Here is a 286,506-nt window from a genome sequence, read left to right on the forward strand (position 1 = left end):
TCACATTTAACCATATCAGATAAAAACAAAACCGTAGGTCAATTTAGTATTTAAGGTTTCAAAATCATTAAACTGTTTATCAAACCATTTAGCCTAATGAGACGAAAGTTAAACTTTCTGGAGATTTTTACTGTGCTATGCAAAAAACAATCACACAGCATTTCATAAAAAGAATATCACATCAAAAAAAGCAGTTGTGGTAGTCTAATGCTTTGGGGCTGCTTTTATGCTTTGGTAACTGGGTGACTTGTCATAGTTTAACATAAAAAAATATATATATTTTTTTCTAAAACATTAGAAAATCCTTCAGGAGAATGTCTGGTCATCAATTTCTGCCCTGAATCTTTAGCACACTTGAGTTATAAGGCTGAGCAATGATCCAAAGCACCCCAAATCTCTCTAAGTTTCACTATTCTCCTCGTTCTCTTGTTTCTTGGGTTGAATGTTCCATTGCAGTTTGAAATCAGTCAATCCTTGACTTGTTAGCTTGGCTCTTAGCTGTGATAGAATGGAAAGATAAGTAGGTTGCTCTTTCAGTTTTTGTTTGTTTGTTTGCTTTTTTTTTTTCCAGAAGCAAAAACAAGGATTTTACCTGCTGGAGGATCTGGGCATTAGTTGCAGAGTCACTTAAGTCAACATCAGTCACAAACTTCAGCTTCACTGTCGTCCTCAACTTTGCAACTTAGAAGGAGACATGTTGTTATAAAATAACAGTAAGTTTTGACAAATTGAGAAACAGGAGTTAGGGTTAGTCAGGACAAGTTTTCTTTATGTGTGTGTGTGTTATTGAACATTTACCTTGATGGCAAATGAAAACATATTTTGTTGTACACATTTCGTCATCCCACACGTGGAGGTTATTCTCCACCACACAATGCTGGTTACCCGGAGGGTTATTTGGGCTGGAACTTCGCCAGTTTTTAAAGGAGCTCTGACTCTTGTCAGACCAGGTCCATGGCACTCGGTACAGACCGATCCAAATGTCATCACTGTTTGGTTTTAATGAACTGACCTCAGCGTTCTCCTCACTGTTTTCGATCACTGCCAAGTTCATGCTTAGTTTTATGCAGTGTTCTCGAGCAGAGGTCCAAGTTTTTGTAGTAGAGATGTACATGTAGTTTTTCTTGTTTTGCTCTGTAACTGCAGCAGATAGAAAATGAACCAGTGAGGGGGAAACACATGAAGCAAGTGTTTAAGCATCCATGGCAGATGATAGATGTTCAATTTATTAGGGATATTAATCAGTTAGCATTGCAGTGAATGATTACAAGTTTTGGATAATCAATTTAATGTTTTCAAATAAGTTCAAACTTTTTGAGCTAAGGTTTTTCTTATATTTTATACAGCAAATCTTCAGTGATGCTTTCTGTCAAATCTGCCAGTGAAAAATGCAGGTGAAGTCAGTAGTCAGGTCAGTAGGTGAAATCCATGAATGAAAATATTTTCTTACCATTGTAGCAAGCAAAAGTTTTGTTTTCACCACAGTTTTTATCGTTCCACTTTCCTCCAAGACCCATTATCACACAGGTTTCTTTTGCAAGATAATAATTTGGCTGAGTAGAGTCCCAGTTGTGGTAATCAATTTTGCTCGTTTCACCAGTTATTGCCCATCTCCAGGAGTTGGTGTCATTGCCTAACGTATTCTTCCAGGATTCAGGGTCATCCTGCAGTCCAATCCATGCCCAGTCGTAGGAAAAAGATGAATTTAGCCTGCTTATATCATCCATGCTTTCAATGGTGGCCAGGTCTGTGTACTTCTCTCTGCAGTATTGTTGAGCATCGTTCCAGCTAATTTTTTTGTCAACGTAGTAGTACTTACGAGGAGGGAACTTTGAGCAGGAGCAGAGACTAAATCCTTAACAATGATAATAGATAGTATAAGTAGTATTAGATTCCTCACAGTACACACAAGAAAAGGGTAAAACAAACATTAAAGATTCTTTTTGCCCTTATAATTTTTTAATTTTTTTTTTGACAGGCTACACAGGGTACCAGTCTACTACTATAAAAACTGCTAAAGGAGGGCAGTAACGTTGCAGTAATGACCAAATGTTATATGATCAATATTGAATTCAGTGTTTGCCATTATATTTGGGATTTAAGTATCTGCATACAGTTTTTGTAATAGAAAACATTTTTATTTTTAAACATATCCCAACAGCATATTTTACTTCGTTGCTGGGGTCATGAATGGGTCATAACTACTCGATTATCTCAACCTTGTTTTAAGGTTGAGATCTGAATGCTCCACATATGAATGCAGACGATGAATTGGCCACCCTTCAGTCAGTCAGTCAGTCTTCGACTTTATTTTCATATGAAAATCATAAGACAAATTAGCTGGTAACACGCATCCAATAAGTCACTGTGACATACTTGACTAGAAGACCAACAGTGATGTTGTGTAAAAGAAGGAGATGAGATGAAGCTCAGATCACTTTCTACATGCAGCAAGATGTTAGAAAGCTTCAATCACTTCGCCGGTAGTTGGATGGGGCCGGTCCCTTCTGGGGGTCCTTAAGGATCAGGACTGTCCGGCCTTCTGTTAGCCAGAAGGTTCCACAGAGGCAAGCTCTGAGCACAAGATCTATAAAGGCTGGAGTTCATCACACCAGGCAAGATCCCATGTGCTGTGTAAAGATGCCCCTGAAACAATCCAGCACATAACAGCAGTGTGCAAGATGCTAGCAGGCAGGGCATACATGAAACGCCATAACTAAGCAACATATGTTGTATGTACTTGTGCAAGTAGTTGGACCAGTACATACACTGTAGGCAAATATGTGTTTATGTGCGCTTAACGTATAATGCAAACTTATAGATTACGATCCAGACACAAAAAACTTTGTGTAGTTCATTTTGATGGGGTTGTAATTCACATTACTGCCCCATGAAATCACCAGATTAATTACAGTTTTTGAAAAAAGATCAAAATGAGCAAACTCCCACAGAGCTGGAAACATCTGTTTCTTCTGTTGCAGATAGTGCTGATTTCTGTGGCTTCAAACATTTTAACTGATCTCACTTTAACCTCCAGCAGCTGTTAAAATCAAAACACTTACTGTGACATGACTGCTGAAAGGGATGTGGCCAAGCATTCAACTTGCTGCAAGGGTTGAAACCAAGGTAGGGACCACATAGGACACATTTCACACATTCTTGTCCCTTTTACATTATGGTGGTACCTACAGAACTGTCATGCCTTGTGGTGTTTTCATCTCGCCAGCCTGCTTCACCTACTGAAAACATCATTTAACAACATTTCAGGCAGTCGTAACTAAAATGAACTTTTGTTTTTTCCTCCTCCCCCACATACTTACAAACATCCAAGTAATATTTCTTTGTAGTTGCCTGGTGTTAAAACCTGCAATGCAGAGGCAGTGTTCTGCTCAATGTAATTTAAGGTTGTTTAACATTCCTTTTTTCTAACTTTAAACCTTAGTAAACAAAAATTATTAGATAAACAGCTAATTGCCTCCAACTCTCACACAATGATAAAAGGTTTTTGCAGACTACCCAAACACAAAATGCAGCAATTCTACTTCAACAATTCAACTTTTTTTCAAGATCTATTGAGTCCAGAGTCCAACCTAATATTTCTGGCTCACAGTATTTCTGGTGCATTAACTTAAACATACAGCAAATGTAAATGAAAAAGACAGAAAACCAAAGATGCCAGTCTCAGTTTCCTGAATGAATGTTGTGCATATTCGTGCCTCTCAGTTGAGTCCTGGCAAAGTCTTCATAGCCTGTGTCCTGTTGTTGGGAAGGTTTACAGTAGTGGTGTTGACTTTAATAAATTACAAAATAACACAAGCAAAATAATATAGAGTATTGAAATTACATATTGAAGTATTTGCATTATTTTTTGCAAGGGTTATAACATGAATGTCAGCTGATAATGCCTTCAAATTATGAAGAAGTGCAAACAAGCTAAGTACAGCTCCATAACACTGGTGGTGAGGCCTGTGGAGGAGAATGATGCCTTTAGCTAAAGCTGTCACTCTGAGTGAAATTAAGGAACCTGATTATGTGATGGAGGGGATGCTGCCAATATCAAATATGTAATGACATAAAGTCAATACACTGAGAGGTCGATTTAATGAGCTACCAACTCTCTGAACAATATCACAAACAAATGGAATGGAATAATTATTTGTACAAATTTTGTTTCTGAAAGTAGGGCTATAATGTAATGGATTACTTTTTTGATAGTAGTAATCTTGATGTGGAGTAAAAGAAATTGTCTTTAAAAGTGATATTGCACAATGCTGCATGTGAATTTCTTTCTATGGTTGGAACAATCAATTTCTGACTAAGTCTGAGGACGTTTTTTTGCTATTCTTGATATTATATCTAAGGTTTTGTTACTATTACAGTTATTTTTCAGTTATTTATTTATAGAGCTAGAGTTTTAAAAGTTATATTTAACTTTTAGTTTTTACCTTTTGTTGGAATTCCAATAGAAACTAATTAACATTAAACATGATAAAATTTGTACCTGCTGATGTAATGAACAGTAATAAAAACTATTATGGAAAACAAATGTGTTGCTGACACCTTCAAACTGTTTTTCAAAATCCCGACTCCTCCATGCTACAGAATGGATCAGTCATTAGGCAGTTAGTTTGCTTCAGGCTCGTGTTATGTTCAGTCTATTTTTACAAATCATTTCTGAGGAGGAAAAAAAACTAAACAGAAATGCTATGAAAAGAGTTTGTTTACAATTCTCTTTTCTACAACAATAAATATGGAACAATGGAAACATTTTAGGTATAGGTGTAAAATGTGTCATTTTACTAAAAATATAACAATTAATCTGTCAACAGTCCTCCTCCTTTCAGCGGTGTTCGAATTCTCTTCAAAGGATGTATTGCTTTTAAATTTATCCACTGACAGAATGAGATGCTGGCATATTGAGCCCAGCGTGAATTAGCTTTCACCTTACTAAAGAGGTGTAAAGGGGATTCTGCCTAAAGCTTCAGTGAACAGATAGAGGAGGTGCTGCTCTAAATACTTGATCAATAAGACATCAATGAGAATTAGGTCTCTCTGGGCTTGTTGCAATGTAAAAGAGAACAAAAATAAACCAGGAATCATTTTGTCCTCCACAATATAATTGCTGTTATTTACAATGATAACCTCTGAATTACTTCATTTGGTTAAGTTAAAAATGTTTTGACCTAAAATTTGTTAGTAATGATACAGGTACGAGTGATGGCTGTAAACTTGTAAAAAGATGGAATATACAAAGGTCTTTCAGTGAAGTCATGGCTATTAATATCTGTGAGTCATACAACAGAGTTTTAACTCAAAGTTCAAAATCGATCATTCAACAGTTTTCATCTTTCCCCACCAGATTGTAGCTCTAAGTCTCGCCTACTGAAGAGATGCAGTAAATCATTAAACAGATCCAATGATTAGGTGCATGTAACAAGCTAAAACTTCAGTATAATTGTGTGTATGTGTGTGTTTTATGTTTTAATTGCTATTTGTTAGAATCTTTACATTATTTTAACAAGTGTTAAATTTTCTATAACAGATGCAATGTAGACATCTTTTTTAGAAAATATTAGCAAATGTTATTTAAACAAGAGCAAATGGTATTTGAAGAGGCTATTTTCAGCCGTGGATTATTACACATTTGTTGCCCCAGGGAAGTATTTACTGCAGCAAATATGGAACCTAAGTGCGAACATCCATCACAATAAAGGGGAATCCATTGCTGTGATCTGCGACACAAAGGCTGTGTAACAGTTTAGATACAGGCAATATTAAATGAGTAAATTATGCATTTTGATCTTTTTATTGAAGAGATTTAAAAAAGAAATCACATGGTTTATTGAAATATAACACAAAAATATGTAATCCCTGAATGTACAAAACTGCCCAATAGGCAAACTATAAGATACTTTGGACCTGAAACTATCTGCCGGTGAGAGGAAGATGAATGATTGATGATTTTCCACAATCTGCAATGCTGCTTAATAAAATGTGTCATTCATTTGGTTCATCTTAGCAGCCATAAAATGTAGGGGAGACCGGGGATAGTTGTAACATTTTTGACATTTCTGTCTGTAAATTGGAGCTCGTTTAAGGTAGTGGATTCAAAATGTAATGCAAAGTATTTACATGTCTCTGCTATTAAATAGTGCAGCTATTTTCTCTATTGTTGACATATTTCTCTAATTGATCCAAATTCTCCATTCTGGGTGAAATTGCAATGCTCGCCATTACATTTTTATTTAAATTCTCTTTTTATTGTTTTTGTTCAAGTTCCTCCCTTTTTCTTTTTTTCTATCTGGTTTTTGTTTTCTTCTAGGAACAAGGGCTCCCTTACTCCCAGGTCTAATTATTATTACGTCTTTCTTTTATTCTTTGAAACCGAAACCGAAATTCAACTTCACCAATGACTAAGAATTAGACACTCAATGTCTATTTTGAAACGATGACAAAGCAATGGTTTTCTCTTTTCCCAAAACTGCAAATATCAATTTTAACAATAAAATAATACTGAAAATAAAAACTGCAAACTTAATGATTTTAATTCAAAGCAAGCAAAATCACAGCTATTCAACCCAGCTGGTAATTAATTCAAAAAAGAAAAACACTGTATTAAACTAATAAAAGATGAGATCAACCATGCCAAAATTCAGCTTAGGAATTAACTCAAAAAGAATCTCTAACAAGACTTGATAAGAAATTAATCAAACATAATAAGATTTGATTTATCAATAAACGTAACAGTAATTATTTCAGAATCGAACAAAACAAATATGAGAATGAATTGAGGAATTGATTCACTCAGTTAACTATACATTAAACAGATAAGAGTCAATCAAAGAAAATTATACAGCATAAACAGAATAGCAGTTAATTTAGAACTGTTAACATTTATCAGTCCGACAAAAATCAAATATAAGATCAAATGTAAAAGCAAAAACTAACCCCAAGACTATTAACTTGTCACCAACTGATAATGAAAAATTAATCTCAAGATTAACTGCAAGGATCAGAAACATATATCGGAAATTCTATAGCTTTCAGCTGATTACAGACAGATAACAATATCAAATTAAACTGATCAATATTCAAAAACAGACACGAAAACAAATGCCAAACTTTATAGCTGTTTCCTGATGTCAGAAATCAATTTAAGGGAGAATCAGAATAGAAACCCAATTAGCGGTTAACTCTATAGCTGTTAACTGATAACAACAAATTGCAAATCAGTAGAAGGATCAAAAATTCAAAAAATAAACATAAAACAAATACCAGTTAATTCTTTTAGCTACTGACTGACGATAACAAACAAAAAATAAGAGTCAATTTAATATTTATCTTCAGAAACACCAAATTGTTTATCAAACAAAACCAAGTCAGACATTTCACATTTAACCATATCAGATAAAAACAAAACCGTAGGTCAATTTAGTATTTAAGGTTTCAAAATCATTAAACTGTTTATCAAACCATTTAGCCTAATGAGACGAAAGTTAAACTTTCTGGAGATTTTTACTGTGCTATGCAAAAAACAATCACACAGCATTTCATAAAAAGAATATCACATCAAAAAAAGCAGTTGTGGTAGTCTAATGCTTTGGGGCTGCTTTTATGCTTTGGTAACTGGGTGACTTGTCATAGTTTAACATAAAAAAATATATATATTTTTTTCTAAAACATTAGAAAATCCTTCAGGAGAATGTCTGGTCATCAATTTCTGCCCTGAATCTTTAGCACACTTGAGTTATAAGGCTGAGCAATGATCCAAAGCACCCCAAATCTCTCTAAGTTTCACTATTCTCCTCGTTCTCTTGTTTCTTGGGTTGAATGTTCCATTGCAGTTTGAAATCAGTCAATCCTTGACTTGTTAGCTTGGCTCTTAGCTGTGATAGAATGGAAAGATAAGTAGGTTGCTCTTTCAGTTTTTGTTTGTTTGCTTTTTTTTTTTCCAGAAGCAAAAACAAGGATTTTACCTGCTGGAGGATCTGGGCATTAGTTGCAGAGTCACTTAAGTCAACATCAGTCACAAACTTCAGCTTCACTGTCGTCCTCAACTTTGCAACTTAGAAGGAGACATGTTGTTATAAAATAACAGTAAGTTTTGACAAATTGAGAAACAGGAGTTAGGGTTAGTCAGGACAAGTTTTCTTTATGTGTGTGTGTGTTATTGAACATTTACCTTGATGGCAAATGAAAACATATTTTGTTGTACACATTTCGTCATCCCACACTTGGAGGTTATTCTCCACCACACAATGCTGGTTACCCGGAGGGTTATTTGGGCTGGAACTTCGCCAGTTTTTAAAGGAGCTCTGACTCTTGTCAGACCAGGTCCATGGCACTCGGTACAGACCGATCCAAATGTCATCACTGTTTGGTTTTAATGAACTGACCTCAGCGTTCTCCTCACTGTTTTCGATCACTGCCAAGTTCATGCTTAGTTTTATGCAGTGTTCTCGAGCAGAGGTCCAATTTTTTGTAGTAGAGATGTACATGTAGTTTTTCTTGTTTTGCTCTGTAACTGCAGCAGATAGAAAATGAACCAGTGAGGGGGAAACACATGAAGCAAGTGTTTAAGCATCCATGGCAGATGATAGATGTTCAATTTATTAGGGATATTAATCAGTTAGCATTGCAGTGAATGATTACAAGTTTTGGATAATCAATTTAATGTTTTCAAATAAGTTCAAACTTTTTGAGCTAAGGTTTTTCTTATATTTTATACAGCAAATCTTCAGTGATGCTTTCTGTCAAATCTGCCAGTGAAAAATGCAGGTGAAGTCAGTAGTCAGGTCAGTAGGTGAAATCCATGAATGAAAATATTTTCTTACCATTGTAGCAAGCAAAAGTTTTGTTTTCACCACAGTTTTTATCGTTCCACTTTCCTCCAAGACCCATTATCACACAGGTTTCTTTTGCAAGATAATAATTTGGCTGAGTAGAGTCCCAGTTGTGGTAATCAATTTTGCTCGTTTCACCAGTTATTGCCCATCTCCAGGAGTTGGTGTCATTGCCTAACGTATTCTTCCAGGATTCAGGGTCATCCTGCAGTCCAATCCATGCCCAGTCGTAGGAAAAAGATGAATTTAGCCTGCTTATATCATCCATGCTTTCAATGGTGGCCAGGTCTGTGTACTTCTCTCTGCAGTATTGTTGAGCATCGTTCCAGCTAATTTTTTTGTCAACGTAGTAGTACTTACGAGGAGGGAACTTTGAGCAGGAGCAGAGACTAAATCCTTAACAATGATAATAGATAGTATAAGTAGTATTAGATTCCTCACAGTACACACAAGAAAAGGGTAAAACAAACATTAAAGATTCTTTTTGCCCTTATAATTTTTTAATTTTTTTTTTGACAGGCTACACAGGGTACCAGTCTACTACTATAAAAACTGCTAAAGGAGGGCAGTAACGTTGCAGTAATGACCAAATGTTATATGATCAATATTGAATTCAGTGTTTGCCATTATATTTGGGATTTAAGTATCTGCATACAGTTTTTGTAATAGAAAACATTTTTATTTTTAAACATATCCCAACAGCATATTTTACTTCGTTGCTGGGGTCATGAATGGGTCATAACTACTCGATTATCTCAACCTTGTTTTAAGGTTGAGATCTGAATGCTCCACATATGAATGCAGACGATGAATTGGCCACCCTTCAGTCAGTCAGTCAGTCTTCGACTTTATTTTCATATGAAAATCATAAGACAAATTAGCTGGTAACACGCATCCAATAAGTCACTGTGACATACTTGACTAGAAGACCAACAGTGATGTTGTGTAAAAGAAGGAGATGAGATGAAGCTCAGATCACTTTCTACATGCAGCAAGATGTTAGAAAGCTTCAATCACTTCGCCGGTAGTTGGATGGGGCCGGTCCCTTCTGGGGGTCCTTAAGGATCAGGACTGTCCGGCCTTCTGTTAGCCAGAAGGTTCCACAGAGGCAAGCTCTGAGCACAAGATCTATAAAGGCTGGAGTTCATCACACCAGGCAAGATCCCATGTGCTGTGTAAAGATGCCCCTGAAACAATCCAGCACATAACAGCAGTGTGCAAGATGCTAGCAGGCAGGGCATACATGAAACGCCATAACTAAGCAACATATGTTGTATGTACTTGTGCAAGTAGTTGGACCAGTACATACACTGTAGGCAAATATGTGTTTATGTGCGCTTAACGTATAATGCAAACTTATAGATTACGATCCAGACACAAAAAACTTTGTGTAGTTCATTTTGATGGGGTTGTAATTCACATTACTGCCCCATGAAATCACCAGATTAATTACAGTTTTTGAAAAAAGATCAAAATGAGCAAACTCCCACAGAGCTGGAAACATCTGTTTCTTCTGTTGCAGATAGTGCTGATTTCTGTGGCTTCAAACATTTTAACTGATCTCACTTTAACCTCCAGCAGCTGTTAAAATCAAAACACTTACTGTGACATGACTGCTGAAAGGGATGTGGCCAAGCATTCAACTTGCTGCAAGGGTTGAAACCAAGGTAGGGACCACATAGGACACATTTCACACATTCTTGTCCCTTTTACATTATGGTGGTACCTACAGAACTGTCATGCCTTGTGGTGTTTTCATCTCGCCAGCCTGCTTCACCTACTGAAAACATCATTTAACAACATTTCAGGCAGTCGTAACTAAAATGAACTTTTGTTTTTTCCTCCTCCCCCACATACTTACAAACATCCAAGTAATATTTCTTTGTAGTTGCCTGGTGTTAAAACCTGCAATGCAGAGGCAGTGTTCTGCTCAATGTAATTTAAGGTTGTTTAACATTCCTTTTTTCTAACTTTAAACCTTAGTAAACAAAAATTATTAGATAAACAGCTAATTGCCTCCAACTCTCACACAATGATAAAAGGTTTTTGCAGACTACCCAAACACAAAATGCAGCAATTCTACTTCAACAATTCAACTTTTTTTCAAGATCTATTGAGTCCAGAGTCCAACCTAATATTTCTGGCTCACAGTATTTCTGGTGCATTAACTTAAACATACAGCAAATGTAAATGAAAAAGACAGAAAACCAAAGATGCCAGTCTCAGTTTCCTGAATGAATGTTGTGCATATTCGTGCCTCTCAGTTGAGTCCTGGCAAAGTCTTCATAGCCTGTGTCCTGTTGTTGGGAAGGTTTACAGTAGTGGTGTTGACTTTAATAAATTACAAAATAACACAAGCAAAATAATATAGAGTATTGAAATTACATATTGAAGTATTTGCATTATTTTTTGCAAGGGTTATAACATGAATGTCAGCTGATAATGCCTTCAAATTATGAAGAAGTGCAAACAAGCTAAGTACAGCTCCATAACACTGGTGGTGAGGCCTGTGGAGGAGAATGATGCCTTTAGCTAAAGCTGTCACTCTGAGTGAAATTAAGGAACCTGATTATGTGATGGAGGGGATGCTGCCAATATCAAATATGTAATGACATAAAGTCAATACACTGAGAGGTCGATTTAATGAGCTACCAACTCTCTGAACAATATCACAAACAAATGGAATGGAATAATTATTTGTACAAATTTTGTTTCTGAAAGTAGGGCTATAATGTAATGGATTACTTTTTTGATAGTAGTAATCTTGATGTGGAGTAAAAGAAATTGTCTTTAAAAGTGATATTGCACAATGCTGCATGTGAATTTCTTTCTATGGTTGGAACAATCAATTTCTGACTAAGTCTGAGGACGTTTTTTTGCTATTCTTGATATTATATCTAAGGTTTTGTTACTATTACAGTTATTTTTCAGTTATTTATTTATAGAGCTAGAGTTTTAAAAGTTATATTTAACTTTTAGTTTTTACCTTTTGTTGGAATTCCAATAGAAACTAATTAACATTAAACATGATAAAATTTGTACCTGCTGATGTAATGAACAGTAATAAAAACTATTATGGAAAACAAATGTGTTGCTGATACCTTCAAACTGTTTTTCAAAATCCCGACTCCTCCATGCTACAGAATGGATCAGTCATTAGGCAGTTAGTTTGCTTCAGGCTCGTGTTATGTTCAGTCTATTTTTACAAATCATTTCTGAGGAGGAAAAAAAACTAAACAGAAATGCTATGAAAAGAGTTTGTTTACAATTCTCTTTTCTACAACAATAAATATGGAACAATGGAAACATTTTAGGTATAGGTGTAAAATGTGTCATTTTACTAAAAATATAACAATTAATCTGTCAACAGTCCTCCTCCTTTCAGCGGTGTTCGAATTCTCTTCAAAGGATGTATTGCTTTTAAATTTATCCACTGACAGAATGAGATGCTGGCATATTGAGCCCAGCGTGAATTAGCTTTCACCTTACTAAAGAGGTGTAAAGGGGATTCTGCCTAAAGCTTCAGTGAACAGATAGAGGAGGTGCTGCTCTAAATACTTGATCAATAAGACATCAATGAGAATTAGGTCTCTCTGGGCTTGTTGCAATGTAAAAGAGAACAAAAATAAACCAGGAATCATTTTGTCCTCCACAATATAATTGCTGTTATTTACAATGATAACCTCTGAATTACTTCATTTGGTTAAGTTAAAAATGTTTTGACCTAAAATTTGTTAGTAATGATACAGGTACGAGTGATGGCTGTAAACTTGTAAAAAGATGGAATATACAAAGGTCTTTCAGTGAAGTCATGGCTATTAATATCTGTGAGTCATACAACAGAGTTTTAACTCAAAGTTCAAAATCGATCATTCAACAGTTTTCATCTTTCCCCACCAGATTGTAGCTCTAAGTCTCGCCTACTGAAGAGATGCAGTAAATCATTAAACAGATCCAATGATTAGGTGCATGTAACAAGCTAAAACTTCAGTATAATTGTGTGTATGTGTGTGTTTTATGTTTTAATTGCTATTTGTTAGAATCTTTACATTATTTTAACAAGTGTTAAATTTTCTATAACAGATGCAATGTAGACATCTTTTTTAGAAAATATTAGCAAATGTTATTTAAACAAGAGCAAATGGTATTTGAAGAGGCTATTTTCAGCCGTGGATTATTACACATTTGTTGCCCCAGGGAAGTATTTACTGCAGCAAATATGGAACCTAAGTGCGAACATCCATCACAATAAAGGGGAATCCATTGCTGTGATCTGCGACACAAAGGCTGTGTAACAGTTTAGATACAGGCAATATTAAATGAGTAAATTATGCATTTTGATCTTTTTATTGAAGAGATTTAAAAAAGAAATCACATGGTTTATTGAAATATAACACAAAAATATGTAATCCCTGAATGTACAAAACTGCCCAATAGGCAAACTATAAGATACTTTGGACCTGAAACTATCTGCCGGTGAGAGGAAGATGAATGATTGATGATTTTCCACAATCTGCAATGCTGCTTAATAAAATGTGTCATTCATTTGGTTCATCTTAGCAGCCATAAAATGTAGGGGAGACCGGGGATAGTTGTAACATTTTTGACATTTCTGTCTGTAAATTGGAGCTCTTTTAAGGTAGTGGATTCAAAATGTAATGCAAAGTATTTACATGTCTCTGCTATTAAATAGTGCAGCTATTTTCTCTGCAGCACAATTACCCATTGCATGGTATGGCCTCAAACACAAAGAGTGAAATGTTACAATTAACCCCATAGTCTGGGTTAGTTGTAACATATCCTGGGGTGAAATGTAACACAATGAAATAAGGGTACTAACGAAACATTAACATGTAATCTTTGTTTATTCAACACATGAATGCACTTAGAGCCATTTATGTAGCTGTGTGTGTGTGTGACAGAATGCAGAAATCTAGCTTTTGAACATATTCCAACCCCCCAAAAAAGACAAATTATGGAATTTTCTGCAACTGAATATTTCATTAATTTTGGTTGGTCTTCCTTGAGTTTGGCCTCATTGGCTCAGTGGGCATTATAACCTACAACTCTTGCACCAATTTTGAACATAACAATGAAGCTGAAAAAATGTAGTTGTTCACCAGCATCGCAATTCCATTACTTTTTATCATGGCTTACCTTGGTGTGGTTTGCAAAGTGCTTCAGAAAGATGAGGAAATCTGTTTCTTGCACCCATCCTGACTTATTTCCACTACCAGTACTTCCTACTGGTCCATCTCTGACACAGAGGTCTGCATAATGTATGTGTTGGAACACAAACAGTGGAGGAATTGTGTTGCCAATGGCATTAACCGCATATACAAAAGTGACCAGTGAACCTCTCTCTGCTGATGTCGTTGCCCCAACTTGTTTAATATAAGTTAAAGTAATAGTGTGGTAAGTTGTAACATCTGCATTATTGTTACAACTAACCCAGACTGTTGCTGTTACAACTGACCCAGACTCCTATAGCCATGAACTAGCTAACATTACAGCCAACGGCTAAAACATTAGCACTAAAGACCTACACAGAATATATCCCCATAGACATACAAATAACATAATTTAAATTTGATGAGTTTAACTGCAAAGCAGATAATGCTATTAAACATTGAAATAAAGTAGAAAAACTTACTTTTTGGCATACAAATTACTTTTTTTCATGTTAAATTGTCTGTGTTTGACAAAATGTGCTGATTTTTCACATGTGATAGCAGAACTGAATTGGGCATGCACAGGATGAGTCACATCATTTGAAACGTAGCCCTGATTGGAGAAATTGGAAGTGTTACAACTAACCCACGTTACAACTATCCCCGGTCTCCCCTACTGCAGCAGATGTCCACACTGTTGACATTTAAGATGATGACTTCTTTCACGCCTTCTGGCTATGTAGACCATTTCAGGGTTTTTATTCAGAGGTCATGGACACTTGGCTCCATCCAGAACTCCTCTCTGCTCATAAATTTCTGCTCTGAGCGAGCTCTCCACACTTCAAGTCAGACACTAGGCCTAGTTTGCAGTATTTGTTTTTAAAGCTTGAAAATTAGCCAAGACCTTATCTGATTGAAGAGACAGAAACCATCTATCACCCTATAGATGAATTTGCTGACTAAACATCAGTTTCGAGAATCTCCAACAACACGTGCTCTTGCTTCTTACAGTTTTTTGCAGAGTTGATTCCTCCTGCTTTGCACTCAGACAGTTTAATTAAATCAAGCACGTAAATTGATGGATCCTAAATGTATTACTGATCTTGTCATTTGAACTGCAAAAAAATAGAAAATGGTAAATGGAATGAAAATATGAGGTTGGAGAGACGGCGAAGAATGCAGCTCTTATTCTGCTCTGAATGAAGGTAGTGTCATGCCAGTTTGATAACATCGCAGCACTTGTTAGTGTAAGGATGTGTTCTGCTCACTGGGTCGAGGCCGATCACAGCTACAGTACCTGGAACAAACACACACCTGATCATTGTTAATATCGGTGCACAGTGCTGTATCTAAAACCTTTTGTTGCTTTTTGTTTTTGTTTTTTAAATCCACTTTTATTCAAATGAAGCATAAGATTTAGGAGCGCACTTCTGAATCGTTGCCTTGCATTGTTTTTATTTACTACTCAGAAAGTCAGCAGCCATTAAATATTTTGATCCTGGTAAAACAAACATTTGGAAGCAATCCATCATGACTGCTATGGTACTGATTAATAGTATTCAGTCAACCTTTATTATAACCATTATAAATTAATTAATAATCTTAAATTAAACTAATGGAACTTTTAGTTAACTGATTACGTTAATAACTGATACATAAAATAATTTATTACTTCTGTACCTTGTTTAACAAATAATAATTTTATGAATGTTAATATATTTAAAATGGACTCCATAGCTGATAAAAATGACATAATTACAGTGGCTTGCAAAAGTATTCAGCCCCCTTGAACTTTTCTACATTTTGTCACATTACAGCCACAAACATGAATCAATTTTATTGGAATTCCACATGAAAGACCAAAACAAAGTGGTGTACACGTGAGAAGTGGAACGAAAATCATACATGATTCCAAACATTTTTTACAAATAAATAACTGAAAAGTGGGGTGTGCGTAATTATTCAGCCCCCTGAGTCAATACTTTGTAGAACCACCTTTTGCTGCAATTCCAGCTGCCAGTCTTTTAGGGTCTGTCTCTACCAGCTTTGCACATCTAGAGACTGAAATTTTTGCCCATTCTTCTTTGCAAAACAGCTCCAGCCCAGTCAGATTAGATGGACAGCGTTTGTGAACAGCAGTTTTCAGATCTTGCCACAGATTCTATAGTAACCTCATTAGGTATATGTACAGGCAACAGAAAACTGAATATAGGTTATTTAGAAAGCTTAAGTTTGCAGTGGAAATGATTATATCTACAAATAAAGTCAAGAATTGATTTTTGCTGGTTAAGTATTGGAATTTTGTATTCAAGGATGTGATGAACTTTACATGATTTTTTATGAATAATATCACAAATGATCAGCTGACGGTGAGAGGAATTTATTCCCACATGTGAGGTGTTTTGAACTAAAGTGTGTCGAGTTAGCAAGAAGTAACCATGGCTGTTCTTACAGTACACTAAAAGCAGGGATCACTGTTGTTATGAATTCACACTATTTAAAAACGATAAAATAAAATAGAAATGATACCCAGTAACTTAAACCCTCATTTTTGCTGCCATTATATGAAGAGACACCATAAAACAAAGGCAAAGTTCCATACACACAGAACAGTTGAACTGTATGAATTAAGATCAAGATATTTGATACAGGACTGAGTATAGGGCGACCGTGGCTCAGGGGTTTGGGAAGCGCATCTGACACTTTACCCTACCGCCTACTGGTGTTGGCCAGAGGGGCTGTTCTGATATCAAAAGTTTTTAAGGTAGACTGTTTTCTTGGATTTGGTAAATGTTTAAATATGCAATTGTAACTCTCTGGTGCCACCTTAAAACCTGTAGTCTGTAATAGGACATGATGTCATTGGTAAACAGGAAGTAAGTCTGTGAATTAAGGAGAAGGCATGTGCAGCATGGTGGCCTTAGCCAGATAAATCCAGTGGCATCCACATACATCCTATGCCTTTGGTAGCATTGTGGGTATGTATAGACTTGTTTTATATTTTATGTGCATGTATAGACCACTTTCTTTCAAGTAAGTTCATTTTTCTGTAAGTTTAATGATAAAACCAATCTTATGCAGTTTAAGCTAGCAATCGCTTATGGAGCTAGTTAACCCTTTAAGACCTACCATAGAACCAAGTCCGCCAGAGCTTATATTATATTTTTACATGCTGTGGAGCCATTTTTGGGAGCATTTCAAGTTGCTATACATCAATACAACCATTATAGCCCAGATTTTAATAATATGTATTCATTAAGTGCATAGTAATTACATAAATTGCAAAAAAGTGCAATAAACTACAAAAAAATTGAAAATCGTTTTTGATTTTTTAACATATATTTGTAGTTAGAGAAATTTAAGAGTCTTATCCCTCAAAACTGTAAATACAAAAAAGTTGCACAAAATAGTTTCCCACCACAGGAAATTTATTTTGAGTGTCTTCATAGTTTTATTTTTGAATTTTTATACACCCGCAGGAAAAACGAAAATAAATATTATACTGCAAATTTGCAAAAAAGCAGCATATGCATCAAAATAAACTATTTCCAGCAGTGCAATATGAGTCCTAAGCATCCCAGAAACGACACAGAAAGTCATACAGTCAAAGATAACTTTTAAAAAGAACAGTATAGGCCCTGAGGCCCTGATCGCAAAAAAGACTACATTTCCGCGAAAATGACGTCACTTCCGGTTTCGGGCAGGTAATGGCGGAAATGCAAAAGTTCGCGCTGACGTCTATTCCAACGTAGGAAGTGTTTTGAACAGCTGATCAGATCGGTAAAGCGTGTTTCTGGAATATTATGTTTTTGTTCCTGCAAGCGCTTTTTATGCAGTTTTTGCAAAGCTTTATGTGGAAGGAAACCGTGACCTAGGACAAGCTGATGGCATCAGATGTAAGTACAACTCCTCCGGTTTCATATGCAAAAAAAAATTTTTGCGCTAGCTTACGTGGTTGCAGTGCTACTGGGATTTAAAAATAGTTACGCATAACAGAGCGTTCCCGCTCCGATCGGCTCTAAAGGGTTAAAGGGGAATGACAAACGTATTGGATGCATTCATTATAGCAAGACTTGTTAAAATCATAATTTGATGTTTGTATTTGACTTAAAAAGGGAAGTAATTCATATGAACATTGCATGTTGACATATTAAAAAACTGGGTTAATATATTTTCATCGTTATATATGTACATGGTGAATAAGTACAGTGATTATGCCTTGTACTGTTTGTTACAGTTTCACCTTTCCCTGTGTCAATAAACCTGTGAACCGGGAATCGTGTCGTCAGAGTCTTGATGTGGGGAAGGAGTTTAGCTGATTGCCCAACCATAGCAGAGGCAGTACAGTGAAACCACACTTCCTAGCGGGCAAGATAACGTGGAAACGCCGACAGATGGTAGGGAGACCATCATCACAATCAACTAATGGACAATTAGCACATCTAAGCAGAGATTCGCTGAGAAATTGTTCAGTCCAAGTCAGAAGAAACAACCATGTCAAAAACGCATTCGCACGCTCCTTCTGTGCACTCCTATGCATCATCAACTGGGTCTGCTGCAGCCAAGGCACGAGCACGTGCAGAAGCAGCAAAGGCTCGTCTTTCTTATGCTGAGGAGGAAATAAACCTAAAACTAGAAAAGGCTAAATTGGAAGCCTCAATGCAAATGCTAGAATATAAGAAAGAAACTGCTGCAGCCATTGCGGAGGCAGAAGTGCTAGAAGCTGCAGCTGATATCAATAGTGAAAGACGTAGTTGTGACCTTGTACTAGATTCTGACCCTCTAGAAACTATTCAACGAACACAACAGTATGTTGCGGACCAAGGCAAAGTATCAGAGACAGAGCATCAGCGGCATGAAAGTGTTACGCCAACAAAATCACAGCCGTTCCCCAGCTCACATGGAGTTCAGATCTGTAAGGAAGAAGATGTTCACGAGCCACGACAAGTAAGATTTGAACACAGTTCTGCTACTCCAACCCAGAATCTCAGATCTCAAAATGACTACAGTGGTGCATTTCCCTCAGCCTATCCCATATCTCCTAACGCCAACTATGGCAGCCCCAACCCAAATGATTTTGTGAGATATCTTGCACGCCGTGAACTTGTGTCTACATGCTTACTTCAATTTAATAACAAGCCACAGAACTACAGAGCCTGGAAACGCTCATTTCTATCTGCAACCAGTGGCTTAGATTTGACTGCGAGTGAAGAGATGGATCTTCTTTTAAAGTGGCTTGGCAAGGAGTCAAAAGAACACGCAGAGCAGATCAGAGCAATTCATGTTAATCATCCAGGAGCTGGGCTGGATATGATATGGGAAAGACTTGATAGAACCTACGGCTCAACAGAGGCAATAGAGGATTCTCTCTTCAAGCGCATTAACACATTTCCAAAGGTAGGAAATCGAGACTATACTAAGTTAACAAAGTTGAGTGATCTTCTGATGGAACTTCTTTCGGCTAAGGATGAAGGAGACCTACCTGGACTTTCATTCCTCGACACAGCAAGAGGTGTCAACCCAATCGTGCAGAAGCTCCCCTTTCGTCTGCAAGAAAAGTGGGCTTCAGCTGGCGCATCGTACAAGCGGCGAGAGCATGTGCCGTATCCGCCCTTTATCTTTTTTGTAGAGTTTGTTAGCCAGGAGGCTAGCATTGCCAACGATCCAAGCTTCAACTTCATCACTCAGACAGACATCAGCCCCAGGACTGAAAAGTTAGCGTGGCAGCCAAACAAGCATAGAAGAATCTCAGTCTGTAAAACGGACGTATCCTCCAGAGCTAGTTCTGATTCTAGTAAGTTCTCATCAAAGCTTGATGATTGTGATAAAGTATGCCCCATTCATGGGAAACCACACCCATTACGCAAATGTCGTGCATTCAGAGAAAAACCGATTGATGAGCGCAAGATGTTCTTGAAGGAGCACAATTTGTGTTTCAAATGCTGTTCAGCATCATCGCACCTTGCTAGGGATTGCAAGGTCAAAGTGCAGTGTTCTGAGTGCAAAAGTGAAAGGCACAACACAGCTCTACATCCAGGGCCTGCACCTTGGATAGAAGTGAAGGACCCTGCTCCAGACCATGGCGGGGAGGAAGTTGAAACTTTGCCTCAATCGGACATCACAGCCAAATGCACAAAGGTTTGTGGGGGAGATCTGATGGACCGATCCTGTTCCAAAATATGCCTCGTGAAGGTATATCCAGCTGGGAACACAGAAAAAGCAGTGAAGCTGTATGCAATTTTGGATGAGCAAAGCAACAGGTCGTTAGTTCGCTCACAGTTTTTTGAAGTGTTTGGTGACAAAAGCCCATGTGCGCCATACATACTGAGAACATGTGCAGGAGTAAAAGAATCAGCAGGTAGGAGGGCAAGTGGCTATGAGGTGGAATCTCTTGATGGGACTGTCCGCATTCCATTACCCAGTCTCACAGAATGCAATGAAATTCCCAACAACAGGGATGAGATTCCAACCCCTAATGTCGCTATTCATCATGCACATTTAAAGTCACTGGCACACCTCATCCCAGATCTGGACCCAAATGCCCAGATCATGCTTCTCCTAGGGCGGGACGTTATCAGACTACATAAAGTCCGCAAACAAGTGAATGGTTCACACAACCAGCCCTATGCTCAGAAGTTAGATCTGGGGTGGGTTGTTGTGGGCAACGTATGTCTCGGCAGTGTCCATAGGCCATCAGCAATCAGCTCCTTCTATACAAATACCACAGAGCTGCGAAGGCCATCTATCTTTAACCCATGCCCTAATGTGTTTTGTGTTAAAGAAAGGTACAGCGCCATCCAGGTTGCAGACCATCTTCCAACATGTCCTGAACAAGAGTCCATCTGCGATGTTGACCGTCTTGGATGCAATGTGTTCAAGAGGACCAAAGAGGATAACCAAGTTGCTCCTTCAATTCAGGACGCTTCATTCATGAAAATAATGAAGGCTGGACTACAGAAAGACACAAATAACAGCTGGGTAGCCCCTTTACCCTTCAAGAGTCCACGTCAGCAGCTTCCTAACAACAGGCCTCAGGCACTGAAGCGTCTCAAGTCTCTCATTCACAACTTTGAGAGGAAGCCTGAAATGAGGGAACACTTCCTTAGCTTCATGGAACAGATGTTCAAAAATGGTCATGCAGAGTTGGCTCCTCCGTTGGGTGAGGAGGAAGAGCGATGGTATTTACCAACATTCGGTGTGTACCATCCCAAGAAACCAAAGAAGATCAGAATAGTTTTTGACTCCAGTGCTCGATTCAATGGTGTGTCACTCAACGATGTGCTGTTGACGGGGCCTGATCTGAACAACACACTGCTGGGTGTATTGATTCGCTTTAGAAAGGAAGCTGTTGCATTCTCAGCAGACATAGAACAAATGTTCTACTCTTTCTTGGTCAGAGAAGAGGACAGAAACTTCTTGAGGTTTCTATGGTTCCGTGATAATGACCTCTCCAAAGATATCGTGGACTACCGCATGACAGTCCACGTGTTCGGGAATAGCCCCTCGCCTGCAGTGGCTATTTACGGCCTGCATCAATCCGTTCAAGTCAGTGAGTTCCATGCTGACCCTGATGTAAAGCATTTTGTGATGCGAGACTTTTATGTGGATGATGGACTGAAGTCTCTGCCTACAGTCGAAGCAGCTATCAACTTGTTAAAGAAGACACAGGATGTCCTCTCCAGGTCTAACCTGAGGCTGCATAAGATCGCAGCAAACAAGAAGGAGGTCATGAGAGCCTTTCCTTCAAGAGACTATGCAAGTGACCTTAAGCAAGTGCACTGAAGCACCGCAGCAATTTCCTAATGTTGTAAACCTGCTCAACATTTGGCAATAAACCCCTTTCTGATTCTGATTCTGATTCTAAAGATCTTGACCTTGATGCAGACACAGTACCGATGCAGCGCAGTCTCGGGCTCAACTGGAACCTTCAAACAGATTGCTTTGTCTTCAGTGTCTCCCAGGAGACGAAACCTTATACTCGCCGGGGAGTCTTATCTATCATTAACAGTCTCTACGACCCTCTTAGGTTTGTAGCACCAGTTGTCATACAAGGCAAGGCCATTCTGCGAGAGCTCACTGCTGAGAATGGTGACTGGGATGCGCCATTACCTCGAGACAAGGAGGAAGCTTGGGCCTCGTGGAGAGCTTCACTGACAGAGTTGTCAAGTCTGACGATACCCAGACCCTACACTGAAACTTCACCATCGACAGCTGTCAACAGAGAATTGTGTGTTTTCTCTGACGCTTCAACAAAAGCTATTGCTGCAGTAGCATATCTTAGAGTCACAGACACTGCTGGAAACCAGCATGTGGGGTTTGTCATGGGAAAGGCCAAGCTGGCTCCTCGTCCAGAGCACACAATCCCGAGATTAGAGCTCTGTGCAGCAGTACTGGCTGTTGAGTTGTCAGACCTGATCTCAGCAGAACTTGATCTTCAGCTTAATGCTGTGACTTATTACACAGATAGTAAGGTGGTTCTGGGCTACATTTGTAGTGAGACCAGGCGTTTTTATGTGTATGTAAGTAATCGGGTCCTGCGCATTCGAAGATCCTCCAGTCCACGCCAGTGGCACTACGTGGCCACAAACCAGAACCCTGCAGACCATGCAACGCGTTCTGTTGCTGCAGGCACTTTAAAAGACACCAACTGGCTTAGTGGACCCAGGTTTCTGTCCAAACCAGAGCAAGACATCCCTGACATCACCTTTGATCTTGTGGACCCAGGTTCAGATCCAGACATCCGACCGCTTGTGTCCACATTAAGCACTGCCACAGCATCCAAGCAACTTGGGTCCCAACGATTCACCAAGTTTTCTTCGTGGCAGTCACTGACTCGTGCAATCGCCCATCTGAAACATATTGCCAGTTGTTACAATATGATCACAACAAACAAACCTTGTAAGGGCTGGCATCTTTGTAAGACAGGATTTAGTGTTGAGGAATCCACCCAAGCCTCAGACATCATCATTCGAACAGTCCAAGAAGAGGTTTATGGCGAGGAGATCAAATGTATCATAATACACAAAGAGGTTCCCAGAAGTAGTCCTCTGAAAAGTCTCGATCCCTTTATTGATGCACATGGCCTACTAAGAGTCGGAGGTCGTCTTCACTATTTGAGTCTTGCTCAGAGTGAGAAGACTCCTGTGATTATTCCAGGGAATCATCATATTGCAACCCTGCTCATTAGACAGTACCACGAACAAGTTCACCATCAAGGGCGTCTCTTTACGGAAGGGGCCGTCCGTGCAGCTGGATTTTGGATAGTTGGTGGAAAGAGAAAAGTGAGCAGCATCATCTACCGATGTGTGACATGCAGAAGACTTAGAGCTCCAGTAAGCTGCCAAAAAATGGCCAGCCTTCCGGCAGATCGTCTCTCAACAGACCCTCCCTTCACAAATGTTGGCCTTGATGTGTTTGGTCCTTGGAGTGTTTCTGCACGCCGGACTAGAGGAGGCCTCTCACACAGCAAAAGGTGGGCCGTGATTTTTACATGTATGAGCGTGTGTTGAACTGTCATTGACAAAGTGTGGTGGCGTTAATCACGCCAGGCGGGGAGTGTTCTGATATCAAAAGTTTTTAAGGTAGACTGTTTTCTTGGATTTGGTAAATGTTTAAATATGCAATTGTAACTCTCTGGTGCCACCTTAAAACCTGTAGTCTGTAATAGGACATGATGTCATTGGTAAACAGGAAGTAAGTCTGTGAATTAAGGAGAAGGCATGTGCAGCATGGTGGCCTTAGCCAGATAAATCCAGTGGCATCCACATACATCCTATGCCTTTGGTAGCATTGTGGGTATGTATAGACTTGTTTTATATTTTATGTGCATGTATAGACCACTTTCTTTCAAGTAAGTTCATTTTTCTGTAAGTTTAATGATAAAACCAATCTTATGCAGTTTAAGCTAGCAATCGCTTATGGAGCTAGTTAAAGGGGAATGACAAACGTATTGGATGCATTCAGAATCAGAATCAGAATACTTTATTGATCCCTGGGGGAAATTATTTTTTGTTACAGTGCTCCATTTTAAACCAACATTAAGACAAGACAGACAATACGCTAACTAAGAATAGTACAATATATACATATATATACATACATACATACATAAGTCACTTATAAATAAATATTTGGAAAAGAAACATGTGTAGTTGTAGCAGCAAACAGTGTGTTAAGTGGATTCATTATAGCAAGACTTGTTAAAATCATAATTTGATGTTTGTATTTGACTTAAAAAGGGAAGTAATTCATATGAACATTGCATGTTGACATATTAAAAAACTGGGTTAATATATTTTCATCGTTATATATGTACATGGTGAATAAGTACAGTGATTATGCCTTGTACTGTTTGTTACAGTTTCACCTTTCCCTGTGTCAATAAACCTGTGAACCGGGAATCGTGTCGTCAGAGTCTTGATGTGGGGAAGGAGTTTAGCTGACTGCCCAACCATAGCAGAGACAGTACAGGGGCCGATGGCGCTTCTGTCGGTCTGCCCCAGGGCAGCTGTTGCTTCCACCAGCGCTATATAAATGCAGTCCATTATTATTATAGGAACATATATTTATAATTAATGAGGCCTACAGGCTGATGTCAGTATTCTCACTTTTATTTCACAACTTTTAACCTGCAGAATGTATATTTCCCCAGCCATGTACAATAAGCATACCCAAACCCTTTGATCTATGAATTGTAGAGCAATGAAAAACACTGCAGTATTAGTCCCTATTAATTTTATGACATTAAATAGACGTTTTAAAGAAAATTCAATTCTCTTTAACGAAAAACGTTTATTTAGTATTGCACACATGTTGTTTGTTTTATATAAATGCTGTATAAATAAATCGATGTCATTCATCAGTTACAATGTTATTTGTCTGTGTGGTTCCCTGTTTTTTCTCCTTTTCCCCTCATTACATGGCAGATGGGAAGAGTGAACAAATGTGATTTGCTCCCTCTGAGCCAAGAATGTTCCAGTGACTCATCCTAAGTTAATACTCTATAGTTCAGTGCTCTCCATGGGGACAGATAGAGATCCTACTACACAAACACTGGCATGAATTTGTAATTGTGGGCACATGTAAACACCCCTTAAATTCATACATGTACAGAGGCTCCAACATTTCATGGCTATGCTGTATTTCTGTATTTTCGCGGCGTGTAGTGGATTGCCGTGCCCTGCAGTCACTACTGTCTGAGCCACAGGAAGATGTGGATGATGGGCACAAAAACCACAAATTTCTTAGATTTGTGTCATCTGATACATGAAGAATCTTTTTGTTTGTTTTACTGGTGCTTTAAACCTATAAACTTTGTTCACCCACAAATATTTTTCCACTGAAAAGATTTGCAAATTACACAAGCATAGTTTGTCACAGCTGAACATCTGAAAGATGCTTTTAGCAAACACTGGTGCAAATACCATGACAACAGAGACAAAGATACAACTATGAAACAATGTGTCAGTGGTTATACAGTCTGTGTCCTACTATATTATTATCACTATCACTAATATTATCAGTATTTTAAAAATACATTTGCATAAGACATTTTAAAATGGCTAGTATTTGAAGCTTGATATTCCTAACTTATTTTTATATGTTTTCTACATTATGCTTAAATCTTCTGGATATATTTTAATTCCCATTCACCAAAGATCATCAAAAGATCATTGCTCACATATATAAATATGGTAAATAGACTGATTCTTACATAGTGCTGTTCTACTCTCTGAGTACTCAAATCACTTTTTATACAGCGTGCCTTATTCACCCATTCACACAAGCACGTTCTCCTGTTCTAAAAATAAAATCCATCCATCTTCAAAGAACTGATCAAGCATTTGTTAAGAAAGATAAAATAACCAGCGAGGAAGACAAAATTGTGGCATGTTTACATTTAAATTTGCCACATTGGTTTGATGAAAAGTATCATATGTAAATATCAGATTGTATTAAGATTTTATCTCATATAAATGGTTGGAAGATCTTCAGCTGGAGTCATTTGCTGAACATTAAATCTGAAGAAATATTGCACTACAAGGTAGAGATTTTTTAGATTGAAAACTTAATGGATCTATTTGGACATCTTTAATTTCGTTATGCTTCTAAGTATTGGGAAGTCTAATTGTTATAACAGAGGAGTTACATCTTCTCCAACATGTTCAAAACTGAAATTAGTTGTGCATTTTAGTCTCCCTTCCATAACTTCCTGTACACACGGACACACTTCCTCAAAATGACTGCTGCCTAGTGTTTACACATGAATGTTGCTCTACCTCGTAAAGCTCTTTGGCTTCTGCCTGGGGATGGATACATGGCAAATAAGCCCCAGCTGTCTGTGACCTAGCCAGCATCAATCTGACCAACTCCTCTGGGAAGAAAGACCAAGGGTCAGCCTGTGTAGATGCTCACGACTTATATAATGGTCCCTTTATGATTCTGTCTATCTTCCACATCCAGGCTGTTATTTATAGCACAAAGGAAGAGTGAAGTAGAACTGATATGGGCTTTGGACATTTGTTTGAGAAAGAGGTTTGAGTCATAGAACCTAAAATTGCTTTCATTGCAGTATTGTGTAGAACAAAGGGTGTTTATAGTACTACACTGAAAAAAAGGGACTGGCCATCTCTTGGATTTATGTAAGCATCTTGCATGCATTTAACACAATTGCCTCATGTTTTAAAGTTAAATGTAACTATATAGTGTAAAAACTACATGATATGCAGAAAGGGTGTATTAAATTGTTCATATCATGTTCAGGTGAAGTAAGTCAATAAGATAGCAACGTTAAATCTCGTGAAACCACGCGTGATTTCATCTCGCGGGCTTTGGATCGTGGTTTAAAAAAGGCATCCATCTCAGTCAAGTCGAGCAGCCAACTCTACGTTTTTGGTATGTCTTGATTTTTTGAATTCATTTTTACCATATTTCAGCCAAATGTAGTTAAACGTCTAGAGTGTCGCCATGTAACATGCTAAAAAAGAGCCGTTAGCTTATTTGCTGTTTTATCTGTTGTCAAAGAATTGGCGCTTTTTCATTTGAATTTGTCTTTGGCACAAGAGCCGTAATATCACATTAAACCTAATTACGAGGCGCTCATAACATAATTTGGTTTTCTGTGTGAATAGATTTGTCAACTGACTCTTCAGTTACATTGTGTATTTACTGCACCGTGGTGTTAGTGAGATTTTGGACATTGAACAGCTTTAGCTAATATCATCAGCGGCATTATGCTAGCTTACATCCCTACCCCTCCTGCCCTCACCTGCTGTCCTTTTGTTTTTGTTTTTGTTTTTTTTGCTGCACATTGAGAGATGACCTCTATTCTGCATTTCACCAGGAGTCAGCTGATGGATTGTGGGTTCAAGGTGTTATGGTAAGAAAGTATATTCTATTTTCGTTTCTGTAACTTAATTATAATGGGTTTTTTATAATTATTAGGTGCATGCATACTCACCCTATTAATACAACTGAGAGATCCAAAATCTGCCATAGGTTTAACTTATACCTGTATGTATTGCCAGAAAGGTGATTACTGGACTCGCATTAATGCACACTTGAACTGAAATGAGGTTGTAACTTGTGGGTTCTTGGGTTGCAAATCAGAAACAAACATCTTTGGATTTTTTTTAATCCCATAAGATCTGGAAACACAGTTTTTATTCAACAAAACATTACTGATTAACCAAGCACAGTGCCTGCTGTTATTTCAAAATAATTTTATGTCATTTCAGATAAAATGCAGCATTCCAGTGCATCCCAACCATGCCTTTACAGTCAAGGTTTCTGACGGAGCTGAGTTTTTCTCTGACAGTCTGCTGAAAGTGTTTGCAAAGTGATCAGGGGAACAGGGCACAAAGCTAAAGGATGTAGCTGCCATAATGACAGTAAGAACTTTAAAATTCTTTAACTACAAAGTGTATATGTATTGCATTAGGTCAGTAAAAGATTTTTATGCTACATCCATTGAAACAGTCAACTATTACCTGTGAGTAATGATTCCACTAAAAGGATGCCATAATTTTCGTCATGCATTTACTGGCCCACTGAGAAAAAATTATCTTTTTTTAAAAATAAATGTTCTGGAAACTATATATCCATAAAGTTGATGTCAAACAGGAACTTTTGATATTGCTTTGTAGATGCTGGTGTTGCATGTTGACTGGTTTAAAAAGTCAAGAGTTTTTGTCTGGGATCATTTTCTTCTGTGCTACTGAAAAGTTCACAAATCTCTGTTTTCTTTGTTATAATAGTCAAGGATGACATTAATGCTCGGAGTCCCTCATCAAAGTGCTCCGCATCTGTGTGAAAGACAATTGCAACATCTTGGTGCAGGAGTTCATGGTGAGTGTTTTATGGGTAGATTGTGGCTTTGCAACATTTAAAAATGCATTTAGTTATCCACTTGATCCTCATTGGACTGGTTAGGACCAGTAGTCCTCTTTAATAATTTGAAGTTCACATGAGGCCTGGTAGTGAACTCGGCCGCCGGCCCTTGAGGCCCCATCCTCACCCCTGTATTAGGGGTCACATCAGTGTGAAAAAACTTTAAATTTGTCATTCTAATGAACAAAGGAAAATCCCACCAATATTTATATTAGCTTTTGTTTGAAAAAATGACCAACTGACCAACAGCTAACCAAATTGTGGGGCTGAAAGTCTAAATTCTAACATCTTCTGAGTGACATAGCCTGGATTTCTGATGGGCCGGTGTCTTTCTAACAAAAACTAATGTAAAGCATTTGAAATTATTATGTTTTTCACCCTCTCTTAGAAACTCTGTTAGACCATGAATGGCAGCATGGCAGGCCACTCTTTGGCTATAGCTATTTACTATGTTGCTTGCATTGGTTTAAATTACTCTAACATTAGAACTGGTAGATTCAAAAGAGATGAGTTTAAAAAGGAATCTTAAAGAAATGTTTTGTGTTTAACCAGGACTTGACTGAGGCCACTGCACAGATTGAGAAAACCACAATGAACATCTGTCTCCAGAGGATGCGGCAGGCAATGACTTTTCTGATGTTGTTCTTCAAGATCTGGATAACGTGACCTTTGCAGTAGCCATGCTGTTTGGACCTTTTTTATTCCTTCAACATGAGTTACCCATCACAACTCTGCTACACTTTTGAGGTGATTCAATGGGTGGTAATGGAGTTGGATGCAACTCAGCTCTCAAGAAAAGCTCACAACTAAGACAAAACTGCTCCTGCAACGAAGCTCACTGTTATGCATGTGAGGTGACCAGCTCTAGGTGAGAGGACATTTCAATCTCACACTTGTTCTGCTGCATTTTTGAAGCTCAATTCCAGGAACGGATCGCAGGGTTCATTTTTATATACTCTGCAACTGCCATGAGGACGAGCCGTTTTTTTGTTGTTGTTTGTTTTTCCTTTTGCTCTGTACAAGTTCTGTTTGTCTGTTTGGCAGCATTTTTAAATTTCTCTTTGTATTTTTTCTTTCTTTTACTAGTGAAGAGATGTAGCGTGAACAGTTATACAGTCTAAATATCCCATATGGGTTGTGTGAAATGGTATTTTCAGTTTCATTCAGTTGAAGTAAAGAACGTTGAATATTTCTAAGTGTGCTGTTTTGAACCAAGATGTCACAGTATGATCAGTGCTGTAATTTTTGACAGTCACTGTATCAATGTTATTTTTGCGTCTCTTGAATAAAGGTTTTGACCTGCAAGTGCTAATTTCTTTAGTTATTGGGGTAAAATGGGTAGTGTTAATAGGAAGGTGTTTGCCAATTCAGTAACCTAATTTAATGTTAATGGAAACTAACATTACCTCAAATTGTTTAGTTATAATTGTTGTTTAACTGAATCTTGACGTTAGAGGCCTTAAATAGAATGTTTTGTATTGTTCTTTCCCAACATTTTTCAAAAGAAACAGTCCAATTTCTTTGCTGTGATTGATTCCAGAGAACACGGAAGAACTGACATTATTTAACTGTTGATTTATATAGATTCAGTAGAGGAGTAATGTCAGTTTAATTCTTTACCTACTGCAGTGAAATTAGACATGTTGTTTTGAAAGGTTACTGGTGGATGCCAGCAACCATCTTGGAAGAGAACAATACAATCTGTTATAAGGCCTCCATTTGAAAATTGTGTATTTGATACTAGAATATAATAGCAAAATGTAATTTGAAGATAACATGTAGTATTTAAGTGACCAAGTAGTATTGGGTAAAAGTTATTGAATCGTGTTGGGATAACGTGAGAAAATTGTGAAGGATTAAAATATTCCAAGAGCTCAAATTACTTCATCAAAACATGTTTAAGTCACATTTTATCAACACAAATTGCACAAGTTTATTGAACATGAATAAATTGTGTTAATTTAATTCAATTGTTTAAGTTGCTGCCAAAGCAAAACATCTGTGTGCAACAAATGTCCACCATTGAATTAAGTAAATCCAACAACATATTTTTTTCAGTGTACTTTCTTCATCATTCAGTTAAATTTGGCTTTATAAAAACAAAAAAATTAATGACTAAATGAATTAAACGTAACCAAAGAGATTTTTTTCCACCCCAGACCAGCTCCAATCCTGTCACTCAGGACAAGACGAAACTAACAGAAAGCTGAGTGTACTGTGTGTGTTTTTGTCTGTGTTTCACTCTATTTTTGGAGACAGAAGGGTGTCATTGAGGCAGAGAGGCTAATTCAACCTGCCTCCATTGTGTCTGCCCCACATGTATATAATGATCTCATAATGATGCAGGTCTGTTGCTCCTGGAGCTTAGTGACATCTGAGGGCTATCTTTTGTGTCATCAGGATCCAGAATGTTCTAAAAAAAATTTCACAAATAATTCATTTTTTATAAAGAACTGAATTTGACTCGAGCTAAATTGGTGCCACTCTTTAAAATATTTAGGCTCTAAAAATAAAGTGGCTGTGCTGAAAAATCTATATTTGGCATAATGCCAGTAGGCTACAGCTCTACTTGAATTATTTATATTATAAATATTTATTTTTTTACTGTTGCTAAAACAATATTATGCACATCTAAACATTTACTGGAATAACAGTTGCAGTCTGTCACGTCCCTCCACTTTCTTGATGATACAAATATAATTCTGACAAGTCTGCACACATTCAACAAACCTGCCTACTTCCCTGCCTGGTCTATATAATCTAAACATTATTAATCCAGTAGGTCTTATTTAAAGCACATATACATTCATACAGTGTATTAAATACAATATTTTTCTCTCTCACACACAAGACCTTCAGTCTGTGTTACATATTTATTTATTTAAAAAAATATATTTTAGTTTGAACTACTTTGTAAAATATTTTACTTGGTTAGCCCAACTGGTAATGTTAGGGTAAACGAAACCACCTTTGTAGAGCAGGCCTCACTTGTATTTGTGTGTATTTGTGTTTGGATTCATTAATATTTTGCAGAATCAGTATGACTGGTTTGAGAACAGGCCTTTGTTCATAGATTTTTTTTCTTTTTAATGTTCTGTTTTGGTTCGGTCTGACACGTCCCACTCCCTATAGTCTAATTTGAAACTACACTAAAAATTCTTTGATGAACCTGCCAAGCACCGCAGCAAACTTAGTAATCAGCTAGCTGGTAAAGACAGCGGAACGTTTAGCATCTAAATGGCCAGACATTTCACTGAGGAGTTGTTGGATACCAAGCCGGAGGCAGTAAGTACTGACATTTAAAAGCTTGTGTTTGCCTGATATGCAAAGAGGAAGCAGACGCAGCAATTTGGCCAACATGTTCATCATTACAGCTTTACAAGCTGATAAGAGCAGTGTCTCCTTACAGCTCGCTGCTTAAAGTTTGCTTTGTGTAAATAAACTTTAATAGTGACACTTATGTAATTATGTTTTTCCTATAATAGATTTCTTTGTTTTAGAATGAACTTAATTATACTCAAATTATACAGTAAAATCGGCCAGATCCTGGCTGCACATCACTCTGAGAAGCAGATGTCTTGTAGTTAGTCATTGCTAGTCACATGTGAAGGACATGTCAATATTTCAACTGGCTCTGCCACTCTGACACAAATGTAAACGCCCACATGACCTACCCAGATAGCCTGGAGGCGCCACTGCCACACTGCCAATATCTGGGTCATTGTTCAGCAACCTTTTATGAAACTCAATTCATGCTGAGGCTTGTGGGTTGGATTAAATGCTGCTTCCAGTAGGTGGGAGGTTACATAAAAGGTTTCAATGTACAGGTTATCTAAAGGTGGGCTGGTAACTGAATAGGATATATTAGGTTTGTTCCAAGAAGTGAAATGCTTATTACTCTCAAGTCTTTTTCTCTGCACAACATTGAGTGAAAAGCAGAACTGCAGGGCAAGAACTGTTGCTGAGTCACCTTCATGTCTACTGCAGAAGTGTTTTGTTGTGAACATAGCACAAAACAATTCTGCTGCACACTTAAACACCTGTGTTTATGCGTTTGGCACTTATCTTTTAATCCAGGCCCCAAAATCAAAGTTGGAAGACACCCTTCATCATCTGAAATATCATAAAAAGGAGCAACGTCAAATCTTTATAACTACCACAATTTAAGCTATAGTGAAAAGCCAGCTGTCAGTTGAGCTCAGACTACAAAAGCACTTAGTGTGGCTGAAAGGGTTAAATGTGACTCATTCTTACGATAGACATTTCCTGCATCAAACCAACACTGAAACTTGATTTCGGTTAAATTTGTGCCAATTTGTGTCATTCTGTGCCACTGGGGAGATTTCTTACATTTCATATGTTAGTGGTGTGGCTTTAACCCTCTGACTTCATTACTATTGATTGCTTCAACTGAGGCCAAATTGAGCTAATTTGTATGTGAGCACTCAGCATGCATCTCTTTGAATAGGAGTATCAGCTCAAATGTCTAAAATGTCAATGACTGTGTTTTGAATATTAATGAAGGATGAACACCCATCACCTAAGGAAGCTGTCCCTCTTTTTTAAATACAGCCACAAAAGGAAGCATTATTTTAATCTTAGAAATATGACTGTTTGAAAGCCAAAGCAGTTTATTCCCAGTGAGGCGAAACCTTTATTTTTCTCAGGATAGTTTATCGCTCTCAGGAAAATTCTCCTGTGTGCTGTTATAAGTTGGTATGCCATCCTGTGATGCATCCAGTACACTATGTAGAAAAGTGGTAAAAAATAGCTCACCAAATAGTTCCTAAGTGGCCAGGCAGGCAGGACTGATTAACCATGCAAGATTTCTGTGAATCTTCAAGATAGAAACTGCACCAGTGCTAATGGCACATCCACACATGTGCAATAACACTAAGTGCAATAATCTTTTCTGGCATCGTTGTATTTTTACTCAGTTGTATATAGCATTTGTATTCTATTTTTATCTTATTGTATATTTTATTCTATTTTATTCTACTGTATATAGTATTTTATTTTATTCTGTACAGTTGTGTACTGTATTTATTCTTATTGTATTCTAATTTTTGCTTCATAACTTTTGCACTGTCCACTTCCTGCTGTGACAAAACAAATTTCCCACGTGTGGGACTAATAAAGGTTATCTTATCTTATCTTAAAACATCTACAGCTCCTCAAATGGCCACTTGACACTCCAAAAGCAAGTCAGACTCCCATGTTAAAGCATCTAGCTTGAGTAAAAATGAAGTTAAAATTTTTGTACAACTAGAAACAAAAGTATGTGGAGCCAATAGCCATTGGCTGTCAAGGCTTGAGTTACTGAACTGGACCTTCTAACTGTGTGGTGGCGTGTTGGTGACTTTTGGAGAATTTCTTATATAACTGTTTCTGGATTGCATCACTTTAAAAAAAAAAAAGGTGATGTAATCCAGAAATCGAGAATTCGTGAATTTAAGGTAAAAATTTGCATTGCACTTTTTTAAGCTTTATTACCGCTTGGCAAGTAGTAAGTGAGTGTTTGCAGACATGTCAGTTTTTTTCAATGCAAACTACAGGCAACTGTGACAGTCTGCTCGTGACCAAAGCAAATACAAGGAGGTTTTTGATACAGCAACGTCTTTGCAGACAATTTCAGCAACCCGCAGGAAATACTTGGCAATCGGTCAGGGATTACAGATTTTTCCCTAGCAACTAGTGATTATATCACATCCTGTTTGGCAGACAACTCTTGGGTTATTTGTTTATGACATCACATGAGAAACTTTTATAGGACCATCAGTCTTTTTGTAAGTGCTTTCACCACCAGTTAAGCCTTCAGATAGATTGCTTTTTCTGAATACATTTTCAGACACAGACGTTGTTTACTGTTTATAGCCAGAAACCAGAAGCCGATGTCATGGTGGTTACGACTTTTATACATATATGCAGCTTATACTGGTAACCCACCTATCTACCTTCTTTTAATGTTTAGCAGGGAGAGGTTCTTGCAGTCTGTGATTTCTTTGTTTCATCGATGCTCAGTAACAAATTGAGCTTTTACACCATCCTGGTTTAATCTCTGTAGGCTTTCTAATTCATGTTTAAAGTTAGTCCCAGTGCTATTGTGACATATTCAGTTTTAATGATTGTTTTGTGTTCAGGCTGTGTGGGGAGAAGTGGGCTGCATTTGTACGTAGATGTTCCAGTAAATCTGACTGTGGTGGTGGTAAGACAGGAAATCCTTGATTCACACAAATAGGAAGTTATTGAAACCTATCAGCTAATGCAGAGCTTTAGTCAATACAAAGCATCCTCACATACTATGCCCTCTTCTGTTTAAGATAGGTCAGTGTGACATGGAGAGCCATGGTGATGGCATTCTCTCTGGATCTATAAGCTTTGTAGGCTTACGCTACACAGGGGTAGAGGAAGGGTGGATATGTTCTTTAATGCCAAGCACTTTGACATGATGGGTTTCTGAGCCACTAGTCAGTTAGACATCTGATGCTCATAATATACCTCATCTCATGTTGTTTTTGGTATTGTTGTTAATATTGTTGCTGTGCTTATTGTTGCATATCAACATAACCTATACTGTTTTTTTCTATACATATATTAAAATTACACTGTGGTTGAAGCATCTCGTAACTGTTTTGTGTGTCTATAGCTTCAAATTAATAACTACAAATGGATTTATAACCACCAGTGTTAGGTCCATATATTTATAGATCAGCTACATTTAACAAGCTATTCTAAAAATCACAAATATTCTCATTATTGACTATACTCTTTTGATGGGTACTGAAAACGAGCTTTCATATCTGTTTGATGTTATGTTTGTGTGTCCTCTGTGCAAAAATGGGAGAAGAGAATGGAAAAAATTGCTCACAAAAAGCGTGCCCTCCTCCTCCACCACCTCCTCCACCTCCTGTGCATCATCTCTGTCATTTTCTATTTCCACTCTATTTGTCACCCTTTTTCGTCTTTCATTCTCAACTTGTGCTTCACCCTTCACCCTCTCTCACATCTCTGTCTTCATCTTTCTAGTTTTCCCACCTTTTTTCAGCCCTCTGGAGAGAACATCCTACAGGTTGCTGCACTTACTGCCTGCCGTTTGGAATGCTAATGTGGTCGGCTGATGTGTGACACAGTGACCAGAGTGAAGATAGCTTGAAAGGAGGAGAGAATTGGGGAGTAGTAGGGAGGGAAATGAGAAAGCCAGAGTGAAAGCGAGAGAGCATAGGACCTCCGGGTTTTCAGGGGAGGGAGGGGAAGGTGAATAACAGAGCAGTAGAGGGGAGGGATGGAGGGATGTGACGTGAGCGAGCGGGAGTATGGAAACTGATCATTGCAGGCAGAGCAGCGCTGGATGATTTTACTCTCCCTCATCCTCTCTCTCTCTCGCTCTCTCTCTCTCACCACCCCACATCCCCTGTGATGCTGCTCTGACCAGACTCTGCCTCAGAGAAAAACAAACACTAACCCATCCACATACTCATACACTGACAGGAAGCAGAGAGGGCTGCTGCTGCTCCTTCCTTCCTCTTTTTCTTACACAGATACACACTCTTCCACTCCATCTAATTGCACAACACCCACCTTGCCTTGCAGCTAAGAGAAGATCAAGAGGAGGGCACGGCAGGAATGTGAGTGAGGAGCTGCATCTGAAAACGCCTGCCCAAAAGGACTCCTCCCTCATCTGTCTTGGTGATTAACTCCAGATCTGCAGCAGGTGAGCGAGGCATGTTGAATTCTCATCTGATTCCCTGTGTTGCATGTCGCAGTGGCCACTACCTACTGATTCTCTGTGTCAAAGCATTAGTGGTGTCTGAGCTAAGATCTTCTCCAAGTCGTGTGTAACACATGGTTCTACATGTTATCTCCTCACTGCACTACTAACTGATAATGAAGCTTATCTGATAACATTTGCAGAGCTGGGTTTTGTTCAGAGGATGCCAGCTGAGTGTTTTTGTGGGGATGCACTGCAGTCAGGCAACGCCGAAAAGGAGGATGATTACAGTGCAGTGCGAAGCAGGAACGTACTGCACACACCAGTACTATATTTGAGATTGTATCTCTGTGCTGGAATTAGACTCAGTGGAGATCTGATATAAACAACAAGATTTCCCATCAGCTCCTTTTCTTTTTTTTGCTGCCTGTGCAAAACATTAAGAAAGACAGTGCAGAGCGTTTCTAGTTTAAGCTCCAGAGGCAGATCAAAGTTTATGTGAGGGAGGCTGATTCCCACGCACGCAGTGTGTTAAGGCAGCAGCACCGGTGGCTTCATATTGTGTTGCTTTATCTTGGCTATATAGTGCATATAATAATAAAGACACTCAATTAAGTATATAGGCTTGATTTAGCCTATCACCTCTTCAGAGTAACTGTGGCACAAGCTTTCTGAACATTCATTCACATGCGTATTTACACACACACACACACACACACACACACACACACACACACACACACACACACACACACACACACACACACACACACGATCTTAGATATGATTTCAAACTAAAGTACACAAATTCATACCTCATACCAAGCACATTATTGTATATTAAATATACACAAGCGTACAAACACACACACACAGTTATTCTCCACATGAATGAACACTTGTTGATCCAGATTTTCAGTTCCCAGTTATTGGGTCAAATGCTTCACAGGCAATGTGAAACACACGCGCACATACACACACCCACACAGATGCCTGAGTGACACCTACAGAAACATCCAACTGCATCCACATTCGTTCCACAAAAATAAAAGGGAAAGCAAGGTCATGTGGATCTGAACAGCAGAGCTGTGATTTTGGCTGAATTGGTACTACTTCAGAGATGTGTTTGCATTGCGTGGCAATTCAGTATTTACTTTAATTAAAGGGCAAAAATCAGCGAGGCATGTTATCCATTCTCTGATACGATATCTAATCCTTAATACTCTCCTGTCAAACCTGAAATTAATGTTTGAACACCTTTGTTTTACATGTGATTGATGTTCTGTGTTTTGCCTTTGCTAAGTGGAGCACAATGCTTTACATCAGCCACAGAGTCTGACACGTTTTGTTTGACATCATGCTTTAAAAGCTGTTATAATGCAGACAAAAGTACTGGTGAAGCACAAACATTGACGCTACTTAATTTACCTCCAGTGAAACCCTGGATGTTGGACTCTGCTCAAAAATGGAAGTACCTGCCTACAAAAACCCATTTAGCCTGAACTTGATCACGTTGTCTTCATAGCAACCACTCAGGATGATGTTTTGAAGCAGCACCAAGGCGGATCTCTAATCTTTTAATGTCCAAATTAGGATTTTTTTTTTAAATACAAGGATCCCTCCACTTGTTGCAGACATTTCGTGATGTAACCATTTAAGCAAAACAGATGAGCTGACTTTAGATTCAGGGCTTATTTTCTTTCCTGCAGCGCTGCACATACAATCACACCCATGGTCGAATTATGTATTTTTATAACTGGCTTTATTTTTTGTAATCTCTTTATTGAAATGCATATTCCAAGTACAAGGACCAAAACCACCAAAGCAACGATAGGCAGGAATATACTGCAATATTTGAGTTGTGACATTATGTATAACACAAATATTACACTTCCTGGGTTGATAGTTTTTAATTTTCATAAATTGAATTGTGAATACATGGGACTAGATATCACTTGTTTGTTTTTTAGTGTTGGGACTTGTTTCTATGTATAAAAAGATCACATTTTTTAGTGTATTTTGTACCAACATGTCTTAAACTTTAAATTATTCATCCTGCTCTGGCTAACAAACACGAATCTCAATGCTTGAAACACCAAGATCCAGCAGAGGAAGAGGGACATTTTAGTTGAGATGGCAGCTGCAGAAGGAGGAACAGGCAGGAAGAAAAAATGTGCTCTGATTATCAGAGGAAAAATAATGTATCTATTTCTTTATTGCTTTAAAATGTGCCAGCAAATGTTTGCTTTCTCCAGCTAATTGGAGAATATATGTAATCCTGTTGTGTCTTATTCAGCAACAAAGCTGTTGCGTCTTACCAGCTTTGCTTTTTGTACTGACATTATGTAAAGAAAAGATGTCTGTGGGGGTGAATCGGGCTGATTTTGATGTCTTGTTGTGTTCCAGTGTGAGACTCCCTGCTGTGTGTTGCTGCACGGGGAATGCACGGTGGATATAGAGACGTGGCCTGAACACAATGAGCAGCCAGGACAAATGGGTCACACTGACCCCAGCTGAATTCGCCTTGCTACAGGAATACACTCAGTGTGAGTAGAGGAGGTACTCTCAGTTTGCATCTGACTGTGTTAAGGAAGCTGTGCTTTTTCTTCAGGGACAATAAGAGGTGACATTACACAGTCTGGTTGATATCTGTGTCCTTAAACTGCAGCCTAAAATGTATATTGTATACAAAAGTTGGACTTGCAACTGGTGTCTTCTAGTCTTACTGACCATTCAAAGTACTTTCACAGCGCAAACCACTTTATCTGCCTTACATAAGTGTCCAATTTAGAGTCACCAATCAATCTAACATGCATGTATTTAGAATACCAGGAACAGGGAGAAGTCAAAACTGCACACAGGATTGACCACAGCACAGGAATACAGCTTCAAGGTCTGAAAAGACAAACCAGTGCCTTAAACCTGGAATCTTTCTAATGGCCAGCAGGAAGATGACTCCTCTAGTTCCAAAAAAGAAGCTTGGTCATATGGAAGTCTATAGGACAATGACTGTTTGTCATCCTCGATGCCTCAGTAATTCTGAGCTCAGTCATTAGTTGCATGTGTTAATAAATACAACATGAATTTTGTAAATCCCAGTTAGAGCCAAAAAGGAAGAAAAACATGCAGAGCCCCTCTGTTTGTCAGTCAGATCAACCTTTTACTCATCACATCCAATTTCAACAGCAAAAATGCTCAGCCTTAATGTGTCACGACATGACAGTCTATGACCAGACTTCAGAACCATGGTAACCTCAGAAAATTTGCTTAGATTCTTCTGAAAGGATGAATTTTGTTTCATTATTTTTTTTTCTTTTCATAATCACAGTCTTGAGAGTCAATTATTACAAAGTATTTGTGATGATTTAACCTAACAGTAGGAGACTGGAACTTCAGTCTCTTGATCAAATGTTGGTAACTTGATATCTACTGTGTACTTTTTCCATGTTTTGTAGTAGAAATACACCAATATGCTTTCTTGGGAATGCTTAAAGCCAGATTCATTGTCTGGTTTGTGTCTGGTTTATTTAGTTCTTTGTCTAACCAGAGAGGGTTATGAGAATTAAACTAAGGGATAGGCAAAGGAGATGGACTTATGTGCAGTCTCACAAACACCGTGTCACCAAACAGTCATTATTATTCCCTCTCACCTTTTCTTCTGTTTTTCTTTAGCAAGCAGATTTGTTTACATCATACTACTCCTTATTAATTTTTTGTCCTGAAAGTATAAAGTTTTGTCTACATTCTGAGTGCAGGATTTAAGGTGAAAATCTATTTGGTGACATCTTAATAAACTGTAGATCACCTACAGGTTTAAGTTATATACACAGATCCATCTTTTAAACTAGTTTGTGTAAACTGTGTTTTCAGCCTACATTCGGACAGAAGTTAAATCAACAAGTTTCTTGATGTTCTGATCCAAACGATAAATAGTTGAAATGTTGAAGTCATGCACGGTGACTCCTCTGTGTGATACTGAGATCTAGAGTTGCCATTAAAACACTTCTCTGTTCAGGTCAGCATGAAACATGCTTCTCTGTAGATACGTCATGTATAATCAGAGGAGGATAGGAATATGAAAATGTTTCATTGTTTTGATTGAAGCTTAATGCTGACCTTGGTCTTTGAGCAGATGAGTGAAAACATTTATTGTGAAGAAGCAGAAAACTGCAATTGACTTTTCATCAGCAGATTTTTTTAAATAAAAGAGATACTTGGGATTAGATAACTGAGCCGGTAAGTATACACGGACATTTCCTGTAATTTCTCATCCCAGCATTCTGGAGAATATTGTTCTCTTACTGGGATCTATACAATAAGACTGGGCCTCATTCTGCACTTTATGCTTAGAAATGTTTTTCCTTACAGACAAAATGGATATGCATGCAAAATTACAGTTTCATGAAATGCATGCACCTCCCAGTTTTGTTTTTACCACCATGTTTGTCTTAGTGAACCAGAATCGTTTTAAATTGAAAAGCCTGCACTCTATATTTGGAATCAGCATGCTGTTACTGCCACATTTCGTTTACCTCAGGGTGTATCACAGGGAGAGCACTGAAACTGAGAAAAGCCCGATCACTCACTAGGCCAGTTTTAGTTATGGACAGAGTTGAGCTAATCCCACCCAAACCATCTTCCTGCACAGCCAATTGAAAAAAAAGCACAGAAAACACTTCTGATTGGAAAGACAGATTACAGCCCACCTCCAAAGTCTCCTATTGCACAGCCTTTAAATGCAATCAGTTAACACACAGAGGTGCTCTTCTCCCTTAGTTAACCCACGCACTTTAACATAAGGGTAGATCATCACATCATGTTTTTTTTTCTGCAGTTTGGAAAATGAGTATTTTGCTTCTGCTAAGTCCATAGGAGACTTTTCCATTAGTGCTTCTTTTCTCACAGGCTGCATGGCACTGAGACAGAGCCTACGACTGTGTGACTGCATTTACTTTTCCAGTAGATGTGTGTTGCGCATTTTATTCTTTTTATAAAAGGATATTTTTACTTGTGTACTACCCTGGCAGTGAATGAGCATCATAACAACAAGAAAATAAAAAAATAAATAAAAAAAATAAATAAAACAATCCTGAGAGAGGAGAACCCACCAATTGAACAAGGACTCAAATCAGCATCTACAGGTTACATGTCAGCTGTTATAACATCAGGTCTTTGTGTTGCCCTCCTATTATTTATGACATGGCAGGCTGGAATTGAAAGCAAAGCTTAGTCTGCAATAACTAAGGCAATGAATGTTTTGTTCCCTGAGTGGTTGAGGCCTTTAAAGATTAAAAAAAAAAAAGAAGGAAACCTGCTCTTGAGGAATATCACTTTTGTTGTTTAGAAATAAGGTTCTAATAGTAATTTACTCTACGTGCCTTTCATATTCAAGTAAATGTGTTTTGTAATGAATTTAAGTCACTCTTAGTTAGGTTCTAATTGGCAACAGGTCGACATAGTTTTCCTTATATAAAAAAGACGAGAATTTAACCTCTGCAACAACAAAAAAATGGCTATCCTGTTTGCTAACAGGCTGAAACATTAAAGCTGTTAGGATAAACATATCCTAGACTGATCCCTCCACAAAAAAGGAAATAGATGACGTATTCTGCTCGAACTCTCTGCTACAAAAGCAAAACAAATATGTTTAAGTATCTCCTCATTAACTCGTGTCACTGCTTTGTTTATTTAATTTTCTCCAATTCACACGTGAGTTTTGAGTTGAGGCAAGTTTTCACTTCGTCACTGGAAGTTCTTGGAAAGCTGGCAGGATTTCAGCATCATGCCTTCCGTAATCCTCCTCATAAATGGAAGCAAAACCCAGACGTTCCCGTGCACTACGCACAAACACATATTCTCTCCAGTAGCATCAAACCACCACGGTAACAACAACAGTGTGTCTGTTAATGTAAACTGCAGTGCAGTTAGAGTCGCTGTGGTTAACATCAGTTGTTCTAATTATATAATCTTGACGTTGTAATTGCCTGCTCTAACTTGTCTTGCTGATGTAGAAAACTGAAGCTGCTGAAGCGTTTAATCTTTGTGGCGAGCTATGATTGATTCATTTGCAGCCCAACAGTTGGCTTCCCTGCTCACCAGGCTGCGCTCTGGATTCCTGGAGTTTATGTTACGCTCCAACATGTTGACACATTTCATCATTTGAAATGGTACCAGGAATGGAAAATATGATGATACCTGGCATGCTGCAGGACGACGTGCACCACCCACGCATAGTTTTGGACAGACGCTGGAGATACGAACACCAGTCACAGTAAATCGTTTAAAGTGAGACAAATTATGGAACTAGCTGTGGAGAAGAATAGTTGTTACGTATTCAGTGTTTCTACAACCTAAGTGGTGTTTTTGTAGTGTCCTTGTGTAACGTCACAGTAGATGTTTCATATGTCAGTTATTTTCAGTCCCAAACAAGACATCTTTTAGTCATTTGAAACAATTTTTTATTTCATTTGCTCTTAGTTTGAATCTTAATAATTAATGCTTTCCATCTCTTTAGCTCTTGTACCAGCTTCTCACTTGGTTTAAAACAACATTGTTCTTCATTCTGTGAAACGCTCCTCTTCTTTTTGGCACATAGTGCATTATGGTGGGGTTTTTACGTGTTTTGCAAATATTTTGGGTTTGAATCATTCAAAATAGAAGAAAGGGGAGAAGGGAAGAAGTATAATAAAAAAAGAGACACATAGTGGTCATAATGGGCAATTATCTACACATGTGTGGAGGCACATGCACGTGGATGTGTGTGTGTGGAAGACAATTTCTGGATAATTATGTTTCAATGAGCTTGGGGCGATTCTTTGTGCCCTCTGCAGCTACAGGTTATTAAAATATCCCTTTATCTGAGCTATAACAATGGACATCACATCCCCTCGCCTTCCTTTTTAATCTCTACTTTTATCTCCCTTGTACTGCATCTCACCCTTCATTCTCATTAAAGTGAGGAGTTCACACTTTCATAACGATTTAATGGCCGTGTGCTGAGGCAGGCACCTAAGATCTGGCTCACAACAATTAAGAGCTTCTATCCATATAATAGATTTACTAATGCAAGTTATGTTGCAGTGAGCTGTTTAACAGAAGGGCAATTATTTACCAAAGAAGGTAAAAAAAAAATCCTCAGAGTGTTTATGAGCCTCAAAAACATTACATTTCTGTTCTGTTGTTCCTCATTATTGTGTGGCACAGAATGGTTAAATCATTATCCTGATAGAGAAAACACACTGTAATTCAGCTGTGCCTGCTGAATGTAACAGGCAGTGGATACATAATCACTCTGCTCGGTAATGGTTTTGCGTAGTTGGTGTGCTCATAAAGATGGTCAATAATGATGACACACAGTCAGTTCAGTGTGGGTTGTTTATTTCTAGTCTGTATTGGTAAAATGCGTCCTGAGAAAATCAAAGATCCAAAGCTATTAGTGCAGGAGGTGACAAATTGCTGTCGAGAGGGGAAGAGAGCTCAAATGCAAATGCAAATAGAGACAGAATACCTGCTATTATTAGCAATAACACATAGATTTTTGGACATGTCTTTTCTTCAGAATCTGCAGTGTGGTAAATAAGGTCCAAGCTCTTGTATAGTAACTGGTGGCTCTATAGCAGACTACATCTATTTAAGGTCTGATTCTCTGAAATACGTTTTTTTTCTATCAAATTCTTTTTATACAGGTTTATTCTTATTTGCTTTATTTCCCTTCCTTAACTGCAAGGCTAACCTCTCAACAGATCAGATGATTATAAATCTGGGGCATGCTGTTCGGTTTCATAAACAGCAGCATAACCTCAGCTTCCCGGGCTGCTGGATTTACCTCATAGCAGGTTGGGATTTTAGTTCTAGAAACATTTATTCAGCTCAAACACACAAGCAGACAAACATATGTTCACTGGACACTTCAGTTATGCCCTGTTGGAACTGGATTGGAGCCCATTTTACCTTGAGAACTGTTCTAATTATTCATGGTACAGATTCAACAAGGTGCTGGAAACATTCCTCAGACATTGGTGCATATCGGCATGATAACACCACACTATTGCTGCAAATCCTTGATGTAAATCTCCTGTTTCAGCACACCCTGAGCTGCTCTAGTAGATTAAGATCTGCTGACAATGTAGTGAACTCACCGTCAGGTTCCAGAAACCAGATTTTCACTTTGCAACATAGAAATGGTCAGCGCCAATACTCAGGTGGCCTGTGGTGTTTGTTGATGCTCCACTAGTACTAAGGGGCACAACGTGTTTTTACATTATTATTACACAACCACATTATTACATCACTACCACCAGTAACCACTGGTACCATTCATGCTGTCTTATTGTTTGCACCCAATTGTAACCCTACCATTCCAGTGGTGCAACAGAAATCAAGACAAAAAGTGAATTATGTGAATTATAACCGCAGCTTCATGTTTTTAAGCTAACAGAAGTGGCACTCAGTGTGGTCCTCTGCTGCTGTGACCTGCTTCAGTTTTTTTGATATGTTGTGCATCTAGAGATGGTCTTCTGCATTCCTTGGTTGTAACAAGTGGTTTTTTGAGTAAGGATTGCCTTGCTCGAAGCATGTCTGCTGATTCTCCTCTGACTTCTGACATCAACAAACCATTTTTGCACAGAGGGCTGCTATTTACTGGATAATTTCTTCTTTTTGGGCTCTTTATTGTAAACCGTAGGGATGGTTGTGTTGAAAACTCCCAGCAGATCAGCAGTTTCTAAAACACTCAGATCCACCACCTGATGCCAACAATCATGCTGTGCACAAAGTCCCTTAAATCATCTCTAGTCACCATTCTGATACTCAGTTTGAATTTCAGTAGGCCATCTTGACCAATGGCCAGTGCATATTTATCTGTTGGTGACGATGAAAAACAGTAATTAAACAGTAATTACTTATCAACATAAAAAATATCCCTCACAGGCCTTTTTCATTTGTATAAAGAGAGCAGAAAGATACCATACGTGAAGCACAAACTTAAACAAGCTTCTTAATGTAATTTGTAATGTGCACACACCAACTTGTGCTTAGAGAGAAATGTGAGAAAATTAACTTCACTAACATTAGAACCTGGTATCTGTGGTGCAGCAAATTGATTCAGCAGTAGGGCTCATAAACTCTCTGTAGCATGCAGTAATTATCACAGCAAATCTCTGCCTGATGAAGTTATTTTTGTCCAGTGCTGAGTGCTTAAACAGAGAGTGAAAATAATGAGCCACTGTGGTGATTTCAGTCTGTTTTTTAGTCACAGCAGTCTTTGGCATTTTGTCTCTTTCAGGGAAATGACAATAGTTATATCATTTTTGTGTGGTTCAATTCAGATTTTTAACTTTACATAATGTTTACATTTAATATTTACCCATATCGAGTTGTATTATCATGTAATATATGCTACACGCGACTGTGACCACAGTTAAAGTGGGCACACCTTCAGCTGTCTGTGTACGACTGCTTTTAGAGAGATAAATAGAGCAGATATACTGTATTCATATTCACATTTACTACATTCACCCACCTTGTCCCCCAACTGCCTATGCTGAGTCTGACTGTCACACATTAGTCTGCACTGGCTGTAACAATACCTGCATGCAGTAGCAGTGGCACATCTGTCACAGAAATGCTGCAGGTTGAATTGGTAGTGGAATTAAAATTATCCAGCAGAAAAAGAGCAGCAGAAGGATGAAATCACAGCTGCAGCTGAGGTCCGAGCAACAACCACACCGAGGCACCGCCTCAATCATCAATGCTAGACAAACATCTGCATCTCAGCCAGTGGGTGTATAGAGATTGGTTATTAATAAGTAATGAGCAGTAAATATTTGCTTAGTTTTCCCTTAACTTGAAAGATACAGTAATTTGGCTATACAAATACACCAGCTGTTCATATGGACTAGAAGGAATACAAAGGTTTTGGTATATTTAAATCCTGTACACTCTACCTCTAACAATAAAATTAGATCATACTGTATATAAAATATTCACACTTGTAGTTTTCTAGCTGTTAATTTGCTACAACTATAAACTGAGTGTTCAGGATTTATTTTTCCATGTCACGACAAAATATAGCGCTTACATCATAAATGAGAAGTATTTTTTAAAAATGCTAAAGATGTATCTACCAAAAATAAAAAATAAAAATGAAAATTATTCAGGGCTATTTTATTCTTCTGTCTGCCTTAGAAGTAGTACCTTATACAAGTTAAGTGTATTATGTTTGTGTATTATTTTATTTCAAGTGAATACTTTTTCCCAGAACTTGTAATTTACCACATTTTTTACATCTTAGGGGAATTAACCTGATGCATTTTCCTTTATCTAAGTACTAATTCACTTTGCAAGCAGCCTGCATATTTCATTAATGGTCCATCTCTTCCCTGCTGAAAATAGTTATTTGGTATTGTATTTGTTTTAGTATGTTATTGTGACCTTTACATGTGTTCACAATTCTGTTTTATCTAGTTGTTATCCCCGGTTGGTGTTTTCAACTCCTGCCCTGTATTTGAACTTGAGGTACTTTTACAAATGTCTGCCATGCCTGTTTACGTGTCCTGTTAAAGGCCATGGCTGGTTTGTAGTTGTACTAAATGTGGATGATATATTTAATGAAGCCCTGAATAATGGTTAATATACAAAATGATCTAAAAGATATTAAGTCAGGTTTCATTCATGGTCTGACCTTTACAGTTGGTAGAGCAGAATACATCTTCACAGGTCTGACTCACATATGGAGGTGTGTCTCCCTGTAGGCATCAAAATGCTGCATCCAAGTTAAATCAGCAATACTGAGTGCATGACGTGCATGCCTCTATAGCACTTACAGGTGCATCCACACCTGCATGGGTACAGAAAAAAATGACACCTACTGCAGATAGGGTAACTCCATGAACCCACATTTGTTTTTATAAATTAAAAACCAGAAAATGCAAAGTACTTTGAACTATATAATATAACTGAATTATGTAGATATCAATCATATATAAAACATAACACAAATAAAGCATGTCTGAATGTTTTCTCATAGACTCAACCAAGAAGCTGAAGGATGTGCTGCAGGAGTTCCATGGAGATGGTGTGTTGGCTAAATACAATCCAGAAGAGGTATGTTCAGTTTATACTGGATTATATAACACATAGTTTATAGTCTATTGACTCAGGAAATGCCAACAGCAAGCATATATCACACTTCAGCATTTCTTTCCGAAAACATGAGTAAGTGATTTAGAGAGATTTTAAACATGCATACATTTTAAAGATAAAACAATAATTAAGAACGCAACTAAAAAAAAAAATACTCAACTACTAATTGCTGCATCATAACAGTTCACAAATCTCTAATTCAATAACAGATAATCACAACTACATAACTGCATTTTCAAAATGTGTGTAAATATGTGATGTGCTTATTTTGTGCATTTTAAATGACATAACCATGTGATACTTCCATGAATATGTCGCGATTCTTTCTTTCTTCAATGCTGCGGAGTGTAGAAGCAGGAAATTCTCAGCCAGGTATCTGCTGTCTCTTCCTCTTGATTTATTTTTCATTTATTGTCTGTGTTTTTCTAGTTTCTCTAATCACTAAATAATTGAACTCTCTTAAGGATTGTAGAAACTTCTAGAGGCAATGCAACCTATTGCAGGAAAATATTAAACCCTTAAAGTGTTTACCACAATCTGGCAATAACCATGTGCGTGAGCAAAATGACATTAAAAAAATAGGCTCACTGTTGTATCTGTCTGAACACAACTTGCAAATTGATACAGCTAGCAAAACACAACAAAACAAAAACAGTTGTCATCAAAGCTGCATAAAAAGGCATCTGTATGTAGGCCACACATAGTGCAGTAAATAAAAGAAGCTAAAACCCAAAACAATTCAGACATAGCCAAGTACAAAAATGTGCAACATTTTGCAAAATATTGAAAACATGATACTGAAAATCCTCGGCATTTCACTCAAACCTGAATTCAACAACTAGCGCTCTTATTTTTATTTTGTTTTAGGAGATTGACTTCCAGGGCTTTAAGGTCTTTATGCAAACATTCCTGGAGAGTGAACTCCCTGAAGAGTTCTGTCAACACCTTTACATGTCGTTTAGCAACAAAGGACCCAAACCCAGTCCCTCATCTTCTGACAAACCTCGAGTCTCTGGTAAGTGTAGAAAAGAAATTCTTTCCCTAACATGCCCTCAGTTCATAAACACAGCATGTTGGTGTTTTATAGTCAGTGATGTGTATAAGAAAACATCCCCACTTGTGTTGCTAAGGTTCAGCCAATATGTCAGTTATTCTCATCCTTCACTGCGCTTCTTTTGGGGATTGTTATTGTCATCGTAGAGAATGAATCACTTTACTCTTCCTTTGCTGTGTGAAAAAAAATGGCGCCGTCACTGTTTCTGTTTTGTGCCATTGGACAATTTATTCAATTTAATGCCAAGTCCAGCCCGATGGCACTCAGTGTAAATTGTAGTGTAGAAGCTGCCAATTGACTTGGCAATAGTTTTGTTTGTTTATAGCAATATACTAATGTCTCATTTGTGTGTGGTAATGACTAACTGATATTAAAATAATACTTAACACTTCAGATCAGTCCTCGTTCAGACAGCATCTCCTGCACTGCCACTTGGCTTTGACACCTCCTTGACTGCCTACCAGCTCAGATAATTAATAATAAAGTCTGTCTCGTGTCACTGAGTGCTAAAAAGCAACATGTGTTTTATCTTCAAGTGACCAGGCTCTCTAGCTCTCATTAGATAAGGTTTTTATGAAGTTTCATTGTCCACAGAGGAAGGAGGTTGGGGTGGATGATTAGAATTTTTGAGACAATAAACTCAGAGTAAGTTGGGCAAAACTGTCTTGGTATTGTTTTTATTACACTTCTAATATTGGCGGCCTTTAATAAATCCTCAATAAAAATGTCAAAATACAAAATGTAATCTTAATTTATGGTTTTCATAAACTGAACAATAAACTTGTATAACCATAATGTTCAGTTTATTGTGGTATATTTCTCCAGTGTGATATCATGACACACAAGGTGACTAAGCAGTGAGAACAGTGTGTATGTGAACTAGCTATTGACTATACTGCCAGAGCTTGAGTTGGCTAATCTCCTGGTTCAGCTTTACTTCATGTATAATAGGTCCAAAAGGAAAACTTAAGCAGATCACTCAAGGTTTAAAAATAAATAAAAGAAAATGAGGGAAAAATATTTTCTCTTCCCATAATAAATAAAAAAGGTGTTTAAACATCTGTTTGTCTGCCTTATAAGAACAAATACATGAAACATATATAAACTTAATAGCAATGTTAACAACAATATTAATAATGAACTTTCGTGTGTGTGTGTGTGTGTGTGTGTGTGTGTGTGTGTGTGTGTGTGTGTGTGTGTGTGTGTGTGTGTGTGTGTGTGTGTGTGTGTGTGTGAGAATGAGTAGATAAATAAATAAAAATAAATACAATAAAATAGATAAAGCCCAAACCAAGAGATTCAGTTAAAACATAACATTTCTGGTACCAAATATTCTGAATTTTTTTGAATACATTCAACCATTTTTAAGATATAGCTTCTTTTCTTTTTACATGCAGTGAACAAATCTGTCATAAGCACTCTGTTTTTGGAGGATACCTTTTCTGGCATAATGCATAGATGGAAAATCATATCTAAGACATTAGTTGTAAGTGTATATTGTTATTTAAGTGGAGAACTTTTTGGAATAATGGGTTGTCTAACAAAAACATCAGCTTTGTTTCATGAAACAAGACAGCTGCACCATCTGTGTGAAATGTCAGCTTCAGATAAAGTACAACCGGACCTCATTCTAAGTGTCCTAACAATAATTACAAAACAAACTCAGAATTGTCATGACTCCCAGCTTTGGGAAAGATAACCTTGTAGTAGAGCTATTCACAAATTTCTGTTAAAACTATGTAAATAATGTGTAGCAAATGTTTGTGTAGGCTTGATTAAATGTAAAATTTTCATAACTAGGTTTCCTCCAAAAACATTGTATTGTTCCTAATTACTGTGAACTTAAATAACAATAACTAAAAATGATGTGTGATGATGTGTGTGGGCTTTAGTTGTTACATTTGATTTGAAGCACAGTTAAAATAATGGAATTGCCTCCCAGATTTAGACGTGTTTCTGCCATTGAACCACAGGAAAAAATGAGTTTATTATAGAAAGGTTATATAAAAAAATGTTCTCCAGTTACTAGTCTTATTCTGTGACTGGAAATTGAAAACTTTCCTTGTGGAGATTGAGGAGTACTGGAGTACATTTACAGCAAAACAATGAGGTTTCTATAACTGCCATTCTATAAATTCATTTGTAGCCTTACATAGAGGCATTATTTTTTTCTTGAAAGTAATACTTGGTTAGCTGGTAGTGCATTAGTAAGTAAATTAATAATCATAAAGAGTGAACATAATATCCTAATATAGTTTGAATACACAGCCTGGTAATTGGTTTGATTCAAAGGTTTAAAGAATCTTAACAGGTTACTGTATTTACTCATGTATTAAATGTAAGTTTAACTCAATCAGGACAAAAGCTGTCCACAGAATAAAAAAACTTAGAAAAATAACAAGAAATATAGTTTACCTAAGGCCATTAACTTAGATTATTCATATCATGATCTTTTGCACATGCAGCATTTGATCACATTGTTTGCCCCAATTACGAGGCTGTGTGAAACTGGATCAGTGCAGCCTGTGCGAGTGTTTCGATTCGCCCTTATTGATCCAGCATGCTAGCTATAAGCCCTCCCATCACCCTTTGTGTCCATCTAATGACACAGAATGAAGCAAGTGATATGTTTTAAAGAAGAAACTCAGACATTAATGAGAAACCAAACCCAAATTCCTGTTTTCAGGTCCAGTAAATTTAAAGCTTAGTCTTCACAGTTCATTTGGTAGACGGTTGCCCTAATTTGTGTCATTAATAGCGGACCTTTTCTTGCACTTATAAAGGACATATTTTTCTAATGTATCCGTTTTCTCTTAAACAACAGAACTTCTCTATTTATGGTCACTTAAAAAACCCAGTATTCTCTTCAGTTCATTGTGTGTCATGACCTATGACATTTATCCACCCATGGGATGAATGTGAGGTCGTTATGGAATCATTATTGTTAAAGTTACCCAATCTCGCTACTGCTACTGCCGTCTGAGGAATTTTGCTAAGTATTAACTTTTAATGGCACTCATTTGTCATGATTGATTTTCCCTCTCAGTTAGGCCATTGTAACACTATTTAAACTGGTATCAATCAGAAATCAGTCAGTAAATTAAAAATGCAATAGAAAGACCCCTAAAAATTTGTTTTCAAAGTGACATTAAGATTTTGTTATTACTTTAAAGGCCCTTCATGGCCTGGGAGACAGTAGAATTGGAGAGACAGTAGAATTCATGTCTCAGCACAATCTGACATTTTGTCATTTTACTTCTTTAACTATTACATTTAGTTTAGGTTATTAGGTTATTATTTTGTGCTGTTTTGACTTTGCATTTGAGTCTTGCATGTCTTTATTGATGTGAAAATGGTTTCTAAGATTTAATCTTAGTGTTTAAATTTTTTAGTTTTTTAATCTTTGATTTGATGTTGTGTGTTTTAATTTTGTAAAGCTGGTTTTTCTACATACTCCTACAGAGTAGGAGTACAGATGTTACTCACTCCTGTAGGCTTTATTTTGAGCTTTAGTTTTCCCATAACAAGAGAAACATTATCTATTTATGTTTTCTGTTTGCTTTATTTTATTTTATGTGAGCACAGTGAATTGATAATGTAGCTAACACTACTAAGTGTTTGCCTCTGCCCTACCCTCTCTGCTCACACTGCATTTTAACACTGACAAATTTCAAGTAAATCTGTTCTCATTTGCATATTTTTCTCTTTTTGTTGTCACACTGTGGTACAAACACGGAATATTGAATGAAACACAACCCATTAAGACTAATGTAAAACAGCTGCCCCTTTCAAAACATTTATAACCTGCTTCTCTGCACAGCTAAAATCCCAGTGTTACAGCTTAAAAACAACAAGAAAGAAACAAACAAAAGACAAACAAACAAAACAGCTGATTGGGTTTTTCTACGTGTTGTACTTGACTGTAATGTACGTGTTATGTACTATATTGTGACGTTTACAGCATTTTCACTGAGCAGCTTAGTTCTCCAATACTCACAAATGAGAGGCTGTCACAGTGGCATTAACCTTTATGTATATAACCACTATAGTCTCATCTTCAGTGGACCAGCTGACCTTTCAAAGGAGAGTGGGACCTTAAAAGGACAAGAGCTAAAGCAGAGTAAACAGCAGAGTTGCAGCAATGTAGAGCATGAAAATATGTGTCAATTTGTTCATTTTATGCCAAATTATGAGGCTGTAAATAATAAGTATATTGATTTGGACCATTAAACACAATGTGATAGGGCTGAAGTATTGTCATCCCTAGACACCATACACATGCAGATTGTTCTGACTATATATGACTGATATCAGACATCCAAACCAGAGGTGGGACCAAGTCATTGTTTTGCAAGTCTCAAGTAAGTCTCAAGTCTTTATCCTCAAGTCTCAAGTCAAGTCTCAAGTAATGTCAGGCAAGTCAGAGTCGAGTCTCAAGTCACTGGTGTAAAAGTCCGAGTCAAGTCACAAGTCTGAAACTTTGAATTTCAAGTCCTTTCGAGTCATTCAAAAAAACGAAAAAAAGCATGTTGCAGTTATGCTAAATGTAAATATTAGACCATGTAATTTTTAAATCTGTGTTTTTCTCAACACATGACAAAATAGTGAACTTAGAAAATATACACAAATTGTGAAATTGCACCTCTTTAAAATGCAGCTCAAGTAAACCTAGCTCCAAGAATAATTTTCACCGACAGTTCTGAGATAAGCTGCATGTTATTCTTGGATGCGGTTGTAGGACCGGCTTTAAAATCGCATGACAAAAATATCATACACATTAAAAAAAAACTGCATCACCAACGTAGCCTGGACAACATTTGCTAGTTAGATGAAGTCAGCTATCTCATCTTAGCATATTTATATGCATATTTATAATTATACGCTTCTTGGAGTGAGTGCATACACTCATGAAGTTTAGTAACTTCAGGTCACTGCAACAAGCCCAGGTACAGTTTACCGACGGATGGGTGCAGGACCTTGAAATGCACCGTGTAGAACGAAAGACCATCGTACGTATCATAAGTTTACCAGTCTCACAAATCGTCTCATAAATACACATTCGTTAACCGTTTATTAATATAACCTTTGAGCTCAACGGTAATTAATTAGTAGTGGAAATAATTTCTGGTAGCATCACAGAAATGTAGCAGTGACAACAATACTGTATGCTGTAATCGTACTGGGCAATTAGTGATACAAAAAACCTGTTTTATCCTGTGAATAAAAGTATATGTTTTTGTCAATGTACCATAATAACAGAAGCGAAACGCAATATTGTGTCAGGACAATTCACTATTTATGCACAATAAATAAAGGAGCATAGCGCGACAATTTCTGTTCAGCGCCAGACTTGCTTGTAACCTATATCACCAATTATTTTATGAAAAATGACGTATTAACTACTAAAAAACACTGACCTTCGTGTAAATGCTTGGAGCAGACTAACCTGTGAGCTGGAGTGTTCTGGGACGTTATATTTGGTCTTTGAATGGCTGCAATCCAGGCCATCCGTCGCGTCTTTGTTACTTCGGAAACATGGCTCGAACAATTTCTCTTCAACGACGTAATCCGATAACAACCGATCTCTTTACCCGTCGGCTTCCCGTGGCTGTCATGCGACCGGCTATTGCAGTTAATAATACAACAGCTTCTTGACATTTTTGTGTTTCTTTTTATCGCTGTATAACTGATTTCAATTGAAAGTCTGTGTGCGCTAGTACCTCTTGCCACGAGTTCCCAGAATCCTTTGCGGTTCTACCCGTGAATGACGTCACATTTTCAATCTCTATATAATATGCATGTTAAATTTTATATTTGGGGTAAAATATCAAGTCTTTTCAAGTAAACCGGTTCAAGTCCAATTCAAGTCCCAAGTCATTGGTGTAAAAGTCCAAGTCAAGTCACAAGTCTTAGAACATTTTTTCAAGTCAAGTCTAAAGTCATAAAATTAATGACTCGAGTCTGACTCGAGTCCAAGTCATGTGACTCGAGTCCACACCTCTGATCCAAACCCAGTAGCTTATTGGGCTAACATTAGAGGTGGCATAAAGGATGTTTTAACCTTTCATGTGTTGGTCCTGCAGGACTAAAGCTGATCAAAGGCAACTCCACCCCTCTGAAGACCCCTACTCTGCCCAGGCCCCTAGATACAGTGCAGCTTAAGGACATTGTGTGTTACCTCTCCTTGCTAGAGGGTGGGCGTCCTGAGGACAAGCTTGAATGTGAGTATCATCCTATGTCACATGTCTGGGGCCTATGTTAATATGCAGTAAACATCAGCAGTAATGTGCAGATAGTGATTGTACTTCTCCTAACACTATGCAATATGCAAAAAACACTGGGAACCTTGAATATACAAATAAAAAGATAAAATGCAGATGCCAAACAACTGAGGTACCAGTAGGCAGAAGAAATGTCACTGGTTGTTAGAGCTCAGTGGGTGAAAAGCAGTTTTTCAGGCCAAATAAGGTCAAACTGAAGCCCAGTGAAAAAGACAAGAGAGTGAGAGGGAGCAAGGCAGTGACTCCTGGCAAAGCGATATCTCTTTGTCTGTGGATGCATGCTCTAGTGTGTGCTTATTAGCAAAATAATAATAAACCACACATGCCTCATATGTACCAACCTTTCTGTTAAGAAACTGTGACTCTTTGGTCAAAAAAATAACTCATGGTCAAAAAATAACCAGTGTTAAAACACATCTCTGTGAACTGAATGAGATCTAGAAAAAGACTCGTAACAGTGTGAAGTGGTTCCTTCTGAATGTGCTTTTTTAAGTGTGGGGACAACCTTAAAAAGAACCTTCAGTAAAGGTTTGAAAAATGTTGACCTTTGTTCTCAAGCTGTGATTGTGCTCTGAAAAGCTCTCGGTCCTTGACTTGCCTATGGATGTTTAGCTCAGCCAGTTTTTCACATTTTCTTTTTCTGTTTGGGCTTTGATGAAAGATTTGTGGAATTCTTAAATCTAAAAATATTTCAGTGGTAGACTTTTTTTAACGAATACCCAAAGAAGATTTTTTTTAATGTAATATATTTCCTGTTGCAATAGTAAATGTTCATATAGACCCATTCATGTTTTGGTGAGGATTCAGTGCAGCTTTATTTTTTTTATTTTTTTGTATCCAGTAGGAGTTTGTCTGTATATAGTCCAATTTCTTTTAAACTACTTTGAAGTATAATTTGAGTGATAAAAACTTTGCTTCATGAGGTAGTCAATTGAAATGGTTTTCCAACAAGATCTCAAATTTGGACTCATCAGACCAAAGCACAGATTTCCACTGGTCGAATGTCCATTCCTTGGGTTTCTTGGCCCAAACAAATCTCTTCAGTTTGTTGCTTTTTCTTAGCAGTAGTTTAATAGCAGCTATTTGACAAAAACGGCCTGATTCACGCAGTCTCCTTTGAACAATTGATGTAGAAACATGCCTGCTACGGGAACTCTGTCTTGCATTTACAATGGCTTGCAAAAGTATTCAGCCCCCTTGAATTTTTCCACATTTTGTCACATTACAGCCACAAACATGAATCAATTTTATTGGAATTCCCCGTGAAGGACCAACACAAAGTGGTGCACATGTGAGAAGTGGAACGAAAATCATTCATGATTCCAAACATTTTTTACAAATAAATAACTGAAAAGTGGGGTGTGTGCAATTATTCTGCCCCCTGAGGCAATACTTTGTAGAACCACCTTTTGCTGCAGTTACAGCTGCCAGTCTTTTAGGGTCTGTCTCTACCAGCTTTGCACATCTAGAGACTGAAATCTTTGCCCATTCTTCTTTGCAAAACAGCTCCAGCTCAGTCAGATTAGATGGACAGCGTTTGTGAACAGCAGTTTTCAGATCTTGCCACAGATTCTCGATTGGATTTAGATCTGGACTTTGACTGGGCCATTCTAACACATGGATATGTTTTGTTTTAAGCCATTCCATTGTTGCCCTGGCTTTATGTTTAGGGTCGTTGTCCTGCTGGAAGGTGAACCTCCGCCCCAGTCTCAAGTCTTTTGCAGACTGCAAGAGGTTTTCTTCCAAGGTTGCCCTGTATTTGGCTCCATCCATCTTCCCATCAACTCTGACCAGCTTCCCTGTCCCCGCTGAAGAGAAGCCCCCCCAGAGCATGATGCTGCCACCACCATATTTGACAGTGGGGATGGTGTGTTCAGAGTGATGTGCAGTGTTAGTTTTCCTCCACACACAGCGTTTTGCATTTTGGCCAAAAAGTTCCATTTTGGTCTCATCTGACCAGAGCACCTTCTTCCACATGTTTGCTGTGTCCCCACATGGCTTGTGGCAAACTGCAAATGGGACTTCTTATGGGTTTCTGTTAACAATGGCTTTCTTCTTGCCACTCTTCCATAAAGGCCAACTTTGTGCAGTGCACGACTAATAGTTGTCCTATGGACAGATTCCCCCACCTGAGCTGTAGATCTCTGCAGCTCGTCCAGAGTCACCATGGGCCTCTTGGCTGCATTTCTGATCAGCGCTCTCCTTGTTCGGCCTGTGAGTTTACAGTGGGGCAAAAAAGTATTTAGTCAGCCACCGATTGTGCAAGTTCCCCCACTTAAAATGATGACAGAGGTCAGTAATTTGCACCAGAGGTACACTTCAACTGTGAGAGACAGAATGTGAAAAAAAAATCCATGAATTCACATGGTAGGATTTGTAAAGAATTTATTCGTAAATTAGGGTGGAAAATAAGTATTTGGTCACCTCAAACAAGGAAAATCTCTGGCTCTCACAGACCTGTAACGTCTTCTGTAAGAAGCTTTTCTGTTCCCCACTCGTTACCTATATGAATGGCACCTGTTTGAACTCATCATCTGTATAAAAGACACCTGTCCACAGCCTCAAACAGTCAGACTCCAAACTCCACCATGGCCAAGACCAAAGAGCTTTCGAAGGACACCAGGAAAAGTATGTAAGTAGGCAAGCAGCTTGGTGTGAAAAAATCAACTGTGGGAGCAATCATCAGAAAATGGAAGACATACAAGACCACTGATAATCTCCCTCGATCTGGGGCTCCACGCAAGAGCTCATCCCGTGGGGTCAAAATGATCATGAGAACGGTGAGCAAAGATCCCAGAACCACACGGGGGGACCTGGTGAATGACCTGCAGAGAGCTGGGACCAAAGTAACAAAGGTCACCATCAGTAACACACTATAACGGCAGGGAATCAAATCCCACAGTGCCAGACGTGTTCCGCTGCTGAAGCCAGTGCATGTCCAGGCCCGTCTGAAGTTTGCCAGAGAGCACATGGATGATACAGCAGAGGATTGGGAGAATGTCATGTGGTCAGATGAAACCAAAGTAGAACTTTTTGGTATAAACTCAACTCGTCGTGTTTGGAGGAAGACGAATACTGAGTTGCATCCCAAGAACACCATACCTACTGTGAAGCATGGGGGTGGAAACATCATGCTATGGGGCTGTTTTTCTGCCAAGGGGACAGGACGACTGATCCGTGTTAAGGACAGAATGAATGGGGCCATGTATCGTGAGATTTTGAGCCAAAACCTCCTTCCATCAGTGAGAACTTTGAAGATGAAACGAGGCTGGGTCTTCCAACATGACAATGATCCAAAACACACCGCCCGGGCAACAAAGGAGTGGCTCCGTAAGAAGCATTTGAAAGTCCTGGAGTGGCCTAGCCAGTCTCCAGACCTCAACCCCATAGAAAATCTGTGGCGGGAGTTGAAAGTCCGTGTTGCTCGGCGACAGCCCCAAAACATCACTGCTCTCGAGAAGATCTGCATGGAGGAATGGGCCAAAATACCAGCTACTGTGTGTGCAAACCTGGTAAAGACCTATAGTAAACGTTTGACCTCTGTTATTGCCAACAAAGGTTATGTTACAAAGTATTGAGTTGTATTTTTGTTATTGACCAAATACTTATTTTCCACCCTGATTTACGAATAAATTCTTTACAAATCCTACCATGTGGATTCATGGATTTTTTTTTTCACATTCTGTCTCTCACAGTTGAAGTGTACCTCTGGTGCAAATTACTGACCTCTGTCATCATTTTAAGTGGAGGAATTTGCACAATCGGTGGCTGACTAAATACTTTTTTGCCCCACTGTAGGTGGACGGCCTTGTCTTGGTAGGTTTACAGTTGTGCTATACTCCTTCCATTTCTGAATGATCGCTTGAACAGTGCTCCGTGGGATGTTCAAGGCTTGGGAAATCTTTTTGTAGCCTAAGCCTGCTTTAAATTTCTCAATAATTTTATCCCTGACCTGTCTGGTGTGTTCTTTGGACTTCATGGTGTTGTTGCTCCCAATATTCTCTTAGACAACCTCTGAGGCCGTCACAGAGCAGCTGTATTTGTACTGACATTAGATTACACACAGGTGCACTCTATCTAGTCATTAGCACTCATCAGGCAATGTCTATGGGCAACTGACTGCACTCAGACCAAAGGGGGCTGAATAATTACGCACACCCCACTTTTCAGTTATTTATTTGTAAAAAATGTTTGGAATCATGTATGATTTTCGTTCCACTTCTCACGTGTACACCACTTTGTGTTGGTCTTTCACGGGGAATTCCAATAAAATTGATTCATGTTTGTGGCTGTAATGTGACAAAATGTGGGAAAGTTCAAGGTGGCCGAATACTTTTGCAAGCCACTGTATCTGTGCTCTAATCTGAGGTGCTGTTAACTTGCAATTTCTGGGGATGGTGACTCGGATGAATTTATCCTCTGCAGCAGAGATGATTCTTGATCTTCCTTTCTGGGGGTGGTCCTCATGTGAGCCAGTTTCGTCTTAGCGCTTGATGGTTTTTACGACTCCACTTGGAGACACATTCAAATTTTTAGCAATTTTCCAGACTGACTGACCTTCAGTTCTTAAAGTAATGATGGACTGTCGTTTCTCTTTACTTAGCTGATTGGTTCTTGCCATAATATGAATTCTATCAGTTGTCAAATAGGGCTCTCAGCTGTGTACTAACCTGACTTCTGTACAACACAACTGATGTCAACAAAGCAAAGGGAGACTACTTTGAGGAATCCAAAATATAAAACATATTTAGAGTTATTTATAAAATTTTTCTTGACATAATTTCTTGACATTTTTCTTTACATAATTCCATATAAATTGCTTCATATATCTGATGTCTTCAGTATGTGTCTACAATGTATAAAGTAGTAAAAATAAAGAAAAAACATTAAATGAGAAGCTGTTTCTAAACTTTTTACTCTAATGTATATATAATCTACTAACAGAAACCCACCTGCTGTTCAAACTTTTTGTTTGGTTGGCCGATGACAAGAAAGTTGGGTCGGAAGAAGGAAGAAAGAAGCTAAAACTGGTTCTGTAAGAAATTGGATGGATCGAATCATCCAAAACTCCTTGATTAGAGTCCAAGAATAAAATTATGGAATTGGAAATTAGCAGTTAGTTCCCTTTATTATAAATGATGCTCAACAATTAGTAAAATACTCAACTCAAACTGTCTTGTTGCAGTCAAAATATTTCCTTAATAACTTTGTACCTGCTGGTTTCTTTGTTTGGTTTGCTTTTTTTTCTCAGCATTTTATCTGAGTGAGTCAGACTTTCCTGAGATGTTTTTGGTAATTAAGAAGTGCATTCAACCGAATTTTTTTTCTTATTGCATTATTCTTTACTTAAAACGAATTAAGGTAAAATGTTTCCTCTTGCAGCCAGTCTTATCAGCCATTAACATTTTGGGTTTTCTAAACTCAGAGGTTCTAATCTGGCCACAGCCTAAATGCCTATTTTATTATAAATGTAAAAATCAATCTTTTTTTCTGCATCTCCACTTTCTGTCTTAATGCAGATCACCTTCTTTTAAAGTGATCTTCTGAGCTCCCATAAAGCTTCACCAACAGGTGTTTGATACCTCATTTTGGCAGTCTATTGACACACCTCTTAATTGCAGTCATTGCATATATTATTCACAAAGTTTTCTCAATTGGACAGCAGCCGTTTTTTCTGTGTTGCTATAATGCTCATGCTTCTGCTAAATTATCGAATAATGTTGCTCCCATTAAGCAAAGGGGATTATTAAATAATTCAGCAGATGGTACCTGTGACTGGGAACACATTATGGAATTAACTACGGGTGATGTGTCATTGCTGCACCCTGTCCCTGTAAACCGCTGTGGGCTTTAACATGTTATTTCGGTAGAGGATGGCTCCCTCTTCTGGACTGTTTGAAAAGGCACAGCACAGATTTAAAGTGGTTCTTAGACACATATGTGCTGCTTTATTTACATCAGGTTCATTAAAAATTAAAATAGCTTTAAAAAAATACAAATTGCATGTAAATGTACAAATAAAAATGAGAAAGACAATAAAAATAAATTTAAAAATTCCCACTTTCAGGTATTTTTGCTACAGGCCATTAAAAACTTTAAGAAAACACTTCTTATGATAACAAAATGATTAAAGGTCAAAACTAACAAAAACTTACAATACCGTTTTTTCTTTTTATTGTTGATTTTTAAATAAAAGGTAGTTTATATCATTTAATTATTTATACCTAATATTTATTTCTGAAATAAAATGTGTAGTGAAGGGTTTGTAGTAACATTATTCCACTAATAAACAGGGGGCAGTAGTACACATATACAGCAATGCACCCACACTTTCTACTAAATGTGGATGCAAACTTAATCAAGTTGTGGCTTATTAAAGCTGTTTCTGTGGGGGAAAATTAATTTTGGCAGTTTGTTAAAGGTGAGTAAGTTTTTTATTAATTAACTTTTTAAAAATTATTTATTTATTTTCAATGCAGACCTCCTGGGACACATATCAAGTTTCACTTACAACTGTCACACTGCCGTTATTTATGTTTGATCCCTGTTTACAGTTTTAACTGGCCTCACCAAAGTCCATAAAATGTAGTTCTCATTTTTCTTTTAGATGATAACAATGACCTGAATAGTAATCAGGAAACAGCTGGGTTTGAGTGAAGATACATTTGAACTTATTTGCAGTCACAATTATTTTAAAGATTTGTATGTTTGAAAGAAATTTCTTTTCTTATTTCAGCCCATTTGTACTACATGGTATCATGTCAACACCTTTTTCGCTCTCTTTACTTTTGGGTCCTCTTTGATCACTACAGTCACCCCCTTCTAACACCCTCAACCTCCACCCAACAGCAGACACCAGGATCAGCCACCACCATCACCTCTGTTTCCCTGGAAACTGGCAATTAGCTCCTTGTTAGTGGCCTGACAAGCTGCCATGTGACATCAACTCTTTAGTGATGATGTCAGTAGCCACGATGTGCTGCACCCAAGCCAGGCTGGAGGTGGGGCAGTGTTTTTTTTCTATTTATAGGCATTAGCCTGAAACAGTGTGCACAGCCATTTCCTGTTGATGTTGTTGTCACAGCTCAGCAGGACTTATAGTACTGTGCAAAACCATTCATATCATTATATTTTGCAAGGAACATTAGAAATAGTTTTAGCGGCGAAAAAACTGCAAACACACAGAAATACATGGAAATACTATAGTAAGGCAAAAAAACAGAGTTTGTGCAATTATAACTAGCTTGAAAATAGCCACCCTTGGCTTTGATGTTGGACAAGCTTTTAAGTAGTTCTTCAAACTTCTTGGAGGATATTACAAAAGTCTTTGGGTGATGCTGGCTTTTGTGCTGTTCCCTGTCAAGATGTTCCCCCACTGCTTCAATAAGCAAATAAGGTCTGGGCTCCTTTCAGGTGCAAACACCAAAGACGTCTAGCTAGTATTTTTCCTGGAAAATTAAAAGTAGAGAAGTGCTTAAAACTTTATATAACTCTGCAAGAGATGCACATATGCACATATGCTATGTGTAAGGTGTTTTTGCCTCAAGTTGTGAAACAAGTTTGCGGTTCCCACCTTTAGCTGGAAGTTTTCTTGCATATTTAGCAAAATACTTCACTTTGTTGCAGTTTGATGAAGCATTTTAGGTACTAAATCATCATTGAAGGTTTACATGCAGTTCTGACTCTGTTGCTATTGCAACAACATTGCAATATGACAGTTTTGCATCAGGTAAAAATTTCTAACAGGCAATATGATATGCAGCAGGCCTAATTCCAATGTGAATCATAATCTGCTGATACCTTTCTGTGTTCATAATTTCATTAATTCCGACAATATCCCCAACACCACTGATTGAAATGCAGGCCCCAAACCATGACACAGCCTCCACCATGTTTTACACATGACTGTAGATATTCAAATTTAAATTCGTCACTCCATTAGGCCTGCTGCCACTGATTTTCAGTCCAGTTCTTATGTAATTTGACATACCCCAGGCTTTTCTCACCATTTCCTTTCCTTCTCCCGGGTCCTGTGTCAGGTTTTCAGATACTGTTTATATGCTCATCTGCTGTAAATAGGATTTTAGGCCTGCTACTTTTCTGTCCACTACTTGCTCAGTTTCCCTACGGTTTTTAAGGACACACTGCACATCGTCTCGAAATACGCGTTCAACTCTTCGGGGATTCAAAAAAACAAAAACACTATTTTGCCTATCAGACTGTGCTATCTTTTAAACTTTTTAAATAGTCAACTAAACAAATTGTAACAGTAGACAGACTACTAGTAACAAAGTTGCTAAATTTTCTGCTATGTGCTCCCCTGGGGGGGTGGTAAGGGGTCTTTTTATGCTTGAATGATCCACAGATCATGGTTCAACTAGTCCAATACATTCCCCTGTAAGGTGCAAAGAACCAGACTGAAAATAAGAGCAAGACTAACCAAAAAATAAAGGTCAGAAATATTATTGGTTTAAATCACAAAAAAAAGACTTGCTTTTTGACACAAAAATATAAAGAAGTGAGGAATGATTCAAGATTTTGTCACAGCGCCATAAAATTACTGACGTTAAGAGATGATCAATCACATCTGTGATTTAGGAGCTGTCCGTTTCCATGGTGACACTTTTAAATGGTAATTGGGGGACACTTAAAGTTGCAGCTTCAGAGGCTGATGAGACAGCTGCTGAGATAAAGACTTTGGTTTTCCTCTGCGTACACTGACGTGATATTGGCACTGAAGAGTGTAGCCAAAGCTAGAGTGGCACTAAATACTGACCTGAAAGGCGGAGAAACTTTGGAGAATCCAGGATGTTACTACAATAAGCTGACATTTTCTTTTTGTCTCCATAGTCATGTTTCGACTCTACGACACAGATGGAAATGGCTCCTTGGACAGCTCGGTAAATATTTCCCTTTTGGAGTGTTTGTTTTGATTTACAAAATCAGGATCCTACCTCAGAATACTTTAGTTTTTAATGAGCAAAATGGTTTTGTTATTGTTTTTTTATGAGCTTTTATGGCATTGATAATATTATATATGCAACATTATATAAGCTCAAGTTCCACTTGCCAATTAGTATTCTTGACTGACAAATGGCTGACTGGCTACTGTGATTTACCCACATAAGCAGATGAGTTTATAGAGAAAACCCATATGAGAGAAACAGAAAAAAATCCAGCAATTATATGGGGAGAAATGGCTTGTTGATGCCAGAGGTCAGTGGAGAATGGCCGGATTAGTTTGTTGTAATAGGAAGGCAACACTAACTTGGCTAAGAACAGGAATCTGAGGCTGAAATTCACACGGGCTCAACAAAATTAGACCTATCTTCCCATGTGATGTCTGTGCTTTGGATGCATGGTTGGAGGGGTCCTATTTCACTGCAGGTGTAAACTTTGCATGTGACAAATAAAAGTCTCCATCCATCCATTCATCCATCCATCCATCAAACCAAACACTGGGAAAATGTTACCTGGCTTCTTGAACATGACAATGAGTTCACTGTACTTAAATTGCCTCCACAGTCACCAGATCCTATAGAACACCCTTGGAATGTGGTGGAATGGGAAATTCCTATCATGGATTTGCAGCAACTGTATGATACTATCGTGTCAATATGCAGCAAAGTCTCTGAGGGATGTTTCCAGCCCCTTTGTTGGATTTATGACATGAAGAATAAAGTTAATTCTGGAAACAAAAAGTGGTCCAAACTAGTACTAACAAGGAATATCTACTGTCATAAAGTGGTCAGTGAGCATTTAAGCAATCCAGTGGCTTGTCCGATGACATAGATTTTCAGTTTTTCAGGGTTTCTGAGACTTTTTTTCTGTCAGGTAACAGATATCCAGCTCTGTTCACCACTTAGATAACTTTTTAAATAAAAAATTATAATATTTAACAGCTAAACTATCATCAGATGATAGTCGATGGTTTCAAGGGTGGATTCATAATAATAGACTATATGATTTGCAAGCTGTCTTTTGTAAACGTAAGATAACGTTTTTTGCTGATTATCTTTCTAATATCTCTGTATTTTCTTCTTCAGTTCTTCTCCCTTGATCTTTTTTTCTAAATGTTATCAGTTAATCTCCATTTTTTTTAATCATTTCTGTCCATCAGATTCTATTTCTCTGTATGTCTGTTTCTCCATCAACAAAATCATTTAAATAAATTAAGTAAATTAATGGATGAAATGGGAAGAGTAATGGAGAAAAACAGGGATGAGTAAAATCTGTGGATTGGACATAGTTATGAATGAAAGAGCACTGCTCATTATCTGTCCAGAGTGTGTAGGAGGGGGTGGGGGTTTAAATTAAAGGGTTAAAAGGGAGATAGAGAAGGTGGAGTGGGTTTGGTAACGTATTCAATTATTAGTCATCTCTCACCCATTATTGGACGGCAGATAGAAAGCATAATAGAAAACAGAGGACTAATGAGAGGGCAGAGAGAATACAAATGTAGGCAGAGATAGCCATTCAGTGGGACCCAACTCATACTCAGAATTTAAGAGAAAATGAAAAAACAGTATGAACTCTTCATTTACACTCATACACTCTAGTTTTTAAAGATATCCTAAGTGCATCATAGTGATTCAGTGTGGTACTAGATAATAACATCACCCGCCTCTGCCCCCAAAAACCAACCATTGTAATTAAACCTTCAGCTTCAGAGTGCTTCCCACACTGCCTTTGTTTTTGCTGTGTGCAACTCTTCTCTGCAGAAGAATGACATTTCCAACCTGCTATTACGAGCTGTTCATCAGTCTATTCATGCCAAAGAAATTTAGTGACATTAACTTAAGGCTGCGACATACAGAAAGGTAAACACAGTGTTTTTGTGCCTATAATGACCGTCTGTGGTGTCGCCGCAGGAGTTAGAGCACATTGTCTCCCAGATGATGCATGTCGCAGAGTACCTGGAATGGGATGTGACTGAGCTGAAACCAGTAAGGAGTATATTCATACCCTATGTTGCTTGAGAAATAGAGTATGCATGAAAATATTGCTTACTAGCCTGAGACAATCATGTGTACTCAACTCAATATGTTTTTTTTTGTTGTTGTTGTTTTTACTGTAGATCCTTCAGGAAATGATGCAGGAGATTGACTACGATCACGATGGTACTGTATCACTGGAAGAGTGGATCCAGGGAGGGATGACCACCATCCCCCTGCTAGTCTTGCTGGGCCTGGAGACAGTGAGTCCACAGAGAGAGTCACATTTGGTGCTAATACTGAGAAGCCCAAAGCTTTCTTAGATGCACAGTGCTATGCTAGTACAGTACTATGCTAAAACTAAAATTCTCCAAGTCTTTAGAAATTGGCTGCTTTTTCACTCATTTCTAGCCCAGACGAACACTTTTTGTTTGATACAGCAAGCTGTACAGTAAGGCACATAACTCGAGGGATGAAGCTAGGCACAGAACCAATTTAACGTTGACTATTTAAGTTGTAAATGTAAAAACATAGCATAGTTTAATTCCCAAAGAGCTACAGCATTAGCTGGACTTTTCAGTTCACTCATTTTCCACTAGGTGGAAGCATTTGACTACCTTTTAATAAAAACTTACCACGTATCCTTTTTTATGAATGAATATTACTACAAAAGCGTAACAGAAAATCATGCCTTCTGACCTTACTGAATTTAGACTGCTTGACCTAGAATAATATACAAAGAAAATCAAAATGCTTTGTCTTGATGAAATCCCCCCAAAAGTTGATTCTGTTAATCTGAATTCAGTGTTTTCAGTGGGAGAAACGTTTCATCACTCATCAAGTGACTTCTTCAGTCTCAGCTAACTGCATGTTTCCCAAATTTTATAAGCACTACAAATACATAATGACGGAATCTAGCACCATTTCCTAAGAATGAGCCATGAGGGTAGTTTCATGATCATTAATATGCAAATTGTCATCGCCATTGATTTGTGGCCATGAGAACTGTTCACAGAGAGTTGGAGAATGGCTGCAATCAAAGCTGTAAGCGAGTGAACAGCATCCCAGCGGACTGGGAAGCAGAAGAACATCATATCAAAGAAGCCCTGAGTAAATGTGGTTATCCCAGCTGGGCATGGGAAGCTGGGAAGAGGCTTGGAGAACACTCCAGGCAATCCAGGAGAGAAGACGGAAAAATGCTGCCTAAGCAAGAACCATTGGCGATCCGTTATGCATCAGGAGTTTCGGAACAGCCGAGACACATTTTTTCAAAACAGTCTCAATGACTTTTAAAGACCAAAAAACTCCAAAGATTCATCCACCGCAAAGACCCAGTTTCCTACCTGAAACAGAGCGATATGGTGTACACGATGAAGTTCAAGAGGAAACCAAACACAGCGCAACATGGAGGAGCTACCCTGTCAGGCCACTCATTCAGTGATGAAGATGTGCACAGGGAGGAAGGCTGGTTTGAGCATAGAGTCAAGGAGGCCATTTATGTGAAAAGGAAACAACGGTGGCTGAACCGAGGAGGGGGCCTGAGATGGTGAAAGATGGACTCTTATCTCATCTCTTGATTGCAGCTGTTTCACAAATCAGCTGAGACTGAAGAAGTCACTTGGGTAAGTGATGAAATGTTTCTCCCACTGAAAACGCTGCATCCAGAAGAACAAAATCAACTACAAAGTGCTTTTGTACAGAATTCAACTTGCGATAAAAGGAACAAATTTAGTCAATCAGATGATTAACTGGTGATTGTCCAGCCTGAATATGAAGCCATGTGATACAGCAGTGGATTAGTGACTCGTTGACTGTTCCATCAGTTAATGGTTGCACCTGTTTCTGTTGCTGCAGAACGTAAAAGATGATGGGCAGCACGTGTGGAGACTGAAGCACTTCAATAAGCCAGCCTACTGTAACCTGTGTCTCAACATGTTAATTGGACTGGGGAAGCAGGGTCTCTGCTGCTCATGTGAGTAATTCAGTCAGTTTTACAGGTTTGACAGATGCACTTATCTGTTTAAAAAGATGAAATGTAACATTGCAAGATCTGTAAGATCTGCGTGGCCTTTCATGCATGAAAGGTAGTGATAAGGATATTTACATAAAACAACTGACATCAAAAAGTAAATGTCTAATAATTTTGATTTAGTGCCACATGATTGTCTAAAACACAGGACAGGTGGAGATAAAGGAGAAGTAAACAGTTTAACAGAGACTTTTTATTTTAAAAGGATAAGACCTGCACGTGTTTCAGCCTCCTACAGTGCACCCTTTACTGAGTTAGAAAAAGATGAACAAACACATAACTCAAACCCTAGTGTACATACTTTACAACAAAAGAGAAGTTCTTCTTTGTTCTTTTGCTCATTCAAAACAATGTTTTTGTGTTTTGTTTTTTGCTCCAGTCTGCAAGTACACAGTCCACGAGCGCTGTGTGGCTCGCGCTCCGCTGTCTTGCATCAAAACCTATGTCAAGTCCAAGAAAAACACAGAGGTACGTCCAATTGGAGTGTTTACCAGTCGGCACGCTTGGATCAGCAGTGCTCCGTGGAGCTTAGGATAAGGGCTTCTCTTCCTCTCATGGAATTGCAACAACTCAATCTGCTACTAAGCATTTCTAATTACCAGGATAAACCTAGTTTAGAGACGGGGATGCAGACAGCACTGTTTGCTTTGCTTTCTCCTCCTCACTCTCTGTTTTTCCTTCTTGTTTCCTTCTTGTTCCTTCTTGCTTGTTTTTCCCTTCCTCCTTGCTCTCTTTAATTGTTGTGTCACTTGTGCTTTTGTATATATCTTGTTTTTCTGCACCATGTTTCTTTTCTCACTTTTTTCCCTCTCTGTGTGCTATCTCTCCTTTTCTCTGCAGGTAATGCATCATTTCTGGGTGGAAGGGAACTGCCCCACCAAGTGTGACAAGTGTCACAAAACCATTAAGTGTTACCAGGGTCTGACTGGGCTCCACTGTGTTTGGTGTCAAATCACGGTGAGCCGACACCCGAGGAGAGCCAGCCACCTCCTTATTATATTCCCACTGCTTCTTGTTGTTTAGGGTTTCATTTTTGCACCTCTCCTACCTCACAAGTCATCCCACCAATTTACACTCCCAAAACACTTGTTTGCAGTTGCACATTAATAGAAAATAAAATGGAGACAATGACACATGTAATGTAAATTAGTCTGGAGCATATACCTGAAATTGTACACTTAAACATGAGCTCTTATTGACACGAGTTGGTTGTTAATAACGGTTGCCACCTCCTCCAGCTCCATAACAAGTGTGCCTCACATGTGAAACCTGAGTGTGACTGTGGACCCCTGAAGGATCACATCCTGCCCCCCAACTCAATCTGCCCCATCGTCCTGGTAAGACTTCACTTCTGATGGGTCAGCAGTCCCGAGGCTCGGTGAACCTGACCTCGTTTGGAACTGTTACCCGAGGATCCAATCATCAGCCTGTGTTCTCCCACTGAGCTCTGAAATGGCACCAAATTATTTTGTAGAAGTTTATTTCCAAAATTGTATGAGTGCGCTTCACGAGGAAGGACTCTTACTTACTCAATAAAAACTCCATTTAAACTTATGTGGGGAAAGTTTGCCAGAAAAGGTCAAAAGCCAAAATAAAAAGTTACAACATTAATTTTTTATTAATAACCTCGTTGTTTTGTATTTATGTTTGTAACTTTTTATTTGGTTATGGCAGATTTGTAAGTTGCAATATGTAAAATAAGCTTTTCTTTCAGTGAAATTCTTCAACTAGCAACAGATTAAATGTGAACTTATAGGAAAACTACTGGGAAATTACAGATATATAATATTAAGATTGACAGTTTATATTCTAACTCCTTCTTTCTGCTAAAAGTAAAAAAAAAATGTTAGAGATTACTAAATCTGCAGCCTACACTAAGCTGTTCACGTCATTGTAGTCATAAAACGATAGCAGGTCTCTAGAGACGACTTTACAGCAACAGATACGAGACACACAGTTCACTCCAATTCTGGCAGTAAACCATGTATTTACCTATGCACTATTCTATCCAATAATAATAATAATAATAATAATAATATCACGGTTCGATATTTTTTCGATACAAAAAAATGTTCATGCCGTTTTAATTTGTCATTTATTAAAATTATAAATATATATTTTAACTCAAAAGTACGGTTTTTAAATGTAATGTTCCTGAAACAACAAAATAATTAAAAAAAAATAATTTGATCGAGAAATCACTCATCTTTGGAAAAGAGAGTTTATTACAGAGAAATGGCTCTTTCCAAAATAAAAGCTATACTATACGCTTCTTCTGGGCTATGTTCTCAGCAGCATATTAAACATATCAGGTCCCCATAAGGAGAATCATGTGCTAACGGCTGTCTAAATGACTCGGGTAAAGTTTGTAGCATGCGTGCTTGTTGTTTTTGTCTGCTTCCACTTGTCTTTGCACTAGGATGATGTCGGCGTAAATGTGCAGTCATATTCGTTGTGTTCCCACTAGTGCTGTCTGCGTTAATCTTGTTAAAATGACGTTAACGCCATAACGCGGCAAATCTCCGTTAACGAGTTACCGCGGATCGCCCCGTGCGTGGGGCTGGACGTCAACACGTTAACGAGCTAACTGCGCCAACGCACTAGTTCCCACCCATGTAATTGAGCATTGCGTGGCACATCTGACGTACTGTTTTATGGTGGGGAGGTTTAATTTCGGCTACCATTTAGGCAGTTGCCATTTGCAACGACCTTAACTTCTGTCTCGCTAGCTTGTGCTGTGCTCAGTGGATCTGCGCTCGACAGTGCAGCCTAGGCGGAGTAGTTGAATGCAGATCCACTGAGCTCTCAACACAGACAGCATCATCAGAAGAAAAGTTGATAAAATAAATTACAAATTTTGAAATTTTGTATTGTTCGATACATATGCGTACTGAACCGAAAGCACTGCATCGATATGAGTATTGTTGCACCCCTAATGTATATATATATACACATACATATATATATACATATGCATGTGTATATAGAGCATTGTTTTTTTCCCTGCAATTAAATATATATATATATATATATATATATATTTAATTGCAGGGGAAAAAAACAAAGCTCTTGTAATTGTGTGACCTTTGACCACAGGAAAGACAGTCTACACTGAGGAAGGACTCTCGGTCAAGTCAGTCAGGCAGAGGAAAGATGCAGAGAGCCAATTCTGTCACAGTCGATGGCCAAGGACTGCAGGTTGTACTCGAGACATTTGACAGTTTTGTGCCTTAATATTTTTTTATAGTTTTTATTTACTAATCACAATCCCATACTGCAGTGAATGCAGAATTTGTGCTTTGTTGTTTGTTTGTTTGTTTGTATTTTATTTGTTTTTAGATATTTCATTGATAATAAGGTTATGCTTCACAGTTTGAAAAGGCCCACAATGAGGAGAGGGGGTTTGAGAAACCCTTAATTTTCAGATTCATTAATTTATTTTAAAATTACAAAAGTTGAAAAATCTGTTAGTAGTTGGAAAAAATCTGTTTTAATCCAGTGAAAGCACAAGTCTTCACTTCACAAACAAGCGAACATACGACAGTCCGATTATTTGGGGTGCAGGTGCAGAATAAGTGGTTATATGACCTGAAACGTTTTGTGGATGCCAAGAAATAGGCTCATTTTGAAATAAATAAAAACAAAGAGTAACTGAAATACATGTTAAAAAGCTTGCTTGCTAAATTCTGCACAGCCATAAATTGGATACAGTCGGATTATTTTAAGGTCCCATCCAGAAATCAAACCGTTTTTCATGAATACTGAGTTTTTAAAATGAAGCTCTGTATGATGGGACTCTGCAGGCCCTGCTGGTAATCAGTATCCCATGGCAGAGCCTTGTCCAGCCTGATGCTCTCTAATATCTGTCAGCCAGCATGTTGGCGATGGAAGCCTGCCTCTGTCTGTGGCGACTGCACGTCTACGCGTGGATGAGAGAGAAATATGATGAATCATATCCCAGGCACATCCATCTATGCTCCTCGCTGGCTAACCAGCGTAATAATCAAGATTATTATTTATAATTACAGGAAGTAATGGATCACTCTGAACTGGACAGGGAGCTCATTAATTCACCCTTGGCCTGCTGGGATAGCAGGCAGGGGGAGTTAAGTGCTTCATCTGTGTCAGGGAGAGCACTGGGCGAGTTGTTGCAGACTAACTGCAGGAAGGGTAATTCAAACGGGGGCCGCTGAGTCAGAGCTTGTTTATGTGGCGCTTTGTGAGATCGGCCTCTGACATCGCAGGCTCTGCCTGTCCACAGATTCACTACCACTCAGAGACACTGGAAAATCCGTTCTCATGTCACTCAAGGCAAACTGTCTGGCTGATTAGAAAGCAGTCGCAAATAAGTACTTGGTATCAGGTTGAGTATTGACTGACTGTAAGATAGAGGACTTCTTGTTTTTTATGTCAGAGCATTCAAAAGTTGAGTTTAATAGTCCCAAACTTTAAAAATAATATTTAAAAGTATTTAAGGATAATGTTGTTGTCAGCTTGACATTTTATTGGTGTCAACAAAACCCCCAAAATAAAACAAAACAAGACAAAAAATATTAAAAAAGTGATGCTCAAACATCAAGCAGGATATGGCTTATTTGTCTTTGATGTAGAGGTCTGTTATTGTCAGAATGTTTAAAGAGAACATGAAATAGTTTCTGTAACGTAAGGTGAGTTGTTTCCGTGAGTGATGTGTTTGTGACTTTAATTCACCAATCAGGAGTGGCACTGCCACACTTGTGTTTTGCGTAGTGTAACGACAATAAATGCTTTCTATGCTATTCTATTTATTGCTGCCAAAAACACAGATGCTGTAGTTCATTTTGAGGCAATCCTGATTAATTGTCCTGGACCTGGAGCTTCTAACCACTGTAGTTCACATGTATTAATTACCTACAATGGTGGTGCAATTGCCCACCGGTGGACAGTGAAGATACTGCAAGAAATTGTAATTAAAAATTTTGCAGTGGAATTTTACATTTTCATTCCAATTTTTACTTTAAAAAACATGTAAAACAGAAAACTAGAACCTATGAAACAAACCTACTGGATTTCAAAATGAGATGTTATTCATCATTTTCTGACCTATTCTTGATCATCATCATTAGTGGGGAAAAAGTTCAAATGGAGCGGTTGTTATGAGGTCGTAGTAAAAGTATTAACAGAGATATTGTCTCATGAAGCAAAATGAGGAAAAGATATAAATGAACCAGGGGGAAAAATAATGAAGGACATCCTTTGTCATATGCTCATCTGCTGGTTGAATATCCAATGAAAGATCTGAGTGGGTCGGCGTAAATTTGAGAATGACTTGCCTGCGGTGAAAAACTATATTTACTTGAATTATCTGAGTAAGAATGAATACATGATTTTTTTTGACAATAAAAAAGCAAAACAACGTTTCTTTGAAAAATAAAGGTATCAGTTCCTCAAAAATCAAGGGACCTGTGATAGTGTATAATGTAGTTTCAGAGATACTGGCTAAAATCTCCATCACAGCTCTTCCTTTATAATTAGACATTATAATTAACCCAAGATTAAGTTTTTACTCAGGCGAAGAAACATGAAGCACACACAGACATTATCCCAGCCAGGTAACAGGAAAACTGCAGTATGTAACGAATCAGATGACTGGCATGCCTTGAAAGTGCTGTATATACTTGGCAAAATTTCTGAGGGATATGGCTTGAAAGTGAATTCCTGTGAAGCATCCTGCAGTCTCCAAACACCAACAGTTTGTTTTGACATCTCCCATTCAGATCACAACAATAGAGGGCACTCATCCTCTGCTGGTGTTTGTCAATCCGAAGAGCGGGGGGAAGCAGGGAGAGAGGTAAGTACACAATCTGTCTCAACATGCTACATGAAGCCTCTAAAGCCCCGCTCCTCAGCCGCAGAGGGAAGGCAACAGCGTGGCCTCTGGCCACCAAGTGCTTTAGGCTTGCTCAGTCAAATAAAAACAAAATAACATTTACCTAAAGCACTGGACGCCTCTGCCGTCAGCTCTCTTTTCTTTCTTTCTCACACACACATACACACACACTCTTGCTTCAGACAGCCTTCTCACTGTCATGTCACTGGCTGGTTCCCCTTCTTTAACCCAGGGCTAATTGGGTTATTACTGAAACATATTCATTCACTCCTTATTACTCCGGCCCTCATTTGTTTAAATTATGAGATCAAAATATGACTTCAGCCAGTTGATATAATGAAATTGAAATTAAAATGAATTAGTCTTTCTAATGGTTTCTCCTCAAGGGGACTTTGGGTATGTCCCACCCCACTGCCCAGTCCACTGCCTCGTTACATTGTGATTGGACCCTGGACTGCATTTGCACTTAACAGGCTAAATTCCCTGAAGTGGAAACGAATGTGTGATGTTTGAGAGAGCGACATTTGCATTGCTTCTTAGTTTTTTCCGATGTTATTTTTTTTATTTATTTCTTCTGTAGGATTTACAGAAAGTTCCAGTATCTTCTGAACCCAAGACAAGTCTACAACCTGGCTAAAAATGGACCCATGCCAGGGTACGTTGTTGACCAGATCATCTTTAGTGATATCTCACACATCTGTAGTGTGAGATACCTTTTTAAAAATGTATTATTTCCATGAAAGAAGCTAAATGTCAATATAATATATTTTTTCACAGGTTACTTTTTTTAATGTTTAAAGCATCCAAATTTCACACTCATATGACGATTGAGGTTTGCTTTTTTAAAGTGTTTCAGACACGAGAGGAAAAATCTGCAGCCCTTTTATCAATCTAAGATCTAAACCCTAAAAGCAGGTAGATATTTTCCAAAATGATTTGTGTTTAAAAAAAAAAGATTATATTTAAAAACACTGTAGCTTATAACCACAGATAAACACAGAAAGCACATTAGCAGCCTTAACAGAAATGAAAAGGCTGTTTCAGTGTACTCATGAAAATCAGAGTATTGTTTTCTAATGGAATTAAAAAAGTGAACATGACTGCTCTTAAATTATTAAATCCCAAAACAACTGCCATGATACATCTAAAGAACTGGAAAAAATAATAAATAGTAATAATAACGACTATAGTATAAACAAAGCAAGAAAAAAGGAAAAATAAAGATTCACATTAGTTTTATATTTTTTGTTTTATGTGTTAATTTTTCTTTATTAGCTTTATAACTGGCAGCAGTATCTGTAGTAAGTTACTTTGCATTAAGAAAATTGTCTTTTTATATAAATTATTGTGGAAAAATTGAAAGAACTGTTTATAAAAGGAGAAGAAAATATAGGAAAAACACAAAATCTAAAAGCATCCCTTTGTTTGTTACCTCACTAATCAGATCAGCTAATGACCTTCTGTTTACACACCCAGTAGTGTTTTCGGTTGTTGCCCACATATAATAACCACCATCACATGCAAGAGAGGCCTGTAGCATTAAACCTCTCACTCGGTTCCCTCAGACAGAACAGACACAAATGAGGTGAGTTCACACATAACAAATCCTGGAGACGATAGCATCATGCTGACGAGCAGCGACTCCATATGCATAAGGCTGAACGCAGAGCTGGTGACACAAGTGACTGACGGATAGAGAGAGGTGAAACGCTCGCCATACCACATGTGATCGCGCATACAGACAAGCAGCTCACTGCAGGCTGGTGGTGTGGGCAGCTCCAGGTTTCCTATGGTTCACATTTGTGATTAAGAAAATGAATGGATGATTTACATGCACAACGCTCCTCCACTTTGCTGTTTGCGTCCAGCAGCGTTTAAACACACAGGAATGCCTCAGCATCGTGCTGCCACGTTGTTTGGCTTTGATTAGATGTGAAAACAGAATCTTTGTGTCTTATAAAAAATAAATACACAGCAGCACTCACAGGGTAAAAAAAAACCCTCCACGAGGTTTAGACTGGCACAGCTTTCACTGCGCCAACGCAACTCCCAAGTTTTAGGGACTGACCTTGTGGCCACTGTTTGTTTCTCTGTTGATGTGGCTGAAGCGTCACCTGCCTCTCCTCTGCAGTCTGGGGTCGAATCCGTGGCTTCTTCCTAGAGTTGAGAACATTCCAGATGACCTTCTCCTACTCTAACCTTGTTAATATTTTGTCAAGTGTACTCACTGCAGCACACATTAGCAGGGTGAACGGTCACCGTCGGACACTGCAGGCCGAGGCAGCCGCACGCACTGCTGTCAATTAGCTGCCTCAATAATGCAATTACAGCAAATTAAGTGTTTGTTTCTTGGTATTTAAATATCCCCAAAGTTGCCTTTCATGTTTGCGGCCGTCTGTTTTGCGTCTAATATGGTTTGTGGTCCCAGTTGGAGAGTAATTGAGCGAATCATTTACCCGCCATACGAGGCTTGGAGGCTGGCTCATTCAGTTAGGGCTTTGTTATTGTGAAGGAACGGAAGAAGTTGGACTGAACACTGCCTGTCATGATCCAATTAGGCCTCAAACAGGCAGGCTAGCTCACTGAATGAATAATTATCAATGCGACATGTGTTATTTTGTGGGATTAGATGGGGGTTTGCAGTGAAGCAGTGTGCTGTTGCAGTAGGCTCAAAAATATGCTCATAATATGCACACTGTGTCTGTGTCATGTGAATTTTAAACGCAAGAAAGACTGAAAAAAGAGACATTTTAATGCACCTTCACTTTTAAAATCATTTTCAATTATTTTCAGGGAAAACTGAAGATAAAAGATATCTTCTGTAACCAGTGCAAGGCATCTAAAAGTAAGACGTTTGTTACAGGTTGAATTTCTTCAGAGATGTTCCTGATTTCAGAGTGTTGGCCTGTGGAGGTGATGGCACTGTGGGCTGGATCCTGGACTTCATTGGTACAGAATACGCTACTTTTCAATTTTTTTTTATTTTGTCACAACTTTGCCAAGAATTTGGTCCTCATGTTCATTCCAAAAAAAAAACAAAAAAAAAACTGCAAGCCTTCTGAGGTGCTACAGTACATGTGCACATACTGCATTCAGTTACCTGTAAAGTAATAAACATAGTACTGTAGCACTTAAACACCCCATTTCCTTTTTTGGCAAAATTGCCTTTGTTTTTATTATTTTTCAAAGGCTGCAGCACTCTTGTTGTCCAGCCTGAAATGGTAAAGCGTAATAAATGGGTTGTATATGAACACTTTCATTACATCCAAGCCTGTGTATTCAGAGGTGGTAAAATGGGATGATTACGTGAGTTGGAAAACAACATATTAGTCATCATTTGAAGGGAAAAAAAAACACCCGGCCTTCTCTGTTTGGTCTTGAAGATGTGTTACTTGTTTGGGCTCTCAAAAATTGCCTCAATTTTTTATCAATCAAAACAAAGAGAGGTAATAACTGTCAGGCAAAATGTGCCTCTTGAAATAGACTGTACAACTGGACATTCATGTTGACTTCTAGTATTACTAGTTGGGCTGAAAAAGGGATTTGATGGTTTCTTTGCAAGTTCTTGCAGTGAGTTTGTTTTCTTGGTTTGGCCTTGTTTCACATCTTGTTGTGATATTTGTCCTGCTGCTCTAGATAAGGCCAACCTGGACAAGAACCCCCCTGTGTGTATACTTCCTCTTGGCACGGGCAATGACCTGGCAAGATGTCTGCGATGGGGAGGAGGTACTGACAGAAAACAGATACATAACAGTCAACAACATGGCCTCACATCCCTTTGCTGTAGTGAAAGGTAGAGGTGTAAATGTCCTGCATTAGAAATCCAGTGTTAATATTGTTTGTAACGCTCTAATTATTCTGGAACATCAATGTGGCTAAAACTAATAATTACTTTATTTGGTGCTCTAAAAATAATATGCAAATTAACTGATTAAATAGAGCAAACAGTGGAATGCCCAGAGTGATGTCTACATGTTTTGTACTTTCCAGGCAAATACATAAATATTCAATTGTATAAAACAAAGAAAAAAAAGTTATTTATTTATTTATTTTAAGAGACTGCTTTGAGTTCATGGGCAAGCACTTAGAGACATGCGGAAGGAAAAACTCCCTTTTAACAGGAAAAAAACCTCAAGCAGAACCAGGCTCAGCCATCTGTCATGACCAGCTGAGGTGGATGTATTGGAGAATTGTACAGAGACCAATATCACCTAAATAAAGCACATTCAACAATAAATAAATAACCGTAGCCAAAGCTGCCCACACAGTGTGTTAGTCTGTTTTACTGCTCAGGAATTTATAGATTTGTATTCTATATTTCACAAGCATTAAAAAAATGCTGTCTTGGCCGTTTTTATTCAAAGCCGCTACATCTCTAGAAATACTTATTTATAAATCAAATCAAATCAAATCAAATCACTTTTATTGTCACATCACATGTGCAGGCACACTGGCACAGCACATGCGAGTGAAATTCTTGTGTGCGAGCCCCACAAGCAACAGAGATGTGCAAACACAACAACACAAACGAGCAAAATACAAGAATGGCCAACCTGAAACTAATAAATATATGTACAATATATAATAGTGTATGCATTTCTGGATGTGTATACTAAATATTTTCCTACGTGTGTGTATACACATTTTTACAAATTAAATAGTAAAAAAATAAAAAATAAAAAATAAAAATAATAATAATAATAATAATAATAATAATAATAAAATATATAAAATATACAGAGTTGAATATGTGCAAAACAAGTGGCATTTATATACAGTGTGGAGTGCATAATGTTGAAGTTCCAGTAGTGAAGCTGAGGTGTCTATGACGTGTTCAGCAGTCTGATGGCCTGATGGAAAAAGCTGTCTCTCAGTCTGCTGGTACGGGACCGGATGCTGCAGAACCTCCTTCCTGATGGAAGTAGTCTGAACAGTTTATGGCTGGGGTGACTGGAGTCCTTGATGATCCTCCCCGCTTTCCTCAGGCACCGCTTCCTGTAGATGTCTTGGAGGGAGGGAAGCTCACCTCCAATTATCCGTTCAGAGCACCGCACTACTCGCTGGAGAGCTTTGCAGTTGTAGGCGGTGCTGTTGCCATACCAGGTGGTGATGCATCCAGTGAGGATGCTCTCAATGGCACAGTGATAGAAGGTCCTGAGGATGCGGGGGCTCATGCCGAATCTTTTCAGTCTCCTGAGAAAGAAGAGGCGCTGCTGCGCCTTCTTCACTGTTTTGTTTGTGTGTACTGACCACGTAAGATCCTCAGCCAGATGTACACCAAGGAACCGGAAGCTGCTCACTCTCTCCACAGCAGCGCCGTTGATGGTGATGGGGGTGTGTACTTCTCTGCACCTCTGGAAGTCCACTATCAACTCCTTTGTCTTTGCGACGTTGAGGGTGAGATGGTTGTCTTGACACCAGTGGGTCAGGGCGCTGACCTCCTCCCTGTAAGCCGTCTCATCACCGTTGGTGATAAGACCCACCACTGTAGTGTCGTCCGCAAACTTCACAATGATGTTGGAGCTGTTAGTGGCTGTGCAGTCGTAGGTGTAGAGTGAGTACAGGAGAGGGCTCAGTACACACCCCTGTGGAGCACCAGTGTTCAGTGTGATGGGGGATGAGGTGATGCTGCCCAGTCTGACCACCTGGCGTCTGTCAGACAGGAAGCTAAGGATCCAGCTGCAGAGGGAGCTGCTCAGTCCTAGATCCTGCAGTTTCCTGTCCAGCTTCGAGGGAACGATGGTATTGAATGCTGAGCTGTAATCTACAAACAGCATCCTCACATACGTGTCTCTCTTCTCCAGGTGTGACAGGGCAGTGTGTAGTGTCAGGGCTATGGCATCATCAGTGGACCTGTTGTGGCGGTATGCGAACTGTAGAGGGTCCAGTGAGTCGGGTAGTGCAGAGCAGATGAAGTCCCTGACCAGCTTCTCGAAGCATTTGCTTACGATGGGGGTCAGGGCTACAGGTCGCCAGTCGTTCAATGAGGAGATGGTGGAGGATTTGGGTACAGGGACGATGGTGGCCATTTTGAAGCAGGCTGGGACTACAGACAGAGAGAGGGAAAGGTTGAAGATGTGCGTGAACACTCCAGCCAGCTGAGCCGCGCATGACCTGAGGACGCGGCTGGGAATCCCGTCCGGACCAGTAGCTTTGCGTGCGTTCACCTTCCTGAAGCACTTCCGCACATCCTCCTCAGACACAGTGTGCGCACTGACGTCATCCGCGGTGCGCACACTGTCCGGTCTCATGGTGTTCGCTGTGTCGAATCTAGCGTAGAATACGTTTAGATCCTCACACAGAGAGGCCGTGGTCTGCGGTATGGGGATATATGGGGAGTTCACATTTGAAATGAATATAGAAATTAAACTTTGAGACCAGAACTGGGGTTTTTTTCCCAACTAGGCTGTAGACATTTTTTTTCTGCTGTAAGTGAGGCTATTTTTAACTTACTTTGGATCCAGCCTCAAAAGGAAATGCCGTTTTTGGCACTTGTGAACTGACGTAATTTTTTCACCATAGGTCAAAATACCAAATAAAGACCAAACAAAAATGTCCAACACAATATAACCCAAGGATTTTATAATAACAAAATCATTAAGTATAAGTAACAAAATTGAGTAATACTGGAAGTAAATTGTCCATATACATGTATAAAAACTTATTTGGAAACTCACTTGTATTTTCGTGTATTTGCCCATGCACCTGTGTTTGCAAAGTGTCAGTCATGTGGCACGAGATATTCTAGACCCATTTTAACATCTCACTTGTCTCATCTTATTCTTCCTGAGGCTATGAGGGCGAAAGCCTCCTTAAGATCCTGCGGGACATTGAGAACAGTACAGAGGTGATGCTGGATCGCTGGAAGATTGATGTCACACCCACAGACAAGGAAGAGCGAGGGGACCCAGTGCCTTACAGCATTATAAACAACTACTTTTCCATTGGAGTGGTAAGTTGAACACTGAGACAATAAGGTGCAAAGATACCTTTTGTTGGTATTTTATGTTATATGATTTTGATGTAATACCCTTTGTCAGATCTTCTCACTTTGAACAGTATTTAATAGTGTTTAGTGCTGAAGAAAAAAACATGATGTCCACATTAAATCCATTTAGATGTAAATAGTCTTTGTATTTGATTTTATGTATAATTGTTTCTGCACACACACAAATGGCAGCTAATTGCATGTTGCTTAGCAATTGCATGATGCCTCTCACTACAAAAACACCTGCTTGTGAAGGGGATTGGGGTAAGTCTCACGTTCTAGGTGTCAGATGTGACGCTCGTGTTGAAACAAACAAAAGAAAAAGCAGTAAACTGTTTAGCATCTGCATATTCTCAGGGATTTTGGTGTTATTTCTTCACACATTTTTAATAATCAAAATCAGCAACGTAAATATTTTGACTGTTTTTGATTGAAACAAAAAAAAAATCTATGAATAAGTAAACTTGCTAAGACTATAAAAACAAAGAACGATGTGTAAAAGAAAAAGGCAATGTGCAAATTAAGATAAAATTAAAGATTTTATGGGTTTAAAAAGTACTTTAGCTTTAGCTGGAAAAAAAACTACAATGAAAACCAAAAATTCAACCTTAGGCTCAATGTGTAAAGTGATGTGTTGAAATATAAATACTACTAATAATACGATTACAATTTTAACTTATATAGATGCTGCATTCCCAGGTTGGGTGTAAAGGCTTTAACACACTTATATCACAATGCAAGACATAATAATAAACAATAAAAACAACCACAATAAAGACTCTCAACGATGAACCAGTTGCAATATAAATTTCCTTGTGGGGCTCGCGTGCTGTCCACTAATCACAGGGTTGATAGTTTGATCCTCACCTTTAGCAAGATACTGAACCTCAAGCTGTTTCTGCTGGGAGGCCAGGGCCATTGCTGTGTGAGCATGTGTAAACAGGTGAATGGGAAGCATTGAAAGTGCTGTGCTGAAATACTGTAAAGGCTCTCTGTAAGTGGAGACAATTTATCACTTGTGCACTGCTGAGAGAATGTGAATATGGCACCTTTTTACGCCTTACACACCAAAGGAAGGTTCAGTCTTTGTAAGAAAGAGTCTCAGACAAAGAATGATACCAGTAGACAATTTAACCTAGAAAAAAAAATAGAAATAGCTGCTAACGTGTGGACTCCTGTGCTTAAAATTAAAATTCCTCTCTCAATAATTCTTCTTTCTGACTGTTTTGGAAGGTTGAATACAGAAGGTAGAACAGCGAGTGGAGTACATGCAGTAACAGCCTAATCAGTCAATTTATTTGTTGTGATCACATTGTGGTTAGACCTTTATTGAGATGTGCTCAAACCTCTACCGTCTCTGATCGATAAACAGGGCCTGTTGTGTATTTGCATGAAGTTACGCATCCATTAGCACCTCCCCTGTCCATCAGCACCATAATGACACTGATTTCACGTAGCTCGTGTTAGCCATTACTGATAAATGTCAGGGGGAAATATGGTAATTGACATTTACAGGTGGTAGAGGAGGGAGTCGCTCGGGTTTGTCAGATTTGTAGAGACCATGGCAGGGACATAAGTGATGCATGGCCCTAGAAATGTTAGTTGAATAACACCTCCAGCCCTGGGCTCTTAATGACGATGTTTGAGGATATTAGAGGACGGGTCTTGTTAACATTGTGATAAAGGAGAACAATAGCTGTAATCTGTCTACAGTGATGAACATATGGTGATGTGTTCAGGGGGAAGTGGTAACAGTTTGAAATACATCCCAGAGCATTCATCCAAATGTTCAAATGCATTAATAGCCTAGCATAAATGTCAGACACACAAGTTACTTCATCTGCTGCTTCATTTGGAGAACTTTCAAGTCAGATTTATTGGTGTAGCATTTTCAGAAACAACAAGTAAGTGAACATTCAAAGATCGACTTCTGAAAAAGGCGATCACAAACAAGAAAATAAATGTATTGCTATCAAATTATATAATATCATTTATATATTAGCATTTTTCATCATTATGTTAAAATGGTACATTTTTGTCTACTTGATTGTAATGGAGATTGTTGATGGTAAAAACAACATTCAGCCAAATGCAAATGGGCCTTTTTAAAAAACACAGAATGTACAAAAGATTGTTGTTACTACTGTGAAGCCATCTTTTGTTTTGTGTCCTCTCATAGTAGCTGCAACTGTGCACCATGATCTTTTTTCTTCAAAGTCAGAAGTGACTATGTTTGAATGCGAGGGTAGAGTACTAAGTCAACTAAAGTTAACACTTGCTATCTTTATTAGCAAAGTGTATCAATACCCTATATGCATGCATCATGCAGACATAAGTAGCTGCTAATGTATCAGTAACACAATTTAGTAGCAGAATTCATGTAGCCAGGTGTGTCAACACTGACTTGTTACCTAACAATGCATAACATTAACTCTTAATGCATTTTAAAAAGTGAGTTATACTGCACAAAAATTCACCCCCAAAGAGTTAAGATAAAAAGCTTTTTTTCTTCTTTTTTCCCAAACTGCCAGGCAGACATTTTTATTTCTTGCTTCGAACTTCGAAACTGATGTTAACTCTCTTTTTGGTACCTAAAAGTGGTCATTCAAGAAATTTTTGATACTTCTGCACTGGCAAGACTGTGATTGTTTTAAAGGTACAACATGCAGCTTTGAGCAGTCGTAGAGTTGGGTTTCATTCTTTTTCACTGAACATTTAACTTAAGTGAAATCTTCAGTGTAGTCACCAGGTTACCATTGATTTTTCCTAGTTGCAAGGAGGCTGCCATCCTGTTTTTACGCTTGTGTGACTGAAACATAAAGATGCATAATTTTGCTCAAAATGTGGTGGATTTTAATGTTAGTATGTGCAGTCAACCAAACATGCAGTACTCTAAAAAAAACGTGAAGTTTTAATGCTTTAATGATTGCTTCTTGTTGAAGCAAACATTGAGAGAAAACGTCTTTGGCCTGACATCTTTGGTTCATAAACTCATTATAACCCCTATTGTCTTTGCTCTGTTGGTGGGATTAGTGGGCGCGATGATGACAAATGAAGTTGTTTGTGGGGGATTAAGAAGACTTTGAGGTCTCTATGGATTTGAGTGTGATACAATATTTTGTTTGCATCAAATTTTTTGCTTTCCGTTGAATGAGAGAATTACATTAAAGATTATGCGACAAGTCAAGCTAATAATTACTTCAGAGATTATGCAGATGAAGAGTAGATTGTTTCTGTAATGACACTGTTGAAATCAAAAGATCAGCAATAGCAGCCAACTCGGACGATGACTGTCACTGGCAACATATGCTTGAAAGTCATTTCCATGAGTCCTTTTAAATTTGTATTCATTTTAGGATCCATTTGGAGGATCCTAAAAGCAGAGTGGTTATGGCACATACCAGACAGATTTTGGCCATCATCTCTTTGTGCATTTCCTGTCTTTCTTTCTTATGTCCCCTTGTAATAAAGGCCAGAGGTGTTTAAACTTGACTGACTGCTCTGATACTGGTCAGTCACCAATAATGCGTTATAGTAACCGAAGAACAAAAGAACAATACTTTCTCTGATCTCATTCTTGTCCCACAGCACAGGTATTTCTTCTTCTTTCTTTTTCTTGAATTTTTCCAGCCTAACCTTCTGCCATGGCCCAGTTGGGTTGAGAATTAATGACGCCATCCCTTTGGGAGGATGTGGAAGTGACGTGAAGTGTAATGATCTCAATCAGGGCCAGGGGTGAGAGACAGAACTAATCACTGAGCGCACTCCGCTACCATAATGCAGTCAGTCGCCCTAATGACCCTGGCACTCCTGTCAAAGCCATTACTCTCCACTGTAGTGAAAGGCACATCAAACCGCTGAAGCCCACTCATAATTGGACTAAACTTTGAGCTATGAGAGGACATTACACATGTCCTGTATTAATTTGGGTGCCAGATTTTTACATTGGTAATTATTTGAGGGCAGCTGGGGGTGAGGGGGGGGGGGAGTGAGCTGACGGCGCATCAGACCTGTGAGGGGGTCAGTGCATAAGAATGTGTCATACATGTATTCAAGGTTTGGCCCACTACTCCTGTCATATTGGTGTTTTATTGTGTTGTTTTTACACATAAAGTCAGAAAACTAGTAAAATGTATCCAGTTGGACAAACACAACATCTTAACTAACTAACTTTTTTTTTCAACTCAGTTTTGCAGAACAGCTAAAATTACACTCAACCATGAAAAAAACATTTTTTTTTAAGTTATTTATCAAATTCTGCTTAGATAAACATAATTAGATATTAAACAAACATTTGAAACCCATTGAAATGAAAAGATATTTCTTGATAAGTCATGTTTGGCGCAAAAAAGAACCCTGAAACAATTTTGTCATTTTATACTACACACATTTTGAGTGTACCCTTGACCAAGATGTGCAGTGCACGCTGGTGTATTAGCATGGTGCATAGTGAATAATTTAAAAAAGAAAACAATGAGCAAGGAAGAAAAAAATAGCTATTCACCTGCTGCTCACTTGTAATTTATTACAAGAATGGAAAGAAAATAATTTTATATTCAGAATATTACAGTATTGTAATTCGCAAATTTCAATTTTATATTTTAGATTGGTCCAAATTGATTTTCACAAAATAATTTAGGAGGTAAAAGAAAACATCAAAAGCACAAAGTGATTTTGTTTCAGAAGCTTTCCAGGTGGGGTTGTTTCTATTTGTTTTCTATTTTTGTTTGTGTTTCTGAATAAAAAAAATTAAATAAAGCTAATATAATAATATTTTTGTTTTTGTTTTGATAGAGGTTTTGCTTTTCTGTGTAAATTTGTATATGACTTTGAACAGTTTTCATGTTTTTATCAAACATTTGTACAGATAAAATTATATTTTGTTATATATACTATATGTGAATACTGTAAATGTTCTGTATTTTGGTTATAGGAGCATTAGAGTGTTTCTTTTTTAAGTTTTTTAATTTAAAGCAAACAAACAGTACAGCAATGTAGAACGACAAAGTGCTTTATCCACTCTGGGTTGCTTGAAATCGCTGTTTACTGTTGCAAAGCCACAGCTCCACTTGTACAGATCTCAGATAATAGACCCCAAACCAAAGGGGAGACAACCTCTCCTGGCTTTTGCTCTCTTGTTTGCAGCTATTGTCCTGTTTGTAAGAAAATCAAGTTACAATCTCTCAGATATATCCATCACCTCACCTTTCTTGCTCACGATGGAAGCGTGAGGCGAGTCTGCGGGGATCTTGAAGAAATCTTTTGGTCTTCTGCTTACAGCGTCTTGAAGAGACATCAAGAGAAACTCCATTGATTTTTCTCTTTTGGCTTCTTCTAAATTTCTGTACAGAGAGCTAGCAGGGGGTCCTCCCTGTAGGTGCTGTTTCAATAGTGCCACTCAAAATGGAGTGGGTCAAAACAGATTGCTTCAGCGGAGGGGGGGCGAGGAACAAGCCCAGAAAGTTTACAGCAACTTTTCCCTCACTCTTTCTTGAGATATCTTCAGAGCAAGATAAGTTTTCATCAGAGTTTTTCACAAAGGCCAGTACACGTTTTTCTGCTGACACGGACTTGGAAGTGTAAATTAAAGGAAATTTATGTTTTTCCTTCATTAGAGTCAGGCCTCACGCCCTGAGAGGTTTTGTGCATACTTTACGGCATATTTGAGTTCATATGTCATGTTCACCTGCTTACTGGTGTTCCGATTAAATACCCTGTTTAGCATTTTTGCACAAATGCTCTTTGATATTAAAATATCCAATATATTTTAACTCAAACTGCGGTGCTGTGCTCCAGTACATTTAAACAGTTAATGCCCAGGTTAATACAAAGAAAGTATACCACTGTGAAGGGAAATTTATTAGTAGGCAGTAGTCTTTTTTTTCCATTTCAAAAATGAGATTACAGGTAAACTAAAATGAAACACTTCATATACATTTAAATCGTTTATTTAAAAGTACCTTTGACTGCATTGTGGTTTTATGAAAAACTGTGCAATATTCAAAATGTTATTGTTATTAATCAACAAAAACCTTTGTCATGTGAGAGAATGATGAGTGATTATGGGTATTTAGGTTTAGAAGTAGATTGGAGAAAATCTGAACTGCAGAGAGACGAGTGGTGAGGTACATACAGAGAAAGAAAACAACTTGGTTGCTGAGGTTTCAGCAGCTTCCTGTAGGGTGGTTAGGAGCAGTATGTGTTTAATTAATTAGCCCGTATGGAAGCAGCATGTTTTCATCAGGGTCTCTGTCAACTTCATCCAAAGCTTAGCAACCTTCTGCGTACTACAGCTCCTGTAATCTTATAGCGATAAACACCATGGACATCCAAGATGTGCCTGCAATGTTTGAGAAGTGTGGAGTAAATATCAGCTGACATAAATTTAAACTTTAACGTAATAAAATTTTGCATGCTATTAATTGTTGTAATGACATGAGTACAAAGGATTATTAGGGCCACATTAAAAAAATATATTAAAGAGAAAAAACTTGAAATGTGGTGATTACAGTTGTTTTTTCAAGACTGTACCCTCTACAAAATGCCTTGTGTGGATGATTTAGTCAAACAAATTGATCTGCCGTTTTGTGATACAACATACATCCTCTTTATTGCACGAGGGTGTAACCATCAATAACCTCGCATCTGTCCATTACCAGTCATTTCATTTCGTACAAGTCCACTCTTCCAACTTTGTGTGGTTTTTTTCCATCTGACCATTTGCAGCTTTCTGCACCATCTTTTCAAAGTCCTTACACTTTATCACCGCACTGTGTTTATGTGCTAAAAGGGAAAACATTTCCTTCCTTCTTACTAAAACTGGCAGTTTGTCTTGAAAGAACAACTGTAAGCTCCACCTTTCGACTTTTTTCTCAAAATAGATTTTTGATTTTATTCTCAGAATTTTGACTTTAACCTAAAAATGATAAATACATTTTTTTCTTAATGAGGTCCTAATACTTTGTTGTAGAGAAGAGCTTATTTATTAATTAATTAATTTTTTTACCTAGAGTTCCATACACTAAAGTGTCCAAAACTAGAGGTTGCAAGACTGTAATTCACTTATGATCTGTTGTTAAACTATTACACCAACTTGCTTCAATAAAACATACAATTTTATTGTCTCTTTCAGGATGCCTCAATCGCACATCGTTTCCATGTTATGAGAGAGAAGCACCCTGAGAAGTTTAACAGCAGGTATGTTTCTGTTTTGTTCTTTTGGGCCATTGGAGCTATTGCCATTGGGCGAGAGGCATTGCACATCCTGGACCAGTAAATGGCAGGGCTCACCCGAAGAGACAGACAACCATTCCCCGTCACATCCACATCTATGGTTAAATTCAAATCACCAATCAACTTAACATGCAAAATCCTCAAAGAGGGGCCCTGCTTAAAATCAATATCTCTTAACAAACATATTGATGAGTGGTTCCCCAGTTTTTCAGCTGGACCACTATTTTGTAGATGTACCCAAACAGGCATTGTTTGAAACATCCTTTTGTTGCATTGTTTTTTTGAAAATATTGACTGCAGTTAATACATACAGTTTGTTTTGGACGTTACTAATGGTAGAGATCTATTGTCTGGTTTGGGTTTACCTAGCACTCTCTTCACTAACTTGTCCATACAATCCTAGCACTACGGAAGTTTCATGGCCTCACTGTGCTCCTCCTGTTTCACTATGTGCTAGATTGTCTTGTAATTTATTAAATAGCAATAGTTCTCTAGTCTTTCTAAAGGTCTTTAAAATGTTTTTAGGGTTTTTGTTTTTAGGAAAGGGTTTTTTGTTTGTTTGTTTGTTTGTTCATTTGTTTTGTTTTTTGTTTGTTTGTTTTTTGGACATTGGCTGATTGTGTCTGACACCTTTTTTCTGCAAAATGAAAACTAGCACCCTCTGAAAGACAGCTTAACAAAGAAGCAACTCTTTAAATTGTATCTTTACACACTTTGCGGTCCTTGTTCCCATTTCTTAAGCTAAGATAAAACAGTTTGACATAATATTAGGCATAATTATTGCACCAATGGGGTGATTCCGAGAGAGTTACTACCTGAAAACTAAAGCATGGACATGCTGAGATATATATCTTGGCATGTGGTGTCCCCCAGTAGTGTCCTCAACTAGAAGGAAATGGAAATGGCAAATTTCAAGGGTAAAAACTATCCACAGTGCAGGAACAGTATCTGAAAGTCAGGACCACAAGACCTGAGATATACATCTATCCTTTCAATTGATCCACCTATTGTTGCATGACAGTAATCCCCAAATCACACAAAAAAGCATCATCGGTCATGGACTGGCCTCCCCAGAGCGCACGCCATGTGGGGTCATCTTGACAAAATGGAATAAAAAGCAGCTGACATCCAAAGAAGACATTTGAATGTCCTTCAAGAAGCCTGGAAAATTGTTCCTGAAGGCTGCTTTAAGAAATTACAAGAAAATTTGTGTTAGAGAGTTCAGACAGTGAAGAATCAAGGTTTTCATACCAAATTGCTACACCCATTTCACACTTTCCTTTTAAATATCAAGAAAGGAAAGGTGACTTAAGACGTTTGCACAGTATTGTTGATCTGTAGCATTGTAATTTGCTAGTGAAGGGAATCAAGGAAAAATCTGTCTCACTTATAACTTGTATTGGACCCCCTGCCTATTTTTGGATGGTACACCATCATTTAATGAGTGTGGCATTGATTGCAAAAGTACAGGGTTTGTGATTATCTAGTATCTTATTTCTTTCTTTCTTGGAATAAAAGCTATTATGTGACATTGCAAGGTTCAAATTTTTTTCATCTACCACCCATGTCTAACTACAAACTCCTCCACCTTTATTCTTATATTTCTTATATATGTTGGTACAAAAAAGAAGGACATTATGATAGATCATTTCTACCAACAAGCTCAACGTAAATAAATCTCAAGTTCATAAAACATAAAAAGAAAATCTCAGAGAAATCAAATCATGCATTTTTCACAGTCTAAATAAACCTGCAGTGCATTTGCAGAACCTCTGTTTGACCCTTTTTATGACAGCACAACATGTTTCTTCTCAGCAGGATGAATGGACAGGCTACATGTTTAGCATTTGTGATTACCTTGAGGAGATGCGTTCACCTTTGGAGATGAAAAAATGTGGCATCTATGTTTCCATCAATATTTAACATCTCCAATACATCTCCACTAGCGCCAGGGAGTAATTGCAGGCCTAATTGAATTTGCTTGGCTAGTTTGACATCATGGATCAGTCAGACTGATGACACACAGCCTCCTAATAATCCCATTTGTACTCATTATCATATTTTACTCTGGCCTTAGTACAACATTTAGCCAGCTATTCTTCTGCTGCACGAACATGCAGATAAGCCAGTGAAATGGTCCAAGCGGAAGTGAAGGGGGTTTCAAATAAACACGGGCCTGTTAGTCAATGCTGACAATGATTACGACAGATGTGGCAACATGTTGGAAAAGAGCCAGCAAGCAAGAAAGGACTATATCAACTCTGAATTTCCTCATTAAACAAAGAGGGTGTTATGTGGTCATCATCCACTCCAACATGGTGCCACATCCTTTGCAGATGCTGGTAAATTATTTTCCTGTTTATCACACTCCATCACATTGTGCGTCTACATTTTAGGCATACAGACTGCATCACTGTTGTTTTACCCCATCTTAAGTCCTAGTGAAAAATGATTGAGATATTTTAAGAAAATTATTCTGTCTGTTATTTGAATTCAATTAATAATTCACACAGGGGAATGAGTTTAGGATCTCTCTATTACACACTATCCTTGCCAATTCAATAATGCATGATTATAGTTTTTCAAGGTAGCATAGATTTTGTTAGATTTGTCCAAAGGGCTTATGTCCATTGGAAGTATATTGCAACTTATCTCTGAGTCATTTTCCTGCAGCTGGAAGCTCTTTTTCAGGAACTTCTATGACAACTGAAGCAAAGGGTTGCATGTCTTGAGGGGAAGATTTCATTCCACTGTTATTAAGTAGGCGTTGGTGCAAAGCGAATTAAAGAAGACTGAGCAAGTACAATGTTTTTAACAGTATTCAAAAATCATGAAACTGATTTAATATATTAATTCACTTTAAGGTTTCACGTAAACATTTGTCACTATACAGAGCTATGTAATGATACTTACAGTTTGCTTTAAAATAAAAAAGTAAAGTGAATATACCTTGTAAGCAATATTTCAATAAAAAGAAAATGGAAGCATTGTTACTACGAAATAAGTTCAGAAAGATCCAATTTTCTTCTTTTTTTTGTTGTTGTTGGGTCTCATATAAAATATACACACAAGGTGCACACGATCTTTAGAGCTGAGACGATGCAACATATGGTTTTTATTTCTGTTATAACTGATTAACTCTTAACAGATGATGTTTAAATAAAATTGAAATATTCCTTTTTCGGTGATTAATATGCATGCTACATTTTTTATAGTATAATTATAATTTTCGTGATTCTTAAATTAAAGGAGTTCCTAATTGTCACTAAAATAAGACAACAAATTAACAAATTTACCATGTGTGGGACTAATAAAGGTTATCTTATCCTAAAAAATTATTTATTGTCCTTTCTACTCATTTCATTTTAACCCCCTTGTTTTGCTTTAATTCTTCACAGCAAAGATTCGACAAGGTGCTAGAAACCTTAGAGATTTAGGTCCATATTGACATGATAGTATCACATAGAAGCTGTAAATTTGTCAGCTACACACCCTGTGATGGGAATCTCCCATTCCGTCACATCATAAAGGTCCTAATTGGACTAATATCTGGTGACTGTAGAGGGCATTTGAGTTTAAACCAGTTTAAAATTATTTGAGCTTTGCTCTGACCTCTGATATCAGAAAGTGTTATTTTTACCCAGAGAACTATCATTCACTTCATAGTTTCTTCTTTCTGGACCATTCTCTGTAAACCCTAAACATGGTTGTGTGGGAAATTCCCAGTTGATCAGCAGTTTCTGAAATAGTCAGACTAGCCCATCTGACATTGACATTTGAATCTTTTTTCTTTGCTGTTCTAATGCTTTGTTTAAACTTTAGCAGGTTGTTTTGACCATGTCTACATACCTAAATCCTCTGAATTTATACCATGCTATTGGTTAATTAGATACTTCTGTTGATAAACAGATGAATGTACTTCTCTTTTGATATCACTTTAAGAATACAAGCAAAGTCTGCAGTTTTATAAATCCCCAGTTAATAAACTTCAATGCAAACCTAAGAATGTCGTCTTAATACTGATATTTAAAATGTAGCCATTGTTTATCTGTCATCCTTTTTGATGCTTTGCCTTTGCTCTAGATTTAGTTTCCAGGTCACGATATATAATAAAAAGTAACGTATGAGACATCAGTACAATGTGTGAAGAGAGAAATGTCAAAGCGTGACTGTTTTTATATGACAGCAGTAATAGGTGTTTTATGAACAAAAATCTATATATTTATGTCACCGCTGTGACCTTACAGAAACTACGTGTTTAACCAGCTTTAATTGCCAGAGAAATAACATAATTAATGAACAGCACTAATTATGAAATGAGGGGATTTTGTTCATGAAATGCTGGGGTCATATTCTCTCTCTCCTTCCATTTTTCTCATTCTTTCTATCTCTTGTATTTGCACCTTGGGGTGATTACCAGGGTGAAGGTGTGAAGATTTGACACTCGGCAGATAGATTCATTTACTGCCACTGCCGGACCTGGAGGTGATAATGAGGTCGAGGATTAAAAGCAGACAATCAGTCGGCCCGTGACGAGGGCCGCGCCACCTCCTCCCCCTCATGACACTCCTCCTCGACCGCCTTGTTAAAATATACTGGTCCCTTTCCCCCCATTTTTTGCTGATCTCCCATGTAATTATACACTAATCTCTAACTCTGAGGGGAGAGATGGATGGTGAGAGAAACAAGGAAAGAGAGGTGGAGAAGCAGAGAGTTGAGAAATTAACTTTGATTTTTGTGTACAGTTTCATGTTAACTTTTTTCGTGTTCTAACCAGTGCTCAGATTTGGCACAACCCTGGTACAGTTTACACTAATGTCATTTTTTTTACACAATGTAACTCATATGAAATAAAGTGACAGCAAATTGAGGCAAAATAACAGTCACAAGAAATATTTTTCTGTCTTTCCTTAAAAATGATTGGTAAAAATGTTCTGGCTTGATAGTTGTACATTTCCTAAACAATCATCTCAGCTTTTTAGTTTTCTTTGTTATCAGTTTGTAATTATTTTTCCAGTGTTTAGCCCATTTTACTTATAACAATACTTATTTGAATTTCCCTACAGCTTACAAATTCTTGTAGAAATTACCTACCAAATTGATATAAGCTGCTCTAAGACTTAATTGCAATGTGTAACACCAGAAAAAACAGTGCACAATAGAACCCAGTGTAATCACATGCGGTGTGATAGTCTTGAACCATTGTTCTACCACAACTATATAACAATGCACAGTACTAAACAGAACAATGTATTTATTGTAGTCTTGTTTCAAGCCTCATTTTATATAGAATCCACACATTGTGGCTATAGCATGGTTACATCTAAGAAAAGATGGCCATATAAACTGGATGTTAACAATGGGCATGTTAAAGTGTCCCTGTATAAGATACTAAACGGGAATCAGAATGTCAGTTATCAAATAAACTTCTATATTAATGTGCGTGTGGATGTTTGGATTGTCAAATAGAAGTGTTCTGAATTCTCAGTAAGCTCTTTTTCAGGAACTTGGATAAAAAGAGAATGGTTGGATGGATAAATGGCAGTTTGTTGTTCTCTAGCTTTCAGGTGTGTGTTAACTCAATGCTGCAGTCTTCCCAGGAGTAGGTATTTCATCAAAATTCAGCCCAGGGTTAGACCATGTAATGCTGAAAAAAAGACAGCTACATCTCAGGCCCTCAGGCAGCGTGTTAAATGTTAAGGTTCATGACAGTACTATTAGAGAAAGGCTAATATGGCCAGGGAGAAAGCCTCTTCTCTATGAATAAAACTAACAAAAAAAAACATTGCAGTGCAGCTTAGGTTTGCAAAGTTGCATCTGAACAAACCACAACATTTCCGCGACGAATGAGACCAAAGTAGAGCTTTCTGGTGATCATGCACAGTCCCACGTTTGCAGAAGATTTATCACAGCATATCGGCACAAGCACTTCCTGCTCGTTGTCAGTTATTTGGGCTTGTTTTGCAACCACAGTGCACTTGGCAGTCACTGAGTTGACCATGAACTCTTTAATATACCAAAGTATCCTAGAGTCATATTTTGAGATAATCTGTTCTAAAAACTAAAGCCTGATGGAAATTGAGTCAGCAAATCTGTGACAGAATGGTTGAAAAAGAAAAGGAACAAGGTGTTGCAATGGTCCAGTCACGTCCAGATCTCAACCCAATTGAAATGCCATGGAGGGACTTTAAGGGAGCTGGAAATAAATAAATGCTGCAAACCTCGATGAACTGAAGCAATGTTGGAAAGAAGAATGGGAAAAAATACAGAAAGCAATTACTTCATGTTGTTGCTGCTAAAGGTAGTTCTTCACATTGCTGAATCATGGGGTGAAACCAAGATTGCTGTGAAAACGTTCTTATTCATATAACTGTTTGTTAAATATGATTTACATTCCGTTTTTTCCCATTGGCATCGCTTTTCACTAGAACAATGATAACATGATAAAAACAATGAAGTCTCTGTGCAGCATTTTCCACGTTAATCAGATGATTTTAGATCAGTGAGGGAAAACATCTGATTTGGGACCTTTCGGTGTGAAAACTGCTCTGGCTGCAATGTTTGTTTGTTATGTGGCATCCGTCGTGGCACCTTGATGTTCCGATGATATTTGCTCTGCTTACCCAGATCTATTTTCGGTCCTGAGACATCTAACACCGTCAGCACACTCCTCCAGAGCCTCTCTGCCCCTGTGTGCCCACAGGTTCTTGCTGTGCTGTGTAACCATCCTGAGTTAACCTTTCCTGAAGGCACAGGGAAGCCCAGGCATGAAGCACTCTTTAGCATAATGAGTATGTTCATCAAAGCACTTCGTTGTGCTGGATGGGGGTGCTGGATTCACCAACGCACACACACCAGACAGCCCATGTTAATGTGTGTGTATGCATGTAGGTGTGTATGCGTTTCCTGCTGAGCTGGAAGCAGTGCCACAGGTGATGGCACTATTACACACACTCAATTACACACACACACACAAGCATGGTGGACCTCAGCGGAGGCTGCCCTCATTTGAGGATGAAATCATTTCTGCGACCAAAGTGTCATCTATAATTAATGACCATTTGTGTGTAATTTAGAGGGATCTCACCTGTGGCCCTGTCCTCAGCTCAGTGGGAGCACAAACAGACCCATACGCAGCAAAAAAGGTATAAACTGAACTAAACGCGCAGGCAAAAATGTGCACATAGGTAGCAACCTTTAGGAACGTAAAAAAATAAATAAACAATTAAGTGATGAAACTTTAACCTGTTCAAATTGATACTTATACATTAAGCTAAATCACATGCCCACCTAACTGAAACAAACAGCTCCCTGCTGATGTGCTGCTGATGTGTAGACCGTAGATAAATGTGTTACTAAAGTGCCTGAAGTCGTATAAATAATATAAAATCATTAATAACAGTATTGCTGTGTTAAGTTTATTTAAGGTGTATAAAAACCCTAGAATCTCTTTTATTTCATCTGTTAAATAGACATTTATTTACTCAACGATTTTTTTTTTTATTAATGCACAAAATAAAATATTTAACTCAACCTACGAACACAACATAACCCAAAGCACTACCGCTGTTAACTTTGCTCATCTAAGTAACGTTATCTCGATTCAATTAGGGTTTTACGGGTTGGAGCATGTAGACGTCTGGACAGATACATTTTAAGGAAGCGAGTCACAGTGATGAAGCAACTGGAGATGATAGAAAGTCAAAAAGATTCAGCATCCTCAACCGGCGGGAAAAATGCTAGTAGTACCAAATGGGCAGGTTCCGAGTTAAACTTTTCTCAACATTGAGGCAAGTGACTGAAATGACTGCCAATAACCACAAACACCTGGACAAAAGTACTGGGCCACACCTCTGAATCTTTGAATTCAGGTGTTTTTAATACCATTAGCCCAGGTGTATAGCATGACCTAGCCATGCAGACTGTCTTTACAAACATTTGTGAGTTCACTGAAGTTGAGTGTGCTATATTACTGCATGAAGCAAATCTGACAAATTGCTTCTTGATATTCTTTAATCAACTGTAAGTGGAAGCATTTGAAACCACCATGGCATACAGACCTCGAACGCTCTGCTGACTCTGCTGGCTTTACAATCAGCACAGCTGTACACCAGCAGCTTTTTGGCTTGGGTTTCCATGGCCCAACAGCTCCTGTATGTGTAATGTATAGGTGGCCAAATACTTTGGCTGTATAGTATATATTTGAGGCTTTCAAAAGCAACCAGTGCTCGTAAAGTCCACTCCAGCAGCCGGTAGTGACAAAGTGATGCATGATGAGCAATCACTTCCTGCATCACTTCCTGCATCACTTCCTGTGTGTGCACATGAGTTTAATTTAACAATGAGAATTTTAAAGACATTGTGTTAGCGAGGCCTGTCTTTGGCACACAATTAATTTGCTTTTGTTTATTAACTTATTTGGTTTTTTGGATTCCAAGTGAAAATTTACATCTATCTATCTATCTATCTATCTATCTATCTATCTATCTATCTATCTATCTATCTATCTATCTATCTATTAGAGATATTTCTATATCTACATAGACTCAGAAGCGTATGTTAGCAAAAGGACACCTATTGCTTCTGCTTCAACAATTTCATTTAAAATAAGTTTATGTCAGTTTACAATTGTCAGCATTCATTGATAAGTTAAGTACAGGAGTAGAACCACATCATGTGTACAGCTGCAACAACATAGCTTTATTGTTTCATATTCATGTGGCCACTGAAATGGTGAAGCGCGCAGCTCTGCTTGCGTAACTATTTTCTGTGTTAACCAAAGAGATTTAGGATGTCTGGCTTATCATTTCACTCACAGCAATGCAAGATTTTATACATCAGTTTTATCACTTGTTTTTTGTTAAGAAAAACACACACACACCCTTGAATCCATTGCAGTGCAGCAGAATACCTTTTTCAAGCTGCTTGCTACATCTCTGAAGGCAAGAAGCTGCACCATGGGTCATTTCTCAAACTGCCATTCGGAGTTGGAGCACTCCAGGCAGTGTCATGTTAAACAAAACAGTGCATTGATGCAATGCACAAAGAGTTGGTTATGTCAATGTGATATTTATCACCTCTGATCAAGAAGAAATTAGTGTGAAAATAAGGTCGTAGATCATTGTGGGTTAGATTAAGTGTCAGAGGGGGGGCAAAAAAAAAAATCAATGACCATGAGCTTCATGTTCAGTGTGGCCAGTCAAAAGTGCATCTAAAGGTGCTGTGGCCTCAGGACAGCAATGCTACACTGAAGCTCATCACCTATGACATCCTTTATTTGTAACCAAGCAGCGGCAGTTTTATAAACATTGTTCAGATTCAGGCTGTTTTGTTGCTTTCTCCTTTTTTTCCCCTTTTTTCCCCCTTTTAGCTTGTAATGTTTTTCTAAAGCTCTTTTCTTTTTTCCTCTTAGTCACACAGTTTGTGTTTTCCCTCCCTCTTTCAGTTTGGTTTTGTGATTTGTCTGTGCAAATAAACCACACTTCAGTCACTCTGGAAACCTGAGCCACTGTTTTCTTTTGGCCTGCCAGCTGTACGTACTACAGCTAATCTGACATGTACACCGCTAAAGTTATTACTGCAGTGCACTTTGCATTGATACACTGCAGCTACAATCACAACAGAGGTGCTGCAGCTACTCGGAGAACTGCAAACCTGCTGCACATGTTATTATTGCTGATGTTTGGGGGTTTTTTTTCATCCTTAAAATGCAAATTGCTCTCACCAGCAATATAATTTACTTCAAAGATGACTGCAAGGGTTCGACAGCATAACATCAGCCAACATTTAAGTAAATGGGTACTTTATGTTTGCTTTTATTACACTTAACATAATCCTCCTTACAAGCATCGTCTTATTCAAATGGTCTCCCTACTCTGGTCTCTCTATTGAAGATACTCCTCATAGTCAGTCTGTCAGATGAATCCAGCGTTTGGCATCGGGTAGCAGATAACAAATGACAGGACGATGTAGCCAATGAGATTCTCCTAATTATCTAATGACCAGGGACATGAGGTGATTTGTTGCCCCAATGAGCTTGTTAGGTTAAGTGGTGGGCATCGACAGGGCGGTCAGATGTTGTCTCTTGCTGTATCTCTTATTAGTGTGTTTTGCTTAACTGCATTTGACTGTAGTTTTTCGGGGTCACTTGCTATGAAAACCAAGAAATATTTTCCCTTTCATCATACTCATGATACAATACTCTTGGGATGTGATCCGTTATACACACGATATGTTCCAGAATGATCATCTATGGAAAATCCCAGTATTTGTGTAACTGAAGATTAAAAATTACCCCCGAATAGGACTCACGTGGTCTGCTTTCCAGCTATATTATCTTATATAAGTTAATCAACTTTCAGTTACTTTAGGTTATGCAGCAGTACCTTTTGTTATGCTAATGTTATCATTTGTTTTTTTCCATCTCCTACTCACCTTATTTACTTTTTTAAACTGCCATAGAAGTCCATATCCATATTTCGTCATAGGCCATAATACCAGAAGGAACATGAGATACTGTTTCCTCAACATTTTGCTCACGACGAAACTGTACAATAATAATGGATTGCATTATTCCACTATTCATTCACTCTTACATTCACACACTGGTGGAGGCAGCTACAGTTGTAGCCACAGCTGCCCAGGGGCAGACTGACAGAGGCGAGGCTGCCATATCGCGCCATCGGCCCCTCTGGCCATCACCAGTAGGCGGTAGGCTGAAGTGTCTTGCCCAAGGACACAACGACCGAGACTGTCTGAGCCGGGGCTCAAACCGGCAACCTTCCAGTTACAAGACGAACTGCCAACTCTTTGAGCCACGATCGCCCCCCCCAATGCATATTTCAGTTTCTGTGCTTTTATACTACTACTAATTTTGCCCCTCCCCCTAAAAAAAAATTATCCATTTTTTTATCTGTCAAAAATGAACCAAAGATATCATGTTTGTTTGTTTCTGCCTGTCTTACTGTGTGGGGTACAAGTTAGCTACAAGTAACTAATAGTTATGATAAGGAGTAGGATACAAAGCACTCTGAAAGCACTTTCTTAACCCTGAAACAATTAACACAATCACAGTGATTCATCAGATTTTACGCTGATCCCTCTGGAGTTAGAAACTTGTTACAACTTCTGTTTCATTACTTAGTAATTGTCCCCAGAAAGCAGATTTTGGTTTCTTGGTGCATCTTCTCATTACGATGTGTTCACATTGAATATTAAACAAAGTTTATTTATTTGGTTAGTTTTAAACTTTGGGTTTTATTCCTTTATGTCACAATATTCATATGCAACACTTCCCTGTGTTACTATATCACAACCAAGCTGGTGAATTTAAATGAGGAGTGATGTGAGGAACAATCCTGTGTTTGACAGCTAAGATGCTGATTGCAAAATGTAACAGTTGTATTTGTTATTCCACTTTGTTTTCTCACCGTTTTCGTCATGCCTCCATATGTTCTACATTTGCACATTTTGGAATAAGTGCAAGGTTATATCTCCAGTTAAAAATATACATTTATAGAAAATCTCCAGCTAAGTTTATGGCACTTTGACACAATCTGTGTCTGTTAACTCTCATTTTGTCAGTGAATGCAGTTGTTGTCTTCAAAACTCTTAATTTGCATTACTTCTAAATATGCCTAAATATGCCTTCAGCTACATCTGTCTCTCGCTCTGGTTTTGCTGTGTTATATATATATATATATATATAGATAGATAGATAGATAGATAGATATATAGATATATCTATATATCTATATATATATATTAGGGGTGCAACGATACACAAAATTCACGGTTCGGTTCGGTTCGATACTTTGGTGTCACGGTTCGATATTTTTTCAATACAAAAAAATGTTCATGCCTTTTTAATTTGTCATTTATTAAAATTATAAATATATATTTTAACTCAAAAGTACAGTTTTTAAATTTAACCCTAACCCTTGTGCGCGTTTTTTATTTTGACAGCGAATGCGCACCTGCGGACCACTTATGTGCAGCCCTGGTTATTTAGCTCGTCATATTGCAGCCACAGAAATTCTTTTGTCCATGAAACCATAAAGCTGCACTTTCTTTTTGCCTTATAGTCTCATTTGTCATAACTTCTCCGTTTTGTGGTAAGCTTTTCTTTGGCTGTCACTTCTTCACCCCGACCTGTCTTATTTGGCTCAGCAGAACTAAAATATATATACTGCTACTTTTACACACGGACTCACATAAGCTCAGCGATTCTCTGCGCGATCAACCTCTCACATGTTTAAGCTTGCTGTGGGAGATTTCACTTGTCATGTTTGCATAGTAAGCTAACGATTAATAAGACGATGTCAGAGGAATTGGTGCACAAATTATCATCACTCACAGATCAGTGCTGTTGCTCTGCAAAAAAAACAAGCGCAAATTCAAAAGCGATTTCAATATGTCACATATTGACAGTGGCTCACCGATGCCAATGACATAATTACCCAGCTACATTTCTGAAAGAATGCAAAAGCATTGACATATATTTTTCCTTCCTACAATAGCCCGACGGGCAGGGTAGCCCGTCTGAAAAAAATCGCTAGCCCCAGGACGTCGGGCTAGCGATTTTGCAAGCCCTGTATCTGATTGAGGAATCACTCATCTTTGGAAAAGAGAGTTTATTACAGAGAAATGTCTCTTTCCAAAATAAAAGCTATACTATCCGCTTCTTCTGGGCTATATTCTCAGCAGCATAAGGAGAATCATGTGCTAACAGCTGTCTAAATGACTCGGCTAAAGTTAGTAGCATGCTTGTTGTTTTTGTCTTTGCACTAGGATGATGTCGGCGTAAATGTGCAGTCATATTCGTTGTGTTCCCACTAGTGCTTTCAGGTTAATCTCGTTGAAATGACCTTAACGCCACAACACGGCAAATCTCCGTTAACGAGCTACCGCCGATCGCCCCGTGCATGGGGCTAGACGGCCAACACGTTAACGAGCTAACTGCGCTAACACACTAGTTCCCACCCATGTAATTAAGCATTGCGTGGCACATCCAACATACTGTTTTACTTTAGTCCATGACTCGCTTACCTTCAGGGTCATACGTCACATGAAAACCAAAATAATTCCAAACGCCAGATCTGAATGAGAGTGGGGGAGGTCCATCTTGCAAGGAGAGCTTAACTTCTGTCTCGCTAGCTTGCCCTGCGCTCTTCCTTCTGACTATGCTGTCTGTGTTGAGCGCTCAGTGGATCTGCGCTCGACAGTGCAGCCTAGGCGGAGTAGTCGAACACAGATTCACTGAGCGCTCAACACAGACAGCATCGTCAGAAGGAAAGTTGATAAAATAAATTACAAATGTTGTATTGTTCGATACATATGCGTACCGAACCGAAAGCACTGTATCGAACGGTTCAATATCGATACGAATATCGTTGCACCCCTAATATATATATATATATAAAAAAAAAAAACACCCAGCACGCCCCTGCGGGCGGTTTATCCTTCAAGCTCGGGTCCTCTACCAGAGGCCTGGGAGCTTGAGGGTCCTGCGCAGTATCTTAGCTGTTCCCAGGACTGCGCTCTTCTGGACAGAGATCTCCGATGTTGTTCCTGGGATCTGCTGGAGCCACTCGCCTAGCTTGGGAGTCACCGCACCTAGTGCTCCGATTACCACGGGGACCACCGTTACCTTCACCCTCCACATCCTCTCGAGCTCTTCTCTGAGCCCTTGGTATTTCTCCAGCTTCTCGTGTTCCTTCTTCCTGATATTGCTGTCATTCGGAACCGCTACATCGATCACTACGGCCATCTTCTTCTGTTTGTCTACCACCACTATGTCCGGTTGGTTAGCCACCACCATTTTGTCCGTCTGTATCTGGAAGTCCCACAGGATCTTAGCTCGGTCATTCTCCACCACCCTTGGGGGCATCTCCCATTTTGACCTCGGGACTTCCAGGTTATACTCGGCACAGATGTTCCTGTACACTATGCCGCTTGGTTATGGCGTTCCATGTATGCCTTGCCTGCTAGCATCTTGCACCCTGCTGTTATGTGCTGGATTGTCTCTGGGGCATCTTTACACAGCCTGCACCTGGGGTCTTGCCTGGTGTGATAGACCCCAGCCTCTATGGATCTTGTGCTCAGAGCTTGTTCTTGTGCTGCCATGATTAGTGCCTCTGTGCTGTCTTTCAGTCCAGCTTTGTCCAGCCACTGGTAGGATTTCTGGATATCAGCCACCTCCTCTATCTGCCGGTGGTACATACCGTGCAGGGGCCTGTCCTTCCATGATGGTTCCTCGTCTTCCTCCTCTTTCTTGGGTTTCTGCTACCTGAGGTATTCACTGAGCACTCGGTCAGTTGGGGCCATCTTCCTAATGTATTCTTGGATGTTCGTTGTCTCATCCTGGACTGTGGTGCTGACACTCACCAGTCCCCGGCCCCCTTCCTTCCGCTTAGCGTACAGCCTCAGGGTGCTGGATTTGGGGTGAAACCCTCCATGCATGGTAAGGAGCTTTCTTGTCTTTATGTCAGTGGCTTCTATCTCCTCCTTTGGCCAGCCTATTACCCCTGCAGGGTACCTGATCACGGGCAGGGCGTACGTGTTGATGGCCCGGATCTTGTTCTTACCATTCAGCTGACTCCTCAGGACTTGCCTGACCCTCTGCAGGTACTTGGTGGTTGCAGCTTTTCTAGCGGCCTCTTCATGGTTCCCATTCGCCTGTGGGATCCCCAAGTACTTGTAACTGTCCTCTATGTCTGCAATGTTGCCTTCTGGTAGTTCAATCCCCTCAGTTCTGACTACCTTCCCTCTCTTTGTTACCATCCGACTACACTTCTCCAGTCCGAACGACATTCCAATGTCATTGCTGTATAGCCTGGTAGTGTGGATCAGTGAATCGATGTCTCGTTCACTCTTGGCATACAGCTTGATGTCATCCATGTACAAGAGGTGGCTGACAACTGCTCCGTTCTGTAGTCGGTATCCGTAGCCAGTCTTGTTAATGATCTCACTGAGGGGGTTCAGGCCTATGCAGAACAGCAGTGGGGACAGAGCATCTCCTTGGTAGATCCCGCACTTGATGGTGACTTGTGCTATGGGCTTGGAGTTGGCCTCTAGTGTTGTACGCCACATCCCCATTGAGTTCCTGATGAAGGCTCTTAGGGTCCCATTGATCTTGTACAATTCTAGGCATTCCAGTATCCAGCTGTGGGGCATTGAGTCATAGGCCTTCTTGTAATCAATCCAGGCAGTGCACAGGTTGGTCAGTCTGGTCTTGCAGTCTCGGCTGATTGTTCTGTCTACCAGTAGCTGGTGTTTTGCGCCTCTGGTATTCTTGCCAATTCCTTTCTGTGTCCCGCTCATGTATTGACCCATGTGCCTGTTCATCTTAGCCGATATGATGCCTGACAGGAGCTTCCATGTAGTACTGAGGCAGGTTATTGATATATATATATATATATATATATATATATATATATATATACATATATATATATATATATATATATATATATATATATATATATATATATATATATATATATATATATATATATATATATACACACAGCAAAACCAGTTTCAGTACAACAGCAGTAAGAATGGAAGGTCCAAAACATTGCATGTAGTGTATCTGGGTCCATTCTCTGCATTAACCACAAGATTTGATTACGCTTTTCAGAGTAGCCACCTTCATTTGTTTATTTGCAAATTTGCACAGATTTTGTTTATGTGTTCTCCTGGGCTTTCCCTCTCGTCTGGCCAGTTTACAGACTCATGATGACAATGGTGGTGTGGTGGTGGTGGAGGAGACGTAGGAATGTGTTATGTAAATTCTCCCAGCATGGCCCTGGTCGTCCTTATACCTCTTACCACCTTCCTCTGCTTTCTTCCCTCTGCTATTGACCATGTTGCACATTATAAATCAAGTGTACCTTGCTAGTACTCTAATGAAAGCTCATTTATAAAGTGGCTAAATGGTCCTGACAAAAGTCCTAATGAGGAAATCAATAATTCAGTGATTGTTGCTGTGCTTATACTAATACGTTCCTCTTGTAGTGCTTTGATCCCAGCTAGGAGAGTAACATTTGTTACTGTATTCAGTTCTGCTTGTCAGCATTGTTGTAGTTTTTTTTCTTTCCTTGAATCTTTGAGATAAACGATGTCCCGTTAGAAACATCAAAAGCTGTCTCACATGTTCTTCAATATCCAATAAACTTCTTTTTGATGAGGAAAGAGTGAAGAAATGTAAAAAATATTTTCTCTTGAATTGTTAATATGAAACATTACTCTGGTATTTGCTCGGCACAAATCACTGTGATTAATGAGAGGTTTGATGTTTTTATTGAATTGCTTGCAATGACCATTTTTTCTCCACCATCCCACCATCTACTGCACTGAAGTACTTTTCACTGAAGTCGCCAGCAGGAGGTTTGGTTATTTGCCAAAAAAAAAGAGAAAGTTGAGAAGAAACATGTTGAGTAATTTACCTCATAGCATGGTGAAAAAAGTTAGTGTTGACTTATTGTAAAGCAGTAAACAGAGCTGAATGTAAAAAATCTATGACCTAATTCACTGTATTTGTTTCACAGTGTCATAACCTGTTAAGCAGTTATTTTTATTAGTATCACACTCACATTAGCAGTGCAGTGTTTTACAAGTTTCCATGACTGTCTTAAAATAACCGCTTCTTTTACTCCATCCACATTGCCCCATAAATACAGTCATTGTGAAGCTGCTGACCTGATCTAACAAGTTTGGCTTAAAGAAAATAAGTTCAAAGATCCAGCCTCCTCTAATTGCATGAAACCGAGCTAGTGATCAGTAATAGTTCTTTCAAGTCTTGTTTAAAGCAAAGTTGATGAATTCTTCTTGTTCAGGGGTTTAAATTATTAAAGAAATAAAATAAATAATGCAGTATTCAAATTATCCTTGACATGCAGTTTTACTTTCACCTGTTTTACACAAAGATGCACATATTAATGTTACTTTATTAATGAAAATCAAATTACAATTACAGTTTTATTTTATTTGTGTACCTGAGAGAAAATACAATACAGTATAGCAGTGTTTGGACAGATGGTGACTCACCCCTGCAAGGTCATTGATCATCAGCCTTAGGGACTGGAGTGTACACTGTAGGAAGCCTGGGGAGCAGCACCCTAGTCCTCTGTTAATTGCCAGGGCAGGTAGATTACCCTCTTATGCCCCTCCCTGCTCCTTAATGTTGGGCACAGCCACCCGAAGTGCTCCCTCAGATGCCTCCTTAACTAGCTTTGAATTCAGTGATTAATGAAACACATTATACTTCTTTTGGATTAATGGCTGTGTGGTTTTAGCAAGCTGTAAATGGTAAAAGTACATTTCCTGTGTAGATTAAAAGATTCTTTTTCAAACACGATTCAAGCACAAACCCACCTTTATGGAGTGGTCTTCTATTTTTTTATATAATCCAGTATAGGAGACTAAAGACAGAGAGCACAAGCTTCAGATTTTGATGTGGGGAAAACACTTCCATGTTTCCTTTTTTCTCGGTCCCTTTGCAGTTCCTGTTGTTTTGTTTTTTTCAGAACAAAGAATAAGCTGTGGTACTTTGAGTTCGGCACGTCGGAGACCTTTTCGGCCACATGTAAGAAGCTCCACGACTTTCTGGAGGTTGAGGTAACTCAAACCATGTATTTTGTTTTTGGAGACTTTTCCAAGAAAAGAAACAAAAGCAAAAGCATATATTTTGAAATTTGTTGCTTTGTAACTTATTCTTCTTTATCTCAGCTCTTAGATACGAAGCAATCATGTATTCTTTATTATTAAGGGTATTTCACTAGCAGTCAGGTAAGAATATTGATGTCATTTAAGATATTCTCGTCTTCTGCTGCTCCATAAATAGCACTAATGTATACTAGTTTCAGATTCACCCAGACAAAGTGTGGATGTGTGAAGGCTATCTGTGCACCTCCCCACCCACTTCTCACATAACCTTAGTGTAACACACAGGTAATTAGCCCTACACGACCCTGCTGTGTGTGATATTGAGTGATAATGAAGATGGTGTCTATACAATTCATCTTCCCTCTTCTCAGAGCTATCCACACAGTGCAGAGGTCTTCATTAATTAGGGCTGAGTAGTGCTTACATTACTGAAGAAGGACAGGTAGGGAGATGATGAGACATCCCTGAGTCATAAAATGCACCATTTAGAGTAATATATAATACAATATTTCTGGGTTAACACAGAATAACTATAAGGACACTTGCCCCTTCATGCTGGGCTCTTTTAAGCATAATTAAAATGAGTGCAGGATGGGTCAAGCAGTTAGTACAAAGTGTACTTGTGTTTTAAAGTTAAAACAACCAGCTGCTCTGGTTCTCTCCCATCTTTCTAAAATTCTGATTCCTAGATCTCTACGTAATAAGATTAAGCATATATTAGCTATGTGCCTAAATTAAACCAAATAGTGGAGAGTAAGCAGAAACTAAAACTTGTCTTACCTTAAGAACACTTTAGAAATAAAGATTTGATTTTAGGTTATAAGAGTAATATTTGAACATCTGGGTTGTAATTGAGCTTATTTCAACTCTATTTTTCTAATAAAGTAGTTTTTATACTTTGCTGAACAGTAACTGAAAACAGAACTACACAAAGTGGACTTCCAGTTCATGGATTGAAAAATTTATATCTTACCTTCTCTTTCAAAGATGACCTCCCTGTGCTTACTAATATTTTTAAGAGCCGTGTCACGTTATGGCACAACAGCAGCATTGACACTCTGGGGTGAGAACTGGTTAAGAATCAAAGGTTCGTCTTACTTAGACAAAGCAATATATTCTGGTTTAGACATTGGGGAAAAACACTGTTTAGGGTTCATCATCTTATAGATTATTTCAGTATCAAACTGTAGTACAAAGCTTGTGATGAAACGGATTGTATCTGTCCTTCTCTTTCTGTGTTCTTTTAAAAGTGTGATGGTGTTACTCTGGACCTTAGCAGTATTTCCTTGGAAGGCATTGCCATTCTCAACATTCCCAGCATGCATGGTGGCTCCAACCTTTGGGGTGAAAGCAAGAAGAGGAGGGGCTACCGCAAGGGAGGAAAGAAGGGTCAAGACAAAAGGACACCTGTGCTCGACCCCAAAGAACTCATGTTTGCGGTTCAAGGTAGCTCTGACACCCGAGTTTTACGGTTGTTTACATAAATGCTGAAATCATTGTGGTTAGAAAGCTTAATTACATTACAAATCTAAACTCACAGAGAAAATGTGTTATTGCTAAATAAAATGCTTCAATAACCTGTGTTATACTTGGCTATGTGGCTACAAAGCCACATTTAGCAACATAGCTTGAAGGAGCATGTTGTAGCCTATTGATTTTTTGGTAAGTGGCCACTTTGGTGTAGTATATATTCCGGCTCTAAAGTTCAGGCTCTAGCTGCTGGGCTGGGGTCTGCACACACTCAGCTTTAGCATCACTCTGGGGGTTTTCATAATCTTTGTGTTAGCATGTTTTCTGTGCACATGCTTCCAGAGTGCCAACGTAGTGTTAACAGAATAATGTGGCTGTGTCTGTCTGTGAAGCATTTCGTATTTGCATTCGTCCTTTCATTCAGTCAAAATAAAAGTAAGGTTCATATCCCTATTCCTCAAAGCTGTAGACCACTCCAGCATTTTCCTCCTCCTGCACACAAACTTAAATCAGCTGACAGTTTTGGAGGGTTTTTGTTGTCAACCTTGTGTCCAGATATATGAAGAAGATGTATGAAGTAACACGAGTAACAAAATAACTGACTGAAAAATGTAATGTGATTACTATAACACACTATTTGGGAGTGGTTACGCCCACTATTTTTTCAATAGCTGAACATTTCTGGCTAAATCTGTCGGCATGTTGTAACGTAATTGGTGAGTCATCAACAGCAGTCAAACCTCTGCATGCTACATACCATGGTTGGTTTGCTCTGTTAAACAATAATAGTGCAAGTTAAACAGCTTTGACAGTGTAGGAGGTTCTTCTCCCTGAAGCCCACATCAGACACTAACAGTCTGTGTCCTTGCTCCTATCAGACAGATCAAAGACTAAACTTTGGGCCAAACTTTTCCTGAGCACATTAATATTTCACTGATGACAAGGTGAATCACAGCCAGCAGGTTTTGTTTGCAAAGAAGAGGTACAATCATGTCACAGTTTGGAACTGTCACTTGTGTATTAATGGTCTGTGTGGGCACCAGTGGACAGGCTCTGTTAATAGGAGCTGACTGAGTGGGGTGTTGGGCATACCCCTGAATCCATTTACGTCAAAAGGAAGCCCATCAATGGGAATATATGAATGAACGAAACACAATGAGTCAGCTGCTCTGTGGAAACTGGTGAAATTGTGTGAGCCGCTTTAGGGAGTTAATAGCAAAGGGTAGAAAATATCCAGAAAGCAGAATATTCTAGTACTGCAGTGAAAAATTACAGACAATATAATTTTTCCTTCAAATACATAGTAAGAACTATATATATGTGGCTTAATATATCATCACTGCACAAGTGTTTTCAGTTATTGTAGTCCTGTTGAAAGGGAATACAATTTAGTTTTACTTTTTGTTAAGCTTTCATATCAATATGCCCCAATTTTATCCATGTTTACAACATAGCTTGAATGACAGCTAATCTGTTCTTTATTGAAATAATTTTATTACTAATAATTGCTGTTGAGTCTTTCTAAATTCTTTTGTAGACTCACAGCCGTGAATTCTGGATTTACTTGGCTTTTGTATTTTATTTCTATCATGTCTAACTGTGCCTGTTCAGGTGATGCACAGTATGTTTTTTAGGTTTCCTGCTGAGATGGTGTGTTTGTACCTGGGGATGAAGTGGATGTTACAATCAGTGTCTGGCTTTGAGACATGACGAGCCAGCAAAGATCTCCAGACATGGCTGCCAGTGATCCCTTATGAGACTTCACTGGCCATAGCACAATTTCTGGAAAATAAAAAGCCCTCTGTGAAGCACACTATGGAGCATTCATTCCTTTTAGTTGTGATTCAATTTTCTGTTTCCTTTGGTGCTGTTTTGCCTTTAAAGATGGTTAAAGGTGGCACATTTTAAATTGGACTCTTTTTCACAGTCACAGCATTTATTGTGCAAAATGAATCTGTTTTATGTTGTTTAAAAAACTGAGAAAACAAGTGAGAGACAGTGAGGAAGTAGACAAGGAAACACAACTCAGTCCGACAATAAATAACCCATAAAAAAGTCATTCTCCAGTACATTAACATCACCTTTTTGATGCTTCGAGCTGAGCATTTCCGTCAGTAGGCTTGCCCTGTAACATACTCTGCTGTGTCATCTTGGATATCAAACATGACCATCATTTAGAAAAGAAATGCAGTGTTGTATTTAATAAGACTTCTAATTTGCAACCAGGACCATAAGATTATCATGGACATGTTCACCGATGGCAGTTTTCTCACTGACTTCCATACAACCAGACTTCTTTTTTTGGACGACCCCCTGCTGACAGTTAGAAAAATCGAGGTTTAAGGATTTCAGTAGACTTCAGGTTAAACCAATGCAAAATCATAATAAAAAGGAACCATGTGGCACATGTGCACTGTGAGGGACACATTTGATCAATGCAAAGCCCAGCTTTGCTATGATGAACACTCCATTTATCCCTGAAAAAAAATCAATCACTTCTGTGTTTGTATTTAAAAAAAAAAAATAGAGGCCACAGTCTAAACCTGGAAAGGCACTTAGTGTGAGTGGGGAGTATTTCCCTTTGTTTATGTGTGTCCATACCCATTTGAGCCTGTGTATTGATGCGGGTGGGTGTGTTTGTGTTGTCCACCTGTACTGTATATCTTAGAATAGATGCCCTTGTGGAAGGTGCCCTCAAGGTGAGCAGCCAAACTTGTTAGATCAAGAGAACAGCGTATTTAGAGGTAAACACACAGGAGTGCATTAGCCCAGAGGGGCAGAGGGTGACGCACATGACTGTTGGCAGAGATCATTTTTTGTCAAGTTGTATGTGTAGTTGCATCTGTGTGTGGATGGGTGGGCTGGTGGGTGGCTAGGGGATGAAAAAAAAAAAAAACCCTGACCTTTCGGGAGCTGTTAAATCGTCCCGCTGGTGACGCCAGGAGACAAGCCCCTCAGGTGGAAGGGAATGGCTGCAGAGTGAATTATTTAGAATAGGGGCTTCATGTGTGGGTGGAGGGGTTGATGCTTGGGACTGATCCCCCGTGACAAGCCCCATGAAGCTTTCATTGGAGGATCGGCCTCCACATGCCCTCCCTCCTTGTTCCGCCATTCCTCTTTAGTTTTACTTTCAGCAGATCGGCTGCTGGTCCTGCTCTGCTCCGTCACTGTCTGTCTTTTATTCCTCTGCTCTCACCCTGTCGCTCCACATGTGTCAGTGCAGCCACTGGCCTGGACAGGTAGTTGTGTGACAGTGACAAGGACGTTGTTTCTATTCTCTCTCTCTGATGGGAAGATGTGGCTAAGATTAAAGTCGCAGTGTGCTGCTTTTTCATGTCCCATACGGACACTGGTTCATATCATTGTTTCATTCACTATCACTTGTAGTGTTTATCAATTTGAAATCCTGATTTCTTGACCTACGTAAGGGACATTGATTCGAGATTAGATAAATAAGATGATTTGGTTTATATTTGGCCATAGACTGCTTATCATGACTTTTTATAAATTGGCCTTTCTAATCGGTTAGGTGATTCAGTTTTTCTCCCAATTTATCTCTGAGAACATGTTGGTTTTTTACTATATTTAGGCGAGTGTGCTTTGTATTGTAGATCCAGGTGAATCATTTGAACTTCCCGTAAATGGAATAATTGATGGTGATTCAAGAAAAGAAAAATGGAAATTCACAAAAAAACACCCCACTCGAGATAAAATATGATTTCAGTCCATTAAGACCCTTATTGAAGTCGTGTGTCCTCATTTCTTAGAAAGAGATGAAAATATGTCTAATTTTAAGTTTTGCCTGAAGGCCATTTCTCCTCCAAGACTAGTGCTTTTGTACTATTTTGCCATATTTCATGACATTTCATGGAGAGGTGGAACATGGACAGATTAGAAAAGATTCTGATCAGAATCAATTTCCTTACAATTCTGAGACAGAGGATAGCTTCTGTAATTTTTTTATCATTTTGAAAACTATTTTTTTCAACTCTTAATTTGAAAGAACAATTTTTACCTGAAGGTTCATTTCAGGCTTTTGTAAAAATGAGACCGAATGCTCCTATCAGGAAATACAATACAATTTAATTTGTAAGGGTACGGGTGTGTTGAGTTTTAAACAGTTTCATTATTCTGTTTAGTTGTGCCAATGGACATATTTTAATTTCTTTGGACTGTAGATCCAGGCAAGGTATCAGCATCAATGCAAATAAGTGTACACTGCAAGGCAGTGGAGTGTAAGAAAGTCGGTAAACTCATTTTCAGAAAAGAAAATAAACTTAAGTTACAGTATGTCAAGTTGTATATTGCGGGTGAACAATATACAACTTGATACATAACTAACATTAATGATTTGTCACAACCTTAATATACTGCATCAGCATCTTTACTTTTAAATTAAATATACTTGATATACTCTGGTGTAGCTGACTTTAGAGTAAATAAACTTAGAAAATGTAATTTTGGAAACTTATTTGGACCTTTAAATAAAAGTACTTATATGGGAGACAGATGTTGTACAACATCAGAAATGTAGCTCAGCTCTAACCACACTACTCTTCTAGAGTACCGTGCAAAAGATTTGAGCCACATCGCATTTCTTTACATTTTACTAGGACACGCCCTCGGCTGTGTTTTACAGATGGCTGTAGACATTCACTATTGTACCTCTCATCTTACCTCCTCCATACATTTGGATTCATCTCATTTCTAATGGGGAGTCAGTGAAGAGCAGATAGATAAACTGAAGGCCTATATCAGGTCTTTATTGGCTTTCAGATGCTGTTCACCTGTAGATAGTTGGAGTGCCACTTCTCCTTTTGTCCTCTATTTTACACACAAGAAGGCCTGAAAGCTCTAAAAACAAAACAAATTATAAAGAAATGAGTGATATACAGGACTGTATGTCACTGCAGCAACACGATTTACAAGAATTCACAAAATAATAGGCTCGTTTTTTTCATCAGGGTTGGTCTTTAATTCTTTGAGACATCGTAAAAGTTGTAACTAAAAGCAAATTTGTGTCTGTGAGTATGTTTTAGTGTGTGTGTGTGTGTGTTGGCTGCACAGGGTCCTCCTGCCCTTCTTAAACCAGCACAGCTACAGCCTTTGCATTCTTTCCCAAGCTAAGAGCTCTAGAGTATAATAGATCTTTGTAGCTCGGGGCAAACAGGAATCCCTATCGCTTTGGTGATGCTGTCCATCATATATGTCACCATGGGCCTGCATGAGCCGTTCACATCAACGTGAGAAGTCACGTGACGGGGGGAGCAACTTTAAAGCTCAGTGTCAGGGAGGTCAACCTGCTTTGGATTGTATGTGTACACACTCTTCCACTCCGACCCTGGAAAGTGCTGCACTCAAAGTCCAGCGTTGAGATAGGGGCAGACGCATGTCCATCACCATGGTGACAGCTGGACACCACAGCTCGGCGGCGGCAACAACATCTCACCGCAACAGCAACATTGCCCACGACACTCCTTCAGGAAACCAACACGACTCACGTACACACGGCATTGCGGGGCTAACACGCTCACACACACCGAGTGCCTAAAAATGGGTCTTAGTTTCAATTAGTGTCTGTATACTACCAACAGCGAGGCAGCAGCTTCTTAATTTGTGGAGGGATGAGTTGATGGAGAGTCGGAGGCAGAGCGGGCCTCCGAAACAGATGGGCCCTGCGTGACACTGGGCTTCCAGCAGGGGCAAAATCAATGCTCATAACTGAAAAACAGAAGAGAAATTAATAATTATATTATCACAAGATTGCTTTGCATTGCCGGTGCAATCTAATTAATAGCTGTTTTGTTTGTAGCTTGTTGCCTTTTTTCTATCTTTTTTTTAAAACAGTGAATATTAAATATTTCAGCAACAGAAGGCAAACTCTGAAGTGAGGAACATCACATGTCATGTTCTTTTATTCTTCCTCACCTCCTTCTCACTTTCCTCTTCCCCTCCTTGCTTTTGTACTTTGTTTCATGTGTCTTCTCACTCCTAGTACGAGTTTTTTGCATTGTTTACCTCTCATGTGAATGGTAGCTACATTCAAAAGCAGCAGTGATACTATAACATAATGAGGACAAAACTTGGCTGGACTTTGCATGGTTAAAAAAGTGTTTTTTTCTTTGCTTTGTTGCTTTTGTTTGCTTTTGTCTCAGACCTGTCTGACCAGCTCTTGGAGGTTGTGGGACTCGAAGGAGCCATGGAGATGGGTCAGATCTACACTGGCCTGAAGAGCGCTGGACGACGCTTGGCACAATGCTCCTCTGTGACTATCAGGTCAGTCTTTAACAATGTTTTGTGCCTGTTTCTTCCAATTATTATATTGTTTTTAGTTTATTATGGTAGCAAATGCTATGGCATATAAGAAAAAGCATAAAAATGCTACGAGTATAAATTAAGGTGATGATTTTTAAGCATCCTGGTGCAGAATGCTTTTATTTGGTTTTATTGTGAAGATTTGTTACAGCATGTTTTCTCGTTCTTCACTTACAGAACCAGTAAATCCCTTCCAATGCAGATTGATGGTGAACCTTGGATGCAGACTCCGTGCACTGTAAGTTGAACTGCATTTCCACAAATGGTTCATCCAAACTAAAGACAGTTATATGCCAATATAAAGTAAATTGTAAGGGCAGTGAAAGAAGAATCGAGCAAAGTATTTTGTAATCTCCATTTACAAAAAAAAGATTTGCAAATGAAAAAATATTAATACGTTTTACATATGGAATCTGCAGTCTGACAGTCATATTGATGCTTGAGAATTTTTCCAACATGTGGCAATGAGCATCCATGACTCATTCTGTAAATTCAAGTTTTCAAAAAGTTCTTTGTTTGTTTTTTATTCTGAGCTTAAAGAGTAACATCAGACTGTTTGAGGAACCTCTGAGGAAACACATAGTTACTGTTGTGTGGGAGATCTTGAGTTCTACTATGAAAATGCCCCACACGGGCATCATGAAGATAAAAAACAAAAGTGAAAAGTTAAATGCTTGTTAGGTGAAAAACAATGGTTTTGAAACCACATCAGCTATTTAACTGTATGCTAACAAAGCCTGCTCTATTGCAACTGCATTATAAAACCAAAACAGAAAACTTATCCCTTGTCTATGCATCTGCATATTCATAAGAAGGTATTGGTTTATAGACATTATGGTCTAAGATGTTAAGATGTCCAGGAGTCATTAATGCGACCCACCTTAGTGACTGATTAAATCTTCTTTCAATGACTTCTCCCATATGGAAAAGAAATAGTAAAAACTTATATGATTTACTCCTGAAAGTGGCCACTTTCTCATTACTTTCATATATTGTTTTAGTAAGTATCCAACACATACAAGTTTTATTATAGAATTTTTCAAGGGATCTTATATCTGTTTTCACTCTTGTATGCTTTTCATACAAGTTTCACACAAGACAGATACAAACTTTAAAAGATTTATATATATCTTATATATAGCTTTCTGACAAACAAACCAAAAGCTGATACATGTTTAAAAAAATATCAAATATATATGCTTTAATATTAAGATTAATATAACAGTTCAGCTGTTGCTGCTTTATATTCTAGTGCATTAATTTATGATAACAAATTCTTAATGATTCAAGTCTTATTTCTTCTAATTTGCTCATCGTCTAGATCGCAAACGTGTACCTCGATAAGTGTTTTCTCTCTGTCCAAGTTGCTCGTTTTTCAAAAGGAAACTCCTGAGTTTGCGTTGATTACGGTTGTGTTTAGCTTTAATTAGAACACCACTGCAGATGAAGTGCTGCCGAGATTTACATATGGATCGCCCAGCCATGACAAAACAAGTGGCCTGCAAGTGCTCTTGTATCTGCTGGCACAACTACACAGAGCAAAGTTGGGCTCTGACGATACATAATTGTGCTGCAATGATTTCCAAGGAAAGTTTTTCATTCTGTATGTCTGAACTGCATCTGAATCACTTAACGCGTTAAATGCCTACAAAAACATCACACTTCAAATTGGATGTTGTTCCACTAATTATTAACAACAGCAGCTATGCAAATGCATATCAGTCTCTGCATGCATACCATGTTTAACACCATAACCATTTAAGATTTTAAGCTAAATGCAGCATGTGTCACTCTGATGAGTAGATCTAAAATAACTGGCACCATATTTCCAAATTTGATTCTGGTACAATGCACCTTCATTAGGGTCTAAGTAAAATCCCCCCTCGGTTTTCTTAATTTGGATGATTAATTGTGACCTGATAGCTCATTACATCCATGCTTCATTTGAGCAAATTATTTTATTTTCTGTCTAAAAGCCATATTGTTCCATGGGCCCTTGAACCACATAAATACTTAATCCTGCATTTTAAAGAAACAGAGCTTGATTACCATCCAAATTTATTTCAGGTATCACTTTAGATCTTTTTTTCTTTTTTGGCCACTGTCTTGTCTGTAAAGACTATCATGTTTATGGCAAAGTACTTGATAAACATTAACTTCAATCATGTTTAATGATGGCAGAAAGCCCACAAAAGCTAAGTAATTGCTCCAGCGTCAGAGTGCAAGCACAATAAATGGCATCTTTCCTTTGAAGTGAATGTGGTCCTTTGAATGCAGATGGTAGCATTTCCCCTCCCCATTACTGCGTTTAGACTCTTAGTGCAACTCTATAATGATGTGCTTAATATGACAACCCTTGATGGTTGATATTTGGGGTTCCATCGATCTACAGTTGCAACTCCTAAAAGAAATTGCATCATTGCAGGCAAACAGGATATTGTCAGATAATATAAAATTCAGTCTTTACAGTAATCCACAATAATATGTTATCGGAGTCACTAACCCCAGGGATTCTCAAAGTTTGTTGTAGTCAGGACGTTCAAATATGCATTCATAAGCCACTTGACAAGAACCCATTTGGATGCAACATCCATATGGAGGATTTTTTTTTTAATTGTTAATGCATTGCTGAATTTGCTTCTGTGGGGATAAAGTGCTGGGTATAATGAACAGTGGATAGAGACCTTATTATTTCATGGGGATAACCTTCTGAGATTTAAAAGAAAGGTAAACATAATTCAAAAAAGTCATTTGTTGATTATGGAGGCACTTTCATTTTATAGGTAAAAGTCTTCTGTAAATGAGCTGTGAAAACTAAATAATAGTTTAAATACCATTGTTTTTGTTGTGTTTGTGTTTATTGTTGTTGATTGTGGCATCACATCAATATATATATGAAGTATAGCTGCTGTAAAATTATCGAATTATGTTTATCTGAAAACAAGAAATGTCGTACAAAAAACCCCCCAAAAAACAGACCAAACAAAAAAAACATAGTTTCACAGTATCAGGAGCTGTTTCAAAAACATGTGTGACATGGATTGTGCACTAAAACAATTAAATACAATAATAACAAAAATAATTAATACAGAAAGAAAATTCAAATTTTCAAATTTCAAATTTTTCAAATTCAAATTTTTCAAATTCAAATTTTTCAAATTCAAATTTCAAATTTGTGCTTAAATCAAAAGATAAGTAGACTATATTATGTGTTAAGTGTTATGTGTCAGTATTTTAGCTTACAGTCACGTCTGGCATATATATTTCAGTGGTTTAAATCTAAATCAGGGGTGACAAACATGAGGCACGTGGGCCAGAATCGGCCCATCAAAGACTTCAGTCTGGTCCGCTGGATGACTTTGGAAAAAGTCAAGGAGAACAGAAATTTTGTACTTTAATTGTTTTTTCATAGGTTTACAAAGGAGTCTAAACCTTTTCAGACTGACTGATCCTAAAGAGTTTCTTTTTCATCTGTTTTGTGTTTTATCTTTAGCCAACTGCACTTATATTATACGCAGGTTCTATTTAAGTCATTTCTTGATTCAGAATATCATAGGGCCTGGGTGTGGTTAGTATTTTTTTGGTTAATAAATGAAGTCATCATTTTACAAACACAGTTTTGTGTTTACTTGGGTTGATTTTGTCAAATGTTAAAATTAGTTTGATAGTGTGAGAGATGCAATTATGACACATATGCAAAAAACTAAGAAATAAGGAAGGGAACAAATACTTTTTCACAGCACTGTACATAGCAGGCGTGCTGGAGTAAACAAATAATAAGAGTGGGTGAATATGGCTTACAACACTTGGCAAAGCAGAAAGACAAATTGACAAGACATCAGTTTTTTTCATCGTGGATTAAAGAGTGAATGCTCCCTATAAGCCAGGCAGCATTGGGAAAACTCCCTTTATAGTCTACTGTATAGTAAGCACTGAGTGATTTCATAATGCTACTGAAAAATGCTATGTGAAGATGTTAACAGACAGCTTAAAACACATTTCCTTTCTGAGCTAAATCTCAGCTCTCTCTTTTCTTATACCAGATTGAGATCGTTCACAAGAACCAAGCTCCCATGCTAATGGGACCACCACAAGGTCGAAGCTTCTTCTCTTCACTGATCAGACGAACTCGCACTGAGAGCAAAGACTGAACCTTCAAGACCTCCGAGTGCTCACACACACCTGCAGGGCAGTAGTCACCGGTTGATCTTAGCTGGGCCTGTTTGTAAAGGAGCCCTTTGTCTGATTGATAGCCCAGCATACAGTAGCAAAGTGTAGGATCAGGATGTGTCGCCTGCAGCATGGAGATGTCACTGAGAAGCCCACATTGAATCCAAAGCGAGGCGAGTTTAGGACTGACACTTTCTTCTACAGTCTGTGGTGTAATTTCGCTCCAAAAATATTGAAGCTATTTATGGAAGTTCACTTCTGTTCTTCTATTTTCTAAACTTCTGTTTTTATTTTTGCTGTTGTGCTCTGTGCCATGTGTAACAAACCCACCGCTGAATGTGTTTTGTGAGATGTATTTATTTATTTATTTATTTATTTATTCATATTTAACTGCTATTGATGTTTTCTAATGTTTTATTTTTGTATTTGCATACCCCTGATGCATGATGGACAGTGAAAGAGGCTGGTGCTGTTGGAGATGACATATCTGGAGTTTGCATCTGATTTTTCCCAAAGTGTTTAGTAAAAAGTGAAGTGTCTCTACCCGACATCTCTTCTACGCTTCAGTCATGAATGGCTTCAAATAGTGCAAAGACAGAGAATCTGCTTTCGTTTCATGTTTCCTGCAAGTCATCCTTGTCATGTTTTGATTGGCTGTTTTGCTTCTCCGTCAGTGGAAAGATTAGGAATGATTATTGATTGCTCATAAAAAATGCATGACACTCTTTGTTTTACGTTGCACGAGAGATTTCGAGACAGTTTTACCAGATCTGTGCACACTTTCTGTTGCATGAGTGACCATGATCTCTTTTGACACTTATGGAAATTGATCATTTTTGAATCTGCATCTACAGCACAGCTCTGTTTCAACCACATCATCATTTATCTGCATTTTTATGGGATCCTGTGCTTTCTTAACAGGTACTCAGGCATAATAGAATGAAAATCTTTGAAAAGCCACAGAAAACAACAATATTTATCTTGTATAGTACAAGCACTTGTATAGTTATGTTCACAAGAAGCAGCTTGACCTTCTATGGTAACTCATTTTTTTCTGATGTTTGTTGATGAGGGTTTACAGTCCGCTGCACAAGTAAGCGTCCATTAAACAGTGAAAGATCTACAAACTTACTATTGACATTCATGTATATACATTGCTGTGCAAATTCCTCATTTCTTTATATTTTGCTTCTAAGTATCCAGACTGTCTTACAGGCTTTCAAAGTTTTCCTTTGGATATTGGCTGTTTTTACACTCATTTTCAGTCCGGTCCAATTTTAAGAGGATTTTTTGTTTGTTTGTTTCTTAAGCTACTTAACACAGATTTTTAAATCACTCAGTGTTGTCTACGTAACAGACAAGTTTGCAAAAAGACAGTTTTAATTTTTAACTTTAGCACCTTGTTAATAGCATGATCCCATTTCTTTAGTTGAATATCCCCCCAAAAAAGTTAATGCCAAAGATAACTTAGTTTACTGGCATAAAATAGTGTTTTGGACCAACAAGGGGATTATTAGCCAAAAATCTGGCTTATTTTAGCATGTCGTGCACTATGTCCTTAAAACAGCATATGGAAGTCGTGTCCTTCAGAAACAGCAAAAACACCTGAGTCAGGTCTCTTTGTCAATACAGACTTGACCCAGAGACCGGAAAGATGCATCTGGCCTTTCAATTGATCCATCTCCTTTCGGCAAAGCCCCATCATAAATGTTCTCAGTATGAAGGTGGCTATGAAGAAGCCATTCTTAAAGAAGGGAAACAGGGAAAGAAATCACAAAAAAAGTCTATAAATCAGCAGTAACAGGTCTTGTGGAGTTGTGTTACATTTTGAGTTAAAATATGTTTGGAGCAGGTCAGGAGAGAGCAACCACAGTGAGTGTCTACAGGCATCTGTAATACACAGTGGAGGCTCTGTCATGGTTCTGGGCTGCATTTCAACCAGTGGTGTTGGGGATTTTGCCAAAATTGGAATTATGACCGTGCAAAACTACCAGCTGATTTTAATCCACCATGATGTACCATCTGGAAAGCATTGGATTGGCAAAAGCTTAATTCTTCAGCGTGACAATGATCCCAAACTCACTGCCAATGCAGTAAAAGTATACGTGGATAGAAAAGCACAAAACAAGATACTAAGTAATGGCTTGGCCTCCATAGAGCTTAAGATAATTGCAGCACTGGGGGATCATCTCCACAGAGAAGAGACCAAAAGGAAGCCAACGTCCAAAGTAGAGCTTTGAATGTCATTCAAGGAGCCTGGAGAACTATTCCTAAAGAAATATCTAGAACGCTGCCCAAGAGAGTTCAGAAATTCAACATGTTGGTAACAACCTTTTAAAGAATCAATACTGAAAATCAGTCACATTTTATAACAGTCACTAACATATGCACAGTTGCCATTTATAGATAGTAATTTCCTATGAGTATCCTCCTTAATACAGAGCATTAAGTGGCTGGATGGTATTTGTCTTATTCAGTGCTTTTCTGCACTAATTTCATTCAGGCTGACCAAAGACTAAAAGTACTCACTTATTCATATTCTGGGGACATTATGTTACAGACCTACCAGCGAGACACACTTGATAAATGCATTTGTTTTTATAGAACTTCACATTTGCATGTTTTGGGAAGAATTTTAGGCTTGACTGTTTCGGTCTTTATAAGTGCCATATGCTGGCGGAGACGATAGCCAAGGAGTCTCCCATGTCTTTTTGCTTTGTATTGTGTAGCGTTTATACAGTGAGGTTGTATTTTTGTACACAGTATTATTTATTTTTCTGCTTTTTGCTTCATTCTAGAACTCACACCATTTTGTTGTTGTCTAAAAAGAAATTATGCCTGCCAGTGTTGACTGAGAAAAGTGATGGAAACAATAAAAAAGCTTGTTGTTTGGCATTGTGTTCAGGAATTTTTTTTTTAACCTTTTACTCCTTAATGATGCATAGTAGTCACATATTAGTCAAAAGATTGTTGGTATAACAGATTCAAATTCTACGGGCGTCACAGTTAGCACTGTTGCCTCAAAGAAAGAAGCTTTGAGGCAACAGCACGATTTGAATCAGTGCAGTCTTTATGTCCTCTCTGGTCCTGTGTTTCCTCAGGTGCTCCATCCTCCTCCAGAGACATGCATGCTAGATTAATTGATAATTATATGTATGACACAAATATGAGGTAGGTGCTTTAATTGCAATTATAATATTGTGTTTTCTGTATGAACAAAATTGACAAAAGGGCGACATAAATGCAAGGCTGTTATCGGTCAGGATATTGTCTCCATTGCTGTTTATCAAATTTAGCATAGCAGTGTATCAGCAACGGTCTACTGCTTGCTTTCACACTACTAGAAATGTTTAAGTAGAAGTTAATGATTAGAGTAGAATTAGCTAAATTACCAGCTCTGTTTCCACAGAGGCACAATGGGACATCATGCAGTCTTTGTACTAGAAAAGTAGCACTTTATAGAACACTGATGGCCAGTGTGACTAAGTTGGGTAATTTCTTTGTCACATGCAGTCCAACTCTGGGCAATACAGTTAGGTCTATAACTTTTGGGGCAGTTACACCACTTTTTGCAATGTGCCTCTGTACACCACCGCAAGGTTTGTGGCCCTCTCTCCATTCAGTTTTGTATTTAATAATTAAAAAGCATGTTCTACTGGGTTGAAATGAGGTAACTGCCTTGGCCATCGAAGAATAGGGTTAGGATCCCATCTCTTTGTCTTGAGAAACTCTTTTGCAATATGCTTTGGTTCATTATCCACTACACAATATAATAACACTGCCAACACTAATAGCCCAGTTCCACTGGCAGCTATACATGCCCAATGCCATAACATTGTCTCCACCATGTTTGACAGATGATGTCGTATTAATTGAGTCATGAGCTGCCTCTTTCCTTCTAGATGCCTTTTTCCTTCCCATTATTTCAGTACCAGCTAATCTTGGTCATCATCTGTCCAAAGTCTAATCTTTCCTTCCTGTTCTTCGGTGTAAGTTGTGGTTTTGACCTTGTTGCATTTTTAACATTCATGAAGGGATTTCATGATTGCAGACCTTGACAATGATACTCCCCCCTCATTGAGTGTTCTTGACTGGGCTTTCTCTATCCAGTCTTCTGTGGTCTTTGGGGATGTTTGGTTTTGCTGAACTGGCCAATTCCTCCATGTTTTATAAGAATGTAACAGATTCTTGACTTGGACACCACTAAAGTTTTTGCAATCTTTCTGATAGTTTTATTTTGGTCCCCCCCCCCAAATCTAATGATTCATTTTTGTGCCACTAGTTTGCAGCCATTTGTTTCTAAGCAAACCCAGATAGTACATGGTTTTTCATCTCTTTTCACCAACAGGGAGATATTGACTTGGAATTTGAATCTACATAACTCTAATCTCTGTATTATTGTAGAGTCTTTGCTTACAGCACCTGGAGACTGCTATACTATAGCAATCACTATTGCTATACTACATAAATAAAATCGAATTAAACTGAATAACTACTCATTTGTTAGTATAACTTGCCAAGATTAATGCTCATTCCCATTAAATATATTCTGTTCATGTTAGTTTAACACCCTGTGAATTCCTGATCTTCAACATTTGTTTTTCATCTTGCATCCTAGAGGAGATAGCTCTATTTCTCTCTCTCTCTCTCTCTCTCTCTCTCTCTCTCTCTCTCTCACTCCCATGTGAGTGATAGTGAAATTACTAGAATGTAAAAATGTTTGGCAATAAGCTTTCACTTGCCACTAATTTTTCTTCTTCTTCTTTTTTAATAGTACAAAAGAATGCAAGTAATGTTTCAATAAATGCTCAAAGAGGATAAGCAGCAAATGAAGTGGTTAACTGTCTTTATAATGATTATTCTTGTCCCCTATTTTTAGTCACCTCAATTTTGGCTAAATAAGTACAAGTGAAACACAGTGTAGTAATCTGGAGTAACTTCAGTGTCTTGAGTTTTATTTTTGAAAATAAAACAGATGGGGAAAACCCCAATTATATTCTTTTGGAGTGGCACTTGGTTTAGGGTATTGGCTGTCTCAGTGTCAGATGGGTAGACTCCTGCACTTGACCTGCGTTTCTCCATCCTCAGGGTGTTCAGCAGGAGTGACACAGTACTTCACTTCACATCCACTTCACCTGCCTGGTAATGGAACCCTGCCTGGATCCAAGATGGCACCAGCGTGACCACCACTGACTTCCGATATGCCCGTCTTTCAGTCAAGTGTTTGATGCACTGGTAAAGTTCTCTTTCAGGGTTTTATCCTAGATCTGTTCTGTATCCTGGCAAGCAAATCTATGTTGATTGTTATGCACCCAACACACATTTTTACAAATTACAACTTAGCTGCAACAGCGACAAAAAAGCATTCCTGACAGTGGTAATGATTTTTTTTTTGCCCATGACCTTCTTTCAAAAATAACGCCTGTAAGCTTTAAATATAGGTGTGCAACCAGGAAACTGCAGACATCCTACAACAGTCAGACCAAACAGAAAAAGAGATCTAAGGGGAGAAACTTATCAGATTCACAAAACAAAGTAGTATTTTATTCTAAAAAGTCTGATTCTTTAAATCTCGCAGAATATTTCTTGACATGTACAACACGTTCAAGTTTATTTATTGTTGTGATGTACATGCTGTTCTATTTAACTCAAAGCCACGGTGTCAAACTTCTTTAGTTCATAGACCACATACAGACAAATTTTCATCTTAAGACCAGTAAAATCATTTCATACACACTTAGAAAAAAATTCTAAGAATAAAGAAGTACATTCTGAAATTGTTCATCAGAGCTGTAGCCAAGATTTTTAAAAAGCTGAAACCATAAACCTAAGAAAGACATTCGCCATCCAAATCCCTTAAAAATGTGCCAGACAACAGAAGGCATTATTTTTTATTAATTTTGTTGTCATGTAATGAGTGATCCATTTATAGAACAGATGAAAAACAGCCTGAGATGCATGAGGAAAAATTAGAAATTCCAAAACTATATCTCAATGTTATGATTCAAAGATTCTGTTAAAAAACATATAAAACCATGTAACTTTCCTAATACTTTCACTCCAGGCTAGAATAATTCCAAAAAACAAAAAGATTTTTCTGTCACTGTATTGTTGTATTTATTGGCAGTTTTGGTCCTCGGGGCTGTATGTTTGACATCCCTACCCTTAACTACTTTGGCATTGAAAATAATAGTTAAATTAAGATTTTGTTATGATAAATAACACTTGCTGGATGTCACATACTTAATATTTTTAGAGTTTATTCGGGCTCTGAGAAGAATTCATGGTAAATTGCGAAAGCGTGTTCATGCGAATAACAAATAAGTACCCATATGTCCAATACAAAATCTTGTTTTGAGTATTGACACCAGTGTCATCAGTTTAAGGCCTAAAAAGAGAAACATAAGCACATCGATATTCTCCGAAATGCTGGTGTTTGGTTATTTCACATAACTAACATTTTCTATGTATTGTTTAAACTGAAGAAAAGAAATGTACAGATCAGACGTAACCTGTTATTAGTATACATTATCACAGTGGCTTTTTGAAGTCATGCCATATTTTTTTCTATTGAAAGAATAAAGTGCATTTGCAACTTTTAATGTTTTAATATCGGTGTTAACTGCTAGTAACTGTACTGGCGAACCTTGGTACTGGTATTACATAATATTAAATGTAAAGCAAATGTTATGCTTTAGCTGTAAAACTGCACGATTAAAACTTTCCATGACATTCAGCTTTGGGATCTGGACTTCCCTCTTAATTTAAAATGGTTTGAGGGGTTCAGTGGGATTTCTTTTTTTTTTTTTTTTTGTAGGATTTTTTTTCCTGCCCGCTGCTCCTGGACTTTACTTCCAGGTCAGTGCCTTCTGCAGGTCTCAACAAAGTATCCCTTTACAGGAGAGGGAAGAGCTGGCGCTTCAGCAAGTCCCCCTGGAGGCTCTTCAAAACACCGTTACCATGGACACAAACTTGACCGGGAGAAGAGTGAGTGGTGTGTTTGTGTGTCTCACACTGTATGCGATTGCGAAAAAAACGAGAAGGAGAGGGGGTGAAGACGTGCGCGAGAGGGCGGGGGTGTGCAGGTGCAGTTTGCATGTGTTTCAGTGTAAATACAAAATAGTGACACCAAGTTGTCATGAAGTTTGGTGGCTAGTTTCGGCTTAAAAACGCAAAACTCCAAACTTAAACAAAGCGAGATGAGCGCACGACAATGTTGTCATTGACTTCGCCCGCGCTTACCGCCTGCAGCCGTGCGTGATTGACTGCCAGCAATCTGATCCAGTGAAAGACATTGACAACCAATAGGAAACGGAGTGCGGCTTGTTTCCATGGGAGGCCCCGGGAGGCGATGCCAAGCCGCTAGAAAGCAACACAGTGAGCGGGGAGAGGCGCAGGCAGCAGCCGGGACTGTGGAGATCCTGCAGCCGCTCTGTAGCTCTCAGCAAATGAAAGCGGCGCGAAGTTGGTAGGTAAGTACCTGCAGTTTTACACACTTCCTCTCATTTCTAAGTTTATTACAGAGCGAAAAACATTTTGGTGCGCCCTCTAGCTCAGCGCGCTGCTCGTTTACGCACCAACTTAACTGTACCGCATGATCGCCGGAGGTGCCGTCGGTCATTCCGGGCTCAGAATAATATCAGAGGGTTCATACACTGAATAAAACAGAGATTTAAACCCGAAGTTCTTCTCCTCCTTATTCCTGCTTCCTATTTATCTGCCTGTTTGAAGGGTGGCCGGACAGGAGACTGGAGACTTTGCAGATTGCTCGCCCGTTAAAGCCACAACAGTGCAGAATGGATGGATTTCACGATCAGCAAGTGCCTTACTATAACTCCAGAGTGAGTGATCACTGCCTCAAAAGAAGAAAAGTTGAAATGAAATCAGTTTCACTCATCCTTCTCTTCTTCCAGCTCCCACCCCATTAAGGAAAATACTTCATCTTGATTTTTTCTGCCTTTTGTACTGTGGATGGCTGTTCTCTCTAATGCATTCTATTTGTTCTGATCTCACCTCTGTCTTTCTCTCTGCTGCTGCCAACACTCATTTCTCCCTCAGGGACCATTTAAGTTTCATCTAATCATCAAAGATAAACAGCCAAACAAGGTGCCCATTACTTTACCCTGTGTTATTGGTTATGCACCATGTAACAACTTGTTAATTATGCCTGATAAGTGAAGCACAGACCCCTTTGCATGGGTCAAGCTTTAGAAGTGTGTGAGGCATTAATCAGAGGCTCATTGAGGCTCTTTCATTTGCTATTTCAGTTGCACATGTGATGCAGCCAACAACAGAATTACTGCTCCAGCAAGAAGAAGAAAAATTGATGAGTGTGTGTGTGTTTTCTTTCTTTCCCAAAAGCTGCAAGAAAAGACAACGAGCTGCGAGAGGCCAGCAAATGACAGAAAGAGAAAATTCATTAAGTCCGACCTGGCTCTGGACACTGAAGGTAGGACAGAGGGAGAAGTTAATTTCACGGCTTCTAAACATTTAGCAAAATTCAATTGGTTTGTGGCCACCTGTGCTGCTAACTACAGAATCTCAATTACAGCACAGCGGCCTGTGATGATTCTCACAAGCCTCTTTTCAGTGGTCAGAAACACAAATTGACTTGTTATTAGCTGCACACATGCCCAGTGAGCTCCAATGGCATATCAGCCAGTAATAGTGAATGCACTTGTTTCTGATACTTCTCTTGAGCTTTGACTGTTTTTCAACTGCCTTCAAACCTTGATCTCTGCCTCGGTTTCCCTTTCAGAGCTCTTCCAGGACCTCAGTCAGCTGCAGGAGACTTGGCTAGCAGAAGGTGAGTGTTTTAAATCTTGAGCAAAAAAAGGAGGAGAGATGGGTAAAAATGAATAGGTTGTGAGTGTTGGGGGGGGGGGGGGGGGGGGGAGGCTGCTGCCTGGAGTTACATGCCTAGCGTCGCAGTCCAATTAAAAGCCTGTGTGGAAGAGGCACCTTGTGTGTCATGCATACATTAGAGACTGTGAGCGAGGGGTCTTGAGGGAGACCGAGGAGGCTCTACCCAGAGAGTGTCATCACAAATTACCAGGAGAAGGCTCTCCGACGCTCACTGTCTCTTCTGCTTTTGGCAGGAGCTAACGCGCTGCACGCCAGCCGCCACTACCTCCACCTCCACCAGAGCTCTGCTGTAGCCTACCAGCTCTCTTACTCTCACTCACTCTGTCATCTCCTCTCTCTCCCCTTTCTCTCTCTCTCTCTTTCCCTCTCTCTCTTTGCTTCCTCTCAGCACACCTCTCTATCTTGTACAGCTGTACCTTCACCTTGTCTTCTTCAATTTCATTTCTTGGTGGCAAAAAAAGAGAGAATGGATCTATGAGAAATTTTTTTTCTCCGCAAACTTCCAAAACAGCAGCCAGCTCTCAAAGCGACAATTGATTTTTATTTTTTTTTAATATTACAATTTTCTTGCTTTTTAATTTTTTTTCTCTAATGGCAAGACTTGCTAATTGTGGTCTAACTGAGACGTGATGCTTCAGGATTTAAGTGCGAGCGTCCTCTTTCCTCCGTGTCTGCAGCACCGAAGTTTTGGTTAGTGGTGAATATTGTTCACTTTTGCTGTATTTCTTTGTGCATGCATGTTGGACTTTTTTGTCGACATCTCAGAAAGATGTAACGTACCTTAATATTGCATGTAATCTCAAAGTTTATATCCAAGTAAAAAAATATTTTTACAGTAAGAAGTATAATTTGAGATATATGTGAAGTGTTTGCTTTGCTTGCAAACAGATGGTGTAAAGTTGTACAGTGTGAGAGAACACAACTGTTTTATAAAGTTGGATTTTGAAGTAATTTTTGCAAATATATATAAACCAGAACAATTAAAACAAATTCTAGTGTTTTGTCTGCAAAATGTCCAAAGCACAGGGTTAAAATGAAGTTTGTAAGTCACTTGATTACAATTGCCCCTATTATTGTACTAGACTATTATTATACTAGACTAATTCTAGACTTTGCTTTACTATAGCTCGTTGGCTAATGTATAAAGTGCTATATGTGTTAGAAACTCACTGATTTATGTGCATTTTTCATATAGTTTTAAATTAAGGTTTGATAATGAAATATTAAAATTGAAAATTTCGTAGAAGTGTATAAAACTGGAGTTGGAGTTATTATATTGTAATGCTAAAATGTTCTGCTTCATAATTTGGTTCATTTAAATACATTAACACCAAAAAGCATTTAGTCTAATGAGACGCTGATGTTAGTTTTACTGTACTGTCTTGTTTCATTTAAGTCAATCAAGTCATCTGCAGTTTGTGAATTTAGAATTTTTGTGTTCTGTTACCCGTTTGCAGCAATAAAAGGCTGCCTTCTTTTTTTCTAACAGTTCACACGTCGTAAAGCAATAATTCTAGTTGTCGTAGAATAACGTGTGCAATATAATTAAATAAACTTTAATACTTTTTTTAACCATAGGATAGAGTCGTAAAACATTTACTGGAAGAGTGTCGAGATGAATTTTTCGCTTGCTCCCTTTACGCAGCCAAAGAAGACTCAATCATTTATTCGCTCCATCTATTCTTTAACACATGTAAAAACGCTCGCAGTGCAATCCAAAGCTTTTAAAAAATGAGAAGTATTCTTTAAAACAGATATTGGAAGAGTTGAGCCGACTCGGAGCGGCAGCGAGGTGAGATGAGGCGTCGCGGCTTGCACCGCAGGGTGTGTAAAAGAATAAGACACGATTTTAATATTTCAGTATCCAAAGTGGGAAAAGAGACAGCGGCTGATAAGAGGTATTACTGTTAAAGATTACAGTTCTGCCTGTCATGGATCAATGTGATGATGTGCGCCTCAAGATTGTAGATTTAATGAATGACTTCCTGTCCATTAAGATGAAAAGGAATACCTTCCCATTTCTGAGATTTATTAGTTCAGGTAATTGGAACGAGAGGAGAAATTATGAGCGACAGACTGAATTTCCGACTCCCGAGACCCAAGATGTTGAAGGTTGATCGTTGACATGCGAATCTGTGACCTCCCCCCCCAAAACGACATCTACCTTCTTTCTTCCATACAGTATTTTAAACTCATTTTATTTATTTTTTTTGTCAAAACAACAACAAAAAATGTATTGTACTTCTCAGATTTTTTGCTTTAAGATTGTTTTTCCTTTTTCCTTTGTTCACGCACTGGTGTCTCTGCAAAATTTTTGTGCTGATAGCGTCATTTGTCTTGGAAATCGTCACAGGCAGAATGATAAATTTGTTTAAAACTCAGCCCTGCTTACTGCTGTTGCAGGTTTAGACAACCATTCAAATAGTCTCAGGCCTCGTGTTTACAACCTTCCTCTTCTTCACCTTCGCTCCTGTTTTCCTTCTGTCCCTCTCCCTCCTTTTTTTGGTTTTGTGAATGGCGGCAGATTTCCAACTCTGCCGTTCTCCCCAGGAGTTTGTTGCAGAGATCAGCTGGCTCATTCACAGACTGAGGCCAGTGACTCATCCATCCTGTACTTCCTTTTGGTCACAGAGAGACTGCCACCTTCTTTGTGTTTAATTTATTAATTTATTTTTATTGTTTCTCCTCTGTGTCCGCTGAAGTTTCGAGAGATGTTGTGGTGCTTCAGCTGATTAAGAACTTGGTTTTTTATTAGGAAAAATTTGATTTCTTTATAAGGTTTGAGTAAGTGTTTTCCTAACACTGTATCTGTTACATATTATTACATTTTCTTTAATTTATTACAAAAGTAGCCCTGTGTAAAATCTCCTGTTATGTCTTAATTGTTTCCCACCAACTTAATTCCAAAAGGCCAAAATAGAGAGCTGGTAGCTCTACTACACAAACATATGGAGTGAAGTTGCTTGTGCATATTTATTTTCTGGCGTCTGCACCCGCTTGACATTTTTTGAAAATAAGGAGCAATATCTCCTCTTCATCTGTTAATTGTTTACCCTCCTCAATTCTCACTTCTGGGAAGAGAAATAAACCCACGCTTGACCACATCAAGAGTGACAAAAAAGGAATATCAGTCATTTAAAAAAAAAATAGGATCTCCAGACATGTCAAGGCATGCTGCACATACTGTGATAATGAGGATCCAGCTCATTTTGTTTATAAATAGATGTGCTAATGACACATTTAAATCTCTTTTTGCCTATCACCAGAGAGACTGAAACTTAAGGGACATGAAGAACTGTCACTGAGTGTAAATATGTGTTATATAAATATGTACATGCCTAATTGGAGCCCGAGTGGAGCAGGGCTTCATTATTTTAGCATTAGCCTGAGTGCAGGGGTGTTTGAAGCGCAGGTGAAGCTTTGGAGGGTTTGGAACAGACCTAACTCGGTAGGTACAGGTGGATTCACCAGTAGGGAAGAAGCCAATTAGATACTGTTAACAATGGGTGTTTGGCTGCTGGCAAGGAGCGAGAGCCGAGGCTGCAGAGCAGTCAATGGACAAGTCGACCTCAGGAAGTGAAAGTAGACGGTCAAAATATTATCTGTCAGGTATGAGTTTGTTGGAAAATATGACTCAACTGCTTTAGTAAATATCAGGGAATGTGTTAGTCACAGCAGTTCAAGGTTATTTAGTCTTTTGATTGCATCAGAATTGTCGTCTTGGGGACTTTTTGTCCCTTTTCAAGCCGTGAAAGTCAGATTTTATTTTCAGAAAGAAAAAAAAATTAAATTAAGCTCTTTTTCTACAACAAATCAAAAGTGTTTTTGCTGTTTTGTTTTCTCTCTCTCTTTTTTAAGGGAATGATATAGATATAAAATTGAAAAGAAGTGCATAGAAAATGGACATTTGAACAACTGGGCTATATTTGGATAACAAATGCGTAAAACGACTGAAAGTTTAAGAATGGATAAAAAAAATCTTTATTAAGATGTGTTTTTTTAAATTCATTAATTGATTTTAATTTGCATGATTATTTCTATGACTCTTCTGCACATTTAAAATGATAAACACATTAAAAACACTTTTTTAGGCTTCTTTTCTTTTTTTTTTTAACTGACAACAGAAGCAGGCAGTGCTGGGATTGGCCAAACTAACATCCCAGAGGACTGTTTGCCAGAGGACAAAGCTGTGATCAGTGCTGCGGTGTCCATCAACATCAGAAACAATCAATCCCTTTCTTCTTCTCTGCTCGTGTCTTTAGCTCAAGTTCCCGACAATGATGAGCAGTTCGTTCCAGATTTCCAGACTGAAAACTGTGAGTAAGAAACCATGTCGCTTTTCTCTGTGTCTCTTTGTCTGTGCATGTGTTATGTTTATGTGTGTGTGTGAACATCTGTGGCGTTTTTCTTTTTTTTTCACTCATCTTCACTGGTGTGTTTGTACTGGCGTAAAAAGCAAGTGACTGTGTGTGTTTTTCCATGTCTCTCAGTGCCCTCACCTTTGCTTGCACAAGTGCTCTCAGGAGAGCTGCAGCAATCGTGCAGGTCTACAGGTGCATGGTTTGGGTTGGGGGGTTATCTGTGTGTGTGTGTGTGTGTGTGTGTGTGTGTGTGTGTGTGTGTGTGTGTGTGTGTGTCTCTGTTTTCCCTTGTTGTTCTTGGGACCGCTACTGAGATATTATTGCACTGTGACTTATTTGCATAAGAAAACATCAAAATATTGTGGCTAACTTTTTTTTAGGTAGTTGAAGTGGTATTTTTAACTCCAGGTAGTCCAAACTGCTGTCAGTTGATGTCTGTTTTGAATTTTCTTTTTTAATAAAATCTTAAAAATATGCTCCTCCTTGACCTTTCCCCAAACTCCTTTTTTGTGCAAACCATGGAGTGTGGTTATATTTTCTAAATCAGGCGGTGTAATATTAAGTACTCCTGCATTTACTTGGAGGTTGGCTGGCCTTCTTTTACACTCCCTATCCTTCACTGGAGATTTTAAAGCATGAAAGCAAGTATGATCTGTTTTTTTGTGCTTTTTTCCTCCTTGCTCTACATATTTTATCCAACAAAAGGACAAATTCTGTTTCTAAGAATACTTCCTAAAAGTTTTAAAACATTTTCCAATGTCTGACAAGAGTTCATTTTTCACTCACAGTGATGAGGATAAGCTAGTTGGTCGTACTTCACCTGGCTGTATACGGTGGTTGCACACGGTGACTGGTTACTTGGCACGGCCCATTTCTGGAGGAAGTAGTGCCAAGGTGGGGACAGAAATTGAGTGAGTGGAACTCAGTGGGACCCAGATAGAGCACATGTCTTTCATTTGAGCCAAAATGCACATTAAACTGTGAGAAAAAATACAAAACCTCCCGGTGTCCTCAACACCCTTTAACCTGCAAATGAAAGTTGAACAAAAGGCAGAAGTTAGAGTTTTGAACAAGAACAAAGAGAGAAGGTCACATCTGACATTTAGTTTGGCAACTTTAATTGCATTTCAAGATTTAGTGGTCACAGATAACAGTTTGGTAAAATGAAGCTGTAAGAGATTTGGCATCAAGCGAGATCACAGGCCTTTTAACTCCATGTGACTCAGATCACAGCCTGAGATTATCGAGAAGGTTCCCGTTGGTGGGCTAGATTAGAAACCCGAGAATGGTTTTTCTTTCTTCTCACTTTATTTTGCCACGAGTACTCCTGCTCTCTGGAAATGACAAATCTGAGGGGATTTGCCTGGCTACAGGCACTTGACTTTAGATGTCCTAATCTGATTTGGCTTTTAATTTAACTTATGATTTAAGTTGCTCCAAAAGTGAATAAATGCGCCTTAAATCTAAACACATAAAACTGCATTAAACTAGTTATAATAGTCTAAAAAATCCATTAAATGTCTGCACTTTATTTGATTCGTTTCATTAATTTTACTTTTTATAATTGTTCAAAACGCTACAACACTAAAGACAACTGCTGTGTTAAAGGCAAAACATTTAAACTATGGGTGTGACTTAGCCTTGCCTAAAACCCAACATGGACTAGTGTGGTGTACAGTAGATAACCAGAGGTCACCAAGACTGTCCTGATGCCCTTCAGAGGTAGCCAGGGTGGGTGGCCATAGTGGCAGGAGACTGCTGACCATCTGAATTGTCCTGTTGGCAAACCTGCAGCAGGCTGGAGAGGCACTAACAGATGGCAGGAGGGTGAGGGCACCGTGGTTGGGCGCATGAGCAGGCATCCCAGCCGGCAGCTCTCCCGTATGGGTTTTCACCAAGCCGAGAGATGGAGAGGCAAACGGTGAGACAGGGAGAAAGAAAGGTGAAGGTGAGGAGAGATAAAGCTGGAAGTTAACCCTAAAGAAAAGGCAGTGAGAAGATAGGGGCCGTTATGAAAATGGCAATATTAAATACTTTTAATGTCACCAAATCTAGTGAGAAATCCAAAGCTAACAGACAACTGATTCCACACAAATCAGTTACAGCAGCTTTTTCGTCTGTGAGCTCCATTGTTGCTCCAAAAACACTGAAGTGACTCACACTGTTGCACTGGGTAACATCTCCCTTTGTTACGATCAACGTGGGCACTCTCTGTTTTGTGTAAATCCCACATACTACCTCCTTGCTCCAAAAATACTCAGTACTGCCCATGTATGTGTTGTATATGTGTATTAATCTGAAAAAGACTGAGTCTGAAAAAGTGTTTGAGCCAAATTTGTAAAGGTTACAGTGCTTAGCCCTTTAAATAATTTTCATCCTATCCTCAATAGCGTGGTGAAAATAGAAAAACAATACATTATTTACTCAGATTTAAAAAACTAAAAATTGAATTTTACATTAAAATAATTCACAACAGATATTAATATGACAGTTGTGAATTATTAATGAACTTATCAAATTTGATTTAAATCAAACGTAAAACAAGCTAACAGTTAGCACAGTTAGCATTAGCCAAGATGTCCTATTTAGTTTGCTATCGATGTCAGCTAACTGCTACAATTAACAAGAAACATCTTATTTTATTGAGATGAATGTTTTCAAAGAAAATAAATGTTACCCCTAAATTTTTGTTCCTGTACTACTGAAATAAAATTGGCAACAATAGTGAAATAGCTGTGATTTTATATTCCTAACAGAATAATAATAAAAAATCTGAAAAGAATAGGAAAGACATTTATTTTGAAGGCTTAAATATTGCAGCACATAAGCTGGTGTGTTCTGTATTTTCATGGCCAGACTCATCTTTCCTCATGAGAAGCTGTTGCAGCTTCTCTCAATGTCAACTTTGCACTCTGCGTCTATGCGACACAGAACCAGCATGTGAGCGGCCTCGAAGCGAAAGTGTCCTCAGGCTGAAGGAGGAGAGGAGAAATTTCTTTGTCTCAAACTCCAACACAGATGCTTACCATTAGCATAACTTAGCAGGGAATGGAGGAGTAGAGGAGGTGTAAAATGAGGCCACACGTTACCAGCAGATCTGAGCCTCCATCATTTAACAGCAAAGGCGAGCACCTACAGTAGGTGAAAATGGAATGGAAGGTTTTTCGCTGTTGCCAAAAGACCTGTATTTTTTTATGAATGGACTAGAGAAATATCTGCCAAACGTAGGCTCCCGTTCTGCCAAAACGCACAATTTGTACCTTCAAAGTTGACAACAGCCGGAGCCAACAGTTATCTGATAGTGTACTGAAAGGACTGGCAAACAAACGGCTGCTAAAATAAAAATATTCGAATTAAGTGTTGTTGGAAAATGCAAAAAAAGGTTTTTTTTATTTGCATGTGCCACGATGTTTAAAGGAAATATTTCTGTTTAATCTGTACTGCAAAGGCTAAAGCAAATTGCCCAATGTTTAAGTCAGTGGTACAACGAAGAAAATAACATTTGCATTCAAAATAGACCCAGTAATTGTTCTAACTGCCTCTTCTTTAAAACTGCCTACCATCTTAGTTAATCAATATGTAGATAATGAGAGCAATCAAGCAGTGATGGGCATGACATTCTGGACTAAAAGGGAAGTCTCTGTTTTAGTCAGAGGCAATGCCCTCGCTATTGATTTGTGTACCTTGGCACCCCGCTGACAAAATCTATTGTGACATTTCCATTTCTAATTTAATGCCCTGTGCTGCAGCACACATGAAGCCATTGTTTAGAGCTGATGTGGCGCTTACGTTTAACGGCAGCATTTTTATAGACGTTGTTTTAATGTCATTTATTGTTAAATAAAGAAAGAAATTATGGTTCAGCTTCAGGTGAGCTGTAAACAAGAAGCCGGTGGAGTCGGCTCTTAAACTAAACAAATTCATGTGTGTTTAATGTAAACTGTAATTAGCCTGACACTGATTGTGATCTTGACAGCCAAAGCTGAGGTATTGTTTTGAGTCCATAATCTCTTAACAAGGCTTTGCGATGCCAGCGTCAACAAAGGTCTCCCCTCAGGAAATGTCTCTTTGACCTCCGATCGATGACCCAGAAAAGGTCAGGCCCCCAGCGAGGGCTGCAAACAACCCCTGAGCTTTGTCATGCCGGGCCCGTGTGGCCCATCACCCAGGGGGCTCGACTGTGCGTCAGATGGGGTGTTGGCAGATCGACCCCTGCTCGTACAGCAGCTGTCTGTCAGCCGTGAGAAAACTCCTCAAAACATCCTTCTCTCTCAACTCCTTGTAGCCTCAGAGACCTTCTTGTATTTAAAAGAAAAACAGTCCTTAGCCACATATTTAAGTTTCTCTAGTACTCAAATATCTAAATGTTTGCACTTGAGTTGGACCAAGAGTTGATGGACTTTCTCCATTCATAATTCCTGGTTATAAAAGGAGAGGGCCATCTCTCAGTCTAAAACATCAATCAAAAATAATCGTCTTCAACCGCGGCTGGTCCTCTGTTGTGTTTGATAGAGCGCTGTGGGATGGCTTCGCTGTTGCTCTGTGAGCCGTCGCGGTGAGACGCGATTGGCGAGGCAACCTGAGCCTGACTTCATTCTGACTGACTGGCTTTTTCTTCAGAAGCACAGTCAATTGGATTAGCGTTGATCATGACTCTAGATGATGGGATGTTAATCAGGACTGATCAGGCACTTAACAGCCTCTCAGATGCACCGGGCTCACTGTGGGGCCATAGGTAGAGATCGCAGGCCCCCATTCAGATCAATGAGACTTGTTGTTGTCGTCTGGAACTTATTGACAGCCAGCTGAAAGCAGATAAAGCATTTATCGGAGCTCACCGCACACCCTGTTTCATGATTGTCATATTTCACTACCAGAGTCCCCGTCAGGAAAGGCTGAATAAATGGGATTTGAAGTGAGTTGTTTGTGTAAGTGATGGCCTCAGATGTCATATCCTTTGGCAGATGGATGCTTAGAAAAGCAAGTGTTTTTAATATATCCATCACGAGTTCTCTTAATTAGTGATGGCTTGGCACATTCATGCCTGCTTGTATCTGCACTGTAACATGACTTTTTCCATTGTGGGTAAAGCTGCTGTGTGCAGTTCTGAAATTTAATTGTATTTTAAGTTTTGAAATTGAATCTGCTGTACTTAAATAAAACAAGCAGTATTTTTTTTCCAGACTGTGATCATCTCATTTAATTTTTGTGAATGATCTGTCAGATGTAAATGAAGACAGCGGTTTTAGTTTTCATTCATTTATTTTTTCCGTCCTGTGATTGTACGAATTCTGTCTCAGGTACTTACAAGCCAATCCAGAAACAGTCTGCTGCTAAATGAACAAAAAAATAGTCACAATGTTAAAAAATGTTACAGTTTGACAGAGTGTAAATGTTAATTGTTCTTCCTCCTTCCCATCGTAGTGGCGTTCCACGGACTGCAGCTGAAGATCAAGAGGGAGCTGCACAGCCCGTGTTCAGAGCTGAGCTCCAACTGTAGCCAGGAGCGGCCCTTCAAACTCCAGTATGGAGAGAAGTGCCCGTACAGCATCAGGTGGGCTCCCCCCCACTGACACTTAAAACATCTTTTACAAATTATTTAAATGCTTTTGTACATGATACCTTTTTCAGATTTGTAAAGAAAACACAGAAAATAACATTTGGTTCCACATTCCTCACTTTAACAGAGGAATAAATGCAGGTGTGAAGGTTTATTGTAGGACAGTGATGACTAAATACTCACTTTAGCTTATCGTCAGTTTACTCTTGGTGAAGAATCTTTATGCTTTCTATACATTTGACACTTTTTTGGCTTTTTCATTCTGCATTGTAATTTTTATTTAACTGGAAATGACTTGCTAATCATTCCAAACTGCAAATCAAAGGACATCGAGATATGTACAGCTTTGGGTGGTGACTCTGAAGACATTAACGAGATATTTCCAATCAGAGGTATTTATGTGAGATTATGGCAGTCATGTTAGTTTTAATTGTCTGTTATAACTGAACTGAATCAGAGGGTTTCTGGAACCGCTGATTATGGAGTGGTTTAAAATGCCATTGATTCTAACTGCAGTCTGACATAAATGCCCTGAGGTAGTTTGTGATGCATTTCTTCACTTTGTGACATCTGCTCACAAGGCTTCATAATTTATACAGTAAATCAAATCGGTTTAGAAAACAGTGAAAGGATAGTTGAGTGGGTAGGGCATTTGTTCCAAACTACCCTAAATACAGACATCTTAAGACGAAGCTATCAGTTAAATAATCCTTAATTAAAAAGAGTTTAAATCGTGTAACGTACACTGGCAGTAACACAGGCATCTTTGACTCTTGCTATTACCCCAGTGCCTATGAGCAGAAGCAGCCCACAGGAATGAAGCCCTCCAGCCCAGTGACACCCCCCTGTAGCACCCCTGTGTCCCCACTTCATCATGGCTCACCCACGACGGCCCCAACGCCCAAACCAGACAGGACCTACACCCACATACCGCCCTCGCAGGCTCTCCCTGATAACGCCTACACTATGGACCACAGGTACTGCAGCCTGCAGCCTCTTACATTTACATCACATTTACATCTGGTGATCTTAGCTGGCAGTTGTACCAAGGATAGATTACAATAAGGTCACAGCAGCAGATGCACATCTGAGTTTCTGTTTTTCATTGAGTGAATCCTCAGTGGGCGGGGCCTGCAAACGACAACTTTCCCAACCATCGAATGCCATGTGGTCATCACTTGACTTTAGTGCTTTGAAATAGAGCTCATTCAATAAATCAATAGCAGAATGGAAAAAACAAAACAACAAACAGACCTACTAAGTTAATTATTTCAAGCAAAAGATTTTTTTAGGTGTGAATTTTCCAGTTTAGGAGTAAAAATGTCAGATTTCTCTTATAATGTAATATAATGGATTTAAATGACACTTCCCTTGTGATTCTCAAATTCTTAAAGGAGAATAGAGTTAGCTAACATTAACATCCCTCTGCACAGTAACACAGTTGGCGGATGTGCACTGTATATAGAAAATACTTTATACATGAAACTTTTCAAAACAAGTTTTGTGGATTTTTAGAGTAATTAGGACACAAGAGGCATTTTACTTCTGAGTTACTCCCATGAGCACCACAAGCCAAGTGCCATAGGATAAACATGTATATTTGATTTTGGTTTGAGATTCTTTAATTCAATTTTCAGACAAATATTCCAAACCTTTCCTTTATTTTTTGCTTTTTTTGGTCACCTGTAGGCATAAACATAGGGGAAACAAAAAGGCAAGCACTTGAAAACATCATTACGGATTTCAGAATTTTCACTTCTATTATTGATTCATTGATTAGTAAAACAAAATGTACATGTTCTTGATTTATCTCCTTTTTGTCTCATCAAGTCGTTCACAATCAGGAGTCAGTGTCATGAATCCACTGAATTTGTCGTCTGTCTCAGATTTCGACGTCAGCTCTCAGAGCCTTGCCACTCGTTTCCCTCCCCGCCGACAATGGCTCGGGACGGCCGGCCCATCTACCACAGGCAGATGTCGGAGCCCAACATCCCTTTCCCTCCTCAAGGCTTCAAACAGGAGTACCCCGACCCCCTCTTCGAACACCCGGCCATGATGGGGGCCCCTATTCCCCACACATACCCAGCCGGCATGATGATCAAGCAGGAGCCGAGGGACTTCACCTATGACTCAGGTGAGCGATTTGAAAAGATTTCTGTTGTTTGTGCTCCTTCAAACTCCTCTGGTAAGTGAAAGAGCAGAGAAGTGATAGCTGCCAGAGCATTATCATTTCAGGAATGAGAGAAGACATGGCGGGAGGGGGCGGTTTTATTGAGTTTGCCCATTATTAGGGCAGGGGATCTGGTTGGGCTGGGTGTCTGTGCTGTTCGCCATTTCCTGTGGTGCTCTAATAGAAAAAAAGGAGGGGGCTGAGCCTGGTCACAATCCAGAATCTGCCCTCCCACGCTTGTCCGCTCCCTTCGGTTAGAGAGTAAAGGGACCTAATCATCAGCCAGAGGCTCTGTGGAGCCTCTGTGGAGCCTGAGGCTACCTCAGGACATGAATGAACATTCGCCGGACTGCCGGGTTCATTCAGAAGGCGACAGAGTGGACCCAGGAGAGGAAGAGCTGGAGGAGAGTGTGTGTGACCAGTCAGGGGGAAAAAGCAACCTCCAAACACCAAAACATGTGGTGCCTCATTCACATCTCTTTAAGTTACACCTGGTTTTCCTAACAGCAGCTCTGCAGTTTTTGTCATTGAGGAGTCAGGCAGCTGTGATTTTTGGTGTTTTCTCGCTTTTCCAGTGGCAACGTTACTTTGCAATAGATGTGTTTACCGAGTTTCACAACTATGTGGCTTCTAAATGCCAATTAGCACAACTGAAAAATGTATCAAAAAGAGAAAAAAAAAATAGAAAAGAAAAGAAAAACAAGGTTCGGTCCAAAATAACCCTGTTTTTTCACAGTTTCTTGGGTTTCTTCTGGCCTATTTGCAGCAATGTTATTTGCATCAACCATTATTCTCTTGTTTTATTCCGGGTTTTTTTTCGCAAATTTGGCCAAATACAGGCAAAAATTACAGAGCCCAAAATGACACTGGCAGCTTGATTTTCTCTTTAGTAATAACAGTCAATTCTTACATTTCACCGGGTGAAGCAAAGCGTTTTTTCATAGATAAATGAAATGGCTTTAACAATTAGAAGAATTGTTATTGATACAAGTAAACTGTCTACAAAGAATTGTGTGCACTCACAAAGCAAAAGTGGTGAAATATATTCGATCAACTGTTAAAATACCAAAAGGTCTTCCTTGTGTTGTGTCCACTACTTGGACCAAGATGTCCAAGAAGGAGCATCAGAGTGAATTTATTAGCAGCCACAGTGGGGCATGTTGACTGGAGCTGGACTGTTGAGAAGGATGGGAGGGGATCTGGTAATTTCATTAGCAGCAATTTCCTCTACAAGTCCATTACTTTGATGAAGCTCAGAGAAATGTTTATGGGTCTAAATGAAGGGCTTCAGTCTGTTTATTGAACATTCACTTTGCAGCCCATTTGGCTGTTTTTTTGATCGCAGCATCTCATCTGTGTTGTGGGAGGTTTGGACATATACAGTAAATGGAAGAGTCGATTGGACAATGTAGTAAATCCAACCGGTAAATGAAGGAAGAGAATTATGTAGTGGGGCATTTCTATCTTAACCATTTAAACCTACGGTTTAAAAACTGCTTATGTCTATATAAAATTACATTTTTGGTTTAAGAATTATTCAAACCACAAGTCTTTATTTGATCTCTTGTTATAGCCATGATATTGATAAACCACGAGTGAGAACTTTTAAAGGTGCAGTTCACTCAAAAATCTATTTTAGTTGGTTGGTAGATCTTATAAGGAAAAGAGGTGCTTTGAAATCAACAAGGTGGGTGCGATTTAGGAAAAGGCAGATATTTCTAGAGCTGATATCTTTAAACCTGGCAAATTTGCATTAAAACGATCTAAACTTGGAAAAAAACAGAACCAGAGGAAGTGTGTTGGGGGGGTGAATTGTTCCTTTTTGACCCCAGAAAAGTGACCGTCTGCATTTTGCGCAGTTTATTTTAACATCAGCTGAAATGTTGCTCAAACATCAGGACTCAATGTTAAATATGTATAAAGTATAGAATCAGCGAGTATTTATCACCACTGAAGAACTGAGCTGATCTGTCTCCTCAGGCCAGTGTGGGCGTGGCCTGATGAACAGCGAAAAGCATCATAAACAACATCAAAAAGTGTTTGTTCACGTTTTGAATGTATTGGTAGTATATCTTGACTGTTTTACAAAAGCATGTGTTCATTTCAAACAAGTGAAGAACTCGTGAAGAAAAATAAAATGTGAAACAAAGCAAACAGCTTTGGCAGAAAACTGTATACTCACACTGGATGCAGTCAGTCATAATAAGAAGCTGATTGAGAAGATACACGTCAACCGTTTTAGCTAAACGTGCTGCAGCTGCACAGCGAAAACGTCAAAGAAACTAACACCTGCAGGTCCGTTTAGTTTTGATCTCAGAACGTGTGTAAAATAATCATCATGAGCCCTCGTATTATGAAAAAACTTACATCGTGTCAGCTCCTGTTTTCACACGAGCGCTGTGTTTTATTCAGTTGTAAATCTTCCTCTGAGTGGAGATGCTCGGGGCTCGTATCGGCAGTGTGATATAGTGAGCTCGCCCGTGGCTGGAAGCCATCGCAGCGCTGATGCTGAAGGGCATTTTCTTTAATCAGAGCCAGTGGTGCATTGAGTGAACAGGCTTTGACTGCTCTCAGATAACTGAGATAGTGTTCTTAATGCTGCCTTCGGGCCCTTTAACACCCACTCTCATTCTTGCCTGGGTTTCAGCAGAAGTGCCTAGCTGCCATTCTGTCTACTTACGGCAAGACGGCTATCTGGCTCACACTAACAGGACTGAAGGTACCAACGATGTTACGCGTGGATGTTGTGGTGGTGCACGTATAGGTTTTTGCTTCATGTGATATCAAACGATCTTTTTTTTTCCGATCTTGTTTTCCAGGTTGTATGTTTGACAAAGTGGCGAGGCACTTCTACGACGATACCTGCGTGGTGCCTGAAAAGGTGGAAGGTGAGTCCTGCAGTGACTCTTAAAATGAAAAGTATGCCACGTACCAACGATTCTGCCCATCATACAATAACCATTTTGCCCCGTTTTCTGTAGGCGACATCAAACAGGAGTCGGGCTTGTACCGTGAGGGCCCGTCGTACCAGCGCAGAGGCTCGCTGCAGCTCTGGCAGTTCCTGGTGGCTTTACTGGATGACCCGTCCAACTCCCACTTCATTGCCTGGACCGGCCGTGGCATGGAGTTTAAACTCATTGAGCCAGAAGAGGTAAGAGACAAACAAAAGGCACTGTCACAAAAAATCGTATTTTTCTATATTGTAAAATCAGTTTTTATTTTTCATGGCTTTTATACTTAAGCTTTTTGGACAGTCTTAGGTAAATGTTGCATTGTATTTCACTACATATATTGTTCAATAAAATCTTTAAGAGGTTTACCTACTTTCAGCTACTCAGAAGTAAATATTTGCTGCTTTGGACCGTTTTATGTAATTACAACTTAAATATATTTGGTTCGTAGACTTTTGGTTAAAAAAATGAAGTGATTAAGCAGTGAAAGAAGGTAAGAAGGTAAGGTAAATCACTGCAAAACCAAATGAGGTCAGAGGTCAACGTGTGAATCAGTAATATTTTCTGCTCTCAAAATGCAGTAGACTTCTTTAAAAAATAGTTCTTACCGATCAGAAGACAATCATTCTAACTGACAGGGAGCAAAAACGTCTTACATTTAAAAATATATATATTATTGCTTTTCTTTAACACACAGGTTGGGGTAAGGGTTTGGAGTTAGGATTGGGATCATCACAGACGATGACTTGGACCTCAGAGGGTTATATATTCTACAGTCCACACTAAAGCCAACCAAGTGACCCTGATGACCTGCTCCTGTTAAATATTTCACAGGACATATTCCTAAAAATATAACCCATGTTGGCGGTTGGGCCTTTTGAAATGGAAACAGAGGCAGGGTTTGTGTATGGCCACATCACACACAGTGGGGCTCAGTCACTGCTGGAGGATGAAGGAGGATGCAGGGTGCAGGCAGGGGGTGAAAGTGTAGAATGGAGGAGATAGATGAGTACCGGGCAGTGGTCCACGCAGCCCGATGGTGTCTAGAAGCACGAGCCAGCTGCACCTAACAGGGGGCCCCATTCATGCCATCAGGTGACCAAACGCATTTGCTTTGAGGCGCCGCAGACAAACGTTAGGTAGCGGTTTCTGCATTTGCAGCATGTCAGCGGTTGTGGGGACAAGAAAAAATGTGAAAAAGAAAAAGCAGAAAAAACACAGTTGCATTGATCGGGGAAGGTATTATAGGAGATAAACTGTGAGAAACAAACAAAAATGAAAGTAAAAAGCAGAGTTTAAAAAAAGCAAGCAGCTAAGAGAATGCCGTGGGGCTGTGGGTTTGGACCGTGAGGCCGGGTGGCGGGTGGTCTGGTAGACAGGTGCTGTAACATCTGCTGCCTCCTCCGCTGGGTGTGTGACAAGCTCCTAATGAACACATCCCTGGTCAGGTCTGCACAAGCTGGACGCGCTCTAATTACTGTTATTAGGAAAATATGGATCGCTAAGTTTGTTTAACATTTTAGCTGCTGCAGCGTTCCTGTCTGGAAATCAGGGCAACCGTGCTCGTTTGTGTTAGATAAGTTTGCTTTCTGATAATGCTCTGTTTACTGACTGTCTTTATTGTCTTCATGTTCGTGTGTGTGATAAAGGTGGCACGTCGGTGGGGGATACAGAAGAACCGGCCAGCGATGAATTACGACAAACTCAGCAGATCATTGCGCTACTACTACGAGAAGGGAATCATGCAGAAGGTAAAAAAAAAAAAATACAAAAATTGTATCAACCAAAGGGATCCAAAACTGTTCACCTTTTTTCTAAAAGATTTTTTTGATGTAAACATAGTATGAAAACTACTCATTTGGCTGCTATACCTGGCCTGTGTTAAAGGTGCTCCCATTCCCCCAGGTGCCTTATATAAGGAAAAGAGTGTCTCAAAAATGGTGAAACAGCTAAAAAAGTTCATTTACACTTTATAGCTGAGAAATTGTAATTGTAAAGCTTTTTTCTGTATTGTGTGCAAAAATCAGTTTTTGCCAGGCTTGCGGCTCGTGTCCGCTTTACTAAAGTGAAACCCAGATATGTATGTTAATTTATCAAGTTATTCTTTGAATTAATCTTCATTATAGTGCATGTAGTATTTATGTAGTATATGTAGTAATGCCAAAACCAGATGTTTATAAACAGCAAACAAATGAGTAATAAATACATATATTTCTTCTTCTTTGCAAGCTACATATTCATTATATAAGGGAAAGTAATCAGTTACATCATCACCATCAAACATCACTGTTTGATGAACCAGCTACGTCAAAGTGTCCCTGCAGTAAAACAATTGTTCAGCAAAATATTTACAAAAACAATAGATGTGCAAATAATGACCATTCTTTTTGAGATCAGCTACCACGCATGTATAATTTGTAAGGATTTGAGTGTTATACAAATAATTTCCATAAGCTGTATAGATGTTGATTAACTTGGTACTGGACTAAGTTTCTTTCAGATCAATTAGTGCGTTTAGAGTTAGGACCTACACTGCATATGCTGTGATCATTGTCATAAGATTATTTATGCAAAAATACTTCAGATCAAGAGTAATGATTTTTTTTTTTAACAGAATACTGGATAAACACACTTTTCTGTCAGGTTTTTTGTTTCCTGAGGTATTAGTTTGACAGTTAGAAGCATCTCCAGAAAGCATTCATTAATAGGCCGGTCAGAAGAGGTTGAGCACTTTTAGGTGGAATTATACTTTGCTGGTTGGAGGTCAAGAACTGCTGGCCAAGTTTAAATAAAATAAGGAAGAAACAGCAAAGAAAACATAAATCTGCTCCTGAGATCACTTTTACCTCTGAGAAGCGATGAACAGTTTATAGCTCCTTTATTTTCTACCAAATCCACGTGTGACATAAGACGTTTAAAAAAGCAATCAGTGTCTCAAAGATAATTTTAGAAAACTTAGTAAAACCACTCTATATAATTTATTCTGGTGTTTTAAAATAACTCTTTTAATGGATAAGCTGTTTTCGCTTAGGTTGGGGATAGTTCATTTGTTTGAAGTGGGTTTGTATAAAACACTGATCCACAAAAAAAACAAACAAAAAAAAAACAATACATGGTGGTTAGGATGCCCCAAAGCAACAAAGGGTACCAGCACAGAAGCTAAAGCCACGTGCTGCTGTGCTCTAGATCAGGAGCACGAAGCATTTTAGTCACCTAAAAGTAGTTTTTGTGCACTTTTTAAAATATTTGACTATTTAACGATTGGAGAATTGTCAAGTCATTGTATCCACATCAAAGCCAGCAGATACTATTTACGAGTTACTGGACTATTGTTGTCTCGTTTGGTTGGTTGGTATGTGTTAATGTGTGATGCTAGTGTTTTAATGGCTTAATTTAGATCAGATTCGATGTGTGAAAACGCAAAAGTCACACGGCATTAGAACGGCCATTTTTTATTTTTATTGTGAGTAGGGGCGGGGCTCCATGAGTCAGAGAGTATAATGAGTGAGCAGAGATGCAAATACTGCAAATTTTAATGAAGCTTTTTGTAAACAAACATCAAATGATTTGGATACAAATGCTATTAACTAATCCTGTATCTTGTTTGAAAACACTTAAAGCTCAAAGCACCTCTTCTTTAGTGCAGTGTGGAGGCCAAAGCAGAATTGTTGATGACATTTGGAGATCAGCTTTAAAAGTTTAAAAAATGTTTTGTTTTGTTTTTTTTAAAGATATTTAATCTTTTTTTTCCATCTGGTGGATTAAAGTGAAAGATTACACTCAGTCACTGTAGAATATGCTGTGGAAAAATGGTTTAAAAACAAGACCTCTCCGTCTTTCTCCAGGTGGCCGGCGAGAGATATGTCTACAAGTTCGTGTGTGACCCCGAGGCCTTGTTCTCCATGGCGTTTCCTGACAATCAGCGGCCGGTGCTGAAAACTGACATGGAGCGGCAGATCAACGAGGAGGACACGGTGCCGCTGTCGCACTTTGACGAAAACATGGCATACGTACAGGAGGGACCCTACTGCCAGCCGCACACCTACAGCGAGGGCTACGTTTATTAACGTCAGCCCCACAAAACCCACACCTCCACCCTACCCTCCTCCCAGCTGCCTCCATCCGTACACATGAGACTGTCGTGTCCTCTAACTCGCAGCCGCTCGGGGAATTAGACTGAACACACACATGCAGCGGCGCTTCCCTTCCCCTCTGTCTCAAACACGTACACGTCCTTTTGCTCTTGTCTTTCTGACCGCACAGCAAGATGGAGAGTGCACTTTATGGACCGGAATGGCACGATGTTAGCCTGCCGGGGGCTAGCTATGTGATTGGCTTTTTACTCATTTATGTTTGTACATTAATGTGGGAATCATTCCGTTTGTTTGGTTGTTTTTTGAAGTCCTTATGATTTTGAGCATGTGCCGCCCTAACGAGACTGGACTAATTTACGGTCACTTTGATCTCCTGCTAAAGAAACCGTCTCATCTACACTCACAAAAGATGGCCATTTGTTTGACTGTCTTTCTTTTTGTCTTCATCCTGTACTGGAAACGTGTTAACGATACTTTTATGGTGAAGTGACATGATTATAGACTTGAAAAAGTAATGTGATTATAAAAGAGACATTTAGCTATCAGTGAGAACTGCCTCGCCACCGGTCTGAACACCGCACCTCTGTCCGTCAATGCCCGTCGTCCAATCAGACTGTAGATTTCATCATGTAGGTGTTGTAATGACATAAACTCCACTGGATCCTCAGCAGCTCAACAACCTTGTGGGTCAGTAAAGATGAGACTTTCACTTACAAGGACGCACTCCGGGAAAAAAAAATGTCTGGATGACAAAAAAAATACTTTCTCTGCGTCACACGTGAATGGCCTGTGTTTAGGATCGAAGACAAAGCTACAGGCTGCTGTAAAATAAGTCATTCACTGTAAACAGCAGTGTAATGCGTCAGAGCAGGAGTCACTCATTCGTCCTTCAGGTGTTCAGTTTTTCAATGGATAACAGGTGAAAAATGTATGTACAGTCGAAGTGGTTACAGCAGCCAGTCAGTTCATATTCAGGATAATGTTTGCATCCCCAGCTAAAAAACAAAAAACATCTGATTTCATTGGCACAGACAATAAAAAGGAAAAAAAAAGATATAAAATCGAATTTCTCCCTTGAATTGTTTTCGGTTTTGTTCCAGGTGAATGAGAGGTGTATATTTTGCTTAAAAACTGTTGCTTTGCCATTAATAGGTTGCTTTTTGGTTAAAAAAAAAAAAACAACGTAAAAGAAATATTTAGAGTTTTATAATGTGATGAATAAAAATCATGGTATATTAAATTGTTCCATTGTATAATCAGGTAAATGCACATTTTGTTGCTGCTTCAAATTGTAAGTGTATTTTCTAGTCTCGAGAAAATGACAACAGGGGGGAAAAAAGAAAAAAAAAAACAGTGCAGCAGCTATGGCCTGCTATTCTGGATTTCTCTTTATTTTTTGTCTCTTTTTTTTCCGTCAATTTCAGCATTAAAAAAATTACTCTGAATTTTGTTCTCAAGATTCACGTGTGTGGGATGGGATTGGCAATAGGAAAAATTCTGTAATAAAATAGTTCTGAAAAACAAAGTGATGAGCACTTCTCAAATGTTTTAATTGATCATAATATAAAGAAAAGTTTAAGAGCTTCAGTGTTTCTTCTCTTGGCAGTTTTATGTATTCCTTACATATGATAAATCTTTTTTTTTTCAATCAAGCTGAATATTTATCATGTCTGTCCCGACAAGGCCATAAATTTACAAAGTGGAAGTGGGAAAAGAAAACACCATAGCAGGTGTGTGTGTGTATGTGTGTGTAGACTAGCAGATTATAGACTCTTGTCAATTTCCAAGTTGGAAAGAAAACTCCCAATCACAAAGCATTTAACCAAAGTGACACCTGAGGAAAAATCAATGGCTAATTTAAGACCTCGCTTTTTCATGTAGGTGAATTGTTTCTGTCCTTTTGTGTCTGGTGCTGGCAGTAATGGAAAAAAAAAACAGCAACAAAAAAAGCAGCAACACTCCCTTAAAGTTATCATTTCCTTTTGTAAGGTGTCACTATTGCTAAAAATCAATGACTAATTTAAGGAAGCATTGTTTAATTGGTTCCACTGATTTGAAAAATGAAAACGGATGTGTAAGTAATGAAAAAACACCACTTGCCTTAATTTGTCAGAGCAGGTTACAAGCCGAGCCTATTACAGTCCCCACGCTTAGGTTTTTCTTTTTTATTGATTGTCTGTAGGGAAGGGAATTGCCCTTAACTTTAAACACCTGATTGCTTCCCCGAGGATATTTAACAACATCTAATCCGACATATACAAAAGTAAAAACAGCAGTGCGGCTTTTAATATGATGAATGACGCTTCTATTTTGGGTTTTCCTCTTAAAATGGCACTAAACTGGAGTAAAGAGTGCTTGTTCAGTATTGAAAAAGTAGGTCAATGAGGTGAAGACGGGGCTACCTTTTTAGATAATTAGTTATATCCTGTGTATTTACTGTCTGAGCACTATAATCAAATGTAAATATTTTTATCAAAAATATTTCAGCACCACACTTCTGTTCTTAAGAAGAAAATGCACATAAGAAAATATAATCCAACATTTAATTTAAGCAGATTATTGGAACATGTAGACATTATCATTGGTGGTGGAGGAAAGAAATTAAGTGCATTTATTCAAGTATAATTCTTTGTACTTTGTATTTGTACTTTTTTTTTAGCTCTTTACCTTCTACATGTATTTACAGTCCTATCTATATTTAAAGATAACAGATTCCAAGTTGTTTATGCCTTATAGATGTAAAACACTATATGCTATACAGTGGTTTACAGTAACATATAAAACCCAGCAGTTTATGTGCAGGCCTGCTACTTTAACAGCAGGACTTTAACTGAGTGCATTTCACTAATTCAAAGATGGGTTTAAAGTATCTTGACATTCTTTCACTTAAAGGATTTCCAAGAGGTAAGATTCCTTCTGTAAAGTGCCGGACTACATAGGCGGACTATCCCTGAGCAGCTCTGTGCAAGGAGAACCAGTTTTTGCGTCAGAGGCTGTATGTGGTTTGACTGTTCAAATGAACTTCACGGTTACAGACCGAACACAAATGACTGTGGTTTATTCAAAGTCCCATCATTGAAATCCAATGCAAACACTTTGGTGCTTTAAATATGTGGTGAATTTTCCATGTGAGCGGTGAGCTGCTGGTGGGACAACAGCACTGCAGCATTTTCCACCTGTATGTCGTGAATAGTGTGAAGGTCACTTGCAGGATTAGTTGTCTTACACCTTTTAAAGGCATTCTGTCGCCGAGGCTGAAAATCGCCATGCAAATCCTGTTATCTGGCCCCAACTCAGGGAATCAGGGCCTCAGCTATCAACATATTTACCATTTATGGACATATGCTTTACATCCTGTGCCACCAGCCAAATCCTCCCCTCCTCTGCTGCACTACCGGCTAATATTCTGTGTATCTGAACTGTGAATTGTGGTCCTCCCCCACTGTAACAAACAGATGGCCGCTCGATCTTGAGTCATCACAAACCCATTACCAGAGTGACTTGTCCTCAGCCAGGCTGCCTTGATTCGTGCCCGATGGCTCTCGCCAGTGTTTGCTCAGGCTCTTAAGTCATCCTCAGGCTTCACAGCGCACTGTGTTTGCTCAGGTTAAATGGCTTGTGCTGCCCCTGGAGTCTCCTGATTGGCTGTGACACTGCAGTGTTTGACAAGTGAAATGACACCGAGTGGCCCCCGTCGCAGCAAATGTGTTTGGCTGTTTGAAACAAGTTGGCTTTTAATACAGCGTGTTTACACACCAAAAAGCCCTAAGTGTGTTTCTATCTGTGTTGCCAGGGTCTATCAGTGGCCAGACCAGTGAGCATAAATCATTCAGAGGTAATTCAGAGGAACAACAGAGGCTCTAAGAGGAAAAAGCAGGGAAATTATAAAGCCTCTATAATGGAGGCCCCTATTACAGCTGCTGGTCCAGTTTAAGACGGCCTTATAAATGGTTTTATTATCTAGGAGGCTCTATTTTGGCTACATCTGTTCAGAATCACCATTTCTGAGTATAATTCTGAGCAGTAATCAAAAAGTTTTTGAAACACCTTCATTTTCTTCAGAGGTCGTGATTCCTAAATTCAAAGTACAGTCAACTCTTTACTCTTGCATTTCTTTTTTTTAAATCAATTAGAGAGCACTCTGCAGTGTGCTGCAGGACACAAACACACACACACACACAAACCTGGGTCATAATTTCTTTCAGTCACCGGGGCCGGCGTGCGGATCAAAGGTCTTGGAGAAGCTGCTGACTGCTGAAACAAGCATGGTTGTTGTCTAATTTAACAAGGATCCTGTGTTTTTGGGAGGTTTCAGGCAACACCACAGGTCCCTCACTCATTACGCTTTTTTCTCTCTTGTTGATCGTCTTCCTGCTTCGAAACAGATGAAACACAAAAGCTAACTCCCCACCCCTTCCACCCCCCAACACAAAGACTGTGACAGTAATAAATAGCCTATGTGATCCAGGTTTAGAAAGCTGTGAAATTGGATATTGAGATGCTCTCCGGAGCTGCGGGTCGGGAGTAGTTTCAGACTAGACTGTGGGAATCGTCTAATCCGATCACCCGGAATGTAAGACGGGCTAATCGCCTAACAGGCCGGGCCTCTTGTGCCCACGGGGCATTGGTGGTGGGGAATTGATGCCTTTCTCTTTTTAAAATGGGATTTATCAACTCTTTAGTTTCACTGAGAATCATAGAAACACTTTTAAATCTTTTGTTTGCCAGAATGTTGGCATATTTCAGGAGTAATTAACTGTTACTGTGCAACGGAGTACATTCTGTTCATGTTTTACAGTAGCGAAAACACTCCAAAAAAGGATTTTTTTTTTTTACTTAGTCATTTTCTTGAGTCCATGAAAAGCTTTTCTTCCATTTAAAAAGCTCCTCATAAATTCCATTCAAGAAATGATAATGCTGTAAACAAAATAAGTGAAACTACTTTGGTATAACGAAACAGATCCTTAAACCTAAACTAAATACCATTCTGTCAGTTGTAAAAGTTAGCAAAAACTCACAGTAGACCATTATCAGTACCCATTGAATAGAACATACTGCTCTACAGTCAATGTGTTTGTGCAAAAAAAATCATTCCATCCAAGTGAAGTAGCCACATGTTATGTTCTCATTTCGGAGACTCTATGAAGACACCAGCGTTTGCGCAAACAGCTTTGATCAGAGTCTGATGAAACCTAATGAAAGCTGTTTGCTGTAATGTTGGTGTCTTAATAAACATGAGAACACAGCGTGTGGCTACTTCATCTCAATGAAAAACTGGATATTGGACACTCCTGTTTTTCACTGTCGATGTAATAAAGAGTTGTTTTTCTGACTAACCTGACAAAATGTTCATATTTGTTCATATCTTCAAATTATATTTGTTTCTATCACTTTCAGGATAGCATATGTGCATGCACCTTTCACAGTACTCTGTGCAAGAATATATATATATATATATATATATACACATATATATACATATATTCAATGCACATGACATGTGCACATGTGGTGTATCAAATGCTTTGTAACTGAGAAAAACTCGAGTTTTATTCCTGGAAACTTATTTTGTCATTAAAAAGTTAAGCATATTTAGTGTATTTCATGACAGCCTGTTAGAGAGGCTAGTACTATCTCATTAGGGTATTGTGGTTTTAAGCCTCACAGAAAGACATCCCTCAAGACTTTTTTTTTCAGGTAGTATGCAAACATGTAAAATATCAGCTATCTGTGAGTTAGTTCTAAAAATATCAGCACTAGCAGCTTCCTCCAAAACCCTCGAATTGAGCCCTAACACCGTCTCTGCCTCTCTGGCCTGGCACGCCACCCGTCTCTTCACCTTCCACAATGTCGTTTGATCTCCGCGACGCTGTCAACGCCACAGATCAACCTCACGACAGACCTTGTAGCCACAGCCACCCAGCGAGGTGGCCAGCCATCTGTCACAGGGGCCTGGAGACCTTGGGCTGCAAAGGGTCCAACCCCCTCCCATGCACCCCACACCCCCTCCCAGGGCCCATTAGCTCTCCCTAATGCAGCCAGTGTAGGCCCTAACAGGCACAAAATGGACTGCTACTCATCCTCCTTAATTCCCAAATGAGTTCTCTTTAGCATATACATAATTCATTTCTTGAAGTCACTTACGGGCGTCTTTCACCCATTTAGCAAATACTCATGTCGGGTTTATCTTTTTTAGTTTAACAGTTTTCAGGTGCGTAAATCTGATCACAGCTGCTATAAAGAGAGATTAATCTTGGTGGGAAAAATAATCTGAGTGTGAAATACACAAGCAAAAGAGAGGTTGGATTTCAGAGTCATGCAATGAGATTTAAATAGCAAGCAAGGAGCCTGGAAAAGTATACTAATGTAGTCAGATGAAGATAGATAATACGGGGTAAATTTAGACCACCTCACATTCATAATACCTAATGCCCTTTAAATAGGCTTAAGAGGAGGACTAGAAATAGGCTGTGTTAATTAATTATTTTCACTAGATTCCTTCTTCTTCTTCTTGCTTTCCTTTCCACGGGCGTGTTAATTCTTTCTTGGCGAATATGTGGCAGCCATGTCAAATCTACTAAATAATGCACTTGTTACGATACACCTTAATTTCTTGGATAGAGAGGAATTCATGAGGTATTCGCCAGTTAAATTGAATACAGAGAGTAATATTTTTTCTTAATATTATTCTGGATTCCTGCTCAGGGTTAAGTGTGGAGACTAATGCGAGGAAAGCTGAGGAAAACTGTGTGCTTTGAGAAATGTTGGACAGTAAATAGCAAGTGCAGCAAAAAGGGAGGTTTGGGAGTAGATTTTGGGAGTCATCAAGCAGACAAGCAAAGGTGTTAAACATGATTATAAATACACTATGATAACTCTTTTTGCACTTGTCATTAAATATCAGATAAGACTAAAAAAGCACCATGGCCTTGGTGTTAAATGAAAACATAGTAAAATGTATTCCAAGTGAAAATAAGCGAACAATTATAAGCACACAGCAGACTCTAAAAATAACAGGAAAATAAACCCCGCTGTGGTTAACTCATATTTGAGGCTCAGTCTCAAAACACATGTCATAAATAGGAGTGACAAAGATATCTCTGGCTATCATAAAAACTGCAAAACACACATGGGACAAGCGCACCATTGTCCTCATAAGCCACATGAGAAACATAGGCATAGTGTGATAGTACAAATGGCACGCTTCCAGGATCCCCTCCGCAAGCCACACGATGAAGAGCAGAGTAAATACATTACACTCGAGGACCTGTAGGCACAGACACAAAGGCTGCAGGAGCAGGCCGAGGCAGCAAGCTGACCAAACCGCTCATGTGAAAAGAGATTCTGCTCTGGACCCCCGTTGTCCTGTTTTGGCAACAGAGGGCAGGGGGACCAAGTGCTGAGCCAGGACAATATGTTTTTTCAAATGCCCCTCAGCCAATATTTATTTAGCTACAAGCTGGCATGTCTGAGGAGCCCGTGGCAGCCAAGACGGGCGTGCAACCGTGATTTTCAAGATGTTACAAACATCAGGCTTCAGTATGATTCTGACCTTGCTAATGTCCAATAAATTACAAATGAGTCATGTGTGATAACTGCTGCAATGCCACATTTGGTGCTGAATTATGGGATGGCAGTGAAGGCAAAAAAAACAAATAGACAATTTTGTTATTTACCAGGAAAACAGATGGAATAAAATAGTTTTCTGACAGGCTACTCCTTCATTCAGAAACAATTTTAAAAAGCCAATAAAGGGCAGTCGAGATTCAGTCTAGTCGCAGCAGTAATTTTGGTAACTAGCTGTAGATTGCAAATGATGAACAGTGAGGTGCAGGATAATAACATAGCCCTGCATATTGTAGACTTGTGTTAGAAAGAGTAAATGGGGGAGAGAGGAGGAAAAGAGAGGGAGAGAGGGGGGACTTTATTTATTTCTTTCTGGCTTTTAAAACAGATGGTTCCTTATGTGCTGAGCGGAAGTGTCTGTTAACTCAGTTGGCTCACTATTGGTGGCTGCCGGCCAATGACAACAACGGGATCGGGGAGTGTGAGCAACAGTGCAGTTTGCTTTCTTCAGATGCTCTGCGAACAGAAGGATGGCAGCCTGCAGATACTGTTGCACGGCCACCCAAGCCTGGCAGTGCCAGCGGAGGCACCCATCACACCTCTATGCGGCACCCTCTCCATCTCACTGCTGCAAGTGTGGGTTACAGGACAAAACGAGGCCAAAAGCTCAGGGAAAGAGTTCAAGTTGTAAAGGAGGAGAGTTTGTTTGTATGGAATTCATTTAGTATTCGTTTCTGTCCAGCCCATCTCCACTTGTGTTTCAAATAACCCGCAATATTTGCATCTCAAGCAAATCATGTAGGGATCAGGACAATATAGGTGCATTAATAATTTCCTGTGTTGACTGTCAGCTCCAGACAATTCCTTTTTAGCATGTTTAGTGGTAGTGTTTTTTTAAACTGTTTTGCTATACAGGAATATTACGTTTCAATGTCATCAATAGCGTCATCTCAAATGTCTCTCAAAAAAGCTTTTACAGTGTCATGAGAGCATCGTACTACTTCTATCATTGCTTCTTGGAGAAAGAAGTAAGATCAAATCCCCAAAGTATTCACAGAAATTCAATGGTTACTGGATTAATCGACACCACTCTGTACAGTGCAAGAAATGGTGAGACTTATCAAGGAAGAAAGAAAGGGTGGTGGAGGTTGGGGTGGATGATGGGCATGCATTACATCACATTTGGTCCTTTTTATTAAACATAAGCATTTTCTTGATATTTCCCAAACTGTAGGATTAATGTTGCCATTTGACGTTGAAAAGTTGGATGTTTGACTTTCCCTGTCATGCGTATGATTTATACATGAAAAAGGTTTCTTTGTGCTCACCTTGGAAAATATTTGTAGAAAATACTGAAAATATACTCCTAGAATAAAAAGACTAAATGCAATATTAACCATTTTAACTTGCTAATTTAACTTTTGTCTTAACTTTAACTGTTAAAACAATTTAAAAGGTTAAAAACAACAACAGCTGTGCAGTGGCCTTTGGAATTTGCATATTACAGAAAATATCTTTTTAATGGCGGTGCTTTAGGTGAGGACTGAGCTGCAGGCACCAACATTTAAGTGCAGAAAAGTGCAATTCCTCCAATGTCCACTTGAGGCTTTCTTCACAACTGAGTCGATGCTCATAGACTTCCATGTTAAAATACCTGATTTTATGGCAGACATACAGACATTCACAGCCTAGCAATACAGACGGTTTTGGTTTCTTCAGCTCATTTACAGCTTTATGAAAACTGAATGGATATGTTTTTTAAAACTGTATTTTTTCTTTTTAGGAGTGTGGCTTATTTGAGTAATAACTTGGTAATTTTTCATGTTGACTGTTGTAATAAAAGACACTTGATGGAGTTAGTTAAGTTTCTTCACAGACTGCTTTTAACTACTTAAAAGTTATTGCATTACTTAGTATTAGAGTGAATTACGAAAATGCCAGATGAAAGCTCCTCAGTTCTACCCTGTGATCCAAATGTGGTCATTCCAGATGAAAGTAAAAGGCTCAAAATCTGAATTCAAGGCTTCAAAAATATCTTATTCAGCCACAAACAACATGGCATTTGTATGCATGTTTTTCCAACTGACTTTCACTATTATGCGGGCATATAAGCACACTAACCTCAGAATATGTTGTAATGCTCCTCTGGTCTCTGCTACATGTTGCATTTATGCATTATCTCAAGAACTCTAAAATATTTTGTGTCAACAATACAAAAAACTTATGATGCATCATCTGAGAGTTACAATAATTAAATTACTCTATATGTCTTCACACTAAGAGGTCCAGGAGGTGTAATCAGTCTATAGGAAATGTGTCTAATTAACTAGTTGATTAATCAGTATGCTAATGAAACAATATTGATACAGTTCCATGTATCTGATTTGGGGCCTAGCATGGAATGAGATCAAATCAGAGCAGTGGGACAGTTGTTGTGCTGAAATGATGGCTCCAATATCTGACAATATGCTCCAGAGCAAAATACACACATGGAAACACTTGTGTGTCTACCCATATGGTTGCATTTGTAGTGCATCTGGCTCAGCATGCCATATACAGTTACCAACCTATACTTCCAGTTGTATTCGCACCTCACGATGCCACGCGCAAAGTGAAAATTAAAGGCAGAAGGCTTGTGTGATGGGATTAATTAGACGGAGGCCAAGTGAAGTCACACTCCTCGTGGCATACACGCTGCAACCCTCAATTACTCACAGTGAACAAAGCAATTAAAAGGTCTGTCCTATAGAGTTACCTAGGACTGGATTGTGAGCTGTCTATAGTGAAACCCCCAGGGGCCTAAGGAGCTCCACTAGCCAGGTCCACAGGTAGGTAATTACTATTGATCAACTGGCATTAGAGCATGAGAAACGACATTGTTATTTTTGCCAGTGCTCTATTTTAGGCGTCCTCTTGAACAGCAGGGTTGAGCTTATGTGCTGATACAAAGAAAGGGATTAAAAAAAAAGACAGGTAGGCAGATAGCAGAACTGCTCTGGAAGTGCATATATGCATGAGGTACAACGCATTTAATATACCTGACTGTGATGAAAAGAGGCCATCACCCTTTCTTGATGTGCAGTTTTCCATATTTTGGAATAATACCTGTTGTTAGAGTTATGATAAGTAAGTCAAAGCTAGAATAAGATTTAGTTTGAAATGAGAAAAAATAAACACAAAAATACAGGAAAAAAATAACCATGAGAATAATTACTTTAATAGGCAAATTACATAACAGTTTGGTGCTTTTTTGTAAATAAAGATGTATGAATAGAAGATTTTAACCAGTGAGCCAATTATCAATTTGTAAGTTTAATTAACATTTAGAGACACTTGACTTACCATCAACCTCCAGAGAAGTCACAGTGAGGCTTGATGAGATGCCTCCTTTAAAATACTTAAAACCAGGGTAGGCAACATGTATTTGTCATGGATGAATATTTTACAATAACCATTTGGTATATTGTAATTTCAGTAATCTGAGAGGGAGCCCTGCAGCTCTGCTGAGCTTTACTTCCAGGATTTATAAAATCTAGCCCATTTTAGGAGATTGGGATTAATCATATTGATTCCAGATCAGATCCTACGAGGACCATAAAGAATTATAAAATGGAAAAACCATCAGCTCAATACTGAAAACAGTTTATGTTTGTATTAGCACATTCCTTGACTTTATCTGTATTTGTACTCAGTGAACGACAGGATGCACAGTAAGCCTTTGACCCCATAATTCTGTTATGCTTAAAGAAAGAAATAATCCACATTGGTAGGTTGCAGGTGTGGTGGAAGCATAAACCATCTCCTAAAGGCATATGAGTTATAATTCCACAAAATTCTTTGTAAGGGTTATTAAGGGTTACTTTTAGAATAAAAATAAACAAAGATTTTACACGCCCTTCTTCAGAGCACACAACTTTATACTTGTTATGACAACTTTCTTCTATACTTGACAAATACCCAAATCACTACTGAATGAAAAGATCCTTAGCTGTCAGCTTGGCAGACAAAGCCATCTTATCTCCTCTCCAAGGCCACTGCAAGATTTGAGAAATAACAAAGTACAAATACTCACCGCTCCTTATTGTTCATGTGAAATAAGCTAAATATATAGTTTATTTATCATTAATAGTGCTATACTCAGTGGTTAGAGTGAGCTGAAATGATCTGGAAAAATGGGGTTTTTTTGGTGCAGGTGTCTAGAAGTTGTAGTCACGGTACTTCTGCACCTAGCCAGCATTACAGAAGAGTAGCGAGCATAAAGGAACTTATATTTGTAAATGGCAGGTAATTTCATATGCAGTGTGTCTAACAGCTCAACAAATATCAGCAAGCATACAAACTGTTTCAGTTTGTCACCCAGTGTGTCTGTTAGCTAAAGGTACAGCTGACATATTTCCCAGGAAGAGAGAGGACTTAACAAAGATATGGAGAAAAAGGTAAGAGAGAGAGAAGATCAAGTAGCAAGAAATTTAAAGCTGACTGTGCTGACTGTAGTGAAGTTCACGGTGAAAAACTGATAGTGTCATGACAGCTGTTCATATTTTTATTTTAACTTCTGCAAAAGGAAATGTAAGAAAGGAAAAGAGGTAAACTAAACACTGATGTTGGACAACAACCGAGTTGTGCATCATGTAACTCTTACCAACATGGATGCACATAGAGTACACTACGTGGCATCTCCAACAATGAAGCAGTGAACTTAACATGTTGGCTTCCTTTACTCAGTTTCTTCCATCCAGACGCTCCTATTAACTGTATACAGACTGCAGTATCTCAATAGATTCATTGACTGTTTTATCCCCCTCCTACACGCACACACACCTACACACACACAATGATCTTTTATTAACTTTGCAGCATGCTATGCTTCAATTGACTTATTCACACACTTGCACGGGTAAATACAGTATATACATGTGTGACCAGAGCAGTGACCTCGGAGCAGGGTACTGCCATCACCACACTGATACCATCCAGCACTATTCACACACATACACGAACGCACACGCACGCATGCACTCTCTCACACACACACACACCACGCCCTCAGACTCTTGACTGATTTAGACTGATTGTCCCAGTGTCGTGTTTAGTCCTGAGCCAGTCCAAGTCACTGCCGGGTTACACTGATAATGTTTACATCGTTTGACTCCTTGACAGAGCCATTGTCTCATTCACACTCCCTCCTGGGTTATTTTTTTTCCCCCCACTGTCACCCACTTCCTTTTTTTCTTCCCCTTCATTTTCCCTCTCTTTCTCTCTACCTTTCGTGTTGCCTCACTTTCTCACTTTGCTGCTTTCCCCTCCTCTCCTGCAGCTATTCTTAGCTGGGAGCTGTATGCAGTGACTGTCTCCACCTCAAAAACAAAAAACCTTGAGGGAAGAGTGATTTGAATACAGGTTTGTACCTCAAAGCAGTGAATTTTATCCCTTTTTTTAGAGACTCTAGAAGTCCATCCAAAAAGTGCCTTCACTCCCAGTCCTTGGAGGCCTTTCAAAGTTTAATGTGCTGTAATTGAGATTCCAACAGAGGATCCAAAGAGTCTTCCAAGAAATGATCTTCAGCATCAAGCTTCCATCGTTTGAGTCTTCACTTAACAAGAGATTTTCTTCAGACACAGGATTTTTAATCAAAACATTTAACATATCGTTTTTGAACTCATCCCAAAAGTAAAACATGTTACTAGAAAAACAATATGTATATGAGAAGTTCTTAGAGTACACTTACTATGTTTTCTTTATTTTTTGTCATACGTTGTTTGTCATATATATATGGATATATGGATTCCCATATTAAACATGGCCAAAGTTTCAAATAATGAAGTCAACATATGTCGGAGTAATCCATGTGAGCCAAAATCTGAGATTTCAGACTGCTTTCAACACTGTTTTTCCCCTCTGTGCCCTTTATAATATCAGACACATAGCTCTGGTTGTGAGCACAGCAATCCCATCCACTTGCTCTTTAAACCTTCTGTTTGTGAGGTGCAACCAATCAGAAGGCTAAAAGGGACAGGGACCCAAAAGGACCAGCTTGTTGCTATCAGTAGATGAACTGAGGGTCTGCACCAAGGGCCTCATATAGGCATTATTATTATGAACTGTGAATCATGCAAAGCTACTCTACTATAGTAAAATAATTAAATTAGAACTGTAACTGTTCCCCTGAAAATCGGATATACACTACCACTCACTTTTTTTACTACTTTCTACATTGTAGATACAGAAGACATCGAATATAGGAAGGAAGATATATGGAATTATGTAGCAAAGAAAAAATGGGTACGTAAATCTCAATATGTTTTATATTTTAGATCCCTCAAAATAGCCGCCCTTGGCTTTGTGGACAGGGTTGCAAACCCCTGGCCTTCTCTCAGTGAGCTTCATGATGTAGTCACCTGAAATGTTTTCAGGTCACAGGTGTGCCTTTTCAGGGTTCATTTGTGGAATTTCTTGCCTTCTTAATGGGGTTAGGGGCAATTCGTTGTGTTGTGCAGAAGTCAGGTTGGTACACAGCTGACAGCCCTATTTGAGAACTATTAGAATCCATTTTACGGCAAGAACCAATCAGCTAAGTAAAGAGAAACAACAGTCTATCATTACTTTAAGAGCTGGAGGTCAGTTAGTCCGGAAAATTGCTAAAAATTTGAATTTGTCTGCAAGTGCAGTCACAAAAATCATCAAGCACTACGGCGAAACTGGTTCACGTGTGGACCGCCCCAGGAAAGGAAGACGAAGACTCACCTCTGCTGCTGAGGATAAATTCATCCGAGTCACCAGCCTCAGAAATCGCAAGTTAACAGCACCTCAGCTTAGAGCCCATATAAATGCAAGACAGAGTTCCAGAACCAGACACATCTCTTCATCAACTGTTCAAAGGAGACTGAGTGAATCAGGCCTTTTTGGTCAAATAGCTGCTAAGAAACTGCTACTAAGGAAAAGCAACAAGGAGAAGAGATTTGTTTGGGCCAAGAAACCCATGTTATGGACATTAGACCAGTGAACTTGGTGCTTTGGTCTGACGAGTCCAAATTTGAGATCTTTGGTTCTACTCGCCTTGTCTTTGTGTGACGCAGAAAACTTGAACGGATGGTCTCTACATTCATGGTTCCCACCATGAAACTTGGACATGGTGATGTGATGGTGTGGGGGTGCTTTGATGGTGACACTGGTGGGGATTTATTCAAAATTGAAGGCATACTGAACCAGCATGGGTACCACAGCATCCTGCAGCAATATGCCATCCCATCCAGTTTTCATTTACTTGGACCTTAATTTATTTTTCAACAGGGCAATGACCCCAAAAATCCCTGCAGGCCAACAAGTGCTCGTGATGTCTGGGAACTCCTTCAAGACTGTTGGAAAACTATTTCAAGTGACTGCCTCATGAGAATACCAAGAGTGCGCAAAGCAAAGTAATCAAAGCAAACAGTGGCTATCTTAAAGAATCCAAAATATAAACCCTCTGCATGTCCTCCTTCACTAAATCTATGAATCATCTATGTAGTTTTCCTCTTTTTGGCATTCCAGCACATTCAGTCAAATCCTAATAGACTAGATAAATACAAAATCTTATCATCAATATAATATTGTCAAAAAACTATTGATTGATTGATTTTTTTTTTGTGAAGGCAGCTGGTGCCCCAGTTCCCACCTACACACTCTAGACCAGTGATCCCCAACCCCCGGGTACTGGTCCATGAGTCGTTTGGTACCAGGGCCTCGGGTGTGAAATCGATGGTTTTCTGTGTTTTTATAGCTTTTTATCGTTATTTTTCCCTGGGTCTTTTCCTGTGTGTTATAAATAATCTTTTTTTGGTACTGGTATTAGTTTTTTTTTTAATTGTATTTATCTGTGACACCGTAAAGCCCGGTCCGTGAAAGTATTGTTCGACATAAACCGGTCAGTGGCGCAAAAAAGGTTGGGGACCGCTGCTCTAGACGTTCTTTGTTTTTTGCCTTCCAGAAGCTACCTACTTCTGCTGATGAAGTGCAACCATAGATGGTGTAACTTGGTGTTTGTTTTTTTAAAAATGGCAGGTAATTTCAAAGGCAGGTCAACAAATCATTTCCATGCAAGTTTTTTTTGCCAGCAAAGCAGTTGCTATATTTTAAGGCAAGGGCTGTCCAGCAAGTGACATTTGATAAAGAGAACATTTAAAAGTTACATTTAATAATAATTTGTGTTGTATTTTTTAAATCAGACAGTGGACCTGTACATGATGTGTTTCTGAGGTTATCCGTATATTTCATATAGAGAAACAACAAATTAAACTGAAAACTAATTTCATGTTATTCAAAGGTCATACTGACATTAATTGGAGACTAAGCTGAGTTAACATGATATAAGTATACAGTTATGTTACATTAGTGGTAGGGTAGACTGTAATATCCATGCTTACTGCTACTTTAGGTCCTGTCTAGCAGCAGAAGTATAATATGAGAGAAAAACGTGAGAGCAATGACAGCAGCACAGGAGTCATTTTTGCTTTTGTGTACATAGAAAAACTTTTATCCTATATATTGTCCTATCTACAATACCCTGTAGATGTGGCTTCAGAATAACAGTCCAAACAAGTGCCAGATGTGGTTTTAGAGTATCTTGACTTGCTTACAGGAGGACTTGCTTGCAGGCTGTACCTGCTGTACCTGCTGCGGAGACTCAGGTCGTTTGGAGTGGAGGGCCCACTCCTGAAGAAATTCTATGACTCTGTTGTGGCTTCTGCTATCTTTTATGGCGTGGTCTGCTGGGGCGGCAGCATCTCTGCTGGGGACAGGAAGAGACTGAACAGGGTGATCCGAAGGGCCAGCTCTGTTCTAGGATGCCCTCTGGACCCAGTGGAGGTGGTGAGTGACAGGAGAACGGCGGCTAAGCTGTCATCCCTGTTGGACAACATCTCCCACCCCATGCAGCAGACTGTGACAGCACTGAGCAGCTCCTTCAGTGGGAGACTGCGGCACCCACGGTGTGGGATGGAGAGATTTCGCAGGTTTTTCCTCCCCACTGCTCTCAGACTCCATAATAAAGACTTTAACTGATCAAGCACACACATCCACACATGTGCAATAATACTAAGTGCAATAATCCTTTCTGTCATCGTTGTATTTTTACTCAGTTGTATATAGTATTTGTATTTGTATTCTATTTTTATCTTATTGTATATTTATTTTATTTTATTCTACTGTATATAGTATTTTATTTTATTCTATTCTGTACAGTTGTGTACTGTATTTATTCTTATTGTATTCTAATTTTTGCCTCATAACTTTTGCACTGTCCACTTCCTGCTGTGACAAAACAAATTTCCCACGTGTGGGACTAATAAAGGTTATCTTATCTTATCTTATCTTATCTTATCTTATATTTTAATGTATGTAAGACTTGCCAAGTTCCACCTTAAAAACTAGCTTTGTAGTGGTAGAAAATCAGCTATAACAACATGAATCTCAGATAATTCACTTGGCCAGGACCACGAAGAACAACAAATCATACAGTAGCAGCACAGGTCAGCTGATAATAGCCGGTTCCAAAGAAAGAAAACTGATTTGTGTAACTTATTTCTATGCAAGTGAAGCCTCCTCCTGTCAATTCCCAGATTAACCTCCAGTCGTTATATGATCAAAAGCAGCAGCTAAGTGTGCCTTTAGGTGAGTCAGATGCTGTTGTTGAGAATAAAAATTGCCTATGAAAAATATATGGAAATAATCTCATAATTTAACAAGAATATTTACTCCGAGGATGCCAATGCTAGAAAACATTCGCCCTGCTTCTTTCCTGTTAAGCATCAAGACATCAATCAGGGATTAGAAATTAATTTCTTGAATATCAGATTGGCTCAGACACAGCTCTGCATCTGTTCTGCTGCTTCTGGTGTGTATGTGTGTGAGGACACAGCTAACACAATCAGGCCTTCTCAGGAAAGAAAAACAGGTTTAACTTCAGCAATCCTTGGCTTAATTCTCATTGAAGCCCCAAATTGACATGTCTCCCTTATGATCTTGACATATTATTAAGATTTAATGGTGGAATTATGATCATTAAAACAACATGACTGATACAGGGGGCAGATGATGAGCTATTAATTTAACCTACTCTTCCTGTAATAATATTGAAACAGACAGTCTGCCAGTTATTAGATCATAATTAGCTGGTGCAATCTGTACGGAATCCAAGGAAATGACGCCAAGTTAGCCGCACGGAGCGGCGCAACTCACTCGTCGATTAGCCTGAGAGACAATCAGACGTCGACAACCTCTTTTCAGTCAGTTTCACGAAACAAACAAATTGTACGGCGCAGGAGTCCGTGTTTGAATAAGGACTATATAATAGACCAGATGGTAGAAAAAGAAAATAAGTGGCACTGCTTTCATTGGTTTGCTGCCACCCAAACACCAGGCTTTGTTTGACTGACGTGTGTTTGTCTGCCGTTGTTGTTTTCTGCTCTACCATGAAACTAAAATGAGGCCTCACCGAGTAGACCTTTATGCCCACAGTTTTTTCCTCCTTTTCTCTCTTCCATTTGTCTTTTCTATCCCTGCATGCAGTAAACATGAATTTCTGTGCTTTTAATGCTTTGCCAACTACCACACCCTGGCTCTCTGATTTCCATACAGAGTGTGTGAGCCCACTTATGTTTATGTGTGTGTGTGTATGTGTGCACCTACATTAGCTGTGCCAGTTTAGCAATGAAAAATCTGCACCCTCAGCTGTTTTACCCTTAGCACAGAAGAGAGAGAAAGCACACCACACTGTAGGCGTCCCTCTCTCCTAACTCTCTCCTCCGGCATTTCTCCAGGTAGCGTTCGCCAAAGTCGTCCTATTAATAAGCAACATATTTGATTTTCAATGCGCAACGTATTATCTCAGGCCCCCAAAACACCACGAGATATGAGACGTATGGTCGGGGCAGAATTATTCAGAAGAGTTGAAGAGTGTGGGAGAGGTGTTACGCCGCCCTGGGGCGCCCAACATGCTTTGGGTGGGTGAGAACGTAGAGCTGAGAACATGGAGCTCAACAGCTCAGACGCCCCAGGTGAGCGGGGAGCTGAGAATGCCAAATCTTGCAATTAGATTTCATTTTCCTTGTCACAAAGAAAAGAATTGTTTACCACATGCAGCACACGGAAGCTCAAACTGTCCCGAAACAACTAATCGTGAGCATTGCGTCACAGATTTGGTAAAAATTAAATAATGTGGCAGAAACTAGGTGTCAACAGAAGATTAAAATAGACATCATGTGTCATAGCTAGTGTTCGAAAACACGTACCCGTAAAACGTACTGCCATGTAGATGTCTTGTAATGTGATAGTTTGGACTCAGTACAAACAATGTGATACAATGAGTTCTGAACTTGGAATGCACTTGATGTGCCAATTTTAACAAGTGCTCAAAATTATTAAATTGTGGTTTCTTCCCACTTTCGTAAATAAGCATTTTTTTTTTAAATAATTTATTTTTATTTAGTTTTAGGAACAGGACGTAAATAAGCATTTTAAGAGTTCCTGAAGCATGGAAATGCTTCCACTTCAAAGGGCCAAATCAGAAGAAATCTAGCAGAAATCTAGACACAGATGCTACAAGAAAGATCAACATTAAAATGTCAGACACTGGTTTTTGTTTTTGAAGCCTCAAAATTAACATTTTAATTGCTACTATGCTTTTTTGGAGCCAGAAATGACCAAATATAGACCTGAGGTTGGAGTGCTTGCTAAGTTCATCACTAATAATACAAAAGCTGTTTAGCCAGCTGCACCCATAAACTGTACAGAAACAACACCAGAAACAGCAGCACAGTAAGTAAAAGAGTAATACAAAAGGCATATACAAATAGAATATAACTCTTCTAGAGAGGAGACAAAGGAGACAACCAGTTTAGTTACATAAATTTTAACCATTAAGTTAAGTTTTTACCAAGATTTCATGACAAATCAAGTGAGCATTAGAGTTTATACTTTAATTCTATACTGTTGTAATTGTTTTTGCTATCAGAGGAGTCGCCCCCTGCTGCCCATGCAAAAAAAATACAGGTTCAAGACAAGTCTGTGTTTGCTTAATTTTCAAGCCCTCGTTTCCATCTTTTGTATACAGTCTGTGTGCATCACCCTGATTTGGTTTGTTTATCAAAGCTGCAGAAAAGATTGATACAAAAAGTATAAACATATATATATTTTTTTACCTTAAGATTAAAAGTATCCTTGTCTGTTTTGCATGTTTGTTGAAATTCTTTCGGCTTATCGGTGAAAAAAAAAAAAACAGCCTCAAAAACATTAATGATGATACAGAGCCAGGGCCAGAATACATCATATAAAATAATAAATAATAATAAATAATAAACGATGATTCATTTTCAGAAACATCTGTTTGTGATGCCCCTTAACAGTGGAAGGTGGAGTTTTCCTCTAAGCTCTGTTCACTCTGGTACCTCCATTTGAATAAACTCCACTCAGGAGGTTCCTTTATAGATTTTACTAAACTAGTGGTTCAGTGTTTTTGTTGCAGGAGAAGAATTTACATTTAAAGAAAACAAAACCAAGAGCAAGAGACAAATTAAAGCTAACATTATAACAAGTGTGATTCACAATAGAACAAGCAGTCATTTGAACTTTTTCATTTATTATTATCTGTGACTGTATTTAAAGTGGCTGATTTTCACTTCACTTCTCCCATGCAGTGTTACTTTATTAGCTTAATTAGGATTAACCGTGACCTGCATCCACACCAGTTCCTTATTGCCCATTTTTACTTTAAAGCAATGTAAGTCTGTCATTTCTCCGTTTGGAACTCTGACCTACTCTCTGCACTTTTTTGTTCCCATACTTCTACGATTTTGTTTTCTTTGCTCTTCTTTTTGCATCATTCAAAAGCTTTAGTCTCACACCAACAATGCAGTTTTACACCCCCCACTCAGAAAAAAAAACAACAGCGTATAAGATGATATGGATATGCGGAGACTCTGACTAGATCATGTCTCAAAATCACAAAGTTCCGAGACTATTTGCAGACAAAACAATAACATGAGATGGGAGCCTGCTGCTTGGCCCATTGCTGCCCTTGGTTAGGGAGTGGTGAGCAGCGGTGACTGTGTCCTGTGCTGATTACAGTACTGATGGGCCTCCGTTTGTCACTGCTCTTGCGAGCTCCAGCACAGAGCAGCAGGGATCCCTGATTACTTAATTGCTTGTAAGAGCTCATTAAAGCTTCCTATCCATCATAAGTCATATGGCGAGTATCAATTTCAGAGTGAGAGATGGAGAGAGAAAGAGACAGAGAGATGCTTAGAACTCTGATGAGCAATTAGTGACGTGAAACGCCTTTGAATTGTTAAAGTCTCATTTCTTTGTGAAATATCTGGAATTTATCACATGGATGGATGCTGCTGCGTTACCATCCTCTCAAAGTTTTAGAGTGACGATACAACAAAGTGAGTTTCCTTTGGAGATAACAAAGGAAGAAGTTACACGGATCCAAGGAAAGAGAATAAATGTTCAGATAGTTTTTATTAAGAAGTTGGAAAGAGTGTTTCTTTTGCCCCTGTGTGGTATGTTTGTGCAGATTTATTTTTGTATTTATATCACATTGTTGAATCAGAGTAAAAGACCCCACACGTCATTGCATTTCTCACCCCTCAGCTAAATTCTCTTTTCATCATCTGAAGAACAACACCTTTCAAGCTAAACGGTCATTTTCATGGTTTCCACTGATGTTGGTCTCAATAGGTTATGGACTTTTGCCATCTTTTTTTCTTTTCCCCCTTCTGCAATCCCCGAAGGGAGGGGGGGAAAGCATCCAGTAATTTGGATCCATAGCTTAGAAGAGCTTTACAAGATACTCACAATCTTACCAGGTGCAAAATTAGAATTGGATGCTGTTCGTATTAATTGGTGATCATTTGCAAAGCGGGTGGAAAAAACGTCTTTTGCCAAGAGCAAGTCTTACAAGCCCCCAGCTGGGGTTGTCAGGGGCAGGCTTGTTGGCATTGTGGCAGCATATGTTTGGTGCCAAGAACACCATTGATTTGCATTTCTTTTATATGAATTTTACAAAGCAGAAATGCTCTTTTGTGTAGAAGTGATCCCAAAAGTGAGTGTTGCAATTAATCACAAGTGAAATTTATCGGCTGATGAAAAGCCATAATTCTACTTGCAATCTTTTTTTTTTTTTTTTTTTTTTTTTTTTAGAAAAAGTGGCAGCATCTGCAGTGCACTCGCTTTTTGATGAATGTGCCTTTAAAGCTGTGCAGTTTGGCTCCATTTAAAACTGGCTTGAAGGAAGAAAAACAGCAGTGCGATCTTTGAGATACTGCAAATGCCATAAGTCATGAAAATAGTTCTTCTGTCTGGAAAACAAGCACTGCATAATGTCGCTCAGTGACGCAAACTTGAAAAAGTGCTTGCATGATTGAAACGAAACTGTGACATGAGCAAATGGATATTAAGTAAGATTTAAAACTTGTGTAGGATCATATGATCGAGATCCAAATAACTCTTAGCACATAACAACCTGGATACAAAAACCACTTCAATAATATTTAACTCACCTACCGCACATCAACCTATTGGGATACATAATTGATCCAATTAAGCAATTAATTCTTTGGTAGGATTAAAGACGATCCGCCTCGTATGTGTACAGACGAGACTGCCCCTGCCAAGAGATGGACAAGCTCCAGCTTTTTGCTTCATCTCCAAGGTGGCTCCAGATGGGTTGGGGGCTTGAGACTCATCTGTGGCCAACTGGTCTAAACCTCACACTGAGACTAGCCTACAGTATCATAAACCCAAAGTCCCTGAACAAGACTCAGAAACGTGTTCCTGCATCTTCTTGTCAATATTGGAAAAGCATTATTAAGTGATGCATTTCCCTGCTAATCTCTCTCCTCTCTACGCTGTAAAGATACCCTTTGGAGCTTTCTTGTAAACAGCCTCACCTTTACTTCTTCTCACCAATGCATGTCTAGCAGACAAATCAGTTTCCAGCTCAAACAGCTTTAATCGTTATTTTTTATAATAAATATGTCAATGTGGCAATTTTAGAAATCTAAGGCTGTCTAACTTTTAAAAAAATCACCTAAGTCTGCCTCTGTTTTGGCTCACTCTCACCGCAGCTGTTTTTGTTTTGTTTTTTTTACAGAAAAACTTATATTTATAGTTAATTGATATTTAAAAAAGAAACAGAAAGATACACCAATTGCACTGTTTGCTAACATCTTAGGCTTAAAGGTCAACCTTAACGCTGTAAGACCCAACCCATCAAAAAATAGCCAGAAAATTCAGATTTTTGGGGGGGAACTGAGATGTTTATTAACCCTTATAACAAAAACCATTTTTTTCTTGCTTTATCATGTTGTGATGATATAGTTTTATTATATATTTATTATATATTTTTTGTATCGCGTTTGATACATTGGCAACTTTGCTTCACAGCTTACTGTTGGCGACCAGTTTGGCCAAACAATACATGAGTTGTTGCAGATTTACAAATTAACCAGAAAATATGAAGACTTGATATGCCAAAACTCTTAAAACATGAGTTTTATCAATGATGTTTTTAGTTTTCAATACTGCGCTCTTTTTACAGTGGTTATACTGTGTGGTTGTTGCTGATCAGTTTGTTCAGTGTCTCATTTTAAATTCCACTTTGATCATGTGTAATATTTCCATTTACATCTTTAGTGCAACATAGAGGCTTCCGCAATAAAATAAAATGCACAAGGATATAGTGAATTTTCCTTTAGTTTATATAATTTATTAAAAATCTATTAATTAAGTTAAAATAAAATTGAAAAATTAGATAAAACAAGGCATTCACTGAATAATAAAACCTCACTGCAATTAAAGTGACCTTACTGGACCTGAACATATGAACGTGATAAAAACAACAACAAAAAAAACTTTAAATAAACTGAAAAAACGTCAGACGGATGCTCAGTTTTCACTTGTGCAATGTAACATTTCATTTTCTAATTATTACTGGCAACTGATACGCTGATATGCTGAGCATGAAATACAAACAGAACTTCAATGTGCTTAAAAATGAAAAAACATCTCCACAGCAACACAAAAGAGCCCAAAGTGGCATGTTAGAATTTTGCACCAGTGTCTTGTAGCCTTCAGGTAAACCTTCAAGGCAATATTGTAGTTTAAACGTCTCATGTATCTCAGTGGTTTCACTAAACATAAATGTTAAAACAAACTATTTTCAACAGTGGATTAGGATCCAGATCCTGAGTGCGTGTCAGATTCACTCAGACTGAGCTACAGTGTGTCCTCATTGTAATGAAGGAACATATTCCTTATGCAACAATGATTAAACTGCGTGGTTTTAAAAGCTTTTGTGCAACAATGGAACTCCACAGCACAAAGGAATTGCACACTTTAGACTTCTGTATTTGTTTGAAACTATTTGTTGCTGGTTTTGGTCTTTTAATGTTTTTATTGGTTTTACAACTGAGGAATCTTTTGAGATCAAGATTTCCTTCCTTCCTTAAACTGTGATGATGCTGATTTAGAAAAGGCAATGGCACAACACAAAGCGGATGTCACATGCACTGGAAGATAGATGATAGATCACTCAGTGTGGCCCACGAGACTGAAAAAAGTATTTGAGCTCGTGACACTTGTGAGAAAGAGTAAACTGTTGGTTCGACAAACTTTCCCAGCCTCTAAGCCGACTTTCTGTTCTCCAAGAGTTCCCCAGTGATCAATATTAAAGAGGGGAAGGACAGAGTTCCACCAAGGGCTCCGTGGATAAAACTGCACCCGTCCTCCCCACTGGAGCGGCTCTCTGAAAGCCTTGAGTTATATTCCTGTAATTAGCTAAGTATCCACACCAGCTCCCGCTCTGGTCCCCGTCGACTTCGGTATGCTCATCCCCGTAGATGCGACGCAATCATAAAAACACCAACATGGGGCGAGGCGGGGGGAAATCAACGCATCACAAAACAAACTTTAAACAATGACCCTACTTCTCATCTGGAACTTTTTTCCCCTTACACCTAGCATTTTTTCTTCTGTCATGAGTATAAGGGGCAAGAGCGATGCATCCCTTTTTGCCTCTTCCAAGGATAATGATTTACAAAATGCCTCTCATCAAAGAATTCATTAACAACGAACGTTAATTAAAAAATAAATGAGTAAACATCAATATCAAATCTCAGCACTGTGGAAGGGAATACATTATGCAGAGTAATGATGTTTGAAAGGGGCTTTAGCACCTCTGTGGGACTCTTTTAAACCCCTTACCTCTTAGGCAGTTGCTTATTTTGCAACCCTTTGTTGTTTAACAACAAAGAGAATGGGCTCTCATAATGTTATATTAATCAGCGGATTAATATTTCAATTTGATTTGCTTTATAGTTGAGGTGCTGTTGGCATTTCCATTTTCCCTCCATATGTGCAGCGATGTTAAGTGGTATCATTACCATTTTCTACCTGGGGGTTCAGGGAGATAACAGGCACCAGTGATAGCTCTATTCGGTGGGGGGAGAGGGAGGATTTTGGGGGGCACTCATGCATTTTTAAAGGTCCGTGTTTGGTGTGCCTTCACATCCATTATTCTCAAATGCTGCACGCAAACAGCTGAGTCACAGGCTTTCTGCCCAGCCACAGGACAACAAGAAACAATAACACCCTGAAAGTCAAGATTGGAGTGCCCAGTGTAACGGTGTCCGCAGATATACAGGCAAATAGGATTTCTTCAATATAAATTGTATTGGACAAATCTTTGTTCCCACTGGACTCTATGGATCGAGTCAAATGATGTGTTAAAATTATAGAGGAAACACAAGATGAGCGCGCTTAATTTATTTTTTCTGAACTCTTTTTGCAGGTGAGAACAAAGATTTCCCACTTGAAGAAAACCAAACAGAAATAAATACAGGTTCAGTCCACGTTCAGGTGCACTGTGAGATCGTAATTAGTCACCAATAAGAAAGAACACATGAACAAACCAAACTTTGAGTATGAGAAGCCTGACTTTGATATTAGTTGAAAAAAAAAACCCTACATAAAAGCTTTTACTATTCTAATAAAATGAATTTATGCCAGCAACTGACATTTACAAAATGTCAATGGCAGAATATCTTCACCTGTTTTGTGCAAAGGTTTTTCCTAATTATAACCCACTCCTGGGTAAGTACATGTCGCTCTAGGTTTGTAAGTGTTAAAGGGTAATAACAGAAGATAGTTTACTGAACTATACTTTTTGTTGTGCATAAATACTCCATTATACACTCTTAGGCCATTTTCTTAGGTACACCTTACTAATGCTGGGTTGGACCTCCAATTTTTCTGTCTTATATTGTCTATTTTTGATGACCCTGTGTGAATTGTAGCCTCATTTTGTTGCTCTTAGCTGACAGGAGCAGCATCCAGTGTAGTCTTCTACTGCTGTAGCCCGTCAGCTTCAAGGATCAGTGTGTTTTGCATTCAGAGATGCTCTTCTGCATACCTTGTCTGTAATTAGTGTGAGCTTATTTGAGTTACTTTGACTTTCATCCACCTCAGCTCAGTCTGGCAATACTCCTCTGACTTCTGACATTAACAAGGCATTTTCACCAAGAGAACTCCTGCTCACTGAATATTTTCTGTAACCCTTAGAGATGGTTGTATAAGAAAATCCCAATAGATCAGCAGCTTCTGAAATCCTCAGGACAGCCCATCTAGCACCAACAACCATGCCAAAGACACCTTTCTTTCTCTCTCTGATTCTCAGTTTGAACTTCAGCAGGTCGTCTTGAGAGTGTCTACAGGCCTAAATGTACTGAGTTGCTTCAACAAAGAGTGCATCTAAAAAACTATGTAGTGAGTGACTCTCACGTGTGGATTAATGTGTAGATAAAAATTGCATCTTAATTAAAGATAAATGTCATTTTTCATTGTATTTGTCCTCTAAAGAAAGTCAGATGACTCAGGATGGGTTTAGATGAAATGAAGGTGGTCTGATGCATCAGTTTGAAGAGTTCAGTCTTTATAGAGTAAATCAGCTGAGAGATACTTGTTTGCATGGATCAAGAAGCTATCCTTTTGTTAGGTTAGCTGGATTACACAGATGGATTACGTGGCAGAAACACACACGGACGCAGAATGGTTGGTGATGCAAGTTTTATATATATACAAGTAAGGGGGAATATTTACAAGGGAAAGGGGCTATATACAGTGATAAATAAAAATGTGCCAGCAGGAAAACACCGAGGCGATGAGATGGAGCCGAAGCATACAGGTAGGTAGCAGACGCACCGGAGCTACCTGACAACAGGGAACAAAACAGGGTTTATGGCATACCGTTGATAGCCGAACGTTAAACACAAGTGGACGGAGAGAGTTGGAGAGCTTACTTGACCACCCAAACCACAGCCGCTGCGGTGATCGCCGCCTGATGGTGCGTAGCACTCCGTCGCGGATCCAGAATAGCCAACACAAAATCCTAGGTAGGCGGGCAGGCGATGGAACAGGCTAAGACAAAGAAAAGTAGGCGAAACGTGGATCCTTTAAAACATACAGCTCCACAGCGTAAAATCAACAGATGCAGCCTGTGCTAACTCGTTACCACTTGTGACAGCGATAATACTCCGACACCAGACGTCCGTGACTCTGCTCCCTAAAAGCGCTCACTGATGACGTCCGATGCGTCGCAGGTGTGTTGGAATGCCATCAAGCCCCGCCTCGCCTACCTATAACCAAAAGGAAAACAAAACCCAAACAACAACAGTACACCTACCCACCACCTCCTAACAGTATCCCCCCCTCAAGGAACGCCACCCGGCGGTCCTCCAGGCTTGTCAGGATGCCTCCTGTAAAAATCCACAATAAGCGCTGGGTCCACAATGAAGGCCCTCGAGACCCAAGAGCGCTCCTCCGGGCCATACCCCTCCCAGTCCACCAGAAACTGGAAACCTCGGCCACGACGGCGCACATCCAGCAGCCGCCGGACTGAATAGACAGGACCCCCGTCCACCACCCGGGCGGGCGGAGGAGGTTCCACGGGTGGGCACAGCGGGCTGTGAGAGACTGGCTGCAGTTGAGAAACATGGAACGTAGGATGAATCCTCATAGAAGCCGGTAGTTGCAGCCTCACAGAAACAGGATTGATGATGCGTTGGATGGTGAAAGGACCCAGGAAGCGAGGGGCAAGCTTCCTGGCCACGCACTTCAAAGGAACATTCGCAGAGGACAGCCAAACCTGTTGGCCCACGGTGTATGGAGGCGCAGGCGTTCTCCTCCGATCAGCAGCCCGGCGAGTCTGAGACACGGTCCGGAGCAGCGCCGCCTTGGTCCGGCGCCAAATCCTCCGACTGCGACGTAGATGATCCCGCACGGCCGGAACCGCAATCTCCGCCTCCTGAGAAGGAAACAACGGCGGCTGATATCCCAGACAAACCTCAAACGGAGAAAACCCCGTAGCTGCCGAGGTGAGAGAGTTATAAGCATACTCAATCCAAGCAAGATGACCACTCCAGGAAGCGGGGTCAGAGGAGGCCACACAGCGCAAGGCGGACTCCAGCTGCTGATTGGCCCTTTCAGTCTGTCCATTAGACTGTGGGTGATAGCCCGAGGAAAGGCTCACCCCCACTCCCAACGCGGTACAAAAAGCCTTCCACACCCGAGAAACAAACTGAGGCCCCCGGTCCGACACAATGTCCAAAGGAAGTCCATGTAACCGAAAAACATGATCCACGAGCACGCGAGCAGTCTCCAGGGCAGAAGGAAGTTTAGACAGAGGGACAAAATGCGCCGCCTTGGAGAACCTGTCCACAATGGTGAGGATCACCGAGTGACCAGCGGAACGCGGCAACCCGGTAACAAAGTCAACTGCAATATGCGACCAAGGTCGACCAGGGACAGGCAGGGGATGCAGCAACCCGGGGGGGGGCCAGGTGACGGCTCTTATTGCGCGCACAAGTGTCACAGGCCAGCACATACTCGCGGGCATCCCTCGCCAAAGCGGGCCACCAAAAGGAGCGCCGTAGCAGGGAAACCGTACGACGCACGCCAGGATGACAAGCAAAATGAGACGCGTGCGCCCAGTGCAAGACACGCGCGCGCACGGCCGCCGGAACAAACAGTTTACCCTGCGGGCCCGAACCCGGGTCCGGATCCTGCCGCTGTGCCTGGCGCACCAAGCTCTCGATCTCCCATGTCACGGCCCCCACCACGCAAGACGAGGGGATGATCGGAACCACCCCCGTAGACTCAGACGCGGGGGAAAACTGACGGGACAAAACGTCCGGCTTAACATTGCGAGAACCCGGGCGAAACGAGATCGTAAAATGGAACCGGCTAAAAAACAGCTGCCACCTGGCCTGCCTGGAGTTAAGCCGCTTCGCACTCCGAATATAAGAGAGGTTCCTATGGTCCGTCCAAACCACAAACGGCTGTTCCGCCCCCTCCAACCAGTGACGCCACTCCTCCAAAGCCAGCTTAACCGCCAGCAGCTCACGATTACCCACGTCATAGTTCCGCTCAGCCGGAGAAAACCGCCGCGAAAAAAATGCGCACGGATGGAGACGGCCATCATCGGGCGAGCGCTGCGACAACACCGCCCCCGCACCCACATCAGAAGCATCCACCTCCACCACAAACTGTCTGGCACCATCCGGGTGGGCGAGAACGGGCGTGGAACAAAACAACTCCTTCAACCGAGCAAACGCCTGCTCGGCCTCAGGAGACCAACAGAAAACTCGAGCCGAGGACGTAAGCCGGGTGAGCGGAAGGGTGATCTGACTGAAGTTCTTAATAAATCGGCGATAAAAATGAGCAAACCCCAAAAACCTCTGCAGGTGTTTGCGCGAGGAAGGAGTCGGCCAATCCGCAATCGCCCTGATTTTGCCAGGATCCGGCCCCACCCGCCCCTTAGCAAAGACATAGCCCAGGAACGACACAGAATGAGCATGAAACTCGCACTTCTCCGCTTTCACAAAAAGTTTGTTTTCCAGGAGGCGCTGCAAAACGCTGCGCACCTGCTGAACATGGTCCTCAAACGACCGCGAAAAAACAAGGATGTCATCCAAATAAACGAACACACACCGATTCAAAAAGTCCCGAAGCACATCATTAATCAACGCCTGAAACACTGCCGCGCATTCGTCAGACCAAACGGCATTACCAAGTATTCGTAATGTCCACGGTGAGTGTTAAAGGCCGTCTTCCACTCATCTCCCTGGCGCATGCGCACCAGATGGTACGCATTGCGAAGGTCCAGCTTCGTAAAAATGACCGCGTCCTGTAAAGGTTCAAAAGCAGAAGAGATCAGGGGAAGAGGATATTTGTTCTTCACAGTAATGTCATTAAGACCCCGAAAATCAATGCAGGGTCGGAGAGATCCATCTTTCTTATCCACAAAGAAAAAACCCGCCGCCAACGGCGAAGATGATGGACGAACCAGGCCCGCCTCCAGTGACTCCTCGTGTTTCTGGAGTAAATCGCCGGACGCGGGACCTGTGTGTTCTGCCGAATCCATCAAAAATGGTCGGAGTATTCTGTTAGGTTTGCTGGATTACACAGATGGATTACGTGGCAGAAACACACACGGACGCAGAATGGTTGGTGATGCAAGTTTTATATATATACAAGTAAGGGGGAATATTTACAAGGGAAAGGGGCTATATACAGTGATAAATAAAAATGTGCCAGCAGGAAAACACCGAGGCGATGAGATGGAGCCGAAGCATACAGGTAGGTAGCAGACGCACCGGAGCTACCTGACAACAGGGAACAAAACAGGGTTTATGGCATACCGTTGATAGCCGAACGTTAAACACAAGTGGACGGAGAGAGTTGGAGAGCTTACTTGACCACCCAAACCACAGCCGCTGCGGTGATCGCCGCCTGATGGTACGTAGCACTCCGTCGCGGATCCAGAATAGCCAACACAAAATCCTAGGTAGGCGGGCAGGCGATGGAACAGGCTAAGACAAAGAAAAGTAGGCGAAACGTGGATCCTTTAAAACATACAGCTCCACAGCGTAAAATCAACAGATGCAGCCTGTGCTAACTCGTTACCACTTGTGACAGCGATAATACTCCGACACCAGACGTCCGTGACTCTGCTCCCTAAAAGCGCTCACTGATGACGTCCGATGCGTCGCAGGTGTGTTGGAATGCCATCAAGCCCCGCCTCGCCTACCTATAACCAAAAGGAAAACAAAACCCAAACAACAACAGTACACCTACCCACCACCTCCTAACACCTTTGACTTTTTGTTGGAGCATAGAGGAACCCCAACTCTTGTGAGGTTTTGGTTGCCACCAGTTGCTACAGTCCTGCTCATCATTCCCTTAAGCAGTCTCCCCATTGTTTCTATCACTAGTAGATTAACCACCTTTGCCGAACTGACAGCTCAAGAGGCTATGAGTGCAGTGCTCACTTTTTTTGCTGCTTGCTTTTAGACATGTCGACACATGCCTGCATTGTTTGAATGTACTTTAAAAGACTTAAAGTGTGTGAGTATTTTTGGTTTCTAAGATTTAGAGATACTTTTTCCATATGTAACTTTCTTTATTTCCAGTCCAAATTTACAACCAAGAATCATTTTGTACATTTATTTAGCTTTTTTAAAAGAGTATTTTAAATATTCATTTCCTGTAACTAAAGTGTGATATTTTAGTTTAAAAGTGCTGCATTTCAGTTGTTTATATTTCATTCAAGGTGCTTTTGTGTTGTTAACACTGGTCAGATTTCAAACAGTGAACTCAGTCACACATAAAACAATATTTCCTGGTAGGATTAAGTGGTGGAACTATTCTCCTAAGTGGAGGCATGGGCATTCATTTCAGTATCATTACTTTCTTACTCTTACTATTTCATTAGTAATCCAGGTTTGATGTGCCACTACATTACAGAACTAAGGGCCCTGCCTAAAACACGCCCTTTGTTCTTGTTTGAATACTAGGCAGCTGGTTTGGGTGCTCCACTTGGTTCTTGGAAATCAAGCTCACCTGGAATCTTTCCTGGAATTGTTTGACATTCTTGTGGGAACTTCTTATGTTTGTGGCTGCAGCTGATTCAGTCTACTACTGCTTTTCTACACCTCAAATACATTCCAAAAACTTTCACCAATGGAAATGTAAAAAACACAACCTTATCACTGGGTTCACTAACACCGATTGATATGTTACCAAAATATACTTTTCTGAAGTAACAAGCTGTCTGTGCCTGCTCTGTGATCACTCTGTCATCATTCATTACTATGTCGACTCAGTAAAGTTAAAAAGTCCCAGAAGACACAAGGGAGACAAAAGACATGATTGCATTTGGACTCCGCAAAAAATAGCTCCCTATATATTAGGTAATCATAAAAGGCCACGCTCTGCAGATAAACATAACCTGTATGATCAGTGTCAACTTTGGTTTACTTCTCAGTCCCCAGCTAATCACATCCTATCAGCAGTGCACGACTTAAAGAAAACAGACAAGCAATTAGGACATGAATTATTTGTCATAAACATCATTCACTGCCATGCAAATGCAACATAATTGCCCAGCAGACCTTGAGTGACAAGTCATTAGATGATTGTTCACAACGGTTGATTACGATATGACAGGCGTGTCTCACTTCATACATAGCTCGAGTTAAGTGTTGATCATTTTAAGATGCCTCTGCTCATCACATCCAAACCCTCAATAAACAGCAACATTACTACAGTACAAATATTGGCTGTTTTTTAATTATTTTTCAAGCGTTTCCTTGTAGCAGTCTCATTTAGCGCTCTGAAAACCAAACTGAAAGAAGAAAATCTTGAAATAAACGAGATCTGAAAATAGAGCATGACTACATCAGGTACAATGTGTCTGGTGACGATATCAGGGGGTCAGATAGTCTTTGACTGCCTTGATTTGTATGTTAACTTGTCCGATTTCTTTCTGTGCACTATCACTGTGAACACAAAATGTTTACAGATCCTGCAGTGATCATCGGATGCAAACACATACACCCTTAGCTCCAAACTGAAGATGGCAAATCATTTTCACAGCAGACAATTTGACTTGTTATAGTTTTTTTTAAGTACAGGTGTTATGAATGTTAAAATCTTTGTTCTTCAAGTGTTCCCCCAATGGCATAAGTGTAAGAAAACTGAAAGTGAAACAGCTAAATGAAATTCTGCAGTCATTATTTTTATCATGTTGTTTGTCTAATAAAAAAAAGAATTACCTCTGATTGTAGTTCCTTAATAGTTTTTGCATCTTTATACTATAAATACTGTGTATTCCCCTGTGAGCCTAAATGGTTTTATTCCTAATCATAACCAAGTGGATTTGGTGTGTAAACCCAACCAAACAGTCAGCGAAAACAAAGCTTAAATCAATAACAATAGTCACACGGAGGAGTGGAACCTTAGGCCGCGGGTTCAAAATCTGTGTATTATACATTCCCCACTCTTACTGTCTCTTCATGTGCACATAATCTGTTATAAACTGGGATAAAAGTTGGAGAAACCAAAAGATTTACCTCTAAAAGAAACAGAGTGCAGTTTTGCAGGATTAGCTATCCAGGCTAGTCACGTTTCATGTAACATTATTTGCATGTCAAAGTGTTATGCAGACCCTGGTGATCTTTAAAATAGGATTAAAAAAACTGTGGGTTAGAGAAAAGTTATCGTCATAGTTATAAGCAACCTGTGACAGTGTTAACAGGACTAATCTTTGTTCATTCTTACTTTTTATTCTTTTTTTTAATAATTATTTTTATTTACAAAAAAACCTCAAAGGGTCATGCAGGGTCCCATATGAAATGTGTTGTCCTCTCATAAATCTGTGATGCTTCCTAATTACCACAGTGACCCCTTTATCTACAGTATGTCTATGAATAGGTGTTCGTACGTGGTGTACTTACACACGTTGGTGTACTTACACACCTGTTAATGTGTTTGTGTGTGTATGAGCACGTGCACGCTGCCCTTCATAATCAGGGGTCTGAAAGAGCCCCCACTCTGCCAGTGAATTGCTCACAGCTGTGGCCCCTTGTCGCGCTGGCAACCTCGGCCCTGTCATCGTGCGTCCGCCTATCTGACCTGCTAATTTGGAGCATATGTAAGTGCTCTTAAAGTGGCGGGCCTTTTGACATGCCACAAACAGCAGCTGTGGCAGCTGCCCCGAAGGAAAGCTTTATTTAATTCAATTACATCTTTTGGAGATATGTAAACGAGGAGATGAGGGGCAGGGAGGGGTGGGAGAGAGGAGGAGGAAGGGGAGGGGGTGAAGGGGAGGAGAGAGGAGGACAGGAGGTGGTCTCTTCTCCATTCACCACTACACCTATACTCATCACACCCCTCTAGCTTTCCCTTCTCTTGCACCCAGAAGACCCTCCACCCCGTTTGATCACCGTCGCCTCCTTTCCAACTCCAAACCCGAAAGTGTCAAGGCCCAGGTGGCTCGATAGCAAATGATTGGGTGAGTAACAGTTGCAAAACCCTTACCTCCCCTCCTCTCCTTTGCAGTACCCTCCACCCCCCTCTCACTGTCTCTCCAGCGGGGGAGTCTGAGGGGGGATAATCAGGGTCAGGATCCTCTGCCACACTGATCAGTGCGTCTCAACCCCCGGGCAGCCCTGCAATTAATGCGCCGTTGAAAGGGAGCAAAAATATTCACCATCTGGCAATTAGGGCTCATAGGCTCCCTCTTTCTGCCTCTCCTCCTCTTCTTTGCCTCTCTGGGCTTTAAATGCAATTGTGATCTTATTCTTGTTCCAGCTTCAGTGCCTAACACTGGCCCAAGGCCCATTTGCCACTCAGAGGGCCTATATAGGAATGAACGAACGCAGGATCGCAATCCAGGGCAATTCAGAAACCCCTCTTAGTCCTAAAATGGAGACGTAATAACGACTCTTCTTGTTATTTTTCTCCCCCCCCCCCCCCTCACTCTGCTGAGGATTCATCCCATCTCTTGCTCTTCCAGCCCCAGCTGCTGCTGGCCTGAAAAGGGGCTTGAAAGAGACTGGTGTCATCACGATCAAATTAACTCTTTCTCTGTGGATGGGAGCAAAGGTTGTCAATGGTACTGTCGTCTGTAGTCGTTTTTTTAACACATCAATGATGTTATGATTAGTCATTTTACTGCCAACAATGGCCGCCAAATGCTTGTGAATGCCCTTTCCTTCAAAGAGGATCGGAGGGCTGTTGAAAGACATTGATTTTGAGAGAAGTCAGACATCTTTCCAGTTTTTTTCCTCCCTTCTGCTCTTCTCCACATGCTCATTGTGAAATTCAAATCTCAGAATGACAAATAGAGTGATTACGTTTACCATTGATCTGGCTAGTTTTGAGTTGCAAATGTGCAACCTCGACATTTGGCTAGTGTGTGAATCAAGGTCTTGGGGACAATGGAGAAGCAAATTTGAGGAAGTAGTTGGTCGCAGATACCACATGCACAGACAGGCATGCTGCAAAGGAAAGCTGTGGATCTCATAAAGGAGGCCAAGAGGGTTTTCCCATTGATCGAGACATTTACATTTTTGTAAAATCGAGACGAGAGCATGTTCCAAATGTTCTCTCAAATGAAGACAGAGCGAAAGGAAAACCACACCGACGCTTTCTTTCGGGTTCTTTCCTTCACGTCACGTAACAGGGCCTGTAAGGTCAGCGATCGTCGACTCAACAAGAACCCCTCCGACGCCTCCCCCAGTTCCGCTGACCTCGATCTATCTCGTCTTTAATTGCTACCACCATCCCTACAGCAAGCTGCCGCCATTGTGCTTTCCTGTAAAGCGATAATTACACATGTTGAATTATTAACAGTCATTATCAAAGCTTGTGCTTAACTTGTTTTGTTGTAGTGTAAGGTTCCTGTGATCTCGGGCAGTCATTACTTATTAACAGACTGGATGCTTTTCCCCCAGTCGCCGCGTGTCGATGCATTAATGACGCACCCATCCTGTTTTCCCCCATTTTAGCTTCAGTTAAATGGCAAAAATAATATTGGGGTTACATTAAGGGGGGGATAGCAAAGATGACTATTTATTGGCCCTAGATGAAATCATTATCATAAAGGGAAATTAATTAAACCAGTATTTTCAATTGACTGTTTGCATAGTCAAGGAGTGTTTTCTGTCAATGTTTTTCTTCGGGGAGGTGCACACTCATAACTGAACCCAGACTGATGACCAACCAGGGCATCTGCAGGCATTATACTGCTCTCAAATGTTTCTTCACAGTGTGAACTTTGGAACAGATTTAAGAACTGTTTCTCATGATTATTTATGTATATATTTTTGCTGTTGTGTAAAGTAGCGAGTCTCTACATAAGGTACACCACAGTGTATCTCTGCTTTTTCAAAGAGGTCATGGGAAGATCTAGCAGCGGTACAATCAGGAGAAATGAAGAAAATGGCCTTTTTTAATTCCACATGTAATAAGAACATTACATTTCAACAGTTGAACCCAACAGTTAGGGTTCAACTGTTGGTATGTATAAAAACTGTTTAGGTCCAGTCAAAGTGAGGTCTAAAGCTTGACTGACAGTCCTGCAATACAGGTTAAATACAGTACTATGTGTTAAGCTTTAGTCTGCAGTACCCTGACCTTGTGTTTTAGAGAAAAAAGAAAGTTTTTCATGGCAAAAATAATAATAGCTATTTTCCCCTATTGCTATAACTTTCAATAACAATTTCCAAACCCCCAAAACCACTTACTGTGTTAGCATATAAGTTTAGGGATTAGAGTCTGGGTACTTCTTAACTCTTGGAAAGTCTTGGAAAGTGCTGAAAGATGTTTCTACTTTGAGCACTAAGTGACTTTTATTGTATTCTCTGCTAGAAATAATTTATTAGAACAACAAGTCAACATTTAGGAAAATGACCACAGACTTTGATTATTATTTTCTCTATATTTAACCGTCATGAGGTTGACAACACACTTGTAAAAGTTGCAGGGTAAAAATACAGCTTCATTTACAGTACCTTTAATTTGATTATATATATATATATATATATATATATATATATATATATATATATATATATATATCCCTTCCAAACCCTGTAATTAAACAATTTGTGTTAAATTTATGACACAGGATCGTGGCCCAAAGCAGGTGACTTTCAAAACAACTTTGACTGAATTTAGTCTGTCAGGTGAACGTTTGCGGCCAGATACTCCAGGAATACCCGCGTGACCTTCAAAAACAACCACATGGCCTCAAAATTCAACTATCCAAATGGAATCAGAGTACGAAAATAGAAAAACAAACATTGAGGGCAGAAACCGTGACAGACAACGGTGACCTGCTTGTCCTTTTCGAACCCCTCCCCACACAGAGATATCTCCTGGAGGAAAAACAAGAGCCTGGAAAAAGCAGGTATTCCATATCAAAACAACAAACCGGGTCTGAGAGACGGGCTGTGGCTGTAGATGAGGAGCTATCATAAGCACTTAAATCACAAACAGGTTGACCACACACGCTGAAAGGGGGTGGGAGGGGTGGTGCAGCACTTCAACACAGGGGTTTTTTGCACATGCAAATGTAGCATTTGTGTGACTGGCACACCAAACTGCAGCCAGGCAGGGATAGAGCCAGGCTGAACCTTCACCTGCAAGACCTCCACACAAGCAAAACCCCAACACAGATGCACTTAGTTCTCCTTTTATTCTCCCTTCCGTTCTTTTGTTGCTCCATAGTTTGTAATTCTATTATAGGTCATCTACCAGCAGTGCTGAACATAGAGCGTGTAAAAAATATTCTGCTTAAAGTCCAAGCTGTTTGTCGAAATTTTCCCTTGAATAAATGCACGTTAAAAAATGATTCAGTATGTTTACTTTTTTATTTTCTGCACTTTAATCACCAATTTGTCTCTATTTATGCTGTATGATTTCTTTAATAGATCCTGTTTAACTACTTATATGTCACTTGTAAGTTAATCCATAACAATTCAATTTCAATTCAAATGGAAAATGATAAGAATATGGAAAAAAGATGTGCAAAATATTAAATCTACAACATAATTAGAAGCTGTCAAATAAATGTGTTGGAATAAAATAGCACACGAGTAAGAGAAAAATCCTCTCTTATAATTTCAAATCTCCTCTCCCCACCTCCTTTCCTTTCTTTCTTTCTTTCTCCTCACATCATCTGGTCCTTCCATTCTTCATCAGTTACCTTATCTGAAGCTCTCACTCCGCTCTCCCCTCACTCACCCTCTCTCCCTCTTTCTCAGCGTTGAACAAATGGGTAATAAGCGCCACTTTGTACCTCTCTCGTCTTTCAGATCCAGAGTGAAGAGTCTGATTAAATAATCATTGGAGGAGCGGTGTGTGTGCGGCTTTCCCCCTACTCCTCACCTTGGGGACATATTGTCCCCTGTCACTGAAACCTCGGGGACAGAAGGCTCCGCCGTGGGGAGGCTCAGTGGGGGAGCAAGGAGCTGATGAAACGAAGATCGGGTAATGAAGGCATGGCCCATGGCTTCCGTGGCTCTGCCATATGTTTCACCAAATGCAAATTGCCCCCCAATTCAAACAACTTTTTCATCTTGATATATGCAAATGTGTTTATAAATACGGGCTTATAAATATAGCATTACAGTTTATACGGAGGGAGCTTTGAATCATTTTCTCCCTCGCTCTGCTGTTGTTATATGTGGCTGCGGCGCAGCGTGACAAGCTTTAACAAACAGACACGTACCTAGCAGCGGCTAATGGTGTCCTGGGGGACAGGAAGTAAGGTGGTCAAACTGGGAGAGCAGCGCTGACTGGCCTGAGAACCAATGAGAGTTGTCCTGATGAATCTCTTATCCAATTAAAATTAACCCAGTTATCACAGAGGCCAATGGCAAATCAAAGAGGGCACGTTGACAAGTGAGTGCAGGAGATGAGGTGAAGTGGCCACATTTGAACTTTTGACATTTTGAAATCTGGAATCATTTTGCTTTGCCTTGAATTATCTTGAAGGTTCAAAATCCCACTTCAATAGTGCACAATCAGTAATCCTTAATCCAAAAAATATGTGGATTAAGAAGCAAAAAGTCCTGAGTGTACATGAGTTCTGTAAGGCACGTCATCTAAATACTAAAAAGAGAGTGTGAGTGTGTTTGTGTGTTACGCTCAGAGCAATGAACCCAAAACATCAACATCAAAGAGGCAAAATGTTAAATAATGATAAAGCCTTGATTGCAGTCTAATTAACTTGATTGAGCTACCCAAGAGCTGAATGGCTTATATATTTCTAGTCTGACCTGGAAAAACTTTGTGACATATCTTCATCCAAAAGTTTAAAAAATATATATGTGTTTCATCTTATTTGAAAAACTGATTATTTATCAGGTCACGGGCCATTCATAAGCCTCCTGAATCTCTGTCACTCAGGCTTCTCGAGGACAGCTGAGGGTGTTAGCCAATCCAGGTTGGGGGTGCAGTCAGGTGTCAGTCGCTGCAGAGATGATCAGATTGTCACAGTCCCACTGCTTCCCTTGGAGACGGCACCTGAGTCGATGCCTGTGCCAACATCTTCATCATCACCCGCAGCAACAGCAGCTGGCCGCTCTGGACTGGACCGCATGGGTGAAGCGGGCCAAGTGGGTCAGACCTCACTGAGAGCGCAGAGCCAGTCAGCCGTGAGGCCCGTTGTTGTTCTTTGTGGGAGTGTAGTGCATTCTGTGTAGTGTATTCCTATGTACTGGTCTGTTGACAGTGATGTTTATATATCCAGTTTCTTGGAACACTCCTTTTTATTCATATTTCAACAGCGTGACAGATCATAGACGGGGTAAATATTAATCGCGGTAATTATCAGATTTGAATAAGCTCTGATTACCATTACAGTACTTCTGCAATTCAAGTGCAGTTTTACCATCTTTATTCTTACGTGTCAATTATGGATGTCAGCCCATTTGTAATTTCTTTGTTGCAGACTCCTCTCAGTGCCACAGTCTGCTCACTAAGTGTGTCACAATAACCCTGTAAAGACGGTAACAGGCACACTTTTGTCAATAATGCACATCTGATATCTAAAAAGTGGTGTCTAACTGTTCATTTTTAATGCTTTTGCAATCTTGCCACCTTCAGGCACAATGATTTGAGAATGAAATTAAGCTGAATTAAACCAAAAATAAAAAAAGATATAAATAGATATGGATATTGTTAAATTTATCCATGATGACCACGGGTTCAAATTCTGTATCATATGAGAGTCATGCTATTCCCTGTTACCAAAAGCCTGGAAGCCCCTTCTATTTCATAAGCTCTGTTTGTTTTGGTAGCACTGGATGTCCTAAGTGTTTGGTGTCTTCTGTTTTGCCTCTAGAAAAGAGCTCAAGGACACTTTTGCCTCTTGTTGATAGTGTAGACACTCACTGTGCTCTCTTATCTGGAGGCAGGTATGAAGAAAACTTTGATACGTTTCATGTGTTTTTCCTATTTCACATTATTTCAGCATGATAATGCTGAATGATAATGATAATGATAATGATAATGATAATGATAATGATAATGATAATGCTGAAATAATAATAATAAATAATATTAATAAATATTAATAATAATAAATAATAATAATAAATAATAACACGTCATCAATAACACGTCGCTGAGCAATGTGTTGAAATGACGCAAGAGTCACTGTTTCAGGAATCAGCATGTAAAGTGAAAAGATCTTACCATGAGGCCCATTTAGCAGCTACTCTGCTGTTTGTTCCTTTCTTTTCTTTCTTTTTTATTTGGATCACAAAATCTTCCTTGACATCTGGAGTTTCTATAAATTTCTAGTTTTTCACTTTTTTGATCATTTCAAAACTTCTCATTCGTGTTCAAGTAGCAGCTGAGGTTCATTCTTGACCTCAGAAACAAACAGTTTTTATCTCCAGAAGACATGGGAATAAAGTCCTTAGTAAAGTGCTCAAGAAATAACATTTGAACATACACAGCTCACTTACACATGGCAATACCGTGTACTTCTCAAGATCTGTATAGAGCAGCTATTAAATACATATAGTGAGATTGCAGAGACTGTCAGCTAGTCAGCTAAAAGGAAAAAGAAAAGCAATATATATTATCTCCTTAACCTTTTGGGAGTAGATATGCATCCAATAAAAAAAAATATGTTAAAAATTCCATAATTGATGCTTTGGTTTTTATACATCTTTGTTAGGTCTAAGAGCTCAAATAAATACTTTAAGGTCAGAAAAGCGTCGTAGTCATAGTGGTTACAACAGTAAATCTGCAACGGCACAGAAAGGTTATTACAAAAAGGAACACAGACATTTTTTTTCCATTATGTTGAAATAAAAGCATCCTCATAAGTTGAGGGCATTGTGAAGTAAATAATCCACCCTGACCTCTTCCCTCTGTGGAATTTGTGACTCTACAACAACATCAACTTAATTTGTTTGTTGAAAATTGCCATCCGATTGGGCATTTACTGGAGTACCAAAGCAAAACAGACATTAACAGGACAAAAGCCTTAGATTAAAGTTCATTCGAGAATTGGATTACACAGCCCTGCTGTTGTCTTCCCCTTTTTATGTTATGTGGAAGCAGAGACATGATAAGAGAGAGGCATAGCAAGAAAAATCCTGAAAGGAAATCTACAGGAGATTTCCACAACATTGCAAATGGTGGTAGAGGTATAACAGCCATGGGGAAAAGCTTTTTAAATCCAGGTGTTGCTTAAAAGCCAGCAAACTTTTGCATTTGACTCAGCCTGCCATCATTCATTATTCTATAGAAAATAAAATGCAAACGAGGACACACATGTAAGTAGTTCACTCAGTAGCTGCTGATGTCACTTTCATGCTCTCTCCTACACTGATAACCATCCAGCTGATCTGAGGCCTGCATGAGTCCACTGGTCTTCAGGTCTTGACAGATGAGTTGCGCTGGTTACAGTAACCTCCAGGTTCACAGTGAGCTCATTAGCCCGAGTGCTCCACTGCTAATCAGGGGGGTTATAACTGGATGCTCATTAATCACAGACAGAGACCTGGCATGCAACTGCAGTTAAAGCAGTAGTGAACGCTGCTGCCACGTAAAGTATACTACAGGTGTAGTGTGTTGGGTTAACGCAGCAAGACAAGGGTTACAGTATTCACTGCTGCTGTGGAAAAAAAGTAAACAAAGAAGGCAGTGAAATAACTGTGATCACAGAGAGTTTAGAGACAAGCCGGTTAAAAAGGGTGTGATTAAAGCCCTTAATTGGTCTTATGAGAAAGAAAGGTTGTGAATTAGATCTACTGATGAAGATAAATGCAGATTTTGACTGGTTGTTCAGAAGATGTTTGACTGTTTATCTAAAGATATATAAAGTATGACCAATCACATTTTCATTGAATCGAGACCTTAGCTACAATCACTGTAAAGCCTTGATTAACCACCAGCTAAGCTAAATGCCCCGAGCGCCACATGTTTCATTATTCTTGATGAAATCATTCATTTACACTTAATTTTATGCTAAACAAGGACATTAGAGATGTTTTTTTTTTTTCAAATATAGTAGTATAAGGGATAAATATAAAAATAAGGCAGAACAAAACGTTTATTGCCACTGAAACCAGTGCTTACTTGTTTGTTTGTGTTGGTACTCTTCATTTACGCAGGAAACTATGACATATTCTCACCTGATCTCATGAGTGTTTAAAACAATAACATGTTTCAGTTCCAACATAATGGTGCTACCATTTATTTACATTTGTGGTCTTTTTTAAGCAGAAACGTGTGGACCTCGTTCCCAATTGGACACTGGCACCATGTAGGTGGGAAACAGACATATGTTCAAAGCTGGTTCTAACTTTGACTGTGTGCCATCTGGTCCTGAGCAGGTAATGAATTTAAGACTGAAAGTCACCAAAAGACTCTCTAGAGCTCCGTAGATGAGCTTTCACCTGTAAGTGATTCACCACCAAAGCTTTCATCTTTCCGAGTGGCTCTCTTTAAAGAACTTTAACTAACTTTTGAAAGTGGTTTTGCTCATATGGGTGAAGTCTTGTCCTTCATGCTGAGAATCTCCAGCAGAGCTGTTTCATCAACAAGCACCAAGACACTGTCTAATGTCTGTCACATATGTTTACTGCGGGCATGAGACACATCTATTAAGCATCCTAACTGATGAATTTTGCCAAATGTCACAGTGAGCCTGGCTCATATATCTCCGCAGAAAAAACATGAAGTTGTACTGTAATAAACTTTACATTAACTGGATGCTTGCGGGCTGCCATGAGCTCTCCGTGTGTTTAGAGTTACAATAGCTCCCTCTTGAGGGATTGATGTGAGGAAACAGGAGGGCAGAAATATAAAAGAGACAGGCTACTAAAACAGTGGATTCACTCTGTATTATTTATATGATTTAAACTTCATTTACATACAATATTTATAGTTATTTATACGTGACTTTTGCATCTATTTTTTCTGTGTTATTAGTTATTATAGTTATTATATAATTATTATTGTAGTTACATGATTTTTTTATTATCATAGAAATGTAGTGGGAGTAATTCACACTGGTCATAATATTAAGATGGAAAACATGTTTGTGATCGAATTTATTAAAGATACATATCAAAGACAAAAGTAAACGAAGTATCTTTGTACTGTGTGTTTGTACAGTGTGTACAATCACCTACATAAACAGTTTCTGTTTGCATGTGTGCCACACTGTCCCCGGTGCCCTCATTAACACCACAGTGTATTGACTGAAATGAAGCATCAGCCTGCTGCATTGTTGATCACATGACTCTCAGATGGATGAGTGTTGGTGAGAAGGTTGGCAAAGGAAGTGCATGGGTGTCCTCTGTTTCATGTGAGTATTAAAACAACATCCGAGGTGATACTAAAATGAGTGGCAGCAAGAAAATTTTATGTTAGACTGATTTAACTGATAGGAATCAACCAGATAACGGAATAAAGAAATTTGCTGCCTCCACATTTAAAGTCCAACATAATGAGTGTGAATCACGAGAGCAGGGCATCACGGCTGTACACCAGAGGGCAGCAAATGACAGCATGCCAGTTTGAGTCAGTACAGATAGTATAGTCCTCTGTAGCTCCACATAAATAAAAAAAAGTGATTAGTAAATGTTTGTTTTATATGGATTCTATGTCTGATACTATAACATATTCTTGTAAACGCCCCCTTTTTTCTATACAACGTAGTTCTTAGGTTTTATTATGACACCAGTCAACAACATGTGGAGGAACAAAAATGCAAACACAGCCTTCAAAATGCCTGTTGGAGACATAAAATCGGTAAATATTGCTTTAACACAGGAATTCTGTAAAATCACTTTATGGTCAAGTGAAATAAGCTCTAAATGCAACATTTGCAACTCACTGATATGGTCCTGCAAATCACCTTGGGGGAGCGGGGGTCATCAGAACACTGGGCAGCATAACATTACCTATTGGTTAGTGAAGTCCTATTGGTTCATCATATTGATGTTTTAACACTGGGAGTGACGAGTGAGGGTTGGCTCTGACTGTGAAACTGTACACTTGTTAGCGTATCCTGGCCGATCCACTTTTCTGTCTCTTAGAAACGCCATTATCTACAAAATGGACTTAATGTTCTACTCAGCATCAAATAAATCTAGCAACTGAGCTCATAAAGACGCCAGGCAACTATTTACTGAGGTTACATTGCACGGCCTTCAGCCATAAACTTCTACACAATGGCAGGCCTTTTCATAACCAAAGCTAATGCCCCCTACTGATCACTAAAAGAATTCAGGTTTAAAGCCTTTTTCTATACCCATCTACTACAATGCATATGATCACAAGTTGCCATGAATGTCTCAACTCACTGGCCTGGTCAATATTGGCCACCACGAGAAAGCAGTCCTGTTCTGCAGTACAAAATCTATGAAAAATGAAGGTGTGGCAATACATCACCGGTTTATCAGCGAGATAGCTTCCCATTTGGACCTTTATCTTGCAATTCATTTTACATACCTTCTGCTGAAAAAAGACAATTTGAGAGTCATAGACCCTTTTCACAGATGCCATAACCTGGTTAGTTGCACAGTACTGTCAAAGGACACCCTGACCATAACTGAAACACATCAGTTACTTGTATCATTCCATACCCCGGGAAATGAGAACAGCTTGGATGAAGGTAGTGAGTCTGAACCAAAACATTAAAACTCTGAAAATGATCAAAACAAAGACACTCAGATACACTTTAGAGCTGAAGCAATTATAAAGTTGACATTACATATCTGTGGGGTCACCACTATGCGTATTATCAGGATTTGTTGTAAAAGCTAAGTGCAACTTGTATATAAAATATTTGTTTATGTGTGCTGTAGGATGCATCCAGTGAAACCCCAACACTCCACACAAATAGAGTACATTTACTATTTCATGAACCACAGGAGCCTGCAGTTTAAATGCAGTAATCTCAAAATCAGTGTCTCTGTGCATTTACAGGACAAGAGCACTGAGACACAGCAAAGCATTAGAAGGAGGTTTTTTTGTTTGTTTGTTTTTTCTGTGGCAGTCACCAAAACAAATGTCTTGACTTCCCCCCACTGCTCCATGCAGTCAACCCCCATGGACCAGGAGGCTGAGTTACACACAAGCATGTACACACACCCACAGAGATCCATGTAGTCCTGTTTCCCACACTCCTCTCATTGCTCACATTAAGAGAATTCCCTCCAGACACTCATGCATTAAACAGCCAGGGAGTTGAATGTATGCATGTGCTGTAATTGGCGGATTATAAATTCCAACACTTGTGGCACTGTTGACTTTCCCATCTCTGATTCCCCCGTGTATTCTTTTCAAAGGACTCTGTTTATAGGCTTTTTGGTGAAAAACCACAGTTTAATACGAGTCCTGCAGCCCCAGTCTGGTGAAATACACACACGTTATAATTGGGCCCTTTTACATGGAGATAAATTATGCATGAACTTAATGTTGGGGTTTGTGGCCCCTGCTGTAATGGAAACTGCAAGGGTTTGAAAATCTCTATAGGGAATCAGCAGAAATATATAATGTATACTTTGTTCATTAAAATCATACGTGGTTACTTTAATGCAAGCCCTCAATCATTACAAGGAAAATGAGTGTGACATTTTCCCTTTTTCTCCAATGTGCCAGGATTATAAACGCTGATATCTGCCTTTATTTTTACTGCACTTGAGACATCAGAGCTTCTCTCAGACTCAATAACAATAGACTTAAACTGTAGCTTCTCCCTTGTCTGTCAACAATATAAAGAAAATGCACAATAAAACTTTGGAGCACACCTCCTTCTGAGCATGCGAACACATGCACACCTTCACCGCACACACAAATTTTTAATGTAGCATGAAAACCACAGGCTGAGTGGAGAAATAACCACCAGCTAAATGCTGTTAAAGACTGGCAGGATATCAGCAACTATTTTAAAGTCCCATTCAGTTGTTCAGATCATTCAGTGTTTGGCTATTTAAAAAAAGAGTGCCGATGCAGTTTTGAATCCAGCAGCTGAAATTAATGGAGGAAAAAGCTGTTTTTCTGCCTTGCATGGAGTCAGGCCAACTTTTAAGGGTGTAAATCACATTTCTTTTGAAACAGTGACTAAAATAAACATAAAACTTGCTTCATCACCCAGGCACTTTGCACATTAAAACTTGCTATAGGCAACAGAATCACATAGAAGTATAATAATTCAACCTAATGTCTTGAGATTAACTGATTTTACAATGTGCCATGTGCTTACTTGAAGTATGAACCTAATCGGTGTTGGTAGGTAGACAATAGGTGGGCTGTAGCAGTAACAACCACTCTAACTAAGGGTTAGGGTTGTCAAACATATAGTCTGTGGGGCAGACTGGGCCTACCAGAGGGTCTAGTTTGGCCCAGTTTAAAACTTTGGAAAATACTGGAAATTACAGTGAAGTCATAAAATAATCCAGGCAATCAAAACATTTCAGGTCATCTATGTTGGAGCACAAACCAGTCAAAACATCAAAACACTCCAAGTTGAACACAACCCCGACTGCTGGCACAATAACAACAATAAGAACTGTCTCAGAAATAAAAAAGAAACTAAATCCAAAGTGAAGTAAAGCTTTAATATAATCATTTTTCTCAGGGACTCCTTTCCAGCAATGTACAGACCTCCAGTCCCACCTGACTGCAGACTCTACTGTGCCAGCCTCGGTGTGTTACCACCCACACTCCTCCAACTCTTCTTTCTGTCTCAGTGAATGAGGGGAATGTCGTTAAAGAGGAGCTTGGAACCGTTTGGGATTTACAGTTAAACCAATTATTCATGAGGTCATGCAAAGTCTTTGCGTTTGACCGATCACTGAAAAACCACGTTATCAGGCTTGTTGGAGCAAAAGAACCTCTGAGTCACACAGAAAGGATGAGAATGTTACTTTGTAGGAAAGCCAGGGGCCGGATTTATCAAAACAAGACAAAAGCCTGAAGATTTAGAAAGGTTGCAGTAAATTGCAAAGGTGAAAAAATGAGCACTGAAAGTCAAATAAGAAAGGAAAAAAATTATACATTACTGAAGAACATAATGGAGGGATATTGGTAGTAGCTATACACAGCTAAACATGAAATGCTACATGCAGCCTTATAGAAAGCAACCTTTACAGAAAAGCATGTTTGCACATAGGAGTACACTCATGTGTTGCTCATTTGAGCCGATATGGAATGAATGCAGGTTTTGCCTTATTTAAAGAAGTCAGGCATTGAACTATGAGTGTGTGAGGTATAAGATTCACATGATTTGGATTTACCACTCACAAGTAATCTGGCTTCACAAGTTCTTTGAAAGCTTAAATTAAAATGTTTTGGTTTGAGAGGACTGGGAGGCTTTTTTCACGCAAATGCAACTACAACTCCATGTATAGAGTCCAAATCATTACATCAGGTTTAGGATAAGTACAGCTTTATGTACAGTGTAAATAATTTAAGCAGCAATCGAAAGATATATTCTGTTATTACAACTTGGTAATTAATTGTGTTTTTGAGGTAATTAATACTGCTTAGTGCTAACCCTAACCCTTACCACACAAGGGTGCCCTTACCCTTGGGTATTGCTGCTGGGAGCTAATTGCTTCTCTTTTCCATTTTGTTTTGTAGTTGGCACTCTGTTAGTCTACCTTTGGTTTTCTTCCTTTTGAGTTGGCAGCACCCTGCGGTTTGTCTCTTATTGTGTTTCCTACATATATTTTTCAACAATAAATATTCTTGCCAAAGCAACATCTGCTTGCATGTTTTTTCCTTCTACCCTAGCTGAGATGGGGCAAAGAAAAATACTCCAAGGACAACTGTTAAAGCTCCTAAAATCAGCATTTTTATATTCATAGTGGTTGAAACGCCTACTTCATGCATTCATTATGAAGTGCCAGCAGAGAATTATAAACCCAACATTGCAGACTTGCAGTACATTTATATCTCACAACACGTTAAGTAACCTCAATGATCTCCCACGAGCAGCATTTGGCGATAGTGTGAATGGAAAATCTTCATTAAGCTAAATTTAGATTCAAAATGTACAAATTCTTTTAGAGTCGGCTTTTCAAAAGCTCAAAAATGACCCAGTTTGATTGCTAGTACCCCCACCCCAGCCCCACACGACTGATGTGCTGCTGTCATGTCATGTGAACCCATAAATAGCTGCTGCTGTAGTTGTAAATAGAAGCAGGAAATTCTCACATATTTTTAACCCCCACCCCACTTAAGACTGAGGTGCCTTAAGATTGAGCTTTTTAAAAATGTATTACTTTCTATTTATTTTTCCATACATTTTATATGTATTCCATTTATTATATAGATAAATGTGAAAGTGGACTTCTTAGTAAGGTAAAAGGAAAGGTTGGGGAAAGGAAAAGAACAACTGAGCTACTTTTCAAAGTGACCCAGTGCTTTGCTGTCATTAAGATGTTGCACAATCATGTATTATGACGCACAATGACTGCTTTGGCAAGTGGCACAATAGCAGTTTTACTGAATGTATGAATGAATATATTTAGATTTGATTCTGATGTTCTGATACTTGATTTGCAGTTTTTTTCTTCTTTTTTCTTTTTGGTGAAGTACATGCTGGTCTAATCATCACTCTGATTATCTTGGTTGAGACTGAAAAAAAAGGACATTTAATCTAAATATGAGGATACTTATGTTAAAAGGAGAACATGCTTTTTACAGAAGGTTCAGATCATGGACATCAAAGGAGACAAACAGAGAAAGATAATAAAGAAATGTTTGTTCTCTCTCTGAAAATGCTGATCTAGCTCTGTACTAAATGATTAAACCCACCTGATTGTGATAGCAGAGATAAAAGCTCTATATACACATCGGAGAATCACTGACATTTTACACCCTCTCATCCCTGTGACCTAAGATGCCCTTCAGCTCATTTGTGTATGTTTCAAACTCCAAAGCGAATGAACATACATAATGTATGTTCCCTTGTTGACGAGACAAAAAGAGCACTAATGACTGTTGTTGCTTGACTTCACAGGCCATAATTTTAGGTTTTGAGTTACACTTTTGTCCCCACAGAGTGAGCTCTGAGCACCTGCCGAGGAAAGCATCAACAAACTGTGGCGGAGGAAGTGCTTTATTGTTAGCCTGCTGACTTTTGTGTTTGCTCAGTGACATCATGGTAGGATGTCAAGTGAGTAATGGAGGTTTGTTTACTGACAGGGTGTACCAGGCATGCCAGCAGAAAGAAGTAAGGTTGGGCTTTTATGTACTGGAGCTGGAGGCCTAACACTCTGGTATTCTAGTCCAGATTAAAAGTTCTAAATACCGCTGCAGGGACAGCATCAAAATTAAAAGTCAAGCGAAATAAATTTGACTACACTTCTAGCAACACATGAAACAAGAAACCAAAAACTCTTATCCTGAGAACTATGTCATGGTGTAAGGTTTAAGTTACTGAGTTTTGTTTGTTCGTTGCATTTCCTCTTTTATTTGAAAGTATTACTTTCCTTGTGTGTCCTTAATTCTTTTACTTCCTTTGTTTTCTCTCACTTTTGTTTGCTCTGCCCTGATTGTTTTCACATGTATTTATTGTACTGTATTCAGTGCTTTAGTCCTCCAGATTTCAGATCCCTTTCTCTTTCTCCCCACATGATGTCTTATTCATGATATGTTTTTTTAAAGTTTTTAAAGACTGCTTTTAATTATATTCAGAATATTCCACACAGACAAACAGTGAATGGCAGAAGAGCACACAGTTGTTTTAAATGACTAAAACAACTTACAAAGATACTTTATAAAAAAACAAAGACACTTTGTTACAAAGATACTTTGTTTGTAAAGTCTTCCACCCACCATGACAGCGTGTACCACACCCATTTTATACAGTGAGGGTAAAAAGCCACAGAATGAATAGACAGATTGTTGTATCTTCCAGATCTGACAAGTTAACCCAAGTCGAAATTTCAGGAACTTGCATTCTTTTCACTAGCCACATCTGGGCAACATAAATATTTGCAAAATGACTTCCAATCAAAATTTTGGTCATTTTAAGTGTCATATAGGTGGATTGCACAGGGTATGTTCACTGGCTAAGGACTTGTAGATCACAATAAGAGTGTGGTTTCACAGTCAGACCCACACCTCTCTTGTCACAATGAGTTTCAAAACAAACAAATGTCAAGCACCGACAATGTTATGGCCAGTAAGCGAATCCGTGTTGATGTTAATCATAAACCATGGATGAAGTGAAGTCTAGGCACTTCTGAGAGACTTTAACTTGGCCTTCGTGTGAAGTGACAAAGCGCTGCACAGCTCGGCCAGAGAAAAGGAATCAAAAGTGCAAAAAAGGCCTAGAGAGTAAAATGGAGGATCATCTGACAAAAAACAAAGGCAGCACACCACTGGCAGTGTTAACGTGGAGGCTTTGTTGGCACTGGACCTTAATCACTTCTTTGCCTGTTTTGACTCAGACAGGACCAGTTTAGCTATACACACCCCAGACCACAGAGTTGCCTACACTCTCTTTCCAGGCACATCAAGTGAACCATGTGTTTAGGTCTGTGAATCAGAGGAAGGTTCCTAAATCAGACGTCCCCAGCAAAGTTCTTAAAGTTCAGCTCGCAGTGGTCTTCACCAAGCTCTCCAGTGTCTGCCTGTCATCCTCTGCTGTCCCACCCTATCTTTAAGATGCTACCACAACCCCTGTTCCCAAGAATTCAACAATGAGTTATTTCAGACTCATCGCTCTAACAGCTATGGTCAAAAATGCTTTAAAAGGCTTGTGTTTCAACACATCAAAAATTGCCTTTCTTCCACCTTTGACCCCAATCAGCTTATAAAGCAAACAGATCCACCGAAAAAAAAAAAACATGTTCACAGCTAACAGAATGCCAACATCAGTACCCACACCTGCTCCACCCTCATGCTCAGCACTGTCTCAGGGCTGTGTGCTCAGCTTCCTCTTTTATGCAGTATCCACACACGACTGTACTCCTACCCACCCTAGAAATGCAATTATAAAATTTGCAGACTGTAATCCAATTGCTTTTTTCAAGTAACGAGTAAAGTAAGGGATTACTGTTGCAAAAGAGGTAATTAGATAACTGTTACACCCCCGTAAGCACGCTGCGTTACCAAAACTGTGATTTTTTTTGCACGAGTCTCTCATGACAATGACGTAAGCGAGTCCGACGTTCGTGGCAACAGCTGTGTGCATATCAACAATGGATAATATAACGAGTGTGGCAGAGAGTATGAGCGTGCAGCGTTTAAAGCGTGGAAGTACTGACCTTACTTTGAGTTTGATTCCGTAAAAAGTGACAAAAACATTAGTGTCCGCTGTTCACTGCGTGGGAAGAAAACTTCTTTTTACAGTGAAAAAAACCCCTAAACTTCTGAGCAAGCACCGACAGTACCCTGCCACGGGAATGTGAAACTCCCAGATCCTTCCACTGACCGCTGCGACACATGTGCACCAGGGCAAACCTCCGCCTGCCCCACTCCTGTTATACAGGTGAAAATAGAGCAACAGGACCGCTGAGTCTTTGATTTCATTTATTTTCTGCTGTGTTTCACTTGCATTTATTTGAAAGAGTGAGTGTAAACACAAAAAATATTTTATTTTATATGCTGGAATATGCAGAAAATAGGTTTAAATTAAATTTAAATTAAACAAATTTCTTCCAGTCAGAGAATGTTGCATATAATTTAATGTTTGCTTCAAGCTTAAAGTTAAAATAAAACTAGTTTCAAAAAGAGACTTTTTCATTTGATTACATTTTATATGATGGATTATGCAGAAAAAATAGAATTGGGCTGAAAGATCTATCGCTTCATTACCTTTTCAGGTTTTACATCATTTTTTAAGTAACTAATTACTTTTGAAAATAAGTAATCAGTAAAGTAAGGGGATTACTTTTGGGGGAAGTAATCAGTAATTAGTTACTGATTACTTTTTCAAAGTAACTTGACCAACACTGGATACCACACATGAATCATATGCGGTAATTGACAGACTGGTGTGTCAGGAACAACCTTAATCTGAACACCAACAAAACAAAGTAAGTGGTCATGGACTTCAGGAGGCACAAAGCTGAGCCCACCTCTCCACACAGTCTCAGTTGATGTGGAGTGGATCTCTGTTAAATTCCTGGGTACTTACACCTCTGAGGATCTTTCCTGGTGAACGCAGCATCTGTGCTAAAGAAGGTTCAGTAGCACCTCCACTTCTTGATGGTTTTCAAGAGGAATAAAGGATGCTGCTTGATGACGGTTGACAGTTGAGAGTGTACTGCCATATGCTATCACTGGCCAGCTGTAATGTGGCTGAAAAGAAAGGACTGCAAAGGGTGATAGGTAAAGGGTCTTTTCAGAGCAAAAGTATCATTACAGACCACTTTGATACTGCGCAAAATTTGTTCAGTATACTGCCCTCTGGAAGGAGGTACAGAAGCATCAAAAGTAGAAAAGGTAAATTACGAAATAGCTTAGAAAATAGCTTCTCTTTTCAGGGACACTAAATGCACCCTCCAAACTCCTAATCTTCAGAACATGATTTTAGAAATAAGTGGGTACAGTAACTACATCCATCTTTAACACTGTCTTTGGTATATAAAAAACACACTTCCACAAAGGATACACTTGTGCATCCTCCATCACAGCTCCTCTGCCAAGTCTCTTCTGTCCTTAATCCTCTTCCCTTATAATGCCTCTAAGGAGTTGAGACATGTTTGAGATTGACTTCTGGGTCACAAACATGTGGACAGAGAGGTAAATTAAAGAGATGAGAAAAGCCCTGTTTTTGTTTGTTTGTTTGTCAGATTGTATGTATGCTATGCTCATGTTTCATCTGAGCTCCTACACCATCCTCATGAGTTTGTTTGTTTTATTGGTATCCCCTTACCATTACCCTTAGTCTTAAGTTTTCTTCCTGGGGCACTCCATGATGGATATACATACAACTGACATTCACAAAAACATCACCATGAAACAAACAAGATCTTTAAATACCAATAGTATTTGAATTTACAGAAGAGAAGACATTAAAAAATAATCAAAATAGATATGAGTAAAACTGTTTCCATAGAATAAATAATCATTGTAATAAACGTTAGTAATAAGCATTCGTTTGTTTCTTTTCCGGTTTTGTATATGAATTAGTTTTCATCATTTGGACATTTTATTTTGGAGTTATCACCGTTTAATAATGTTTGCTATTTGTTGGATTTGCTGATTTTTAATTCAGCATTTTGTTCCTCTTTCACTACACATACAAAAATACGGTCATGTATTACAATCAACTGGACTAATCTACACAACTAACTAATCAACACTGATACTGCATTAATGCATTTACTTGCTAGCAAATGCATTAATGTTTTTCTGTTAATGTGTAATAATGGCATACAATAAAGGGAACACTGAAAATAAAAGTTTTTAAAAAGTAAAGAAAATGATGAAAGTCTATAAATTTGAATAATGAAACATTTATGATGTAAAATACAGAGCATGTAAATCTGAATCAGAAAAACATCTGACGGAGTTATCATAGCAACAAATATGCAACAAACAGCAAGCATGCATATAAAATAAGAGTAGAAACTGAGTTATGATAGATAATTATTCAAATAAATAGATAAATATAGAGATATAGGAATAAAATACAAATATACATATAAATATAAATATAAAAGGACATGTATATGTGCAAATATATGTCGTGGTGTACAAAAGTGACAGGGTGCACTGAGGTGTGATTAATTCTGTTCCACATGTGTGGATCTGACCCATGTGGATGACTTAAAGAGACTGATAGCTGCAGGAAGGAACGACCTCCTGTAACTTTCGCTCAGACAGCAACGTTGAAGGTACATGTTCAGTCTGTTTGCCTCCTTTGCTTTGATGGCTGCATGCTAGCATGCCACGGCAAAGAAGATGGTGCTCGCAGCAACAGACGATAAAACATTTAGAGCAGCTTGCTGCATACATTGGAGGATCTGAGCCTTTGTAGAAAGTAAAGCCGACTCAGACCCTTTTGGTAGGCAGACCACTTCAACTTGTGATCCAGTTGAACTTCCAGATAGTTGTAGGATGTGACTATTTCTCATCAGTCCCACCAATGTAGACAGGGGAGAGTCGGGATCTGTTTCTGCCAGATGAGTAAAATGGCTGTAATGTATATGCACAACTGATTAAACAAGAAGCATGAAATTTACAAATAATACAACTCATCAGATACCTAAAGGTAGAACACTTCTACAGTTTTACTCAAATAAAACTAGCTAAATCAGCTCGAAATACTTTGCCAGTATAAGTCTTTTTTCCCCCTTTACTAGTATTTAGCTTAAAGTGTAACTGAGTCTTGCTTGTGACTCTGAGTCTATAGACTTTTACCATTACTTGTATTTTTATATAACAGAAGAAATTGCGGGAAGTGCAATGCAGTGCTTTTTTCTAAAGATATGGTAGCTGTCTATTTCTAGTGCGATACTTCTCAAAAAAGCTTAATTGCTCTTTAGTGATATATTCAGCAATTCCTAAATACCCATCAAACTATGTGATTGAACAGGAAATGGATATAGTCTGACCTGCTTGAATAATTCAGGCTTTCATTTAGGAGGACCACATGCAATCAATCAGCAGCACAGGGGGAGGGAAGTCATTTTTCATTACTTGTGCACATTGTGCACAGGTATGTCTACAAAAACAGATTAAAATTTCTTTCCATTGTTATCACAAACAGGCTGCTGTTATGCAACTGGAGGTTATTGGGTGAGGTATTTTGCTTCCTGGTCAGCAAGCATAGGAACTATGTGGAAAAGTGCATTTCCCTCCCCTCTGGCTTCATTGGGATGCAAGTGGGGTAAGGTCTTCATTGGATGTGAAGGCCTTTGTTTGTGTCTGGTTTTAAGTAGGGCCCATTTGTCCCACTGTCTCAACAGACACACGGGAGTTTATTAGCTGGAGGTTGACCTAGTTGACTCGTCTAGCCTGCGCTTGTCTATGAGACCATTTGAGAGTGTAAAGAGAAAAGTGGGGGTTGAGAACAGAAAAAAAATGGGAGGAACTGGGGTACGCCTGCACCTCCTCCCCTGCTGAGTGATGGGACAGCTGAGGGCAACTGCGTAGCAGCTAAACAAACCCACATTTTCTCACTGCTCTCACTGCAGAAATAGAACAGCAGCATCCATCCAGGCATTTGCAACAACTGATGCTGGAGGGCAAAATGCTGTTGTAATACTGCTCATATTACATGCAACAGATTATTAATTTGTATGAAAATATGAATAGGATTATTAATATAAAAAACTGCATTTGATTACTTTAAAAATCCTTGGACTTAATACTGTAACTCAATGCTGTTAAATTTGTATCTTTTTTTTCCTTCTATCTTTAACAGGAAGTGAGACTTTTCTCATTTCTTGCAAGACAAATTTATAGTAAATAGTAAACATTAACCCCGTGTTTTAAAAACCCTTTCTGCTCTTTCTCTGTGTTACTAAAGTATAGTAGCTTGGTTAAAACCTACAATACTACACTACCAGATGGGCCGATGGCACGATATGGCAGCCTCGCTTCTGTCAGTCTGCCCCAGGGCAGCTGTGGCTACAACCGTAGCTTGCCTCCACCAGTGTGTGAATGTGAGAGTGAATGAATAGTGGCATTGTAAAGCGCTTTGGGTGCCTTGAAAAAGCGCTATATAAATCCAATCCATTATTATTATTATTATTATTATTATTATTATTATTATTATTATTATTATTATTATTACAGTTACCTATTGCTCACATGTTTGCTGACATGTTACCTAGACTGATTTTACAAAGCCTACACTGATAGTCGCATCGTCCATATTTTCTTGTAGCCAGCAGGAAGTTAACACTTTCACCTGACGCATGAAAAACTGTACTGAGACTTATGTAGTAACCGGAAGAATTCCATGTCAAGTTTTTGTGGTATGAGTTAACCATAACCAGGAGGTGCACGTCAGGTTACGTAGAAGGTTGTGGCATAGGGTTAAAATGGGGTTCCATTTATGGCGCAAGTTATGATGCAGATGCAGAAGTATAATTCGCAGTAAGATCCTTAGTTTGATGGTGCATTCCTAAGATGAATTTGTGGGTTCACGGGCAGAATTCGAATGTGGAACTATCCCTCAGTTTCCCATTTGGAAAGTCAGAGCAGCCCCAAGAACCCTGAGCTAACAATACAAGATGGTATTGGATGTCAACATCAGTAAAACTGTAAAACCTTTGAACTGTACTGCCACTGTTGTTTATTTGTGGACTACATAAGTCATACACAAACCACCGACAAGGCTCTGTTCATGAATGTGCTGCAGCTGTGTTTTTAAGCCAAAAATATAAGTATTATACTGCATTGCTAATACACCTGAATGGCTCTACCGTGCTAAGAATCAAAAGAAATCCTGTTTTTCTTTTCATTAGATTTCCAAGGTATGTGGAACGCAGCATAAGACTGGGATAAGACAGAAAGCTAGCCTCAAAGGAAAACAAGCTTGTGTACCCATTGTGGTAGGATACTAGGAAGCTAATTGGAGAGTTGTGTCAGGAAGCCCATCCAAGTAACATTCATGCTAAATCAATTATGTGGATCCATCCTCTGTGGGAAACAAAGGGGCAGTTTTTATTTTTATTATGTTTTTATGCTTTTCTGCCCCCTAGTGGCCCAATTTTGTAAAATGCAGCTTTAAGTAGAAATATTAATATTACAATTTTAAAACATAGACCTGGTTTAAAAAAAAGCGAAAACATTTAAAGCAAAACTTTAGTAGTTGTATTAGTGCTTAAGATTAAAAATTGAAAAGCTATTCACATACCAGTTGTTATCGGACTTCAATAAAAACATCCTAAATTTTAAATTATAGTCATCTGAAAACTGAATTGACTTTAGAATACACAAAACATCAAAATAAACATGTGTATAAAAGTACTAAAATCAAGGCCTTTGTTATAGAAGTACAACACTGATTAAGGTGGAGACGTAACTAATCATTTACTTGTATGTCTGCCTAAAACATAACCCCCCCTCAAACATAGCTATAACTCTACCAAAGGCTATTTATCACACAGATTATGGAGATGTTTATGCGAGAATGGTGACTTCACTTGCTTCGAATGTGACATGTAAACACTTTTCAGACATCAAATAACTGCATGATATTTCACTTGTGATGAATAATAAGTGTAGGGCTTCTCAAAATAGAAATAGAACCTTTACTGTTGAGTAAATTAGCCTACTTGCGTCACTTTCCAAGACTGGAAGGACTTGCAAATATCTAAAGCTAAAAACATACAAGGGATCTAATCTGCAGTGCCTGTTAATTTCCATTGCAGTGCCCTCATTTCCTTGTAGCCATCAGGAAGTGATTTGTTTACATCCTAGAAACGCTTACAGCTCTTATCACCTTTTAACTGTGTTATACTACCTTTTTCTCGCTTCTGCTCTTTTAGTAATGACTGAATTTAGTCCTAAGGTTCCATAAAGTTCATCATATCTCAGGGTGTTTTAGAAAAAGATATGCTGTCAGCTCTTACATGTGAATGTCTTAATATGCTTCATGCCAAATTTAAAGTAGCCTTATCAGCAGCAGCACCCATCAAAACGAGACAGAAGGAATCAAACAGGAATAGATATTTTGTCACCATTCCCAGACTGGGATTTAAAGCAGCAGATCAGAATGGGAATACAGACCCAACCCTTAAAATGTCACATGCCACAATATGTCACGTGTAATTCTCCAGGCAGTATTGCTAAGGTTAGGGGAAAAAACAGCTATGCAAGTGGTAATAATAGGTGTTGATGGAACGTGCACTTTTAGGTTTTGCTTCCCAGAACTGCTTCTGCTCGTGTGCTTGAGTGTGAGAGAGTGTGCAGGGCCAGTAGTTAAACACTTCCTGAAGAACTAGGATGCACCTGCTCTGCCTGAACAGTTCTTTTCCAACACGTCACAACTGTTCCCTGTAGTCCGAGTCCATTGTATAAAATGCTGCTGAACTTGCAGAACACTACACAGAGGTCACATGCTCTTATGATTTGTTGCAATGTTTACTTTCTGATCTTGCGCAAATCTAAGTTCTTCAGTATAGAGTCCAACTAATGTGGCTGAATTTATATTTATATATGAGTCAGGGTTTATCTAATAAATCGTACATTGTATAAACGATGGCTGTGTCCCAATTCAAGGGCTGCATCCTTCGGAGGACCCAGCCTTCGTGGTCTACGTGGGCCGGGTCCACTAAAGACCAAGAAGGCTGGAAGTGTGAATATGTGATATCTTGATAAAACCGAGCAGATATTTGAAATTGACACACCTACATTCTCGCCTCAAAATATGTTGAAAGTTTATTTTGTGACCCAGAAAGAGTAATATTTCAAACTCTTTAGCTGCACTAATTTGCTATTGCTGTGTTTAAAAGTATTTTTATATTATTATACAAATATTATGAATAATAATTTAATTAATAAAGTATTGAAAAGAGTAGTAAGAGTCAAAGTAGAACTAAGTAGCTGCTGCCATTGTTGGAAACTGGAATTGGCTGGGCCACGCTATGAATTCTGGGATAGGTTGGGCCATGAAGAATACACCGAACCTACAAATTCGGGGAAAAGAAGGACGCATTTGTCAGCCACATTTGGAGCAGCCTTTGAATTGAGACAGCCTTCGTCATCTGGCTGTGATGTAATCGGCCTTTAAATGTGGCCTTCGAAGGATGCAGCAACTGAATTGGAACATAGTGAATTTGGAGCCTTTAACCTGCATTTTTGCCAAAGGCCATTAGAGGGCAACTCATGTGGTTGTAAGTGATCTTGATATATGGTCTCAACAAACATGATTATAGTCAGGGTTACAAGTTCCTAATTTTCTCAGTCAGATTCCACTCACGCTCATCATGTTTGGATTCAAAACAGCAAGATGGCTTAGGCCAAAAATGCTCTGTTCAAGGCTTCATAATAGCAGTTTTCTAACCAATGAGTGACATCATGGCGGTGACATCTATACATTATATGCATCATATGGACTGATTCAATGCATTTTGCTCACTGTTGGAACACCAAGTACCTAAAGATAATTCCATTCATTCATCCATCCACCCACCAAGTCCTGCTGCTGGTTCTCCCAGACTATGGTGTTCGCAGGTCATCTGTGACATGTAATCTGTCCAGTGTGTCTTGGCTTTAGAGTGTCCTACAGTTGTACATGCCTAAAATACCTTGCATATTCATGTGCTTGCTATTTTTTGTGAAAGTGAGGCAAAATGACAAGTCATTGCTCCCACTGCAACAGATAGAAGATGTCGCCTTTCTTGCAACCTGCTTTCCTCTGAATATTTTTCCAACAGGTGGAAAAAATGTTGGCTATTACAGCAGACCAAGTGAAACAAAGAAAAGCTGTGTTAACTCCAGGTTTTCCCAAACACGTATAATTGTGATAGACATGCACAGTTTCTACATGGTTTCATACGGCAAATGTCCATATATTGATGGTGCAAAACATGCAGCGATAATAGTGCTGTAAAACATATATGTAATCAATGATTTTTTTTTCGTTGAGCATGTTGCTCTCTTTCCTCCTGATTTAACTTCCTCTTTTTTGCGTCATCCACTTTTCCTTCCATTCAAATTTTCCCAAAGTCAACATGCATAACAGACACTGAAACCAACAGCTGGTAGAAAGACAAACTTCCCCTGAAACCCCCACGCTGAAGTCCCCTACTTATTTGACAAACAAATAAAAAGCTTTTAAAATCTAGATGGCCTCCAATCGTCACACATAAAAATATTATTATCTCAATAAACAACTTTGTAGATGTAGATGCTTGAGTTAATCAGGATAGCAGTTTAGGGGAATCACTAAAATGCTCTGATTGGTCCTTATGCTGAACAAGGAGTCATCTGTCTTTTCTAAAGGTGAACACTGGCTACTTTTGAAGTCTCTGCTTTCAGTCCTTGCTGTCTCTCTGAGCTCGGGGGCCCCGCTTCAGCATATCAACCCCTGCCCAAAAACAAAGCCACTTTGTGTGTGCGTGTGTGTGGTTTTCCTCAATGCCGCAAAGATAGATTGCTAATGAGGCTCTAGTCTTTAGACTCAGATCTGGCTTTGGGACTCTTGTATCAGATTTCAGCTCCCATTTATAAAAAGGGGGGTACCATTAGTTTACTTTTGTTTCTGAAGATCAAGCAGAGCACAAAGGAATTTTTAAACTTTTGTGTGTGTGTCTTTTTGTGCTTCTTTGGAATAGATTGAAGAAGACAGAATGCATTAGTGTTGACTTAGGTATTGTTTAAATCAGTTGCTTGTTGCACATCACATCAGAAACTTCAGTGAAACAGAAGGGATGTGCAACTACTGTGATAAAGAAACTAAAATAAAACCCTTGCTGGAGTGACCTGTTCTTTAGGTTTGTGACAAAGAACAAAGCACGAGAATTTAATCTGGGATTAAATGTGTCTATGAATGCAGTCAGGTTTGTATGAATGTGATCTGTCTTGTTGGCTTTTTTGACAGAAAAGTAAAACAGTAAATAATAAAGAAGCTAAACTCAATACGGTGAATACATGAAATCAAAACAATACCACTTGTTTTACCCCTAGCAACTATTTTGATTGTGTAGTATATTGATTTAAAGATTTTTACCCACCTGTCACTGGGGTCAGACAGGTGTTTTGCAACGTTTTTTTCAACATCTGTAACTCTCTTAATCCTGAACAATTTGCTCATTTCCAACAGTTCCTGAAAGCAGTGACTCTGTGCTTTTCTGTGATGTTAGGGTCATTATGATACGGTGTCCCAGCAGCCTGCGAATGAGTGAGTGTGATGAAAATTTACAGAAAACAGACATTTGGGCTCTTTTGTTTGGGCTCTCAGCCATACACCATATGGTCGTCTGCTGATCCAGTGAGCTACAGCGGCACCTACATTTGGGCTCTTTTTGCCATGTTTTTTAGTTTTTGCTATGTGCTGTGTTGTTTTCTATGTAATTTACGTATCTCCCCTTCCTGGGATTAGCATAATGACCCTAACATCACTGGAAAAAAAAGCACAAAGTTGACGCTTTTGGAAACCGCTGGAATTTTGCGATTGCGCCAACGGTTTATGAGTTACGGTAATTTGACCTAAAACCAATGCGTCGGTTTTAATGGGCTAATCTAAAGTCTCAGTAAATACTTCCTTACTTACTTTATCACCTAAATCACATCTTAATGTCCAAAATGAACATAATTCAAAGTGTACTTTATACAGCAAGCGTATCTTGCAAATTACAAGTTTATATGAGTGTGCAGTTTTCTTCAGTTTCAGTCAGATCCAGCACTCAATCACAAGCTTTTTGTTAATTGAAACATGACTTGAGATGCCTTGTATAAAAAAGAAAAGAAATGTAAGAAAATTTTTAAATAATTAGTATATGAATATGTGCGGTTTACTCTGCCCATAAAACAAAAACACGTCAATGTTTAACAATGGCAGATATTCAGCTCCAGGTCATATTCTTGAACATTGCTTCCAGTATCCTTCTACATTGGACCACTCCCTAGAACCGCATCTGTTTTGTCATTGACCTCAAGCTTGCATGGAAGTAATCACCATTTTTCTGTGTCAAGGGCAATTCTCGTCATGTCATGGAAAAAATCTCTAACTAACTCGCCCAGCAGGTAGGACATGGTGCTATCATGGTGTGATATCTGTGGAAATGTTTAAATCTAGTAACAATTATTCATTAACATGAGAACAGGTGACTAGGCGGGGATCTTTAACCAACCAATCATCATCACAAAAGGTTTCATTAGATGGATCCACAGAGCCATTGCTTTTGAATGTAAATCAACTCATTACAGCAGCTTGTGTCAAATGGAGGTGATGACGGATTCTTTGTTGTCACTTAACTCGTAGCCCTGTGCATACTGCTAAGGATTAAGCTGCATGTTGACTGTCACATTTCTAAGAAGATTGCGTTCATTTACAAGAAAGATTGTTCAGCTAAGTCACAGACTAACTTCATGTCATCCCACAGCAAAAAGCTCCAATCTGGCAGGTTATTTAAAATCAAACATCTGAACACATGAAAAAAATGCGACAATATTTGTAGTGTATTCTTGCACAGGTATTCCAAAAATGTACCTTTTTTTTCTGGTGGAAACACAAATTAAACAGAGATGTTACTAACAATTATCTGCAAAAAAATCAGACATGAATAAATGGGAGTTAGGAGTGCTCAGACAAAAGACCACTGTGGGAGTGAAAGTAGTAAGAGGCTTAACATTGACAGTACACGCTATGTACAGTGAATTTACTGCCACTGGAGATGGCGCAGAAAAAGAAAAGGGAGGTGAAGATTGTAGGGGTTGCAAACAGTCCTATATTTTATCCTGATAAGAAATAGGTGATGATAAAAAATGTTTGCAGAGGAATCTCTCACTTGTACAGCTACCAAAGGTATTTGTTTTTACAGAACAAGGCTACTTTTTATTTAAGAATGATATGTATATGTAAAATTTTGAAGTTATGGCATTTCTTTCCATACAAGAATAACAAAAACAGTTTATCTGTAACTGTAAAAATATTTCGATTGATAGCTTTGTAAGCATTGTCTAAGGTTAGATTTGTTGAAGATTTTTGCACGAGAGAAATAAGTCCTCCACAATGACAGATTCAAGTGATAGAATTATTAAGTATTTGTTTGTATATGTAAAATGATTATAAATTATGAAGATCCATATGAAACAGTTTGGTTTTTAAACATATTTGAAAAAGTCTACATTTAAGTCCAACTTTGTTTGTGCTGGTGTTCGTATAAATCTGTGGGTACAGTTTCACAGAGTGAAATGTTTGTCTAAATATGTAAAAAAAAAAAAAAAAAAAAAAAGCAAGAAAAAAAAAAGAGAGAGAAAATTTAGTTATGCCGACACATACAGATGTGATCTGATGCAGTTTGCTAACGTTAGTTTATATCTTTGCACCAGCACTAGCACTCCATTCCACATTACAAAAAATGCATGTCACTTTCACACAGTGTCTGCTTTTCAGGCTTGGAAACTTTGACTTTATATACAGTTCATTATTGATGGTCTCATATTTTTGTGATCCACATTTCTTGATTGCTTTGTGTTTCCTGACCATCTGCCTTCCCAGGTCACTATCATCTGTGAGTTTCAGTCCCAGTTTCACTTCGCTCCCTGCTTTATTTTGAAGGTTAGTTTCTCATGTGGGTTTGCTTTTACTTCCCTCCTTTCTGTTAGATTTACATATTGAAAGAAGTGGATACAATTTACACATACTGACTTCTTTCTATTGCATCAGTTGCATGCTTAAACTTTGCATAAATATGTACAGGATTTTATACCCATACTCATCAGAAACATACTTCTTTCTATTGCCGGATTTTTGATCTGAAAACTCGACAGATGTTTTCAACTAATTTGTTTTTTACTCTTTTTAAATTTACATTATGCTGCTAGGTTCAATATGTCATTGGTTTAAAATGATCTAGTAATAGATTTACAAATACAATTAAGCACAGTCTTGGTTTGGAAAAGTCTTGTTACTGTGGCTACCATATGTGCTGTGGGAGTCTGACTTTAATTTATTTTGATTTATGGCTTTGGGGGCAAGAAGGGTAACCCGCTACACTCCTGCACCCTCTCCCTCCTCCCTACACCGTAGGAGTTGGAAATCTGGTTCTCATAGAAAACCGGCAACCTGGCTTTTTCATTCCACATGACGCCTCTGCCACAACAGCAGGGGACATCCAAATGCTGACTTTTTTTCTTTCTTTTTTTTTTTAGCTATTTTTTTAAGATAAAGACCTAATCTAGGTCTACAGGTGTTGACACCTTTCAGTTGCCAAGACAAAGAGCAGTCTTTCCACCCTCAGAGGTAAGACTGGTGTCCCCAGGCATCCCTGAGACTGGTGTAGATAACAGGGCCTCTCTGTGCATTAACAACCATGAAACTCAGACTCTGCAGAAACCTCAGCAATCCCGTCTTATCTGTTTCTTTGCCACGGCTGTGGGGCAGATGGTTCACATGTGCACCACCCTTCAAAATATCTCTGATCAATGTAACCAGGCATAAAACTTTAGATTCATAAAGCCAGAGGCTCCTGTGGTGAAGGGCCAGCTCTAATTGCCATGGAAATCGGGGCAGATTGAAAAACTCTGGCCAGCGAGTTGGAAGCGTTAATCATTGAGGAACATCAATATAACCGCTCCTCCCTTCCTTGTCCCTACTAAAAAAGGGTCCAGTTCATTATTCAGCTTCTCCTTTCTTTGCAGTTAATGAACTCCTTGCAGAGACTCCTCATGTTGTGGCTGTTTAAATACCTCCATCGGTGCTAATGCCAATATCAGGGGAGTCGTGCTGTTTATACAAACTGGAGGTCGGCAGCAGCCAGCTTCATTACAGGGGAGTGAAGAAAAACAACAAACCAGCTGAGACATCAGTGCCTCTTATTTACTGGTGGAATGAAATGATGTCTGTTAGGTTTCACTGCAGATTTCATTAAAGTCCAATGTGATTCCAATAAGAACAATTAGATTTTGAGAAATTGTGAGTGGCTCATTGAGACCTTCTATATTTAGTCTCAAAAGACATTAAAGAAAAGGTCAAGAAACATATGAATCAATGGCACAGGCTAAAATCCTTCAACTGGTTTGTGAAGTCCTTAATTTTAAACTGACATTTTATGAAGTGACTAAATTAAATCAGAATGTGCTAAATAAGTACAGGTTGGAGAAAGGACCCATGCAGAACATGCAGATTCCACACATACAGGCCCAAGTCAAACCCAGTACCATCTTTCTTGTGTGAGGCAACGTTGCTGATCACTGCACCACTCTCCTGTTGGACAATCAGAAGAAAGTGAATGGATGGATTGTTAAATCTTCTGGGTTTTGGGACTATTGGATTTCTGCCCAAGTCCTAATAAGAAGTTTCCAATTTGCAATCCTCTGTTTTGGTTTGTGATTTCATTGTTGTGTTATTTTGAAGAGTTTCACTGAGTTCATGAAATTGTGGTTACCTGTTTATGTGACAAGCAGTGTTTGGGAATTCATGGTGTTTATGCATCTTCATTTTCTGTATTTAAGTTTGTTATTCGCTTGATTTTAGTTTGTTCTGTGTTTCTTTTCCTAATCACTCATTGCACTGTCTCAAACTAGTTTTCTTTCTTTTTCTTATTGTTTTTACGTCTTTGGCTTCCAGTATTCTTTTGTCTTGGTATTTGTTGATGTCAGTTTATTGTCTCTGTGTTTAGTGTTTCTCTTGTTTATTCTGTATTTTACTTTGAGGTCTTCTTCAACACATTTCCATTTTCCTAATCAGCACTGTGTGAAAATAGCCCTCTATCATTACTCTTTATCCCAGTGTATGTTATCATCTCTGTATCTATTCCCTGTGTGCACCCCTCAGTCTCATGTTTTGGATTTTTATTTGTTCACCTTTTGGGCTTTGATATTTTGGCCTTTCTGTTAATAGCCAGTAATAAAGTCTCACCTTTTGTATTTCAGTTGGCCTCTTTAGACCCAAAGTAAATTCAGACATGGGAGTCTTACACTGAACATATCACAACACATTCCTTTCTTAAGGTAATTTTGTATGTCCTCTCAACATAGTTTCAACATTCTGTACAACACTGTTTTCTCCACATTGTGAAGCTATAATCTTAACCTTACCAACACTGACAAGATGAGGAAAAATTGCAGAGCACTGGCTCAGGCGGTATATCTTGAATATACCAGATCTCATCCAGGCTGGAGAAACTGATCAGGAAGGCTAGCTCTGTGGTCGGCATGAAGCTGGACACTCTGGTGACAGTGGCAGAGAAAAGGACATTAAAGAAACTGATGGACATTATGGACAATGCCAGGCATCCTCTGCACACGGCCATTAACAACCAGAAGAGTCTGTTCAGTGACAGGTTGCTTCTCCCCAAGACAAGAACTAACAGACTTAAAAACTCCTTTGTCCCACATGCCATCAAACTGTTTAACTCCTCTCTGGAGGGGAGAGGGAGGGGAAACAGGAGGACAAAGGAGGGGGGAACAACTAAGCTGTAGTGCCTCTTCACCTCACTGTGCAATACCTTTTGTGCAATACTTTTGTAAATAGTCAACAGTGCAATAGACCTCAATACTTGAAATGTGCAATTCACTTGTATTTTTATTTTTTATTCCTATTTATTCTATTTATCCCCTTCGTATATTTTATTTATATTTGTCTCTGTATTTATATATGTGTGTGTGTGTGTGTGTGTGTGTGTGTGTGTGTGTGTGTGTGTATATATATATATATATATATATATATATATATATATATATATATATATGATATTCTGTAACTCTGTAACTTCTGTCGGTGCTGTGCTTTTTTGGAAGTCGAATTTCCCAGAGGAACCCACCCGAGGGATTAATAAAGTTCTATCTTATCTTATCTTATCTTATCTACATATGGTCAGAAAGTACAACAAAATGTAGCCTTCCAGTTTATTTACAGTTAGTTAGCTAGAAAATCAAGCAGTAAAGTTACGAAAATTTCTGCATTATCTACCTTGTACATGCAGCATTTTGATGGAGACATATAGAAAAAAGCCTTTCACAAGTTTCTAGAATATGGTAAATAGACTGGTTATTATATGGCACTTTTCTACTCTAAGCACTCAAAGCACTTTACAGAACTTCTCTCATTCACCAATTCACACAAGCACTTTTTTATGCTTTTCCTGTTTAAGTGCTTTCTTTCTAACATTCACACGCATTCATACTCCAACGGATGCATCAAAGAGCAACTTGGGGTTAGGGAATTGGAGATTGGAGCACCACCAGCCTTCTGATTAGTAGGTGACCTGGTCTACCTCCTGAGCTACAGCTACCCCAGTATTTACTCCAGTAGACATAAAAAACATTTGCAGAAATACCTTTGTGGTACAATAGACATGCTTAGAATTACATTTACACACTAAAGTCTTGACGGATTTATGCATAGCTGATACAACTCAGTACCCAAGTGATGCACTGTATTCCTCTCCCATGCTCAATGTGTGCACTCACCTGATAAAGCAGAGATGCAATTAAAATATCTGCAGAGAGAAGTTATACATATGACCTCTGTGTGAACCAAAAGTCCGCTTGCTTTGGTTTAGGAGTTCCTTTTCATGGCAGACATCATTGGGAAGCGTTAAGATGAATCACTCACAGTAACTGATTTGAATTTCAATTAGGATAAAGAGGGCAGACTGTCTAGACATAACAACAGTTGTCTGTCTATATTCAAAGGTAAAAGGTTTCTAATAAATGAATTAACCTGCAGCAGATGCATTAAAAATATTAGGAGGCAGAAAAAGTAAGTGAGCATTTTAACTAAATCTAAATCTTGCACTTTAGTTTATTAAGCTTTGTTTGTTATTTTAATATAGTGTTGATTTCCCAGATTTGCTTTCAGATTATAACCTTGTTGTAAGATATAGGTTTATGTTACCCCTAACCACCTGGGTTTAATTTAGGTGATACAAATGTTTCCTAAATTGTACTGTTTTATTCTTTTTCCTAAAGTTATCCAATTTGTAGGGCAGCAGTTATGCATTTCGTTATTTTTTGTCATATACAAAGTGTAATATATGATATTCACAAGAATCATGGCAAAAGTTGAAAATTCTTAGATCAGTGTAGGTGCAAGCAGTTAACCTTTGATTTGGAAAGGGCAACAAATCAGAACCACTGTCTTAAAGTAAGGGGAATTAGGTAATCAAGGATTGTTTTGAACTGTGAATCATGCAAAGCTACTAGTAGAGAGCATAACAGGTTCCTGTCAAATGCTGCAAAACTCATAAATAGTAATAGATATTATATTGCAAACTCTGGGGCCTTTCATCTGCGGAACGATGAAATGCTACCAAACAAATCCGAACACAGTGTTCTCCACAGATTTCCCTATCAGTCAGTGTGCAAACATAAAGCACTGGGGACCACAGCCTAAACCCACCCTAATCCCTTATGCCCAAACAAGACCAAAGACAGATTTCACAGGCTTGTGCCTCACAATAGCCAGACTGGAGGGGACACAGCTCTTTGTGGACCAGATTTGTGTGTGGACATGGGTGTTGAGTGAGTGCAACTGGGTATCACAGAGTTCAAGGTCAAAATGAAAGAGAGAATGAAAAAGTAATTTGCCCCTCATCTAACGCACTCACCCACGCACATACAGATTTCCCCTGTTCCCATTCCAGCTGTCGACAGCCATCCTCTTTCAGATGAAGACTGAGAAGTGAAAGAGCAATCATCACCTTGACAAAGAGGCTTTCACACAAACTGAACCGAGGAATGTCATCACATGAAGACTGTCAACAACCCACGGCAGAAAAACACTCCTGAAACACACCAGTAATGCCTACAACAATTAGTTATGCATGTAGTTCTACTATAGTGTGTTTTATTTGCATCACAAATGTCCGGCAACAGATTTTGTTTATACCAGGTTGTGTTTAATTACATATATGTACCCTGAATATAAATCCCAGTAATCCATATTTGTAGGTTTAAGAAAAAGACAAAAAAAAATAAAAGTTTGATTTTATACCTGATGATGGTGCTTGAAAGGTTGCATTTACTGAGTGTAGATTACACTACTCTGTAAGCAGGAATCTGTTTTTTTTCCACAGTACAAATGTCTAACAGGTGTGCGCACTGCATAACACTTAGTTTGATAGAGCAGTACTTAGCTTTTATAAGTTGGGCACTATCAGTAAAAGTCTTCAGAACGGAGGCTAAATTTTCCAGTTTAAAAACCTTAAAGAAAGTGAATGATTCTCTTACACACTCAGCTAAAGCAAGGTTTAAAGATGGGATTCAAGTCCAATGGCCTGTTAACATCCTGTTTGGAAAGATTTGACACAACTGTTTCTGTTCACCAGTTTTAAAGCACACATTATTTTTATATATTCCTAAAAAAAAATAAAATCCTACAATTTGTCCTTTTCTCTGGACTGAATGTGAAATCCATGACGCAAAGACTGTTTTTGGTTTTTTTTGCTGTAATCCCAGCATTTATATAGGTTGTAAAGTAGTGAATTCAGCACAACATTTCTGTCAGTTTGACCTCTGTTCACTTTGGCACAGCTTACCCTCTATGTATCGTAAGAATTAATGAAACCAGTTTTTCGTCTCTGCACCAAAGAAAACAGGAGTACACTTCTGTAGCTCCTCAAACCGTGTCTTCCTCCTCCTCCTCCTCCTCCCCACTTTCCCCTTGCAGGTGGCCCCGTTCGCTACTTTGAGCGAGGCTGCAGGGCTGCAGGAGGAATTCACATGTAAATAGGCCACTAGCTCTCAATAGACTGGGGGGAAGAAAAATGAAACCCGTCATGATAACCTTGCATAATAAGCAGGCTACAAGTACGCATGTACTGCAATCTCCTTTTTAAGTACACAACAGGGTAAATCTCAAAACTCAGCAGAATGAGAGAACCCTCTGGAGGCTGATTTATGGGAAAGTGCAGTGGTGCAGTTTGACACAAACATTACTGTCACAGGCATGCAGCACAAGTATGTGTATTAACTTGTTCCTGCTTTATCTGCAAGCGGTTTCTTTCAGTGCACCAAATGTGTCCACATCCTTATCTCCAAAAAAGCTTTCTTTGTGAAACAGTCTATATTTAAACGCTTGCATTGGAAGGTAAGGAGTATTAACTGTGCAAGTTCAAGGTCAAAAAAGATATTTGCGAAATGTGAGCACATGTGCTCACATTTAAGTTCACTTTCAGTTCATACCTAATTTGACCTTATTTCTCTGTGAATCATTTACGTTTAATATGAAGTTCATACGAGTGCAAGTCCTATCCATACCAGCCTCCAGCTTTTCCTATCACTGCAATTTCATGTCTCAACATTTTGCAGCAAGGCCAATTTAAAACAGCATATTGTAAGCATAAATAACCACTTGCATACAACATCTGAAAAGCCAAGTACATGTTTATAGTGTTTCTCTGGATAAGACTCGTGGGGATGCAGTAGGTGGTGTGCATGGAAAATCATTCTTGAAACCATTAGGTTTAACTTTAGTCATGCTCTCACCCACCCACCCAGCAAACATTTGCGAAAAAACACACTGAAAATTTATTTTGAAAAGACAGTGACTTTGGAGAACATCTAAATGTTGTACATAGTTTTTGTTGCAAACTGAAATATAGAAAAAAAATCATCTTTTAAAGCTTTCAAACATTGCCTAAAAAGATCACCCTTTCTGTTAGTTGAACCGTTAAAGAATTGTTTTCCATTCATCTACAGTACTTATCTACCTAGGGTCTGAGTGCTTATGGGAAATATGTGGGAAATCCACACATTTTGGACACGTACATAAATCATAGTCAAATCAGGCATAGCTGCCCCCCCTCTTTCTGTCATTGTTTGGTTAGAGTTAGGCACCAAAACTAGATGGTTAGGTTTGGATTAAATATAGCCTTTTGCATGGTTAACCACACAATGTAGGAGTTACAACTGGTTGTAAATCACGTACAGAGATATTTTGGTCATTCAGCATTTATGAATTGTCCCACCCAGTTAAAACTTGTTGAAAGTATGACTACTAGATACATACACAACTTTGGGATTAGGTTAAAAAGTGAAATGTTTAAAGCTTTTTTTTTCATGTCACTGAAAAGACCCTTTATGTCTAAAATGGTTTGAAAGTAAAGGCCGTCTCTTAATCCTTAACATCTCTTAAAATTCTACAGACTGCCAGCAGATTTAAAGACAGACCCTTTGGACTGTCAAGTAACATTGCTAACCACTTCACCACCCAAACACTCTAGCATATATACTGGTGGTCATTCATTTATGTGACTTTCTGGCCAACTGTAACTCTGAAAGAAGCATTTTAATCAAAACAATCTAGTGAAAGATCAAAATCCTTGACCTATGGTGTGATTTTTTTTTACTGTCACCTTTAACAAACAATAATTTACTTCATCTTAGGCATATCTTCTTCTCCATACTACAGCCTCATCCTTCAACAGACCTTATGGCTATTGGTTGTTGCAGTATTTACAATCACCTATGTAAAAATGATGAGGGAGGGAAATATCACAGGAACAAAGCTGACAGTATTAGAAAGGAGGTACAAACCTCTTACAGTTAAAGAGTCTGAGTTTCCACGACAACTTGCATTCCTACGTTGAGGGTGTTTCAAGGGCGTGACTGTGTTTAGCAACACTGAGCATATCATTAAAAGCAAACTTTGACACGAGAATTTACAGTGTGGAGAAATCCTCCTGAAACCAGCACCTCCTCCCACTTTGCTTCTGTCACTGGTTGTAGAAAAATCTGTTCTCACGTGGAAGAACATTTTGTACCATGTTCAGCTTCATGCCGCCCAAGCTGGAAAACAACTGCCAATCTCAATCATGCCTCAGGCAGTTGATATGGTTCCAGTATAAAAGCAAAAATTAGTGAGAGGTGTTGTATGGATGAGGTATTGCAGTTTGTGTGCTTTTTTTAAATACATTGTGAGTGTTTTTGTGTCAAACACACCATATGAGGTTAAATGCTTAATGGATCATACATGAAGAGAACATCTATTCACCGTAATTCACTTTTCATTGAGGACACAGCACTCTTACAAATAGAGGGTCCATTTCTGACCCTATAGGTATATCCTATCCAGTGAGCGGCAGTTCTGTGGGAAAATGCCTTGTTGATGCTAGAGGTCAGAGGAGAATGACCAAACTGCTTTGAATTTACAGGAAGGCAACAGTAACTCAAATAACCATTAATTACAACCAAGATATGCAGAAGAGCATCTCTGAATGCAGAAGACAATGTACCTTGAAGCATGTAAGTGCTGTTTCAATATAAATTAAGGGTACAAAGGGGTCAATTTGAAATTCTATTTATCTTTCAAAGTTGTTTTAACCCTTTCACGTATAGTTGTCACTACAGTGGACAGCCATTCAAAGGCTGTTTTCTTGTATTTGTTAGTGTTGATGGTATACTTGCACATAAACCACTACATTGGACACTGATGTGTCACTCCATACAGTTGTCCACCTAAATGGACATGTAAAAAAACTCTTTGAAAAGTACATGTGTGAAAAAATGAAGTTCAAATTTTTTTTTTCATGCCTAAAGATGAATACAAATACTTAAGAAAAATAATCCAGATTGAGGTTGTCATAATTCATGCGTGAAAGGGTTAATATCAAACAAGTGTGCAAAACTGATTAAAATAAACATCAGTGTTCAGCCTTGATTCAGTTAAATTTAGGTTGACAGTCCAATGTTGATTTAACATAGTTTCAATGACTGTTTGTTATCTGGGAGATAGGCTACAACAGCAGAAGACCACACAAGAACAGGAAACTGAGGCCACAGTTTGCACAGGCTAAATAACATTGGACAATAGAGGGCTGAAAAATATTTGCCTGGTCAGACGACATTCAAATGACAGGGTCAGAAAATAGTGTAAACAGCATAAAAGCATTGATCCATCCAGTCTTGTATCAACCCTTTTGACTGCTGGGGGTGGTATAATAATTTGGGCCATGTTTTTGTGGCACATTTTGAGCCTCTAAGGCAGGCCGTATTGTTTAAACAATACTTAACAGACACTGAGTGTTGCTGACCATTTCTATCGCTTTATGACCGCAATGTACCAATCTTCTGATGGCTGCTATCAGCAGGATAACAAGTCATATCACAAAGTTCAAATGATCTCAAACTGTTTTCACTTAATAAGTACTGCCTGTGTAGAATGCCATTCACAAGACTTTATACTGATAAAGATACAGTCAGATACTTTTTTGCTGAGTGTACAGGAATAAGAATGGATAAAGAACAGGACAGAGTGAGCCCATTGGAAATACACTAAAAGTATGTATAATTAACTATTGTTTCATCCAAAAAGTATTTAAAAAAATTATGCTTCTATAACCACCATATTTATCCTTACCAGAATCAACATGTGCTTATGGACATTTAAACTGTGTCCCAAAAACTAATACGCAACTTGGTGTAGAACCAGTAATTATTAGAATTCTCTGGTGAGTGCTTCAGTAGAAATGACCTGAGGAACATAACAAGACAAAACAAGATAGGACACATAAAATTGACTTGCGCACACACAGAAAGCTGACGTGGCTTGCTTGCAGAGAGAGGGAAGTGGAATCAGGAAAAGTGTGAAAATGTCTGTGCCCCTTTGAGTTTCCTTCCTTGGCAAACAAGAGGCACCTGGGCTTCTAAATACAAAAACATGCTTCATCATTTGACAAAAATGAGTCATTCTGGCAACCTGACAACAATGTAACCAAAACACTGTGTACCATTGTAGCATTTATTCCTCCTTGCTGTCTTCCCATTAGTTCCTGTTTCCCTCTGCCTTTAAATACTGAAAGCTACTGAAAGTATTCCTTCATTTACTTCCTGCTGTTGCCTTTCAGTCATACAAATGTGTAAAATCCCACACTAAGGACATAAGCTTATCCTTCTATATGTGACAGGCCCCCTGGGAAACAGCACCAAAATCCCACATTGAGGTTATAATTATGACATTTAATTGGAACAGATATTTATGTGGTGAGGAAACTTGGTGATTTAGTCAGAGCGGAGTGCAAACTACCAATCTGCATCACACAGCTATTTTAGAAAGCCAGCTGCTTCTACACTGGCCTGCTGGGCTTACAGTCATTAATTGTTTCAAAGGAATGAGAGAACAAATGGCATTAATGCAGTGGACAAAATATCCTCGCCAACTCAGTCCAAAAATACTCAGTAATGCCCCTGGCTTCACAGTCTCCTTCCCCAGCCTGTTGTACTGGGTCAGGCCTCCAGACTGCCCTGACAACATTTTCAAGCTCTGAGGACAACATGTCTGAGCAGTAACGCATCAGTGCACTCTTTATCCCACTGCACTGAAGTACGCAAAAGCAAAAAACACATTCAAACTTCTTTTTTTTCCACTAAAGAGATTTGGCTTGTGTTTTTGATGACAATTTGGGGCCAAGATGTTAATGCTATTTTACTGTCAGTTTTACAGAAGGTTTGACTTCTGTGTGTTCTTAGCTCATTAGAAAACACTGAAACTGACAATCTGTAGGGAAATACAGGCTATGATAAGACATGTCTGAGTTTCCCGGGACACAATCTTATAAATGGAACTTCAACCTTTGGGTGTGTTCCTGTTCCACACAATTAGTGTGCAGGCTGCGTAAAATGAAACCCAAAAAGAACGTGACAATTAGAGGTCAGGTTGGCTGAGCATGCATTTTGGAAACACTCCTTATCACATGCAAACACTAGACTTGTAACATCAGCTAGTCAGCAGCTCTTGAATGCTTTAATGCCTTGTTGGGAAATTTGTTTAACAAACTGCTAATAATCTTTTTCTGGAGACTCAAACCAGCTCCTTAAAGCTTAGTGTTGCTATTATTTGAATAAATGAGCCTTTATGTGGCTGCTGTTTAAATATTAACTGTTAAATAATAGCCACAATATCGCAGTCAATATTGCTCTACATGTTTTATTCAATAAAACATATTGCATAACCAGTCTAAAGACAATGAGGCCAATGTGGACCAACTACTGTTCAGTAGCATTTGCTGTACATGTTTCTGTAAAATCTGACATAACTTTTATCTTTTTAAAAACTCCATAGGAAGTGATAACCTAAAGTGCTTTGAAAAAAAGAGCGATATAAGACAGCAAGCACACGCATAATAATAATACAATAAAAACATAATACTTTTCTTTCACAAAGTCCAGTGTAAAAAAACCAAAACAAAATCAAAACAACAAAACAAGTCAGAACAACACATGAAATAGTAAAATAAATCATTGTTCAGCCATTCACCAAATAACCCTTCATCTAGGCCAAGTCTTTTCTTAAATTATTTTTGGTTATATTGTTTGGAACAGACATCCTTAAAACAACTTCTATCGCCCTTCCAGACCCCAAACCCTCAATACTTTGCAATCCATATAAATTCTTTATAACATATCCACACATATCTGAAACTTTCTCATCTTCATACTGCATTCCTTTATGTGCATTTCTTGATCAACAGCATAAACATATGACCATAAACATAGACCGGGAATCCTAAAGCTCAGTTTTGACTGATAAAACTCAGCATACTGAATTTAAACCTGAAGCTTAACAGGACAAATTCCTTTTTTTAGGTTTCCTTCATACGAAACAATAGGAACGTCTATCTCATGAAAAGTTTATCTCTTTTTTCTTTGCTGCCGAAGCATTTTTCTCCTTTTCAGTATCATCTCATGGAGTTTGTCCAGGCCATCCCTGAGTCCTTCTCCTATGATGGCACAGGCTGGCTGCAGATGCCAGGGTGTAGCAGGGCCCAGTTCTTTCAAAGCCAGCAGTTTCTCAATTTCAGCCAATCCTAGAGAGTGCCTCAAGTCCTGTTTGTTGGCGACCACGAGCAGGGGAACTCCCTGGTTCTCAGAGCTCTTGGCGATTTTATGGAGCTCTGTTTTGGCCTCTTCCATGCGCTCTGCATCCACAGAGTCCACCACGAATATGATGCCATCTGTGCATCTCGTGTATGACTTCCACAGGGGGCGCAGCTTCTCCTGACCACCCACATCCCAGAAGTGGAAAGTCACAGTCTTGTGGCCTCCCAGTGGCACTCTGACTTTCTCTGCATTGAAACCTTTGGTGGGAACAGTGTTTACAAACTCATTGAACTGCAGTCTATACAAGACAGTGGTCTTTCCAGCAGAGTCTAGTCCAAGGATGGCAATGTGGAAAGACTGGAAGAACGGGATGTTTGAGAGACAGCTAGGTTGTTCCGAAAATCCATTCCCCATCTTTTCTCATGGGGAAAGGCAGGTGAATTTGGAAGGATTGAGCCAACTGTCCAACAGATGTCCAAAGAACTGTTTAGATTCCAAAATGATGGCACCAAGTACCTGAAAGAACATGGATGGGACAAAGATTACATCTAATTTCCAAGGATTCTCAGGTTCAAAGACATTACTGCTCAGTCAGTAATATAACAATCTAGTCACTTAGTAATAAACAAGAGTCAAAAAGTCAACAAACTGAATGGTGTAAGTTACATAACAAATTCTATTTATTGGTTAATTTAAGTCACCTATTACTGATCATATCAAACCAAGTCAGCCTGTTTCAGCAGAACTCCTACACGTACTGAACTAGGCGGGGCGGGGGACAAAGATAGGATTTTATTATAGTAAATTCACTTGGGGTCAACATATGGTGAACTTTGGTTCACGAGTTTGGAGGTACAAAAAATAAATACATTTAAAGCTAAAAAATTAAAATCAAGCAATAAAATCCAACACATCTTTAAACTGGAAAGCACCAAAGTCAGAAGAAGAATACTTTTCCCAAGTTAGACCACTAAGTGAAAAAGAAAAGAAAAAACAAACAAATAAACAAACAAACAAAAACAAACACAATGGCTCAAATGTCCTTAATGGGATAGTTTTCCTGTTCAGGAGGCAAATACTACATAAAAAACCCCACACAAACTGTCTAACCTTAGCTGAGCTTAACTTAAAGCTTATAATTACTTTTTTAGCCAGCAGGTTAAGCACTGGTATACCCGTTTCCAGTTTCAGAATACTGGACAATGCTGAACATAGTGACTTCTAGCAAACAAAACTGGAAAATATTTTGTCAAGGCTAAAACAAAGATAAAAGCTAACGCACTACACTTGTGTATTTGTCAGTTGGACTGACTCCAGCTGATGTCAATGCTGCTCAATGCTTACTGAATGTGCAAAGGTCAGCTAGTGCTTTCAGTTCAGCTGCCCCCAAGTGGCCAAAAAAAACCCCCCAACAAATGACAAATGGAAACAAAAAAAAAAAACAAGCAAAATGCAAACTTTGAATATGAGAATATAAAAGACTATATCATTTGCTTTACATAGTGAGAATGCTACCAAACTATTAGTATTCAAGCTATCAATAAAAACATTCACAATCAGCATTAAAAAGACTATACTTCATTATTTCTTTTTATTATGGTGACACTGAAACTGTGACCATGCTTAGTCATGGTCTACCAATTTATTTTAACATTAAATACTTTCTTACATAATAAATATGCAAATCCACTTTTTATTTCACCCTCAATATCCATAAGTGCCTACTCACTGAATGACAATGTGGCTTTTAAGATGTATAGATATATGTTTATAATTATTATTACGTTCACTTGCGGTGTATCAGAGTCAAAGCATTATTATGTAAAGTGAATTAAAGATGATAACTTTCAATTACTACATTGCATACTGGCTGAAGTCCCTCATAATGGAGCTCAAAGGGGTACTTAAGTTCAAATTACTGCAACTCATGTTTCATTACACGGTATTTATGTATTATACTCGATCCCTAATTGCATTTTAATACTTCCATTTATCACGATATGATTCTCCACTAATTTTGCAGTGGTAAGGTCTTTAAATCGAAGGAAAAGAAAATACGTTTTTATTTCTAGTAAAAAAAAATGTGTTACATACCCTTCATATGACGATAAGATAATACAGCTAATCTCTCTGGACAGAAACGCGGTCGTCTTCTGCATCTACAGCGTCTGAAATTCAGCTCACGGTATATTTTCCTCTCTTATTTCCGCAAAGACAGCAGCAAAGCCTTCGCCAGAAACTGACACACCATGTCCGTCTGTCCTCAGTGTCCCGTATGGATCTACCACTGATGACACTGCCGCTGTGTGTGCGCACAGCCTGGAACAACGCCCATACTGACACTGCGGGACCGCGCAATTGGCCCGTGCCCTCATTCCTCTGTCAGCCGATTGGCTAAAACAGCTGTCAATCACATTTCTGCCCGGGAACGCAGATCACCTGTTGCTCTGACTGCCCGTCGCACCATTTTACTCCGGACGTCAGTATTCTTTGATTCTTGATCCGCAGTAAGACGTACTAATTATGCGTCAAGTCAAATTTTCTATTAAAAAAACCGCCGGGGAGGTTATATTTAAAAATAATATACAGAACATGCATACGGCTGGTTATTACATTTAGAAATCTTTTCTGTCAAGCAAATGCAGTTCACAAAGAGCTCAAAATACGTTTCTAAGCTCTGTCACACTTTGAATCACCTTGTTGTTGAATTGTGCTATACAAATAAACTTGCCTTGCCTTGCCTTGTCAAGTCTACAACCCTAAACATTTATCATAATAATTATTGTTAGCGGTATTTTAGCCTTTATAAACAATTAACATGGTTAATTGTTAGTAACCATTGTAAATAAAATTTGAGTTACCTTTGATTCAGCTAATGCAGGCAGTGTACTTTCCCTTTTTGACCGCGCCAGATCTCTGTGTGTGTGCGTGTGTGCGCGTGTGTGTGTGCGCGCGCAGAAACTGCACCGCCCCCTTCGGCCGCGTGTTTTTGTTTGAAATGATTGGTCAGAGGGCAGGAAAAGCGCCTCTCTCAGTGCAGGCCATCGCAGAAAGGATAACAAACAGTATTTGGCCCTTAGCCACTGCCTTGCATAAGCAGTCTGTGCTGGACTATTTTAGCGCCTTTGATTTGTTTATTTTCACACAAACCCACAAAGACAGAATAATAGAATACACAGCCTAACACCGGACACAGAATCCGGTAGCACCATATGGTATGTATCCATATAAATAGCTACAATATGCAGCACACCTTCCCAAAAATGGCACAAAATTCAAGCACAACTGCTGGAAGAGGGAAGTATTGATGGAGGATTTTCTTTCAATGAATTGTATTTATAAAAGGCAGCAAATGTGCTGTCATAGTATATTATATAGTATATTATTATATAGTACTTTAGTCCTGTTACTGAACACTCAAAGCACTTTCACACCACAAGCCACATTTGCTCATTCATGCAGAGAATCATGCAGTCATTTATTATATTCCTTTCACCAACATTGGGTGCAAGAATCTTGCCAAAGGACACTTTTGCATGTGGACTGCAGGATTTAGGGATCAAACTACTGACCTTGGATTTACTAGGCAATTTACCCAGCCAGTTTAGAGCCATTTTTCTGAGTTGATCTTAATCACGTGCATGCTGAATAGCAAAAATTAATTCAGGGACTAACCTTTTTTCTTCAATTCAAAATTAGATAGTTTGGACATGTGTAAGGGAGGGATAGTGGATGTATCAGACAAAGAAATGGGAAACACAGAGCTTCCAGGCAGGATAAAAAGAAGAGGATCTCAGATGATGTTTAGGGATGCTGTGTAGGAAGACATGCAGGGCCTTAGTGTGACAGAAGAAGATGCTAGGGACTGAGTGAGATGGAGGCAGATTATTTACCTCTATGAAGTTTTTTTTTTCCAAAATGAAATGAGCAATATTTACAATTTTAAGTGTCAAAATAATCTCTTTCATAAGCAGGCATAAATAGTTAGGAATAGTATTATTATTTAGTGTTCACAAAAATATGTCAAGAAAGGAGCTGAATTTTTAATGTTTTTAGATTTTATTGCAAGCATTTTTTTTTCATTTTTTATTGTAACTTCTCAATGCAAGGTGGTGAAAGCTTACAGTGCAAAGAAACCTTACTAGAAACAAAAAAGCTACATGCAAGAAATACAACATAAAAGTTAAACTAGGTTAAAGCAACTAGCAAGAAAGAAGGAAAAAGAGGGTGCTTTCTAAAATTATGTTAAAGTAATTTTGAATAATTCCCCTAAACATTCTATAATGTAGGCCCTAAAAACATTACCAAAAATATTGAAATGCTTATTGATGGATTTTATACATGGTAAATTTTTGTTCCACTTTTATTATTCCATTGTTTGCTTTTTAACCACAGTGCTCAGAAACATAATGCCAAATTTAATGCAACAGAAGAACAATGTTCAGGATGCACGCTGTACACGGCAAGTTTAGAGTAAACTTCACTTGTTGTGAAATTTTATGTTATTGGTAACTTTAACTGGCTATATTTGAATTTAAGTATATTTGCTAGCCAGCTTACACTACCTGGCTAACATGAGTTGATTTTTCAGAAAAGTAAACACAAGAGAGAATTTCTTTCTATTTTCATTCTATAATCTACACCAGAAACCAATCATCATACATCTTACTTTATCAGCTTAAATCTACCAAATTGTTAATGTAGAGCACAATTTGCAGTGATTTTATTTAACTGGAGAAAATATTTAACATGGAAAGCATCAATAGATAAAATGTCTTCATGGCTGCACATCTATGAACCATAAAACAATACATGTAAGACCATCTATCTGGTCAACCAACTGTAACTATATCTATCTTTAGTTAATAAACTATAGAGAGCTTTCTGAACTTTTCAAGTGGTTATTCTAATTAAATGTTAACATCCACTATTTGTAATACAGAGTTTGCAAATTTAAAGTTACAGAATGTTCTTTCTTTGCCTCTTACAAAAATAATTTTACTTTTATTGGGGTTTACACACAGTCTCCAGTCAACACTATCTTTCTACTAAATAAGCCTTCTGAAATTCTTTTTGTTATTTTTTTCATTCTGACAATTCTACAGTATCATCTGTGTACAGAAGCACAAAGTCTTACACCTCAACATTGTCATCACTCATTTCTCAGCCAGAAATGATAGCCCGTTATCTCTACTACTAGTATAAGCAAAATCATTTAGAAATTTTTACAGAGCAGAGTTGATAAATTTTCACCCTGTCAAACCCCGATCTTGCAGTCACAACAACACTGATTTCAGGCCATCACACACAACTTGGTATTTTGGTTTAAATTATACACAACTGTAAAAATTCTCCAATTTATGTCTGCAATGTTTAACTTTCTCTATAACAGACACTTTCAACTCATTCCGCAGCTTTTTCATAATCAAATAATCAAAAAATTGTAGTCCAATTTATTGGTGTTGAAGACAAGAATTATATCAACTTAATAATTTGGTAACCAATGAAATAAACTCTTCAGGACAAGCAATATTCCTTATTCCCCATTATTTTTGAATTTTTCTTTCTCCTTACTAATTTATCCAAAATACATTGATATAATTCCATATTCATTAGTACCGCTATCATTACGTTTTCTTTCCAGTACCCAGATCTTTCCCAAATTTGCCATTAACTATATGTAAATCAAGTTTTTGGCAAAATTCAATAAGCATTTTACCATTGTTATCGTAATAAAGTTACCTAATGATTTCAACTTGCATTTGGAATTATTTGAACTCCATTCAAATAAGGAAAATCCTAACCTAATAATTATAGTAGTATCCAACTCCAACATCATCTATGAAGCCTGCCCTTGCATTTAAGTCCCAAGTAAAATACAGTTATCACAGTAGAGTGACCGTTCAAGGGGAATGTCCACAGCACCTACTATAAACTCCAAACCTATTACTTGAACATCAATCAACATCCATAGAACATTACATGAACTTTTAACAGCTTTGCACTATTTTGATATCGCGACTTTGAACATCATTGCTAATTCATGTTCCCCTCAAAGAGTACATTCTTCATTACAATAAATACAGGGAGTGCAGAATTACTAGGCAAGTTGTATTTTTGAGGAATAATTTTATTATTGAACAAAGACCATGTTCTCAATGAACCCAAAAAACACATTAATATCAAAGCTGAATGTTTTTGGAAGTAGTTTGTTTTTAGTTTTAGCTATTTTAGGGGGATATCTGTGTGTGCAGGTGACTATTACTGTGCATAATTATTAGGCAACTTAAAAAACAAATATATACCCATTTCAATTATTTATTTTTACCAGTGAAACCAATATAACATCTCCACATTCACAAATATACATTTCTGACATTCAAAAACAAAACAAAAACAAATCAGCGACCAATATAGCCACCTTTCTTTGCAAGGACACTCAAAAGCCTACCATCCATGGATTCTGTCAGTGTTTTGATCTGTTCACCATCAACATTGCGTGCAGCAGCAACCACAGCCTCCCAGACACTGTTCAGAGAGGTGTACTGTTTTCCCTCCTTGTAAATCTCACATTGGATGATGGACCACAGGTTCTCAATGGGGTTCAGATCAGGTGAACAAGGAGGCCATGTCATTAGTTTTTCTTCTTTTATACCCTTTCTTGCCAGCCACGCTGTGGAGTACTTGGACGCGTGTGATGGAGCATTGTCCTGCATGAAAATCATGTTTTTCTTGAAGGATGCAGACTTCTTCCTGTACCACTGCTTGAAGAAGGTGTCTTCCAGAAACTGGCAGTAGGACTGGGAGTTGAGCTTGACTCCATCCTCAACCCAAAAAGGCCCCACAAGCTCATCTTTGATGATACCAGCCCAAACCAGTACTCCACCTCCACCTTGCTGGCGTCTGAGTCAGACTGGAGCTCTCTGCCCTTTACCAATCCAGCCACGGGCCCATCCATCTGGCCCATCAAGACTCACTCTCATTTCATCAGTCCATAAAACCTTAGAAAAATCAGTCTTGAGATGTTTCTTGGCCCAGTCTTGACGTTTCAGCTTGTGTGTCTTGTTCAGTGGTGGTCGTCTTTGAGCCTTTCTTACCTTGGCCATGTCTCTGAGTATTGCACACCTTGTGCTTTTGGGCACTCCAGTGATGGTGCAGCTCTGAAATATGGCCAAACTGGTGGCAAGTGGCATCTTGGCAGCTGCACGCTTGACTTTTCTCAGTTCATGGGCAGTTATTTTGCGCCTTGGTTTTTCCACACGCTTCTTGCGACTCTGTTGACTATTTTGAATGAAACGCTTGATTGTTCGATGATCACGCTTCAGACGCTTTGCAATTTTGAGACTGCTGCATCCCTCTGCAAGATATCTCACTATTTTTGACTTTTCTGAGCCTGTCAAGTCCTTCTTTTGACCCATTTTGCCAAAGGAAAGGACGTTGCCGAATAATTATGCACACCTGATATAGGGTGTTGAGGTCATTAGACCACACCCCTTCTCATTACAGAGATGCACATCACCTAATATGCTTAATTGGTAGTAGGCTTTCGAGCCTATACAGCTTGGAGTAAGACAACATGCATGAAGAGGATGATGTGGACAAAATACTCATTTGCCTGTATTAGTTTTAATTTTACTTAAACAAAATCAAACTTTTCAGTATATTCTTGCAAAATGCTACAACTCAGCTTCTTAGAAACTTCAGATATTTAAACCTAAGAATTTAAATGATCTTATTTGGTAAGACTGAACATCATGACTACTGATGTACTGTAGCCTCTTCAGTCCACAGTCTTGCTCTTGATACTCCATCATGCTTGCGGTCTACTTGTGGCCTGCAAGTCATATTTTAGACAGTCCAACCCCCTCTCACCACTGTGAGTCACTTGTTGAATATACTGTCTCTGACTGTTTGTCAATCACTATATCAAGTATGATTAAAGTAATATGGAGTAAAGTTAGATTCTCACGCTTTCTTTTCCTCAGTGCTCTCTTGCTCACACAGCAAGTCAAGGACGTACCATAGCCATAACAATGCTTCTGGAATCGAGTTGAAAAAGTCAGGCAACAAAATTATTTCATTACTCAAACTACATTATCATTAATAATATTGATTAGATTTGCTCTTGACTATACTTTGATTAGAATTAAGCACAATTCACTTGAAGCACAAAAAGGCTGGATGTTAAGTCCACTTTTGGATGGAGATGAGCCGGGGCATCTCAATCTTTAACAATTTGGATAACAAAAAAGATCCTGGGCATGTTGAGTGAGCTTCATAGTTGTTGTATAGGGCCTTGGCCATTTTACCCTGACCTGACATTTTCTGAACACACTCTAGTTGTGTGGGAAATTCAAAGTAGATCAGCATTTTCTGAAATGCCTAGACCAGCCTGCAGTTGCTGCCACCTGAGTAGCTTTTCTTTTTTTTTTCTTTTTTTGCGAAGAGAAGCTAAATAGATGTACCTAATAAAGTGGCTAAGTATTTATTTATCATTCCTTGTTTTCTGAGTGTTATTTATCATATGCACTTGTGAATTACAATTGACATTGTGCAGATCCATTTTTCCCTCCTTGCACTGCATAATGGGACAAATGAGAGAACATTTTAGGGATTTATCATTACACTCAAAGTCCTGTAACTAGGTAGAGACAGTGCGGTCAGGAACCCCGGGACCATGACATGTAACTGAAGTTGCAGTGTGTTTACTTTCTTTAAAAAAATATCTGTATAAATACTTTCAGTACAGCAATGCCTTTTTTTTCCAGATGTTTGGTTCTGTAACATTGTTTGGTACTTGAAAGAATATCAAAAGCTTAAACACCTTTGCTCTTGTGGTTTATTGAATGATATCCTTTTCATTTTATATTTAGTCTGAGTTATGCAAAGTCACAGATGACGCATTAGATGCACATGTGCAGCTATTTCAGATATGCTTGGCGTCACATGTTTATAATTCCTCATATAGCGAATGAACAGCTGCCTCTGTACCAGTGGGCATCATGAGATCACAGTACATGCATGCCTTCTGTTAAAAACTAGAAGATTTGTGGATCTTTTTAGACTGTTTACTTGAAGTTATGTTTAGTTTGAGGGTGGGGTTTTACTTGGATGGGTCTTAAAATCTGGAAATGGGTTATATTGTAAAGGGCAAGGAAGTCACTCTGACACAGACTTTAAAAAGTTGGCTTTGCAGGACATGGAAGGATGGAAGGACCACTGGTGGTGGTCAGAGGGCCCAGTGGCGCCAGTGTCCGGCAGCCTCGCCTCAGTCAGTGCGCCCCAGGGTGGCTGTGGCTACAATGTAGCTTGCCATCACCAGTGTGTGAATGGGTGGATGACTGGATATGTAAAGCGCTTTGGGGTCCTTAGGGACTAGTAAAAGCGCTATATAAATACAGGCCATTTACCATTTACCATGTATCCAGCCTGACTAGTATCATCAGATCAAGTGATGGTATAATGGTGTGGGAGATATTTTCTTCAGTTGGACAAGTAATGCTTTACCCAGTCAAAGATCAAACTTGACTGTTTGCTTATGATTAGAGTTAAAGGAAATGATGATTTAGAAATGTACATTACGCAATTAAATTGGCTTAAAATATGAAAAATGTTTACAAAGTTTAAATAAGTGCTTGTTTTGTGTGGCACACAAGTCTGGATTACAAATTATTTACAAATATTTTTCCTCACAAATAAGAGTGTTTTTTTAAGTCCCTGTATTAATTTAAATATTAAATATAAAATTATATATTTTGTATGCCAGTTCAGTTCAGGAAAGATGAATGCAGCACTTAAACAGTGTCGTCAAGAATTATGGGATTTAACTGTTTAAATTGACATGTTTAAACACGCTGATTTTTAAAAAGAAATGCAGCCCAACTACAAACTCCTTAACATGTTGGCATAAATGCAAACTGGAAGGCGCATTTCAAAGATGTGGTTGTGGTAGTGCCAAAAAACAAATGAATGAATCAGTTATTCTGAATAGTTGGGTATGGGAAATTTGGATGTTGGCCCCAGTGCCTTTTGTGTATCCCATGTAGTACTTTAAGTTTCGACTAACTCAAAAGGATAGTCTGAGATGTTTATGATCTAGTGCTGCCATCTGCTGGTACTTGGTGGAATCAGGATGATGCTTTGTAGTGCAGCGTATTTATCAAGGTCTGGTCTGGGGGAGGAAAAAAGAGCTGTCCTCAAGAAACTAACCGGGCGCACATCAATATCTACTCTGTAAGTTGGTAATGATATGCTTAAATACCCATATGACTGAGTTGGTATTATATAGGAATGTCAGTGAGCCAAATGCCCCATGCCACTTGCACTGACTTCATGGAGTATTATAGGTTGCCTTGTAATGCTTTGGCTTCCATGATGCAGTAATTTCCCCAGTTCATTTATATATATTTAACTTTATAAGCAGCTAGTTCAGGGGTTATGAATTTGTAGCTCTTTTGAGTCTCTGGATATATGCAAAAGTTATATTACCGGTAAGTATCATTCCTGCAAGTGACTCTTTAAATTCTTCAGTTGTCTCCTGTTTTTACTGAATTGCAAACCGTTCAAAATCAACTTTTTGTTTCATTGGTCCACAGCAAGATTAAAGTGCATAAACAAAGAGGCATTTAGTTATTACTAGCTATAAATAAAATGTTTAACAGTGTATTATATATTGAAAAAAATCTTTTGGGTTGTCCCTGAATATGCTAGTAGAGCCCGTTGCATTAGAATTATTTCTAAATGGAGTGTACAAATTGTAGCAAAAGTAAAGAAAGGTGTGTGTAGGTTCTCAGTTATCCAGGTCATAGTGGTCTAAGGAGGTTGGAAAAAAGACAGCAACTGGAGTTCTGTAAGTTAAAGAAGTTCTAACCTAATCCTAAACAGTTGATGCAAAACTTTGCATTAAAACACATAAAACTAAAGCTGAAAGTCATCACTCACACTGATTGATTACACCATGGTTCTATTCAGAGGCTAACAGAAAAACTATTTCCAAGAAATTTATAGACCTTACTGTGTCTTAACAGTTTTTGTAATGTAAATTATTTAAATTGTAATCTCCTCAGCATCAGGACTAAAGCTATGTTGTAATGGAGTTATTTGATATTACAATCTTGAATAGTTGACGTTGAGTTCAAGACTTCCCTGGGAAGTTTTGGTCAAAACTAAACAGGTTCTGTATTACAGAGAGCTTAAGTACAGTACTTCGTTGTTTTGTTTCTTTTAGGCTGGATGTGTTACGCTACTGCATCACTGCAGCTGCAGCACCAATCCGATTGTGGATCTCCCACTCCCTTCTCCCATCACTCATGAACAAGACCCCCCAAGGTACTTGAACTCTTCCACTTGGGAGAGAAACTTGTCCTTGACCCGGAGTGGGCACTCCACCCTTTTCAGGCTGAGGACCATGGCCTCAGATTTGGAGGTGCTAATTCTCTTTCCCACTGCTTCACACTCGGCTGCAAACCGTTCCAGTGCAAGCTGGAGGCCATCACCTGATGAAGTCAGCAGAAGCCAACAGACTAACCTAGCCCGATAGGACTCCTTCTTCAGCCTGGTGGCTCCCTTCACCTCTGGTGTCTGCCATTTGGTTCGGGGGATGCCACCACGACAGGCACCAACCACCTTGCGGCCACAGCTCAGTGCAGTGGCTTCTCAGTGGAGGTGCAGAACATGGTCCATTCAGACTCAATGTCCCCAGTCTCCCTCGGAATGCTGTTGAAGCTCTGCTGGAGGTATGTATTGAAGATCTTGCAGACTGGGGCCTCTGCCAGGCATTCCCAGCACACCCTCACTATACGTTTTGCTTCAGCCACTACCAAAAAGTGAAAAAAAAAAAAACCCCACAATATTTGCATTAAAGTTGATTAGTGACCAAACTGTTGAACTGTATGTGGTGCAATATCCTGGTGTTAATTCAAAATATGTTCCACATTATAATGAAACTTTTTAAGCTTGTGAGTTGCAATGTGAGCTGCATTTATTGTCATGTACATGGATTTAACCCCTTTTTGGCTAACTATTTTATTCTAATGTTATAAAGCAAAACTGTCTTATATACCAATGATAAACACTTCATGTATTACCCCATTTTCTAAGGGTCACAATTACGCTTTTTAAGCTTAGTGTTTGTTTTTACTTTTTTGTGTATGTTTGGTGTTTTTTTAGGTTTTGTTTTTCTTTCATTGACTTAATCAATCTGACTTTGAACATGAATTTATTTTTGGTCTTTGTAGTTATTGCCCTACTGGGTGAAAACCTTCTTCTTCTTTAAAAAATTTTTTTTTAAGATTTTATCTATACACTATGATCATGACATCCTGGTAAAAGTTGTGGAAAAACAAACTGAGGGTTTAAACCAAAGTAATTTTCTAATATGCATTTGAAGAAACGTTGAGAGAGGAGAGAGGATAAAAAGCCGATGCAGTGTTTAAAAAAAAAAAAGTTATTACAAGTTTTTGGACTTGTAAAAGCTGAAGTTGTAAAAAATAAATAAATAAATGTAACAAAGAAAATTCTGATAACTCAAGTTCCTGTTTAATTTTTACTGTGGCCTGTTTTTTTTTTAATGATAATAAAAGTAATTTTCAAAATTCCTAAGCACATTGTGTGAGGAACTTTTATTCAATTGTTTAATTATTTTGTAGTACAAATAACCATGGGTGAGATCTAGGATGCTCATGATTATCTGGGCAAAGTGTATATAGAATTGTAAGTACAATCATGCAATACTGTTTTACTTCCTGCTGTGACAAAACAAATTTCCCACGTGTGGGACTAATAAAGGTTATCTTATCTTATCTTATCTTTACTGTTTGACACTTGGACAGCAGGTAAGTAAACATTGTTTATTTTAATTTGTTTTACACTTTAAGTCGCTTCAGTTGTCTGACATATGGTTAAGAATCCCAAGCATCAAATCTCCTCACTTAAGAATGAATAGTTGATTTACTTTTTTTTTTTTAAATGTTTTTAAAGACTCAAATCATGGAAGAATTATTCCATTGAGCATGTGATTTCACAATCCACTCTCTTACTCATCACATCTGGTTAGAAAAAACACCAACATGACAAAAATGCTAATTTCTATGATTCATAATGGAACGTCACAAAACCCTGGAGCATGTCATAATGGTTATAATCCATCTTTTATAGTGTCTACATTCCAAATACAGGGTGCCAGCAAAAATGGGGCTAAAGAATTTTTCTGTGACTTCTCTGAGCAGTTTTCTGATTTACCGTTAGTTAAAGAAGCACTATATTGCTTCTTTATTCCTTTTTTCTTTTTTTTTTTCTTTTTTTTAACTGTACAGGAGCCAGGGTACGGAGGAGATTTATTGACAATGGTCTACAGCTGATACAATGTGCTGTAAAAAAAAAAGAAAGAAAGAAAGAAAGAAAGAAAGTAAGAAAGAAAGAAAGAAAGAAAGAAAAGCATGCAAAATTGCACAAACAAAAATTCACGAAACAGCAAGGCTGCGAAAGATGAACCGTGTTATAGCGAGGGACCACTGTACTTCCTTTTTTTTTTTTTTTTTCTGTTTTTGATTACTTTATTATTCTTTAGAAATGTCAAAACACAGTTGGATTAGCATATAAGTAAAGACTGTGACAAATATTGCTACAGAATGGATAAATTATGCAAACCTTAAGCAACCACCGTCTAACAAAATGAATCTGTGATGACTTTTTGTGGTCTGGACTTCTTCTTTGACTGGGTGCGTGGAGTTTAAATTAAGTGGATGAGAAAAACACAGACACTTCATAATCTAGGAAAAGTTGTTTCAAATGCCATCATAGCTCAGGAACCTGCCTGACTCTCACTCCTTTAGCTCCTCCCCTTGATGAAACTGCATCCATCAGTTTTTGGGTCCAATGGTCAAGTTTAGCCATGAAGGTAGATTCAAAGCTTACAGTGGTTATTCTCTTGAACTCTTCTTTTATCTGTAGACAACACATACAGAAAAATTGCTGTAAGAAACGTTAACCCTTATTACAAACAAATGTCAGGCTTCACAATTTAAACTTGCTTAAAACTGCAGACAGATAATCCACCACAGTTATAATTTAATATATTTTTAAAAATATTAAATAATGTTTATCTATGCGCAAATTGCTTACGTAAAGTCTTAATGTCCTGGCATTCACATAGTGTATGCCAGGATGCTACTGCCAAAATCATATCAACAATATTTCACAAAACTTGATGTGTTAAAAAAGTAATAATGATACATACAGCTCTTAAGATCAAGAACAATACGTAGCTGTTTCGCAACAGTAACCAAAATCATTTACAATGTAATATCATGTAGCAGGTATCCTTCTCACAGAAATATTCACAGTTTGAAGGCTTCTAACTTTTAAACACACAAACAACAAAAAAGAGTCTGTGACTGAAATTAGATATAATTAAAAAGCAACGTTTTAATCGTGCTTTGCTCTCATAAGTATTATCCACTTCTATGCTAAAGTTCAGAATGACTATATACAATGTTAAATATTAGCATTACTTACATGTGGTATGGTACATTTGTAACATGAGCGTAACATCATAAACAAATCCACTACTGCTCATAACATTGCTTTAGTAGAACTGTTATTTGTAAAACAAATGTTTTTTTTGTTTTTCTTCTTTATTCCTGCTAATCTGCATATTTTACATTTTATTGTGCTCACTTCTTGAATACAACCAAACTGTTTTCTGTCCCCTTCCCATTGATTTTACCGTAGTGAACCAGTAAGAGACCACTTCAGCATCACTGAGCTACAACAACTAGAGCAGCTGGAGCTGGGGTGCTTTCACAGAGACTGTCAAGGCCAAGCATGACCAAGTCAATCTTTGCAGAGGCCAATCAGGGAGCTGTCTTAGAACAGCTTCAGGATCAACAATATGATGCAGCAAAGTTACGTTTTTTGAGTATGTGACTGTGTTTGGGGGGAGTAAGGACACAGGACTAAAACAATACTGGGATGTAAACATTTCAATATTTAGAAATATTGTGAGGGGGTAAAATGATTTTTATAACAGGTCAGTTATTTTAAGAATGCCTTTGTTCACAAAAAGGGAATGAGAACAAAGGAAACAAGAAGCTGCTTCCTTGTTTTTGAAGTAAAACATTAGACGTGATTATAATGATGTAATAGAATATCATGGTGTGAATTCGGTGTGCTTATTTTTTAAACATTTGCTCCAGTCGTGTTATGACAATTTTGGGGGGTTGTGCATTTTCATCAAGAGTTGTAAATTTAACAAAATAACAATTGTTTTTAATATTTGGATGAAAAGCCTTGAAACCTCATTGAAAGCATGAGCTACCCTTTATCATTTTGTCTGTGAAGGTCCAGTTTTGCAGCATTTGGCTGAATCTGAGCAGAGAGTACAACCCTGTGGACAATTCGTCCTGTTTCTTATATGAGCAGTCACATCATCACTAAACTAGTAACCTGGTTTCACTTTCAACCATGCATGCTCATGCTATAACATGTCACATAACTCATATCGTATTTGATCATCTGTTTTATTTTCCATTTCAGAAAATAAAGAGCAATTCTCGTGCATCCAGGGAAACACTTTGACTTTTCCAGAAGCTTAAATGAATGCAAATTACTGTCATCTGTTAAACAGCAGGAGTGTGGTCAAAACAGTGACCACAAAATGACAACCTCACCTTTGGAAAATATTTTTCTTATTTCTGCAACGAAAGCTGTAGCACCTGTCCGTTTCTTTTAAACAGTTACAGAAAATAAAAAGGACAGTCCTATATCAGATCTCTTTGTCCAACACAAATGCTCTGTGTAAAAATAATATCACAAATACTAACTAAAAATGAGTTTGGTTGAGCAAATTACACTGGGGAGAAAAGTGCAACTGTAGTTAAAAAACTAATAATACATCGATATTAATAAAGATGTAGCTTGTAGAACTTCAGGTTGTATTGAAAAGAGTTCAGATTATTAACAACTTGTTATTTCTGCAAAACCCAATCAAATCCTCCCCCGACCTAATAAATAAATCATTTAAATTTGCTGGATGCACTCTTTGAGTCCACAGAGAGCTGGAGATTTTCCTCAGTTTCAGCTGTTTCAGTTGGGTTACACTACTGTCAAAAAAATTCAAGGAAATATGTATACACAGATACAGTGTTTTATAATTAGATTTTTTTTTGTCTTATTCACCACTTTTTTTGCTGTTCTCTCACCTCTTTATTCACTTTCTAGCTTGGTCGACCACCACTGCTCACTTTGTACATTTTCTGTGAGCATTAGTGATAAACTGCATGTAAACAAAACAGGCATTTATAGAGGGTTTTTAAGGTAATCAATAGCCATTTTTGGAGTTTTATTTCTCAAAATTAGGCCTCATTATTATTCAAACAAGCCCTTGAGTAACTTTCACCATATGGGTCGCTTCAACCAGGTGAGCTATAGCAGCTACTTTGTACTAAGTGTTATTTTTTGATTATTTGTTCACGTACTTCTACACTTGCTTGATAATGCAAAATTCCTTTCAATATGTTTTTCATGTTTTACATGAAAAAACTTTTTTTTTTAAACTAAACATGACATTTTGTGCTTTTCCCTCAGTGAAAAACTTTTTTTTTATCTCTTCTTCACAAAAACATTCTAAACTCAAATGTTTCTGTAATTTAGAATGTGTTTAACCAAAACAGTTAAAGGCTCTTTGGGGGGGACTTTAGAAAGTGGGTGCTGCTCTGGCAACAAAGCAACAAACACGTGTTTGCCCATCATCTCTAAACTGGTGCAAAGAAGAGAAACCTCATCAGCTAGTTGCATGTAGAGAGGAATTGCCTCTGCAATCTGCACCTATAACTTCAGATTTCTCATCCATTCATTTATTTCATGCAGCTGTTGTGCACTCTGCATTACCCTGGGGCCTCCAAACATTTGCCTACGCCTGCAGCCTCTGCTGCCAACAACTATTACTTTCCAACCTTCAGCCTTATGTGAATGTGGGTTTGAAGCAGGAAATTGCTGAAATCAAGCATCCATGCCCTGGAGAGCAATTTGAACAGTTTTGAGCTTCTCTGATATGAATTATAAAATGCTAAAAATCTGCAGCCACTAAAATATTTATGATTGGACACTGGAAAAATAACCTATTAGAAAACAGCAAAATCTCGCGGGATGTTCAGCTTAAGGCAGACTTGCGTGAAAAATATTGATTTTAGCCACATCACAAATAACTCAGAGCCTCTTATTGAATTACATTCTATAAGGTTCAGAAATAAAGTCTTTGAAAATAAATCTAAATAGATTGTTGTTGTTCAGATCAATATATTAGCCAGATAATTGTGATCATGATCATTCACATTATTTTACTTAGTTTAGGTTATTCTGTTAGTGTGACACTCTGTTGTTTATGTAAGAAGTCTCTTTGTGTGTCTGTTTCCACTTGTTTTCTTGTGACACTAATGAGAGTGGAGCTGTTGAAGGTGTTAAAGGTTGTTAACGATTGTTTTCAACTTTCACAGTTGTTTTCATCTGTGTCCATTCACTGGTGCATATGGTCTCCACCTTATTGCTTATCTCTGTCTGTTCTCCTTGTGTATGTTTACCCATGTTTTTATTTTTGTTTGTTTTTATTTTTGTTGTTATCAACTCTTTTGTTGATTTTTTTTCAAGTTACTTTTGTCATTAATCACTTTATTTGCATTGCCTAGGAATTCTTACAACACACAAGAGTCTTTAGAAATACTAATTGAAAAGCAAATCCAAGGGTTGAATTTTCTGGTATTTATGGCCTGTGTTACAGTGGGGTGGGGGGTCGTTCCTGGAACTGTTGGGATGAATAGGTCATGTCAGCTGTTGCTGGTTATCCTTGGACAGACTTTATTGTCTGTACAAAGATTGGCAGATTAAAGTTGGTTTTCTCACATGCACTTCTGTCCTTTAATTTGTAGAACAGTGTGTAGCTTTTTGCAGTCCTCGAGAGCTACACACCTGAATCAAATGCTACCTCGTTATCAAGCCTTTGCCAAACTTGATGGCACGCTGAAGATGTATTCCCATCATCTGATTCAGCTGTGTTGGAGTAGGGATGCGTCTAAAAGCTGCAGGACAGTAGCTCTCGGGGAATCTAGTTGGACACCCCCGCTCTAGCTGCTACAAAAGGATTTGGAAGAAATTTATCATCTAAAGATTAGATCAGTTCTTACTATAATTGGAGTGTTTTTGTAAGGGATCATGGATACAGTTAAAGTGCATAAACAAATAACCTACTGCAGAATAGTCATATGTTTATGTGGCTCCATGCAGATTTTAGACTGCTGAAAAAATAAATTGTGCTAAAAACATATTATTTTTTTTTTAATGTTAAAGTTTGCTGGTATCTGAGTTAGCAGATATACAGTGATGGACTGCAGATAAGATCTGTGTAACTATTACAAAACCTTTGGTGCTGTAGAACATTCAGTTAATACTGTCAAGGCTCGGCTGTGTGGCAGGCAGGAGGAGGACCCAAAATGCAAAACTCACACACACGGGGATGAACTCAAAAAGCAGCTTTATTGCTGACCAAAGATAATAGGAGATACAAAACTAAACTGGGAAAAACTAACATAAAGCTCACCAGGAAACACGGGGGAATCACACACAGCATGAGGGACGACGTCATGCTGAACAGAGGGAGACGCAGACAGAAATACACAGAGGGTTAACGAGGAAAGTGGGAACACACGGGGAACACAGGTGACACTGATAATCATAACGAGACAGGGCGGGGTGAACTGAACATGACATGTACGGGCGTGAGAGTCACAAGGTAAACAGGAAGTGCACAGAGGTTCAGACAGGAGGAGAGAGAGCACGGGGAAAACACAGACATAACGGGCTGGGGAAACATGAAACAACCACAAAGGGAGACGAGGTCTCATAAATACATAGAGGGCACACAGGGGGAAGAGAGAGCACGGGGAGAACTTAGACATAATGGGCAGGGGAAGCATGGAATAAAACATAAGGAGAGACGAGGGCTCACAGATACACAGAGGGGCACACAGGGGGTAAAAGCCATGAAGGGAAAACACTTAGGGAACAACACAACAGGGCAACTCAGAAAACATGGCCTAAGCAAGGAACAAAATACAAACATACAAGGAAACTAAGAACACTGGACCAACATGGCCCAGGACCATGACAATACAAGCTTGAAATAAACTCTTTTAATTGAAACATTGAAAATATTCTTTACTTTGATTTCTACCCATATGGAAAAGATACATATAAATCTTATACAGCTTGTATCTGTCTATAAGAGTGAAAACAGATATAAGATCCCTTGAAAATTATATAATGAAACTTGTATGTTTTGGATACTTGCTAAAACAATATATGAAAGTAATGAGAAAGTGGCCACTTTCATGAGTAATCACATATAAGTTTTTACTATTTCTTTTCCATATGGGTATTTAGCTAAGAAAAAGGGACAAAATGTGTGGCTCAGTGTGACTGGTGTTGTTTGCTAAGTGTGCTAGTTTAGACGTTTTACACAGGAATTCTGTACGAACATATACAACAGCAATATGTCATGGTGGGTTTTCAGTTACATATGAGAAAGAAAAAGAACATGAAACAGTGAGTGGGGTGTGGAGACATGTAAGTGATGTGATCAAGCAGTCTGGAACACAACAATGGAGTGATGAGCTTCAGCCTCAAGCACCTTTGATTGACCTATCGAGAGTTGTTGAGGTGTAAAAGGAGTCGTTGACACACCCCACTTGACTGATGATGTCAACAGCAGACAAATAGGAGGATATACAGGGATTATTTTATTGACAAAGTCATATGTTAATTAAGTACCAGCAAGCTTTTAAAGGGTCACAGACCAGGGATGGTCACTCTGCTTTGGCCCAGTGTGTGTGCAGGCTGGAAGAGCTTCTTCATCTGCTTCTTACTTTTCAGAAACTCCTGCAAGGTAAGGATTATTCTCTGCCACAAACTATAATTTGCTGTGTAGTTCAAGTTTACCTGTTGTAGCATCTCTGCTGGTTAGATGTACTGCAATGCTGTTTTCGTCAAGTTAAGCATTTAAAGTATGGATAGATCTTTACTGACCTGTTTTAAGTAATTTTGGGAGTGAAAGTGGTTTTTCTGTTAAAACACATCTCAGATTATCCTTCATTTGTTTCTTTTTGGCTGGCTGTAGGGGATTAACGTGTGCATGAAATGCTTTATGAAAATAATCTAGGATTGTAATAATAATATGACTTTTTATATCCACGTTTCATGAAGCCAGACTGAGTCAGAGATTAATTTATTTGTTTGGAGATGAATACAAGGAGGCCTTGTTTTCAGTGACTCACAGGCACAAGCAAATTTCACCTCAACAAGCTTCTTTAAATTCACATGGCAACCCACAAGGATGTTGGGATAGTTATTTCATATTACAGTCTTGATGGAGGTGTGAGGCTTGCCTGAATAGTTTGGGGCAAAAATAAACACCTTTTACATAAAAAAAGAGCTTAAGTGAGGTCTTGGTCATTTTTTGTTTAGTCTGGATTGTAAATTGTTGTTGTTCCCTTTCCAGGTGCTCCTACATTTCAGCGAATCAGTGTGATTACTCAGGGACAAAGGACTATTAATTGTAGGTCTGCGGCCTCTGCATTGGTTGAATTTGTGTAAGGAATTGAGGTGCAATGGCTCAAACAGTCAACATGAAGGTCCAGGAGCTACCATATCTGCCACCTGAAGTTTGGGTTTTGGTGTTCGGCTACTTGAACACTGAGGAAAAGCACACAGCCCGCCTCTGCTGCAGACACTTCAGAGATCTCATCGACCACCCGTCCCTGTGGAAGGATTATACAGCAGGACTCTCCAACTTTCCCCGCTACACATCTGGATTCTGGGACACCGTGCAGTGCCGTGGGGTCAGCCGTGCCACAGTGCGACATTTACGACCCAAAGATTGGAAAATCCTCAGCAAGTCCCTCCCATCACTCAACACCATTGTCTGTGTGAGGGAACGGCGATATTACAAGATGAAATACTTAGACAACCTGTGTGAATTCCCCAACCTGACGAGTCTTGGGGTACGAAACGCCACCTGGGTTGGGCCGTTCGTGGTGCAGTGTCAGAGTCAGCAACTAGCCGAGCGGTTGACTCACCTCAGCGTCTGCGACATTCAGATGTCCTGCAACGACACTGTGGCGTTCATCAATAGCGTGTCACACTTGGTCAACCTGGAGTACTTGCTGTTCCACCAGCAGGAAAGTGAAAGGCTTGAGAGGATGAGGCCAGTGCCCTCTTGCATCTTCCACAACCTGCTGCTAAGACTGAAGAAACTCAAACACTTATCCTGGGGAATGAAAGGGGAGCCACCAGTGCCACTGCCCAACAACTACTTCTACCCACTGGACCCAGAAAACCCAGGTAAGCCAGTCTCCTGATTATATTTTACACTTGCAAGCATCAGAACCAATACAGTCACTTTTTACACCTTTGACAAGAGCTTTTCATCAAGAAAATACAATATTTTCTTGACATTATGCCTTAATATTGGAACAAAACCCATCATATTGAAGTCAGTTGAGCTGCACACATGCTGCATTATTATATATATTTCACCTCTGTAATATTCTTGATGTTTATAATTGAGCGATTTGTATATATTAGTGCTATTTCTTGTAATATATTGTATTATTTAATTGGTTTAGTCTATTACTGTTACTATCTTAGACCAACTGTAACCCACATAATTTCCTTAGGAATTATTATTCTGATTAGTATTGTGAGCACACAGCCTGTTGTGCAGTATTGTGTGACTATGCTAAACTTAACTGACAGAGACTAAATGTTTAGCTAACCACCTCTTTTATCCTGTAGGAGAGTACGGCGGCCCAGAACTGATCTCTTTGGAGTTGGTCAGTTACACAGAAATCATCCTGTCGGAGGACGCGCTGAGGGGTCTGACTTCACTCAAGTCGCTTGCTGTCCACTACAGGTACCCCTGGGATGGTCTGCAGTGCAACCTCTATTCCTGGCTCAGTTATCTGCAACAGCTGGAATCACTCTCAATCATTGGTGAGTCAAAACATGCATTTAATCTTTGTAATGTGTGTAAGTGTGTGTAGTAAGCAAAAATCTGTTGTCTTGCATGCATCCTTTTGTTTGTTTGTTTTTTAAGTGAAGCTGTGTGAAGCTCCAGGCCAAAACTGTTTTCTGTAACTTCTGTCCTGTCGTTTCTTTCCTTATAGGAGGGACTTTTCTTCCCTCTTATACGGAAGACCTTCCATCCCAGGTGACCAGTCTGACACTGCGAACATCTATATGCATGTGCCAGATGAGCTCCATTGCATCTCAACTCAAGCAAGTTGAGCATCTGGACATAGATCAGAACCGCTATGCTGATAGTCTCTGCAAACAGCTTCCTACACTGTTTCCTCAACTCAAGACTCTCAGGATACGGTATGCCCAGCAGATTTTTATTTATATTACTATTACAAAGTAAAAGTTCCATTTGATGGTTTATGTGTGACCTGCAGCATCAAATCATCTCACTTGAAAAAAGTGTCGTCATTTACATTTTGCTGCAAATGAAGCTTTTCTCTGTCTTGATTTCTTAATGAATGGGTGAATGACTGAATGTAGTGTAAAGCACTTTGGGGTCCTATGGACTAGAAAAGCGCTATACAAATGCAGGCCATTTACCATTTACCATTTAAGTACAACTGAAACACTACAGAAAATCGTGTCAACAAGTTCCCATTATGGGTCTATCGTTGCCAACACGCAACTAGAGCTGACGTTTTTTCCTGTCTTGTCTTCTGTAGCTTCCACCGTGAGGAACCAACAAGAGACCTGCTGTTCCTCAACAAGCTGCGACACCTGGAGCGACTGGAGCTGATCAAGAGACAGACATACATTCTTATAAGTGACGAAAACAAAACTTGGCCCAGTCCATCTGTGGAGGGACTGATCAAGGAGCTGCAGGAGATCTCCAGGAACAGGTTCAGCATCGTGACCACAATGCCCGAAAGGGACGTTTTGCAAGAATGCGACTGCATTTGGGAAAGAGTGGAAACACGATTCTAATCCTGAGGAGTGCAAAGTGAACAATACAAACAAAAATTATATTATACAGTTTTCCTCCAGTGCCTCATGCGACTAACTGACTGGACTTTCATGTAGATGCAGCAGGTCCTCAGTTCTGTAACTGTCAGTAACCCAAGAACTCGCAATGCGTGCAACACTACCTTTAAAATAAATGAAGGTCAGAGCAAGAAGCTGCTGCTTTGTTGCTGCAGAGAACTTTACACATAGTTAAAATGATGTGATGAAATATTCTACTGGTTTTTTTAAAAGGTTTGGTTCAACCATGTTACGATGAGAAATTCTCTGGTTCTGTGAGTGTTTATGATGTTTTTTTTTTCGATCAAATAAAAACTACTTTTCATGAAGAACTGCATTATTGTTTTTCTGTGAATTTAGTTATTATTTCATTCAACAGCTTTCAAATCAAAATACAGACCTCCAAGTGATTGTATAGAAAGCCTCCCTCCTCAGAAGGACATTATCAGTGCCACGCTCATGTCTAGCTGTGGAAATTTAGTTCACTTCACTTTTTTCAGCACAAAATACAGTAATAAAAAGAAACCCAATCACAACAACCCTGTCATGGTCCGGGTGAGTGCTGTTTTTTTCCATTGTACCAGTGTTTCCACCTTGTCTACTTGGATTGGCAACACCTGTGTCTATGGGGATTTAAGACCAGGGGCCTGTTCTTCGTACCTCGCTAAGTAAGTTAGCTGGATTAGATTGTTGACGATTTCGCGTGATCCTGGATCGTTCGGTTCCCCGAAGCTCATACGGGACTTGCTGTCATAGCAACAGAGCCGTAAGCGTAAACCTGCTCGGGAGCAGGTTTACTTTATGTAAACAGGATTAGATCGCGGCCACGCAGGTATGTCCGCTTCATTTATACGAAAGCAACAGCGATATTCCACCACTGTTTCACCATAAATAAATATTATCAATGTAACTAAAGACAATGCAGCACCTGATCCATTTATTGATTTCACACAGATACATACAGGTCATTTCCTAAAAAAGGGAAATGAACTATTAACATTCTATTACATGTATGTGATTATTACAGATGTAATTCATATTTCAGAGTAGTAATTGTAAATTACTTCGTGTACTCAAGATGAGAGACCACGGCTATAAAAGCGAAGGTGGATTTGGGAAGCCTGTCGCAGCCATGTCCTGTCCGTATACGCGAGCCACCCATTGCGGAAGGTGCAAGATTGATAAGGAGAGTCCTCAGAATTCAGCGTATATTGCGGGATAGACAGGATCCTTTAGCTCAGCGCGACAGTGTGCTCATTGAGAGATATCGATATTCCCGTGAGGGTATTATTTACTTAACCAACTTGTTGACGAGGGGGTGCAGGACCACCACCCGTCTTTTTTTCCTCTGCCCTTTTCTTGGTTGCTGTTATGAACAAACTAACAGAGTATTACAGGCCAGTATTACCTTGCCAAGAGACGAAAAGCAATCTAAGAGATAAATATTACCATTCTGTAGAATACTCCTGTATTCCACTTTTACTTGTTCCCATGTTCTTGTGGGTCCTGTTGTGGCTCTAATGTGAAAGGGGATATAATATAACATATTATAATATAATATAATGCCATATGATATTGGACAATATAGTGTCATATGATAGATCTACCCTACCGCCTACTGGTGTTGGCCAGAGGGGCCGATGGCGCGATATGGCAGCCTGGCTACAACCGTAGCTGCCTCCACCAGTGTGTGAATGTGGGAGTGAATGAATAGTGGTATCGTAAAGCGCTTTGGGTGCCTTGGAAAGCGCTATATGAACCCAATCCATTATTATTAGTATTATTATTAAATTACCTACGAGTTTGATTTGTCAGCAACTTTCTGCCAGCCCTCTCTCCTTGCTTCTGCAGCCTTTGCAGTGTTCTCTTGCGTTTTAATTAAACTCTGAAACTCCTGAAATCCCTCACTCATGAGTTCTTGCTCTGCTGCCGGAAAATACCGAGCACGCCCCTTCGACATTTTCGCCGACCAATCAGCGGGTTGCCGATCAATGTTTCTACTATCGATGCGTAGCCCCTTTTACGACACCCAGTGATGTCACATTACTGCGTCCAGCTGTACTAATCGTCAACAGCAGGCGTGTTCGGGGAACCGGATTAGCGAGCTCACGGTTAGCGCGATGGTTTGGTCTTGGATGTGTCATTTGATCTTGGATGTAGTAAGCGACGTACGAAGAACAGGCCCCAGAGCTCACAGTCTTCAAAAGCTGCAAAGCTGGAAGGAGGCAGTGGTAGTAAACCAGGGAAGGATGATACAAACTCAGGAAATTACAGGCCTATAACTTTAACATCAAATATCTGTAAAGTAATGGAGCAAATGATTAATGAAAGATTAATGTAAAAATAAATCAAAATGAGGTTGTTGTTTTTTTTCTTTTTAAAGGGAAGACAAATACAAGTGAGGACTGGAAAGGCTTACTCTGAGAGGTTTCCAGTCGAAAACGATACACCTCAAGGGAGCGTAGTGTTATGTTCTTAGTTATTTTAATGATAAATGATGTTTTTAATGATATAGAGGGTGGGATAGGGCTTTTGCTTTTTGCTGATGATGGAGCAATATGGAAGAGAGGGAAAATGTAGAGTATATTGTAAAGAAACTGCAGGGAGCAATTGGAAAAGTTGAAGAGTTGTGATATAAGTCTGGTTTTAAATTCTCAGTTGATAAGGACAAGACAATGTTTTTTGGGTTTTTTGTTTTTTGTTTTTTACAAGGAAAAGAGTTGGTGAGGATGTCAAGCTTAAGTTATATGGTCAAGAATTAGAGTGAGTAAATGTAAGTTTGAAGCTGTGGTTTGATGAAAGGGTAACATGGGGTGTACACATTCAGAAAGTGTTGGATAAATGTAAAAAAAGATTTAAAAATAATAAGGTGTTTAGTTGGGAGGGACTGGGGAGCAGATAGGAAGTCTTTGAGGGCCATATACACTGGGTTGGTTAATTTGAACTGGATCAGTTAGACATCGGTCAAAGAGTGCCATTACCAGCAATACCTCTATGTATAATTCCTAAATTCACATTATTGGACAAGAAGAATAAGGATAGGGCATTTATTTTAAACTCTCATACAGTACAGGCTTACATTGATATGTTCAAATATATACAGATGCATCAAAGAATGCAGCCAGTCAAACTGGTGTAGCAGTTGTGATCCCGGAGTTTGTGGTTGAAATGGGGAAAAGGATCAATGATGGACTTTCAGTATACAGGGAGTGCAGAATTATTAATTAATTATTAGGCAACGTCCTTTCCTTTGGCAAAATGGGTCAAAAGAAGGAATTGACAGGCTCAGAAAAGTCAAAAATAGTGAGATATCTTGCAGAGGGATGCAGCAGTCTCAAAATTGCAAAGCGTCTGAAGCGTGATCATCGAACAATCAAGCGTTTCATTCAAAATAGTCAACAGAGTCGCAAGAAGCGTGTGGAAAAACCAAGGCGCAAAATAACTGCCCATGAACTGAGAAAAGTCAAGCGTGCAGCTGCCAAGATGCCACTTGCCACCAGTTTGGCCATATTTCAGAGCTGCACCATCACTGGAGTGCCCAAAAGCACAAGGTGTGCAATACTCAGAGACATGGCCAAGGTAAGAAAGGCTGAAAGACGACCACCACTGAACAAGACACACAAGCTGAAACGTCAAGACTGGGCCAAGAAACATCTCAAGACTGATTTTTCTAAGGTTTTATGGACTGATGAAATGAGAGTGAGTCTTGATGGGCCAGATGGATGGGCCCGTGGCTGGATTGGTAAAGGGCAGAGAGCTCCAGTCCGACTCAGACGCCAGCAAGGTGGAGGTGGAGTACTGGTTTGGGCTGGTACCATCAAAGATGAGCTTGTGGGGCCTTTTCGGGTTGAGGATGGAGTCGAGCTCAACTCCCAGTCCTACTGCCAGTTTCTGGAAGACACCTTCTTCAAGCAGTGGTACAGGAAGAAGTCTGCATCCTTCAAGAAAAACATGATTTTCATGCAGGACAATGCTCCATCACACGCGTCCAAGTACTCCACAGCGTGGCTGGCAAGAAAGGGTATAAAAGAAGAAAAACTAATGACATGGCCACCTTGTTCACCTGATCTGAACCCCATTGAGAACCTGTGGTCCATCATCAAATGTGAGATTTACAAGGAGGGAAAACAGTACACCTCTCTGAACAGTGTCTGGGAGGCTGTGGTTGCTGCTGCACGCAATGTTGATGGTGAACAGATCAAAACACTGACAGGATCCATGGATGGCAGGCTTTTGAGTGTCCTTGCAAAGAAAGGTGGCTATATTGGTCACTGATTTGTTTTTGTTTTGTTTTTGAATGTCAGAAATGTATATTTGTGAATGTGGAGATGTTATATTGGTTTCACTGGTAAAAATAAATAATTGAAATGGGTATATATTTGTTTTTTGTTAAGTTGCCTAATAATTATGCACAGTAATAGTCACCTGCACACACAGATATCCCCCTAAAATAGCTAAAACTAAAAACTACTTCCAAAAACATTCAGCTTTGATATTAATGAGTTTTTTGGGTTCATTGAGAACATGGTTGTTGTTCAATAATAAAATTATTCCTCAAAAATACAACTTACCTAATAATTCTGCACTCCCTATACACTGCAGAAATGCACACAATACTATTAGCTGTTCAGTGGGTAGAAGACATGAGGCCATTAAAAGCAGTCATTTGTTCAGACTCAAGATCGTCATTGGTCAGTCCTCATCATGGACAGCTCTAAGACTCCCTCATAGGACCCCCCACTTCCCTTTTGTGACTTTGAGCTCGAGCCCTAGCTCATGTGGTGACTCTTGGTGCTTAACCTTTTTCGTTAGTATTGCTAGTAGAAACTCATAGTATTGTTTCTTAATTTATTGTGTCTCCTTAGAAATGTTCACAGCATTTTCGTCAGCACTGCTAATAATAGCTCATAGTATAGTTTTATAGTGTCCTTCCTACAGTCATGTTCATAGTGTTTTCCTTTAGTGCTACTGATAGCATCTCACAGCACAGCCTCATAGATTATAGAGGACTTCTAGTGATTTGGTGGTTCATGAAAAGTTATGTGCTACCTTGAAAATTTGCATTGTCCTCTGAGCCGGTTATTAGGTCAGGGTCAAATTTATTTATATAGCACATTTCCAGACAGACGATGCTGCACAAAGTGCTTAACAATATAAAAATGCCTTTAAAAAGAAACAATGTAAAACAATGATACAATACAATTTTATTTATATAGCACATTTAAAACCAGGGGTACACCAAAGTGCTTCACAGTAAGGAATAACGGTAAATGAAAATAACACAGTAAATGACACTGAACAGTAAGTCATTAAAACAAGGTAAAATAGAGAAACAAACCAAAGCATTAGTAAGTAGCGATAGGGAGAAATCATGATTATCCAGAGAAATGAGTAGCGATACAGCAATTAATGAGCAAGTCGGAAAAGCCATTTAATCCTTTAAAGGATTAAATAGAGTCAGAGGCACGAATGGTAGCAGGAAGACTAGGGATGGGTACCGGTATCCGGTGCCATGATGGCACATAAACGGTAGTAACCAGACCGAAAAGCAGCGCACATTTCGGTGCTTTATTTCCGTGCTTTTTTTTTCCTGAGCTGTGATACACTTTAGATTCTAGCCAATCATTTTACATTTCCGAGGATAGTAGGCGGGTCCAGGTACGTACGTTCTTTTAGAGCAGAGCTACAGATTAAAAATGCCCAAGGCGAAGCGGTCAAAAGTATGGCTGTACTTCACAGCAAAATATACAAACTCAGCAGCCTGCAACAAGTGCTTTAAGCTGATACTGTGATACTGTCAAAGGAGGTAACACCTCAAATCCGATGAAACACCTGCCGACGCATAGCGTTTTTTTTAAAACCCGAGAAATGCGCCGTATTTGATAGCTTGCTGCGAGACCTCACACCGTGCACATCTACTATGGGTGTGGTGCCTGTTATCGGACCCGGAGTTAGCAACATCCCCCAAAAACCCGAAGAGTAGAATCCTGGCCCCTAGCCCTGCCAGTGTAGCAGAAATGATGATGGATGATGATGGCAGCAGCAGCAGCAGCCGTTCTTCTCTGAGTGAGTAGCTAAATGTTGTTTGTGTGTAATTTACGTTGAGTAGGCTAACCACGTTATTGCATTAATGCATGTAAGGTGAACTAGCAAACATCATCATATTACATGCGGCTGTCTTCTTGTTTGATGGCAGATACTCCCTTCACCCTGGCCAAAAAGGCTAAAATGACCAAAGAAAAAGTGGAAAACAGTTAAACATGAGAGGTTTTTGGATAAAGTTTGTGTTTTTTCCATTGATTAAGCACTGCTTCCAGCCAAGAGTGATACCATAAATCCCCTATAGCTGCAGAAAAGGCTAACATTGTTATCTTTTTACAAAAAACCAGCTGAATATGAGATTTTTGGACTAATTTTGTGTTCTCCATTCTTTAAGCACCGGTTTGAGCACCGTTTAAGCACCGGCACCGTTTCAAAAGTACCGGTTTGGCACCGGTATCGGATAAAACCTAGACGATACCCATCCCTAAGGAAGACTATTCCAGAGGTTTGATGCTACAGAGGCAAAAGCACGATCACCCCTAGTTAGGGCTGGGCAATATGGCCTAAAATTCATATCGCGATATAATTTGAAGCACGTGCGGTAACGATATATATTGCGATATATTCTTTTCTTCTGTATAACATATTTTCCACACTATAAGGCACACTTAAAATCCTTTAATTTTCTCAAAAATCGAGAGTGTGCCTTATGTATGAATTCTGGTTGTGCTTACTGGCACTTCCGAGCCTTTTCCTATCGAACGCCAGATCCATCACCCACAAACTTGACGAATTGGAGCTACAGATAGCCAACACAAGCTTTGCACGTAACTGCAGCATTATTCTTATTACGGAGACGTGGCTTCACCCGCTGATTCCCGACGCTGCAGTCGAGTTAGCAGGCCGCACGCTACACCGGCATGACAGAAACAGCAACTCAGGTAAAAGCAGAGGAGGGGGGCTATGTGTTTACGTGCATAACGAATGGTGTTGTAACAGCAGGATCATTCACACACACTGTTCTCCTGATTTGGAGGTTCTGGCAGTCTCGTGCAGACCTTTTTACATCCCGAGGGAGTTTACAGTAGTTATTGTGATAGCTGTTTATATACCGCCGGATGCTAACGTTAGCACGGCTCTCAGCCTCTTGCTCAACACCATAAACAAACAACAGCTTGCCCACCCCGATGGGGTTTTTATTGTCGCCGGCGACTTTAACAAAGCGTGCCTAAAGACTGTGCTTCCTAAATTTGTCCAGTTCGTGGACTTTGCTACGAGAGGAGAACACACTTTGGACCATGTCTATTCAAACATCAGGCATGCTTTCAGAGCGACACCCCTCCCCCACCTGGCTGGATCTGACCACCTCTGCATGTCCCTCACCCCCACCTACACCCCCCTACTGAGAAAAACAAAGCCCCAGACAAAGACAATAAAAACCTGGCCTGAAGGAGCCCTTTCTCAACTGCAGGACTGCTTCTCAACAACTGTATGGGATTTATTCTCCAGCCACAACCTCCAGGAGTACACGGACACTGTACTCTCGTACATCAGGAACTGTGTTGACAATGTCACCATCAACAAAAGGGTCAGGGTGTTTCCAAATCAAAAACCCTGGATGAATAGCGAAGTGCAATCCCTCCTAAAAAGCCGCAACACTGCCTTCAAGTCAGGGGACAGGGCTGCGTATAGGGCGGCCAGGGCAGACCTGAGTAGAGGCATCAGGAAAGCTAAGGCTGCCTATAGGAGGAGGATTGAAGATCACTTTGCTGACAACGACCCCAGAAAAATGTGGCAGGGGATCAATCACATTACCAACTACAGAAGCAATAACCAGGCAACATCTAGGACTGATGCCTCACTGGCTGAGGATCTAAACCTTTTCTTCGCCCGCTTTGAGACGACCAAGCCCTCAGCTGCCACACCACTTCCACCCGCCCCCAGCACTGGCACACTAACACTTAGGGAGCACCAAGTGAGGTGTGTTCTAAGGTCAGTGAATCCCAGGAAGGTGGCAGGTCCTGATGGAATACATGGAAAGGTTCTCAGAGCATGTGCTGACGAACTGACCGGAGTCTTCACTAAAATCTTCAACCTTTCCTTGTCATCAAACACCGTCCCGCCCTGCCTCAAAACCTCCACCATCATCCCCATCGCCAAGAAGACAGCTGTGGCCAGCCCAAATGACTACAGGCCTGTTGCACTTACGCCTGTAGTGATGAAGTGCTTTGAGAGACTGGTCTGTCAGCACATCAGGGCCGGTCTGCCTCCCACTCTGGACCCCCACCAATTTGCCTACAGGACAAATCGTTCCACCGAGGACGCTATCACCATAGCGCTCCACACTGCGCTGAGTCACCTGGAGCACCGAGGAAGCTATGTGAGAATGCTCTTTCTGGACTTCAGCTCAGCATTCAATCATATCATCCCGGAGACCCTGGTCCAGAAATTGTCTCACCTGGGACTCTCCACCCCATCTGCCTCTGGATCAAGGACTTCCTGACAAATAGACCACAGTCTGTCAGACTCGGCCCCCACCGGTCCAGCACCATCACACTCAGCACCGGGTCTCCACAAGGATGTGTTTTGAGTCCCCTCCTGTTTACGCTCTACACATCCGACTGCTCCCCTACCCATCTCTCAAACACCATCATAAAGTTCGCGGATGACACCACAGTGGTTGGACTCATCTCAGACTGACTGAGTGGTGTTCAGTTAACAACCTCCAACTGAACACCACGAAAACTAAAGAACTTATCTTGGACTTCAGGAAGGGCAGAGCAGACCCGGCCCCACTTTACATTCACGGGAGCTGTGTGGAGAGGGTACACTCCATGAGGTTTCTGGGCGTGCAGATATCTGATGACCTCTCCTGGACTGCAAATACTACAGCGGTGGTTAAAAAGGCCCAGCAGCGTCTCCACTTTCTGAGAGTGCTCAGGAGGAACAACCTGGAGGAGAGGCTGCTGGTGACATTTTACAGAGCCACCATAGAGAGCATCATAACGTACGGCATAACAACATGGTATGCAGGGTGCTCAGCTGCAGACAGGAAAGTACTGCAGAGGGTCATCAACACAGCCCAGAAGATCACTGGCTGCTCTCTGCCCAGCCTGGAGGTCACTGCAAACTCTCGGTACCTCAGCAGAGCTGGCAATATCATCAAGGACCACTCTCACCCCAGCAACCAACTGTTTGAACTATTACCGTCAGGCCGACGGTACAGGTCACATAAAACCAGGACAAACAGATTCAGGGATAGCTTCTTTCCCAGAGCTATCACCGTAGTAAATAAGCACAAAAACAATTGAACCTATTCCATACCGTCACTGTCATTATATTATGCTGCTATTCATACTGTCATTATATTAATGCTGCTATCCTGTATATATTGTACATACTATTGTTTGAGTACTTACGATTGTTTTGTTTTTTTTGTAATTTTTATATTTTACATTTATATTTATTATTGAAACTTGCACCAAGGGAGTGGCACTCCAATTTCGTTGTACTCTGTACAATGACAATAAAGGCTATTCTATTTCTATTTCTACCAGGTGCAGAGGCGGAGCCAGACATTTGAAACACCCGGGGCTTAGCCCTAAAGGGTAGTATGCATGTGGGATTTTTTTTTTTTTTTTTTGGGGGGGGGTTAGAAATGACTGAAAGATTAATAGGCTCTGTTTTGAGTTTTGTTCAAAAAAGAATGACTTCATATAGGGAAAAATACATATCACATATGCAGGACACCTTAAACTAGTTTTTTAATTAAGCAGCAAGGCAGAACAAAGTCAGGGCTGCATCAAGACACGAGGACTAAACCCCAATTCAACCAGACCCAGAACTGATCCGGAATTAAAACAGGACTACAACAGTTCAAAATCAGGACTACTGAGGACTTAACCAAGACAGAACCACAATCAGAACTAGATGATAGTAGCACTAAAAATCATCATAGACCTGCACTACACTTATTTTTTTAATTCTATCAAAGTACACTATTTAGATTGAGAAAAGTTTATATAATTATTTAGCCTTGTTGTGCAAACAAGCCTGCATAACTTAATAAATGTAGAATTTGAAAAATATTAAACCTAAAAAGAAACACTAGGTACGAGATACACGAGTACCTATGATACGGTGATACTTTTGGTAAACAACCATTTGACTAACATGTGTGTCTCACCTGCTCTTGTTCTGTCTCTGTTTTGTCCTCATTCTCCATCTCCCTCTCTGTTCCTCTCTCTCCCTCTTTTTGCTGACAATCATCAAATATACAGTTGAAACCAGATATTTACACACTCTTCAGATCAAAACACACTTTTTTAATTGTAACATCAAATCAGACTAAATGTTTATTTTTTTTTAGATTGATAAATATATTATTTATCAATTGATAAATATAATTGATAAATATATTATTTATCAATAACATATTTGTTAACTTTAAGAGTAAAGAGAGAAACTATCTGTATTTCTTAATTGTAAATGGCACCAAATTGTATTCATAATTGAGCCACACTTATGGAGCTCCACAATTCTTTTTCTGGTGTTTTGGTTGATATCTCTTAATTTTCCCATTTCAAAGAAACAGGCTCTGTGTTTTGCCTTATATGCATCCACAGGTGTGCCACCAATTTACTCACATGGACTCTACTAACCTATCAGAAGCTTCTTCAGCTCAGAATGGAATCGTCTGGAGTTTTTCTTATTAATTAAGAATAAACTTAGTGTATATGTACTCCTAAATTTGATGAAAGTGATAAAAATAGAAGCTCTGTCTCTCTTTATTCTGACATTTAACAAATTAAAAAGATATTTCAATATTTATTTATCCAAAACAAGTTTACTCTAAATTGATGTTGTACAGTAAAAAAAATGTTCTTGTGTTTTCCATAAAGTGTATGTAAATATCTGGTTTCAACTGTGAATATACTGCTGTGTATTGAAGTTCCTCTTGTTTTGCATAGAAATATACTGAACAACATACAAAGCATAATATATAAAATACTACCAGAGTTTTTTTCTTTGAAAGAAGCCCCTTATGTCCAGTCTTGTATATCAGTGCATTACTGAAACCGATTTATTTAGCCGTGGAGGGTAACAACTGAAAATATGAAATAAACACACATGTAAGCTAAGACTCTCTAAAGAAACAGCATTGTTGTTGTTCGGCTTTTCATTTCGCCATTTGTTGATTCACTTGAAGAGCAAGTAATGTAATATTGGTCACCGTCATATTTACATTATTTGTACGGTACGAATGATTTGCTTTGGTACCTGGTCAAACTTAAGCTCTCCTTAGTATGGCTGGCTCCGTTTCTCCAACAGCTGCCCCCGCCCTCTCGCTCAGTCGCTTAGTGCCTGAGCTCGGATCATACCAATATCAGGGGGGATTCACGCACAGTCGTAAATTCCCACAGTGTGCACTATGTGCTTCGAATATTGTGTGTACTTTTAGTTTTATACAGTTGTCAGCCAGACATCTAACTATGAAAAAATTACACTCCAAAAGACCCCGGGCTTCTGACAAAACATCCGGGGCTTAAGCCCAGTAAGCCCCCCCCACGCTCCGCCCCTGACCAGGTGTAACAATTAAGTTTAACATCCAGGCATCCATGAAAACAGAAGTTGTTAAATTTAACAGAGTTAGAAGTTAACAGGAAGTTAGCTCGCTAGTTTCCACCTAAACATGACATACCATGTTCTGACTGAGAGATTTTTGAAACTAATTAAAACGTACAGCTCTGCTACCACTTCCAAAATAATGAAGACAGAAAACTAAACAGCAGTGGCGTTTGCAGGGTTACTGAAGTTGGACTACCTGGTATATAATGTTGTGCTACATGATTGCTAGCGACACAGCTATGTTAGCATAACATTAGCACAGTGAAGCTGGAGGATGAACGCCAGCTTTTTTCCACTCGATAAAAGTTAACGTGAGGGATTCTGGTGGTCAGGGACAAATGCAATCACATAGCAGGATGCTATACACGGGCCAAACTTCAGTCAGGAGAACAACTGAGCTCATTCATCCACAATACAAGGTTAGTTATTAATATACTGCAACATAGAGCAGCTGCGAGAGAATTCAACATTAATGAATCAATGTTACGGAAGTGGAGGAAGCGCAGTTTTTGGCTTTCCCCATATTTCAAAAGTGCTTCATCTCTTTGCTATGACTGTCGCCCGGCATAATTTGCAGATGATGATTGTAGCCACTGCAATGCTTTCGACCAAAACAGGCGCAGCTTGATGACATCATCAACATGCGCTATCGCTATAGAGCGGTATAGTCAAAATCTCTATTGTTGGCCAAATTTATATCGTTTCTATCGTATATCGTTTATATCGCCCACCCCTACCCCTAGTCTTCAGATGGTGCCTGCGCTGGGCCAGAAGTAACTGACCAGATGATCATAAAGAACGGCTGGGAGTATAGACACTTTGACCTTGGAAATTTGGCGCAACTGGAAAAGGCCAGATTTAACCATTGAGGAAACCTGTTTATCCAGCTTAAATGAACTATCCAGGCAAACACCTAGATTACTTACAGTATCTGTAAGAAAGCAAGCAAAGGGACCAAATCGTGCAGCTAGCTGGTCTCATGGAGTGTGACTTTCAAACACCATAAGCTCAGCTTTCTTCTCATTTAAAATGAGAGAATTAGCTGACAGCCACTCTGTAACCTTTTTCAAGTAGTCAGGCTCAATGAAGCTGGCAGGTCATCAGACAATTGGAAACAGATTTGAATGTCGTCAGGATAATTGGACGTTATTGGACTCATCTCGGACGGGGATGAGTCTGCCTACAGGAGGGAGGTTGAACGTCTGGTGTCCTGGTGCAGCCACAACAACCTGGTGCTGAATGCCCAGAAGACAGTGGAGATTATTGTGGACTTCAGGAAGCACACAGCCCCACTCCCCCCCCATCATCCTGACTGACACCCCCATCACCTCTGTGGACTCATTCCGCTTCCTGGGTACCACCATCACCCAGGACCTGAAGTGGGAGCCCACCATCACCTCCGTCATCAAGAAAGCCCAGCAGAGGATGTACTTCCTGAGGCAGCTGAAGAAATTCAACCTGCCAACACGGACGATGATGCAATTCTACACTGCAATCATCGAGTCCATCCTCACCTCCTCCATCACCGTGTGGTACGCTGGAGCCACTATCAGGGACAAACAGAGACTGCAGCGTGTTGTGCGCTCTGCTGAGAAGGTGATTGGCTGCAGACTCCCATCTCTGCAGGACCTGTACACCTCCAGGACACTGGGGCGTGCAGCTCGGATCTCAGCTGACCCTTCTCACCCTGGACACAGTCTGTTTGACCTGCTCCCCCCAGGCAGGAGGCTCCGGTCCATTCGCACCAGAACCTCTCGCCATAAGAACAGTTTCTTCCCCTCTGCTGTTGGACACATGAACAATAACCGTATGACTGTTCCCACCACTAACACATGACCCTACGCTGTGTTCACTGCATCATTCCATGTTTGGCACTGATCACCACCTGCACTCATGTATATATCTATCTACTTAGCACTTTTAATTCTTATTCTTATTTATTTATTTATTTTTTCATGTCTATTTAAGCGTAATTTATGACAGTATGTTTGCACTGAAGCACCGCAGCAATTTCCTAATGTTGTAAACCTGCTCAACATTTGGCAATAAAACCCTTTCTGGTTCTGATTCTAACAGTGGTAGGAGATCTGATATTTGTCAAAGATAGAACCCAGGGGTAGCATGTACAAGGCAAACATTAGCGGGCCCAGCACAGACCTCTGTGGTACTCCACAGTAAACTGGGGCAGCGGCGGACGAGTAGCAGCCCATCATGACAGAGAAAGTCCTACCCGAAAGGTAGGATTTAAACCAATTAAGGGCAGAATCCTTGATGCCTATAACATGTTCCAGTCTCTCTGTATGGACATATTGCAAATCAATTTCTCATCGGGGAAAATAAAAGTTACCGTACCATTGACGACATATATTTAGGATTTATATTTGTTGCTGTTAAACTTATTTTGTGTAATGTTGAAATCTCCCAATTCTTTGAATCTTTGGGCTGAAGGAAGGACAATACTCGGTGTATTTATGCTCAATCAACAATCATTTATTTCCATACAATTCAACACTTAAGAGCATAAGGACCATCATGATGGGGAGACATGCCTGAAGAGGGTCACAGCAAGTCTCAAAATGGTGACGGGTTGCTCAGCTTTTTATAGTCTCTAGTGGCCCCCATCTAGTCGTAAAAGCCAAAACATCACATTCTTTCTCTGTTACAGCGCCTAAGTTATGACCTCGGCAGTTGTTTCTCTGCTTTCTGTAAGGTGGGGGTATGGAATGTGGTCTGTCTATCTCCCCTGTCTTAGACACAGAGTCTCCTGCTTACAAGCTTCTCTTCATGATTCAACAATTAAGCATGTAATACATTCACAGCAGATCAAGGATACAGAGTGATGCACACTTATCTAATAAACTAATATGTGAATATGTTCTGTTAACTCAAAAGTATAACGAGAACTAAACTACATACAGCTCACACACTCTATATTAAAGGGTATAATATGATCTACAGCAGTATCATACTTCAACTACTTTGATTACATATATAAGGTAACATATAATAACAGAATAATCTAATAATTCCCCCTTTTGATCTCTTAAAAGAGATCACTTATAACATGCACTCCAGCATTGCAAGGTCCAGTTCTTCTTGATCCTGAGGCCCTCTGTCCCCCTTTAACGGGTGGACCATATGGGGGATGACCTCTGTGTTCACGCAGTTCAGATGCAAGCAAAGTTAGACTTACGACCATAACAGCAGTTACAGATGACACTCCCATCACTCCCCAATTCTCCCACAGCTTTATTTTGGTGCTCCAGTTTTCCCCCCTTTTTAATGCCACCTTATACCTTTCAAACGTACTTAGACTAGAACCTCTGTCTAAGGAGCTTTTAACCTTTATTTTTATTGCTGCAGCTACCAGTGTCTTCCAGTTGGGTGATTCTCAGCTTCTTTCTTCGACCTCCGGGGTTAGACCACCCTTTAGTCATTGCACAGTTCTGGGGATTATTCCCTTTAGTCATTGCACAGTTCTGGGGATTATTCTGCCCCAATTTCAAACAAGGATCTGTGTGTTTTGGGGTCACCGCCGTGTCCCCGTCTGGTGTCTGTTCCTTTCTCTGCAAGAGACAGAAAATCAAAACACCTCTCTCCCTAGCCTTGATAATCTAATATTGTTATCCATTGTTGTTCTAATGATTCAAATTTGGTTTAAAATATTATGTTCAGGACCCATTCTAATCATAATCTATGTGTGTGTAAAAGAAATCAAAAATTAGTGAACCCTTTCTAAGTCTAACACATTATAAGCTTAAGTTTTACCATAGCTAAATTATTAAACACTCAAATTACATCATAAGATGTTCATAAAACCATTGTTTGATGTTCGGACTCAACTCCCCCTTTTTGACACACTCCCATGTGTCAATTCATTGGAGCTAGACAATAAAAAGAGAAGGTTAGTGACATCATATCTCAGAAAGTATCAGAAATTCTTCTCTCGAGTACCGTTGCTCCAGCCTTGTCATCCCAGAGGATCCTCAAATTTCCCTTCTCCTCATGTAATAAAGTCTGTCGTCCTTCCATGCCCTGGTAACTGGTCCATCCAGAGCTGTAACATTTTGAAATGTACATACAACAAGCCAAACCACACCTTGGTCACACCAACCCTTTTCTCCCCTGAAGATGTCCAACGCCATCTTAGTCTGGACCAGGGTTGTAATAGTTTTGCAATTTTCATTAGTTTTTATTTTTATTTAGCTTCGACTTCAGATTTTCAATTTTATATCAGTTTTAATCAGTTTTTACCAATTGTTTGCTAGTTTAGTTTAGTTATGATTAGTTTCAGTTATAGTTTTAGTTGTGTCTGCAATAATTAAGTGTAGCAAAATCCCAGTCCCATCATATCAGTCATGCTCTTGTGCTTATCCTTGGGTATTGTGACTATTAACTCTTGCAGCACCGGGTGCTCCTAATTTTGGTTCAAGTGAATTTATAAACTTTGTGAAGGGAATTGACTCCTCTGCACACTGGAATAAACATAATCAACATGATTCACATTTTACTGCGTGTTATTCCACCATCTTATTGATTCAAATGCTCCATCCTTATGTGGTTTGCGACATTATGTTTATCCACTCTGTCTCTAAATGTTTGAAGAATTTTCAAGTTTGGGGTCAAATTTTGAGAATTTGACCATAAGTGAAAGTTATGGTGTTATCACCCCCTTCGGGGCTTACCTTTCCCAGTTTTGATGATATTCCTCCCTATTCTTTGCAAATACCCCCTGTTGGTGGCGAGAAACTGTTGGCGTGGTCAAGTGGGTGCTATAAAAACAAAAGCTCAGGACAGAACAGTTATCAGTCATGTACTTCATACAAATTTTGCATATGTTTTATTTCATATTGATCCTCTGAGTGTAATGGTACATTTTAAGTTGAATTCATCCAAACTAAACACAATAGGTTTTTCTTTTCTCTACTTTGCTCTTGTTCTTTTGCAGTACCACATCCTATCAAATGTCCCTGTCAATTATATTCTACATTTAATAACTTACTATTTCAAGTGAGAACCTAAATCACGTGGACCAATGTTTATTATTGCATGTCTCTATTCTGAATGTGGCAAGTCATTCATAGGTATTGTTAAAGTTTTGGCGATTTTCCTCTATAAAATTTAATTGACTTTTTACAGTGGCCTGCTGTGGTTAATAGTAACATATTCCAGTCATGAGTGATCTCAATAGTTTTCTCCACTGTAGCATTTGGCATTCCCAATAATATAACACAATACCTTAATCCAAACACAGCTACTATAGCACAGTTTTCTTAATGCAAACAACAGTAACTCAGCATTACCAACCCAAGAGTTAAGTCTGCAGTTCCACACTCTCATGTGAAGCCACAGTCTCCTCCTCCAATCTCTCTTATCCTCCTGCTCCTGAAAAAACAAAACAAAGCGAAGCATCCACCCTTCTCTTGCCGGCTGGGTGAATTGTTTATTGGCATTTACTAATCCTAAAGTGGGTGCAGTCATTGTCTCAGTATCAAGTCAGTCAAAACTTTTAGTCGTCAGTCCATCACAGTCCATTCACATGCATACCTCCACACACATTCATACCAGATGTTGCTGATAATGGAGTCTCCCGCGCAACCTATTCGAGCCTCCATCACCAGCAAGATGACGTCACCATTTTAAAAGGAAAACAATTCTTTGTTCTTTTATTCTGGATTGACCCGCTGCAATCCTTTTTAGACTAAGGACTTCTCATGTGATCAGTGTCCCATATAAGTGAATTTCTCCCAAGCCAATTACAATCATGGAGAAACACACTTTGCAACTGTTTTTGTAAGAATATTTCATAGCGCTTTAAATTTCAATCTTTCAGGCCTGGTTTAAAGAGCTGATTGTTAAATCATGAACTCACAAAATATCAACATATCACCACCGGTGGATCACACCTCTCAGATTTTCTTATCTCAGTGCACTGTAACAAAAACGAAAACAGACATAACCAACAAAATACTACTAAAATAACACAAACTAGGGCCCGTTGCAGACATGTCCAAGCATAAAACTATCCCTCTCTCGCTTACGAGAAAGCACACAAGCCAAAGCTCACTGATAACATCAAGCTAGCGCTAAGCTAAAACCAAACAATCAACCAGAAATTCACAGGAACATTTTGCTTCCTGCCGGGACAATATTGTGTGGGAATGAGAACCTCAGGTGCCGTAACTCCTTTTATTCCTCCTTGAATTAAATCTCAATCACAGAAAATGCCGTACTCCAACCTAAACTTACACTATTAATTCATCATTTTTCACTCTGTGCCACTGTTCCTCATCAGGGCTGTGTGAAGCACAGCAAAGAATTCAGTCAAGGCCTTGAGCCATAAACAGACATCACGCACAGACATTGTTTTCATAACCAAACCATTTTAGACCTTATTCCTAAAATCTACATAAATGCCCTCTGGGTGACATATAACACATTCTAAGTAATCAATGGTAATCAATGGCTCCTCATAAAAATTATGCATTGGGATGTTTGTGTGCAGCATTTTGCATATCAGCATAAGCAAAGCATTCTTCATTGCATCAGCGTGTGTGTGTGTGTGTGTGTGTGTGTGTGTGTGTGTCATTTCTCACTCACTCAACGAGTGCACGTGTATTCATGTGTGTATTTCACTTCATTCTGAATCTGTGTGTGTGTGTGTGTGTGTGTGTGTGTGTGTGTGTGTGTGTGTTCGTTCATCACTTTCCTGTTCTGATGTTCTGGGTAAACCACGGCCTGAAGCATGCCCTGGGGTCCTGCCCTCCTCCTTTTCAGTCTGTTTGCGACCATTGCTGCTGCTGCTCGAAGTTCTGTCCATCCTGGTTCTGACCCCAATTGGGGCAGTCCTTTCTCCAGTGTCCATGCTCACCGCAGGTGAAACCTGCATCTTCTCCTGTGTTTTTTGTCCATTCTGAGGTGCCTTCTGTCCTCAGTTACTCCTCCTGTCCCGGTCACGCCCTTTTTGCTGCCCGATCCTCCGTGTTGGTCCATCACTGTCCTGCACAGTGTAAATGCAGAGTTATCAAGGTCAGCATTCTTTTGCTCGGCCTTACTTTTCCTTCGGGCTTGGCGGGCGTCTCGTCACAGCTCTGTCAGCTGACTCAGTCTGGGAATTTCCCCGTGTAGTGAAACGGGCCTTAGGTTTAGTGCTCTCTGTCTCTGCTGCATGAGATCACATTCCTGCAGCACTGTTGACATTTTCAGGTCGTTGTTGTGGGTCCAGCTGTTACAGCATTTGGTCAGTGTCACGTATAGGGGAGAGCAGGAGTCCAGTCAGCCTCGGCTTTCAGGGCCGGCAAAGCAGCCTGTAATTAAATATATATAGAGAAAAACAAAAACAAAACAAAAACAGACAAAAACAAAAGCAAACGAACAGGAAAATGATGTTGTGTTGGCTGTGTTATTCAGAGAGGGGAGAAACAACGGGGCAGGCCCTGTGTCAGCCTTCTCTCCCCCCTTTTGTGTTTTTTTTTTTTCTCACCATATAATCCACTCGTGACCCACCAAGCTGACAGGACAACACAGGTACATATTAAAATTCTTAAGGTCATGTTTAAAAGCCCAAAAATGGAATTTTCTTTCATTCAGTAATCACTTGTATCAACCAATCAGCAGAAAACATGTCACAATTTGAATCTTTTAACCCCTAAATTTGTCATGTCTTCACTGGTTGGTCAGACCAGTGTCTTTTTCTTTGAAGTTAAATTGTTGTCCTGCAACCCAGAGAGTTTATTTGTCAGTAATGTATTTATCCTTTAACAACAGGTGTATGTTAAGTTTCGCTGCTTTAGCCTTGCTGGAAAATCTTCACGTGTTCATGAGTGTAAGCTGTTTCTTCATTGCGTGTGTGTGCATTTGTAGGCAGGCAGGTTAATTTTATCTTTTCTCAAACTAGGCGTTACCTTAAAAGGAGCCTTTCTCTCAGATTTCTCTGCTTGCGTGTGTTTTTGTTTCACCTTTTGTTGTGATGCTCCGGACGCCTTCCCAACCTCCACAAGTCCGTTGGCCCCAATTTTATGTGTTAAAAACTTCTCTTAATTCCTCCTCTAATTCTCTCCTTGCTGCTGTCTGTTTCACAGCTGCTGATTCGTGCTGGGTGTGGTTCCCATTACCTATAATTTTGCTTCGGCCGCTGTGCTTGTGGGGGCAGTTGGTCCAGGTCCGCAGCTTCCTGTATTAACACACTAAGAGATTTATTTAATTTCATTTTCATCACTGTTAAACAGATAAGCAGGCAACACGCCTACCTTGACAGCGTCATAATTCTCCACTACACACCTCTTACTATCTCTCTTTTTTATTTTTTTATTTTTATTACACCACAGAGTAATACACCCAATTATGCCCGTCTATCTCTATGTGGCTCCAAATTCCCTCTTTATTTAATTTCACACTCGTCAGGGGACAGGCACACAACAATTTCAACCACTGAAACGAGGAATTCAACCTTTTTATATTTCTTTACTAATCTAGACTCAACCTTTGTTCGCAAAATGTGTCTTGTTCTAGTCCGGAATAAATGTGAACCCGTGATTACACGGCCGTTCCAGTGTTATTTCCGTAGCTAATGCGGGAGTCCTCAGTTCCCAAGTCGCCACCTCGGCACTTAACCTGCCTGCACGTCTACAGACAGGGGGGTTGCCAAACCATGAACAAAATTAGTTTCCACAGGTACACTAGGCATCAACCTTTGATCCTAAAATGTGTCTTTGCTCTAGCGTCCTCCTAATCAAACACATCAACCGTCACTGTGTTCACGCTTCACACTCACAAAAAACACACTCAGAGCGCGCCTCACTCACACTCAAAACAACACCTAGAGCGCGCTTTACACACAAGACAGCACCCAGAGCGCGCTTCGCAGCTTCGCACACACTCACTCAGAGCGCGCCTTCACACACACACACACAACACTTTTCCTCAGCGGGAATTTTACACAGAAACCTCTGAGCTCAACTATTAGATCTTCTTAAAGCACACTGCACCATAGACCAAAATACCCCTTTCTCTGCGCTTATGACCGCCACAACGGGGCAAAGTCGCATCATAAAAGTGATGCTTGCATCCCCGAAGTTATACCCGACATCATAAACCAGGTTTTGCTCTATGTACTTCTTGGCAAGTAAAATTTTACTTTGTTTTATGACCGCAGCCCTTAAAACTCGACTGACGCCACAAACCACCGTCAAACCTCTATCCAATGTACTAAAACTAGCACCAACCACTACTGCACTTCACGGCCGCACCACCGGAACACGGCCGTATCATAAACCAAACCTACGGACGTGTTTCGCTCTCGCGTTGCCAGCGTTCAACTGCACCGTGAGCCAGCATCTGCTTTTCCTTAAATCAACTTCTATTTCATAGCCGGCAAGAGCCAGGACGTAACTGACACCATAAACAAACTTCAAACCTCGACTTCAATGTACTGAACTAATGGCCGCGTCTTCAGAAGAAATTCTAATGTACTATTGCTACAGAGGCCAGTATTAGACAAAATTAAATGTGGAAGGTAAAGTGGCTGCAACTAGCTCAACGTAGTATCTTATTAGTTTCTCGGTAGAAGCAGTTTACTGCAACTAGCTCAACGTAGTGTCTTATTAGTTTCTCGGTAGAAGCAGTTTATTTAACACACTGGAATTCAGCCTCAACTTATGTTGTTAGTATCTCGCGCCAGAAACCAGACACCGACAAATTTACTGTGAAAATACATGTAACTCAGTGAACAGATTAATTTGGAAAGCCCAATATGCACATTTGGTATTTATAATACAACAGGCTGTGCTTACCTTTTTATATTTGGACCGGTCCTCTGTTCACCTCGCCTCACGATCTCACCAAAGGCCAAATCTGCACCTCCTCAGCACACCAAAGATCCGGGTCACACGGCACCAAGTTGTTGAAATCTCCCAATTCTTTGAATCTTTGGGCTGAAGGAAGGACAATACTCGGTGTATTTATGCTCAATCAACAATTATTTATTTCCATACAATTCAACACTTAAGAGCATAAGGACCATCATGATGGGGAGACATGCCTGAAGAGGGTCACAGCAAGTCTCAAAATGGTGACGGGTTGCTCAGCTTTTTATAGTCTCTAGTGGCCCCCATCTAGTCGTAAAAGCCAAAACATCACATTCTTTCTCTGTTACAGCGCCTAAGTTATGACCTCGGCAGTTGTTTCTCTGCTTTCTGTAAGGTGGGGGTATGGAATGTGGTCTGTCTATCTCCCCTGTCTTAGACACAGAGTCTCCTGCTTACAAGCTTCTCTTCATGATTCAACAATTAAGCATGTAATACATTCACAGCAGATCAAGGATACAGAGTGATGCACACTTATCTAATAAACTAATATGTGAATATGTTCTGTTAACTCAAAAGTATAACGAGAACTAAACTACATACAGCTCACACACTCTATATTAAAGGGTATAATATGATCTACAGCAGTATCATACTTCAACTACTTTGATTACATATATAAGGTAACATATAATAACAGAATAATCTAATAGTAATTACCGTAAATGTCGGGCTATAAGCCGCTACTTTTTGCACAAGCTTTGAACCCTGCGGCTTTTAGTCAGGTGCGGCTTTTCTATGGATTTTCCATGATTTTTGTGATATCGTAAGACGATTTGTTTTGTTTGTTCCGCTGTTGTACGGCACTACGTTGCCTGGCGGAAGGATCGGGGTTCAAGAGTGGTATGTTAGTCACATGTCCGTCCGCCAGGCAACGTAGTGCCGTACGAAGTAGCGTGAAAAACAAACTTCAAAGTAGCGCTACGCATTCAGCGGGAGGCGTGGATGACGAGCGGCGATAAACTTGCGAAAAGCAAGTTATGCCCAACTCCACCGGTGGATTCTGACAGCGTGGAAAAGTGCGAAAACATCCACGATCACCAACGGATTTTGAAGGGCTGGACTGCTGCATGATGGAGAGGAGGACACTGCCACGGCCCTTCAGAGGATGTTCGACTCTGACACTGACAATGAGGATTTCTTTGGTTTTGAAAGTGACAACGAAGGAGAGAAGCGGAGAGTGGATGACGAAGCCATCCTGAGCCTGTTCGTTTCCGACATTGGAGGAGAGGACTTTGGTGGTTTTAGAGCGCAGGAAGAAGAGAAAGATGGTGAATGACTGACTTTTCTTCTTGTTAAAGCCGTGTCACTGCACCTGAGCCTAAAAGGTAGTCCGAATCTATTTTTCTGGTGTGCTGTAGGTTACTGTTATGTACTACATGTGCAAATATGTACCCATAACTTGTTTTTCAAAATATTAATAAAAGGGGTGTGTCTCCAAACAGCCATCTCTTTCCTGACAATTCCCTTTGTGCATATTCTCTTACATATGATAAGTCAACATTGAAACACCTGCGGCTTTTAGTCAGGTGCGGCTAATGTATGTACAAAACAGGATTTTCCCCTGATTTTAGCTTGTGCGGCTAATATTCAGGTGCGCTTTGTAGTCCGGGAAATACGGTAGTAATTTAATAAGTACATTCATGCTTATAGTTGAACTAAAATTATTTTATTGCATTCGTGTTGGCTTGGTTAACTAAAACTGAATCCCTGTGCCTTAAAGGCTCGGTTTACGGTTAAAATCCCAGCATCAGGAATTTATGCAAATGAGTGCATGCGGTGCAGGTGGGGGGAGAGTTTTACTACGGTTTTCCTACCGTAGTAAGTTTACCGTAGGATAAGTTAAACCTGATCACTCCAGTAAGAAGATTTGCAAGCTGTGGAATAAATGGCTTAAAATATGGAAAATGTTTACAATTTTTAAATAAGTGCTTGTTTTGTGTAGCACACAAGTCTGGATTATAAATGATGTATCAATATTTTTCCTCATAAATAAGAGGTTTAAAAAATCCCTTTATTACTTTATAACTTAGCACTTAGTTCCTCCTACGCCGAGCGGCGCATCGGGCAGCTAGTGATCTCCATCGATGTCGGTCAGCAGTGACTGCTTCAGCTTCGTCCCAGGCAATGTCGACAGTTCTCAGATCGTCCATAAATGTTCGACGCCATGTGGTCTTTGGTCGGCCTTGCTTTCGCTTGCCAGTGCGTGGACGCCATGTCATGGCAATCTTAGCTGGGCGATGAGGGGGTAGGCGTAAAATATGTCCCGCAAAGCGAAAGCGCCTTTCTGCAACAACATCGGCTAATGGGCGGGTGCCTGCTCTTCGTAGGACCTCCTCATTTGTTATTCGGTCCCGGTAGGAAATTCTCAGGATTCGCCGCAAGCCACGTTGTTGAAGCACGTTCAGGTGTTGAATAATTGCACTTGTTGAGCGCTAGGTTTCACTAGCGTAAAGTGCAGTACTTTATAAATATTACTTTATTTATTTTTATATGCCAGTTCAATTCATTGCCATAACATAAGTGCTCATTCTTTCAGAAAAGAAAAATTGGGCCAGAAGAACCTCAGACCTGCAGCTGAAGCTCAAACGGTTAACATGAAAGATCTACCACATCTCCCACCTGAAGTTTTGATGTTGGTGTTGAGTTACCTGAACACAAAAGAAAAACATTTAGTCTGCCTCTGCTTCAACGACCTCAAAAACTCATCGACCAACCATCCCTATGGAAGGACTACACAGTGGTGTTCTTCAGACGGCCAACACCTCCTCCCAGCCCCCCTGCCCCGATGGCCAGCAGAGAACAGGGGTGTGTGAAGACCCCCAAACCTCCCTCCTCTCGCTCATGTGTAGTGTTGCTGCGTGTTGTTCTAAGGTGCATTTAAAACACAGGGGAACATGGTGCTGCTGCCAGAGAGCAGCAGGTGTTAGCATGGCCCCTCCCGAGAACCCTCAATGTCATTTGGCGTTTCTAACCTCAATCAATTTTGTTTGCACGTCACCATTCTTCCAGTCAAAGTATGATTGGAAATATTTTCCCCGTTCCATGGTTACTTGAGTCTGAGAAATGCTTTTATTGTTATTATTATTATCATTATATTTATTTTTAGCAACACACTAGTGTAATCCATGGATCTGTAGCTATTGTGATGCTTCATAGTATGAAATGTCAGTGCACCTTCTGCTGCAGAACAACAGCATCCTCGTTTTTCCCAGGTGTAACAAAGAACTCAGTCAACTTACTAGATGAATTTTTGCCTTGCACAACCTTTTATGTTTTTCTGTGTCCATGTAAGCAACAAGATCTCCGGCACCTTTGTTAGACACGCAAACGTTATGTGCCAGCTGTGCACACAGTGCACTACGCCTCCCATTTATTCCGACCGGGATGGTACGAGGGAAATTTCTTTTGCAGTTTGTCTGAAAAGATGCACTTGCGCTTTGGCATCGTTTCAGTGCGCCGTTCCGCGCTCTGTCCCGTGTGTGAACGCGGAACAACCACTTTGGGGATGACGTTGCACATATGGGTCCTCTGTAGGCCTGTAGGAAAACCCGGACATTTTCATCCATCTCGAAAATCCCCCCGGACAGAACGTGAAAAGTGGACATGTCCAGCGAAAAGAGGACGGTTGGTCACCCTAGACTAGGAGTTTATTTCAGTGCCCAAGATGACTACTTCAGTGTACTAAAATGTAACACGAGGAAATGGCAGAAAATCCTCTTGAGGTCAAGTGCACTGGTATATTGTGTGGATCTCTGTAATGGTTTATATTGACATCAGCAAATAAGACATTTTAGGCGCTCTTAACCTGTTATCACATTAATGTTGCTCTGACGGAATATTTATGGGGCATAGATATGCCCCCTCCTATGCAAACTTATACATGAGTCAGTGGGAACATGAGGCCCTTGCAAAATGCCCTCAGAAATTAATATTCTACTTTTTTTGGATGACATCATAGGGGCTTGGTCTCACGGTGAGGAAAAGTTTTCTGAATTTATTGACATCCTAAATAACCATCACTCCTCTATCAAGGTCAAATATGAGTTGCATCCTGCACAGGTGAACTTTCTGGACACAGTGTTTTTGGAACAACTGGATCCAAATTTGAAAAAGGTTTCTACTAAGGTTTATTTTAAACCCACAGATTCTCATGCCCTTTTACATAGAAGTAGTTATCATCCAAAACTCACTTTTAAAGGTATCATAAAATCGCAAATTATTAGATTCTACAGAATCTCCTCAAAGGATTCAGACCTTCAGGATTCAATCGGTACATTATTTCGGAGTCTGAGAAACAGGGGTTATTCCAGAAGGTTTCTTGGAGCAATTAAAAGCAGTACTCTTGCAGGGCTTAACTCTAACACGACGAATGCAGGTGGAGCCTTAGATGATTCAGGGGAAAACTTGACTCAGAATCAGGCCCAATTGGGGGAACCGAGCAGATTCATGCCATTGGTAACTACTTATTCATGCCCCTATTTACCGTTACACCATCAATTTAAAACAAACTTTAAGGAGTATACCTCCGGTTTGATACAATTTCAAAATTACAGGGTAATTTCAGCTCATAGGAGAAACAAGAACCTAAGGGACATGCTTGTTAGAGCTAAATTACCGGAACAGATAGGGAGAATAGGATCAGTGAAATCTGACCATTGGGCCTTCAAACCAAGACAGTTTATGTACAATCCTCATGGACAGACAGGGGCACCCATTCTGCAGAGAACGACCTTGAACATGAAAAACATCATTTACTGTATCTCGTGTGAAAAATGCCATCGTCTCTATGTGGCTCCATGCAGATTTTGGGCTGCTGAAAATAACTTGTGCTAAAAACAGATTTTTAAAGTTTAAAGTTTGCAGGCCTCTGAGTTAGCAGATATACAGTGATGGACTGCAGATAAGATCTGTGTAACTCTGATGAGATTACAAACCCTTTGGTGCTGTAGAATATTCAGTTATTACAAGCTTGAAATAAACTCTTTTAAATGAAACTTTTAGTGTTAACTTTTTAGGGTATGAGTCTTCCTCTGCCACTTTTCAGTCTGGGGTCCCGCAGGGCTCAATTTTAGGGCCTCTGCTTTTTTCATTATATTTACAGCCCCTGGGAACCATCCTCAGAAGGCATGGAATATCCTTCCACTGCTATGCTGACGACTGTCAGATCTATCTGCCTCTGAAGCAGAACGATGCCTTCTCTATTAAGCCACTTTTAGCATGTCTAGAAGACATTAAATCTTGGATGTCCCTAAACTTTCTAAGATGCAATTCCAGCAAAACTGAGGTCATTCTGTTTGGTCCTAGTGGACCTTGTGAACCCTCCGCTATTGATTTGGGACCCCTGGCAGAGTATTTTAAATCTGTTGTTACAAACCTGGGTTTTAAGATGGACAGTGATTTTAAATTAGATAGTCAAATTAGGGGTACTGTCAAGTCCAGTTTTTATCATCTAAGGCGCTTGGCAAAGATAAGACCTATTTTATCTCAGCCGCATCTTGAAACGGTAATCCATGCTTTTATTTCATGTCGTTTAGATTACTGTAATGCACTATATTGTGGAGTTAGTCAGCATCTTCTCTCTCGTCTGCAGCTGGTCCAAAATTCTGCTGCACGACTTTTAACCAGAACTCGTAAAAGAGAGCACATAACTCCCGTCCTGGCTTCACTCCATTGGCTGCCTGTATATCTTAGAGTTCACTTTAAAATTCTCATGTTTGTGTTTAAATGTTTAAATGGTCTTGCCCCAACTTACCTCTCTGAGCTTCTGCATCCTTACTCACCCCCCAGGTCTCTCAGGTCAGCTGACAAGCTGCTCCTGGAGGTACCCAGGTCCAAGAGGAAGCTCAGAGGGGACAGGGCCTTCTCTATTGCTGCTCCTAATCTGTGGAACAATCTTTCCCAGCACATTAGAGAGGCCCCTTCACTGTCCACTTTTAAAACACGTCTTAAAACTCATTTTTACTCTTTGGCTTATGACACAGTCTGACCCTGATTTTATTGTTTTAATCTAATGTGCTGATTTTATTGTTTTAAATGTGTTTATATATATATTACTTATCTTATATTATTATTACTATTTTTCTCATTTTTTTTAACATGCTCAATGTATCATGTTTGGCATGTCAAGTGTACAGCACTTTGTGTTCAGCTCGTGGCTGATCTGAAAGCGCTATATAAATAAATTGCTTGCTTGCTTGCTTGAAACATTGAAAATATTCTTTACTTTGATTTCTATTTAGCTAAGAAAAATTGACAAAAATGGCTGGCTCAATGTGACTGGTGTTGTTTACTAAGTCTGTTTAGTCGTTTTACACAGGAATTCTTCATGAACACAGTGGACATATTGCAGCAAAAGCAATATGTCATGGTGGACTTTCAGATGCAGCCAACAGTTACGTATAAGAAAGAGAAAGGACATGAAACAGTGAGTGGGGTGTGGAGACATGTAAGTGATGTGATCAAGCAGTCTGGAACACAACAATGGAGTGATGAGCTTCAGCTTCAACTTCATCGACAGTTGTTGACACACCCCACTTGACTGATGATGTCAACAGCAGACAAATAAGAGGATATACAGGGATTATTTTATTGACAAAGTCATATGTTAATTAAGTACCAGCAAGCTTTTAAAGGGTCACAGACCAGGGATGGTCACTTTGCTTTGGCCCTGTGTGTGTGCAGGCTGGAAGAGCTTCTTCATCTGTTTCTTACTGGATTTGAACTTTTCAGAAACTCCTGCAAGGTAAGGATTATTCTCTGCCACAAACTATAATTTGCTGTGTAGTTCAAGTTTACCTGTTGTAGCATCTCTGCTGGTTAGATGTACTGCAATGCTGTTTTCGTCAAGTTAAGCATTTAAAGTATGGATAGATCTTTACTGACCTGTTTTAAGTAATTTTGGGAGTGAAAGTGGTTTTTCTGTTAAAACACATCTCAGATTATCCTTCATTTGTTTCTTTTTGGCTGGCTGTAGGGAATTAATGTGTGCATGAAATGCTTTGTGAAAATAATCTAGGATTGTAATAATAATATGACTTTTTATATCCACGTTTCATGAAGCCAGACTGAGTCAGAGATTAATTTATTTGTTTGGAGATGAATACAAGGAGGCCTTGTTTTCAGTGACTCACAGGCACAAGCAAATTTCACCTCAACAAGCTTCTTTAAATTCACATGGCAACCCACAAGGACGTTGGGATAGTTATTTCATATTACAGTCTTGATGGAGGTGTGAGGCTTGCCTGAATAGTTTGGGGCAAAAATAAACACCTTTTACATAAAAAAAGAGCTTAAGTGAGGTCTTGGTCGTTTTTTGTTTAGTCTGGATTGTAAATTGTTGTTGTTCCCTTTCCAGGTGCTCCTACATTTCAGCGAATCAGTGTGATTACTCAGGGACAAAGGACTATTAATTGTAGGTCTGCTGCCTCTGCATTGGTTGAATTTGTGTAAGGAATTGAGGTGCAATGGCTCAAACAGTCAACATGAAGGTCCAGGAGCTACCATATCTGCCACCTGAAGTTTGGGTTTTGGTGTTCGGCTACTTGAACACTGAGGAAAAGCACACAGCCCGCCTCTGCTGCAGACACTTCAGAGATCTCATCGACCACCCGTCCCTGTGGAAGGATTATACAGCAGGACTCTCCAACTTTCCCCGCTACACATCTGGATTCTGGGACACCGTGCAGTGCCGTGGGGTCAGCCGTGCCACAGTGCGACATTTAGGATCCAAAGATTGGAAAATCCTCAGCAAGTCCCTCCCATCGCTCAACACCATTGTCTGTGTGAGGGAACGGCGATATTACAAGATGAAATACTTAGACAACCTGTGTGAATTCCCCAACCTGACGAGTCTTGGGGTACGAAACGCCACCTGGGTTGAGCCGTTACTGGTGCAGTGTCAGAGTCAGCAACTAGTCGAGCGGTTGACTCACCTCAGCGTCTGCAACATTCAGATGTCCTGCGACGACAGTGTGGCGTTCATCAATTGCGTGTCACGCTTGGTTAACCTGGAGTACTTGCTGTTCCACCAGCAGGAAAGTGAAAGGCTTGAGAGGATGATGCCAGTGCCCTCTTGCATCTTCCACAACCTGCTGCTAAGCCTGAAGAAACTCAAACACTTATCCTGGGGAATGAAAGGGGAGCCACCAGTGCCACTGCCCAACAACTACTTCTACCCACTGGACCCAGAAAACCCAGGTAAGCCAGTCTCCTGATTATATTTTACACTTGCAAGCATCAGAACCAATACAGTCACTTTTTACACCTTTGACAAGAGCTTTTCATCAAGAAAATACAATGATTTCTTGACATTATGCCTTAATATTGGAACAAAACCCATCATATTGAAGTCAGTTGAGCTGCACACATGCTGCATTATTATATATATTTCACCTCTGTAATATTCTTGATGTTTATAATTGAGCGATTTGTATATATTAGTGCTATTTCTTGTAATATATTGTATTATTTAATTGGTTTAGTCTATTACTGTTACTATCTTGGACCAACTGTAACCCACATAATTTCCTTAGGAATTATTATTCTGATTACATTCATAAATACATATTGTTCTGATTAGTATTGTGAGCACACAGCCTGTTGTGCAGTATTGTGTGACTATGCTAAACTTAACTGACAGAGACTAAATGTTTAGCTAACCACCTCTTTTATCCTGTAGGAGAGTACGGCGGCCCAGAACTGATCTCTTTGGAGTTGGTCAGTTACACAGAAATCATCCTGTCGGAGGACGCGCTGTGGGGTCTGACTTCACTCAAGTCGCTTGCTGTCCACTACAGGTACCCCTGGGATGGTCTGCAGTGCAACCTCTATTCCTGGCTCAGTTATCTGCAACAGCTGGAATCACTCTCAATCATTGGTGAGTCAAAACATGCATTTAATCTTTGTAATGTGTGTAAGTGTGTGTAGTAAGCAAAAATCTGTTGTCTTGCATGCATCCTTTTTTTTTTGTTTTGTTTTTTAAGTGAAGCTGTGTGAAGCTCCAGGCCAAAACTGTTTTCTGTAACTTCTGTCCTGTCGTTTCTTTCCTTATAGGAGGGACTTTTCTTTCCTCTTATACGGAAGACCTTCCACGCCAGATGACCAGTCTGACACTGCGAACATCCACATGCATGTGCCAGATGAGCTCCATTGCATCTCAACTCCAGCGAGTTGAACATCTGGACATAGATCAGAACCGCTATGATGATTGTCTCTGCAAACGGCTTCCTACACTGTTTCCTCAACTCAAGACTCTCAGGATACGGTATGCCCAGCAGATTTTTATTTATATTACTATTACAAAGTAAAAGTTCCATTTCAAATTCAAATTTTATTTGTCACACACACACACACAACCATACACAGTATGACATGGGGGTGAAATGCTTGTAGCTGTACAATGCCTGACCATTAAATGACAGAAAAAAAGTTTTACAGTATTTACAATTTACAGGTTACTACAAAATTTACAAATTAACTTAGAAATTTACAGTAAAAAATGTGCAAATAGCAGAGGAGATTATAAAGATTATAAATTATAGGAAATGTGTGGTGGTGCGTGTTGTGATGTGTGTGAGAGTCCAGTCTTATAGCGATGTGTGTGGGAGAGTCCAGTCCTACACCTGGTTCAGGGCCTGAATAGCCTGGGGGAAGAAGCTCCTCCTCATTCTCTCTGTTTTGGCCTTAAGGGAGCGGAAGCGCTTCCCAGACCTCAACAGTGAGAAGAGTCCATTGTTGGGATGGGAGAGGTCCATCATAATCTTCCTAGCTTTGGTCTTGCACCGCTTGGTGTAGATGGACAGCAGGTCAGGGAGCTCTGATTGAATGATGCGTTCGGCTGAGCGCACCACTCTTTGCAGATCTCGTCTGTCCTGCTTGGTGCTGTTCCCAAACCAGGTGCAGATGTTTGCCGTCAGGACGCTCTCGATGGTGCAGGAGTAAAAGTTCTTGAGCACCCTCAGTGGCAGATGGAAGTCTTTAAGTCTTTTGAGGAAGAAGAGACGCTGACGGGCTTTCTTAACCAGGGTGTTGACATAAACCATTTGATGGTTTATGTGTGACCTGCAGCATCAAATCATCTCACTTGAGAAACTGACATCATTTACATTTTGCTGCAAATGAAGCTTTTCTCTGTCTTGATTTCTTAAGTACAACTGAAACACTACAGAAAATCGTCTCAACAATTTCCCATTATGGACCTATCGTTGCCAACACGCAACTAGAGCTGACGTTTTTTTCCCTGTCTTGTCTTCTGTAGCTTCCACCGTGAGGAACCAACAAGAGACCTATTGTTCCTCAACAAGCTGCGACACCTGGAGCGACTGGAGCTGATCAAGAGACAGACATACATTCTTATAAGTGACGAAAACAAAACTTGGCCCAGTCCATCTGTGGAGGGACTGATCAAGGAGCTGCAGGAGATCTCCAGGAACAGGTTCAGCATCATGACCACAATGCCCGAAAGGGACGTTTTGCAAGAATGCGACTGCATTTGGGAAAGAGTGGAAACACGATTCTAACCCTGAGCAGTGCAAAGTGAACTATACAAACAAAAATTATATTATTATACAGTTTTCCTCCAGTGCCTCATGTGACTAACTGACTGGACTTTCATGTAGATGCAGCAGGTCCTCAGTTCTGTAACTGTCAGTAACCCAAGGACTCACAATGCGTGCAACACTACCTGTCACTACCAAATAAATGAAGGTCAGAGCAAGAAGCTGCTGCTTTGTTGCTGCAGAGAACTTTACACATAGTTAAAATGATGTGATGAAATATTCTACTGGTTTTTTTTAAAAGGTTTGGTTCAACCATGTTACGATGAGAAATTCTCTGGTTCTGTGAGTGTTTATGATGTTTTTTTTCGATCAAATAAAAACTACTTTTCATGAAGAACTGTATTATTGTTTTTCTGTGAATTTAGTTATTATTTCATTCAACAGCTTTCAAATCAAAATACAGACCTCCAAGTGATTGTATAGAAAGCCTCCCTCCTCAGAAGGACATTATCAGTGCCACGCTCATGGCTAGCTGTGGAAATTCAGTTCACTTCACTTTTTTCAGCAAAAAAGACAGTAATAAAAAGAAATCCAATCACAACGACCCTGTCATGGTCCGGGTGAGTGCTGGTTTTTCCATTGTACCAGTGTTTCCACCTTGTCTACTTGGATTGGCAACACCTGTGTCTATGGGGATTTAAGACCAGGGCCCTATTTCAGGAAGCCGGTTTAGTGCAAAGTCTGACTAAGTATACCCTGAGTTAACGAAAACTCTGGTTTTTCGGTTTCACAAAGCGAGTTCAGCTGAAGCCTGAGTGAGTCACTATGACGACACACTCCGTGAAGCTAACCTGCCCCCTAGCAGGTTTACTACAACTAACCCTGACTGTCCCCGCCTCTTTGTCGGAAACCTGACAGTAGGAAGTGTCAGACATGGCGTGTCCCTTCCTTGAAGAGCCAGTAGATCTTGAAGCCCAAATACTCCGCAGAGCTCTCCGCCGGGAGAGAGTGATCAGAGCGCGTATGGACATTTTATCATTACCTGATGATTTCCTGTGTGAACGTTACCGTTTCTCAGCACAATCAATAAGTTATTTGGATAATATCCTCAGGCCATATATTGCGCATGTGACACATCGCTCAGTCCATTACATATTCTTTGTACCGCACTCCGTTTCTTTGCAAACGGGAGCTTTCTGTACAATATTGGTGACGCTGAGCACGTTTCCAAGGCTACCGTCTGTCGGGCAGTCAGGAATGTTACAGTAGCACTGAAACGTCTCCTGCACTCGTCTGTGGTGTTCCCCGGTCACAGACCCACAAGATTCATCAAAGAGGGATTCCACAAAATTGCAGGTATCAGGATGAACAAAACTCAATGCATGATGTGGTGATACGTGAACTACCACTCAAATGGTACATAAATTTCCAGGGTTCCCAGGCGTGATTGGCTGTATAGATGGCACCCACATTCCAATCATTGCACCCTCAGCAAATGAAGGAGACTATGTGAACAGGAAGTCCTTCCACAGCATCAATGTACAGGTACATAATTCCCTGTAGCATTTCACACCAACAAGTGATGGCATCATGGTAATGGATGCCAATATGTGTTCTCTGCACTGTGTAGATCATATGTGATGCTGCCAACATCATCACAAATGTGGAAGCCAAGTGGCCAGGCTCTGTACATGACTCACGAATCTTCCGGGAATGTACACTGAGCACCAAATTTGGACATGGTGGGTCGAAGTAACTGTGAAAAATACAGAGACCAATTGCCACAGGGACGTTTGCACTGACATGTATTCTTCTGTCCTAGGAGAGTTCACTGGCCACCTGCTTGGTGATAGGGGGTACCCATGTCTACCCTATTTGCTCACCCCTTACCCTGCCCCTGAACCGGGCCCACAGCAGCGTTATAATCTGGCCCATTGCAGGACACGGGCCAGAGTTGAAATGACCATCGGAATGCTCAAGGCCCGGTTCCAGTGCCTTTGTAGACTCAGGGTCACCCCAGAAAGGGCATGTGACATCATTGTGGCATGTGTGATCCTACACAACATTGCCACGATTAGAGGTGAACACTGTCCAGCTGAACCAGACATCAGCAGTGATCCACACGATGAACATCCTGACCCACCCACGAACGTACAGGATGGAAGAGCAGTCATATGCCACAACCATTTCCTGTGACCCGTCACCCCAACATGTTACATGACAAATACACAGATACTGTGATCAACTGGCTTTATTGGTCACCCTGTATGTCCTGTACACAAAGTATAAATGCGTATATTAGTATGTTGTACAAACACTGACATGATTCGTCCATCTATGATCACTCCACCCACCCTTAACTGTTGTTCCAGCAGTACAATCTCCAGCTTCGACTTTTGGATCTGCAGCTGGAGGTGCACCATTTCCATGTCGCACTTCTGTATCTTCCTGGCCAGATATGTCTTATACAGCTGCTTTACAGGGAACTATTGCAACAAAGGACATAGCATTGGCATCCATAGTACATGCCTACTTAGGTTGGTTGTAAATCAGTGCTGAACAACCCACTGTGGTAAGGTTTGTTGTAGGAGTGGCTGGACCCTCTTCCTCTTCATTTCCAGCATCACTCTGCCAGGGACATAGTAAGTCCATGGTGTCATCATAGTACCACATTGTCGTCAGTTGTTATATTTTCCACTGTACGCTGTATACCTCATAGTGTGGCTCTGTTGCGGCCTCCTCTGTAGCAGCTGTCACTGTTTCGTCATCATATGCCTGTGGTGGAGACATTTAACAACATTGCTGTTCTACTGTTGACACATGTAGTCTGTGGAGTATTACGAGTACTCACGACTGCATGTCGGTCTGGCTCAACAGGGGGCTGCACCAGATGCAGTACACCATCACCATCAACTGGAAGTATATGGGGTTCATACAGGTCACTCATGACTTATGTGGGTGCAAATGGCAATTACCAGACATACCAATCACCATACACCTCATTGTCAGTATGCTCTCAGAGACAACCGACACTGAGGGAAGGCAAAATCAGTAGGTGTCAGGGTGGAAACGCTTTTATGGGCTTTATGTTGCATTAAGGTTCATATGTTACTCTTATTGGGAAAAGTACGAAATGTACTACTCGCTCTGTCTCTGGGAACAGGGAGCTCACCCTGTGAGAGGTTAACACACACACACACATGTATGCAAAATTAAAGGACACTGCTATGCTCTTCATAAAGACGTACCACTGCAGCTCGGTGTGTGTGAGTCTCTCCCTGGGCCCTCACCCGTGCAGCACGTTAACAGTTTCCAAGTGTCTCAGTGTTGTTTATTCACCTGACTGTTTGATAACTGTCATTCTCTGACAGTAGGACAATAACTTCACTACGACATAGTTCATTTTGGTCAAGGTGACTGTGCAGAATGGATGTATGCACGCCATGTATTGTTTTGGATTTACCCCTTATGTAGGCACTTGTGTCTTGTGGGGTTATTGCCACAGAGGATGTCCCCGCAGAGATGCCTTCAGCCACAGGGCGCCCACTGTTTTGGCTGAGGGCCAACTGCTCAGCCTCTGTGAGTGGTGGTGGTGGAGGACCCCCACCTGTTTGTCGGGCCTCCGCTTTTTTTCTGTTGGCTGTGACGGCACACATTTGGGCATACAGAGTAGGCAAATGTGTACTTGTGATGTGCTCAGATAATTTCAATATGTGCTTACAGGAGGTATATTACTGTAGCCTCTAACTGCAATTGATTTACATTGGACACACAGACCAAGCACTATGGCTCATAATACAATTGCACCTTACCTGTTTGGACTATGTTTTTATATTTCATTTTTACTTGCTGCCAGGAACGTTTGGGGCCTGTTGGGTTGCACCTGCGCTCACATCACATCACAACATAAAATGTATGACATAGGCAATGAAATGACATATACTGAGATGACGTGTTAAATGGGTGGTGATCCCTAGATCAATGTTTAGATTAACACTCACGCATTGACTCTGTTGGTTATGTTTTGCCATGCATGCTCCCTTTCCTTTGCAGCTGCGGCTGTGTTACTTTTTTTCTGCATGACGTGCATGCTGTCGGCATATGCTGCCATCAGAATTTCCGCCTCAAGCGCTGTGAAATACGTCGACCGCGCCTTCTTTCCCTCCGTCTCCATGGTGACTCGCTTAATCTGTGCTCCACTAATCGGGGCTTTATGTATCCTCTTGCGCGCGCTTGACTTGGGGTTGTAGCAACTCCGCGTTGATTGAACTAATTGTTATCAGCCTTTCTGAAACCGAATATTCCGAGTTGGACAGTTCGGGGTTACTCAACCGTGAGTATCGTTTTTCACTCGGGGTTTTCTAAACCGGCTTCCTGAAATAGGGCCCAGGGGTCTGTTTCAGAAAGCGGGTTTAGAAAACTCATAGTTTTCGTTAACTCAGGGTATACTTACTCAGAGTTTGCACTAAACCGGCTTTCTGAAATAGGGCCCAGGCCTCAAGTGCCGGTGTCCTGCAGGTTTCAGATGTGTGTTGATCCAACACAGCTGATTTAAATGGCTAAATCACCACCTCAACATGTCCTGATGTCCTCCAGATGCCTGGTAATGAACTAATCATTTGATTCAGGTGTGTTGACCCAGGGTGATATCTAAAACCTGCAGGGCACCAGCACCTGAGGCCTGGAGTTGCCTACCCCCGTTCTAATGTCATATAAGCAAAACAGTCTTATATACCAATGATAAACCCTTCAATGTATATTAAGCTTTTTAAGCTTAGTGTTTGCTTTTTCTATTTTGTGTGTGTGTGTGTGTGTGTGTGTGTGTGTGTGTGTGTGTGTGTGTGTGTGTGTGTGTGTGTGTGCACGCATGCGCGCGCCAAGGTGGTTTGTAAGGACATTTTGCAAGAAGACATCAGCCGATGTCCTCAAATTCATTGAAAGAAAAATTGATTGGAGGGTGCTTATACTTATATAGTTGTCAAAAGCCTAAATTCTAAGTTTCAGTGAAAACAAAAAAAAGTCCTTACTATTCACAATTACTCAACTTTTGTGTATAATCTGTGTAGGATTAGGTACCCATTGTTATAGTTTTTGTTAAAAATTGTGTGTTTCACAACATGACCATAGATAAATCCTTACAACTCCTTAAAACACCACTTTCAGTGATACTAAGATGACTAAACTACTTGATCAAGCACTTAATAGATACTGTAGTTATGGTTTATTCACTCTTGACTGTTTGATGGTTAATTTTTAAACATTTATTTTATAATATTTTGCTCTTAGAATCCTTTATATTATAAACATTGTCGTGATTGTGTGTTTTTGTGTACTGTTTGATTATCTCCACTCTCTGGAGAGCATTCCTTTGTTAAAGAGGCAGTCTAAATTATTATAACTCATGGAACAATGCACCTGTGATTAATCTATTCATCAGTGAGGACTTCTTAAGAGTTGGCTTCCTCCTCTCTGGTACCAGAATGTCTTCTTAGACTGCAATATTTCACAACCGCATGTTTAGTTTCTCATAAGTGTAGAATAATAAGTATCTAGTATTACTTAGATGCTCTTTGCTTTAGCGTGTAGCTTGCAGCCTTCCTCTTCATGTGCTAGAAACATATTTGCCCCTCTATCCAGTGCTCCCTTGTGACCTTTCCCAATGCCTCCCATGCTATCCCATATGGAAAAGAAATAGAAAAAACTTATAAAAGACTTGCATCAGATGTGGCCTACTTCATATAGTGAATCATATAAGGCTTATATGATTTACCCATGAAAGTGGCCACTTTCATATATTGTTTTACTAAGTATCCAAAACATACAAGTTTCATTTATATAATTTTTCAAGGGATCTTATATCTGTTTTCACTCTTGTATGCTTTTCATACAAGTTTCACACAAGACAGATACAAGCTGTATAAGATTTATATATATCTTTTCCATATGGGATGGCTTTTTGACACTGTTTTACTCACAGGAGATTACAGTCATGTGAAAGAGAAAATAGAAAGTGAGCCATTGGAGTCACTATCCATGGTGTAAGTACAAAGATCCATCTGTCATGGCCCTGGGTCTTTTGACCTAATGTTTTGAGTTTTGTGCGTTTTTGGCATTCTGTATTATGCTACGTCCACCTGTTATTCCAAAGGTTTATTCTATGGTCCCTGGGTTATTCTGTTTAGTTTTGTTTATTGGATTCTGTATAGCCGTGAGACCAGTTTTCCCGTGCTTCACTCGTGTACGTTAGTTTGAAGAGGAAAAAGAACTCCACGGGACTCCGATGTTAGAAGATGTAACAAAAAATTTATTCCACAGTTTGCTGATCTTACAGGAGTGGTCAGGTTTAACTTATCCTCAACAAAAAAAACCTACTACGGTAGGAAAACCTCTTTTTCTCTCTCTCTCCCCCCACACGCACGCGCTCATTTGCATAATAATAATAATAATAATGGATGCTTTATTGATCCCCATGGGGAAATTACTTGTTTTTCTCTGCATTTGACCCATTCACTCAGTGAAGCAGTGGGCAGCCCACTAAGCAGGTGCCCGGGGAGCAGTGTGTAGGGACGGTACCTTGCTCAGGGGTACCTCAGGGTAGCCGTTAAGTGGATTCGAACCGCCGACCTTCCGATCATGGGGCGACCACTTTACCTACTGAGCCATCCCTGCCCCAAATAAATCTGTGATGCCCGGATTTTAACTATAAACACAAGCCTTTAAGGCACATGTATTCACGGTACTACATAACCAAGCCAACACAGCAATAAAATAATTTTAGTTCCACCATAAACATGCATTTACTCGTTAAATTGTTATTTACACAAACAAGTTTAACAACAGCAAATATAAATACTAAAATATATGAACTATATTAACTCGGCTCCCACAGATTCCCTTCTTGGGTCTTGGCTCTTCCCCATGTCTGCTCTCTCCCTTGTGTTGCCTCGCTCCCTCTCATCTGTCTCTCCTCCACTCCCTTATCATGTTTCCTGTTTTATTGTGAAGGTCCTGTGTTTCCATGTTCATTCTGTTCAGTTTTGCTCCGCCTGTCTCGTTATGGTTATTCGTGTCAACTGTGTTCTAGTGATGGGTCGGTCGCGAACGAAATGGCTCTTAGAGCCGGTTCTTTGAAGTGAACGATGCGTTCTTATTGACAAAACAAAGGCAGAGTGTAGAGTCTACAAGAAAAGGATATCATATAGAGCCGGTTCCACAAACAGCATGCACAGGCACCTAAGAACTGTCCCCTCTTAACCCTTTAGAGCCGATCGGAGCGGGAACGCTCTGTTATGCGTAACTATTTTTAAATCCCAGTAGCACTGCAACCACGTACGCTAGCGCAATAATTTTTTTTTGCATATGAAACCGGAGGAGTTGTACTTACATCTGATGCCATCAGCTTGTCCTAGGTCACGGTTTCCTTCCACATATAGCTTTGCAAAAACTGCATAAAAAGCGCTTGCAGGAACAAAAACATAATATTCCAGAAACACGCTTTACCGATCCGATCAGCTGTCCATAACACTTCCTACGTTGGAATAGACGTCAGCGCGAACTTTTGCATTTCCGCCATTACCTGGCCGAAACCGGAAGTGACGTCATTTTCGCGGAAATGTAGTCTTTTTTGCGATCAGGGCCTCAGGGCCTATACTGCTCTTTTTAAAAGTTATCTTTGACTTTATGACTTTCTGTGTCGTTTCTGGGATGCTTAGGACTCATATTGCACTGCTGGAAATAGTTTATTTTGATGCATATGCTGCTTTTTTGCAAATTTGCAGTATAATATTTATTTTCGTTTTTCCTGCAGTGTATAAAAATTGGTGTATTTCAAAAATAAAACTATGAAGACACTCAAAATAAATTTCCTGTGGTGGAAAACTATTTTGTGCAACTTTTTTGTATTTACAGTTTTGAGGGATAAGACTCTTAAATTTCTCTAACTACAAATATATGTTAAAAAATCAAAAACGATTTTCAATTTTTTTGTAGTTTATTGCACTTTTTTGCAATTTATGTAATTACTATGCACTTAATGAATACATATTATTAAAATCTGGGCTATAATGGTTGTATTGATGTATAGCAACTTGAAATGCTCCCAAAAATGGCTCCACAGCATGTAAAAATATAATATAAGCTCTGGCGGACTTGGTTCTATGGTAGGTCTTAAAGGGTTAAGTGCAATGGGAAGATAAAACGCAGTCAGTTGAGTGTGATATGAATATTTCTAAATTCCAACCTTTACCTTAATTAAAGATCTGGGCGTTCTTTTCCCCCCCTTTTTTTCCCCATATTTTATTGTGCTGTGATTTGCAGTGTTTTGTGTTGTTTCACTTTAAATTTGTTTAAAAGGAAAAAGCTGAAAATTTAAAAGTTGAAATGTATGAAATGTGAACAGTTGGTTTTTGTATTTTATAATTTATGTATTACATTTTATGTGGAGTGAATAAATAAAACTATATTTACAGTGGCCCCTAGAGACAAAGCACGTACAAACTCCAAAACACAACGGAAGTGCTCCAGGATGCTAGGGGCCGTGTTGGCTTTTGTTACCTAGTGGCTACACAAGCCAGGAAGGACCAACAATCGGGTTGGGTGTGTGGTAGTAGGTAGTAACAGGTAAATTAATTATTTTTAAATTATATATATATATATATATATATATATATATATATATATATATATATATAAATAAATCCTCCTGAGACCCAGGAAAAAAAAAGTATTTTGATTTTTTTTAATATAAATCAAGTATTGGCTTGGTAAAAAAAAAAAACACATTGCAAAAACAATTTTGTTTTTAACAGATTTTATTTAAATTTTACAACATGTGCACTCCAGTGCACGAGGGGAGTTCATTGATCACGAATGTGAAACTAACAAAATTCAAGAGCTGATTAAAAAAAATTAAATGCTGCACTGAAATCTTTGTAAGCAGGATTTAAAAACATATTTACATAAAAACATCACAAAACAGTAGATCATGGGTCAACTTAGAAGTCACTGACATTTCACTGGCTGTAGGCCATTCGTCTAGGAACAACTGATTGCACTGGTTTTTTGTTTTTTTTTTATTTCACAAACGTCCATTCATTTATGATATCTAAGAAAGCACTGTGATTTTTTGGATACACAGAGGAACATTTGGTACTTCACACATCTCACATATGTTTTACTGTTGCACCCAAGCATTCTGCACCTGAAAGGCCTTGGGCTGTTAACCATTTCAGGCAAGTGGAGTGCACCATATTTTCTTACACTCTCATCTGGTTGGGGCTTCCTTTTCTTGATTTCTGGAGAGAACTCTTCATCACTGGTATTATCCAGGTCTTGTTCCCATGTTTGTCCCTTGTTTATCAGTTCTTCGGCCAAGAGGAGCTTGAACTCCAGGTACTGTGTATTCTTTTCAGCTTGTTCCATGGCCTTGCTGTCTTGTCGATATTGAAGCCATGAGTTGGTGATGGCCAGATCAATGAAATGAAGTATGGTGCGAACAGTCCACTTCTTGGTCCGGCTAGATCTTCTGTAGAACCTGAGCATGCGATCACATAGGTCAACCCCTCCCATGTTGATATTATATTCTGCAACCACTGCAGGTCTTGGGACTTGGATTTGTCTCTGTTCTTTCTTTGACCATCTGGAACAGGTATCCTGGGGCTCAATTCCATGAGCAGTTGATGCCATGACAACAGGCTTGTTGTCCATCCACTTGGTGACTGCTATTTCATCAGGTCTCCGTACAATCATTTCTGACGAACCTCTTGGTTTTGAGCTCAGGATGTTGTCAGCAGTGAAGTGGCACTCTTTTGGGATTCGATTCTTTTGAATTGTTCCTGTACCTAGAAGGCCCCTTTCTTTAAGAGCATCCAGAAGACTGATGGTGGTAAAATACCGGTCAAAGTAGACTAGTGATCCTCTAGGAAGTGTCTCTGTTAAACGCAGGACTGCATTTCCACTTATCCCCATCTGTTGGACTTGAGTGAAGGTGTTCTTTCCCATGTAGGTTTCAAAATCAAGCACTAAACCACCTGGACTTGCAAGAACAAACACTTTTAACCCTGTTGGATTTGGCTTCCCAGGTACAAACTGACGAACTGGACAACGGCCAGTGAATGGAACGATCAGTTCATCAATACAGACCTTTGTTGGCCTGGGCAGATTGAGGCAACCTTGGAGGACCCTCTTTAGAACTGGTCTGACTTTCCACAGGGGATCCTTTTTCTTTTCGCTTTCTGGCACACTGAGATCGTCAACCACTTTCAGCGAGGACCTGATCTTGTAGAAACGATCACGTGTCATGGAATCAGCTATAATTGCGACTCTTGTTTTGGCAGCCCAGTACATTCTAATTCTTGGATATCCAAGGCATGCCATGTACACAGAGATTCCTAAAAAGGTATTGATCTCCTCTGGTGTTGTGTTTAAACTACACCCTGAATCCCGTACCATACGCTGGTTGGTGAAGAAGGACAGTTTTTTATCAATGTACTGCTGGAAATACTGCTGTGGGCTCCAATCATTACGTGTCATTAGTGTGCCATCATCTCGAATTCTGCATTCTTCCAACACAGGCATGAACCTAAGATAAAGAAAAATTACTTAGCAAAACAAAAGTCAGAAAAATTATTTATACTCAAATATCCGATATAGTTCACTTAAAACACTTTTACACTATCTTTACAAGTTAAATTAATTTACTGTAAAGCATTTCTGTATGTTACTGGTACTTTTGTACTCAAAATCAAAAATTCCAGATTCTGCTACATGTTGGTTTTGGACCAGATAGGACGACGGCAGATTTC

General features: G+C 39.4%; 5 protein-coding genes and 2 long non-coding RNA genes across 18 annotated transcripts; 5 read left to right on the forward strand and 2 right to left on the reverse strand.

The window, feature by feature from the left end:
- Positions 1-26,612: 26,612 nt before the first annotated feature.
- LOC145431867 (uncharacterized) lies at positions 26,613-29,707 on the forward strand. 2 transcript variants are annotated; one of them, XR_013912173.1, is made up of 5 exons: positions 26,614-26,655; positions 26,777-27,392; positions 27,751-27,903; positions 28,270-28,360; positions 28,955-29,707. It is a non-coding gene; the product is annotated as an uncharacterized LOC145431867 (long non-coding RNA). The 2 variants fall into 2 exon arrangements; XR_013912172.1 differs by having other exon boundaries at positions 26,613-27,392.
- A 6,095-nt stretch (positions 29,708-35,802) lies between these two features.
- On the forward strand, positions 35,803-120,155 carry dgkb (diacylglycerol kinase, beta). The gene is made up of 25 exons (XM_026183769.2): positions 35,803-36,113; positions 38,517-38,656; positions 47,137-47,213; positions 47,604-47,624; positions 48,120-48,267; positions 54,390-54,527; positions 63,438-63,487; positions 65,459-65,533; positions 65,665-65,784; positions 67,376-67,493; positions 67,930-68,018; positions 68,391-68,507; positions 68,789-68,887; positions 70,647-70,748; positions 73,307-73,380; positions 74,000-74,074; positions 76,283-76,368; positions 77,056-77,145; positions 80,211-80,371; positions 87,540-87,604; positions 105,169-105,259; positions 106,558-106,753; positions 112,933-113,053; positions 113,270-113,330; positions 117,136-120,155. Exons 2-25 carry the CDS (start codon positions 38,587-38,589, stop codon positions 117,241-117,243), a joined length of 2,352 nt encoding a protein of 783 aa, XP_026039554.1. The 5' UTR covers positions 35,803-36,113; positions 38,517-38,586; the 3' UTR covers positions 117,244-120,155.
- Positions 120,156-124,594: 4,439 nt separating this feature from the next.
- Positions 124,595-146,788, forward strand: etv1 (ETS variant transcription factor 1). Of its 10 annotated transcripts, none has more exons than XM_080308145.1 (13): positions 124,595-124,734; positions 124,994-125,103; positions 125,624-125,711; positions 126,021-126,068; positions 130,252-130,443; positions 135,913-136,042; positions 136,837-137,025; positions 137,935-138,182; positions 140,866-140,937; positions 141,038-141,106; positions 141,200-141,369; positions 142,819-142,920; positions 145,015-146,788. In XM_080308145.1, exons 2-13 carry the CDS (start codon positions 125,059-125,061, stop codon positions 145,234-145,236), a joined length of 1,575 nt encoding a protein of 524 aa, XP_080164271.1. In that variant the 5' UTR covers positions 124,595-124,734; positions 124,994-125,058; the 3' UTR covers positions 145,237-146,788. The 10 variants fall into 10 exon arrangements, with proteins under 10 accessions (XP_080164271.1, XP_080164273.1, XP_080164276.1 ...); XM_080308147.1 differs by having other exon boundaries at positions 140,869-140,937; XM_080308150.1 differs by having other exon boundaries at positions 130,390-130,443.
- A 28,577-nt stretch (positions 146,789-175,365) lies between these two features.
- Positions 175,366-175,968, reverse strand: LOC145431868 (uncharacterized). Its single transcript, XR_013912174.1, has 3 exons — positions 175,828-175,968; positions 175,616-175,733; positions 175,366-175,526 (listed from the first exon to the last, which is right to left on the reverse strand). It is a non-coding gene; the product is annotated as an uncharacterized LOC145431868 (long non-coding RNA).
- A 43,710-nt stretch (positions 175,969-219,678) lies between these two features.
- Positions 219,679-223,559, reverse strand: arl4aa (ADP-ribosylation factor-like 4aa). 2 transcript variants are annotated; one of them, XM_026185618.2, is made up of 2 exons: positions 223,449-223,559; positions 219,679-221,103 (listed from the first exon to the last, which is right to left on the reverse strand). In XM_026185618.2, exon 2 carries the CDS (start codon positions 220,999-221,001, stop codon positions 220,399-220,401), a length of 603 nt encoding a protein of 200 aa, XP_026041403.1. In that variant the 5' UTR covers positions 221,002-221,103; positions 223,449-223,559; the 3' UTR covers positions 219,679-220,398. The 2 variants fall into 2 exon arrangements, with proteins under 2 accessions (XP_026041403.1, XP_026041402.1); XM_026185617.2 differs by lacking the exon at positions 223,449-223,559 and adding an exon at positions 222,682-222,821.
- Positions 223,560-240,378: 16,819 nt separating this feature from the next.
- On the forward strand, positions 240,379-244,063 carry LOC145432029 (uncharacterized). The gene is made up of 5 exons (XM_080308640.1): positions 240,379-240,520; positions 241,133-241,974; positions 242,428-242,625; positions 242,799-243,009; positions 243,375-244,063. The coding sequence occupies exons 2-5, from the start codon at positions 241,242-241,244 to the stop codon at positions 243,634-243,636; spliced, it is 1,404 nt and encodes a 467-aa protein (XP_080164766.1). The 5' UTR covers positions 240,379-240,520; positions 241,133-241,241; the 3' UTR covers positions 243,637-244,063.
- Positions 244,064-271,801: 27,738 nt separating this feature from the next.
- On the forward strand, positions 271,802-276,098 carry LOC145431869 (uncharacterized). The gene is made up of 5 exons (XM_080308155.1): positions 271,802-271,950; positions 272,563-273,404; positions 273,886-274,083; positions 274,260-274,470; positions 275,464-276,098. Exons 2-5 carry the CDS (start codon positions 272,672-272,674, stop codon positions 275,723-275,725), a joined length of 1,404 nt encoding a protein of 467 aa, XP_080164281.1. The 5' UTR covers positions 271,802-271,950; positions 272,563-272,671; the 3' UTR covers positions 275,726-276,098.
- Positions 276,099-286,506: the final 10,408 nt, after the last annotated feature.

This window comes from Astatotilapia calliptera, chromosome 11, assembly GCF_964374335.1.
Source record: "Astatotilapia calliptera chromosome 11, fAstCal68.1, whole genome shotgun sequence".
In the NCBI taxonomy this organism is placed as follows: domain Eukaryota; kingdom Metazoa; phylum Chordata; class Actinopteri; order Cichliformes; family Cichlidae; genus Astatotilapia; species Astatotilapia calliptera.

What these genes read in the sequence shown, in the direction of transcription:
- LOC145432029 (XM_080308640.1), top strand. Translation starts at nt 241,242, where the DNA reads ATGGCTCAAACAGTCAACATGAAGGTCCAGGAGCTACCATATCTGCCA. An exon ending in GGAATCACTCTCAATCATTG is followed by an intron (nt 242,626 to 242,798) that starts GTGAGTCAAAAC and finishes CTTTCCTTATAG; the next exon opens with GAGGGACTTTTCTTCCCTCT. An exon ending in CTCAAGACTCTCAGGATACG is followed by an intron (nt 243,010 to 243,374) that starts GTATGCCCAGCA and finishes TGTCTTCTGTAG; the next exon opens with CTTCCACCGTGAGGAACCAA.
- dgkb (XM_026183769.2), top strand. Translation starts at nt 38,587, where the DNA reads ATGAGCAGCCAGGACAAATGGGTCACACTGACCCCAGCTGAATTCGCC. An exon ending in CTAAATACAATCCAGAAGAG is followed by an intron (nt 47,214 to 47,603) that starts GTATGTTCAGTT and finishes TGCGGAGTGTAG; the next exon opens with AAGCAGGAAATTCTCAGCCA. An exon ending in CCTGAGAAGTTTAACAGCAG is followed by an intron (nt 87,605 to 105,168) that starts GTATGTTTCTGT and finishes TGTTTTTTTCAG; the next exon opens with AACAAAGAATAAGCTGTGGT.
- etv1 (XM_080308145.1), top strand. Translation starts at nt 125,059, where the DNA reads ATGGATGGATTTCACGATCAGCAAGTGCCTTACTATAACTCCAGA. An exon ending in GGACTTCACCTATGACTCAG is followed by an intron (nt 138,183 to 140,865) that starts GTGAGCGATTTG and finishes CCTGGGTTTCAG; the next exon opens with CAGAAGTGCCTAGCTGCCAT. An exon ending in AACTCATTGAGCCAGAAGAG is followed by an intron (nt 141,370 to 142,818) that starts GTAAGAGACAAA and finishes TGTGTGATAAAG; the next exon opens with GTGGCACGTCGGTGGGGGAT.
- LOC145431869 (XM_080308155.1), top strand. Translation starts at nt 272,672, where the DNA reads ATGGCTCAAACAGTCAACATGAAGGTCCAGGAGCTACCATATCTGCCA. An exon ending in GGAATCACTCTCAATCATTG is followed by an intron (nt 274,084 to 274,259) that starts GTGAGTCAAAAC and finishes CTTTCCTTATAG; the next exon opens with GAGGGACTTTTCTTTCCTCT. An exon ending in CTCAAGACTCTCAGGATACG is followed by an intron (nt 274,471 to 275,463) that starts GTATGCCCAGCA and finishes TGTCTTCTGTAG; the next exon opens with CTTCCACCGTGAGGAACCAA.
- arl4aa (XM_026185618.2), bottom strand. Translation starts at nt 221,001, where the DNA reads ATGGGGAATGGATTTTCGGAACAACCTAGCTGTCTCTCAAACATCCCG.